General features: G+C 41.8%; 5 protein-coding genes and 1 long non-coding RNA gene across 7 annotated transcripts; 3 read left to right on the top strand and 3 right to left on the bottom strand.

Moving 5' to 3' along the window:
- The first annotated feature begins 16,334 nt into the window (after nucleotides 1-16,334).
- LAP3 (leucine aminopeptidase 3) lies at nucleotides 16,335-40,670 on the top strand. The gene is made up of 13 exons (XM_069495345.1): nucleotides 16,335-16,473; nucleotides 18,841-18,956; nucleotides 20,184-20,238; nucleotides 20,714-20,819; nucleotides 21,901-22,060; nucleotides 23,369-23,533; nucleotides 25,371-25,529; nucleotides 30,600-30,724; nucleotides 31,887-31,975; nucleotides 32,753-32,855; nucleotides 36,715-36,794; nucleotides 38,642-38,751; nucleotides 39,875-40,670. The coding sequence occupies exons 1-13, from the start codon at nucleotides 16,372-16,374 to the stop codon at nucleotides 40,062-40,064; spliced, it is 1,560 nt and encodes a 519-aa protein (XP_069351446.1). The 5' UTR covers nucleotides 16,335-16,371; the 3' UTR covers nucleotides 40,065-40,670.
- Nucleotides 40,671-46,103: 5,433 nt separating this feature from the next.
- On the top strand, nucleotides 46,104-50,894 carry MED28 (mediator complex subunit 28). Its single transcript, XM_069494708.1, has 4 exons — nucleotides 46,104-46,262; nucleotides 48,317-48,383; nucleotides 48,993-49,105; nucleotides 50,524-50,894. Exons 1-4 carry the CDS (start codon nucleotides 46,104-46,106, stop codon nucleotides 50,719-50,721), a joined length of 537 nt encoding a protein of 178 aa, XP_069350809.1. The 3' UTR covers nucleotides 50,722-50,894.
- Nucleotides 50,895-58,121: 7,227 nt separating this feature from the next.
- FAM184B (family with sequence similarity 184 member B) lies at nucleotides 58,122-175,453 on the bottom strand. Its single transcript, XM_069494395.1, has 18 exons — nucleotides 175,307-175,453; nucleotides 118,418-119,182; nucleotides 117,521-117,656; nucleotides 115,884-116,023; nucleotides 115,116-115,328; nucleotides 104,101-104,211; nucleotides 100,264-100,371; nucleotides 83,009-83,115; nucleotides 75,906-76,035; nucleotides 74,876-75,088; nucleotides 73,069-73,222; nucleotides 69,660-69,823; nucleotides 67,198-67,364; nucleotides 64,456-64,602; nucleotides 62,465-62,582; nucleotides 60,797-60,901; nucleotides 59,778-59,977; nucleotides 58,122-58,215 (listed from the first exon to the last, which is right to left on the bottom strand). The coding sequence occupies exons 1-18, from the start codon at nucleotides 175,451-175,453 to the stop codon at nucleotides 58,122-58,124; spliced, it is 3,219 nt and encodes a 1,072-aa protein (XP_069350496.1).
- A 12,986-nt stretch (nucleotides 175,454-188,439) lies between these two features.
- On the bottom strand, nucleotides 188,440-203,944 carry LOC138399786 (uncharacterized). Of its 2 annotated transcripts, none has more exons than XR_011236187.1 (8): nucleotides 203,776-203,944; nucleotides 202,730-202,872; nucleotides 202,068-202,189; nucleotides 197,017-197,136; nucleotides 196,674-196,774; nucleotides 195,993-196,347; nucleotides 189,854-189,963; nucleotides 188,440-188,701 (listed from the first exon to the last, which is right to left on the bottom strand). It is a non-coding gene; the product is annotated as an uncharacterized lncRNA (long non-coding RNA). The 2 variants fall into 2 exon arrangements; XR_011236188.1 differs by having other exon boundaries at nucleotides 202,068-202,183.
- Nucleotides 194,614-195,806, bottom strand: DCAF16 (DDB1 and CUL4 associated factor 16). The gene is given in 2 exon segments (XM_069494439.1): nucleotides 194,614-195,422; nucleotides 195,425-195,806. Coding segments are annotated over 2 exon segments (648 nt in total). The 5' UTR covers nucleotides 195,747-195,806; the 3' UTR covers nucleotides 194,614-195,096.
- A 325-nt stretch (nucleotides 203,945-204,269) lies between the features above and the next one.
- On the top strand, nucleotides 204,270-237,844 carry NCAPG (non-SMC condensin I complex subunit G). The gene is made up of 21 exons (XM_069493849.1): nucleotides 204,270-204,380; nucleotides 205,417-205,638; nucleotides 206,091-206,319; nucleotides 208,880-209,025; nucleotides 209,301-209,385; nucleotides 210,295-210,487; nucleotides 210,969-211,118; nucleotides 216,908-217,048; nucleotides 217,894-218,017; nucleotides 219,192-219,281; nucleotides 219,595-219,774; nucleotides 222,087-222,197; nucleotides 224,620-224,739; nucleotides 228,741-228,965; nucleotides 231,449-231,630; nucleotides 231,918-232,092; nucleotides 234,067-234,228; nucleotides 234,482-234,620; nucleotides 235,007-235,093; nucleotides 236,668-236,737; nucleotides 237,712-237,844. The coding sequence occupies exons 1-21, from the start codon at nucleotides 204,270-204,272 to the stop codon at nucleotides 237,842-237,844; spliced, it is 3,075 nt and encodes a 1,024-aa protein (XP_069349950.1).
- Nucleotides 237,845-238,935: the final 1,091 nt, after the last annotated feature.

Below are 238,935 nucleotides of genomic sequence, written 5' to 3'. Positions count from 1 at the left end.
AATTATTTTAACTTTGTTGTCAACGGATATTTCAGAAGCATTACTCTGTGTCTGGCACACTGCTGGGTCCTGGGGATACAAAGATGAATATGACATTGTTTGGGCAGTTTACAGACCAGGAACTAGAAACACAAACACTGCATGTGATTGCAACATGAGGTTGGGGGATGGACCGAGCTGGTCCTGACACAGCCTCACTCAGGAGGTGGTGGAATTTATAAATAAAATAGTAATTACATGCTGGGGCCAGGGTAAGTTTCCAGTAAAGTTGCTAGTATGAAAGTGCTTATATGATATTATTTTGAAGGTTAGATGGGATTAAAGTAGCTACTACAATGAGGTTGGAGTTGGCTAAAACGTGAAAGCAGGGCCGCTTCTGCCACTGAACTTTTCATCAGGTGTACTGGGTGTGAATTACAGTCCAGAAACCCTGAGAACTGCCAAGTCCCCGTGGCAGCGCTTCTGTTTCCACAGTGCCACAAACCTCCTCTAAGGGACCAGCTTGAATGGGGAAAGAGGAGGCGAGACCATAAAGTAATATCTTCATAATTTAGAATCAGCTTCACAGGTATAAGTCTAAGTTTAAATGTATATAAACATATCAACACACGTGGAGCCAGCCATAAATGGGAAGATACTGGGTTGTGTGTGTAAAACTGGGAAGAAGCTTCACCTGTCCAAAAGGCGGAAGGCCTCATACAGGCCACCTGATCTAGGGCAGTTGACACCTCCTGAGGTCCAAGGGACAGCGTATGGGCCCAGCGAGCAGCATTTCCTTGCCAGACAGCACCCACTGTAAGTACCACCGTGATCCACCCACGTGCGGCGGAGATGGCAGATCCGCGCATGCGCGCGGGGCTCCAGAGTCTGTGGGCCTGAGTATGGCGGGGAAACCAGGTGGGTCAGACAGGCAGCGGCCGGCTCCCAGAGAGCTTCCCCTGTCCTGTGAAAGAACTCGGGCTTCCCTGATGGGTTAGAAGCAGGGGAGCTTGCACATTGGAAGGATTCCCCCTCCAGCACTGTGGATGGTGAATGGGAGCAGAGGATGCAGTTAAGATGGTGCACAGCGCAGGGCAGAGGGCGGAGCCCTCAACCAGCTCAGAAAGGTACCAGAGTTGTCACAGGCTGACTGAAGCCCTAACCCAAGGCTCTCAGAATGTGACCACATTTGGAGGTAGAGCCTTTAAAGAGGTAAAGTTAAAATGAGGTCTTAGGATGGGCCCTCATCCAATATGGCTGTGCCCTTATAAGTAGAAGAAATTCAGGTAAAGAGGTATGTTAGAGGTAACTAGCGGAGTCGTTAAGAAAACAGTCTGATTGCAAATTGTCTTTGCAAGGCAAAATCTTTACTTCTGATCAGAAGGGCAAGTAGTCAGCCAGCAGCATGCTACAGGGAAGTTCTTTACCTTTTTATCTCTAATGCAGACCTAGGGCTGCGTCTCATCCCATTGGTAGGGACTTTGACAGCACAGTCTTGCCCTTACCCCATTGGCTAAGGCGAGTTGCTGGAGTAATAGGGAGAACAAGGAAGTTAAAGTTAGTAAATGTAGATTTTTCTGGTTTGCAATAAAGATTAAACCAAGGTTATTGTTACTGTACAGTTTGTACTATGTGCTAATAATTACGTAAAGCTGGATATCAGACAGAATACTCCTTTGGCAGAAAAGATTAGGTCAAGGTCATCTCCTCCTGCAGGTACAGAGAGAAGACCATGTGAGGACATATGGGGAAGATGGCCATCTACAAGCCCAAGAGAGAGGCCTCAGAAGAAACCAGCACTACTGACACCTTGATCTTGGACTTCCAAACCCAAGAATTGTGAGAAAATAAATTAATGTTTTTTTTTTTTTTTTCCATAGCTAGCTCTCTTGTTTGGGTGTTTTTTTTTTTTTTTTTTTCATCTTATTGTTATGGGGGATACAGAATTGCAGGTTACATATGTTGCCCATGTACCGCCTTTCCCCCCAAGTCAGAGCTCCAGGCGTGTCTGTTCCCCAGATAATTAAATTAATGTTGTTTAAGCTCCAGTCTGTGGTACTTCACTATGGGAGTCCTAGCAAACTAATGCAGAGTACACAGACAGTCCAGACTTACAATGGTTCAACTTAAAATTTTTCGACTTTACAGTGGGTTTACCGGGCGGTAACCCTGTTGTAAGTTGAGGAGCATCGGAACATATGATAGTTCTGTAAGGTTTTTGGATGGTCAGCGCCAGAGAAAGAAGACGAGCAGAATTGAAAGGGGTAAGCAACCAGGTTTTATTGGAGCACTCCTGGGTGAGGGTAACGGGTCCCAAGAGAAAGGGGCCCGGGTGAGGTTCTCAGGTCCCCTGGGAAAGGGGCCTGAGAAGTCGCACCGCCCAGAAGTCTTGTGTGGGCTTATATATGTTTTAGAGCTGGGGGATGAGGGTCTTTCGGTTCCGTTACGGTTTTAGGGTGAGTATTCAGAACTAGGAGGGGCTGGTGGTATGTATGGATTCCAGGAATTGAGACCCTTATCAGGGTAATCCATCCAGGTGTGGCTATTCTTTAACTTAGCTGGGCCCTGCAGGCATTGTTTTCGGCAGGTCTCGTGGGCTTCTTCTTTTTTCATTAGGGAGGGGAGGGGTGCCCGCCACCAGCCTTACAAGTTCAACCTATGATTTTTTTTTAACTTTACAATGGGTTTATTGGGATATTAAATGCATTTTCGACTTACTATATTTTCAACTTAGAATGGGCTTGTTGGGACGTATACCCATTATAAGTCAAGGAGCACTGTAACAGGGCATGTAGGAAGTTCAGGAAAATCACCAAGACTTATTGATTGCAAGTGTGGATAGAGAAAGAAGGACCCAGGAGGCCTCCCAGGTTTCTTATTTGATGACTGTGTAGAAGGCAACATCACTAACTGTAATGGGATCCAGGGATGAGTTAGATCTAAGAGCCTGTGGGTGGGACATCCAAATAAAAATGCACACCTGAAAATTGGATATAAGAGTCTAAAGCATTTCATGAAGAGTGAAATAATCTTGATTCTTGCCCCATTTCTGGGATTGTTCTGTGGTATGATCTCTCTGAGTCTCAGTTTCCTCAACCATAAAAAAAGTACAATAATAATACCTTCCCTGTCTACCAAGGAGAGTTGTTGAGGGAGCAAATGAAAATAATACAGTATATGCAAAAATTCTTTGAAAACTATATAAAAGCAGCATTTTTTAAAAAAAATTATAATTATATATAAGCTTTTCTGGGACACCAGAGCATGATTTAAAAATTTTGCTGAGCTCAGTTGAGGAGCTTAAGAGCAATTTGACTCAAAATGACAAACTTTTTTGTAGTGTCAATGGAAAAGAACCCAAACTCTGTAAAATAATTTAAAGAGGTTTATTCTGAGTTGAATATGTGTGATCATGGCCCAGAGAGCCACATCCAAGAAGCCTTGAGCAAGTGGTCTCACTGTGGTTGGGTTAAAGTTTGGTTTTATACATTTCAGGGTGATAAGAATTACACGTAAAGTCATAACTCTATACATGGATGGCATACCTTGGTTTGTCCCTGCAAGGGAAAATTCGTTTGTATAGGCAACAGGTTTCTTAGGCCAAACTAAGATGACTGCCGGAGTGTTTTTCCGGCCCAAACTTCTGGCAAGCTGGCCTTCTGGTAAGGCATGAGTCAGCACACTTATGTAACCAAGGTATTATTTCCTATGTAAACCCATGTGATCACGCTTTCGCTTGGCATGTTGCCACTATTGTTCTGAGCCATGTATAAACACTCGCCATGTTCTCACTGTGAGCAGTGCCCTCCCGACAATAAAGAGTATGTCTCATCTACCTGCTGCTGCTCACCTCTTCTTTCAATGCCTGGAACCTGCTCCGGTGCACTGGATAGCCACAGGGCCTCCTCCCCATAGTCCCAAAAGGCAGGACATCTTGAAGCAGGGGCTTACAGGTTATAGATGTGTTTAAAGATTCTCTGATTTGTGATTGGTTAAAGAAATGAAGCTTTGTCTAAAGGCTTGGAATATTTTAAGTTAAAGTAAGGAAGTCTGTTAATCAGAGACAAGCCACTGTACATAAACCAAACATATACCCAGACTCAAGTGATCTGTTAAAAAAATTGAAGACCTGCAGGTGTGGTTTAAGCTTGTCTTATATAGATAGACTTAGGCCTGTTAATGAGTTATAAAGGATATCTCTAAGAAGGGGGGGGGGCATGATGAGGCAGGTCTGACCTCCCTTGTCATGGCCAGCAACTCAGCATTAGGGTATTTCTGGGATCCCTTTGGCCAAGAGGGGGTCCATTCAGTCATCTGGGGGGCTTAAGATTTTATTTTAGTTCACACTAGGCATAATCTATTTATCAAATACTGGATTTGGTAGTAAAATGTGTCTGAATCCTTTCTTTTTGTTTTGTTCAACTTGTTACCAAAGGCTATAACTACTTGGTGGCAATTTGCCATTTCTGGAAACTGAATCACACTGGCTTATGATGCTATCTAGTGTGATAAGGGATGATTTATAACACAAATACATGCATTTCTTTAATATTTCTTGACAGTAGAAGTATTGTTTTGTTGTTGTTGTTTTTGAGACAGAGTCTGGCTCTGTTGCCCAGGCTAGAGTGCCATGGAACAGTAGAAGTATTGTAAATCAGAGATAAATGAGTCAGAAATTATGGAAGTAAGGCTTTGACTGTCTAAGGTATTGTTTTGTTTTGATTGTTCAAATCATTAGCTAATTGTTTTAGCATTGATATTGTGTGATAGCATCACAAACGTACATGTCATAATAATCATAGTCAAAGCAACCTATGGTGCAAAATAATTTATAAACGATGATTCTGAGGTTAAACACTTCTAAAAACTGAAGTAGTATGACCACCTTTTACCACTAGGGGGAAGCAATCCACTTGCAATAAACTATTGTGTCTGAGGGGTTGGTTGCATGAGGGCTCATTGAACCAAGGGACCTTGAACCATTCTTCCAACTCGGAGTCATTCTATGTTCCACTATATTCTAGTTTCAAGTTCCAATTGAATAAGGAAAGCCCTTTTTATATTTTTATATAACATTGCTAAGTATAATGAGAGTCATTTCTCAGAGGGGTTTTGCAGGACCCTGGAGAACAGAACCTGTTAGAATTTTAACAATCTTACATCCTGCCAGTAATCTGTAAGATCACAGCCATAAAAGCTTTCATTTCCGGTCCTCTGCAGCAATGGAGGGTCGTGAAAATCAAATTGCTATATTTGGTTAACTGACAACTTATCAAGGATAAAACAGTACATAGGCCTCACAACTCTGACAAGCGACTGTACTCAATTGTTATCTATAAAGTTTCACTCTTATTAAAATTAATACCACTACAATAATACATATCAAGAAAATTTGGAAAATACAAAACTATGAGAAAGATAAAGATTAAGCCATGATCAATATTTTTATTTATTTGCTTAAGTGGTTGGTTTCCCAAGTTACTGTATTTAATTAAGTCAACACCTTAAATCTTTTCTGGAATAAGGAAAGCAAGATAGATAGGTAGATAAATAGATAGGGACAGACACAAGGAATTAGCTCAACAGTTTCCAAACTTGGCTGATGGTCAGAATTACTTGGTGAGCTTTTAAAAACCGAATTAGAATCTATCAGGGGGAGGGAGAAGAAGGAAGGTAGATTCCTGAGTGTGTGTGTGTAGTTCCCCATTTGATAATTTATCCAGCTCACCCAGTTCCATTCATTAAAAAGACTATTCTTCCCTCACTGCTCTGCAGTGCCACCTTTATAATAAATCAAGTATGCACATAAGAATGTGAATCCAAATCAGCCGGGCGTGTGACACACGTCTGTAGTCCCTGTAAGGTTTTCAGACCGGAGTCTACGGGAGGGGCGGTGCAGCTCAAAGTCAAAGTACCCTCCTGGCACCAAATGTAAGGTTTTTTGGCATGGCCGGCGCCAGAGAAAGAAAGACAAGCAGAGTTGAAAGGGATAAGTAAAGAGGCTTTATTGGAGCGCTCTTGGGTGAGGGTAAAGAGTCCCTAGAGAGAGGGGCCCGGGGTGATGTTCCCAGGTGGAGGGGGGGAGAGAGAGACCTGAGAAGCCGCCCGGCCCAGAAGTCTGAGTAGGTTTATATATGTTTTTTAGGGCTAGGGGTGGGGGTTTCTCTGGCAGAAAGATTTATGGCAGGGAGAGCAAGGAATTTTCCGTTGCTGTTTTAGGGCAGGTGTGGAGAAATAGGAGGGGCTGGCGGTATGGGTGGACTCCAGGAACCCTGAGGGACTCCAGGAGCCGAGACCTTTGTCATGGTAACCATCAGGTGTGGTTATTCTTTTAACTCAGCTGGGCCTAGCAAGCATTGTTCTCGGCAGGTCTTGTGGGCTTTTGCTTTTTTTTCATTAGGGAGGGGAGGGGTGCCTGCCACCAGCCTTACAGTCCCAGATACTCGAGAGGCTGAGGCAGGAGGATCGCTTGAGCCCAGGAGTTTGAGGTTGCTGTGAGCTAGGCTGACATCACTGCACAATGTGAGACTCTGTCCAAAAAAAAAAAAAAAAAAAAAAGTGAATCCATTTTTAATGTTTGGCATAAACTAAATTATATTGGAATACATTTCAAATATTAGGAGATTTTACTAAAAGTCTGGCCATGATATTCTGGTGCCGCACATATTTAAATTTGGTATTAGGGTATTACGCCTCTAGCGGAGAGGGTAAGAGTCAGTGAATGTCCCATTGCAGCCATATTCTAGTCCACAGCCTTCCGAACTGGTGTGAAGAGAAAATTGTTCTCTGGGGGAAGGGTTTAGAAATACATACGGAGAGCAGAAAAATAAGTCCTTCATCACATACATTCCTTTGTTCAAGCCACAAAATGTAACCAGTTTCTTTTTTACCTTAGGATTTTTTCTAAACATTTAACGTCCTAATAACACCTATTATGTGGCATCAAGAAGCATTTCCCAACCCTGACCACAGAGCCCTTTGAACTCAGAGCACTTGACTCTAGGCATGGCGTCTGTTCTGTTTAGCAGAGACAAGGAAAGCCATCAACTTCCTGCCTCCAAACCCATAAAACAGATGGCTGTGTCTGAGCTCTCTAGCCTGCCTCTTCCTGCTCCCAGCAACCATGCTCCGTCGAAGGGGCGGAACTTCAGTTACGCTCCGCCCCTCCTGCTCCCTCTGAGACTGGACTCTGTGGTGCGTCCTTCCCCTTCCTGGCGGCCGGCTCCTTCCTGCAGCCTTTCCATAGGCTTTATTTCTCCCCTACCTTAAAAGGGGCAACCACAGGGAATGTAAAATGGTCCAGTCCCTCTGGAAAATACTTTTGACGGTTTCCTTTAAAAAACTAAATGTAATATATATCTCTTATACAACCCAGCAATTATACTCCTGGGCATTTATCTAACAAGAATGAAAACTTATGTCTACACAAAAACTTGTACACAAATGTTCATAGCAACTTTACTGATAATAGCCCAAAACTGGAAACAACCAAAATAACCTTCAGTAGGTGAATGGAAGAAAAAAAAAATAACTTGTGGTACATTTCTACTATGGAATACTACTTAGCAATGAAAAGGAGTGAACTCTTGGTATACACACAGCTTGAATGGATCTCAAGAACATGTGCTGGGTGAACAATCTCAAAAGATCACATACAATTTCAATGAACATTCTAGAAGGGACAAAATTCTAGAGATGGAGAACAAATTTGTGGTTGCTGAGGGTTAGGGATGGTGGGAACATGGAGTGAGTTTTGGGTAGCAGGAGGGAGATCTTTGTGGTGATGGAACACTTCGGTATCTTGATGCCAATGGTGGTTACTCAAATCTGCACATGTGATAAGATAACACAGAACTATATGAGCACAATATGCCAACGTCAATTTCTGGTTTTGATATTGTACTATAGTTATATAGATGTAGATTTGCTCATGTGATAAAATAACTTAGAACTATATATAAACACATACACACATTCTACCAATGTCATTTCCCTGGTTTTGATATTATACTACAGTTATCAAGGTATAGAAGCAACCATTGGGGAAAATGAGTGAAGGGTAAGTGGCAACTTTCTGTACTTTATTTCCAACTTTCTACAAACCAATAATTTTTTTCAAAATAAAAAAATTAGCCAGGTATGGTAGCTCACCCCTGTAATCTTAGAACTTTAGGAGGCCAAGGCAAGAGGATTGCTTAAGGTCAGGAGTTTGAAACCAGACTGAGCAAGAACGAGACTCTGTCTCTACAAAAAATAGAAAAATTAGCCAAGCATAGTCCCAGCTACTCGGGAGGCTGAGCAAGGAGGATCGCTTGAGTCCAGGAGTGTGAGGTTTCTGTGAGCTATGATGATGCCACTGCACTCTATCCAGGGCAGCAGAGCAACCCCCATCTCCAAACAAAACAAAAAACAAAAACAAACAAACAAACAAAAAATTTCTTAAACAGTGCACAAAAAGCTATGTAACAGTAAAAAATTAATACACTGGACCATATTAAAATTAAGAACTCCTGTTCCTTAAAAAGAAAGTGCAAACAAGCCACAAACTGGATGAAGATATTTACAAAATATTTAACTGACAAAAGAACAGTATTCAACATATATAAAGAAATATAAACCAATTTTAAGAGACAAACCAGGCTGGTTCGAAGGTAGTGAGTTATCTCACTTGATCATTCACAGTTACAGATTAAACTCATTTTACTACTTTCCTCTCTTCTCACTATTGCATTTGACTAGTCTTTAAAAAAAAAAGAGAGAGAGACAAATCACCTGTATAAGCCAGGGTTCTCTAGAGAAACAGAACCAATGGGATACATATAGCTATATAGAAAGAGATTTATCATACAGGATTGTCTCATGAAACTATGGAGGCTGAGAAGTCTCACAATCTGCCATCTGCAAGTTGGAGACCCAGGAAAGCCAGTGGTGCAGTCCCAGTCCAAGCCCAAAGGCCTGAGAACCAGGAGAGCCAATGGTGTTAGTTCCAGTTTGAGTGTGAAGGCCCAAGAACCAGGAGCACTGATGTTCCAGGACAGGAAAAGATGAATGTCCCAGCTCAAGAAGAGAAAGGGAGAGAATTTGCCCTTCCTCTGCCTTTTTGTTCTATTCAGGCCCTCAATGGACTGGAGGATGCCCACCCACAATGGTGAGGATGAATCTTCTTTACTCAGTCTTCTGATTCAAATTCTAATCTCTTCTGGAATTGCCCTCACAGACACACCCAGGAATAATGTTCTATCAGCTATCTGGGCATCCCTGAGCCCAGTCAAGTTGACAGATAAAATTAGTCATCACACTATCAAATGATAAATGGGTAAAAGGTGTTAGCAGAAGTTTCACAGAAGGGGAAACAGGAATTATAAATAAATCTATGTGAATATTCTCACCTCACCAGCAACTAAAGTCATGATAAAATACCACTTCACACCCACTAAATTGGCAAAAAGAAGTCTAGCAAAAGCAAGAGGTGACAAGAATGTGGTAAAATGAGAACTCTTACACACTGCTGGTGAAAAAAGGAAAGCAATTTGGTATTGGCCCAGAAGGGTAAGTACTTTTGTCCTACCTCCTGACAATTATATTTCTACATTTCTTTCCACAAGTATTTTAGAACTTGGGAATCAAGAAAGGAGACATGTTTAAATTTTTTTTCACAGTGTCATTGTTTGTAATAGAAACTAGAAGCAATCCAAATAACCAGTGACAGGAGAATGGACAAATAAGTTGTGAGAGTTACACAATGTTAGAGTTATACAATGTTAGAGTCTCGTAATGGAATATTACACATCAGTGAAAATGATCCAACTAAACATACATGGAATAGCATGGGTGAGTTTTAGAAATATAACATAAAGGGAACAAAATCACAGAAAACTAGCTCTAGCATAAACACCCTTCAATAAAGTGGAGAAACAGGATGAAGAAGTGCATCAGTAACTTCAATGGAATTAGTAATTTCTAGTCTAAGTATTGGGTTCACAGGTATCTGATTTATTGGTATGCTTTATAAGTAGCATATACATTATAATTATTCTTCTGATGTATGAAATGATACATTTAAAAATAATTTCTAACTATGAAAAAGTATTTGCACCATTGGTCACTTTCAGCTACTTTCCAATTTATCTCCTTTGCGTAGCTGTCAAATTCTTCATCAAGAAGTACAGGACTGTGGTGGACATCTGTCCTGTTTTCTGAGTTCCAACACCTCTTGCACACTCATTTTATGGTTAGGGAATGTCCCACCTTGGGAGCCCCACCTCCCTAGGGAGCAGCCAGGAGACTCACCTTCCCAGCAGGTGGGGGCAGGCATATGCCCAGCTCCGGGGATCAGTGGCATCCTCAGAAGATTTCCCTTTAGGGAGAGCAAACTGAGGAGGGAGGCTCCCATGAAATCAGAGTCGCTGGGTGGTGGGAAGTAGAGGCACCTGATGTTGACCAGGTGGAATCCATAGTGTGGAAGTGCCAGGGGTGTCAACCATGGCAAAGGAAGTCTGAAGGGGAGGGGAGCAGCTTTCCCATCAGATCAGTCCTGAGACAGTCTAGGAAATTGTTTCTGGAGGCTCTGTCTCAGGTCTTTTCTCTGGACCTCAAGCCACCTTTTTATAAACATCTCTGTTGAATCAGCCAAGGTTGACTTCTGTTGCCTAAGAGCTACTTCCAGTGCAATTTTTCTTCTATAATTCATTTTTGACAGATCTCCCACTCCAACATTTTACATTCCAATAAACCACCAGCCAACAAGTCCTTGGCACTAGGGCTACAATATATAGAATTTTGCCCATGTATACATATGTATACACACACACACACACACACACACACACATGTTTCATGCCCTCAAGGAGGGCGAAGTCTAATCAGGCAGATGGTGCTGGACAGGACAGAACTTGCATATCTACAGACAAGGCCCAACTGTATCTCATAACTATCTACAAGTTGCAGAGTTGGGAAAGAGCTTCCATACAGTCTGAATAATGTGACCCAGAGGAGTCTCCTCAAGAGTCTGTGGACAGTGCACAGTTTTCCACTGAAGCACAGTTCTTCCCTACACTGCTCAGTCTTTCTCCACCCCTGATTATAAAAATCTATCAGTCAAACTGAATCGTAGGTTTTCTTCCCCCAGCTTTTACAAAGAACATTATTGACTCCCTAGTGACTCCCACATTCACAATAAACTTCTCTGCCGGCCTTTTAAATCCTCATTAATCTAGCATCACCCTCTTTATATAGCCACCTTTTATTCCAAGCAGGCGTGACCCCTCCTCCCCAAGCCAAGCCGATATCCTCCCACACGCTCCCCTGACCCAGATATCCCCCTCAATCGTCTATATCCTTCTCATGCTGCTGGCTCATTTCGAGCTTTTTATGTTTTCGTGTTTATTATCTAAAGGCCACACACACACCTATCCTGTTCTTTAATTATCAGTGCTACCTCCACTAGACTTTGATCATGCATTCATTCAAATGTTTTATGAGCACCTCGTATTGGTACCAGGCACAGTCTAGATGCTAGGTCTAGGCACTGGACATCCAGAGATGAAAGCCATGGCTCCCAAGATGTCTGCAGGACACGGACAGTGAGAATGCAGGTGATTAGCACTTTGACAGAGGCTGCTTTGGGGGTAGAGGGAGGGCACATGACCCAGACAGGGAAGGTCAGCAAAGATTTCCTGGAGGAAGCGTCTCTGGTCAAGCAAAGAAGGAGGCAGAAGGAACTTGAGCACATGCTCATATAAGTGCAGGAAACACTTTTAAAAAAAATCTTTTATAATCACAGTGTCTCTTACCTCTACTAGATGATAAAGGATAGCAGAATATGCCACCCCAAAATATGCCAAAGTGGAAAGACAGCAGATACAAGAGGGGCAGACGCCTCTTTACTTCCTGAAAGCAGAAGATAAAATTCCCATATGAATGATGCCTTCCCTATGCCAAGAGGAAAGAAATGTTATCACCAGAGATGGGGAGTTGAGGCCAAGAGAAATATGTACAAACAACCTTGTTAAATGTTGTTCCTTTAGTGTCCCCATAAATATAGTGAGCTCTTCACAATTATTACTTTTTGTTCAACCTAGTATATAAGCACTTAGGCCTAACCAATTTGGGGATCTTGATTTTCCTGTGAGGGCTCCCATGTACATGCAAAAATATTAAATACAGTTAATTTGGTTTTCTCCTGTTAATCTTACATCAACTTAATTCTCAGGCCCAGCTGGAAACTCTAAGAGGGTAAAGTTTTGTCTCCCCTGCAATAATATAATCCTTGAGGATGGGGACACTGTTTTAGATTCTTTTTTATGCCATGGTTTCTGACAGAAAAATCATAGCAAGCACCTTGTAAACTTAGGGTTTGATAGATTTCTAAATCTTTCATCTCAAAGGGGTCCACAATACTGATTGGTTATCTGGGGGCTGTGAAATGTATTTTTCTCGTATACCATTAGGTTTATGAAAATGTAAATGGTGTGGTCCTTGAGGGATCTTTTCTCTTGAAAAGTAAATGATACATCAGAAAGTCACTGGCTGGAGCAGCGGATGAATAAAAGAGAGAACAGAGTCAGATAAAGAGAGACAGACAAGTATAACCTACGGCTCTGCAATATGGTCACCTCTGAATCTCACAGAGACCCCTCTACTCACACACAAGAGGTGGGGGCAGGTTTTAGCACTCCATTTTTTGGTTGCAGAAACTGCAACATGATGTATCATGTTGGAAGGAGGGAAAAGGTAATATAAAATGAATATAAAGGTTTCAGTCTTTGGAGCAAATATAGATGAATTTTCATGAGTTTACTGAGTTGATGATGCAACTCTGTTTTAACTATCTAGAAAAGCTGGAAGCCAGAGTGGACCTACCAGTCCAATGCACTCAGCCTTCAAGAAGAAATGATCGATTGACTGAGATCCTGCTACAAGTGTGCTGGGAGTTCGCAACTCTCCCAACAAATCAGGTCCCAGGCAGGAATGTCACAAGACATTGGAAATAAAGGAGACAGAGACAAAGTATAGATTAAAGTGATGGGGAAATCAGGGATCCTCCAGCACTCCCATGAACCAGGAGGCCCCGAGTGGAGTCTCCTATCAGTATTTATTCTATCAGCAAACAATTGTTATCAGTCACCGATTTACATGTACATATCATGAGTTTAAGTTTTAAGGCCTCCCAAAGTATAACAATAAACTAGTTAAGTATACACAAGTTAAAAATAAAATCGTGGCCGGGCGCGGTGGCTCACGCCTGTAATCCTAGCACTCTGGGAGGCCGAGGTGGGTGGATAGTTCGAGGTCAGGAGTTCGAGACCAGCCTGAGCAAGAGTGAGACCCCGTCTCTACTAAAAATAGAAAGAAATTATCTGGCCAACTAAAATATATATATGCAAAAAAATTAGCCGGGCATGGTGGCACATGCCTGTAGTCCCAGCTACTCGGGAGCCTGAGGCGGTAGGATCGCTTAAGCCCAGGAGTTTGAGGTTGCTGTGAGCTAGGCTGACGCCAGGGCACTCACTGTAGCCCGGGCAACAAAGCGAGACTCTGTCTCAAAAAAAAAATAAAAATAAAAATAAACTAAAATTGTGAGTCAGCAGGAAAGCCTATAATCCAAAGGGAACAAAGCGACCGCGTACTTCTTTCTATTTTATCTAGTTCCTCATTTACTGAGACATGAATTCAGGAGAGAGATAGGAACATTGCCTCAGGCTTAGCAAACTGCTCTTATCTACCAGGCTGACATCCTTTGATCATTCTCTCGGCCTTCAGATTACAAACCCTTTGTCTGTTTGCAGACATCCAGGCTGTGGCCCTCAGGCTTCAAGGCGGTCCGTTTGCAGACCTTCCTGATGGGTGGAATGTCCCCCTCAAGGTCGAGCAGCTTTTGCTCAGTGAACTGACAAGTCCACAGGTTGCTCTTTGGCAAACTCCTGTCTCACTCCTGGGGTTCTCATGTCTAGACCCTAACTCTCAACACAAGTGCAAATTCTGGACCCCAACAAGCAAAGCCAGAATCTTGACCCTCAGACTCCTGGAGAACCCGGAAAGCTGGTGGTGTAATTCACTCTGAGTCCCAAAGTCCGAGAACCAGGCGCACCAAAGTGCAAGGGCAGGAGAAGATGGATGTTCCAGTTCAAGCAGAGAGTGAATGAGCCCTGTCTCTGTCTTTAGTTCTAATCAGACACTCCTTTGCAGAAAAAGGCAACTCCTCCTGGGTTAGTCATCTGAGGGCAGGAAGGACCTTTTCAGGCTCCAGATTCTGGGTGGGGGTTGGATTAGGCAAGTACCCAAGTTTCAACCCACTCTGCCATGAAACCTCACTTACATTGACCCTGAAGTCCTATCAGTGAGAAGCAGAGAAGGAAAAGCTGACATAACTTAGGAGGATCCAGAAGCCACTGGTGAGAATACTGCACGGAAACCCCAGGATCATTTCCCAATTCAAATCCTCAACTCAACACAAATTGAGGGTGGGTGGGCTGTGTGTGTGGCTGCTCAAGACTGGGCACCAGGCTTGATTTGGGGTTTTGTGACAGAAGCACCTGCCCTCTCTATGTGTGTTAATAGAAACTTGTTTTAAAGGTAGCAAACTTCTGCTGTAGAATGTAGCAAGAAATAAATGAAAGAAAAAGGAAAAAAGAAGTAAAATTAAAAAAATAATAAAGGCAGCAAACAAGTGAGACCACATCTTTAAAAAAATTTTTTAAAAATTAGTCAGGTATGGTGGCACCTGCCTGTAATCTCTGCTACTCAGGAGGCTGAGGCCAGAAGATCTCTTGAGCCCCAAAGTTTGAGGCTGCAGTGAGCTATGATTGCGCCACCACACTCTAGCCTGGGTGACACTGGGAGAACCCATCTCTAAAAAATAGTAATAAATTTTAAAAAATGATAAAGGTAGCAGACAATTCTAATAATAAAGAAATAAAATTCCACTCCTTGAGTACTGAGCGGGAGAACTGTTTTTCCAACATAGTCCGTAAAGGACTCCTTGGATTCCAGATCATCCTTGCTAGTTCTTATATAAAGTGCACAATTCAAAGATGTTATAAATCATCACTGCAATCTAATTTTAGGTTTCTGTCACCTCCAAAAGAAATTTCTTGTCAATCTGCAGCTACTCCCTATCTCCAGCCACTGGCAATCAACTTTGTCTCTACAGAGAAAGATTTTATATAAACAAATTCATAGGATTAAAAAAAAAAAAAGATGATCAAATCTCCCTTCCGCCTGTCTCCATCCCCTGGAGAGTGAAATAGACATTCTTTTCCCTCCTGCAACTGAGACCAAGGTGGCGACTTTGCTCACTGTAGCTGGTGCGGCCCTCCCCCACCCCTGCTTCCCAGCTAAAATCAAAGAGCCAGCTAAAATTATGATCCATGGCGTAATTACTAAAAATGGTTTTTGTAATCCTAGCACTCTGGGAGGCCGAGGAGGGAGGATCACTCGAGATCAGGAGTTCGAGGCCAGCTGGAGCAAGAGCGAGACCCCGTCTCTACTAAAAATAGAAAGAAATTAGGGGGACAACTAAAAATATATAGAAAAAATTAGCCGGGCATGGTGGTGCATGCCTGTAGTCCCAGCCACTCGGGATGCTGAGGCAGGAGGATTGCTTGAGCCCAGGAGTTTGAGGTTGCTGTGAGCTAGGCTGATGCCAGGGCACTCTAGCCAGGGCAACACAGTGAGACTCTATCTCAAAAAAAAAAAAAAAAAAAAAAAGTAAAGAATGGTTTTTGTAGCCTTCCTTGTGCTTACCCATGTTCTCCAAATTGCATTTTTCCATGTACTTTCTGACAATGAAAAATGTAAAACACTTTTCAAAAAATAAAAAATATATTAAAATGTTGCGCACTATTCGCAAAGCTCCCATTTTCAGAACCCGTATTTGGCCCAATTGCCTTACAGTGTTGCGCTCTTGGACCAGATTAAAGTTCAAAAGTAAGGACAGGAATAAAAATAACTCAGTAGGAGTGTCCTCACTATCCAGCTGTGCCTTCAGCAACCGTGACAAACAGCTCTGCCGCTCGGTTCCTATTTCCCGGGGTTCCCCAGCACCCCGCCCCACGCCCGCTTTGCAGAGCTCGCCCCGCCTCCAGCCCCACCTACCTGTGACGATACAATTACGGACCCGCCCCTCCAAATCCGGTTTGTATGAGGACTGTCCCACCTCTTCCGGGAGCCCCGCCTCTTCGCTCCGGCTTGCACGCGCACGCGCACGCGCACGCGCCCGCCGGCGCTCCTTCAGAGCTCCTGCCACAATCGTGCGTCCATGCCAACACCGCCCAGTCGGCCGGCGCGTGTCCGCCCGCCGCGCCCCCTGGTTCCCGCCGCCCGCAGGCGCGCTCCCGCCCTTCGGATGCCACGTGCTCTCTGGAGGGCGGCGCAGGGGGCCGAGCCGAGAAGATGTTCTTGCTGCCTCTTCCGGCTGCGGGGCGAGTTGCGGTCCATCGTCTCGGGGTGAAGCGTTTCTGGGGCTCGGCTCTCGCCGCTGCAGACATGACGAAGGTGAGAGGGGGCGGCTGGCTCCCGGGCTTCCGTGAGAGCCCTGCCCGCGGGCGACGGGGGTTGTGCGGCGGGTCGAAGCCGCGGTGCCCAGGGCTTCTGCACCAAGTTGCAAAAATCGGTTAAAAATAAAAGTTCTCCCGTTGCGGGGATCGGCCTTTCCTGGGGCCGTTGGCTGGGGGCTGCCGATGGCCCCGAGGATGCCACAGCCGGCTGTTTCAGGAGGGGCGCTGGGGAACTCTTCCTTCGCTTGCTAAGAAGAGCGCTAGGTGCTGAACTCCTTGGGCGCGAGAGGAGTAGCTCTGCTGCCGTTTACTGAATTCTCTCTGGCCGGCTGCTGCTTACTTCTTTGATCATTTTGTTTAGTTCTCGCAGTAACCCAAGAGAGGACGGTGACAATTTAGTTCCCACCTTAGCTTGGGAGGAAGCTCAGGTTTAGTAACGTGAAGTGTTCTCTAAGGTCCCAGAGTAAGCCAGTCACAGGGCTCCGCGCCAGGACCCTTCGCCCGCTGAAGTGGAAGGAAGGTCAAGGAGTAAGTTGCCTGGGAGGGTTTCTAGAGAAAAGGAATGTCTCTCTATGGAAAAGGGCTTTGCAGAGAGACTCATCTTTTCGTGAAATTAAAAGAAGAGTGTCTTATAGAAGAACAGTCTTCTGCACCTTTTTGAGCTCCAGAAAATTTTGGAGAAGGACGCTTTAGATGCTTAGGATCTGGAAAGGGAAGTGGCTCAGGGGACCAAGCACAAGCTTGGGAGTCATCCGGGAGGACCAGAAAAAAATGACTGTCCCTGGTGAGAAATGTTGTAGATTGGGTTTGATCTCAGGTCTCCTGCCGGTGTGACAAATGACAGAGGGACCACAGGCCTATCCAGTGCCCCATCCTATCTAGATGACAGCTATGTCCTGTCTCCAGTTCTCCACTTGGCTCCATGGATTTCCCGGGAATGAACAGTCTCAGGAAAGTCAGAACCTGGCAAAGTTACCAATGCCAAGAAAGCCTGTTTTCTTTGATGGAAAAGACAGAAAGGGCACTATTTGTTCTAAGTGCCTGTGTGGTTTTGGGGAAAGGAGAAGGCATCTGTATTCTCGCTCATTCCTACCACACAGGGGCTCATGTGTCAGGCCAGTTTTCAGTTTCCTTGTCTGTCAAGTGACAGTAAGAGTATGTGTTCTTTCCACCTCACAGAGTTGGCTTCAGGCAAGCAAAATATTTTCAAATCATAAATAGCCAGGCAGAAGCAAATACTAAACAGTACTAGATTTGCTTCCTTATTTCAGGTATTTGGGGCCTGGGGCTTGTGAGGGAGATGAGGAAGAAGTGAGCCACTAAGTGCTTGGCAGAATGCTCTGCTCTGCCCCTGCCTGGGAAGTTGGTTTTTCTCTCTCTTTTGGCCTGTGAGTTGGCCAGAGCCCTTACTAGTAATGGTCGGTGCAGCCATTGGCTTGACTGGGATGGCATCCCAGAATATCTGAGATTTGCATTTGAGGGTTGTAGGGGAGGAAAAACTTCCTTCTACCCTCCTAGGTTCTGTGGCTGGGCCTAAAAATTAAACTGATATAAGACAGTAACAGGAGGAAAGCATACAAATTTTATTTAATATTTGTATAGGAGTCTGCTAAAAGCAAGTGAAGACCTGAAGTTGTTAGGCCCAAAAGCTTGTATACCTTTTTAAGCAAAGAACATAAATTATGGGGATGTGACAAGACAAGGGACTTGGACTAGGAGCAGTACATTGTGGAACAGTGACTAGGAAATATTAAAATATATGGAGGAAACCAAAGGAAGATAAGCGTTATTTCAGTAAATTTGTACAGGTCCATTTTGGGGTCAGCTTCCAGTTTCTGGAGATAAGAATGTTCTTTTCCTGAGAGAACACCTTTCTCATGGGAATTTTCATGGCCTGCTTTTAGGTAGGAAAGGCAGGTAGGTCAGAGAGCCTTTCTGCATCTGCTATTTCTCAAATTCCTTCAGCTCAAAATAATCACTGCGCCAAAGCAGCGTATTTTGGGGTGGCATGCTCTGAATCCCTTCAGGCTCTAACTTGGTGATAAATGGATTTGTTTTCTTAAACAAAATGCCTTTTTGCTGTATTTGAAAGTGGATCCCTTTCCTGGGAGTCACCATGAAAACCCCGGACAAGGCCCAGGACAGGCAGTGATGACAGTCCTCCTTTGGCAGGAATCTGAAACACTCAGGCAGGTGCACATGTCGCTGCCTGCCCAGCACCTGCTTCTTCTTTAGCTTTGTTCTTCTCTCCTGGGGGAGGACATGGTTTTGGTGGAATTATTTGCTCCTTCTGGAATTTGGGAACACCTGAGCCCCTGTAAGGAATCTACTCTAATTATATTCATCTTTTTTTGCTTATTTTCAGGGCCTTGTGTTAGGCATCTATTCCAAGGAAAAAGAAGATGATGTGCCACAGTTTACAAATGCAGGAGAGAATTTTGATAAACTGGTAGCTGGAAAGCTGAGAGAAGCTCTGAACATGTAAGTGTTACCTGAGGGTTCTAATTTTTAAAGTGCCCCCAAATCGAAAGAGTATATTTTCCTATGCTTTATTGTTCAGTAGAGAAAATGCCTGGAAGTACCCGGCCGGAAACTTCTCAGCAGAAGTGAAAGTATGTGTCTGGAATGTGCTTTGGTACTCTGTGTTGCAGTATGGGTGGGTCTGCAATTCTGGGAAGTCAGATGATTTCCAGTTCAATCACAAATCTGTTGTGAAGGACTGACTGACCCAGAAGAATCTGGAAAGTACCAGATTTCTTCAGCCCACCCTCATTCTCCCTGCTCACCTTCCCACCAGCCTCTCTACCTCCTTTAACACCCCTTTCACTGGGGGAGACAGCAGAGTCCGTGGAATAGATAAAAGCAGCCTAAGGGTTCTGCTCTTTTACTGCATCCCTGGAGTTTCAAGGGCTGCTCAAATTTTAAAGTGAATCACCTGGGGATGTGGTTGAGACTGCAGATTTAATTCAGTAAGTCAGTGAGGCCTGAGATCCCAACAAGTAGGGAAACATTGGAGCTGCTGATCACATTTGGCGGAAATAAAAGTGTCCACCTAAGCCATTACAACTCTATATTAATAATATTCAGATTGAGTAACAGAATTTGCATCCCCTTTCAATTACCAGTTCTCCATCAGTAGACAGAGCCTTCTCAAGTGTCTTCATTAATTCATTAATCCAAAAGCTAACCTGTTAAAGAACACCTGGTCTTTCTGACCGATGACTGCAGCCCAGAGCGTCTGCTCCAGGCCTCTGGCTATGGTTGTGTAACTGTTTTGTTTGGAAATTTTCCAGGATCCTGTCTGTAGAAAACCCTCCACAGACAACCTCTAAGCCAAACACACTGCCATCAGGTCAGCCACTTGGGTTACTCCAGTGTTTTTGGTGTCTTGTGTCTTTTATTGAAAAGGTTTAAGATTCATTCAGTTCAGCCAGATTGCAGTGCTCAGACCCCCATGTGGCCACAGTGCTGCTTTCCATTGTTTTGAAATAAACTTGTATTAGATCTAAATTGTTTTTGAGCTAGAATTAAGCTGCATCTAAGAAATCTGGCCTGAGAGCATTCTGTATTTGGATAAAAACATAAATAAGGAAATCCAAGGAAGCAGTTAGCAGAGTATTGCGACAATGCTAAAAGTATGTATATGTCACTTTCCAAGTGAGCAGAGCAAACTGTGATTTTGAAAACCACTATTTCATCTTGTTTTAGATCTGGACCACCTCCGAAGGCAGGCAGGACCCGGACCTTTTATGGTCTGCATCAGGTATGCCATGAAGATAATGTTAATTTGGTAAACCATCGGTGAGCACCTACTAGGTGCCAAGTACTGTGGCCGCCTAGTCACACTAAAAATTGTGTATTGGATTGTATAGTTTTATTCCAGTACTAGCAGAAGAATTATTTAAAATCATAAAGAGATCAATCACTGTCAAAAAGAACAGCATATCGTATATTCCTCAATCTGAAGGCTTGCTTGGTCCAGCTATGGTGCTGTCTACATAGAATTATTTGCAGGGTTACCCTCACTCTCCCTTTCAAACATACAGGTTATACAATGTTACCAAGACACAAAGACTTAAAGAGAAAACCCACAACCAAATTTCTTACAGTGAGTTTGGCCCTGTGCCTCGGTTAAAGTAATGGTGTGGGAGCTCAGTGAGTCTCCCAACTTGTGCCATTCCCTGCTGGAAATAAATGCTTGTAAGAAATAGTGGTTGATTTGTGTATTTGTGGAACAGGACTTCCCCAGCGTGGTGCTAGTCGGCCTCGGCAAAAAGGACGCTGCATTTGACGACCAGGAAAACTGGCATGAAGGCAAAGAAAACATCAGAGCTGCTATTGCAGGTTATTGTACTTTTTAAGTTTAATATTGATTAAGGATCACTCTTCACGATTATTTCTCAGCCCCTTTTTGTCCTTTTCCCATCAGTACCTGTATCACATTCGTACAGAAATCCCTCATCTAAACGAAATTTCAATTTCCCTTACTGAATGTGCTTGGCCTTACATTAGAGGCAGAAGGTTAGCCTATGGAATTTTACTTTTCATATTTCTGTATCTTGTGTTTGGAGGTTTTGCTACCAGTTTTTCACTCTTGTGGTAGTGACCTTAGAGTTGTATTTTATCAGAAACTGGTGTGTGATTTTTTTTTTCCCTTTTTGTAGCACAGCTGTAGTGTTGCCCAACTTTTAAATAACATGGAGCCATCATGTTTTACAAATAAGAGAATAGTGAAGCAAGTTGTGGCATGTTTATTTGTCGCTAGCCAAAGGTGTGTGGCTGTCGCCTTGTGTCCTGAGGCAGATGCCCTCGACTCACTTCAGAGCTGAGCAGCAGGACGAGTCTTTCCTGAGAAGGGATTGTGCTTAAAAGATGCTTTGAAAAACATTTTTGAAACAGTGATAATTGGCTTGATTAATCTCTGGCCCTTGTATATTATAAATGCTGGTTAAACTTTCAAAGTGCATGTTAAGTGGTTATTTCATAACTTTTGTTTGTGAGTCTTTCCTGACCTGATCTTCATGAAATGCTGCGCTAGTAATGGACTTTGCTCAGTTGCTTGGATGTAATTTCATCATCGTCATTTCCTTGTCATTTTTAATCTGAGCAGCTCTTGGTGATTGGGAAGCGTCCTCAGAAAATCATGGTGTTTCAGAAATAATACTAGGAATAGCTGCCACCTTCTGAGGGCTTGCCCTGCTCTGCGAGGAGCTGTTCATTTTCTCCATCAGTCTGTCCTCACCACAACCGGGAGGCGACTCGTGTCCTCATTTTACAAAGGACGAAATGGAGGCTCAAAACAGGCGTCAGGGCTGGGATTTGTACCCCAGTCCTGGTGTTTTCTCAGCACACCACACCTCTGCCTTCTGCCAGTTGAGTTGTCTTTGACTGACTCCAGTTTTCTGGTTCCTCTGTCCTTTCACAGCGGGGTGCAGGCAGGCTCAAGACCTGGAGCTGTCTTCCGTGGAGGTGGATCCCTGTGGGGACGCCCAGGCCGCTGCGGAAGGCGCAGTGCTCGGTCTCTATGAATATGATGACCTGAAGCAGAAAAAGAAGACAACCGTGTCGACGAAGCTCTACGGAAGGTGATGGAAAGAAACCAGGAGGAGGGAGGTGCCCCTGGCTGACAGCCTAGCCTTTAGGATATGAGGTGCCTGCTTTTCAGTGGCGGCCACTGCAGCATGGCTTGTCCATGACCTCCCCTGTCACCTCAGCTGTTTTCATAGTGGGATAACTGTCAAGCCCGAATGCCGCTCCTGGCTCTTGTCAGGTGCACGTTCCCCCCATGACTCCCTAGACCCCTCCGTGCTTGCTGGTTACTAGGAAGCCACAACCAGGTGGCTCTTCCAGAGACGGAGGAATGACGTGACAGACATGTTTGTGCAGATATCAATCCAGATAATTTCCATTGCGCCGGCAGCTACTGGTGTCGTGCTGAATCCCGGCGCTGCACTGGTGGAGGGAGACTGGATGCTGTCGGTCGTTGCCCTCAGGGTCTCAAGGAGGAGACTCGTCTCTCAGCAGATCATTAAGCACCTGTGACTTTCTGGCCCTGTTCTAGCTTGTGGGAGATGAGGTCCCTGTGGTCAGGAATAGGCAGGATGAGACTTTTCAGTGGATGGTGCTGAGAACACAGCCCGAGGGGTGACGGAGAGCCCGGGCGTCAGTCCCAGCTCCACTGCCTGCTCCTGGCTGAACACGTTTTTTACGGGACTGAAGTTTCTGGGCCTCACTTTCTTCGTTTGTTTGGTGGAGTTGTGATACTGACTTCATAGGGTTCTTATGACGACCCAGGACAGAACATGCCCAGCGGGTGGCGCATGGTAGGCCCTCAGAGCTCTCAGCTGCTATTTACCCACCTGCACAACTGTCTTTATTAAAGAGCCAGGGTCCTGAAACACGGGCCCACGTCCTTTTTCTTCTAAAGCTGATCCTTATTTGTAGGTAGGTTGGGATGTAAAACCCTGGCCTAGGCAAAAGAAGTCAGAAAAGCCTCTAATTCCACATCAGAATCCTTGCCACCCACTCACCTTGCAGTTAGCACTTGGGGCTGTGTCATTCTGATGCAATGAGAGAGAACAAAATGGACCTTTTGGGGGGATTCCTCTTCCCTCAATTTATGTGGTAGATTTAGAGCTTCAAAGTCCCATTAGTACAATCCCTTTTTCTTGCAGCTGAGGCTCCTGAAGGGAAGGGCGTGGCCAGGCCCGCTCTGGTTCTGCTCTGCTGGGGCTGTTTGCACCATACTGTCTGCCATTGGGTCAGATCACAGAGAATGAATGTGTCAGCCGTTTTTTATTTGTAGTCTTCCTCTTTTGTTTTTGGTAAGATAAGAGCCACTCCTACCTGCAAGAGAGGTTGGGTGACAGTAGCTTTGTGTTTTCTTCTGCCAGCGGGGACCAGGAGGCCTGGCAGAAAGGAGTCCTCTTTGCTTCTGGACAGAACCTGGCACGCCACTTGATGGAGACCCCAGCCAATGAGATGACACCAACCAGATTTGCCGAAATTATTGAGAAGAATCTCAAAAGTGCTAGTAGTAAAACAGAGGTCTATATCAGGTAATTCAGAGTTGTATCATAGACTCATAGGATGTTACAGCCAGAAGGAGTCTTTGATATCCTAAAATCTAGCTCCCTCACTGTTCAGAGGAGTAACATGAGACCAGAGGGGTAAGATGACGCCCCCAGACGCCACATGCAAGTTGGGATAGGGCTCATTTTGAGGTTGTTTCTATATTAACTTTTTCTAGCCTTTGAGAGAGTGCCATGACTTTACACTATACATCGTATGTGTGTGTGTGTGTGTGTGTGTGGTGGGGTGGGGGCGTGTTAACAGCTTTGTTGAGAAATAATTCACATTCCATACAATTCACCCATGTAAAGTGATTCAGTGATTTTTACTATATTCACAGAGTTGTGCTACCATGACCACGATCCATTTAGAATGTTTTCGTTACCCTCAAAAGAAACCTTGTACCCATTAGCAGTCAAACAGAGATGCATGATGGTGAGCCTCATCCTCAAGGAAGTGAGGAGGTTGTAGGAAGGAATAGCGAGGTATGTGGAGGTGCTGCAGGAGCAGAGGGAGGAGGAGAATTGCCAGAGATTAGGGAGCCTGAACAGAGTTGGAAGGTTGCTTAGAGGTTGGCAGACCAGAGAGTGGGGCAGGGCATTTCAGGTGGGAAGCAGGTGTGCAGTGGCCCCTCGGAAGCGCGAGGCTTGTGGCTGAGCAAGGGAAGAGTTCAGCAGAGACCAGGCAGGGCACAACTCACAAGCTGAGACATCGCTGCACCAGACCCTCTCCAGCGTAGGTGGGTATACATCAAAGAAACACAGACGGACAGGTCTTCCAGAAGGGCAGGGCTTTAATAAAACAAGTACTGAGTTTGTGATTAAAAGTGCCCACATTATACAGCTTTGTTTCTTTTGAAGTGATTTTGTTTTTTATCATGTCTTCCAGTTTTATATTCTTTTCCCATCGAAGTTTGGTGACCATCCCTCCATGATGCAGTCCCAGTTTAATAGTTCTAACAAATAGATAACTAATCTAACAAATAGGCAAGTGCATGGGTATGGTTGTTGCTGGGCTGTAGGACTATAGGGTTTCCCTCTTGGCCTAGTTACTGTGGCCAGAAGTCAATACAAAGCCCTTTTGTGCCCCCAGCCGAGAAAGAATAGCAGTATGGTATCAGTTTCTAGTTTGCACTAAGGACTGTTTCCATTCTGTTACCCCACTGGTCCTGTGTTTATTAACTGAGAAAATTAGTTTTCTTGCTTCAATCAAAGATTGAAAAACTGCAATAGAAACTGTGAGAATTATGTTCTGACATTGAAAAGATAGAATTCCAGCCATTCTAAAATAGCAGTGAAATAAGATATTTTATTCCAGTAGGTGATGTATAGCTTTGTCAGTTTTTTGTTTGTTGGTTATTTGATTTTTTTTGTCATTTTTAGAAATAAAAAAATAAAGCAATAGACCCATAACTATATGTAAGCACCCTTTAGGGTCTCAGAACCTTGCTAATTTCATCTCTAAATTAAACCTTAGAAATATCTGAGTAACTTAGGGGGGAGAAAAACAATAATTTACTTACTATCCACCATTGCTTCACATTGTTTTAGGTACCATGCATAAATTCTCTTAATAGTTCTGTAATCTTTTCATGGAGGAATCGTTGATCTCATTTTATAGATGAGGAAATAGGCTCAGAAGCAAGTGACTTGCCCAAGGATATACTGAAAGTAAATAATAGAATGTAATAATTGAAGCCTTAACGTGTGTATATTTTAAGAGCTTGTATATTATACTTTTTCATACACTGGTGAGCTTTTTTCCAAGTTATTTTTTTTTTTTAACAGTATGTATATTCACTTTTTTCCCCTTTCTGCCCTGTAGACCCAAGTCTTGGATTGAGGAACAGGCCATGGGATCATTCCTAAGTGTGGCTAAAGGATCCGATGAGCCCCCTGTCTTCTTGGAAATTCACTACACAGGCAACCCCAATGAAAGTGAACCACCCCTGGTGTTTGTCGGGAAGGGAATTACTTTTGACAGGTACTTTATGGCGTCTATGCTTTGTATTTCAGTGAATGCTTTGTATGCACTTGTATTATTTGGTGCATAGTTTGATTCAAAAGCATGGTGTTTGGTTGAATGTTATACATTACTTTAAATTTATTAAGCTACCACCTATAAAATGCTTGCTATATTAAGAGACTATCATGCATTTTACGTATATTAGCACTAACAATACCCCTGTGAGCCAGGTATTGTGGACATTCTACAGGTAAGGAAACCATGACTCAGAGGTTAAATAATTTGTTCTAAGTCCCATAACTAACAAATTGAGTGGAAAGTCAAACTGAGGTCAGTCTGTCTTTAAAATGTCTTTAAAATCATACACTTTGATTGTCCTCTATGGCTATTAAAAGTTTTCCACATGGATAACAGTGATGCAGCTGTTTGGATTATGTTGTCTTCCCTTTGCTTGCTTTTTTTAGCTGACCAGTGTAGCTCCCACTGATCTTATTAAGCCATGAATATTCCTTAGAATTGGAAGTTATCTCTGGCTGTTTGAACCAAGGAGAGGCAGAGTTGGGAAAGATAGTATAGGTCAGTATATTCCATGGAAAACATACACCATTGAATAGTAGTTTTAGGGGTGTTGGAGAGTATGAGGTATACAAAGGGTTACTTGGCAAAAAAAAAAAAAAAAAAGAAAGAAAAAAACTAGGTTAGATAAAGCACACGAGGTTTTTTTATTTTTGTTTTTTGTTTAACACAGGACTTCTCAGGCTTCAGAAGATTGTACTTTCTGAATTTCCTTTTGAAGGAATCCTGATTCCTGGGAACTATGGAAAATGCTGCTAGAGAACCATAAAATGTTGATGCCCCCTAGTACATTTTTGCACCCATTAGGGACTCCATCTGAAATATGAATGAAATCCAGCTCTTTTTAGTAGCACTTGTAGGCCTGGGAAGCCCCAGTGTTGGCTGCCAGGGTGGTTTCCTGGTATTAGTAGGTCGTAGTGCCTCTTTGTGTCTTCCACCCAGTGGTTCATGTTCTCTCCTTTAAAGCAGTGGTCTCCAAACCATTTTCATTGCCACACCCATCAGTAAAAGGTTTTGAGCACATACCATTCAAAATATGCATGTTTATTTATTAATATGTTATATGAATATACTGTTGCACCAGAGTTTATATTATAAAACACTGCAGCAAATAAAAATTAGAGAGTGAAAGTTAAACTGTTTTGAAATGTCTTGCTAATTAATTGTGGTGGTTTTATACTGTCAGGGACTCATATCTGGATGCAGAAATATTTGTGCTCAGGTGAAGTTTATGGTTAATTTGAATCCACATTTGTATCTTTTGCTAAGAATATATTTAACAAAGAGGCCTGACCTAGTCTTTGGGTTTAGTGAAGTCTTTGCAGGAGTGTCGGTGTTAGCTTTAGATGTAAAGGATCAGGAGGAATTAGCTCAGCTGGGACTAGAGATGAGTGTTGTGGGGCAGGGAAGCATGGAGAAGGCTTCAGGATGGTAAGGAGCAGGGTCAGTTCCTGGTACTGCAGGCATGCTAGTGTGGGTGCACACCAGAGTGTGGAAGGGAGAAGGGGCGAGACATGGCTGGAGAGGTGGGCAGAAACTCAATCGTTCTGGGCCCAGTTAGATTTTGGACTTTGTTTTGCACTAAGCAGTTGGACATGACTGAAGGTCTTCTAGCAGAGGAAATGACATGGAATTTACATGTACAGTAAAATTCACCCTATAAGCGTTCAGCTCAATGAGTTTGAACATATACATGCACCCCAGCAACAACACCACTATCAAGAAAATAGAGCATTTCCATCAGTCCCCAGAAACTCCCCTGTGCCTTTGTGTGCCCCCCACCCACTGCCCCAAACAACCAATCCTCTTTCTGTATTGTAGAATAGTTTTGCCTATTCCAGAAATTCACATAAATGGAGTCTTTCATGCCTGGCTTCTTTCCTTAAACATAGTATCTTTGAGATTTAGCCATGTATTGGGCATCTCAGTCATTTGTTCCTTTTTATTGCTGAGTAGTATTCCATTGTATAGAAATACCAAATTTTGTTTATCCATTCATCTGTTGATGGAAATTTTGAGTTGTTTCCAGTTTTAGGCTGCTAGGAATAAAGTCGAGAGCATCTGTAAGCCTTTGTGTGGACATGTTTTCCTTTCTGTAGGGTAAATTCCTGGGAAAAGATCCACTGAATTGTATAATAACTATAATGTTTAGCTAAACTTGGCCAAGGTGGTTGTACCATTTTGCATTTCCACTATCAGTGTACAAGTATTCTAGTTGTCCTGTACCCTCCTCCATATTTGATATTGTCAGTCTTTATAATCCTAGCCATACCAGTGGGTATGTAGTGAATCTCTTTCAGGTTCAATTCACATTTCTCTAATGACTAAAGATGTTGGATGTTTTTAAATGTGCTTATTTACCATTAATATATCTTCTGGAATGAGGTGTTTGATCAAATCTTTTGTCCCTTTTTTATAAGAGTGTCTGACAGACAGAGTTCAGTTTTTAAATATATTCTGAATGCAAGTCCTTTATCAGATGTTTATGCAGATATGAATATTTTTTCCCAGTCTGGGACTTGCCTTTTCTTTCTTTAAGTAGTGTCTTTTGAAGAATAGAAGTTTGTAATTTTGATGACGAATTTGTCAATTTTTCTTTTATGGCTTATGCTTTTGTTCTAAGAAATTGTCTATGCCAAGGTCTGTGCTTTCCTGTATAAGTCTTTGTGCTTTTTAAGTCAGTTTTAGCTTTTAGGGCTATGATTTTGAGTTTTTGTGTATGATGTAAAAAGGCATTGAGGTTTGTTTTTTTTTTTTTTTCTTTTTTTTATGTGGATATCCATTTATTTCATCTCTGTTTGCTGAAAAGACTGTTCTTTCCCCATTGAACTGTCTTGGCATCATCACTGAAAATCAATTGCCCATATAATTGTAGGTCTATCTCTGACTCTGTCCTTTCACCAATGCCTTGTGACCAAGAATCTCAAAATTACTTTTGCTTTGAGTAGGCTTGAAATCTAGGAATATGAGTCCTCCAGCATTGCTCTTCTTTTTCAGAATGACCTTGGCTAGGTCCTTTGCATTTTGATATAAACTTTAGAATCTGATTGTTTTTTACACAACAAAAGCCTACTGAGATTTTGATTGAGATAGATTATTATTAATCTTTTCTTTGTAAAAATTAGCTGTCTGTGTAATCAAAGGGGTAAGACCAACATAGGGACACCTGTTAGGAGACCTGGCAGACATCCAGTGACGGGTGGTAGTGTCAACTAGGGTGGATGCAGCAGAAAAAAATGGATAGATCTGAGAGAGATTCAAAAGGTGAGCAAAGGTAATTGCTGGTCTTTGACTGGCAGTTCCTTTAGAACTACAGTCGTAAGAATGAATAGAAAGCCTAACTTCCAGAAGAAGCCTGGAGATACACGTGGCAAGTGGATAGAAGAAAAACTTTGTGTGCACCAACATGCTCTGTCTGCCTGTGGGATTGTCCCATGTATTTCTTTTCTTATTTTGAGCCAGTGGATACTCTTTAATTGTAGATGTAGGCCGGGCGCGGTGGCTCACGCCTGTAATCCTAGCACTCTGGGAGGCCAAGGCAGGCGGATTGTTTGAGCTCAGGAGTTTGAGACCAGCCTGAGCAAGAGTGAGACCCCGTCTCTACCAAAAAAATAAAAAGAAATTAGCTGAACAACTAAAAATATATAGAAAAAATTAGCTGGGCATGGTGGCGCGTGCCTGTAGTCCCAGCTATTCGGGAGGCTGAGGCAGGAGGATTGCTCAAGCCTAGGAGTTTGAGGTTGCTGTGAGCTAGGCTTATACCACGGCACTCTAGCCTGGACAACAGAGTAAGATTCTGTCTCAAAAAAAAAAAAAGTTCTACATTTACATGCTGACATTCAGTTATCAACTGCTTCTGAAATAAGTGAGAAGTTAGACCTGATTTCTAAGGATAGCGGACCTCAGAGCAGGGAAGAGACATCTCCCCAATGAGTCACCAGGGCAAGGCAGCAGCAGGTCTCAGTTATGACTCAAAGTTGAAGCCCCTGGCTCTGTGCCTGCCCAGTGAAGCATGTCACTTCTGGACTCTTACAGAGTAGAAGCAGGAAAGTCACTAGTTAGAAACCTCTTTGGGAAAAGTAGTTTGGTGTCTTGCTGATTGCTAATTAATACCTCACCCAGCTGTTGCGTTGTAGTACCGTCTCTGAGGCTTTGTGCCTGTGCCTCCCTCGGGTTGTATTTTGCCATCAGCAGGATGGAGCACACCTTGTACGGTATCAGAAGGAAATGTTACCCCTCTATTTTTCTGTAGGTTTGAGAGGAATGCTCCCAGTCTTCTAGGAGCTTGTCAGTTTTCCTTAATAGCTCATGGCCTCCAGGTTCAATAAATTGATCAATTCGTGAAATTTGCTGAAAAGACGATCTGTGTGGGTATCAGGCGTTAATAAGATAATACAAAGATGGAATTTGTGCAGCATTGATTTCATGATGTAATGTTTCTAGTGGCACTGGTGAAATTTCATTCAAATAGACATAAAATGAGCCAAGACACTCATCTGTATTTCTGGAATTTTTTAATATCTTTTATAAAGACTACAATATCCTTATTGAAAATGTTGAGGGGCCAGGCAAGGTGGCTCCCACCTGTAATCCTAGCACATTGGGAGGCCAAGGTGGGAGGATTGCTTGAGACCAGGAATTTGAAACCAGGCTGAGCAAGAGAGAGACCATGTCTGTACAAAAAATAGAAAAAGTAGCCAGGCAAGCACCTGTAGACCCAGCTGCTCAGGAGGCTGAGGCAGGAGGATCGCTTGAGCCCAGGAGTTTGAGGTTGCAGTGAGCTCTGATGAGGCTCCTGCATTCCAGCCTGGGTGACAGAGCAAGACCCTATCTCAAAAAAGAAAAGAAAATGTTGAGCTAATTCAGATTCTAAATTTAGAAATTTGACCACTTTGTCAGGTATATGCTGCTTTTATGTGGCATTTAACCCTCGGTTTATGTATTCTTTCTTAGGAAAGTGATTTTAGCCATCTTCTTTGCAATTAATGTTGCACATTGTCCTTTTCCCCATAGTGGTGGTATCTCCATCAAGGCTTCTGCAAATATGGACCTCATGAGGGCTGACATGGGAGGAGCTGCAAGTATATGTTCAGCCATCGTGTCTGCTGCAAAGCTCAATTTGCCTATTAATATCATAGGTAAGTGGGGCAAGGGAGTCTATCTTGGAATCCATTCAAATGGCAGAACTGAGAGAGCAGACATAGTTTCCCCTAATCTGAAAAGATTATGAAACTATTTTTAAATAGCTTTTCATCAAGCAGAAGCTTTCTTAGCTCAAGTAAGTGTTTTACTGTCTCGAGCTGATTGAGTTAAATGTGTTTTGCAACTGGTGGGCTGTAACTAGAATTGATTTCTCTTACTTCTGCAAAAAGTGGTTAGCAGTTAGGAGCATATGATGTTGACATTGTGGTTACTCTAGTAAAAATTGCTCAGTGGTTAGAGTGGAAGGGCATTGCTGGCTCATTTACTGATTGCCTCATAAGATTGTGGCTGAGTAAATGGCAAGATACACAGAAAGTGCCTGGGACAGAAAAAGTGCCCGGGATGTGGCAATTCTTAGTCTCCTAAGATGCAGACACAGTGTGGGAGTTTGTAGCATTGCTTATACCCATGCTTCAGAGGAGCGGGGAAAGAGACTTAGGTTAAATGACAAGCCCAGTGTCACATCTGTTGTACAGGGATGGTAGAATTAGAACCCAGGCCCTGTCTGATCTGCCCCCCCTTTTTAATAATATCATAGTCCTATTTTCCCCGAACTATTTGAAAGTTGCGTACATTATGATATGCCTCCTAAGAAAACGGACTTGCTAGATAATCCCATTATCCTTTCCAGAGATTAATATAATAACCTAACTCTGATTCCCAACATGTAAAAAATGTCCATTTTATTTATTTATATTTAGTTTTTAAATCCAGGAGCCCATCAAGTTGCCATGTCCCTTTAGATCTCTTTAACCTAGAATTCTTTTCCTGCCTTTTACTCTTTCATGACATCGGCAGTTTTAAAGGGGCCTAGGCTTGTCTCATCATGTTCAACAATTTGGATTTATGTGATTGTTTCTTTTTGATTAGAATCAAGTTAGACTTCTTTGGTGAGAATACTACATGGGTGATGTGTACATCCTGCAGCTGACACACATAATGTCAGTTGTGCCATTAGTGATGCTACATTTGATCACTTGGCTAAGGTGGCATCTGTGTCTGGCTCACTTCTGATAGCTCATTGGTGGCCTCCTGTCCCATGAGTGGTGTGTTTGGACCCAGCATGTTCAGCGTTACTTCATATATTCTTTCCAATAGGTTTGGCCCCTCTTTGTGAAAATATGCCCAGCGGCAAGGCCAACAAGCCTGGGGATGTCGTCAGAGCCAGGAACGGGAAGACCATACAGGTTTGTAAGTGGAAGAGACAGCACTCCCCTTTGGGCATGCCTCACGGAATCGCATGGTAGCCACATAACCACAGCTTGAAGGGGTGCAGAGCCCTGGCTCCATGTTCGGGAGGGTGGTGTCTTTAGTGCTGAGTAGCTTTTCCTGCAGAGTCAAAAGTATCTCTTTCTGGGAATTTTAAGTATGTTTTTCCTCCCACTTCTTGTGTATATACACACAAATTACCGTGAATTTGTAGCCAGCATGCAGAGCATGGCAGAACGATAAAACCGTGGGCTATTTTTTGGATGTACCTGTGCCGTGAATAACTTTTTTCCATTTTAGGTGTTCAGGTGGAAAACACTGCCCTACATCATGGGCTCTGCACTTGTGGGTGTGTGGCAGCAGGTCCTCCGTGTGGCATGTGCACATGTGCGTGCCAGGCTGCCTGTGACGATGGCCCTTTTTAAGTTCCCTAACCTATTTGTTTTCAGAAATCTTTACATTTTTCCCCTTCTTGTTATACATTTGTTGGTAAAAGGGACCATACATTTTTCTATTTATTTCATCTTCCAAAATCATCAGCCTTAGGTTATCATCTCTGGTACAGGGATTATTAAATTATATTTGCTCTCCAGATTAGGTATGTTCGTACTCCTGAAGTGTAAGTATGTAACTTGATGACAAAAGTCATAGTAGCTTTATCCCACTCTGTAGTCATGCACTGTTGTGAGGGTCAGTTTTCGTATTCATTACTTGTACTGTCTTAGCCTTTCTGTTTTTGATCCTCCTCTTTGCAGATCGATAACACTGATGCTGAGGGGAGGCTCATACTGGCCGACGCGCTCTGTTACGCGCACACCTTCAAGCCCAAGGTCATTATCGATGCCGCCACCTTAACAGGTGAGACCACGTGCTTGCCCTGTTCTTGTTCACAGGAAGTCTTGTTTGTTGTGTGGAGTACACACACCGTGCTCACGGCATTATTTCGCCGAAATTGGGCTCAGTCCATTGGCATTCAAAGATCCTTCTCCAGGGGAATTGTTCTGTGTTGTAAAAATGTTTTGAATTTTAGGTTTGTTGTTTTAAAAGTTTCCAGGACATACCTTTTAAAAAAATAACAGGTGGATCAGGTTGGCTCATTTAGAGTGACATCTAAAAATGATATTAAGAGGTGTTTTCTGTTACAATTACCATTTGATCCAGATCTGAAAAGATTAGTGATAAATCCCAAAACCAATAGCTGGCTTTCTTTTTTTTTTAACTAGTTGTAACATATCTGATGTCCACTGAGTTTTTGGAACTTTTTATACTTGATGTTATAAAGAAATGCAGACATTTTGCGGGGAGTAACAAGGTCCTCATTTAACAGAAGCAGCACATGCACTTGAAGGCCAGGCTCGGGTGTGACTCCCGGCTATGCCACTGCCTAGTCAACTGGTCGGCCTTGGGCAAGTTCCTCGCCCCCTTGAGCATCAGTACTTGGAGATAATTCCGTTTGCCTTGCAGAGAAGATTGAGTGGAATTTTTGGAAAGCCTCTTTAATGCAGCACCCACGTGCGGCAGGTGTTCGGTGAAGACAGGGCGTGACACCACCGGCCCTGCAGGGCAAAGAGTACATTCCTAAAGGGCTGACAAATGGGTGGTGCCTTATTAAAAAGTCCCAACGTTCACAATCTTTCATCCAAAAGTTCTCTTTCTAGGAATTCATTCAGTCTCTGCCTCTTAGGAGTAAAATCCAAGTCATTTTTCATCCTTTGGTTTTAATCTCTCCCCGGTCACGTGAGCCCTACTTTAGTAGAAATCATTTCATGTTCCCTTTTATACATGGATCTCAGAGTAGTCCACAGGTTTACTGCTAAGAGTCCTTTTTTAAAGCTGGCATTATAGTGTGTTCATGGTTTTTGGCCTCCCTATTCAGTTTAGCAAACACTTTAAGCTGAAAGGCAGAGGTTCTGGGGCAGAGGATTGGGGGCAGTGGCAGTGAGGTAGGTGGTGGTCTGCCCTTTCTGTAAGTGAGGAAACCCAGAGGACAGAAACATCTAAGTTTCATAACTTAAAAATAATTTTCGTAAATGCCACCTGGGGAGTACTTTTACCCAGACACTTAATATCAGGACCCCATGTCCCCCCTTTCCCCAGTTGGAGGGTTTGAGAAGATGGGAAAGTTGGCCCCAGGTGACTAAGGGTGACCTGATGGGTGAGCCTTTAAATTGCCCTGGACATCGCCCTGGTTGAAGGCTGTTGATAGTTCACTTTGGTTTCCCAAATACTTAGTCCTTTCTGAGTTCCAGAAGCTAGGGTTCAAAGGGGAGAATAGGCCAGGCATAGTGGCTCATGCCTGTAGTTCTAGCACTTTGGGAGGCTGGGGCAGGAGGATGGCTTCAAGACCAGCCCGGGCAGCATATAGCAAGGCCTCCTCTCTACAAAAAATAAAAATATTAGCCAGATACGACGGTGTGCACCTTTAGTCCCAGCTACTCAGGAGGCTGAGCCAGGAGGATTGCTCAAGCCTAGGAGTTTGAGATTGCAGTGAGCTATGATGACACTACTGTACTCCAGCCTGGGTGACAGAGTGAGACTGTGTTTCAAAAAAAAACTAGAGGAGAGTAAGAGCCAATTTCCAACCTCAAATTCTTGAGAGGAAGTACAGTCTTTAGAGGTAGAAGATCTGAGTTTAGAATTTGTTCTTCCTCTTTTTTTTTTTTTTTTTTGAGACAGTGTCTCGCTGTGTTTCCTGGGCTAGATCTAGTGCCGCGGCATCAGCCTAGCTCACAGCAAACCTCAAACTCCTGGGCTTAAGCAATCTTTCTGCCCCAGCCTCCCGAGTAGCTGGGACTACAGGCATGTGCTACCATGCCAGGCTAATTTTTTTTTTTAATATATATATTTTTAGCTGTCCAGATCATTTCTTTCTATTTTTAGGAGAGACGGTCTCGCTCTTGCTCAGGCTGGTCTCGACCTCCTTACCTCAAGCAGTCCTCCCTCCTCAGCCTCCCAGAGTGCTAGGATTACAGGCGTGAGCCACCGTGCCCAGCCTGTCCTTCCTCTCAATAGCATGTAACTTTGGACTAGGCTTTAGTTGTCTCATCCATAAATGGAGCACAGTAGCACTTCATTGACAGGAGGGGTTTATGTGAAGATCAAATGAGATGATACGGGTTGATGGACCTGGCTCAGGTACACAATAGACACTGAAGAGATGTTACTGTCCTTTAAATGTTGGGGCTGTACCCAGACTGTAGGAGCAGTGGCACGTTCAGGTGTGGCCATCCAATCATGCTGCTTCTCTTCATTTTCTTAACTCATGGTTGTAGTTTAGGATTGAATGAGTGCAGTGACATCCTCACTTTCCTTGGAGCTTTGATGTTTCTTCCAGAGCAATTCTGGTAGCATCAGTTGGTGAGCACCTCAACACAGGGCTCCAAATGTGCCTCGTAAATGAAAATGGAAGGAACCCCTCTGCTGTTAGTAATTCTGAAATTGGTGGTGGTAACAGTTCTGAAATTATAAAAAATAAATTAAAAAAAAATGACAATGGCTGCCTCTGTACTGACCATGTGCACATGGACTTTTTTCCCTTTCAGAGATTTTCGATCCACAGTTGGTTGCATCCATGGATGCAGAACCTATGGATACAGAGGGCCAACTGTATATAGTAGTATCTTCAAGTTTCCGTTTTCCTTGGATGAGATGCTAATGAGCACAGTTAAGGAATGAGGAGCAGCCTGGACATACTTTGCGTTGCAGGGAACAAATGTCACCTTGTCACAGCTATAGAATTTCACCCCACTCCAGTGCTGTCTCCTCTGATATTCCGTATGAGTGTCCTGGTACTAATCATACTGGATTGTCCTAGTAGTGAAGGGTAGTAAGTTTTGCTTTTTCCTTTCAATAAATACTTACTGAGTTTCTTTATGCCAGGCAGGGTGCTAGGCCCTGAGTATATGCTTAGGAATCAGATGCGGACCAGGCAGATAGTGAATGAGAGTGCTGGGAGCTAACACCCAAACCAAAGAAGGCAGCACTTAGTTGCTGTGCCTGACTGTATACACAAGAGAACCTGGGAATCTGGTTTTTAAGTTGATTTTTTTTTAAATATGCTAATTAATTTAAAAAGAGAAGCCAGCCAATGGGACATAGCTTTGTTAGAGAAGGAAATAAAGATGAAACAAATAAATATGATACAGTCATAACAGCCTTTTTTTTTTTCCCCCCAAAATATATTAAATTCTTGTAGTGGGTACTTAAACTGCGACATGATTAAAATTGCTGAAAATTAGAGATGCCTCAGTACCGGCAATATGTAAATTATGATACTGCTGGCCAATGGACTGTTTTCAGATCATTAAAAAATACTTTCAAACATTTGTTTACAAAAAAGGAAAACACTTTTAAAGCATAAAAGGAAGAACACATGCTTTAACTCATATAGTACGGTCTTAATTATTTTTTTAAAAAGTTTAGAAGATGTCTGGAAGGAAATATCAAGAGTAGGTAACAGTTATCCCTGGGATGAGATTATTGGTGATGCTTGATATCATTTCCTTTTTTGTATTTCCTAAATACTTTAAGGTGAATTCTAGGTTGAGAAACATAAAAACATGTTAAGTATGAGCAGTAAAGATTGTCTAAGCTTAACTGTTTTTGAAAATGAGGGAGCCATTAAGCAGTGTTAAAGGCTAAAGTTTTGTTCTGAGTGGCAGAGGGGACCATTTTGCCTGGAGAGATTGCAGCTGACCCGAGGGCTTGTGTCTTACAGGTGCCATGGACATAGCTTTGGGGTCAGGTGCCACTGGGGTCTTTACCAATTCATCCTGGCTCTGGAAGAAACTATATGAGGTAGGAATAATATATATGGATCTAAATTATGGTGATGATGAATAAATTATTCTGGCCTTAGAATGGTAGATTTCTTCAATCCCTGTGTTAAAGTGATTTTTATGCTTTTGGTTTGCCTTTGGATTGAAGCTGAACCATAGCAATAAACTTGATTCGGTGGCTTTGGGTTTTCGGCAAATGCTCCTAAAGTATGGGTATGATACGACCTTGTTCTCCCTAGTAGTCTCAGAATGATATGAAAACCACTCATAAATAACATGGCCATGGCTTGCAATCTCTGAGGTAGAAAAAGTTATAGGACAGCCTTGTGGAGAAGGAGCACCCTTTTAATGACTGCGTGTTGTGAGTTGAGCAGACAAGCTGTGTAAGGAAGCTTGCCCTGCGGGGGTGAGGACATCTTCTGACCCCTGAGCTCTGTGCCTCCCTCTGTGACCTTTCGCAGCCAGCCTATTCCCAGCAGTCATCTCTCATCCTCTCACTCTCTCTCACACACATCCTCTCTCTCTCTCTCTCTCTCTCTCTCTCTCTCCCTCACCTGCCCACACCACTGTTGGCCTAACTCAGCCTCAAGACAGCATGTGACTCTGTGGCCTCTCGGTGATACCCGGCTATTGGCTTCTGTGGTAGTCTCTCTGGGCTCCCTGCTCCTCTGACTGGCCTACTTCCGTCTCCTCGGTGGGCTGTTCCCTTTGTCCACGCTGTCGGCTTGTGTTCAGTCCTTGGCCACAGGCTCTTTATATGCTCCGTGGTCCTCACCGGGAAGCCCCAGCCAGTACGTCTGCTGCTTGTTCCGTCTCTCCTGAGCTCCAGCCCCTGTGTCCACTCCGCCGCTCACGCTCGTTCATTCTTTCAATGAGTCGTCAATGGGAGCTTTTTATGTGCCAGTGGGGAACAAACACAAAATGTTCCTGAATATATTTCTCGAGGTTGGTTTAAGATCCTAAACTATTGGCCCTTCACATCTGTCCTCTTGTCATTTGTGAATCCCCCACCCCCGACCTTAATACTCAGTACTGCAATAATACTCAGTCATTTTCTTCCAGGCCGGGCCAGGTACCTCTTTTCTGGGGCCTCTCCTATACCCAGTGTCCCTTTTTGTCATGACACCCACAACATTTAAGCTTTTTTTTTAAAAAAAGAATCAAAGTTATATGTGCATAAACATTATTTAAGTCAACAATCGGCAGCCTACAGTCTGTTTTCCTAGAGGCAGCCACTTCCAGCCCTTAGCTGATTCATCTGGTATTTACGTCTTAAAATAACAGCTTATATTGCCATATTGATTTTTCACTTTCTGGATCTTTGAGTTCTTCCCGTAGTGAACTGAACAGTCTCTTTACGTATCTGTGTCTCCTGCTGGCCTGTGGGCCCTTTGCTGGCTCAGATATTGATACTTCAGCACTGGTGGTGCTCAGTAGAAGTTTAGTGAATGATGAATGAATGAATGAGTAAATGTTACGTGAATGAATGGATGAGGTCACCTTGTCTCAAGATCTGCTCTTCAGGGAAGCAGGTCCAGGCGTGTGTTTCTCAGCACACTGAGGTGACCAGCCTCACAAAGACTTTTCTTTCACCCTAATCAAACCCCCAAAGCCTGTAATTTTAGTTTGATGATTTTAGCAAATGCCCTGTGGATTTATAGGATTGTGGCACAACATTGCTGTTTCATTTATAAGTCTTAAGTCTTCTAATGAACTGACACAGTTCTGAAACATGTTTTATACTTTCATGTGTTAGAGTACTAGGTTATAAAAACTTTTTTCTTCAGCATTGAGCATGTCAGTGCCATGAATTTCCCAGAACCTACTTCACCAGTCTTACAACTGTCATACCTATTTCTTCTTTAGGCCAGTATTGAAACAGGGGACCGTGTCTGGAGGATGCCTCTCTTTGAACATTATACAAGACAAGTTGTGGATTGCCAGCTTGCTGATGTTAATAACATTGGAAAATACAGGTATGTAAAATAAGCTAAATGTACATTTTTACAATCATCATTGGTTGCCAACGTGACTATTTTAAATTTTATCTCCTTTACAAAAAGTTTAACTATCCAGTTTCCTTTTTTTTCTTTTGAGACAGAGTCTCACTCTGTTGCCCAGGCTAGAGTGAGTGCCGTGGCGTCAGCCTAGCTCACAGCAACCTCAAACTCCTGGGCTCAAGCAATCCTCCTGTCTCAGCCTCCCGAGTAGCTGGGACTACAGGCATGCACCACCATGCCCGGCTAATTTTTTTCTATATATATTTTTAGCTGTCCATATAATTTCTTTCTATTTTTAGTAGAGATGGGGTCTCGCTCTTGCTCAGGCTGGTCTCGAACTCCTGAGCTCAAACGATCCGCCCACCTCGGCCTCCCAGAGTGCTAGGATTACAGGCGTGAGCCACCGCGCCCGGCCCAGTTTCCTTTTGATGTAGTGTTTGTCAGCTTTTTGGCATCTTAAATTTTCAGGATATTTTTTCTAACTGGTTTCTAACCGGTTCTCAAAATTTTTGTATGTTTTTTAAATCTAATGGTCACTTTAGATTTGGAAAATGATAAGGAAAAGGGATGGAAGATATGAGAATTCATCACCATAATATAAAAGAATCTTGAATTTATCTTATACTGCTTAAAGCTGTATCTGAAAATAGATATGCTGAAAGTGATTTGTAGATTACCTCCCCTCCTTTTTTTTAATTGCCTGGGCTAGAGTATAGTGGCGCAGCCTAGCTTGTTGTAACCTCCAACTCCTGAGCTCAAGCAATCCTCCTGACTCAGCCTCCCGAGTAGCTGGGACTACAGGTGCGCACTACTGCACCCGGCTCATTTTTCTATTTTTAGTAGAGAAGGGGTCTTACTCTTGCTCGGTCTGGTCTCGAACTCCTGAGCTCAAGCCATCCTCTCGCCTTGGCCTCCCAGAGTGCTAGGATTACAGGCATGAGCCACTGTGCCCAGCCTGGGTTAAGTTCTTATTAGGTCCTGTATGCTTGACTCTTGTTCTCTGGTCATAGAACCTACTTAGCAATAGTACAAAATATTAATGAAATTTTCAGTGCACATTTAAATGGGGTTAAATAATGCCTTTTGTCTTTCTCTTCAGATCTGGAGGAGCATGTACAGCTGCAGCATTCCTGAAAGAATTTGTGACTCATCCGAAGTGGGCACATTTAGACATAGCAGGTGTGATGGTCAACAAAGATGAGGTTCCCTATCTGCGGAAAGGCATGACTGGAAGGCCCACGAGGACCTTAATAGAGTTCTTAATGCGTCTCAGCCAAGAGAGTTCTTAGTTGAGATGCTCAGACATTTCTTTGTTCTGTCTTAAATTGGACAGTTGAGCTTCAAAAGATTTTTGAATGAATGGGTGAAAATCTTTTTAAAGGAAACAAATGATGGTATTTAAAAATTAGAACCCCAATGAGATTTTTATTCCTTGATTTATTTTTCATTTTATGCAAAAATTTATAAAGGTAAAGTGAATGTCTTTCTTGGCAAGGATTTTTAAGATACTCTATCAGTGATGATGAATTTTTATGAAATTTCCTAATCACTTCTCAGAGTATATGTTTTTAATTGAGAAGCAAAATTGTATTTCAGATTTGTGATGCTAGTAATGTGAGCAAACTGGAAGTTACCATGTGGTTGTGAGAAATGATAAATCCAACTTTCTGTGCTCTCTGGTGTGGCTCTGATACTTACTTATATACTACTACAAACCCAGTAACTTTAACATAACTTGTCTCTTCTGGCTGTGTTATGTGTACTAAGTAATTAAATTGGGTCACAGTGATAAAGGTATTTTCTCAGTGCTAATAATCACTTTCGGACACTCAGTGATTGAGCTTATCAGTTTGTATGACGGCCTGGCACGTGATTTCCAAAATGAGTCAGTCATGAAGTAATCATATAAACCAACAATTGCAGACTTACCATCTGCCAAGGATTGTCCTAAGTGTTTTGGGGGATTAGATTATTGAATCCTCACACCCAATGAGGCAGATACTGTTATTACCCCCACATGACACATGAGGAAAATGGGGCACGAGAGAGGTTTAGTGACATGCGGGCAATGTCATGGAGCTAGTAAGTTGGTTTAAGCTAGTAAGAGAGAGTTTAACACATTGACTGCCACACTAGAAAAATTTTCCCTTGGTCCACAGTGTTTTATTACAACAAAATGATCCTTCCTAATTTGTTTTTCTTTATTGTTTCCTGTGAGTGAGTTACGTGCAACATAATCCATGCTTTTAGAATCAAATTGTCAATATTAATAGTAACAATAAGAACATCAGCAAGTAAGATTTTCATGAACCAACTGCAGGGTTTTGCCTCACGAGGCCCTGGGGTCAAAACTAGTCTGAGTTAAATACAGCTCACCTGGCAGTCAATGTGTTAACCCAGCTGGTCTCCTCCAGAGCGGGCACGCTGCATCAGTGGGCTGTAATGCTTCCTTTTCAGTTCAGTGACTTGCGTGGGTGTGGAATTTATTTGAAATACTGGAATAAGAAACAAGAGCATAAAAGGGACTGTCCATAGGTAAACTATTTTGTAACAGAATTCCATTTGTATAGATTTAGAACAAAGCTCTCCTCTTTTTACTTTTGTATCAGATGGATCAAATTATCCATGAATAAGGTCTATGCACTTATTTTTTTAACTTTGAAAACATTTGGCAGGAAAAGCTGTTTATTCAAGTTAATTTTAACATTTTAAAAATTTGATATTTAAGAGGATATTGTATATCTAAACTGGGTTATAGAGGGAGTGGAAATGGGCATGCATATTCATGGTATTTATTAGAATTCAAGAAAATCTGGCAAGAGTGGTAAGTAAACACAGGTTCCCCTGGGTATCGACATTGAGAAGCTCCTTCATCAGGAAAGATGGAATCTAGGGTTGGAATTACTGGTGTATGAAGGAAGCTAAAAGATTTCTTAGGGATGATTCAGAAGGCCCAGAAGAGCTTTGATAGAAGGCTTTCTTTTTTTTTTTTTTTTGCTTTTTTTTTTTTTTTTTTTTTTTTTTGAGACAGCGTCTCACTCTGTTGCCCAGGCTAGAGTGCCGTGGCATCAGCCTCGCTCACAGCAACCTCCAACTCCTGGGCTCAAGCGATCCTCCTGCCTCAGCCTCCCGAGTAGCTGGGACTACAGGCATGCGCCACCATGCCCGGCTAATTTTTTCTGTATATATTTTTAGTTGTCCATATAATTTCTTTTCTATTTTTAGTAGAGACGGGTCTCGCTCTTGCTCAGGCTGGTCTTGAACTCCTGAGCTCAAACGATCCACCCGCCTCGGCCTCCCAGAGTGCTAGGATTACAGGCGTGAGCCACCGCGCCCGGCCGATAGAAGGCTTTCTGTTCAAAGGCTTTTTATGGATAAAAGAACAATCGAGCTCTTGTGTTCACTAATGTGTGGGATACAAAAGGCACAGCACAGGCCCTGGTTTCATGTGCTTATCTAATCTGGTTGCGATGAAACTTAATAGTTGTCCCTGCATGTGAACTTCACGAACCCTTTGCTGATCCTCAGAAGCACACTATGCTACAGATGGGTATCAACTAGGACTAGGCATGGCTGTGAAGAGCAGCAAATCCAAAACAGCAGTGATTTAGAACATGATAGTTTTAAAAGGTAAAAGTTGACAGAAGTAGGGAATCCAAGGTCAGGGGCTCGGAATTTTACATCACCACCATGGCCTCAAGGCTTCCTCACAGTCCCAGGTAGCTGCTGGGGTTGAAGGAAAGGGAGCAGGGCCGAACGGGTACAATCGCAGTTAATTTAAGGAGGTATCACCGAAGTCCCATGTACACTCTGCTCATATCACCAACCAGATTAAGCCATGGCTACTGCACAGGATTTGGGGAACCGTAGATTAGCTGGGTGCATTGTTTCTCTGACAGAAAAAGAGAGAGGAAAGGGGACAGCTCATGAGCTTGAAAGTAGAGCATGGACTGAAAGCTAGATCAACAGATCTGTGAAGTTTAACACCCCTGTGCCCCACCACATGGCCTTGAGCACAAGAAACCATCACTGAATGTAGTACAATCTGTAAGCCCGTGCTATAAAAGGACAGTGCACACTTTAACTGCAATGGGGACAGGTTCCCCATCTCTCCAGTTTATCACTATCTACTCAGAGCACATAGACTCAAACCACTGTTGAAAGTTGATATTGGTTGAATGAATAGGTGAGAAAAGAGACTGATAAAAGGTGAACTTGATGAAATCTTGGAAGGTTTGGCAGTTAAAAAAAGGTTTTAAGGTTACAGCAGAGTAAATCCAAAGATTCCCTTATATCCTCCAAGGTCAAAGGAGTAGGAAATGTTTTACTAATTTTGGAGTAAAAGATTCATTGATTCAGCAAATATTCCATGCCTACCTTGTGCCAGATATTTTGGAAGGTGCTTGCGGTGGCAAAGTAAACAAGTTATAGTCCCTGCCCTTAAAGAATTCAGTCTAGGGTTAGGGGAAGAAGAGTTCTAAAACCATGCTCAATCACTTGGTGGTACATGAATCAGACAGTATTGGCCTGACCATTTTTTTGTGGCCCTTTGCACCCAGCCATATTCTACAGCTGTAGCTCTGCCACTCACGAGCTGTGGGCTCCTCCTCCCTTGCATCATAGTCCTAAGGAAATGTTAGCCTAAACTTTGTCTTCGGGAAAGTCACATTCAACAAATTATATTATGCATTCCATTCCCAACCATTTGGGTTTTTCCTGAGCAAATCAGTTCATCTGACCACAGCTCACCACCTTTGTCTCAACTGCCATAGTGCAAGTCCCCGTCTTCCTACACTGCTAGATTACTGCCTCACTGGTCCCCCTGCCTCCACTTGTTCTGTTATCTGTATGAGTGGAGAGATTATTTTTAACATAAATCACTCCTCTTTTCTCAAAAAGTTACTTGGTCTATACTAGGCACTGTATCAGAGTCCCACATACATTACTTTGTTGTTAGTAGTTTTTCCAAGGCAATATTCTATTTTAGAGATGAAGAAATGGGTTTCCAGTGAAATCCAAACATGTGAGTTCTTTTTCTTTGCCCTATTCTAGGGTGAATCCAGGAGAAATACCACTCACCATGCTCTCAGGCAACTTACATTAAGATTAGATAAACTGGATATTAAAGGGATTGCAAAAAAGTAAAATGATGTCACTCTTCTAATTTATTTTTTGTTTTGGAAAATAGAGTTATAGCTTTAATAAGAAACATTTATGTTTTACAATGAGTTTGATTTTTTTTTCTTTTTTTTTTTCCTTTTTTTAGTCTATCCCAAAAGGGTTTGATTTTTTAATGAGTTGATCTTGAAAAAAATTTTCAGTTTTAATTTATCAGGTGAATATTAGCAGACATAACCCACATAAACAAGAACTTTCGGGTCTTCCATAATTTTTAGGTGTGTAAAGGGGTCCTGAGACCAAAACAGTTTGACAATTGCTGGAGTAGACTAGCTCCCTCCTGGTTTCTCTTTTGGCTTTTACAACCATCAAATGTTTATTATGTCTATCTATGCCAGGCACAGTTCTGGATGTTGAGGATACAGGTGAGTAACACAGGCCAGCTCTGATGTCATGGAGCTTGCATTCCGGGTGGGTGGGGGTGTGTGTGTGTGTGTGTGTGTGTGTGTTCATGCGCGCACACTGAGAAAGAGAAGGTGATTTAATCAATGAAGAAAAAAATAAGCGATATTGTTATGGTCTGAGACTCGAGAAATGACCACCTAAAGACCAACTTGAGCCAAATCAGGAGTCTTTATTAGCAGGCCAGCGACTACTCCCTGCGCCGCCGCCAAAGGCGGCAGCACAGAGAGCAGCATTGAGCTTTTGAAGCAGAAAGCTTTTATCGTGGGTGAAAAATCACTGGGGCAGAGCAAGCATGATTACGGGGCAAAAAGCAGCATTACATCACTCTCATGTCCTGGTGCAACAGGATCTGGGCAGTTTAGGGCTTGGTCATGCAGAACATGGGTGTTGTATTCCCACACTTGGGGCACTGTCTTTAGCAAGCAGTTTTACAGAAGCAAAATAGCAGGTTAATGATTTTTTTGGCATGAAACGCACACTGTGACATTATAGAAATAGCTTTGATAATGTTAAAATTTCAGCCTTTAACATGATATGGCCAAAAGTTATAATAGTCAGTAGTCTTAAAGCTTTTGGCCCTTAACAGATATTACAATTTCAGATTATGCTTAAGTAATGTGAAGAAAATTAAACAGGGGTGAAGTGTCTGGGAGTGTGGGTCTAATTTAAATTGAGGCTGGGAAGATGACCTTTGCTCTGAGCCTGATTGGCAAAACTCTGGCTTTTTCTGCCTGTCTCCTCTGGCCCTGTTGGCCTTCCTAGGGCTCCATAAATATGCCAAGCAGGATCCTTCTTCAGGGGTCTCTTTGTCTAGAAAGCTCTCCTACTTAAAATTTCATTCCAGTCCCTCTAGTCCAGATCTCCTTGAAGAGACCTTCCCAATCACCCATTTCAAAGAACACCCAACCATCACTGGCCATCCCCTTACTGGGCTTCATTTTCTTTCCTAACACTTATCTCTACATGATATTGCAATATGTATTTATGTGCTTGTCTGTCTCCCTCCAGAGATTTTAAGGCAATTGCTAATAACCTTCAGATCAGGAAATAGTACCTGGGACATGGAGGGCTCAATAAGTGTGCTGGACGATAACTATACAATTAAATATAATGAAAAAAATGTGACTTGGCTTTTGAAGATATGAATAAGCAAATGTTAAAACGTTATTAAAAGATTAGTACAGTGACTTTCTCTTTGATGTAATCATGAATATCTAATAGTACTAGTCACATATGGATCCTCAACGTCAGTCGTTCTTATTACCCGTCTCCCACTAGAATTTAGGGAGGACCTTGCCTGGCTTGTTCGCGCTAAAACCAATGACTGAATTAACAATTGGTACATAGCAAGAGCTCAATAACTGTGGAGTGAATAGGTGACCACCTTTTAACCCACCGGTAAACTGCACCCAGAAAGAGAAAGTGAATTGGTCAAAGTCATTCCATGCGTTTAGGGTAGAGTGGGTAATAGCACATCGTCACTGTAGTTAAATAATTCTGCTATCTACACAATTGTGTCAAATCCTAAGCCTTCAATTCTCAAGCTAAGAAAAATAAAAGGAACAGCCACATGGCCTCTGCACCGCAAAAGACAACAAAGAGAAGGAAGAACGGGTTTCTCCGGCGCCCATCTGACGCCTCCAAGCGACCGGTCCTGCCATGTGACCAAGCCGGCCACAGCTGTCACGTGACCGCGGCCTCAGCTCTCGCGCAGGCGCAGTAAGCTTCTCTCCGCCATTCCAGACATGGCGACTCCGCTAGGCGGTATGTTCTCTGGACAGCCACCCGGGCCTCCACCGCCCCCGCCCGGACTCTCGGGCCAGGCTTCGCTTCTTCAAGCGACGCCAGGCGCTCAGAGACCTTCCAGCAGTACTTTGGTGGACGAGTTGGAGTCATCTTTCGAGGTAAAATGAGACATGGGAGTCTTTGTCCCCAGCCCTCCTTCTTTTCCTGAAACGTAAACTGCAGGCGCGCATGTTATCTCCCTCAGCGATCCCAGCAGCCAATTTACAAATAAGGAAACTGAGGCTTAGAGAACGTGTCACTTGCTTTAGGCTCCCCAGTAGTGGATATTCTACTTGGGTCTGCTGGCGGAGGCGCGTAAACTACTCGACGTTTCTGGAGACAGCGTGAACTTGAAGTTTTCCTACTACCCAGCCTTGGAACCTTCCCGGTTCCCAGCCAGCGGTTCCAGTCCCACGCCGTTCCCAGTCCAGCCCCGGTCCCAGCCCTGAGCACCCTTTCTTGAATCCCTGCGTATTTAGTATGGGTTCATCCTCTTAGGAGCTCAGCGTTTTACTGCTGTGTCCTGTGTCCTTTCTTCTGGGCTCCACCTTTAAACGGTCCTCAAGTAATGGGACTCTTGAAGCGGAAATAGACTTATTTAAAAGTTGCTGGGTGGGGCTTGGTACTAGGGTCCGAGGAAGAGGGAGAGGTGGGAGTTAGAGAGGAAGAAGGCAGCTATGACCCAGTCTCTTTGAGTTCTGCCCCAAGGAGTTTACCCTGTAGCAAGGATGATCTGTTCTGAGAGAGACAGGGAGTAGAGAGGTAAAAATGAGTGCTTTGGTGATTTCCAGTGGTCTCTGAAGTGGAAGAAGAGCCATTAGTGTGTGGAAATATTGGAGTTATCTTTTCCACATTTTAAATTCTAGTTGTGTGTGTTTTATGTGTGTATACGATAGCACAGTAGTACATGAATATAATTTGTAAGTGACTGTATTATTGGGCTTGCATGGCCAAAATACTTTTACTGTGGGACATACAATCAAAGATTTGGAGAGAAATGATTTAAAGGTCAGAGAAATCTGTTCCATTTGGGGTGATGCTAAGCCATAAAGGAAAGGGATGGTTGAGCTTTATTTATTTAAAAATATATATATATTTTTTGATTCAGGGTCTTGCTCTGTTGCCCAGGCTAGAGTGCAGTGGCATCAGTATAGCTCACTGCAACCTCAGACTTCTGGGTTTAAGTGATCCTCCTGCCTCAGCCCCCTGAATAGTGAGAACTACAGGCACACCACCAGGCCTGGCTAATTTTTTTTTTTTTTAGAGATGGGGTCTTGCTGTGTTGCTCAGGCTAGAGTGTAGTTTGCTCACTGCTGACTGGGCTCTGCTTTCCTGAATTTCAGTCTGACTTTCTAACCCCTGCTCCTCCCAGATGCTATCCTGTTCTTTTTCTACACACACCCTCCCTGCCCAAGCCTGCGATAGGACTTCTTTGGTGCAGTTTCTGAGAGTTGCATGCACACAGAACTCCTTGCCTGATAAACGTATGTGTCTCGATAGGTACCCCTTTAGAGAATGCCCTCTCTGGGGCTTGGTTATCCATGTGATACCAACATTGTCCACTTAGACCATCCAGTGAGTGATTAACATGGCTTTATTAAACACCTACTTTGTGCCAAACAGGATTCCAGGCACTAGGACTATACTGGTGAATGAGAGAGGCAAAACTCCATCTACTCGTAGGGTACAGACAATAATGGGTGAAAAGAATGGATGTGAGGTTAGTTAATTATATGAAAAACAATAAAGCTATGCTGGGGTAGAGCACGAGCAGGAGGGGCACCCTTTAGAAAGGGTACTCAGGACCACCTCTCTGAGGAGGCGATAAATGGCGAGTCCTGAGGTGCAAATTGTATAAGCCTTGGCTAGAGGAGCTGTGGTGGGGCTGGAAGAGCAGCCTGGCCTGGTGTGGAATGAGATAGTGGGGAAGGGGCAAGTGGTAGGAGAGAGACCAGATACAGTGCTGGCTTGTTTGCCTAGCTCTCCCTCCACGGCCTAATTGGGACTCAGTTTACCAAGTGTCTTCATGGGCAGGATGTCTTGTCATCTCATGTGCAGACACAGATACTGTCAGTTCATTGAATGACTTAAAGAGAAGTTATTTCTTACTCTGGAGTAAGATTTTTGATGTGTGAATGATGTTTTTTTTCTTTTATATGTTTTGATCACACAGGCTTGCTTTGCTTCTCTGGTGAGTCAGGACTATGTCAATGGCACTGATCAAGAAGAAATTCGAACTGGTAAGCATTCTGTCTTTGGAGACAAATGTTCTTGGCTTCTGCAAGATTCCTCATTGCTGATTTTACACTTGATATGTTTCAGTCCTGCTTACATCCTAAGAGAACCTTCGAGAACTTTTGCAGAGAATAAATGTATGCATGTAATCTCTATAAACTTCTGGTTCTTTGTTCAGTTTATTAATTGATATCTTATGTCAATCTTAAGGAACTATTTATAATAAGCATGTCATATTGATACTAGGCAAAGAAGACTAACAGTGTATACTGCTTAAAAAAAGATTTTATTATTTTTTTAAATAGGTGTTATAGAGAATAGTCTCTTGTGCTTCTCTCTCATCCCCCAAGTTTGTCCCTACAAGTAACCAGAGCTTCTGATTTCTTTGAACTATGTTTTAAAGTCTCTTTTTTACCTGATACAAGCACGAATTATCCACTACTTAATGTTGGTTAACACATGGGAGGTTGGAGGTCTTTATTATTGCTGTGGACAAGATTAAAATCCCCAATTCATCTATGAGAAGGTGCTGTTTTGATATTTTGGCTATTTATGAGAGCGATATATGTGTCAAGTGTTTTTCTTAATTTAATATTTTGTTCTTTTTATTTAAGGTGTTGATCAGTGTATCCAGAAATTTCTAGATATTGCGAGACAGACAGAATGTTTTTTTCTACAAAAAAGATTGCAGTTATCTGTCCAGAAACCAGAGCAAGTTATCAAAGAGGTAAAAACAATTTTCTTCTCAGTTTTTAGGAAAAAACCGATGTTGCCAGGATTTCATTTATGCTTTAAATGAGATGTATGCATTTCTCTTAAGTTTCAGTAGGGCTTTATAGATCAGTATGAAATGTTGCTAGTTGTCAGTGTTCATGATAGAGCAGAGCTCTAAGAGCTCTATTTAAGAGCAGAGCTTCGAACAGAGCAGCTGTGCTCTTACTTGTTTCATACATTGGCCTTCAGGAAATATTTTTCTTAAAGGAAAGGTTCTGCTGCATAAAAAAAAGTTAAAAAACCATTAGTGTAGATGAGGTCATCTGGAACAAAAACAGGTCTGTGTCTCCAGTTGCCCTACCCAATGCCTTGCAGACAGGAGACCACGGAATCAAGAAGTAAATGTTCTGACCCTGGCTCACTCAGGATTTCGTTGATGTCAGTTGTTTTAAACTGGGTATTTGGAAGTGTGTTGGACTTGCCACGATGGGATGCTTTAACGGCATGGAGTGGGTTGGGCCAAGGCCTGCCCCTTGTGATGTGGGGGAGTGAGGAATTGTCCTACCCAGAAGGCCAGTGATGCCCCCAGGGAGAAATACTAAATTGAGATTATCAATTTGGGGCAGTTGTAGAAGTAACTAGTCCTTCAAGCTGACCAATTAATCAAAAGGGCTCTTTTCATTCATAATACCAGCTGTTGAGGGGTGAATGGCAAGTTCTTGATCATGTTGGATCATTTCCTAATGTGAATGCTTTAATAACAATGCAGGTGTGTTCAAAGCCAGTTCTTTAATAACAAAAATTGAATGCTGGTGTTCATAAAAAGCCCACGCCAGTAACCCCAGCACTTAGGGAGGCTGAGCCCGGGAGGTAAAGGCTGCATTCGAGCTATTAATGCACCACTGCACTCCAGCCCAGGTGAGAGAGCAAGACCCTGTCTCTAAATAAAGTTAAATTAAAAAAGAAAAAGAAACTCTTGAAAATGTGATTTTTAACTCTTCATAATCTGAAATGATAGAACAGTGGTGTGGATTTTATAAACAGTTGTGTTAACGTGTTTCTAATTCTCCGTGTTTTTGGTTCTTAGTGGTAGCCCTGGACAGGGGTAACTCAGTGGCCAGGGACCAGGATGGGAAAAAGTCTGATTCTTTTTTTTTTTTTTTTTTTTAGTTGCCCTTTGATCCCTTTTGAATTTTGTAACTTGTGTGTTACTTTTTGAAGAAAAATAACTAAAAATAAAAACTGTCAATGTTAGACAGACATCTATTATTTGGATTCTTCAAATAGTGGGGCCAAGCAGAGTAATGGGCTTAATATGGTTTAATGGATTCTTTTTGTTTTGAATTTTCTTCTTAGTGCTCTTAACTAATGAGGAACTGTATTCATTTTTTTTGAGTTGGCTGTGACTTACTTCTTCCGTTTCATCTGTAGGATGTCTCGGAGCTCAGGAATGAATTACAGCGGAAGGATGCGCTGGTCCAGAAGCACTTGACAAAGCTGAGGCATTGGCAGCAGGTGCTGGAGGACATCAGTGTGCAGCACAAAAAGCCAGCCGACATCCCTCAGGGTTCCTTGGCCTACCTGGAACAGGCGTCAGCCACTATCCCTGCCCCTCTGAAGCCGACCTGAGGGAGGGGGCAGCTGCAGCCTGAGAGCGTGCCAGTGTCTGAGGCAGCCTCGGACGGACAGTTTGCCACGCACTTCTTCTTGTGGATGTGGCATTTTGCAAGAACTCTTTATTCTCACCTGAAATTTTTCCACTATTTTTATAAGCTGTTTAATGTCTTTAATACTTTCTAAAATGCCTGTAGCTTGGGTAAACCAAGTAAATGTTTTTTCTTTAGTGAAGTTTAGACTGTTAGTGTGATGATGCTTACAGATTGTTTTTTTATGCTATTTAAATTTTTGTATGACTTTTCATCTCCTTGTGTGTGTTTCCAGTTAGGTTGGTTTGTTTGATCTGAGGGAAAAAACAATAATAGTCTGAGAATGGGGGATGAGGATTTTGCTTATAGGCCTTTTATGATTATTACCCCACCATGGTAGTGTAGAAAAATAGATAAACCTGCTGTGTTTTACCTTTGAACTACCTCAAGAAGAGGAATCTAATGCAACAACGTTTATAATGCTTCCAGAGCTCTGAGAATGAGGATTAAAATATCCTGGGTTAGTATAGTAATATTGCAGTATCCCTAGGCTAATGCTGACTTTTATTTGGGGTAGGTTTATATTTTGTGTAGTGTGTATTTAGTTTTTTTGATAGGGAGGGATGTAGTAGGAGCAGTGCTATGCTAAATTTTGTTGTGTTCTGCGGTGATGGATCAGTGGAAGTAATGGGGCGGACTGTGTCTCAGTACCATGACAGTTGGGGCACAGGTGAAATATGACGTGTTAAAGTTTGCTCTGGTTTTCTCTTCGTTTTGAGTTTTTGCTTATGTCATTTTTATTTTGCATCTTGGGAGCAAGATATTTTCCATTAAGGATAACTGTTGCTAACGGATTTGATTCCAGGGGACTGGGGTCTGGGGGTGGCTTGGCTACTTCCACAAAGAGCGTGTGGTGCCTCCGCGTTTGGGAAGATACTTTACCCTCTTGCTAGTTTCATAGGCCACCTCAGATTGCCTGAATTACTGTTGAAAAATACAGACTAGTGTTGCTTCTGGCTCTTGCTGGGTGAGTTTTTCCTGAATTTTATACAGTCTGTTATTAAATTACATCCCTTTACCCAAAACAAAGGCTTCACTGTCTTCTGAAGAGCCCATCTGTGGCTCAGTGTCTTGGGTCCTTTTATTTTCTCCATCTTTGAAGGCCTTGGTCACACACATTGACATCCACTCATGTTCCTGGTCTGGCCTGGATGCCACCTGGTGCCTGACGCCTCCCAGTGCCCTTTCTGCTGTATCCCCAGGGCATAGGACTTATCTCTCTACCACGCTCTTGCTTGGTTCTCCCATGTGGGTTCGTGACTTGTATCTCTCTCTGCCCCTCACTGCATTGTATGCCCATCAGAATTAGGCATTATTGTCCTTAAATATACAGGGACCATATAATATTTCTCTTTTATACATGTTACTTAGTACTCATTTTTGTTTGTGTGTATGTGTGGGGTCTGGCACATGGACCTGGGATTACCACCAGCCTGAGGCCAGGGAACTCCTCAGTTAGAAGGTATAGGTGAGACAAACCTGTTTTTTTCTTTTTTTGAGACGAGGTCTCACTCCGTTGCCTGGCTGGAGTGCAGTGGCATCGCATCGTAGCTCACTGTAGCCTCAAACTCCTGGGCTGGGCTGAAGTGATCTTCCTGCCTCAGCCCCCCAAGTAGCTGGGACTGCAAGACCTGCCGCCACGCCTGGCCAAACAGCTTTTAAAAGCTCGCGTTATATGACCTCAAGGTTGTTTATCTGGTCATTTCATGGTAATTATAAACTCTGATTGGCAGCTTTAGATTTCTTGATTAAAAACCTAAATAAACTGATTGAGTTATAGGCATTCTTTCAAAGGAGTTCTTGGTGAAAAGATTGCGAACTATTCTGTCTGGTGCTTAGTGAAAATATTTTGAATTAATGTATTTACCAGTTATTGCCATTTCTTTATTAAATTCAAAAGTTTTTTGTCAAATAAATGGCAATTTTTCAATTTTATCTTTTTGTAAACATCTTGCTGGGTGACAAACACAGAAAACCCTCTTAAGCTGCCGTCTCCTGTGGGAGAAAATCAGGAGCCATCGTCTGGGGTTTCCCTCTGAGCCTGTGGGAGCCCTGTGCTGAGTCACCGCCCAGAGGCCTGGGCTGGGGTGTGTCCTCCAAGAACGAACCCTGCTCTGGTCTGCCTGTGCTTCAGGTTTTCATCTTTCACACATCTGTGCTACACACATTCCATAAATGATCTCATTGAGTTTTCTAGAAGCTTTGTAAGAGAATCTATTGTTGTTCCTATTTCACGGATAGATAATAAATCTGTTAAATAGGGGTAAGATTAGGACTTATCCCCTAGGATTATTTTTGGAGATTAAAGGAGATAGTGAATGGGAAATAAATAGCAAGGTGTGCTAGAATGTAGTAAGTGCTCTTCGGGCGTTAGTGATTAGAGGAGATGGAGGGCTGTGGAGGAGATAGCCTCTTTTTCCTTGGCAGAAGCAGGATTTGAAATGGGTTGTGTTCCCTGGTCAGTGTGCAGTCACTAGCAGACTACCCCCCTATAGCTCCAGGGTATTCTTGAGAAGCCAAGGTGGCTCTTCAAAAGCTAGAAAGTTGTACCAGTAGTCGCTGTCCTTCTGAACTTTGAGCTTCCTTGTCAGGCTCCCAGCTGCAGATTGCCTGTGCGCTGGGTGGGCCGCGGCTGTCGTCCCACACATGAACCTACCCCATCTTCAGGGCACTTTCCCCACACGTGTTCTGGGTCCCAGGCCAGTTGCCTTCTCTAGGGCCTAAGTCCTTGGGTGATTTCCACCCGCCTTGCATCGTTTGTCTACTGGCTCATTTCCTCATTTCCCACAGCTCACAGGAACCCTTGGTCCTCATCTCCGGTCCCCATCCACAGTCCCCAGCTCTTCTCCATTCTCCCTCCACTTCTGGCTGCTGGCTGTCCCTCCCCTGCTGCCACCACTGTCTTGTGATCCTTGCCGGCCACTTGGCTGTTGTCAGATGGAGCGGACATTTCTCCGTTTCCATCTTCTGTACTTGAACCTAATGTCTTTAATACATCTTCTCTTTTTCTTTCCTCCTCTACCTGCTGTCGAACTGTCGCTATTCCTGTGTGTCTGGCCCTGGGCCTCTGGAGGCTGTGGAGCGGCGCTGCTCGGTTCTCCGTTCCTCAGAGCTGCTCCAGGGACTGCAGTTACAACAGCTCCCGCTGCTGGGGAGCAGCTGCCGCGTTCCTGCCCAGGCTGCGCTGTTCTGCGTGTGACCGGGTACAGTGGGGTCTTGGAGCCAGGCCACTTCTGCCCAACCTGGGACTCGGTCTGCTCTGGAGCTCCCATGAGCCTGGCCAGGACGTTCTGGTGCTGTCCTGCCGTCCAACTCTCTATGGCCACAATCTCCTCAGCGCTCCTCTCACAGGTGTCAAACCTGCCTCATAGTCTGAAGGCTCTTCCTGTCTTCTGTTTCCTCTCCCCTTCCTCTTACACAGGTGTTTCCCCTGAGAAGGGGAAAAAAAAACCTACCTGACATTCAAAAGCTGACCTACCACTGCTTGGCCGTGTTATTCTCCTGTTGGACATGAACAGTCTCAGAACACCACCTTCAGACAAAGCTGCTCTCAGGCCATGATACAGTAAGACAAAACAAACTACGTCATAATTTTGTACATAAAAAATAGTCACTGTGCTACTAACAAAATAACAAACATCCTTCTCCTGATGAAAATGAGTGACTGCTGCCTTTTTACCAATTACAGCTTCATCCTTACTCTAGGCCGCTTTCCGTATAGAGAAGATTTATTGAGATACTCAGTCACAGCATCACCCCCATTTCTGACAGCATCCAATCTAGACTGAATCCCTACTTCCTTACACCCGCCTTGAAATCACCCAGGTGGTCCAAAATCCTAAAATAGATTCATTGTAATGCTCTCTGAGAAGCCCTGCCGTTCTCCATGAATGTCCTCTCTTACTGCAATAAGTAATAAGCAACTTGTTCAAAGACAAGTATGTTTCTGGTGGTCTTTGGCTGAAGGCATTGGCACCCCCCAGTGAATCTTGCACTTCTAATTGTGTCTTGGGTGCCTCCTGGAGGACCCACCTGACAAAGCTGTCATTAAACGTGGTGCGAGAGAGCAGGCAGTACCGCTGGCAAGGAGGACCCATCCTAAAGGGTGTGTGAGGTATGGACAGTCACTGGCACAAGGCGGCTGCAGAGGGATAATGAGAAACTGAAGGTGGTGACCATGAGTGCCAGGGGCCTCTGTGGCTACCTCCTGGGGGAGACCAGATAGCTGAGGAGCTGGTAGAGATAGTACATCCAAAACAATATTGCATCCTGGGAGTGGAGGTGGAGGTGTTGGTGGGGATTGGTGCTACCCTTAGAAATCTAAAGGATACTGGGAAGGCAGTCCCCATCATGGCTCCATTTAATTTAGCAGCCTCACCTTGGCAGAATCCACATGGATCCTGGAGAATGATTATCAACCAAGTAGCCTCAAATCACAATCGCTGGGTTGGATGCCAGTGCTGGAGCAGTTGAGATCTCAGGTTCATGGTATGCAGCCACTGATTGGTAAATCCATTGCTTTCTACCCCAGTTAAGAAAGAGTTTGTATTCATGTAGAACAGATGATATTCTTTCTGTTCAGTTTTGCTCCAGGAATGTTAATTCTTACGCCCTCTGTCATAAAATAGCCTGAAGAGATTTATCATCAAACTCTGTTGTTTCTCCCACCTAACTGAATCCTGAAACATCATTTCTCTTTATCTGCACTGTTACCTCTAAGCTACCACCATCTCTAGACCACTCTGCTGTTCTTGAGAGATTGATGGAATAGGATTATACAAAGTAAAACAGGAGGAATGTTTTATCTATCAAATTGTATTTCTTTGTCAATGTTGTCTGGGGTACAGAGAGAATTTCATTTATTGTCGGTAAGGGAGTAAATTGCTAGAAACTTGCTGAATGGTAATTTGATAATACCAAACAAAAAGCTTAAGTGTGTATCTTTAGATGCCTTCAGTACTCAAGGAATATGGCCTAAAGCAGTGGTCCCCAACCTTTTTGACACCAGGATAGGCTTCATGGAAGACAGTCCTTCCACAGACCTGGGGTAGGGGTGGGGAGAAGGTGTGCAGCTACTCAGGTGACAGGAGGTGGAGCCCACGCGGTGATGTGAGTCCTGGGGAGCAGCTGCAAACACAGATGAAGCCTCACTGGCCTGCCCCTCACCTCCCAGTGTACAGCCCAGCGCCCAACAGGCCCGGACCAGCACCAGCCTGTGGCCAGGGGTTGGGGACCGCAGGCCTAAAGAAAAAATTGTAGAAGCATGCCAAGATTTAGTTAACAAATATGTGATTATTGCAGGGTAGAATCTAGAAATTTAACAAGATCTTTCACTCACCTGCAACAAGAAAGAAGTTGAAACAGATGGAGGGTCTCGATTTATACAATTCTCTTCCTGCACAGTTCAAAGTGTATACTGTAAAGTGCAGCTTGCTTTGCCAGTCATCAGGAGTTGCACAGTGCTGGGAAAATGTTTCAAACACAAAAGTAGAGCTACCTGTATGTAGTCTTTTTTAAAAGCACAAAATAAAAAACAATGTTACAGTGCTCACTGCTGTGGTCTGAATGTTGGTGTCCCCTCCCCTCCAATTCATATGTTGGAACCTAATCTCCAGTGTGTTAGTATTAAGAGGTGGGGCTGTTGGGAAGTGATTAAGTCACGAGGGCTCCACCCTCATGAATGGGATTAGGGCCTTTACAAAAGAGGCTCAGACAAGCTCCCTTGCCCTTCCACTGTGTGAGGACATGTAGCAGGTGCCCATCTGTGAGGAATGGGCACTGAATCTGCTGGTGACGTGATCTTGGACTTCTCACCCTCCAGAACTGTGAGCCATACATTTCTGTTGGTTATAAATTACCCAGTATAAGTACGATATTTTGTTATAGCAGCCCGGACGACTAAGACACCCAACCTAAGCAGGAAAGAAAAGACAAAAAGAAATTTGGTACTGAAAAATCATATGGCATGTTACACACCTGGTGACAAGTATTTGCATTTTAAAATTATCTTATTGGGGTCTTGTTTTGATTGGAGACTAAATTTACCTTTAATAAGTCTGAATTTTAATTACATTTCTATCAAAATGATAGTTAAAAGTATGTAATCGGCTTTTTATTCAAAGATGATCTGTTTAAGGTTAATGTGAACTTCCTATTTCCAAGCTCTGTGTTCATCTAATTTACCTTTCTATGGAAAAGCAATACAAGTCACAACCATTTTTATTGCACAGTTGTTTAAAGTTTTATTCAAAGAGCAAAGGTTTGACAGTGCATAGAATTAACCTCTGTTTGTGGGCCACCTGTTGGGCCAGCACCAAAGGATTGAGAAAGTATTTTGGCCCTAAAAGTTGCATTGAGTCTTGTCAAAACGCATTGCTCTGGCAGAGGGTAAGAGAGTTCCGCGTGGACTGAGCTAGGTCAGCACCATGAGGGGCCATTCCAGTTCCTTTAATCCACGGGGAGTCCATGCAATGAGGAAGCAACGCACCATGAGGCAAATGGCCAAACCCAAAGAGCAGAGGTTCAGGAGGTCTTTGATTTCAAAGAGCAGAACAGTCTAGAAACCTTCACAAATGACCAGGCAAACACTACAATCATTGAAACAGATGTATGACTGGGCAAGGATTGACTATTCACAGAAAAACCTTGTGCTTCATTCTGATTCACGAGTGGTGTCTTTACCCATTTCATCCTGCTTTATCCTTGCAAAGGCCCTTTAGAGGTAGGTGTTGTCCTCTCTACAGCCTGCTGTTTGTCCTAGACCAAGGAAGTCAGAGTATTCAACCCAAGCGTGCTACCATCCATGGCTAGTAGGTTTGGTTTGTTTGCTTTTTAATTGGCTTTCCTGTTTATTTTGAACTTTGTTTTATTCCTCTATCTATTGAGGTTAGATGTGTGTTTGGAATTACATCATTTTACATAGAAACAGCTCTTCAAGTGGAGGTAACCAGCATCCTAAGGACAAATAAAACCACCTTCAAAGCAGACCATGGAAATTACAAAGTCTGATATTCCACAAAGTGGAGTATGATGATGTGGACGCTAGAAATACAGTATGTATGTAGGTCATTAATAACATTAATAACATTTTCCTGTGGGTGCTTTTAATTACATTGGTTTGTTTAATGTCAAGTTTTTTTTATGAACTGCTATCATAGTCAAACAGTATGAAATGTTAATGCTAAAATTTGTTTTAGCTATCATATATAAATCATGTTCCAAGCAAGTTATTTGGTTGGTTGGCTTTAGTTCATTACTTCAATCAGATGATTTAAAAGAAATGTTTTTCAAGTATCCTCTTCGTGAAGTATCCCAAACATCAGCTTAGAAAGAAAAGTACTTAGTAAACCATTCCTGATGTGGAGAGCCCTGTTTCTGCTGGGCTTCTTTGGGTTGGGCTGTTTCACCTTCTGGTGTCCTAAAAACAAACAAACAAAAAAGGTTTCTTACATGGTTTTGAAAATTATTCAATAAACAATACCGCACCATCTTTTCAGGGAAAGACAACTGCTTCTTTACTCTTCAAAAGATATTAGAATGTGACCAGCCAACATTAGTAGCAAGAAACAAATTGTTAAGGATGGGGCTGGGGAGGGAGTGTCTAACTCCTGTTTTGAAAACCAAGTTCACCATTGTTTGGTACTCCAGTGTTTCACTTAAGACTTAGTGGTTGGGTCAGTGTGGTGGCTCACGCCTGTAATCCCAGCACTCTGGGAGGCCTGGGCAGGAGAATCGCTTGAGGTCAGGAGTTTGAGACCAGCCTGAGCAAGAGCGAGACCTGTCTCTACTAAAAACAGAAAAAATTAGCTGGGCATGGTGGCATGGACCCATTGTCCCAGCTACTTGGGAAGCTAAGACAGGAGAATTGCTTGAGCCCAGGAGTTTGAAGTTTGTGGTTGCAGTGAGCTATGATGACACTACTATACTATAGCTGGGTCGACAGAGTGAGACCCTGTCTCAAAAGAAAGAAAAGAAAAAAAGACTTAGTGGTTGTATCTAAGATAATTATGCATGATCAACCAAACCTACAGATTAAGTCTATAGTATTCTAAGATGATATTATATGATAAATCTTGAGAGATAACCTTAGTAATAATAGTGAAAATATATCAGACTCTTCTGTGCCAGGTGCTGTGCTAAGCACATCCTATGGATTAATTCCTTTAGTCTCACATCAGTCTGGTGAGAGACTATAATATAGGTGCTATATTATCTTCATTTTAGAGGTGAGGATACAGAGACTCAGAGAAGTCAGGTGACATACCCAAGGCCACACAGCTCACAGCTAAGAACAAGGAGGATCAGAATTTGAATTCAGACCTCAAGGCCAGATGAAGAGTGTACCTTTGTGTAACCCACACAGAAGTTTTCAGCTAGGTGATTCAATGTCCCTTGTCTGATCATCCATGAAAAAAGAATTTGGTACCAGGAATAGTACCTCTTCCAAAGAATGACAATTCCCGGCCGGGCGCGGTGGCTTACGCCTGTAATCCTAGCACTCTGGGAGGCCGAGGCAGGTGGATCGCTCAAGGTCAGGAGTTTGAGACCAGCCTGAGCAAGAGCGAGACCCCGTCTCTACTAAAAATAGAAAGAAACTATATGGACAACTAAAATATATATAGAAAAAATTAGCCGGGTATGGTGGCGCATGCCTGTAGTCCCAGCTACTCGGGAGGCTGAGGCAGAAGGATTGCTTAAGCCCAGGAGTTTGCGGTTGCTGTGAGCTAGGCTGACACCACGGCACTCACTCTAGCCAGGGCAACAAAGCAAGACTCTGTCTCAAAAAAAAAAAGAATGACAATTCCCTTCTCTTCCTCCCTTTTGGCTGGATTGTCATTCCTCCAAGGCAGGGCTTGTTTTGCTACTTTTTATATCTGCCCAAATGCTGGGTATTTAGGAGGTTCCAGAAAGGATCCTAATTTCCTTCCGATCTATAGGGAAGTGGAATAACAGCCTCTGTCTCCCCACCTCCCCACCCACCTTGCGGCAGTTTTTGCATCTAGAGACTGTGTGGGTTTGTAAGGCCGGCCACCGCTGGGGCTTGGGTCCAAGCTGGGTGACTTGGTTATTGGAGGCGCGTTGATCCTGGAGCTCAGATCGCCACTCAGAAAGTTCTTTGCATAGGAGGCGAGGTTTGGCACGCTGACCACTCGGCTGGGCACTTCCTCCATCTTCTTTTTCTGTTTGTATTAAAGGAAAGGGCTGCTAGTGTTACGCACAAAAAGGCATTACTGTCAAAGTAAATGAGGCTCACCCAACTAAAATTACATAGGAGAGGATATATACTTACATGTTATTTTTTAAAGCATTTTCCCCTCTAGTCTTCATTTTGTATTTAAAAAACACATAGGTCCACAATCTCTTATCCAAAACTTCTGGAGACAGACATGTTTGTAATTCAATTTTTTTTTTTTTAATCTCAGAAGGCCACATAACACCCCCAGCAGGGGCTGGGCCCACCCTATCACCCCATCCTCAAATGCATTAATACTTCTGGAGTGAAACTTAACATTTTGTCACAATAAGAGGGATACATAAAAACTAAAAATGAGATTACATCAGTTCAGGTGAAGTTAGGTTTATTGTCCTGTGAGCTTTTAAAAAATACTATTTTTTTAGAGCTTTTATGATTTTATGATAACAGAGAAGAGACTTGGACATGAATATGTGCATTGTCACAAATTCCAAAAATATGTACAGAAATAAAATTAAGTAGAAGATTCCTATTTTCTCCTGTCTCCTTCCCATCACCAAGATAGAGCTATTATTAATGATACATATTTATTGTAGAAAATGTGGAAAATACAAAAGCCCATAAAAAATAAAAACCCCACATAATCTGCCCAACCACATATACACACTGTTAATACTTTGGACTATTTGCTGTGGGTCATTTTTTCCAATGAATATTCTTCTGACTGTGCCAGCTGCAGTTACCTTTAGGAAAAATGAAACCAGCAGAATTGTGTAATTCATTAAAACCAGTAGACTCAATTTACCTTCATGGAAGGCGTCAAATACCCTGGGTGAGGATGGAATGAAAAAGAGCGATTCCGATGGGACATTGCGCTGGGGAATGCTGCGTAGTGGAATCTTCTCTCTTCCTGGAAAACCAATACAACCACGTATAAATGAGCCTAACCACACAGCGCTGGGTTGGACTTGAAACAAGGTGGCTGTGAGGGTGGAATACAGAGAGAAGAAAAGTCCAGGGGAGGGAGGGAAGGAAAGTCATCGGGAATCAACTGCTAGCCACGGAAGCTCTCAGGAAGCACCTTTGTACTCCTGGGGCTTTTATGTTCCCAGCCCCTCTTGTCAAGGAAAGGGCAAGCTCATGCCTTAGGAAGTTAGAAATCCCAAAGATTCTTAGCACCTGAAGGTAATCTACTGCAGAAAGTTAATAATTCAGGCAAAGAAAGCTCCCAGGTGCACAAAGGATTTCCCTTTCCTCCCTACCCTTCTTGTTTTAAATTTGATCATAGACATTTTCTAACATACAAAAGGAAGAGAGGGTAAAAAAATCCATCTCCCACTTTAGCAATTATAACTATACGGCCAATCTTGTTTGTGTGTGTCATTTCTTCCACCTTTTCCTCTTCTGCTGTGTTGTTTTTAAAGTAAATTCCAGTCATCACATAATTTTGTCTGTAAAAACATCAATATATATTTCTAAGAGATAAAGATTTCTTTTTTTTTTTTTTTTTTTTTTTTGAGACAGAGTCTCACTCTGTTGCCCAGGCTAGAGTGAGTACCGTGGCATCAGCCTAGCTCACAGCAACCTCAAACTCCTGGGCTCAAGCGATCCTCCTGCCTCAGCCTCCCGAGTAGCTGGGACTACAGGCATGCGCCACCATGCCCGGCTAATTTTTTTGTATATATATATTTTATTTGTCCATATAATTTCTTTCTATTTTTAGTAGAGACGGGGTCTCGCTCTTGCTCAGGCTGGTCTCGAACTCCTGACCTCGAGCGATCCACCTGCCTCGGCCTCCCAGAGTGCTAGGATTACAGGCATGAGCCACCGCGCCCGGCCAAGATTCCTTTTTTAAAAAAGAAAACATAACCATAACACCTCTGTTAGCAAACAAGCAATGATTCCATATTAACATCTAATTTTCAGGCAGTAGTCAAAGCATGAGGAGACAAGAAGTGAAGTGGGTGGGCCGGAGCAGATGAGAGAAGAACACTCCAAAGAAGTGACAGTCAGGCTTTGGTGGCTATTGGATACGGAATCAAGGGAGTTGGAGATCATTTTATCTTCAGGGGAAATACGTAGTCATTAAGATTAAAACATAGGCTGTCATTTTTACAAAAGGAAGATCAATAATAAATTTGATTGATTCTACTAATATTCAGACATAAGCCATTCTATAATAGTTTTTCTCAAATTCTGTATGTTAAAAGAAAACTGAGCTGAGCCAATATCAACATCAGGCAAATGCTGTTGGACTTGGGATTAGAATGGGGTTTTTCTTCTTTTTTCCTGTATTAACTTTTTTAGTGAGTATGAGGTTTTGTTTTTTTTTTTTTATAATAGGAGAAAATAAAGGATTCTTTTTAAGGCAAAATCGTAGGCACCTAGAGAAATCCCAGGTGCAAAGTGAATGCCTGTCCCGGAGGAACTCTGCGCCCGCCAGGTGTGTGGGTGAGATGACAGACAGCCTCACCGTGAGCTGCTTGATGATCTCCTCTCTCTCCTTCAAGAGGCTCTGCAGACGGCCTATGAGCTGAAGGTCCTCGGGCCTGGACGCTGCCTTCCCTGGCTTCTCTCCGGAATCTTTCAGTCTGTGCCAAGCAGGCATGCAGTTAGTCCCCCTTACAGCAATTACTCCACAAGGAGGAGGGCGATCAAGTGGACACACGCGCTATTGTGTGCTTAGTCTGGCCAGCGAAGGCGCAGACAGCAGCAGAGGCTTGGCCAGGGCCACCTGGCGATTGGCTGCAGAACCGGGGACCCCAACTCCCAATCTGACCTCTGTCAGTTCCCCCGGGGCTGCAGGGCTAAGGAACCGAAGGCCCGCGTGGCACACAGATGCTGCACTCAGCGGGCTACATGAGCCAGGGATGCTCCTGGGAGAAGAGCCCTGGGCAGGAAAATACCCGCTAGTCTGCCCGAGGCCAGCAGGTTCCGCTCAAACCGATGTGGCTCTGGCGCCACCTGCTGGCGGACACGGAAGCACGGCAGAGCAGCATGGCCCTTGCAGCGTGAAGCCAGAGATGGGTAGCTATGGGTGGTGGGGGAGACGGAGGGTTAGGGGTGCAGATGACCCACTGACTGTAGTCGATGAGAGGCCAAGGCTTTGGGGTGAGATGACCTGGGCTCTAACCTTGGCTCTGCTTTTTTTTTCTAGTTACGCTGCTTTGGGCATAGTTTTTCACCCGTGAGCCTCAGTTCCCTTCTCTTTAAAATGGGCATGAAGCTGGGCGGTTGTGAAGATTCGATGAGATAATGGGCACCTGGCATATAGTAAGTGACCGTTAAATGGCATCTGGTAAAACTTTTCCTGCAGCATTTGGATGATTTGTTTTGTACTGGGGACAGTGGAGAACAGTTTTTAAGAACTCAGGTTAAGAGTCAGACAGGTGACATTTAAACTCAGTGCTGCCTGGCCCTGGGCAAGCGGCTTCACCTGTCTGAACCTGGGTTACTGCAGTCACCTCTTAAATGGTATTCCTGCCAATCCCCTCCTCCCCCAGTCTCTTCTCTCAGCAGCCAGAAGTGACCCTATGAAAAGGCAAATCAGGCATGTCACTCCTGCCCAAAAGTCTGGCATGGCTTCCCCGGGCACTCTCAACACATCCAGACTCCTTCCCATCAGGGCAGGATCTCCCCAAACCACCTCATTTCCTACCAATTACCCTCCACTCACTCCATTCAGTAACATGAGAGCCTTCTAGCTATTTGCAGTCACTTAAAGCAGGCCCCAGGGCCTTTGCACTTGCTGTTTGATCTGTTTGCAATGCTCCTCCTCCAGATAGCTCATGTGTTCCCTCATCTCATTGCATCACCTCCCCAGAGAGGCCTTCTTTGCCACTCTCTATACCCCGATTCTGTCTTTCTCTGGCACTTTCACCACGTGATATGAAGTTAAGTATTTGCTTATTTCTCATCTGAATCCCCATTCAGAATTTGTGATCGCTATGAGAGCGTGGTCTTTGTTTTGTTCCCTGCTATAACTTTAGAGCCTAAGCAGTGCAGGGCACACAGTCAGCCCCTAACACATGTTTGCTGAATGAATAAATGCATGCATGCATGCACGCACGAGGGACCCTAGCTTTATCTGTCAGTGGGAATAGCAGTTCCCACCTTAAAGTACTGTTGTGAAGATTAAATGAGATGATGCATGTTAGAACAGAGCAAATACTCATTAAAAAAGTAGCCCTGATCCTTCTGATTTCTTCCAAGTGTGAGGGCTAAACCATGCCCACTGAGACTGTGCTCATTCTCAGACTCCCAGTGCCCTGCATGAAAGGGGAACATAGCTCATAAATGAAAGGCCACCAACCATTCTCGTCTGCCGGACTGAAGGGCTTCCTGGGACTCAGGACTTCCTGTTTTAACACTGGGATAGCCAAGGAACCCTGAGATGAGTTGGTCACCCTAATTAATGGTACATCTGCTGATCCCTCCCATCCTGGGGCCCAAGGCCTCACTCACTCGGCTTCCAGGGCAGCCAGCCGGGCCTGGAGCTGGGCCTGGGCACTGCTGAAATCTGCCACCATGGCCTGCATCTCCTTCCGGTGTTCCTGGCGCAGGGTCTCCACTTCCCTGGCCCGCTGGGCTTGCTGACTCTCCTCCAGCAACCTGCGGTGGACGGAAGCACAGCCAGGCTTGCCCAGGCCCTGGGGACCAAGCCCCTTGGGCTCGGGGGTTTCTTGCCCTTGTTGCTAGATGGGCTGGTTTGGGAGACCCGGGGTGGGGGGAGGTTATGAGTCTGAGGTCAGGACACATGTGGGAAGAGCTGGGGTCTCCGAATCAACCCGCTGTGCAACCCCTTTTCAGCACCCTCCCACCCCAGCATTCCACGAAGGAGAAAGCTGAGCATGAGGACAGCCTTCCCACAGGGGAGCCCCAAAGGCTGGGACCCTATCAGCGTTCCTAACGCGGGGGCTTTCGCCTTGGAGATGAGGGGCCAGGGTGGAAAGGCAGGGGGAGAGGGGCAGCACTCCGTCACTTCCTAGCTGTGCGACCTCAGGGGAGCTGCTCCCTGCTGTGTTCTCATCTGTTAAATGGAGGTGACAGTCGCACCCACCTTATAGGGTCATTGCAAGGAGGAATCATGTTAATACACGCCCAGAACAGTTTGTGGAATAAAGTACATGTTCAGCCATTAGCTATCGTTTTTCCTTCCTTGGACGTGGGGCACTGAGGGGTCCACAGACAAGCCTCAGGGGTCTGTCGCCCTCAGAAAAGTACAAGCAAATTTTTTTCAGAAGAGGGACCACTTGGAGGGGGCTGTAACCCACAATGGTTAGGAGTCCCCACTCTAATCCCACCTCCTTATTCTAAGGACTTGCCTGTGTCACACGGTGAGTCACTAATGGAATCTAAGGTGTCCACTTCAGCCAGGTGGACTCATGGCCGCCTGTCAGTCAGAGAGCCTCAGGTCTGCTCTCTTGGGGAGGGAGGCCCCAGGACCTCCGCCCAGCCGGGGCCTCTGTCGGTGCCTTCACAGCCACCAGAGCCTAGCAGGGGAACTGCTGCCTCCCCCCCGCCACCCCGAGCGCAGGACTCAGAAAGACCCCTTTCTCCTAGCGGGACCCTCCTCTCCATCCCCTCTGGGCATTACATCACCTGGGGCCTCTTTCCACGTCTGGACCCCCGGCCCCTCCTCAGACCCACTGCAACGGGGGCACGGCCCAGAGTGGGTATTTAACAAAGCTCCCGTGGGGGCCTCTCTGGCTGGGAATCTGCATCCCAGAGCTACTCAGGTCTCCAGGACACCCTGGTTAGTCTTAGCCAAGCGCTTCTGTCTGGAAAAGGAGGATTCATCCCCTGCCATGAAGAATTCCAGGGCCTCTGGAAAGTTCCCTCACCCTGGAGATTTACTTCAGCAAGAGTAAAGTAAAGGACTCACAGATAAGGATGGTGGTACTCATGGTGTCATCCTGGTGACTCAACATCAGTATCTCCTGGGACTTTGCTAGAAATGTCAATCCTAATTCCAATTCTAAGTAATGCTGGTCCCAACTTCAACCCCAGTCCTACTGAATCAGAAGTGCTGGGGGGTAGAGCTCAGTAATGTGAGGCCAACAAGCCTTCCAGGTGATTCTAATGCAAGGTAAAGTTTGAAAACCATACCAGCTATGTGCCAAGCATTGTTCCAAACATTACATGTTATGTTTTCTAATTCTCCCAGCAGCATGTGTGCCCGGCTCTGCTGTCCTCCCACGCTCTGGGCAACTGAGGCATGGAGAGGTTAAGAAACCTGCCCGAGGTTATGCATAAGATGCAGAGTTACGATATTGGCCAAAGTGCAAAGCGATGAGAAGCAGGTTGTAGGACCTCCCTGATGCCTTTTTCCTCACCTATATAAAGAAGTGGTTGCGAAAATTAACTGAAAAAGTACAGCCAAGGCTCAGAGCAGTTTGGGACTGACCCAGCAGGGTTCAACATACATAGTTGACAAATATTAGGAAAAAATGAAACCTCCACACATTAAAATGACAAAAAGAGGAAATTACGAACAACTTTATGCCTGGGACTGGGACCTTCAAAAACTAGATGAAGTAGACAAATTGCTTGAAACATACAAACAGCTGAAGTCCACTCAAGAAGAACTAGATAACCTGAAAAGGCCTGTATCTATGAAAGAAATTGAATTTGTATTAAAAACTTTCCAACAAGGGGGAAAAAACAACTGTGAATTCAAGATTGATAGTAAGTTATTATAACATGCACAATTAACGGAGTGCTTCCTCCATGCGAGGGGTCGGGGAGTGGGGGGACCAAGCCCCTCGTGTACCGTTCACTGCATTCTACAACAGCCCTGATGGGCGGTGGTCTTGTCCCCATCTTACAGACGAGGACTCAGTCTGGGAGAGGTCAGCGGACTCACCCAATGTCACACAGCTGGTGAAGAGCACACACCCCACTGTCCGGACTATTCTACTACACTGTCTCCCTAAGGTTGGATATGAGGACGCTTCTGGTATCTTCTGAGCCTGATTCTAGGTCTAATAAATTCCCTGATTTGCAGGGAAATAGGACCCCCTCTTAGACCCTCTGCAGTTGTGAAATCTCGAATTTCTAGAGCACTGGAGTAACACCAGTGGCCTGGTGTATTAAGTGTCTGGTGTCTTTGGAGGAGAGGATGCCAAGGGGGTGACCCCATTTCAGGTGCAAGGAAGGAAGGAAGCTGGGGATGGTGGTGGCGGTGGCGGCATCGGGCAGACCCACCTGCGCTGGTCGCGGAGCTGCAGCGCCTCCTGCTGGTGCTGTTCCGCCTCGGCGCGCAGCCGCCGCACCGCGTCCTTGAGTTGCGCGTTCTCCTCCCGCAGCCCGCCGGGCTCCTCCTCGGCCGCGGCGCCCTCGGGGGAGCCGGCCTGGCCTGGGCCGCCCAGCTCCTGAGGAAAAGGCAGCCAGGAGAGGCGTTCTCAGGAGGCGCAAAAGGCGCACCAGGCACAAGGGCCAGGGAGGCGCTGCAGCGACTTGGAGACCCGTGGGCGCTGCGCCCCGCCTGGAGCCCAAGTCAGCCTTATGTTGGGGCTCCCGCCCAGTCTCTTCGAGTTGTCCTGCATTGAGAGCTGGCCAAATTTGGCCCACAAGGACTTTAATAAAGCCGGTGGGCCAAGAATGTGGCTTACGTCCAAAGGAGCAACCCACCCCACCTGTTCCATGCTCCATGCCTTTGCCCTCGCAGCCTAAACTCACTGCCTCCGTGAGGTCGCCCGACCCCCCAGGGGAGCACTGATAATTTTCCTCTTCTCTCTAAGAGTAAGACTGAAGTGACTCCGGTGTTCACACGCTGGTTTCCTCCACTAGACTGGGCGCTGTTGGTCTCATCTTTCCAATTCCAACAGCACCTAACACAGTGGCTTCAGTAGGTGCCAAATTCACTCCAACATGCCTGAAGGCTTGTGCATTTATGTGTCCAGAGCATGCAAACATTGAAGAGATTTGCACAGGGAGAATCTGCAGCCCATCCGCACATTTCTTGCTTCCTGCCCTGGGGTTTGCATGGTGTGGGACCCCCCTGGTGGCACTCCCACACGCATTATAACCTGGAAGAGCAAGAACTGGGAGGCTACTTCCCTGTGGGGACCCATGGGAGACAGAAGCAGATGGAAAAGTGCATTCCCTTCTTGTCTCCGGTGGGACCAATATGAGAATCATTTCACAGGGCTACTCAGAAGATCCCAGCAGGGTGCAATACCACTTACCTCCGTGGCGGCCAGCTTGGGACTGCATCCTTGCATTGTGTCCCCTTTTGACTCCTGCTGCCCAAGCTTTTCCTCTTTGTGGATACCCCTATATCTGCTCTCTGTGTGGGTGTCACCTGAGGCCACGCTATTCCAGGTGAGGGTGAGGGCTGGTGCCTGGCTGGCCAGGTATCTGATGCACTCAGGGCTTCCTGGTTTCTATCCAGAGCCCTTGGGTGAGCACTGACTCCTGTCATGGCCCGGTCGCAGGCTGCCACCATCCTCCGTCTCCCCTGTCCTCTTCTGTAGGTACTGGTGACTCCCAGTGATCTAGAACCCTTAATGGAACACAATCTGTCTTCCCTCTGCTAGACTCAACTGCCGGTTGAACTCCCCGTGATTCACCATTTGTTAATATTTCTCACGTCAACACAGAAATCGTCTTCCTGTGTTCAGCACCAGCAAAATGTGGCATAAATGATCTCAGTGTCGCCTGGACCTTCAGCAGGGCTGAGATGCCAACTTATCATTGCCATCACAGCCGTGGGCGGGAACCCTGCCGAGCGCTGGGAGTGGGGTGGGGATGAGACGAGGCTGAACAGATGCAGCTTGTTCTCAGCAGACCCCTAATCCAGGCAACAAGAACACCCTGAAATGACGGGTCCCTAACAGGACCACGTGGTAGATCCTAGCACCAGCTGACCCGCCCCACCTGGCAGTGCTCCAGGAGCTCAGGGGGGAGGGCTTGCGATGTGCGGGGAGGGCCCCCAGCTTGGAGTGATTCACTGGGCGTTCAGGCAGGAAGAGTGGCACATGTGAAGGACAGAGGAGGGAGCGGATGCCAGGTGTTTGAGCTGAGGGGGAATATGGCTGCAGATACAGGTTGCAGCCAGTGGCGCAGGCTTTTCAATGCCAGGGTGAGGCATCTGGAGCTCATTCCAGTGGGAGCCGAAGGCTTTATGTGAAGTGGTGCTGGGCTTTAGGCAAATACCTGAAGCTGTGTGCGATGGGCTGGAGGGATACAGGTCTGGGCTGTCAGGCGGTTACTGTGCTGCCCAGCTAGACCAGGAATGCCGGACACGGGGAAGGAAATTGAAGGAGAGCCAGTGCTGAGCCTGGGTGACCACAGGCTGCTCTACTTAGGGAACAGGTCTAGACAGGGAGTCTGCCTGGGAAGGCGTTCTGGGACATTCCCCTGCAGATCCCAAGGACTCACCCAGACCAGCTGCGTTGGGGGCCTGTGTGGCTCTGACACCCCATGATGCCAGGGTGTCTGCATTATAAATAACATGCAGCACTTAAAACCTGCTTTTTTTTGCTTTTCAAAGCTAAGAGGCTGCAGGCCCACCAAGTATCCCCAGGCCTGTAGAGGAAAAGGGTCTTCCCCATGTCAGACAGGAACGATCGAGTACCCAGAGCACATCTTTTACTGGGCTTCTCACTGCAGCCGTGAAGCCGCTCCAGCAGGGGTATGGCCTGGGCAGGGGCAAGGGCACTGACCTCTGTGGCAACGGCATGGTCCTCGCTGTCCCCTGGACACTGGCCAGTGGCCTGCTGTCTGCTCAAGTTGCCAAGGGCCCTCAGCTCAGCCTGCAGTGCCTCCAAGTCCTTCTGGTGCTCGGAGCAGGTGGCTTGCTGCTCCGACAGTTCCTGCCTGAGGGACTCTGGAGAAGAGAGAGCAGCGGAGGGTCAAGGCTGGGTCTGTCCTGTAGGGACAGCAGTGTCTGGGGTGGGCTGGAGTAGGCAGCTGCTGATGGCTTTGCAATGAGTTCCCCAAACTTATTCCAAGATAAACAGTAACGACATATACTGAGCGCTAAATGTGCTAGACCCTTTGAAAACTGTTGTCATTCAAGCCCCACAACCATCCTATCTGGTATGAATTATCGTCCCCCACCCCACCCCTGCTCCATTTTAGGATGGGAGAACTGAGCATCAAAGAGGGTAAGTTACGCAGAGCCACACAGCTATTAAATGGTGGAGTGGAGATTTCAAAACTTCAAGTGGTTCTTCGCCCTGAACCATCTGCTTGGCCACTGTTGGTTGGTTAGGGTGGGCGGCAGGTGAGGGTGGGACGGCCTGAGCCCAGGGCTGAGTCCTGAGGCAACACCTGACCTCAGCATCAAGTTGGGAAACCAAGTGAAGTACAGGGAATTGTCAAATGACCCAGGGACCTCGACTGGGTGTGAGGGTCTCAAGTCGGAAATTTTGAAGTTTATGTCAACTCCTCAGGAGACAAAACATTCACAGGTTCTTGGGTTCTTGGCTGGATCATGGAGGCAGGAGATGGCATGTCATCCCGACAGGATGGGGACTAAAACCAGACCCATCCAGGAGAAATGTACAAGCTCTGTTAAACTCAGGGGGGAGTGAGGCCATAAACTCAAATTTCTCCTCTGAGGATGCGGACTGATTTCTAGCAGTACACTGGATCACTAGATACTTCCCAGCACAATCAAAAGACAAAGAAAACAATTATTACAAAATGGATATTTTTGGATAGAGTAGATGTTATTCAGTGAGCCATTAATCTCTTAAAAGAAGATAATTTTCCAGTGCTAGTAAATTTGATGCTTTACTTTTCTGTTATGGATTTTTGAGACTATTTTATCTATTGCAAATAATCTTTGAAACATTGTTCAGATAATTTATAAGCCGTGAGATATGCACCTAGTACAGGCTTTTGTACAGAGCAAGTGCTCAACATGTATTTGTAAAATAAACAAATGATACGTGGAGTGAAAATGATACTGTAAAAGCATATCAGTTGTAAAAGATTCCTCATAAGTTCATTAAGCTTCTCTCAAAGGTACCGTATATTAAACACATAAAAAGCTTAACATATTGTGGTGATATTAACATGAAAAATTTACGTGGTTGTCTTTCCCAAAAGAATTTTAATAAAGTAATTTCTGTAGATTATTTGCTTTGCTTAAAAAATTCTAAACACAACCCAATTTTTTGAAAATAATTATCAAAAAAATTCAATAAAACCTTTTAACAAAGCATGAACTACAGGATTCACTCTTTACCCTTTCCCCCTTCTCTCATACCTTCCACCATCCACCCACCCATCTGTCTATCCATCCACCCATCCATCTGGTCCATCTGTCCGTCTGACCATACATCCATCCATCCACCCATCCATTCATCTGTCCACTCAATCCATCCATCCATCCACCCACCCACCCACCCATCTATCCATCTATCCCTCTATTCATCCATCTAGCATGTCTGGGTCCCAACCCCAGCACACTGGTTTTCTGGTGGACACCAACCCTCCCTGCCCTTCACACAGTGACTTTTCTGCAGGTCAGCTGTGTCTCACACGGGTATCAGAAGAGGAGTGACTGGGACCAGGAACATCTAATAGCACCCTGCCATTGTGGTGCCAGCCACCCAATACCACCCACAAAGCCTATGATTTATTATCAACATCACAGCATTCTAAAAGCTCTTTCTTCTGGGACTGGCGCTGAAAATCCTAGTCTGTCCCCAGAGTCTTTCTGTGGGTCTCTCCTGATTGTTTTCTCCAGGACAGACTGGACTGCTGTGAAATCATGGGGAAGGGGTGGTGGGGACATCTGTGACGACAGCTGCTGCTGGGTGTCAGAATCACCGGGGGTCCAGCCTGACCTGTACCTGGGAGCCCTGGACCTGGGCCATGTGGCATGGCCTGGGCTCTACCTTGTATAATGCGTCTTGTTTAGATGCTGCCAACTTCAGCATTTCCCACATGGCCACCATTCCAGGGTGGCTGCCAACTGGGGAGTCTGTGAAACTCTCTCTCCTTCCTGCTCCTTCCATCACTTCCTCCAGAAAAATGCAGTCAGTGGGACACACTGTCCAATGAAAACTCAACCAAGCAGCAAAGTAGAGCTTATGCACTTATGGAGATAAAGAAAATGCTCTGCCCAGAATTCTCTTAAGGAGAGCCCTGTCTGGGTTGGGAAGAAATATTTAATAAAGCCAATATGGTCTCTGATGCTCAACATGAAATAAAAAGAAGTATTTGTTTTGTTCTTAAAAGTGGGAAGACAGATGAGAGGAAAGTAGAAAGTGAGTGGGAGAGATGATCTACAAAACTGGAATGAGGTCTCCAGAGTCAGCCATGCAGTGCTGGAGTATTTAGTAGTAACAGTGGACACTTACATAGCACTTGCTGCATACCAGGCTGTTCTAAGCACTCCGCATGTATTTACTCATGTAATCTTCATTCCAGCCCTGTGGAGGTGAATGCTACTATGATCCTCATGTTACAGATGGGAAAATGAGGCACAGAGCAGTTAAGCAACTTGCCCAAGCTCACACAGCTCGTAAGTATTGGAGTCAGGATTCAAATCCAGGCAGTTTGGCTCTAGAAATCTCACTGCTTCTGTGAACTTCCAGAGTGCTTTGTGTGAGCGGTTTTTGATGTGGAAACTGAAGAGGGGCTGCATTTTGTGCTGGGGAGAATGTGAGGGCAGGTGGAGGAAGCAGAGACACACCCAGGAGTCTGGAGGCCTAAGTTCCCCGGATCTGCAGAAATCTTCAGAACAGAAATGAGAGATTGAGGCAACCCCATGAAATTCTTATGAAGGCTCAGAGATCTGGATTATGTTTGATACTAATGATGATGGGAATGATCTACATACATCGGGCTCATGTGATATGCTAGGCACTTTATATTTCATATCTCATTTAATCCACACAATGACCCTATGAGGTAGGGACGATTGTGACTCCATTTTATAGAAAAGGAAAATGAGGCTCAGAGTGACCCACCCTAACAGCTAGTTGGTGGCAGAGCCAGGACTGTCACCTGGCCTGTGTGCCTTGGAGCTCACCCTGCCCCTCAGCTTGCCACCGGTTTCTACGTGCAGACCCTGTGGGGGGCCAGGCCCTCCCAGGTGTACGGCTGGGTGGATACCTAGCAGCAGGGTCTGCTGGGCCTGCATCCTCTCACGCTCCTCCTGCAGCTCCTGCCTGGCCTTTTCCTCCAAGGCCTGGAGCTCCAGCCGGTGCGCCTGGTGTTGGATCTGGAGGCTGTGGCTGGATTCCTTCTTTAAGCGCTCCTCTGTGGCCTGTGGGCAAAAGCAGGAAGAAAGAGGCATGAAAGTGAGCACCCATCCCTTCGGCCAAGCTCCTCTGAGCCAGGGCGCTCTGAGGCCTTGCTACTCTCCTGTGGACAGTTTATCAGGCAACAGAGAATGCTCCAGCAATGGCCTGGCTCCAGCAGCCATTTTGTACCATGTGGATCTACCTCCATCTACAGTCGATTGGGCCAGAGTGGACACCTAATCCAAACTGGGCCAATCAGAGTTCCTTCACTGGAAATTTGGTGTTGAAGGCAGGGGAGAGAAAGAGCAAGAGAGACAGACAGAGAGACACTGACTGTGTAGCTCCAAATTTAACATACTCAAGAGCACTGAGGTGAGCATCTTATATCTGCCCCAGGACCAGTGGGGCGGAGGCTGCTGCCTGTGGAGAGAGCCCAGGACTGGTGTGCAGAGCAGAGCCGCAGTGACAGAAGATGGAGATGTGAGTGGGGGGGACCAGAGCTTTTCAATCTCTCATCTGGTTTGGTCCTAAGAACTGGCTGTGTCTCTGTCTTGGCTTCATTTTTATGTTCACTCTTTTTTTCATTTATTTATTTATTTTTGGTTTATTTGTGCTTTCACTCAACAAACATTCATTTATTGAAGCCCTACTACGTGTCAAGCACCCAAAGCAAGTTCTATGGACAGCTGTGCAAACTTTAAATGTCTTTTCACTGCTGCCTAACTTAGCTCAAGTTGGTTTCTCTGATAGGCACAAAAATGACCCCTGAGGTGCCCAGGTCTGAAACCCCAGAAACTAAATATGTTACCTGACAAGGGATTTTTGAGATTATGAATTGTCTTCCCATTATGGTAGAGGAGGATTTGAGGTTTCATCCACTGTACCTCTTCCATTCCTTATAGATGGTTCTATCACTTTTTGAATATATATTTAAATACACTCCATATTTTCATTATTGTATGTAAATATTGTTCACTGCTGAGCTAAATAATTATGATTAAAGTGCTACCGTGTGCAATGTTCTGTTTTTCTTTGTATTAGTAAGTGCTGCTTTTTTTTATTTGCTCAGTTTTCTGTGGACATTTGGGTAAGTCTCCCGACCATTTCTAAATGCTTTCTAAAACACTTTCAGTGCAATTTTCCACATGGACAAATCTATCAGAGAATCCCTCAGTTCTATTTTCCCCAGGAGACATCTCTTCCTGAGCTCTCGGCCCCCTTGCTGAGTCAGGACTGAGCCCTCTGGCAGCAAAGCCAGCCTCCGAGAGCCTTCCTCCTTGCTCCCTGCTGCAGCCCCTGTACCGTGGCTCCCTGGCTCCCTTGTGTTCCCTCTTGCTTGGCTTGCTGCCTTGTTCTTGTGAGACCCCTTCAAGGAACTTCCTCAGAGGGCAGGAAGGGAAAGCCTTCTGAGAAAGCAATGTTTAAGCCAGGCCAGGGAGCAGAAGGCACTAGATGAACCGCACTTGAACCGCCCTTTACTAGCTGTGTGACCCTGAGCAAATGACTCAATCTCTCTGAGCTCCTTTCTTCACCTGGAAAAAGGGAATATGCTAATAACAATCTTGTAAGATTACTGTGGGGGCTGGAGAAAACGTAAAGGGGGCACCATGTAGTGCACAGCAGGTGCTCACACAGCAGGCGCCCTTGGAGGATGACCTCAGAGTCACTACACTCACCTTGAGCTCCTGAGCTTTGGCCTTCTCCAGCATGCGCAGGGCTCGCTGGTGGGACGCCTCGAGCTGGGCCCTGGCGGCCTGGCCCTGCCGAGCGCTCTCCTGGAGCTCGCGCTGCAGCTTCTCCCTCTCCTGGTCTGCGAGCTGCTTGAGCGCCTGCAGGTCCTCCCGGTAGTTGCTGGCGCACTGCTCCAGAGCCTGCTGCATCTGCGACACCTGCCCGCCAGGCGTGCCCCACTCAGCCTAGACCCCTTGCCTTTTCTGGGATTTTTTTTTTTTTTTTTTTAAATAAAAGCTTTCTGAATGTCACCTCAACCCAGCTGAGCCTCCTCTGTCTGTGAGAATTCTGATGGGGGTGGCAGGTGCAAACTAGGAACCCAGGGGTGGCTAGTCCTCCCAGGGGCCCTCCGCTGGAGCCACAAATGCCAGGAAAGAGGGGAAGACAGGCTGGGACACAAACCTTCCAGGAGAAATCAAGAGGGGCCCAGAATGCCTCCAGAGACATGCACGGTGGTCCCCCCCCCAACCCCTTCAGGTACTTGCTCGAATCTCACTTCCTTGTGGAGGCTTTTCCTGACACACCCCTAATTCCACATCACAGAACAGCCTCCGTCCCCCTCTACCCTGCTCTGCTTTTCCTTCTTCCTTAAGCCCTTATGACTTCCAGAGGTGCTATGTGATCTACTTACATCCTAGTGTCTAGTATTTATTGTCTGTTCCCACCCCCTCTGCTGAAATACAAAATATATTGTCATCTCTGCTACTAATATATATTCCTCACATATAAAATATAAGCTATTTTGTCTGGTTTGTTCATTGATGTATCATCAATGGTTCATGTAGGTATTCCTGAGCATGGCAGGTTTTGAATGAATGAATAAATAAAGCCAAGAATCCCACTTTGCCCTGGACCTGCAATGCCCTCCCAGCTTGGATGTGCATCGGGCCCTGCGTGCACTTCCACGGTTGTCTGGAAGGAGGGGAGGCCGGGCCTCAACGTGTGGGCACATCCCCACCAGGGCTGTCCTTCTACCTGGGCTTGCAGTGTGGCCTTCTGGCTTTGCCAGTCCTCCTGTAGACGTCGGATTTCGGGTACCTTCTCCTTCTGCAAAGAGTCCAGTGGAGGTTGTGGGTCACTTTCCTCCTTGAGGGGCCCTTCGACCCTTTGAAGATAGGGAGGTGACAATCACAAAAGATCCTAGGGCTGGGAATGACACTACCACTCTGATAACGTGTCAGCTGTTTTGGCTGGAAGGAGGGATCTCCAATAGCAGTTAGTGGGGTGAGAAACTTATTACGTGACTTTCAAAGAGCAACCTGACATATAGAGTGTAAGTGTTATTGCACTTAGGATACAATCAGGATTCAGCAGGAACCACCTGATACCTGTTTTAGTGGCTGCTTAATAAATGATGACCGACTGTCGGAGTAACTGAGAGCTTAGAGTTACTTATATACGGGGTTCTTGGGGGCTCCAAAAAAGAAGTCTCTATGGTCTAATTTCACAACTCTTCCTGCATATGAAAAAAAAAAAGAAACAATAACGCTTTACTTTAATACAGTTTTAAATAGGCCTCTACATGTGGAGCATGAATAAGAAAATGCTGGTTTCAAGCCACAAGAGTCTCTGCATTCTAGATAAGATGCTGACAAATGTCTGGAGAGGAGACCAGAGCTCCCTTCCTTAATTCTGAACTTTGGACCAGCTGAGAAACTCAAATGCGATTGGTTTGTATTGGGATGTTAAGTATTTATCCTTTTTGACAATGTAAAAGGATGCCACATGGGACGAGAAGGTGGGCATCTCTGTGGAGACTGCCAGGATGTAAGTGACGCTTGGCTTCCCCTGGCAAGGACATCAGCCCAGAGAAGCAGAGGTTGGGGTTACGGCCCTGGGCTGTGAGGAGGGGCACTCTGCTTGGCAGAGGTGAGAAGGCCCAGGCTGGGGGCTTAACGGAGGGACAGTCGACAGGGACCCCTGCAAGGAAGGGTAGGATGCCAGAAGCAGGACAGGGATGTAGCCAAGGGCACGGTGGCTTCAAATTCCAGCTCCACTATTTACTATTTATGTGACTTTGGTGAGATCTTTAAACTCTTTAGACCTGAACTTCCTCCTCAGTAACGTGGGGTTAATAATGCTACCTTTACATAGGATTGAGAAAGTGCTTAAAACAATGTCTGGTACACAGTAAGAATTATATAAAGAGCCAACTAAACATTTAAAAAGAGAGAAGTTTTCTTTCTCTGCATTCCGATTCTCTTAGGTTATCCTCAAGCCTTCTGAAGATGCACTAAACAACCATCTTTAAGGAGCAATGAAGGGGGGACATGAGATCTGAGCTCTGGGTATGAAACCAGCTCGAGGGTTAGGAGAAGGCCAGAGAAGCAGAGAGACCAGGATAGAGCAAGAATGACAAGTGGCAACACCAGGTAGGCTGTGTCCAACAGGTAAGCTCTTCCTGTGAATCCATGTGGAAAGGCTAGACGTCCTCCCAGGATAGGGGCTCAGTTATACTACTATTATTTTGAGACAGGGGCTCACTGTTGCCCAGGCTGGAGTACAGTGGCATTATCATAGCTCATTGTAGCCTTGAACTCCTGGGCTCAAGTGATCCTCCTGCCTCAGCCTCCCAAGTAGCTGGGACTACAGGTGTGTGCCACCATGCCTGGCCCTATTTTAAATATGCCTTATTGAGGTAAAATTTACATACAATGAAATGCACCGATCTTAAATGTACAATTCAGTGAGTTCTGACAAATATATATATAACCATGAAAGCAAAATCTCAGAGATTGAACATTTTCATTACTCCCAAACTCCCCTTGCAGCCAAAGCTTTGATTTCCATCACCATAGATTAATTTTGCCTGAGCTTAAGTGGGATACAAACAGAATCATGTGGTATGTATTCTTTTGTTTCTGGTTTCTTTTGCTCAACATAACATCTTTGGGACTCATCTATGTTATTGCACATGTCAGTAGTTCATACTTTTTGTTGCTGAGTAATATCCCATTACATGAATATACCAAAATTTGTTTATCCACTTTCCTTCTAAGAGATATTTGGGTTATTTACACTTCTGGGCTATTATGAATAAAGCTGCTAGAAATAAATTTGTTCAAGGGTTTTTGTGGATATATGTTTTCATTTCTTTTGCTTAAATGCCTAGGAGAGGAATTGCTGGTAGGTATGTGGTTAAGTGTTCACAGTGCTTACATTGTATATCCTGCCAGCAATGTATTAATATTAATATGAGAATTGTTGTTGTTCTATGTTGTTGCCAACATTTTGCATTGGCAGTCTTTTTAATTTTAGCTATTTCAGTGGACAGGAAATGGTATCTCATTGTGGTTGTAAGTTACATTTTCCTGATGACTAATGATGTTGAGCACATGTTCATGAGCTTATGGGCCTTTCACATATCTTTTTATGTAGGTGTCTGTTCAAGTATTTTGTCCATTTAAAAAATGAGTTTGTCTTTTTATTATCGATTTATAAGAATCCTTTACATATTTTGGATACAGACTGGACAATTTCTCCCAGTCTGTGGCTTGTCTATTCATTTTTTTAAAGGTAATTTTTTTAAATGAGCAGAACTTTCAATTTTTATAAATACCAGTTTATCAGTTTTTTCTTTGATGATTAGCGTTTTCATGTTCTATTCAAAATATTATTGCCTACCACAAAGTTGCAAAGATACTCTCTTATGTTTTAGTTTTTATGTTTACATCTATGAAACATCTCAAATTCATTTTGTGTGTGGGGTATGGTGGGTGTTGAGGTTCATTCTTTTCCAACACCATTTGTTGAAAACCTTTTTCTATCTCCATTGAATTACCTTGGTACCTTTAACAAAAATTAATTTATCAGCTATGTAAGAATCTATTTCCAGACACTCCATTATGTTTCACTGATTAATCTATCTATACCCTGAAGCCACACAGTATTTATGATTCCAGCTTTATAATATGTTTTGAAATTAGGTAGCCTGAGTCCTCCAACTTTGCTCTTCAAGATTTTTAATTTTTTGATTTTTCTAGGTCCTTTGCTTTTCCATATCAATTTTCAAAACAGCTGATTTGTTTCTATAAATAAGCATTTTGGGATTTTATATGGGATTGAATTGAATCAATTTGAAAGATAATTTAGGGTAAATTAACATCTTAACAATATTGTATATTTCAATCATGGTCATTCTGTCTATAAATAAAGACATTTTTCCTCTTGCTTCCTAATCTGTATTTCTTTTCTTGTTTTATAGTAACCAGCTAGGATCTTCAGTACAATGCTAAATAGTGACAGCAGAATGTTTGCCCTGTTCCCAGCCTTAGCAGGAGCGTGCTCAGTATTTCACCACTAAGTATGTTGTCTGTAGTTTCTCAAGATGACCTTTTTCAGGTCAAGGAAGTTCCCTTCTATTCACAGATTGCTGAGTTTTTATCATGAAAGAATATTAACTTTTGTAGAGTGTTTTTCTGCATCTATCGAGATGATCATTTATTTTTTTACCTTTTAAATAAACTGAATTGAATTGCTTGCTATTTCAAATGTTAAACCAACCATGCATTCCTGGGATAAATTCCACTTGGTCATGATGTATTTTCCTTTTTGTATATCATTGGATTTGATTTTCAAATATTTTGTTGAGATTTTGACATTCATGTAGAATATTCATTTGTAATTTTCTTTTATTTAATGTCTTTGTTAGGTTTTGGTAACAGGATTACACTTGTCTCCTAATATAAATTGGGGAGTGTTCTGTCCTCCTTTTTCTAACAGCTTGTGTAAGATTGGTATTATCTCGTCTTCAAAATGTTTGATAGAATTCACCAGTGATGCTAACTGGGACTGGAGCTCTCTTTGTGAAAATGTTTTAAATTACATATTCATTTTGCCATAGGTGTAGATAGAGCTAGTTATATTTTCTAGTTCTTCTAGTGTCAATTCTGATAAGTTATGTTTTTCAAGGAATTTGCTTTTGGACAAATTTATTGGCATAAAGTTTGTTCATAAAATGGTTTTATCCTTTTAATATGTATAGAATCTGTAGTGATGTCCCCTCTTTCATTCCCGATATTGGTTATTCACATTCTCTCTTTTTTCCTAATCAAGCTTACTACGGGCATATAATTTTCAAAGAACTAACTTCTGGTTTTATTAATTTTCTGTACTATTTGCTGTTTTCTATTTCATTGAGTTCTGCTCTTCAGTATTTACTTCCTTCTATTTACTCTGCATTTCATTTGCTTATCCTTTTCTAGTTTCTTAAGAAGAAAACTTAGGGCCAGGCACAGTGGCTCATGGCTCTAATCTTAGCCCTTTGGGAGGTCCAGGTGGGAGGGCTTCTCAAGGCCAGGAGTTCAAGACCGAGACCCCATCTCTACAAAAAATAAAAAATTAGCCAGTGTGGTGGTATGTGCCTGTAGTCCCAGCTACTAAGGAGGCTGAAGCAGGAGAATTGCTTTAGCCCAGCAGTTTGAGGTTGCTGTGAGTTATGATTGTGCCACTGTACTTTAGCCCAGGCAACAGAGCAAGACCCCAACTCAAAAGAAGAAGGAGGAGGAGGAGGAGGAGGGGGGGGAGGAAGAGGAAACCTGCTTAGATAATTGATGGTAAAACTTTCTTCTTTTAAGTGCTTATATTTAAGCATTTAAAGCTATAAATTGTCCTCTTTAGCTATGTCTCTCAAATTTTGATATGTCATATTTATTTCACTGAATTTAAAATAGTTAAATATTAATAGTTTCTGTCTGGAGCAGTGGCTCATGCCTGTAATCCTAGCGCTCTGGGAGGCCGATGCGGGCGGATCATTTGAGCTCAGGAGTTCGAGACCAACCTGAGCAAGAGCGAGACCCTGTCTCTACTAAAAAAAAAAAAAATAGAAAGAAATTAGCTGAACATTTTTCTCTGCTAATTCCAATTCTAGATCACTTTAAGGCTGACAAGCATCCTTCATGGGAGTAACTACTAAATATGCAGCCTCACCCCAAAGGAACCACTGCATTTGTTCTGCGTTTATTTTGTTCTGCATTTATTCTGTCCTGCAGGCCCGACCTCAGATCTCAAACAACCTTCCCATTTATTTCTCTGCATTGCTTGGCCTTTCCACCCCAACCAAAACACTTGTGAGAGCAGCCTCCACACTCCACTGCCTTATTTTTTCCTGTAGTTGGGGACTCCCTCCTCACTGACACAGCCACTACCTGAGAAAAAAGAGAAGGCTGTCGTGATCACACATGCTGTAGGTCTGCCCAGCATCATCTTCTTGGGGAAGCCTTTCATCTTTCCATGGTGATCCTGTCTAGTCCGTGGGGTGTGGACGTAGCTAACCTGCCCTCAGCCCAGCTGGCCCTGGGAAAGGGCATATGACACACGCCTGGCCAACTGCAGTACTCTAGCTCCTGGGTGAGAATGGCTGGCTTGAGGATGGAGTCTCGGGTCTAGGCTGGACCTCCTGGAGACCTCTGAAATTTCTGCCAGTGTTTTCAGGAGAGAGATTCTTTCCTTCTGAGAACATGAGTTCTAAACAGGAGAAGGTTTACAGCTGCCAGTTAAGTGGCAGAACCAGGATTTCACCTGGAGGCCTGACCCCAGGGCCTGTCTCCTTAACAGTTTTGCTCACCTGCCTCATAGATACTGAGACAAGCTGGAGGAAGCCATGGAGTACGATGAGCTGGAGAGTTCACTGGACTGTATGCTGCCCTGCTTCTCCACCCACCCAGAGAGCTGCCAGAGGGCGGAGCTTCTATGATGCCTGTCGGGACCCACACAAGACAGTGGCTAGAGCAGGGCAGTAGACCATAACTGTGGTGTCCTCAGAATAACCTGGGAAGCTTTCTCAAAACACACACAGCTGGAATGTACTGTAGACTCACTGTATCAGAGTCTTATGAGGTGGCTGTGTTGTACTTGCTCCTGCAAGTTTCACTCTCCTCTTGCTTCTCGTGGGTGTGAGTGTGCGGTAGACTGAATTGTGTCTCCCAAAATTCATATGTTGAAGCCTTAACTGCCAATTTGATGGTATTTGTAGATGGGGCCTTTGGGAGATAATTAGGTCATAAGAAGACAGGGAAGATCTCTCTGTCTCTCTCTCTCTCCCCCACCACATGAGGACAGTGAGAAGATGATCATCTACAACCCAGGAAGAGAGTCCTCACCAGGAACTGAATCAGCCAGCACCCTGATCTTGGGTTTCCCAGTCCCCAGAACTGTGAGAAAAAAATTTCTGTGAAGTCACCCAGTCTGTGGTGTCTTGTTATAACAGCCCAAGCTGACTAAGACACATAAAGACCATATTCTTCTCTCCCCATTGATATTAGCTTTGGTCCTATGACTTGCTCTGGCCCAAGGAACATGGGTAGAAATGAGAGCGCAGTTCTGAGTACAGGCTTTAAGAGGCAGTGTGTGTTTCCCTCAGCCCTTTTGCACTTCTTCTCCTTACTTGGCAACAACATGCCCCAGATGGGGGCTAACCCTTCGGCCTGGGCCAGAATAAGGCATGTGGAGCAGACTTGAACTCGGGGTCATGGCAGAGCAATAACACCCGGCCCTCAGCCGGCAGCCACGTTCATATAAGCCTGGCAGAGCGAAGCATAAATGTAGCTTACTTAGGAGCTAAAAATCACTGATATTTGGGGGTGTCGGTTATAGCAGCAACAGTTGACTGATAGAGGTGACATAGACGGGGATTTCCTCTGGGTGACAAAGCTCCCCTATCTCTCCTAATCAAAAGATACTTGTCACAGCTCTCTGAACCTCTCCTGGTTTTAAGGGATGCCCAATTACAAAAATTAAAAATAAAAAATAAGTAAAGAACACTTGGAAATATAGGGTTATAGCTTCAGGGCCAGTCCAGGTCTGAATCTGGGGCAAGTTTACTAATTTCTTTGAGCTTCAGGTTCTTAAACTATAAAATGGCCTCTCCGGGCTGGTGTGACAATTAAAAAAGATAGTTTATGTAAAGGCCATAGCTTTGCTGAAAACATACCAGATATGTCTATTTCCTTCCTAAGCCTGATGCAAGGGGCAGCGATAAATACTTGAGGCTAGAATGAATGAATAAATTAATGAAAGACTCCTTCCAAGTCCGGTCCTCATTCACTGAAGCTCTGGGAAGTCTGCCTGCCCTCCTGTACCTTTCCTCTTCATCACTGCTGGCTCCTTCTTCAGCTGTTAACTTATCTTGACACTCTTCTCCTCTGGGTGGCGTCTGAGAAGTTTCATTCACCTTTGAGCGTGGACCCTACGGCAAAAGACAAGGCACTATGAGATTAAGTAGAGCTCCCTGATTCAGCCTGCGGCTCATTCAAACCAGAGACAGGCGCCCGGCTCGCAGGCCTGAGATGACGAGGTGCCCGGAACAGTGTCTGGCTCATCCTAAGTGCCAGCCCTCATGCTTGTGTCCCGTGTTTCAGTCTGAGAGCATGTCACACAGCTGACAAAACCGAAGCAGGAAGACAGGAAGTAACGTGCCCTAGTCCCACCGTCACTGAGGAGTGGAAACAGGAGATGCGATCGGGCAACAGGACCCTGGGGCCTGAATCCTCGACCACTTTGTGATACTGTCCCACGTATAACCCAGGGAGAGCGGTCCTTGCGGGGCCTGCTTCACGGTGCGCTGTAAGGATCTGAGAACCGTGCTGGCTCACAGCCAGCGGTCAGTGCCAGCGATTGCGATTATCATCATTATTAGACCCATGTCATAGGTGTAGTCTGCTACCTCTCACTACATAGCATCAGAAAACATGGAACTCGCCGAATGACCAGAAGCATTGAGAAATGGGGTTTGGGAGGCGAATATGGAAACTATTAGTTAACCATGAGGTTTCTGAATTTCTTTTACAAATTGAATTTGTTCATGTTATCATTCTCCCCTTTCCGCTGAGAAATAAAGGTGAAAAAGACTTTCTTTTTTTGATTTTTCTACTTGTCATGGTAATCACTGTCCATGAAAACGGTTTAAGACAGGCCAAGAACAGATTTGTGTGTTGTTAAATTTCATTAAATAATGATAAATTGCAACCTGGGTTTTTCACTAACTTAAGTTGCACAGCCTTGAGCCAAATGTCTTCCCTTTTCCGGACCTGAACTTCATCAGCTGTAAAACAAAGGGGTTGGCTTACACCTGTGGTTTTCAAACTGCAGGTCGGTAAGTATCTCTGAGGCCCTCAGGGGTAGGAAGGGGCAGAGCTGAGGCTGGAGGGTGGGGCTTTGGGCTTCCTCCCCACTTGACCTGGAACAAAACTGCTTTGGTCGCCTTCCCACGTACTGTAATGTCTACAAAAGCCCACCAGTGTCAAGGGCAATGATGACCTCCATGTCCCTAAATCCAACGGCCAATTCTTGAGCTTCTGTTAACTGGCCTCTCAGCAAAATTGGAAAGATCTGATGGTTCTCTCCTTCATGCAGCCCTCTCTCCTGATTTTCTCCTCCCCTACCAGCTGCTCCTTCTTGGAAGCTCCTCCTCTCCTGCTTCTCAAACTGCAACATGTCTAGAACTGAAATCTTGGTTTTACTCCTCCACACAAGCATGCCCATGCTTCAGGGCCTTTGCACTGTCTGCTCTCTCCCCTCTGAAATTTGCATCCCTTGCTTCCTCATACCACTTCCTGCGACCAAGAGGTCTTCCCGGGTTTAAAGCTTGGGCTCTGGTACCAAACTGTTTGTGCTTAAATTCCAGTTCTTCTACTTATGAATGATGTAACCCTGGGAAAATTACTTAGGTTGTCATGAGGATTAAATGAACCAATACATGTAAAGTCCTTAGAACAGATTGGGTGAATAAGGAATACTCAAGTTAATATTCTCTGGGATTACTGTTCCCTGGGCACCTGCTCTAAAACCCCGCCCCCCTCACTCTTTTCCCCACCTTGCTGTATGTTCTCTCCAAAGTACTATCATGGGCTGGGCACGGTGGCTCACGCCTGTAATCCTAGCACTCTGGGAGGCCGAGGTGGGCGGATCGTTTGAGCTCAGGAGTTCGAGACCAGCCTGAGCAAGAGCGAGACCCCATCTCTACTAAAAATAGAAAGAAATGATATGGACAGCTAAAAATATATATAAAAAAAATTAGCCGGGCATGGTGGTGCATGCCTGTAGTCCCAGCTACTCGGGAGGCTGAGACAGGAGGATCGCTTGAGCTCAGGAGTTTGAGGTTGCTGTGAGCTAGGCTGACGCCACGGCACTCACTCTAGCCTGGGCAACAGAGTGAGACTCTGTCTCAAAAAAAAAAAAAAAAAAAAAAAAAAACCAAAGTACTATCATGGCCTGATGTCAATTATTTGCATACTTTTTTTGTTACCTATTTTCCTCCCTGGTAGGGAAGCTCCCCGAGGGCAGGGACTCTGCTCTGTTCACCTGCTGCCCTGCTGCTAGAACAGCATGGGGCACAGGGGGACACTTAGTAAGCACCAAATGAATAAACCCAGATAAGGCACGGGCCATTCCAGGATAGCAGCAGGACCACTCTCTCTCATAGGTGCCCTACACCTGGGACTGACTCTGCGGTCACAGAAACCCCCGGGGCCTACGGCTGGGGGGTGGGGTGAGAGATGGCTGGAGCCCAAAGCCTGGGTGTTTTCCGGCTCCACTCAGGAGCCCTTTGTGCCTTTATGATTCGTAAGTCCAAGTTCTGTTAGAACCATAGATGTTGCCTCTGAATATAGCAGAATACCAGTGACGCTGGGCCCCTCACTTCCAGACAATCAGTGTGGTGGCACTCGGGGGGGCCCCGCTGCCCACTGTGCCTGGAGAACCCGTCTAGGGTGCTCAGCAGTGACAGCCTGCAAGAGAGTACGGGTCGGCCCTGCCTCCTCCAGCCATTCTCCCCAAGCCCCTGCCTTCCCTCTGGGCTGAATGTGTTCTGTGTCAACTCAGCTAAGGCAGAACTACATTTCCTGGGATTTCCTTCCATGCATACATCTGGGCTGTGTGACTTTGCATAAAATTTGGAAGTTGGAAGTGAAGCAGCAGCCACGTCCTTTTTATGCTTGGATGCTTGCTGCAGGGCACCAGCTCACACACCTTGTCGTTGATGTGCTCGCTCACCTTGTTGGTCCAGGCAGTTTTCAGGCTCTCAGCTCCTTAAATTCCCGCCGGACTGTCCCTTGACTATTCAGGCCGGTGTTGCTGCTCCTGGGGCAGCAGCTGAGCCTGCAGCTCCTCCAGCTCCCGCAGCCGGCTCCCCCCCAGGTTTCTCCCCACCCTGGGCCAGGTGCACGCTTAGGGCCATTATGAAGGACGCCATTTCTCCTTTGGGTCCCCCGAATCTTCAAAGTTGGAGCCTTGTCGGCCTCAGGGACTGGCGTGGTTCAAGCTCAGCCTCACAGGCTGCAGTTTGTCCGTGATCTTCCTCACTTCATTTCTGTCTGTCTTCCCGGTGGCCCACCCTGCTGACTCCAGGCCCACCACCAGATAAAGAAGTAACAGTTGAACAAAAATGTTTAACTGGTTCCTGCAACTGTGTCAGGTCAGTTCCTCAGTTTAATATTTTTTTTTTCTTTTGAGACAGAGTCTCACCCTGTCACCCTGGGCTAGAATGGAGTGGAGTCATCAGAGCTCACTGCAACCTCACACTCCTGGGCTCAAGCAATCCTCCTGCCTCAGCCTCCCAAATAGCTGGGACTACAGACATGGGCCACAACACCTGACTAATTTTTTCTATTTTTGGTAGAGACGGGGCCTCGCTGTTGCTCAGGCTGGTCTCCGACTCCTGAGCTCAAGTGATCCTTCTGCCTCAGCCTCCCAGAGGGCTAGGATTATAGGCATAAGCCACCGTGCCAGGCCCCTAAATTTAATCTTATATCCTGTATCATTCCCAGTAGTTTGTTTCTCTGATCAAACCCCAACTGATGCACCCTTTAGTCTCCAGATCCTACTTAGCCTTCAAGGCCCTACTTAGCTATTACTTTCTTATGAAAACTTCATGATGTCTTCCGTTGCAATTACACTCTCTCCTCTGAAGTTCCCATAACAATTTTTTTTGGTACCATAATTTTCTTACAAATATTTATTGATCACTAACTGTGTGCCAGGCACTGTTCTACGGACACGTGAATAAACAAAACAGACAAAAGTTTTCTGCCTTCTATTAGTTATAGTAGCATTTTTCTCTCTCCCTTCTTAGACTATAAGTGAATGTAAAAGTAATCCCAGACACAATTTTTTTTTTTTTTTTTGAGACAGAGCCTCGCTTTGTTGCCCGGGCTAGAGTGAGTGCCCTGGCATCAGCCTAGCTCACAGCAACCTCAAACTTCTGGGCTTAAGCAATCCTACTGCCTCAGCCTCCCGAGTAGCTGGGACTACAGGCATGCGCCACCATGCCTGGCTAATTTTTTTTTCCATATATATTTTTAGTTGGCCAGCTAATTTCTTTCTATTTTTTTTTTAGTAGAGACGGAGTCTCGCTCTTGCTGGTCTCGAACTCCTGACCTCGAGCGATCGACCCGCCTCAGCCTCCCAGAGTGCTAGAATTACAGGCGTGAGCCACTGCGCCCGGCCCCAGACACAATTTTTTAAAATGCTATGAATTCCTACAGCAAGTAATTGAGAACCGTCAAGCACAGCTATTTATCATAGCCTGAATCCTCTCTCTTTACTGTATGTAACTGGGAACTGAAGTTTAGCAGGTTGATATCCACTAGTCACAGGGCCCAGAGAGTTTGGTTCATTGTTGTGCATTTTAAAAAATGATGTAACTGAACAGATTACAAGCTACCTATGGACCTCCTGTGCCCCCTAGTTTCAGGTATTTGGGGCATGAAAAATATTTTAGAGACCTCCAGTTCTCATCAAGCCAGCAGCAAATATCACAGTCTAAGTAAAACAGCTCTGTGAGTCATCTGTCATAAATACAGGTTCTGTATAAACCTGGGGAAATTGCATGGTGAATGTGGAACAATAGCAATAAAAAAATCAGAATAGCATATAGACTACTGCAATATAAATACACAAATGATGTATAATTAATTAGGTTCAGGTTTCAAAAGGAAAATTAAGGGTTACAAAGGAATCTTGGTAAATAGAAAACACAAAAGTTCTAATGACAAACATGAATGGGCTAAATTCAACATGGAGATCTAGCCTGATAAAAGGAATCATTCACTAAAACGCTCCAATAATGAACCTGTAGGCATCCAACAAGAGCCTGTAAACACAGGCAGAATGTTCATAACTGTAGGGAGAAATGGGAAAATAAGTAATTATAATGGGAGATTTTAATATATATATCTCAGAAATTGATACATTATACAAAATGAGCTAGTATCCTAGGAAGATTTGGGCAGCAAGATTAATAAGCTAAACCCAATAGCTAAAAATAAATAAATAAATAGCTACTAACATTTATGGTACTTAGTATGTACCAGGCCCTCAACTCTTTGAGGTGGACACTATCTATCATTTTAAAGGTGATGAAACTGAGGCAGGAGAGGATATGTAACTTGCCCAAGGTCATATAGTAAATATATCCACAGAGCTAGGATTCAAATATATGCTTTTGTAACCGAACTGAGAATATACGCTTTTTTTCTATCCATGGGGAAGATTTTTAAAAAACTGACCCCATATTAGTCTACAAAGCAAATTTCAACACAGTTCAAAGTACTGACATTTTACAGACGGTATCTGATGGTATTGCAATAAAATTAGAAAGCAACAAGAAAGTAGGTTAAGAAAATGAGATAACGGCTGGGCATGGTGGCTCATGTTTATAATCCTAGCACTCTGGGAGGCTCAGGCAAGAGGATCACTTGAGGTCAGGAGTTCAAGACCAGCCTGAGCAAGAGCGAGACCCCATTTCTACTAAAAATAGAAAAAACTAGCCTGGTATGGTGGCACACTCCTGTAGTCCCAGCTACTCGGGAGGCTGAGGCAGGAGGATCGCTTGAGCCCAGGAGTTTGAGGTTGCTGTGAGCTAGGCTGACACCACGGCACTCTAGCCCAAGCAACAGAGCAAGACTTTGTCTCAAAAAAAAAAAAAAAAAAAAAAAAAAAAGAGATAAGCTTTGAAACTCTGGGACACAGCTAAGATGGAAATTTGTAGCCTTAAATGTATTTATTAGAAAACTTTCAAAAAGTTATAAAAAGAAAAACAGAATAAACCCAAAGTAAATAGAAGAGAAGCAATATAAAATATAAAACAAATGAAATATAAAAAGTAGATAGGATCAATACATCTGAAAGCTGGCTTTTTGAAAAGATAAATCAAACTTCTGGCAAGCCTGATCAAAGAAAAGTGGAGAAGAAACTTAAAGCAACGTGAATGACAGTTATTGCAGAGATTAAAAAGAATTCCAAATGTACTCTGAGACACCATGAAGCCTGTGAAAGGGAATCTGCAAGAAGTAATTTCTGGGCCACTTTATCCACTATTGCTATATTTAAAGGAGTTCTGGGCAGGAGTCCAGAAACAGGAGAGGACTGAAAACACTAAAATGCCTGACACACCCGGGTAAGGACACTGGCTCACGGTTACATTGCATTTGTTTATTTCCACCATTAGCTCATGGATATATATTACTCTGTGAGGCAGCCAGGAAAGGCACTTTAATCCTTGATTTACAGATGGGGAGCTACGATTGCAGAAGTCCAGTGGCTTGTCTCAGGTCACACGGCCACTGGAGGAGGACAGGAGGAGTAGCTCCCTGTACTGTCTGACTCTCATCCATGTCATTCCGTGTGACTGCACTGGCACTCAGCTGTGCTGTGTTGACATGATCGCCAGCTGCCAGCATGAGGGCCTAACTGGATGTGAGCTCAACCTGTGTTGTGCAAACATGCTGCTGAGAAGTATCTGCAAAACAGAGATTGAAATCAACCTGAGAGGAGTGACACCAGAAACATGGTAGAGGAAAGCCCTGGTTCCTCTTTCCCCTAATAAACACATAGATTCAGTCAAAATTCATGGACAAATGCCCTTTATGAGAAATCAGAAACTAATAAAAAGGCTCCCCCACCCCTGGAGAATGCAAAACCAGAATCACCAAAGCTGGGAGGGAGATTTGGGACACTCTCTTGCCAGAGATGCTGCCCCTGGCACAGGACCATATGATTAGGAAGAGACACCCCCCTATTTCCCAGCTTCACCCAGGGGAGGGAAGAAATTGGCTTGCATGTCTAGCACCCTAACTTTTCCAAGGCTGGTCCGCAGAGGACTGGCTTCTGCCTTGCCAGTCCTGTAAATCAAGGATTAAAGTGCCTTTCCTGATTGCCTCACAGAGTAACATACATCCATGAGCTAATGGTGGAAATAAACAAACACAATGTAACCGTGAGCCAGTATTGTTACCCAGGTGCATCAGGTATTTTAGTGTTTTCAGTCCTCTCCTGTTTCTGGACTCCTGCCCAGAACTCCTTTAAATATAGCAATAGTCGATAAAGTGGCCCAGAAATTACTTCTTGCAGATTCCCTTTCACAGGCTTCATGGTGTCTCAGAGTACATTTGGAATTCTTTTTAATCTCTGCAATAACTGTCATTCATGTTGCTTTAAGTTTCTTCTCTGAAACTTGGAGCTCTGAAAGGTCCATCACGGTTATGGCCATACCACTCTGAACGCACCCGATCTCGTCTGAAAGGTCCATCACAGTCTAGCCCCCTGAGGGAGAATGGAGGTGGAAGCTTGGGCTGGTAGACACCATAGCTCCCTCTTAGCTCAGCACAGCATGAGCAAACAAAAAAACATAGCCACCTGCTTCTCTCTGAGATGCAGAGAGTTGATAGAGGTTCCCAGAATCTAGCCAGGCTGATTGATGGGAAATTCCCCTGTACAAAGTCAGTCTGTGAAGGCTGGGAGAGGTGCTTCCTTTGTCTAATGTACAGGCATCAACACAGAGAGTCAAGGAAAATAAAAATCAAGGAAAGATGTTCCAAGCAAAAGATAAATCTCCAGAAACTGACTCTAATAAAACTGAGTTATATGATTTACCTGACAAAGAACTAAAAATAACTATCATAAAGATACTTATTGAGATAAAAAGAATAAAGAATGAACAAAGTGAAAATGTCAACAAAGAGACAATACTTTAAAATGTACCAAACAGAAATCCTGAAGCTGAAGAACACAATAACTAAACTGAAAAATTCACCAGAGGGGTTCAACAGCAGATTAGACCAAGCAGAGGAAAGCATAGACAAACTCAAAGATGAGTCACTGGAAATAACTCAGTCAGAGAAGAAAAAAAAAAAAGAAGAAAAAAAGTGACACCATCAAGTGGGACAAAATATGATTATGGGAATTCTAGAAGGAGGAGAGAGAAAAGATGAGAAAGCTTATTCAAAGAAATAATGGCTGAAAATTTCCCAAATTTGGAGAAGAAAATGAGCTCCAAGAAAATGAGATCCAAGAAGCCCAAAAGATACCAGATAAGATGAATACAAAGAACCACACTGAGACACATTATAATCAATTGTCAAAAGTCAAAGAGAAAATTTTAAAAGCAGCAAAAGATTAGCTACTTGTCACATGTAAGGGAATCTCAATAAGACAATAAGCATATTTTTCAGCAGAAATCTTGCAGGCCAGAAGTGAATGCACAATCTTTCAAATATGAAGGAAAAATAAAGACTTTTCCAGACAAACAAAAGCCAAGGGAATTTATCACCACTAGACCTTACTTACAAGAAATGCTAAAGGGAATTCTTCAAGTTGAAATAAAAGGCTGCTAAACAGCAACAGGGTTGCATTAAAAAGTAAGCAACTCACTGGAAAAGGTAAATATACAGACAAATACAGAACTACATTACTGTAATGATAGTGGGCAAGTCACTTTTAATTCTACTATAAAAGTTAAAAGATAAAAGTATTACAAAATAATTATAGGCATACCTGAGAGATATTGCAGGTTTGGTTCCAGACTACCACAATAAAGCTAACATTGCATTAAAGTGAATCACATAAATTTTTGGTTTCCCAGTGCATATAAAAGTTATGTTTATACTATATAGTAGTCTATTAAGTACTCAATAGCATTCTGTCCAAAAAATGTAATCTTCCAATTAAAAAATACTTTATTGCTGAAAAATGCTAACAATCTGAGCCTTCAGTGAGTCATAGTCTTTTTGCTGGTGGAGGGTCTTGCCTTGATGTTGATGGCTGCTGATTGATCAAGGTAGTGGCTGCTGAAGGCTGAGATGGCTGTGGCAATTTCTTATTTTTAAAATAAGACAACATTGAGGTTTGCCAGATCAATTGACTTTTCCTTTCATAGAAGATTTTTCTGGAGCATGTGATGCTATTTGATATATTTAACCCACAGTAGTACTTCTTTTAAAATTAGGGTGAATCCTCTCAAACCTTGCCACTGCTTTATCAACTAAGTGTATGTAATATTTTGAGTCTTTTGTTCTCATGTCAAAAATGTTCACAGCATCTTCAGCAGGAGTAGAGTCTATCTCAAGAAACCACTTTCTTTGCTCATCCATAACAAACAATTCCTCATCTGTTAAAGTTTTATCATGAGATGTAGCAATTCAGTCACATCTTCAGGCTCTACTTATAATTCTAGTTCTCTTGCTATTTTCACTACATCTGCGGACACTTCTTCCACTGAAGTCTTGAACCACTCAAAGTCATTCAGGAGGGCTGGGGTCAGTCTTCCAAATTCCTGTTATTGTAGATATTTTGACCTTCTCCCATGAATTGTGAATGTTCTTGGCTGTATTTAGAATGATGGATCTTTTCCAGAATGTTTTTAATGTACTTTGCCCAGATCCATCAGAGGAATCACTATCTATGGAAGCTCTAGCCTTGGGAAATGTATTTCTTAAATCATAAGTCTTGAAAGTTGAAATTACTCCTTAATCCATTGGGCTGCAGAATGGATGTTGTGTGAGCAGGCATGAAAACAACATTCATCTTATATATCTCCATCAGAGCTCCTGGGTGACCCGAGTTGTCAATGAGCAGTAATATTTGGAAAGGAATCTTTTTTTCTGAGCAGTAGGTCTCAACAGTGGGCTTAAAATATTCTGTAAACCATGCCATAGACAGATGTGCTGTCATCCAGGCTTTATTGTTTTATTTCTAGAGCACAGGCAGAGTAGAATTAGTGTAATTCTTAAGGGACCTAGAGTTTTAGGAATAGTAAATGAGCATTGGCTTCCACCTGAAGTCACCAGCTGCATTAGCCCCTAACAAGAGAGTCAGCCTGTCCTTTGAAGCTTTGAAGCCAGGCATTGACTTCCCCTCTCAAGCTATAAAAGTCCTAGATGGCATCTTCTTCCAATAGAAGGCTGTTTCATCTACATTGAAAATCTGTTGCTTAGTGTAGCCACCTTCATCATTGGTCTTAGCTAGATCTTCTGGATAACTTGCTGCAGCTCCTGTATCAGCACTTGCTGCCTAGCCTTGCACTCTTATGTTATAAAGACAGCTTCTTTTTCTAAACCTCATGAACCAACCTCTGCTAGCTTCCAACTTTTCTTCTGCAGCCTCCTCACCTCTCTCAGCCTTCACAGAATTGAAGAGAGTTAAGGCCTTGCTCTGGATTAGGCTTTGGCTTAAGGGAATGTTGTGGCTGGTTTGATTCTCTATTCAGACCACTAAAACTTTCTCCATATAAGCAATAGGACTGTTTTGCCTTCCTTTTTTTTGTTTGTTTGTTTTGAGTCAAGGTCTTGCTCTGTCACCCCAGCTAAAGTACAGTGGTGTGATCATAGCTCACTGCAACCTCAAACTCCTGGGCTCAAGCAATCCTCCTGCCTCAGCCTCCTGTAGCTGGGACTACAGATGCATGCCACCATGCCTGGCTAATTTTTTTTTTTTTTTTTTTTTGTAGAGACAGGATCTTGCTCTTGCTCAGGCTGGTCTCGAACTCCGGACCTCAAGCAATCTTCCCACCTTGGCCTCCCAAGGTGCAAGGATTACAGGCTTGAGCCACCGTACCCAGCCTGTTTTCCTTCCTTATCATTTGTGTTTTCACTGAAGTTTCCTTCAAGAACTTTCCTTTGCATTTACAACTTGCCTAACTGATGCAAGAGCCGTAACTTTCAACCTGTCTTAGCTTTCAACATGCCTTCTTCACTATGCTTAATCATTTCTAGTTTTTGATTTAAAGTGAAAGAAGCTCTACTTCTTTCACTTGAACACTGAGAGGCCACTGTAAAGTTATTAATTGGCCTGATTTCCACATTGTGTTTCAGGGAACAGGGAGGCCTGAGGAGAGAGAGCGATGGGGGAACGGCTGGTTGGTGGAGCAGTCAGAACAGGCACATTCATCAATTAAGTTCAACTTCTTGTATGGGCATGGTTCATGGTGCTCCAAAGCAATTACAATAGTAATATCAAAGATCACTGATCACAGATCACCTTAACAGATAAAATAATAATGAAAATGTTTAAAATATAGGGAGAATAACCAAAATGTGACACAGAGACACAGAGTACATTTTTAAATTAAAGTATGTACATTGCTTTTTTAGACATAATGCTATTGTACACTTAATAGACTACTATACAGTGTAAACATAACTTTTATATGCACTGAGAAACCAAAGGATTTGTGTGACTTGCTTTATTGAAATATTCACTTTATTGTGGTGGGCTTCCACTGAACCCACAACATCCCCAAGGTATGGCTGTATAATGGAGCTGAAAAATTCCTATTTCCTAGTGACATTGCAGCCACTGTAAAGACACAGCACAACACATTACCTTTTCTATGTTTAGATGCACAAATACTTACCATTGTGTTAAAATTGCTAACAGCATTTAGTACAGTAATATGTTACTGTTGCCATATAGCTTAGGTGTGTAGCAGGCTTTGCCATCTAAGTTTGTGTCATTTCTCAGAATGTGTCTTCATTAAGTGAAACATGACTGTATTTTACAAATAAACTTGACCGTGGAGATCAATAAAGAGCTGGCTGAATGACCACTTTCTAGCCCAGTAATAGTTGTTTTAATTGTCCCCTTCTCTGAACTCTAAATGGAATAGGCTCTCCAGCTGCCCTTTTTTGGTTCTGTGCTTAAGATTCCAGTGAGCTCTTTAGTAAGAATAACCCTGAGCCATTGGTGGTGTATTCCAGGTCATTGAACTTGATTGCTCCTCTTGGATTCCCCAATAGCCATTTTGCTCAGGTTCAGCTGAGCTCTCTCCAGTACTAAAGTGGCCTGGGTGTGACTAGTTTGCACAGAAAAATAAATAGTTCCACTCCTTCTCCAAACCATCCACTGGAAAAGCCTCCTCCCAACTCCTCCCAACCAAATGGCTGATTATTTTAAACTTGGGTTCACATTAAGTCTTCATCTTTCATCTTCCAGTCATTTAACCTCTCCTGGATTGTTTCTATTTTAAAGAAACACCTACACCCAGGAAATCTCCTGGAAGAGAATTTTCAAAGTCATTTTCGAGTTCATTTGACAATCTTTCAAAGGTGGCATTAGGTACATCTTAAAATGGAACAACTAATCTAATGAAGTTTTGCCGAAATGATTACCGAGGACTATAATAGATACTATAAAGTGACCTCACATTTATAGAATCTTTAGCAGTTTTGCCAAATGCCTTCAAATGCTGTCTTCTGTTCATTATCACAAGTCTCTGGGGGAATGGAGAGCAGGGATTATCGCTGTCATTTTACTAATGAGAAGTAGCATAGCATCATGGTTTAGAGCTGTGGTCCCCAACCCCCAGGCAGCGGACTGGTACCACTCCATGGTCTGTTGGGAACCAGGGTGCACAGCACAAGGTGAGCAGCGGGAGAGCAAGCAAAGCTTCATCTGTATTTACAGCTGCTCCCCATGGCTTGCAACACTGCATGAGCTCCACCTCCTGTCAGATCAGTGGCAGCATTAGCTTCTCAGAGGAGTGCGAACCCTACTGCAAACTGCGCATGCGCGGGATCTAGGGTGCGGCTCCTTATGAGAATCTAATGTCTGATGATCTGAGGTGGAGCTGAGATGGTGTTGCTAGCGCTGGGGAGTGGCTGCAAATACAGATTATCATTAGCAGAGAGGCTTGACTGCACAATAAATTAGTGCACTTTAATCATCCTGAAACTATCTCTCCTCCTGCCTCTGGTCTGTGGAAAAATTGTCTTCCATGAAACCGGTCCCTGGTGCCAAAAAGGTTGAGGACTGCTGGCTTAGAGCACAGGCCTTGGTGCCACTCTTTAGACTTAGTTTCCCTATAAGATGAGGGTAATACTTGTGGCATAGGGTTGTTTGAGGACTGTATAAAGCTCTACGTGCTTGGCACATAGTCAGGGCCTGACCTGTGCTTGCCATTATGAGTAATGAGGAAACTGAGCTCAGGAAGGTTTTGGAGTTGCCTGAGGTCCCTGAGCAGGTCTGGGGCAGAGCTGGGGCAGAACCCATGTCCTCACCCTCAGATGGAGGCTGCTGCCTATCCTATGCTGTCGTCTTGGGCTCCAGTGACTCTCAGCTGATGCCAGAAACCTCTCCATGGAGTGAAGGGCAGCCTTCCTTGTTTTGTGTCAGATCAAACTGGACACCTTTAGTCACACCAGATGGAGGGTGCCAGCCCCTAATGGCCTGAAGACACTCAGGACGTCGCAGTTAAGAGCCTAGTGATCGATCATCTGTCTGCTGACTGCCCAGACAGCTGCTGCTTTGGAGTCACGTGGTCCTCCAGGTATGGTACACGGTGACTGCTGCCAGCAGACCACACAGGGCCCCCAGTCAGAGGGGACACTTCTCAGGCCGGGAGAGCTTTGGAGTGTCCCTGGCTCCCTTCCCACAGGCCTCAGGGATCCTGCCTGTGCAGCTTCCCCTGGCATTCCTTTTCCCGGTGAAGTCAAATTTCAACATGAGGCAGATGTCAGCACATGTCACTCTTCTCGAAAACCTTCCTGGACTCTTCCTCTGGGTAGAAAACTTCCTCTCACATAGGAGCTGACAGAAAATTCTTGCCGTTATTACAGCACTCATCATACCAGGATATTATTTAAGTAAATATTTATTTCCCCCATTTGAATTTGAGCCCTTCAAGGATCAAGCTTGGGCCTCATTCACTTGGACATCTAGACCCAAGGCTTGTGTAGTGACGGCACTCGTACATATTTGTAGAAATGAAATGACGTGAATAATAGTTACCAGAAATGACTGTCATTTTCCTTCTGGAGAGGAAACATACAATGGCATCTATGAAAACAGCTATCCTTCTCTACCCCCAGTTCAGTGTGACCCAGACACCAAAGAAATATTCTAGAAAGAAGTTTTCCTTCAGACAAAAATGGCTTTCTGGAAACCAATTAATGCAACTCTGAATCTAAGAGAATCAAGGAGCCTGGCCAGGAGAGACCAGGACAAAAGGCTCAGTAAGGTCCCAGCTAAATTTGATGGGGACAGAGCCACACCCAGGTTTGGCAGCCCTCTCTCTGCATATTCTGGGAATGGAGGGGAGAGTCTGCTCTCCAGCAGTATTATTATCTCTCTTGACTCACTGAAATGCTTTGGCAGAACAGCTAAGGGCCTAAGCTGAAACCCCTGAGTCTTGAGCAAACTTAAATTTTATAGGTGTACCATCCAGCAAGAACATCCCTGGGGAAGCTGTCATTTAACATCTTGTTCCACAATAGCATCCCTGTTTCCAGCAGCAGATCAGCCATCGGATTGTTCAAGCCCCGCTAAGCCCCCTTGGCATTACCTCCGCCCTTTGCATTGCCCTGTGTTGTTTCAGGTACGGCCACATGCAGTATGTTGCTCACACATCATTTAGATCTAGGCAAAACTGCAACTTGGTGGGCCAGTATATAGTAGGCTTGCCAAAATTATCTGGACTCAATTATACATCTTCTCTGATTGGCAAAGTTCAGAAAGTTTTGCAGCTCACTGAGTTGGTGAGGTTGTGCGGCTGCAGGCGTATGTGTGGCTGGTGGGAGGACACAGTGGGACAACCCCAGTGGGAGGTAGTGGGGCAGTATCTGACAATGTTAAAAACACACACACATCACTGGACCCAGCAAGTTCCACAGGAGTAAGAGTTAGCGTCTATGGAGCATTTACATGTGCTGGGTACTGTTTCGAACACTAGTTAGATATTAATTCATATAGTCCCCAAAAAGGCTCTCTGAGGTAGGTGATATCATCATCCATGTCTTATAGCTGAAAATGCCGAGGCAAAGAGACATTAAATCAATTGTCCAAGATTATCCAGCCGGTAAGAACCCAGGTGTCTGGTTCAGGGGTGAGCTTGCGTAACTGCTATCCTACACCATATACCTCTATAGTGCTACGCACTGAAGTATTATCTATAATAGCAAAAAATTAAAAACCACTTAAATGTCCATCGTAAGGGAAAAGTTAAATATATTATGGTTTTTCTGGTCAAAGGAGAACTAGACAGTTGTTATTTTCATAGTGAAGTTGATACAGAAGTGTACTGATTTGTTACAATTTCCAAGCTATAAAAATTGAAGTTAAAAAAAAAGCAGAATGTAGGAGAGTATGCTATCATTTGACGGGAAAAAAGAATATCTATAATTATGCCTGTATTTGCACAGCATAGCACTGAAAGGATATACAAGAGATAAAGTAAAACAAAACTGGAATTTTTCTCTAGAATGGGGGAATTCTGTACCACATATATGGATTATTTATTTGGAAAGAGAACTTGATTTGAAAGCACAAACAATACCTGCAAAGTGCATAATAGTTCCCTAGTAGAAAACACTGCACTGGATGTTTAATTCTATTACAAAATGAAAGCATGGTTTTAAAGCTATTTGTTTATGCATATTTCTTCCCCCCAGCATCCCGCTTACAGGCTGGCACATCCTGGATATTCCACGAATGACTGTGGAATGAATGAGTGAATACTGTGCATGTTGAGTTGAGGCAAATGGACCTGATATTTGTCGAGGTTCCTCCAGCAACTCTGTACAGGAGGAGCCTGCACTGCCCTCTAGAAACCAAGCTCAGTGAGGGACAATGTTCTAGATTAAGAAGGGTCGGACGAGAGCTGAGTTTCATGGTGGATCAACCCACGGTTCTCAACATTTTCTTGCTTTTTTAAGCTACAGCACTGGTTCTCAACTGGGGGTGCTTCTGTCCCCCAGGAGATAATTTTGGTTGAGACAGTTTGGTTGGAGGGGGATGTTACTGGCATTTGGTGAGTGGAGGCCAAGGATGCCGCTACACATGCTATAGTAAACAACACAGCCCTCCGCAACAAAGAGTTATCCAACCCCAAAGTCCGTGCTGAAGCTGAAAAGCCCTGAGGTGCGGTGATAACACAGGGACAACGTGACCTACTGTTGGACTCTTGTTCATCAGCCTTGGAACATACCGACAACTTCCACGTGCTTGTATTTCCTCCTAAAAATACAGCCTGTGGTAGAATCTTCCTGAATTGAAGTCTCCAGCTTATCAACCTTATTTGAAATTTAATATCATCAAGGAGGATACCAGCTGGCTCCCCACTGCCCAGACCGAGGGTTACACAAGCCAGGGCACTCAAACACCGACTTCACGGAAGTTATTTATGTTTCTGACATCATGCAACGAGTGGTCACTGAGTGTCTACGTTGTAGGTTAAACTGTGCCTCCAAGAAGATACACTGAAGCCCTGACCCCCAGTACCTATGAACGTGACCTTATTTGCAAATAGGGTCTTTGGCAATGCAATTGGTTATAAGGTGAGGTCATAGGGAGTAGGGTGGGCCCTAAATCCAATGACTGGTGTCTTTGTAAGAAGGCCACGTGAAGACACAGAGACGCAGGCACACAGGGAAGGAGGCCATATAATGACAGAGGCCAATATTGCAGTGATGGCGTCTACAAGCCAAGAAATGCCAAGGATTGCCCAGCAGCCACTATGGTGAGGCCAGGGACAGACAGGGAACAGGCTCTTCCTCACGGCCTCCAGCAGGAACCAACCCTGCCAGCACCTTCATTTCGGATTTCTGGTCTTCAGAACTGTGAGAGAATGAATTTCTGTTGTTTAACCCACCAAGTATATGGTAATCCATTACAATAGTTGTCGAAAAATAATACAGCCTCCCATGAGACAGACAGAGACACACAGGAACCAGCCTCTGCTCTCCAGCACGGTCTCGGAGAGGGCAGGTCCACTGAGAGAGACCGAGGTCGCAGCAGCAGGAAGGGGCGTTATTAGCAGCGCCTGGTTCAGGCTGGGCAGAATGGAGGCCTTGCTCGAGGGGAGCGCCCCTCTCTCTGCCAGGCAGGCTGCTCTCGGAGAGGAGACTAATCTGACAAGCCTTATGCTTTTTCAAACCACGCGGATAATTACTCAGAACTCTATTTTCTTTGTGGTTTTTGCAAATGGATTTTGTGGCGATTTTTTTTTTTCTCGGCATTGGCAGTGCTGAGGGGAGATGTAAAAGAGCCCATTAGCATCAGCATGTGTCACTGGGGACGCCAGAGTGCTGAGATGGAGCAGAGAAATATCCTAATTAAACTGAGAGGTTACCTGGGTCTCCAGAATGCTGCCACGCTGGCAGTCGAATTCCTGGGGCCTCTCTTCAGCTCTTCCGGGGCGTACCTTATTTTGTTGGATAAATTCTTCCAGCCTTAAAACCTGAAACAGAAGATAAGAAACACTGGGCAATGAAACCAAGTCCTGCTTCCTGGCTATGGTCATCAAACTGGGAATCGATTCTCCTGGGTCTGTGTGTTCTAGGGAGAGTGTCCCATTAGATAAATTCCACACAGGCTTCTAGAAATGCCATTTCTAATTAGCTAGTTGCTCAGTCTTTCCAGAAGAGGATGAGCCTAGCAGGTTTACAGTGTTCTGCTCTTTCCTTTAAATTATTTATACACCCATTTCTATGCTAGATCTGTAGGATGGCTTTTGCACCATTCCTGGAATGCCATTCAATTTCTTTTTTTAAAAAGTTAGTTGGCAAAGAAAATGAACAACATTTAAGAATTGTACAGATAAAATGAGAGAAGAGCGGTTGGAAGGTGTTATAAATTGTAATGCCTTAATTATGATGATTATTACTAACCAACTAATTGTGATGTATCAATTAAACAGACTGATTTCCTTCTAGACTTTCAGGAGAACAAGGCCAAAAACCATAAAGGAAACTCAGGCTTTGCTAGCAAGTCTTTCTAGAAAACCTGATACTTGTCAGGTACCATGCTAGGTAAGAGGAGGGAAGGGGAAGCGACGGAGTGAGACCAAGATAGTAAAATAATAAAACATGGTCTCTGTCTTGAAGGAGCTATCATTTTATGGGGAGATAGACATGTGTTTACAACCACAGCAACACTCAGTAGAGGTACATACAAAATAAAAATAGCATGATTAATTGTGCATTTACTCTGTGACAGCCACAGATCGAAGACCTTTGACAGTATTAACTCTTTTAATCCTCACAACAACCATTATGACATAGGTACTACCGCACAGAATTTACAGCAGTAAATGCTGCCCAGAGGATTTCAGGCAGCTTTAAGGGCACTGAAGGATGAATAGGAGTCCGCCAGTGGTGAAGGTGGGAGAGTGCATTCCAAGCAGCAGGAACAGCAGGTGCGATGGTGGAGGGCAGGTGGGATGGATGTGAAGACTGAAGAAAGATTCCACATGGTGGGGGCACATGAAGGAGTGGATGAAGGGAGCAGAATCTTGGGGGGATAGAAGTGGCAACTTTTGGTTGGGCCCAAATGGTGAAAAACGCAGGGATAAAGATTTTTACGGAAGGAGGAGTGGGGCTTTGAGCAGACTGGGGTTTTATAATATGAGTTCTAGAATTAGCTGGTCTAGGGAGAATGCGGAGGCAGGGAAATCCATGACAACGCTCTTGCAAGACTCTAGGCAACATTGCAGAGGAACAGCAAGACCATCAGAATGTCCTCTCAAAATATTTAGGGAAGAAATATTTCAAGATTATGAAACTCTCCTTACATTGCATCTTGCTAAGGTTTATGAAGTATTCAGAGGGATCCTGTGCAATTGTTTATATAATATCTGTAAGCAGATAAAGAAAGAGTCTAGGTGCCATTCCAAGGATCCTGTCCAAGGCACAGGTATAGAGAGAAGGGAGTGGACAGAAAGGCTTAACCCGTAGGACCCACAGGACTTGACAGTGATTGGGTGTGATGACAGGGCAGGGTGGTGACTACAGGTGAGGGTGGGAGAGCTGGCAATTGGGTGGACAGATGGTAGGTACCATGTAGGTGGTAGAAGGAATTGAGGATGAAGAGCAAGACTGAGGCCCTTTGTCGATGGTCAACAGCTTGGTTACTCCTTTCAATCTGTAAACACCCAGGTCTGAACAATCCTTAGGCATCAAAGAGGCAGGGTACTGTAATAGCGTTGGTTAGGGGTGGGGTCTTTAGAGCCACATTACCTGGGTTTGAATCCTGGATCTGCTACTTGTTAGCTGTGTGACTTTGGGGAAGTGATTTACTATGCCTCAGTTTTCTCATTCGTAAATCAGAGATAATAATAGCATATTCATGATAAAGTGGTTATGAGGATTAAAAGAATTAGTAAATGTATACTGCTTAGATAGTGTCTTGACTGGGGCAAGTACTCCACAAATGTTAGCCACTGCTATTTTTTTTTAATTTTTTATTTTATTTATTTATTTATTTTTGAGACAGAGTCTGGCTCTGTTGCCTGGGCTAGAGTGCTGTGGCATCAGCCTAGCTCACAGCAACCTCAAACTCCTGGGCTCAAACGATCCTCCTGCCTCAGCCTCCCGAGTAGCTGGGACTACAGGCATGTGCCACCATGCCCGGCTAATTTTTTCTATGTCTATTTTTAGTTGTCCAGATAATTTCTTTCTATTTTTAGTAGAGATGGGGTCTCCCTCTTGCTCAGGCTGGTCTCAAACTCCTGACCTCAAGCGATCCTCCCACCTCGGCCTCCCAGAGTGCTAGGATTACAGGCACTCTGAGTCACTCCACCCGGCCAGCTGCTGCTATTTTTAAAGAGGAGTTCTAAGTGGCATTCACAGAAACAGTCGGATCCTGGCCCCGGCTGCTCTGGCCTGGGTGATTCAGCCAGGTGACAGGGCTGGTCACACACACATACACGAAGTCACCTTACGCTCTGCAGAACTGAGTGGCCCGGGTACAATACAAAGATTGGCAGCACAGCTCAACAGGAAGAGAGTGAGGGGCGGAGGGAACAGACAGAGGGAGAAGTGAAGGAGGAGGGAGTGAGAAAGAGGAGGGAGAGACGGAGGAAGAGAGGGACGAGAGAGAGACGGGCTTCTTTCCCATGTGGCTGCACTTTGGTCCGGGTTAGAACAGAAGCTTTGATGGCAGAGTTCACCAAGAACCACCTCTAGACCCCGACAGATCAAGTCTAAGGGACGACTTGCTCATCATTTTTTTTTTAAATAATAATTTCATAAATAGAAAAAGGGTTAAAGAAAAATATAATTAACACCTGTATAGTCATCACTCTGCTGAAGGAATAACGCATCACAGATACAGTTGCAGCCCCTCACATTCTCTCCCTTCTAGAGATAACCACTGTCCAAATTCGGTTCTCTCATCCTCATGCCTTCTTTAGATTTACCTCCAGGTATAAACATTCCTATACAATGCTTTGCACGTGGCCTATGTGTGCTTAAAAGTTCCCCAGAGGTTGTAATGCACAGCCAGGACTGGGGAACCAGCTTTGTGGGTTCCTGAGGGGGTGGGAGACTCCAGCATCATCTGGAAGGTGTGAGGGAGGGCAGGGGAAGGAAGAAAACATCTTTATATTCTTTGGTCTAATCAGGCTTAGAGATGGCTCTTAGGACCCTGTTTCTAGCCTTTTCCACTGGAAACTTCAATACTTTTAGAGGCCCACAAAAATGTTTCAATTTTTTTTAAGATCAAAAAATAAAGAGAATCTAGATTATATTCATCTTTCCTCCAATGCAGCCATAAAATATGAGTTTTGCTTGTTTTTTTTTGGTATAGGAAGGGCCCAGACAGGCAAAAGTGCCTCGGTCCCACAAAAGTGCTAAAGCAGCCTTGGAGAAGCAAAGGGCAAGAGAACTGCAGACTGTCCACTCCTGACATGTTTAGCCACAGAATCAACACCAGCAGCCTCCTCTGTCCTTCTTTTATGCGAGACACTAAAGACCGCTTTGTTTCCGCCTCTCTAAATCAGGCTCTCTGTTACTTGCAGCTAAATCCTTGCCCCTTCAGAAACCCTTCCTGTCTGGCCCAGTGTCCTTTCTTCTTCCCAGGATGCGAGGAGGTGGGGGCAGTCTCTTGACCTTCCTGGCATCTCAGTTAGGCAGACACTCCCAGGGCCCAGGACCATCCCCTCCAAGCCTTGAATTTATCTGGGGCTTACCTCAAGCAGAGAATTCTGGAGCTTCACATTTAGGGCCACTTTCTCTTCTTCCAGCTGCTTTATTTCCTTTTCTGATTTCTTCCTCACTTCCTCCAACTGTGCTTCCACTTCCTAAATGATAGTTAGAAGAATTAACCACACAAGGCACGAAAACAGGACACAACATATTCATACCCTGCCTTGATTCTCCCAAAGGAGATCAAAGCAGCTCACAAGAGTCACAAAAGACTGTAAGTGAACATAAATTAGAAACACACCAGAAGGTCAAAGGAAAACAAGTGTTACATTTATACCATGAAGTCTGATACTAATATAAAAGGGTGGGGTAGGGTGGTGTAGGGTGGGGTGGATCCCTGGCATTAAGTTGTCTAGTGTCAAATAAGAACAGAGACTACTCATTATAGACAAAATTCTCAGTGTCGTAAGTCAAAAAGCCAACTACATTTTCGAATGCAGGGAAATATTAAAAGCAGAACGAAATTTCTCCTTCTCAACAGCATCCATACCCCAGTCATAATGATGGTCTCACAGGGCAGACTCTGCCGTGGTCCCTCACCACGGCCCGTGAGCCTCCAGACAAAGCAGATCTAGATGAAGGAACATTCTGGAGATCACATGAGCAGTGCAGCCACCTTTTGAGCTGTGTCATGTTGAGCACATTTCCAGACCTCTCTGTGACTCACTGTGCTATGTGCCTGCTTAGCACCATTGCAGGTACAGAGCAAAGGCTCCATATATGATAAGTACCACCATTATTCTTGTGGAGCCCTACCCTTTCTGATCTAGCTTAATTTCTGGAAAAATCATGCAAGTGTCTAGAGGAATGGATGAAATAGTCTGATCCCCTTAGCTGAACTTTTATAGGTAGATATTGCATCATTCATTCATTCATTCATTCAACAAATATTTCTTGAGATCTACCATGTGCTGGGCACTGTTCTCAGAGCTGGGGATACAAAAGAGACAAGATGCCTATGCACCAGGAGCTGACATTTGAGTGAGAAAGACAGGCAGCAATCAAAGTCAGTCAGTGAACAATATGGTAAACGCTATGTTGGATGGATAAATAATACAGAGGGGCAGAGGGCCCTGTGGTGTTGGGGAGGGGTTGAAATTTTAGATCACTTGGCCAGAGAAGTGCCCCAGAGAAAGTGATTTTTGAGTAGAAACTTGTATTAAGAGAGGGAGCTTGCCAAAGAGAAGTCTGGGTGCGAGCCTTCCAGGACTTGCAAAGGCTCTGGCATGTTCCACACACAGTGAGGAGGCCACTGCAGTTGGGACCAGATGAGGCCAGAGGGACATCATGTAAGGCCTGGGACATCCAGGCGAGGCTTACCAGTGAGATGAAGGCCACTCAACATTTGGGCAGAGAGGGCACGATTCCAGTTGTACTTTGGGAAGCTCACGGCTGGTTTCTGTCTTGAGGACAGACCGATGGGGGCAGGGTTAGAATGGTGGCAAGCAGGCCCAGGAGGAAGCTGCGGCCATAACTGGGGCAGAGTGGTGGCAGCTGGGCCCCTGGCAGAGTGTGGGTGGGAGGAGTCGGGGAACTCAGGATGCACGTGCAGTGTTGACAGACAGGACTTGCCGAAAGGAGAGGGGCCAGGATGGCACAGGTTTCTGACCCAAGCAAGGGGAGGATGGTGCTTCAGCACACCACTGGATAAAGTAGTGAACCAGGCGGCCCAGTGGGGAATAGGCAATTACAACACAGTGTAGCAAGAGCTACGCTCGTGTAGGTACGCAGGCACCACGTATAAGACAACAGCATCACTAGGCTGGGCAGGGAAGATTTGTAGGAAGACTTGTATTTAAACTGGGACCAAAATGATCAGTAAGAACCGGACAGAATTTGTTGAATTTGGGAGTGGGGAGGAAAGTATTCTCCATGAAGGGAAAGAGCATGGAATGAATGATGAACTAAAAGGCTGGAGGGCAGAGTTAGACAGGGGAGAGGTGTGGGCTGAGACAGGAGAGACAATCAGGAGTCCACCTTTGTAGGGTCCCTTTTTTGTTTTTATGAGACAGGGTCTCGCTCACTCTGTTACCTGGGCTAGAGTGCAGTGGCATCATCATAGCTCACTACAGCCTCCAACTTTCAGACTCAAGCGATCCTCCTGCTCAGCCTCCTGAATACCTGGGACTACAGGCACACACCACGACACATGGCTAATTTTTTTTTTTTATTTTTCGTAGAGACGAGGTCTTGCTATTGCCCAAGCTGGTCTTGAGCCCTGGGCTCAGGCAATCCTGCCTTGGCCTCCCAAAGTGCCAGGATTACAGGCATGAGCCACTATACCCAGCTGTTGGTAGGATCTTAGAAAACCATGTTGAGGAACTGGAGCTACACCGTGAGGATGACAAGGAGCTGTTGGAGAGTTTGAAGCCAAGGCTGAGTTTTCAGAAGGTCGTGCTGAAATGGAGATTGGATTACATGAAGTAGGGTGACCAGAGGCATCACGTGGCCCATCAAGAAATGGTGGTTGACTGGATTAGTGTGGTACCGTACAGGACAGAGGGAAGTGGACATGTGCCAGGGCCATCGAAGGAGAATAGATTTGATGGCTGACTGAATGCGACGGGTGAGAGAGAAGTCATGTTTGACTCCTGGGTTTCCACCTTGAACATCTAAAAAGATATTCCTGCTGATCACCTCCATGACTTTATACTTTCTGTGGGGCCAAACCCAGGCCAGGCCAGTGGCCCTGAGCATTGTCCCTTAATGCTAAGAAATGGGCTCTTAGAAGAAAAAAAAAGAGCGATGTGATTTCATTGAAAGGGTCACGTGACCTGGGCATTTAGCACGTGGATAGTCTTTGTTCACTAAATCTATGATCTCCTTTGGCAGGGCATGTAGTTTTGGAAAGTTCATTTCCTGAAAACAATATGTAAATTACCTTTTGATTCCAAACCAGTCTCAACTTAAGCAACTGTCAGCAGCAAGCTCATCCCCTGAGCGAAAATTCTGATTTTTTTACTTCATTAATTAGCTTCTCATCCACAGAAGCTTTTACTGAACAAAAGTATTGTTTAACATGCTTAATAGAACAGACACTAACACTGCCAAGATGTGTTCACTGTAACAGCACAGAGAAAATCTCCTGTGATAACGATTTTTAGCATAAAAGAATGGCTATTTCTAAATTTACACAGCCTAGCTTCCTAGGGTATAAGTAATCAATCATAGCCCCAGCTGTTGCCTTGACAAATGAACCTAGTGTGAAAAAATTCCCCCACAGATGGAAATAACTGATTTCAGCAGTAATTTCTGGCATTAGTAAGCTTCATTTTAGGTGCAGAATAATGTGGTTTACAGTTAGAAAACAAACAGTTCTGGGTCACTGAAAGAACACACATTAAAAAGAAGCATTTCCATTCCAGCTCAGTCCAAAGTGACCTTGAGGATTTCAACAGGAAGCTTTAACATTCTCCTGACTCCAGCGAAGAGGAAAAACAACTACAAAGACAAGAACATGAGGGAAAAGGAGACTAAGGCTTTCAAATATATAAATTGCTTCATCCCAAACCTGGAAGAGAGTTCCACGGGCCACTAATTTATAGAATTCAGAGTACTTTCATAAACTCTGTTCTCACTGAGTTCTCATATACCCAGGGAAACAGGCTTTGTTGCATTCATTTTACATGAAGGAAATCCCATGGCTAATAAGAAATAAAAGCAGCACTAACAGTCATTTTCTGCTTCTTTGTCTAGATTGTCCACAAGTACAGGTAATTTAAGAAAAGACACACGAAGGCGCCACTGTGAGGGAACAACTGAGCAACCACAGAAAATTATCATGCAGAGACTTCAGCTGGAGTTTTAACTGAAAACATGTTAACTTTTTTCAAGGAGAAAAGATAGTTATTTGGAATGTACTTATAGTAAAGTTCATTAGTGCAGCTTAAAGAGTCAATCAGTACAAAGCCTAAAATGTCACTGAGAATCAGTCATTAGCAATAATACCAACATTAATACTAATCAATAGTGGGGCATTAGGCCCTAGGAAGGGTCACACTTCAGTAGTAGGACTTAACTAGAACTAGAGCAAACTCTAGACTCTTCCTAATGAAGCTTAAAATTAAGTCTGGAAAATGATAAATTTTATATTTTGTATATTTTATTACGATAAAAGTAATAACTCTTTAATAGATGAAGCTGATTCACAAGTAATTTAACTACTTGTCAAAACAAAATTGTGTACTCTTAAAAGGATGCCAACAAAATCCAGACCTTTTTTTTTTTTTTTGAGACAGAGTCTCACTGTGTCACCCTGGGTAGAGTGCAGTGGCATCATCATAGCTCACTGCAACCTCAAACTCCTGGGTTCAAGCGATCTTCCTGTTGCAGTCTCCCACGTAGCTGGGACTATAGGTATGCACCATCACTCCTGGCTAATTTTTCTATTTTTAGTAGAGATGGGGTCTTGCTCTTGCTTAGGCTGGTCTTGAACTCTTTAGCTCAAGCTATCCTCCTGCCTTGGCCTCCTAGAGTGCTAGGATTATAGGCATGAGCCACCGTATCTGGCCAAAATCGACTTTTAACTTTTAATGTTCTTAATGTCTAGCATTCAATCAAAAATTACTAAATATGAAAAGAAGCAGGAAAATGTGACTCATAACTACTTATATTTGAAAAATCAATCAATAGGAAAAGACCTCAAAATGACAGAGATGAGGACGTTAAAGGAGTAATTATAAATATAATCAAGAATTTAAAGGAAAGCATGAACATAAAGAGAAGAGAAGAGAAACTGTAAAGAACAGATTGAAATTTCTAGGCCAGGCGCAGTGGCTCACGCCTGTAATCCTAGCACTCTGAGAGGCCAAGGCGGGAGGATCGCTCGAGGTCAGGAGTTCAAGACCAGCCTGAGCAAGAGTGAGACCCCCTTCTCTACTAAAAATAGAAAGAAATTATCTGGACAACTAAAAATATATAGAAAAAATTAGCTGGGCATGATGGTGCATGTCTATAGTCCCAGCTACTCGGGAGGCTGAGGCAGAAGTATTGCTTGAGCCCAGAAGTTTGAGGTTGCTGTGAGCTAGGCTGACGCCACGGCACTCTAGCCTGAGCAACAGAGCGAGACTCTGTCTCCAAAAAAAAAAAAAAATTTCTAGAACTAAAAAATCTGATATCTGAAATGAAAATATACTGAATGGGCTCTAAAAAAAGATTATATGGTGCAGGCAAAAAAGATGAGTGAACTCGATAGATAGAGCAGTAGAAATTATCCAAACTGAAGTGTAGAGAGGCAAGGAGTCAAAAATGAAGAGAGCCTTGATGACTCATGGGACAATATCAGAGTAGGGGCAAAGTGGGAGATAAGGTAGAAATAATGGCCTTAAAATTTCCAAATTGCATGAAAACTATAAACCCACAAGTTCAATTAGCCTTGACCAGAAAACACAAACAAAATCACATCATGGTATATCATAATCAAACTTAAAAACCAGTGATAAAGAGAAAGTCTTAAAAGCAGAGGTAAAAAAGACATTATATGCAGGGGAAGGAAGTAAGTGTGGCTGCTGACCTTTCATTAGAAGAAAATGCAAACCAAAAGATATTGAATGACATCTTTAAAGTGAGGAAAGGAAAAAAAAAAACCCTGTCAACCTAAAATTCTTTATCCAGCAAAAATATCTGTCAAAAATAAGACAAAATAGAGAGAGAGACTTTGTTGTGAGTAGCAGTAGACAGATACTACATGAAATTTTATAGAAAGTTCTTTAGGCCAAACGAAAATGACACCATATGGATGTCTGAATCAACCAAAGGGACAGAGAGTGTAGAAATGGCAAATATGTGGAAAAATATGAAATAACTTTTTTTCATTAAAACACTTTCTCTAAAAATATAGTTGCCTGTTTAAGCAAATATAAAAGCCATGTGCTGTGGGATTTACAGCGTGTATAAAGTAAAATGTATGACAATAATTGTACAAGGAACAGGAGGGGGGAAAGGGGAATGTATTGTTGTAAGGTTTGTATATGTGAAGTAACATGATATTATCTGAAGAAAGACTGTGATAAATCTTTTAAGAAATTTATAAATCCTAGAATAACCACTAGCACTCCACTTTTCCAAAAAACAAAAATAGCTAATAAGTCAAAAGTGGAGATAAAAAATGGAATGCCCCCCAAAATACTCAATGAATCCAATAAAAATAAACAGAAAAAGAGGAGGGAAAAAGGAAACATGTGACAAGTAGGAAAAACAGCAAGATGGTAGACGTAATGATAATTTCATTAAGTGTAAATGGTGTGAATGCCTCCTAACAAGCAGAAATTGCCAATCTGAATGAAAAAGTAAGACCCAAGTAGATCACAATAGCATTTTAAATAGAAACACAGTAAGGTTAAAGAAAAAGGATGATTAAGGGCCGGGCGCGGTGGCTCACGCCTGTAATCCTAGCACTCTGGGAGGCCGAGGTGGGCGGATCGTTTGAGCTCAGGAGTTCGAGACCAGCCTGAGCAAGAGCGAGACCCCATCTCTACTAAAAATAGAAAGAAATTATATGGACAGCTAAAAATATATATAGAAAAAATTAGCCGGGCATGGTGGCGCATGCCTGTAGTCCCAGCTACTCGGGAGGCTGAGACAGGAGGATCGCTTGAGCTCAGGAGTTTGAGGTTGCTGTGAGCTAGGCTGATGCCACGGCACTCACTCTAGCCTGGGCAACAGAGTGAGACTCTGTCTCAAAAAAAAAAAAAAAAAAAAAAGAAAAAGGATGATTAAAATAGACCAAGTAACACAAACCATAAAAATGCTGGAATATCTATATTTTTATCATACAAAGCTGACGTTTGGACAAGGAATATTTCCTAAATAACAAAAGGGTCAATTCATCAAGAAGACTTAAGAATCCTAAATGTATATGCACTAATAAAAAGGTTTCAATTTACTTGAAGTAAAAACTGAGAACTAAAAGGAGAAATAGACCCATCCACAATTTAAATTTGAGATTTTAATCTTCATGGCTCAGTAATCAAAAGAACAAGTAGGGGGGAAAAAACAGTAAGGACATAAAAGACTTGAACAACACTATCAACCAACTTGACCTAACTATCTGTATAGAACACTCCACCCAACAGCAGTAGATTCACATTCTTTTCAAGTACACACAGATGGACCATTCATCAAAATAGACCACATTCGGCCCACAAGACAAGCTGAACAAATTTAAAAGGAATGAAATGATAGAATCTATTCTCTGACTACAGGGAGATAAAATTAAAAATCAGTAACAAAATGATAATCTGGAAAGGTCCCAAATATTTGGAAATTAAACAACATACTTCTAAATATCCAAGAGTATTTTTGAAATTGATAGAAATAAAAAGTTGGGAAAAATCAGAGGAAATTATCTCACTAATATTGATTACTTAAAACAAGAAAACAGAGGCCTAGAATGGTTTGTGACTTATTAAAGGTTTGACAGTGAGTCTGTTTTCCCCAGGCATGGTGCTTATTATATTAATACATTGACTTGACTCTGTACATATCTTGTTCCCCCACCATACTGTGAGTTCCTTGAGGACATAGCTGATTCCTGTGTCTCTGCATTGCTCAAGACATGGAGCATGTATTCAGCAAATGAAAAATAAACAGTTTATAGTAGCAGAGCTGGGACCCGGATGTTAGCATCCAAGGCCCAGGGAGATGTATATTCTGCTACCCATGTAGACTGGTAGAGGGCAAAAGTTACTGGCTTTAGAGCCTGATAGGCCTGATTCGTATCCAACTCTGTCATGTCTTTGCTGTGTGATACTCAGTTACCTACTTTCCCAGTTACTCACCTGTCAAATGGAAAAACAGACGAGGAAAAGATCTAATCATTGAGTGGAGAGTTGTCATTCTTTTGGGTTGCCCAGGATCTAACCTCCTGCTCCTCTGGATGTCTGTGAATTCTCCATCTGTTGCATCAGAGCCCTCCTCTTATCATAAAACCTGCCAACGCCAGACTCCCTGCAGCCAGGGCTTGGGCACGTGACGGAAGCTCCCCCAGCAGACACACCTATCCTGCACATCGAGTCAGAAGCCAGTGATGTGTACAAGCAGGGGTCACTCAGGATTTGGCAACTGCACTTTGCAGCGGTAGCAGAGCCAATGATTCTAGAGCAGTACTGACCAGCTGAACTTCCTGTGACAATGGAATGTTCTAAATTAGTACGATATAGCTAAGGTGTGCTGGCCAATAGGGCAGCCACCAGCCACACGTGGCTACTGAGCACTTTAAATGTCGCTGGTGCCACTGAGGAAGTGAATTTTAGATTTCATTTAATTGTAATTAATTTAAATTTAAATAACCCCACGTGTCCAGTGGGTCCCATATTAGATAGTCCAGTTCTCGAGGCAATGTCCGGGGCCCAGCATTGGTGGTGTCAGCTGTATAAACTGCAGGTCTGGACTCAGAAGTGACAGCACAAGAATCCTAGTCAGTTTTCTTTTGTTTAGTTTTGTTTTGTGAGACAGAATCTCACTCTGTTACCTAGGGTAGAGTGCAGTGGTATCATCAGCTCACTGCAACCTCAAACTCCTGGCTCAAGCAATTCTCCTGCCTCAGCCTCCCAACTAGCTGGGACTACAGGTACATGCCACCATGCCTGAATGATTTTTCTATTGTTTTTTAGAGTTGAGGTCTCACTATGTTCCTCAGGCTGGTCTTGAACTCCTGGCCTCAAACAATCCTTCCGCTTCAGCCACCCAAAGTGCTAGGATTACAGGCGTGAGCCACCATGTCTGGCCTCCTAATTGGGTTTGCAGTGGATCTGGGACATTATTTCTGGCTGGGTAGCTGCCAAGACCAGTTCCCGAGTCTTCCATTACCCTTTACTAAATTTCTTTTCTACCTAAACTCCCAGAGTGGGTTTTGTGATTCTTGTCACCAAGAATCCTAAATGATATTAATGAAATATGGAGTGCAGAAGAGTCTAGCACAGCTCAGGAGGTGCTCACTAAATCTTCGTTTCCATCCCTGCCCTAGCAATCGGCGTATGCAAGTGCTAATTATAGAACGTGTACTCTGTGCTGTCTGTCAAGAGTGAGTGATAATATCACGTAATCCGTGGCCAGGGAAGACACAGAGGCCTCTGGGACAACCGCGGCCCACCTCCTAGTGTGTTCCTCAGGTTAGGGTAGCATTCAGGATACACAACATACCCACAATCAAAGGCTCGAAGATAAAGTGCACTCCTAACTTAATAGGGGAAAATGGTGTCTATTTTTAGTCTATAAACCCTAGATTTGAGACCTCTTCCCCTAATCTGCTTGACCTAATTATATAATACATCTTCTTGGTTTTTAGAAATGAGCAAAAAGTAAAACAAAACCAAAAAAAACCAGGAAGTAAACACAATTGATTTTTACGTGATTCATTCCCCAAATGGACTCATTCATGTCTCCTATTAAAGCTGAAGTGGGATTTACACCCTCAGAGGCAGATTTGGCTGACAGGTTACCAGGGCAACCTGTAGCTGCAGGAGAGTGAGCTGCTGTTCCTCCTGCTGATTGTGGCTCAGGGTGGAAAGAGTGTTCATCTGTTTGTCTGAGGATTAGATTTGTGCAACCAGTCGCAGCTTATGTGGAGAAAAAATGCTTTCAATACAGCTGTCTACCCAGCGAGGGGTGGGGAAACCATGGGCTCTGGAGCCAGGCTGTTGGGTTTGAACTGCAGCTCCTTCACTCACTATGTGAGTGACTTCATATGTAACATTTTTGAGCCTCAATTCCCTCAACTCTGAAATGGGGATAGGAACACCCATTTTGTAATACTGCTGGAAAGATTCAATGTGTTCATAAATATAAAGAGCTTTATAAAGTATAGCGGGCATTAAATATTATTGCAATCATACATGATGTCACCCAGTGCACATGGTAATTAATAATAGCTACCAATTACTGAACTTTCACTACATGCTGTGCACTGAGCTAAGGGTTTATATATACTGTAATACCATACTTAATCCACGTAACAAGCCCTCCAAGTATTTAGCCCTATTTTAGAAATCAGGCTTCAGAGAGGTTATGTGACCTGCCCGTGGTCACACAGCTTGTAGAAGAGTCAGGACTTAGACTCAGGACTCGTCTGGGTCTTTCATGAGTTCTTTTATTTATCCATATTTCTTGAGTACTTACTACTCTTAGCCACCATACAACACTGTGACATGGGATTATCTTTCAGTGAACACTCAAAGCTGGTACTGCAGGTTCTTAGATTATAAAGAGGCTTTCTTGTAATAATGAAAGTATTCCACCTATGTTCACAATAGTATTGACTTACACTTCATTCTTTTCCTAAAATCTTCACATATCTTATTTACTTTTCCCAGCAAATATGAGAGATGAGGCTTTGCATGCCTTCACAGCAGAAAGCTGCCCCCTTTGCTTTGGAATGGTACACAGAGACAGAATTTTCCCTTACTCTGGAATGCCACTGATTAATGACCTGGATCTACCTGCTGCCCATCTATCCTAGGCACTAGGATATGCTTCATTCCTTCCCATGGATTCCCTCATTAAATCCTCACAGCTACTCTATCAGTTGCTATTATTATCATCATCTGTTTTACAAATGGGGAAACTGAGGCATGCAGAATTTCCCCTTGCAGGGGCCCAGGTTAAATGACTTGCAGTGTGGTGGCAGAGCGGGGCTTTGGCTCCAGACAATCTTCCAGGCCTGAGGTTTTGGTTTTTGGTGTTTCTTTGTGTTTTTGCTGAGTGAGTAGAGTTGAATTTCCCTAAGTTACCCGCGCATGCCACAATTCCACCCCACGTCAATGACTCCGGGCCCTACTGTCTCACGTTCTTAGGGGTGTCCCCTGTCTCCTCCAAAAGACCCTGAACTCTCTTTGGGCAGGGACTGCATCTTTCATCTGTGTGTATTCAGACAAGCAGCTTAGATTTGCATTTAGCAAGAGCTCAGTAAATGTTTGAGGAAGAAAATAAGACCTAAAAGAGGAAAGGAAGGAGGTAGGAGAAAGGAAAAGAGCCAGACCAATCTCTATAAAGGGGATCTCACCTTCTGCAACTTCTTTCTTTCAGCCTCCACGGACGAGCGCACTGATTTGACTTCCACAGTGTGCTTCTTTACGAAGTCCTCCAGTCGCTTCACTAGCTGGTCTCTGAGATGTTTCTTTTCCTCTTCTGTCTGATGTTTGATTTTACGAAGGTCTTCTTCATATTGTTGCTTCATATTGACATATTCTGTCTCAAAAGTTGCCTCTTTCTTGGTCTATAAAAACAGAAAGGACCTTGTAAAACTGCCTGGGACAGGTGAGGAGCAGGGAACCCCATTTCCCTTTCATACAACTGTTATAGCAGTTGTGTACTGATTTGACAGCATGTATCACAAGGCACAGTGAATTCTCCAAGACTGTAGGTCTGATATTTGTAAGAGTTCTCACTTTATCCACAATAGGAAAAGGGCTCTTTGGAATGGTGTGTCTATTGTCACAAGGTCAGATATTCCAGCCCATGCTACAGTAGTTTCTGAAGAATGCTCTCTGTGTTTTGACTGGGAACACATAATGGCATCCTGAGCCAGTTTCCAGTTTCCTAGGAGCCAACGATAAGGAGTTGGGAGGATTCTGTTTCCCAGTTTCCAATGGCATGAGGCAGGCAGGAAGTTGGCTGGATCTCTACTCCTGAAACCATGGGACCTGCTGATTCCAAGTGGATCTATCATGGATCTATGGATCTATCATGTTTAGAGAGTGACCTCTACCTCAAGTTCATGCCAGTAAAGCTTCCTGGGCCTTCTCCACCCCAGGGCTGGGTCAGACACTACCTGTGTATCTGTGCCTCCTTTCGTGCAAGGACACTCCTTGGGAAAGCTTTGATTCTGCTCAGGATGAATACTGTGAGCTTCCAAGTCACTCGCTTTCCCCAGGACTTCATTTTCTGAAACGAGCTCAGTCTTCATGTCATCTGCAAGCATAAGTATCAACATCATTTGGAATGCATTTGGCCTTTGGCCTTGGCCTTGGCCTGGTGTCCAGGTCTTCTACTGTCAGGTCCCCATTCTGCTAGTTGACCTCTTTGTCCAGCACTCCCCTATGTAATTCCTGCCTCATGGTCTACTACTGGCCCTCAAGCATAGTCAAAAGAGTGATTCTCTTCTTTCTCTCTCTCTCCTTTTTTTCTGAGGCAGGGTCTCACTCTGTCACCTGGGCTAGAGTGCAGTGGCATCATCATAGCTCACTGAAGCCTCAAATTCTTGGGCTCAAGTGATCCCCCTGCCTCAGCCTCCTGAGAGGCTGGGATTATAGGCATGCACCACCACACCTGGCTGATTTTTCCTTTTTCATTTTTTTAAAGATGGGGGTCTCGCTATGTTGCTCAGGCTGGTCTTGAACACCTGGCCTCAAGTGATCCTCCTGCCTCTTTGCTCAAGCAGCATTCTGAGCTTAAATACCTGCCCTGGTCTCTCTTCCTCAACTAGTGATCTCCAAATTTTTTCGATTACACTTTCCATAGGCTAAAAAAATTGAGCATGTCCCCCAATATATGTACAAAAAAATTGGCATGTCCCCTGGTAGGAATTTAAAGGATGAAACAAAAAATAAATATAACCAGAATTACTAAGTTCCCCCCATATTCTCTAAAGTATTCATGCTCTACTTTTGAGACCACTGCTCCAAACCACAGCACCCTTCTCGTTCCAACTCGAACTTCTCCTCCTCTGCACTTTTCTGGCCCATGGTGATTTCTTCTTTTCCAGATACATTATTCCCCTGCTGCCTGGGCCACACCTGTTATGCCACAGGGTACTGTGTGGGCTGTAATGTCACAGTTCCTAAGCTCCCTGAAGGCAGAGCCCAGGGCTTGTGCCTTTGTTATCTCTCCCAGTGTCAGGCTGGTCGCACTGCAGGTATTCAAGAACTTGCTATTGATAGAGCCTCGGGAAAGGCATTTGAAGTCATGTATTCTTACCTACAAGCACCAGCTCTACCACCAACCAGTTGGCTGACCTCAAGCCAGCCCCTTTACCCTTTCTCAGCCTCATGTCTTGATCTGTAACATGGGAGACAGACAACTATCACACAAAATTACTGGAAAGACCCAATAATGTAATTATGCAAAATGATGTTTAAAGCATGGAGCATTGTCTAAGTGCTGGGTGGAGAGGGAGGCAGTGCTGAGAATTTCAGCACTATGGTGGGCCTAGTGGGGAACTAGGTGGGAACAAGGGGTCCTTCCACATCAGACCTTTTAGATGTCTACCCTGGGCCACTTCCAGGTGAGGCAGCTCTAGGTGTCGGCTCACCTGTGCCCTATGAGGACGGGACTCACCCCTGGCGGGTCAGATCAAGCAGCCCTGCCCCTCTTCTCTGCCCCCTCAGCAGTCTCAAGGCTGCCAGTGGAGCCAGGCCAAGCTGGCAGCTAACCTTTGGGCTTTAAGGAAGTCATTCCGGGGCATCTCACCAGTTTTCTGTGTCTCATGACACTCCTGCAGCATCAGTCTGTCTTTGGCAACAGCCAGCTTCTCCCCAAGTTTTTTTGCAGTGCTTTTCAACTCTGAATTCTCCTGTCGGGCCTCCCTGAGCTGCACATCCAGGTCCTAAACAGACAGGAAGGGTCCCATTTCTCTGGTTACAGCTCTGTATAGAGACATCCTGTGTACACAGAACAGCCATCAGATCTGAAAGGTGGGGAAGTGCCCAGCAGAAGTCCTGAGTCTGTGGAATTCTGTGGCTCAAGGCACATCAAATCGCCCTTATCCTCTGACTGTGTGGCCTGGGCAGGTTATTTAACCTTTCTGCAGTGAGGATTAAAGGAGATGAAGTGTCTGGTACAGAAAACAATGTTCAGGGAGTATTAGGAACATTGGCTGCTGCTACTCTTGGAGATGGGGCTCTGTGCTTTTGTGGGGCTCACATAATTGACTCATCAATGGTCCTGCTCTCTATGAACACAAAGTCCTAAGGATTTGAGGACAGGCAGGTCATTACGGAAATAGCAAGGGCTTTAGAACTAGGCTGACCTGAGTTCCAAAACTCATCAGTTGTGTGCCCAGCTAGGCCAGTCCTTAAGCCTCTCGATTTCAGTCTTGGCTTCTCATCTGTAAACTGTGTCTCTAGCTTTGAGGTCAGGGACCAAGTCTAGCTCCCCAGGTGTCCCCTGCCCATAGCCCCCCACCTGGAATATAGCAAGTGTCCAGTAAATATTTGCTGAATGGCTGTAGTTGAACTCAATGGAGATAATAAGGCTCACTTTGGTAGAAGCCAAGCACTTAGCCCAGTGCCTGACACATAGTAGGTGTTCAAAGTTAGCGGCCATGCCTCTATCCTGTTGGGGAGGCATGAGGAGATGCTGCTTTACCTGAATCCTTTCCTTTAGCTTCTGGGCGTACTTCTTCAGGTCACTTATCTTGCGGCCTCTGTGCTCCAGGTCCCCTTCCAGCTTCCTGACCTGGGCCTGCAGAGCCGACTCCTGGACCTGGAAGTTCTTGCGGAGGTCAGACTCCTTCTCCTGCCACTGCCACAGGGCCTCGCTCACCGACTGCTGCATGGCCTGCCGGATGGCCTCGTTCTCCCGCTCGTAGGTGGCCTGCAGCTCCTCGGCCTTGCGGGCATAGTCCCTGCTCAGCTGCTGGTTCTCGGCTCGCAGCCGCTGCACCTCCAGCAGGACCTCCTGCATCTCCGGGCCCTGGCCGGGCTCCGCCTTGGCGTCTGGGCTCTCCTGGGGAAGCCGGCCCCGCTGGGGGGCCTCCTGGCTTGTCAGGTGCTGGAGCCTCCTCTCGTAGTCGGCCTTGAGCTCCAGCATCTCCCTGGAGAGCGTCAGGACGCGCTCGGCGTGCTCTGCCTCCACCCGCAGCTCCCGCTCCTTGGTCTCCAGCCTGCACGAGGCCGACTCGGCCAGTGCCTCCTGCGTCAGCCTCTTCTGCAGCTCCAGGGCGCTCTCCAGGGCCTGGATGCGCTGGAGAAGGGCCTCCTCCTCCGCGCCGCCCCGTTCCTGCAGGAGCCTGGCCTGGGTCTCCGCCACCGCGTTCTGGAGCTCCTCCTGGTGCGCGTCCCGCAGCGCCTCCATGCTGGCCTCCATGCTGGCCTCCGCCTCGTCCTGGCGGGTGTTCAGGGCGTAAATCACCTGCAGGAGAGTCAAGGGAGCCCGGTTAGGGCCACGGGTGTGGTGTGTGGGAGGGACGACGGGACCAGAGATGCTTCCTCCCCATGGTGCTGACTTGATCCGCACAAGCGGCACCTGAGGAGGATTTGTGTGAAAGTGGGACCTGGCGGTGCTGGGAGCAAAACAAAGGGGTGCCATTGACAAGGGCCCCAGAGTGGGCAGGTTCCTGGAATCCCGTAGGGGACCCTGGAGTCCCGTGGGAGTCCACTGAAGAGTTATAAAACAGAGAAGTGATGTGATCTCATTTGTTCAAAAGTAACACTTTGGAACGCAAAAAGCCCAACAACATCAAACCAGCAATATATAAAAAGGTTGGTATAACGTGAAAATCAGCTAACGTAATGCATCATATCAATAAAGGACAACAACCACAGGATCTCTCAACAGACACAGGAAAAACATTTGACGAAATTCACCATCTTTTCATGATAAACACTCAACAAGCTAGAAACAGATGGGAATCCCCCAACCTGATAAAACACATCTATGAACAATCCACAGTTGACTTACTCAATGGTGAAAGACTGAGTGCTTTCCTCATAAGATCAGGAAGAAGACAAGGATGATTGTTCTCCCTCTTTTAAAACAAAAGAAAAAAAAAAAATAAGAATGCTTTGTTTGCTGTGTGAAGAATAGAATGAAGGAAGACAAGAACACTATGGGAAGCCCAGGAATCAAGAACGACTCCCAAGATGCTGGCCTGAGCAACAGGCAGGTGTTTCCTGAAATGGGAGCAACTGTAGGTAGAACAGGTATGGAGAAGAAAATCAAGAATTCTAGTTTGTACACATTAAATGTGATATGCCTCTAGACACCCTAGTGGAGTTGGCACCAAGGCACATAGATACATGTCTGGAGCTCAGAGCAGGAAGCCTGAACTAAAGATGAAGGGGGCATGGAGTCAGGGCAGTTTTGCTGCTGTTTGATTGATGAGAGAATCCAGAATATATCTGTATGAGGATGGGAAGGATCCATGGAGACTCCAGAAGTAGAAGCCCCAGGAATGACAATAGGTAATAAAGGGCCAAAATCCCTTAGAAGGGTACTCGGCAGAGAGTGGCTTTGAGAACAGGAAGGGCCCATTCTCCACGGGACCAAGAGGGAAGGAAGAAATGGGAACAGGTGTATGGCACTTGGGGCAGGAGAATGAGGGAGCCTCACCTTGTGGATGTGAGAAGGTAGCTTCTACATTTTCAATGGAATGAGGTAAGGTCATTAACTAACAGTGTGCTGAGCTGGAGGACAGGAAGGAAGCATGGGAGGTTTGAGGAGTGAGAAGTTTTGAACTAGTTTTTAGGAAGAGGAATGGAGTCGTCTCTGTCACAGGGCAGCACTGAAGGCTGTGTGTACTTACAGTTCTTGCTTTGTTGTGAGATCTTCCCCAGGTGTTCAGCTGAATGAGTTCAAGGAAGGACAGGAAGGATGGCTGGGTTATCTAGGCCTGGGGTTTTACTTGGTGAGTGTGACAGAGGGAGAGAAGGACACAGCAGTTGGGGTCTTTTCAAGAGCTGAAAAACTGGAAGGATGAGGCAGAGGCAGTTTTTTGGTGATGACAAGGTCAAGCGCATACCAAAGGGAGTGTGTGGCTGAGGCAGAGTGGAGGAAAAGATCACTGGAGGTGAGGAGGTCAAGAGACTGAGAAACCCAGGGGTAGGGTGGGCCCACATGAGATGCTGTTCTCACCGAGAGGGGTGCAAGACAGCTGGGCTGGTGAAGACGCTTAGGAGTCAGATGCCACGTGCTGCGCCAGCTCCCTTGGGCATTTAAGATCAGAAAAGTTCTCCTGAAGCATCCCTGCACCGCACTTTCACACTGATTTACCTCTACCCTTTGTAAGGGTAAACAAGAGTATATCATATTATATTATGTTTTTGATTTCATATCATATTCTTCACCCTCCTTTATACACAGGAGAGAGAGGCTTGGTTTTCTTTGTTGATCACTATCCATCCCCAGTCCCTGGCTCAAGGTGTACACTCTAAAATGACCAAGTGAATGAGTAAATGGAGGAGTTAGACCTCTGTCTTGAAGAATGTAATTGTCAAGGTGTGAGATGAGCTTGACGTCTTGTGAAGCCTTGGAAGAATATGCCCCACCTTGAGAATCATGCATCCAACACTCTCTCTGTCAAGGACAAGGGAAGGAAGCCCCTTTGCCCTCCCAGGAAGACTCCACAATGGAATGAAGCTGTCATCTCTACAACTCCTCCCTCTCATCACCTTGCGCACAGGACTTGGCCACTTCCCGTGGTTTCTATGGCTTCCTAAGGACTTCTGTCCAAGCATGTATCTGGAGTAAGTGAACATTGAAACTTTTATCCCATTGCCTATAATTTGTGTTAATAATAAACATAATTTTTTACAGAATGTATCATGTACCTAGCACCAGGTGAGGTGTTATATTCACATTCATAATCTCAGAGAATCTTCTTGGCAACACTTGGTATTTTTCTCCACATTCTAAGAATGAGCAATTGAGGTTCAGAGAAGTTCAGTAACTTTTGCCAAGTCATGGAGAAGGTCTGACTAACTCTGAAGCACATGCTCACGGCATGGAACCACACCGCATGCATCTCACTGTCTCATTCAGTCATTCCTTCATTCGGGGATTCAGTGCGCATCGCGATGTGCCAGGTTCTGGGCTGAGCACTGGGGACACAGGCTGGTCAGTAAGACAACTGAGTTTACAACCTCAAAATATTATAATTCAGTGGGAGAGTCAGACAAGAAAATGGAAAGTTTCAATACACTGTGATAAGTGCTGTGAGAGGATTCAGCACCAGTTACTATGGAAACACAGAGGAAGGGGTCTGATAGGAAAGAAGAGTGAGCCTTGCCCCAGCATCCTTGGGGTGACCAGTCCCCTTTTCCATGTCAACCTCTGCACAGGCAAGGACAGTATCACCCCTTTGTTGCTCCACATCACTTGGTATGAGGTTGAGTACACAGTGTGTTCATAGGAAGTATCTGTTAGGGAGCTACTGCTGTAGGTCACGCTTTCTTTCCACAGTGAAGAGCAGCTGCTAGCAGAGACCCCATTTCCTTGCCCCTTGCATTTAGATGAGGCCATAGGACTAGCGGTTGCCAATGGAATTTGGGTAGATGAGGTGATGTGTGGCACTTTGGGGTCAATGTGGGGGTTAAGGTTAAGAAAGGCTCATGTCTTCCCACTATCTCTTTTTCCGTCTGCAAACTTAATGGAGAGGACACAGAGGACTTAGAGGAAAGCAGAGTTCAAGATGGAAGGCTTCTGATCCCTGAATGACTGAGTAGAAGGCCACCATCTCCCAGGGAGCAATGGCATTATCTTTACACGAGCAAGAATTAAGCTACCCATGTTGAGTTCTGATATGCTGGCATTTATCTGTAACAGCACCTATCAGTACCCTAATGTTTCAGGAGTCCCCAAGACTGCCTCCAAGTTTAATGATTCCCTAGAGGACTCACAAGTCCCAGCATATGTCATAGCCATGGCGATGATTACCATGGCAAAAGGATACAAAGCAAACTCAGCTAAGGGAAAAGGTGTATGGGGTGATATCTGGAGGAAACAAACTAGGGACTAAGCTTCCTCTCCTCTTCCAGGAGTCCTCTCCCAGTGGAGTCACACAAGGCACACTTAATTCACCCAACAAGGAGTTGCGACAATGCCTTATATGAAATATTGTCTACCAAGGAAGCTCCTTAAAGACTTTTTTTTTAATCATCCAAGGTTTTTATTGGGGAAGAGTCAGGCAGGCAAACTCTACTGGGCATGTACCAAAATTCCAGACTCCCAGAAGGAAAGTAGGTGGTCAGCATAAACCAGTGTTTGCACAGTTTGGGCAGAGTGAGCAACTCTTACCAGTTTCAGCGGTGGGAACCCTTTGGAAATCCCAGATGCCAGCCAAGGCCTGGTATGTTAACTCTTTTCTGCACAATTAATACCCCAAAATGATAGAAAAAGACTGACTTTTCTCTTCAGTAAAGCTTGTGCCACAAGGCAAATTGTAACATAAATGGGGGTTTCTCGCAGTAAACAAAATATCCCTTAAAAGATTATCCCACGGAATTTGGCATTGGTGATTCCACTAAGAACAAAATCATCTGCTGATGTTGGTGATGATCTTGGGGTGTGGGGTTCCTATGTTCATCTACATCTGCGGAATGGAAAACTTAGTCGAAGATGCAGTATATCCTGATGCCATGAAAGCACCCAGTGAAAGGAAGAAACCAGTGCTGCACCCATTTGAGTAGGAACCAGAGTCCCCTGGATCAGGGTCTTAAGGGCTTTAGCTGTTCCCAACATTCACTCATGGGAGTCTGCCCTGTCATGTGAAAACTTTTCCTTTGTGCCCACCCCCAAATTAACGTAAAATCTGATTTTTAGGCTGGAGGTAGCAGAGAAGGTGCCACACTATAGGCACACAATGTCTAAGGGCACTTTGGCATGTGCACATTTATTCATGCTGTCCTGCAACTAAAGTCCCCAAACACAGCAAAATATGGTATCTTTTGAGGACCCCAGGGTCTGCCCAAACTGTTCTGTTAGGCTGAGATCTGGTAAAAAGCTCCTGCCTTCCCTTTCCCCCACCTCCCTGCCCAGAAGGTTACTCATTTATCCTTCCAGAGGTAGTGTGTGATTAAATGAGAATGTATTATGTTATGTATTTCATTTCGTATTATATTCTTCACCCTCTTTTATATGCAGGCACATTCATCTGTGCCTTGATTTTTTTAACCTAACAATAGATTTTAGAGGTCATGCCATTTCTGTACATAAAGAAATTCCTCATTAGTGTTGGTCAGAAGACACAAAATTTCAGTTAGACAAGAGGAATAAGTTCAAGAGATCTATCGTACAGCATAGTAACTGCAGTTAACAATATACTGTATGGTTGAAAATTGCTAAGAGAATAGATTTTAAGTGTTCTCACCACAAAAAAATAAGTATGTGAAGTAATTCATAAGTTAAATAGCTTGATTTGGCCATTGCATAATGTACACATATATCAAAACATCATGTTGTACACCATAGATATATATATATAATTTTTACTTGTCAATTAAAAGAGAAATCTCTCATTTTTATTTTTGGCTGTTGCTTATGCCATTGTATTGGATGTGCTATAATTTATTTCTCTGTCTCCTACTGATAGGCATTAAGTTGTTTTGGTGGAAAATTATGGACAATGTTTCTTATTTCACTGTTATTAAGTAAAATTTTCTTTACTCCTTTTTCCATTTCTGCCAGTAAACTGGAGGTCTGCTTTTTGCTTACAAATGCAGCTAATGAAATTCCAGAGCCTGGCCTTAAAAAACTCTTCTTTTTCAGGAAGAGATGAAAGAGGAAGGAGGGCGATAGGCCATTGTGTGTCATAAAACCAGTTCAAAGAATTGTGAGAACATTCGCAAGCACCAAGCTTGTCGTCCTGTGCAGTGTGGAGATGTGTGTGTGCTCACAACTGTAACCGTGGCAAGGGCACTCCAGGGACTGCCCCACTGGGACCCCTGCCTACTCTCTCCACGCCCCCTTCTTTTTCCACACTGTTCACTCCCTTCTTCTCATTATACTTACCGAGCTTGACCCCTCTCCGCCTAGTTTAACAGTCTCTCATCACCCTAACGTCTTGCCTTTTGCAGCCTTTTTGCAGTCATTGCAATTACATTCTTCAAATCCCCTTCCCACTTCCTCTTTAGCCTCACATCCTTGGCATTCTCAATACCAGATCTTGTCCCTTCGCTCAAGTTATTTCACTTCTCTGAGCCTCAGTTTTCTCGCCTGTGAAATGGAGATAACCCAGACCTGGTTTGTGTGAGGATCAGACAGGACTACATCTTTTAAGTGTCTGGCACATCACAGGTACTCATTAAATGTTTCTTCCTTCTCTCCTCTCACCCGTCAAAAGGAAATGTCCCTTGGTTTAGGAGACACAATCTCCCCAGCCTGCTCTGAATGTCTGAAATCGTTGCGCAGATTCTGAGCAGACTTGCCCCTCTCCCAGGCTCGGTGCCTCACGGGGCACCTGGCAGCTGCTCTCCTGCCATCTGCCTTGCAGGCTGTCACTCACCACCTACTAGACTGGAACGCTGGAGCCACCGGCCCAAGCCTCGTTTATAAATCCGCCTCCTAAGCGGGAGGCCAACTTTAGAATCCATCAAGGGACATAAATAATTCAGCAGCCAAGAAAAATACTTAGCAAGTTGGGAAGTCTCCCCAAGAGTTTCAGAAATCCACTGCCTGTGGTTTGACTTCACAGAAAATTTCAGCAGAGGGCCTGTTGGGGTCTTAGAGGTTGAGTACTTGTAGGTTTAACAAAGCTATGATTAATAGCTTATGAGCATCAGATGCTGAGGAAAGTTTCCATCAAGTTTGGCAGCGGGAGTCAGAATTGAAATGGAAAAGAAGAAAAGGAAATAATATCTGTTGAGTGCCCAGAGCATGACATTCACCGGGCCAGGTAATTTACATGTGTCTTCAATTAATCTTCTAACAATTCTACAAAGTGGATGTTCTTACGCTTAGCCTTATTTTATAGATGGAGTTAATTTCATATGTAAGGGCAATAGAGCTTTAGAGCCTGCTGGACCTGGGTACACAGTGTAGCTCCCACTCTTTCCAGCTGTGTCACCTTGAGTAAGTTATTGAACCTCTCTGAGTCTCAGTTACCTTATCTATGGCATGGGGAGAACAATGCCTACGCCATAGCTTTGTTTGGAGATTAGATGATATAATGAACCTAAAACCCTTCATGGTATTCCTGGCAAACATTAAGCAGTCAAGAAATGCCATCTATTATTTTTACTATTATTGATTTTATTGCCGAAAGTCACTGAGCTAAAAAGTGAGGGTGCTGGGATTCAAACGCAAATCCTTCCGGGTCCAAAGTTAAAAGAGTTAAAAAACCATAGCCTTGTTCAGAGAAGAGCTGGTAGTATGCTTTCACTCAATGTTTTTGCAGCATTTAGTACATGCCAGGCATGATGTCAGGCACTAGAAAAACAGAACAAATAAGACCATTCTGTTGAGGGGCATATGAGCTAGCAGAGTGTGATGGACTACATTATTTGTCCACATTGTTTTTCCTTCGCTCCCCTTCCTTGCCATGGTCCTTCCTCGTCTGCGAACGGCATTTACTGTTCTTCCCTATTGATGCTGAGCTTGGCTGTGTGACTTGCTTTGGCCAATGGAATGTGAGTGGACTTCTTGCAGGCAGAGGTTCTGCATGTGTTTATGTGCTCGGGCTTGCTCTCTTGTGCTTCCACCATTTGCCACGAGAAAAGTATATGCAGGGTAGCCACTGGTCCCAGAGTGAGAGACACATGGAGCAGGCTGGACTCCAACCCAAAGACTGGAATTAGCCGGGCTCAGCCAGGCCCAGCTGAGAGCAGCTAGACAGCAGCCAATCTGAGCATGAAATAAATCACTGAGATTTTAGAGCTGTTTGTTACACAGAATTATTGCAGGAAAATCTGACTAATACACAAAGAAAGATAGAAAAGTAAGCAAATTAGTATGTACGGTAGCTCCCCCTATCCACAGGGGATATGTTTCACGACCCCCAGTGGACGCCTGAGACCTTGGATAGTACTGAACCCTATCACGCTATGTTTTTTCCTGTATGTACATACCTTTGATAAAGTTTAATTTATAAGTTAGGCACATTAAGAGATTAACAACAATAATAAAATAGAATAATTATAACTATATGCCAGCGTCACTACCCTTGGCTTTGGGGCCATTACTTGAACACAAGCACTGCGATACCACGACAGTTGAGCTGGTAACTGAGAAACCTACTCAATGGGTAATGAGTGGGTAGTGTCTATGGCGTGAATCGCTGGACAAGGGGATGATTCATGTCCCAGGAGGGATGGAGCAGGATGACACAGGCTTTCATCACACCACTCATAACAATGCACAATTTAAAACTTATGAATTGTTTATTTCTAGAATTTTCCATTTAATATTTTCAGGCCTCAGTTGACCTCAGGAAACTGAAACCAGGGAAAGAGAAACTGCAGATAAGGGGGACTGCTGTATAGAGGTGTTTGGAGTCTCTGCTGGAAGTCTGCAGAGGCACAGAGACAGGCACAGGGCCCAGGGCACAGGGAGGGAAGGATCACACTGCTCCAGTAATTCTCCCCCTTTTCTCTGGCCTCATCATTAAGGGACCACTTCCACCAACATGGAAATGTGCTGTCATTTTTATCATTTTACAAAAATCCTTCTTTTGATCCCACATTCCCATTTTTCTGCACCCCTTTATAACTGCTCAGATACTTTATTTATACCCATTGTCACGAATTTCTCACCTGCCCTTCTCTCTTGAATCCTCTCCAATCAGACTTTCACTCCAACTAATTCACCCCAACAGCTCAGCAAGGTCACTATTGACCTCCATGTTGCTAAAACAATAGCCAATTCTCAGTCTTCATCTCTGCAACTTTTCAGCAGCATTAGACCTAACAAATCACTCTCTGCTCCTTGAAACATCATCCTCACTTGGCTTCCAGAATACTGCACCCTCCTACTGACTACTCCTTCTCTTCTCCCTGGCTAGTTAGTTCCTCTTCATCTCTCATCCTTCAAATAGGAGCACCCCAGAGCCTCATACTGTTTCTCTTCTCTACAAACATTCCCTTGGCATCTCATTCAATCTCATGATTTTATGCATGCATTATTTTCTAATGACATTAACCTTTATATAACCAGGTTGGACCTGCCACTAAACATCAGATTCATGTATCCTGTTGCTCACCAATGTCTCTCCACTTGGATATCTAACATGAATCTCAAATTTAATTTTGGGCTGGGCATGGCAGTGCATGCCTGTAGTCCCAGCACTTTGCGGGGCTGAGGTCGGAGGATTGTTTGAGGCCAAGAGTTCAAGACCAGCCTGGGCAACATAGTGAGAACTTGTCTCTACAAAAAGCAAACAAACAAAAAGAAAATTAGCTGGGTATGGTGATGAGCACCTGTAGTCTCAGCTACTCAGGAGGCTGAGGCAGGAGGATTGCTTGAGCCCAGTGGTTTGAGGCTGCAGTGAGCTATGATGAGGCCACTGCACTGTAGCCCAGGTGACAGAGTGAGACCTTGTCTCAAAAAAATTAATTCTGTATTTTTCCTTTAAAACCTGTTCTTCCCATAATATTCCCTACCTTAGTTCATGAGAACTCCCTTCTTGCAATTGTGTAGGTCAAAAATTTTGGAGTCAACCAATAAACACATGAAAGATGCTCAACATCTCTAATCATTAGGGAAATGCAAATCAATATCACAATGAGATAACCACTTCACACCCCTTAGGATGGCTATTAACAAAACAGGAGAAAATAAATGTTGGTGAGGATGTGGAGAAATCAGAGCCCTTGTGCACTGCAGGTGGGAGTGTAAAATGGCACAAACACTGTGGAAAACTGTATGTTAGTTCCTCAAAAAATTAAATGCAGAATTACCACATGATCCAGCAATGCCATTTGCTTGTCTGTCCCTCTAGAATATGATTTTCATCTGCCAAGTTCACAACCAAATCCCAGAACAGTGCCTGGCACGTGGAAAGGACTGTAAATATTTGTTGAATGAATGAAGTATCTCTTCATCCTAGCAGAAAGGCATCAGAGTGTAGGGGATACCTGAGTTGGGTTTGGAAAGACAAGCAAATGTCAGCGAGGTGGACAGGAAGGGGAGGAACACAGGCAGGGGGAGTGCCATGAGCAGGGAGTAGCACAAAGGCATGACACAGAGTGGAAGGTGAGGGGACATAAAGGGGAGTCCCCCCAGCCAGAGGTGGGCTGAGGGGCATCGGCGGGGAAGGGGAGGACAGCAGGATGCCACGCTGGCCGGGTAGGCGGGGGTCAGACACTCACAGGTCCAGCGTGCACATTAAGCAGTGCAGACTCCGCCCTGTTCACTAGCACGTGGTGATCATGCGGACTCCCAGGTCTTGCCCCGGACAGCCTCAAGGGGCAGTCCAGAGATCTGCATTTTTAAAGTTCTCTTGCAAGGGGCCTCAGATCCTGAAGCCGGATGTGTGCGTTCTTTGGGGAACTGTGTTATGTTCCACGCAGGAAGTTTTTCTCACAAGATTTGGCCTCTTGGGAATTAGGAGGGGGGGGAATAAACTTTGCATTTCATAAGTTTTGGAACCATTGCCCTGGCTGCAGAGCATAGTCTGGATGCAATGGGAGCAGGAAGGAGTTAGGGGCAGGTGAGAGAGGAAGGGGTTTGGGCAAAAGAGCTGTCAATGAGGAGGAGTGGCAGAGCCAGTGACTCTGAGGGGTGGGATGGGAGAGTGGCCGGGTCCAGGGGATCCTCTGTTTTGGGTGACTGAGGGGATGGCTACATCACCCCTACGCGGGAGCACAGCATCCTGGCACCCCGAGCATCAAAAGGCCACGTGGCTGCTCTTGACTCACCTCCCAGCACACAGGAGATTCAGTTTTCCTGGCACCAAGCCAGAAAAGAAGACTGGCTAAATCTCCAGAGGGAAGCCCTGAACTGGGTGCCGAAAGGCCTGGGAAGAGCAGAGGTTATGTGCTTGCTGCGGAAACAGGTCCCAAACAAGGCTGGGCTCCTTCAAGCAAATGGGCTTGGAATGGATTTCTAGATGGATCCAAAATGCTAATTAAAATCTCATCACTGCCCACCAGAGAGCCGTTGCTAGGCGCCTAGCTGCACATGGCATTGAACTGTGAGACGTAAGCTTCTGAGTAATTGAAACCCAACTGTTTCCCAAACCAATTTAGATTGAGACTTAGCTGAAAGGTGAGGGCAGTCTCTCAGGAAGGCTCTTGCTTACAGCTCCCTCCTCCTGCAGGTCTGGTCCAGCTCACACAGACACTGCCTGTCTTCCAGGGGGTCTCACTGGCTGCGTAAGATGTGGGAGCCGGAAAGGGACCATCTTGTCTATTCCAAATCTGAAATGACATGTTTAGAGCTTTTGGAAAGCTCCCTTGGTCGGCCAACCTAGGTAACAGACGTGTTTGAATGATATTTCTTTTATGAATAAAAACAATACAAAGAAATCTCAATACCTCTCCCAGGAAATATTTTGACAGAGAAGTAATCCAAGCAGGAACATCATACCCTATAACCATGCATACAAATGGAATTGTGTGAACTCAAAAGCTGACAGCAGCTCTTTGCGTTCACCTGTTCAGATTACAATCTTACACATTTAAAGCAGGCTTTGAATGCATATCTAGATAGACATGCATATCCATTTTCCCTATAAATGATATAACAATGAATGCCAACATTATTTTTACATAGCACTTTCCAGTTCACAAAGCAGCTTTACAAGGTAAACCCCACAGCATGATAAATATAAATATATTGAATGCTCATTCTAAATGAATTTTTATTTTCTCCACTGTTCTCTGGGGAGGAAAATCTCTTCAAACATTTTCCAATCCATTTATTATACCTTCTGTAAAATCCTCAGATAAACAGCATGCTTCAAGCTATATATTCTTGTCCAAACAACACCTTAACAAAACCTGAACATCCATTTATGATACTCGGGTCACCTCTGCAAATTGTCCTCCCAGCCATGGCTGAATTTCTGTGCTCTGAGTGCATGTGGCCTCAAGTGTAGCAGCAGGAAGTTTTGGTAAATATTCTGGTTATGGGTCAGTTGGTGCTCACTTAACCTCCACACCAAAAATGGAAGGGCCACCCTGGGTCAAGTTCATGGCCAGTCCATCTTTTGTCTCTGACTTGTGCTATCAGGATCACCTGTAGGAATATACAGTCCATGACAGCCTTCCATAGCAAGGACCTCAAAAAAATCAGAAATAGATTACGTTAAAGTAAAAAGGGTATAAAATTGAAGATGCAACATAGTTCCAAGTTTGTTTCAAAATTTTACATAAACACGCATGTGTGCACGTGCACGCACACACACCCACTTACACATGCATACATACAGACAAAGAAAATGGTCAAAAATATTCCAAAACATGACTACGGTTATCTTTGGGTAGAGGATTAAGGGTGATCAATTTTTTTCCTTCTTTTTGCTTTTGTGCATTCCCCAATTTTTTCTATGATGAGTGTGCACTTTAATAATAATCTAGGCTTTTTTAAAGGCTAGGAATATACCATTAAAATGCTCTGCATCAGTTAATCCACAATGACATAAGCCCAAGACACAGCCCTAGAAGGAGAAATTGACCAGGGAGGGCTGAGTCCTGAGCTGCGCCCCTGGGATTTGGCTTTGGCTTCGCTGCCTCCATCTGGCTGGTGAGAAACAGAAGTTGGTCTGTTTTGGTCTGAGCAGCTCAATTATGGTAAATGTGTTGTATTTCCCATTAAGGACCTTGGTTCCATGGAGAAGAAGAGTTGAAGAGAGGCTTCCTGCTGTGAGTATAATGAGGTGTGCAAGGTGCTCCCTGACAGCCTCGATCCAGCAGACAGGGAGCCACGTGGCACAAATAACAGAGGCAGGGTTGGGTGCCGGTGCCGGCGCTCTGTGCTTTCAGAAATGAGCTCTTGAACTCAACCTTGCATAAACCTCTTCTGGGAATCAACATCACAACAACAGTAAGAACATTTGGCTTTCGTAAAGTTGAGGGCAAGCTCGCTCTCTGTACTGCCTAAAAATTTCTGGAATCATTTCCTCCAAACCACCCTTCCTATGACTATTCTGCTTTATGTCCCGTTCATCTCCTGCCTCGCTAGAGTGTTCTTTCTAAATTGAAGGGTGACTACAAGGCAGTCTTGCTGAATCGCCTCATCAACCACAGCGAGGGCTCTCAACCCTTATCTGCCCCGGTACACGTGGTCCATGGGGCACTCACCACTGCGGAGCCTGCTGCCTTTGTGAGGCAACATCATGACTCGCTTACCTTTGTGTCCAAATGCCAAACACTGGGCCAGGCAACTGGCAGGTGTATGGAAGGTCCTCAGTGACAGGTACAAGCAGGGATTGTTTGTTACCCGCCACCTAGCAAACCCCTGGTTCAGAATTCAACAGAGTTAAGTGAATGAATGAATACATGATGAAAAACAATGAATGAAGAATCTGTATGACAGACAGGACATCATTCAGGTGTTTTATATGTAAATGAAATCATACAGTGCTGCCTGGGAAGGAAAGCTATCTTATTATTACCCCCATCTAGCTGATTAAAAAAGTGCAATTTTACTCATTCCAGATAATAAAGTCAGAAAGTAGTAGAAACTACTCTTCAATGAACATTTAGTGAGCACTGAATATGTGTCAGGCCCTGGATCCAGAACTCTTTTCAGTTCAAACGCAGTAGCTGTCTGTGGGGTCACACAAACTCCCATGGGCACATTTTGAAGGTGAGCACCTGGGAGGTTGCCAGTGTGGAGTCGGATAATAGAGTTAAGTGTAATGTCATCTTCACTTTCACTAATGGTGACAGCCTTCTTTCTCTTGGCTGAGTTCCCTGAGCCAGTCTTACAAAGCCTGTCAGTGCCAGAGGGTAGACAATGGTATTTAGTACATACTTTTGAAAGTCCCTTCTTTGCTTTTAAAAAGAAAGAAGGGTCCAGGGGTTATGGCATAATGCCTTATCAGCATGTCTTAGATGGTTCTTGTCCAGTAAAAATATGTGGAATTCCTTTTAAAACCATTATGTTTTAGCAACCAAATCCTAGATATGCACAGATTTGCTAATCAGAACTCTTCTAGATACATAAACAGATACCCACATTCTCTATCTCTTTCCATCTCACAGTTTTGCTTTCCTTTGAGTTGGCTTTACTCTTTGTCAGGCTCTTGACAAAGCAGCCACGGGCAGCTTCAAGATTATAGTTTATCAGCCTAGGAAAGAGAGAGCCTTTTTGTCAGCAGTTCAAGCAAAGGCCTCAAAGCTAACTCTGTCCACCTGACCAGGATCACAGGTCTGACGCTGACTGATGCCTGTGGTCAGTGGGAGAGAATACACTGATTAGCTAATTTCAGGTCACATGGGATCCAGAATGAGGCTGGCCCACCTCAACCACATGGGCTGAAGACTGAGGTGGGGCACATGGCCAGCATCTCAAAGGAAGTTGGAAACCTGGTCCAGAAGAACAGACGCTGTGTCAGCAAGAGCAGACGTGCACTACAGCTGACACTCCTGACCCTGCTAAGGAAACCGAGTCTGGTTCACTCAACACCAACTTGAGAACTGGAGGAGGCAGAACAAAGGATCAGGACATGAGAAACGTGTGCACACACACAAGGTCATGCACAACATCCAGTTAAGCTGGTAAAATGATCAAAGGAAAGGAAAATTTAAAAATATTTTTTAAAACCAGTTAGAAACTTGGCGCAGGCTGAAGGTACCGCGGGTGCTGGAGGAAGCACAGGCCCAGCCAACAAGAGACCTGAGTTCCAAGGCCCAGCTCTGCCCTTCTCAGGCAGTGTGCCCCTGGGGAAGGCCCTGAGAAAGCTGTTTCCTCTCCTAATAAATGCAATGGTTGAACTCAACTGACGTGTCCCAAAACGGAATGGATGTGATCAGGGAGTGTTGGGTCAGCTCTGTTATAAAGACGTGTGTTGAACTGTCTATACCCCAGCAGTTGGCCATTGAATTTTCCTTTTTATTATTAGTATTGTTATTATTATTGTGACAATGAATATTCCTCAGAAAATAGTTTGGGAAGTGCTGGGCCACAAGCTCTTGAAGTTTTGACCTCTGTGAGTTAAAGTGTCAACGATACATGGGAACAAATGCTGGAAGAGCTCAGGGCTAGCAGGTTCCTTCTCTATGGACAGAGTCAGGGCAGGGCCTGCAGTGAAGCAGGTGTCCTGAGGGGTGGAGAGGACGGGGACCGAGGGGCAGGAGGAAGGAACAGTCCCGGGGAAAGTGTCTGGGCCGAGATGGGGGGGGGGGGCAGCAAACCCAGCCCCTGAGAGCTGGGAGAAATGCTCATGTAAGTCTGAGAGGAGGTATCGCAGCGTGTCAGGAATAGTTATCTCTGGGTGATGGGATTACAGGGAATTTTGATTTGTAAAACAATTTCTTTTTCTGCATTTTCTAATTTCCTACAATGTATGTATTACTGGTAAAATGATCGAAGGAAAGGAAACTTTAAAAATATTTTTTAAAACTCAAAAATTATATGAACCAATTAACCATATAGCTTTTCTATGTCCAATATTGTATTAGATTAAAAAGGAATTTTTTTTCACATTAATGGCAACTTTCAACGCTTCTTCCTTAGATTCTCTGTCATTGGCATTTTTTTTCTTAGTAAATAGGCAAATATAAGGTTGACAGTTATGAAAAAGAACCCGTTCTCTACTCAACCTTTCATTTTTCCTCACTGCTCCCTCTCTCATTTCAGGTGTTCTGGCTCCTACGAGGATGCTCAACATGCAAAACCCTGGGCACAGGGAACGTCATGCTCAGTCACTCTGCAGGTGACACTACAAGCAGAATAACTGCAAAGGCAGCAGGTCTCTTTACTACTAAATTCATCCCGTGCTGGACAGATATGCAGAGAATCCCGGAGTGCTGAATTAAGGATGGGTGACTGTTTATATTGGGTTTCCTAAATCTAGGATGCCCAACAAACCAGTTTTACTAAAGCATAAGTAGACAATGATGGTGATGATACTAGTGATGATGATCCTGATAATAGTGTTAATAATTATTATATTAGCAACTAATACTTCCTCAGGGTTTATAAGGTACCAGGCACTGGGATAGCATCTTTATACACCTTCTCTCATCTGATCCTTCTATCTGTTTCACCAGGTAAGTCTCATTATTGCTCAGTTTTACAGACAGACACACCAAGGCATGGTGAAGCAGGGTAATGTGCCTTATGGGGCTGGGCAACAATCAAACCAGGATTCTGTTCCATTCTGACTCCAGAGCCCGAGTTCTTAACCAATGTGTAAATCATTACACTTCTAAAGAAAGTAAGTGTGCCACTTAGGTAAAAGTGATTGCTAATTCTGTGATTGGTAGGGTATTAAGTAATAATGAATCCTTGTCTTTACTTAATTTTAAGTAAAAGTAAATTCAAAATTCTGTGTTTGGTAGGGTGCAATCTAAGCTGCTATAAAAAAAGACTCCCCAAAGTACAGAGGGTTAAATAAGGTGAAAATTTATTCTTTTCTTTCTCACAACAGTCCTACGGCCAGTGGTGGTCAGAAGCAGATGGAAGGCTCTGGTTTGTGACCATTCAGCTCTACCATTCTCACCCTCCATTGATTCTCAACCTGAAGCTCTTATGACCTGGGCCCAAGCTGCCACCCTAATTATCACCGTTCTCATCTGGTAAGAAGGTGGAATAGAGGAGGTCCAGGGTAAGTAGCTCGTGCTTAGGTTGGGGATGAACTGGAAGGTGCACACATCACCTCTGCTTACCTCCCTCTTGCCTGCACTTAATTCCACGGCCACACCTAGCCATGGGGAGGCTGGGAAATGTAGTCTCTAGCTGGGCTGCCTTGTGCTCAGCTAATGCCATAGATGGTTCAATTATTGAAAGGGAAAAGGGGAGACAGGTATTTCCCCCATGCCAATACCTTAGAAAGCTAAAGTTAGAGCTTGCCTTTCTCCAAATTTACAGCATATGTGTTATGTACAAACAAGGAAGCTGAGACGCATAGAGTTTAAGCAATTTTGTCAATATCCTTCATCTCATTATGGAAGAACTGAATGCCTGTTCCCTGATTTTGAGTCCAACGTTTTTTTTTTGTTTTTTTTTTTTTCACTAAATTGAGTCTTCATGTTAAATTGGAAAGGAAGCTATGAAATTTCTAAGTTGTGCTAGATAAACACAATGACCTTTAAAAAATAATACTTGATTGTAACATTGCCCAGATGTAGAACAGAGGTTCAAAAGGAGCAGATAAATGTCAAAAAGAAAGATAAATATATTCATACAATTTTAAGATTGTAAACAAGATATCACCAAGATCATCTTCCTCATTCTATAAATAAGGCAGCTTTGGCTCTGGGAGTGAGGTTGAATGATATCTGCACAGTCACACAGCTTGCATGGAAGGGCCATGCCTGGGCATTGTGGTGATTTGCATTGTTCCTTCCACCAAACCCCAAAGTCCCTTATGAGAGGACCAAGGATCTCCAGACACCCTACTGTGGGAGCCCATGAGACTTCCAGGAACCCCCACTCTATCTCCTTGGGCATGTCTCCAGAATTACCCTGCTAACCCCGCTCACATTCAGTAACTACACAGTTTGATTCAACAAATTCCACATGTAGAAGTCCTTCCCTTCATCAAGTATCATTCTAGGTGCTGAGGAATGCGAAGATATAGAGTCCCTGACTCTAGGAACTTACAATTTAGCAACACATAGATAAAAACAACCATAAAGTGATGAAAAATGATCTAACAGCTGGATATAGAATGGTAGCTGTTTATTTTCCCAGAAAACATAATATTCCACGCATCATCTATAACAGACCCTGGTCCCTGGCCACAGGGGTGAGTAAGTATCCCAGACTGGGCTGCAACAGAACCCTATCCGGCTTAACCAAAGTGACGGGCACAGGATGGGCTTGTGACCCAAGCCAAGCAGACTCCTTCCTGGGAGTTTATTCATTGAGATGGCAGAGACTCTCTCTCTTGCTTGTTGGGATTAAGGGTGAGAAAGATGTGAATCCAGAGTGACCTGTGGCCTTGTTCCTTATGACATGGAAAAAGCCCGTTATTAGTAGAAAGGATGAGCCTGTCAAGCAGATCAACACAGAGATACGAGTGGGTGAGAGGGTTAAAGATATTTGCCTAACGGCAACAAATATCCAGATCCTTGTATCATCATCATCAGAATTAACCTTTTTAATGTTTACTTATGCCAGATGGTACCTACATAAAATGTGAGCACTTGATATTAACTTCATTGAATAATGACAATAATAGTAATATTAATAAAATTATAATGACACTATCCTCCTTTTTCCTTTGAGGAACAAAGAGAACAAATAATTTGCCTCAGGTCACATAGCTAGTGAGAGAACTGGGCCATGAACTCAAATTAGTCAGAGTCTAAAATTGTATTTCTTTCTATTGCAACATATAGCCCCGTGCTGTAGTTTGGATGTTTGACCCTCCAAATCTCATGTTGAAATTTCATCCCCAATGTTGGAGTTGGGGCCTGGTGGAAGGTGTTTTCGTCATGCAGGCGGATCCCTGATGCCTAGATTAACGCCCTCGCTGTGCGGGGTGGTGAGTGAGTTCTCACTCGATTGGTTTCCATAAAAGCTGATTGTTAAAAAGAGGCTGGCATCTCCCTGCTCTCTCTCTCTCTTGCTTCCTCTCTCCCTGTGTGATCTCTGCACATGCCGGCTCCCCTTCACCTTCCAACAGGAAGCAGCCTGAGGCTTTCACCGGATGCCCAGTCTTCTAGCCAGCAGAATCGTGATTCAAATAAACCTTTTTCCTTTATAGATTACCCAGCCTCAGATATTCCTTTATAGAACCACAAAATGGACCAAGACACCCTGTGCCTGCACAGCACCATCCTCTGAATTAGGGCAGGTGGTTTGACTTTCCTGTATAGAGCTAGGATTCAGGTATTCACTCCATTTGAACTGCCCAGGCTGGATTTGATTCTGGATGGCTTCTTCTCTGTGTTGAATCCTGGTGGGCCCCTGCACCAGTCTGACTGCCCTTCCTCAATCACCATGGTTGGAGCACCCGCTCTGGGCAGAGGAATCTGTCCTGTCCCCAGGATAGCTGCCCCCTGGGGACATCAGAATCTACTTCTGCAGTTCCCACCTCTGTCCAGAGTAGAAGACAACCACTTGTTACACCTACACAACATCTCCATGATTGTTTATTATTCTAGGTTCTTGGGAGAGAAGAGGTTAGCCAGGCAGATGTCTGGGTAAAGAGGTTGAGGCCAGGGCAGCATGGCAGAGCAGAAAGATAAAAGGAGCCCAGCTCCCTACACCATGAATATTTCATACCAACCTTTAACTGTCTACTTCTGGACTTCTTTTATGTAAGAAAGGAATTAATTTGTAATTTGTTTAAGCTGATATTATTTTGGGTTTTTCTGTTAAATGTAGCTGAACCTAACCCTAAGTAATAAAAAGTCACTTTCTCTTGCTCACTCTTTTATCTCCTGTACCTTGCATGATGTCTTGCACAGAACAGGTGCTCATAAAAAATGTCTGCTGAATCATAAGCAAATGGTTGTATACCAAATGGTTCACACCATGAAGACAATATAAAATAAATATTATGCATTCATATATAAAGCATACGTAAATATTTATAGTTCAGGAATTGTATTTTCAGGTTAGCTAAGGATGTTTCATTGTAGCATTTAAGACCGAGTTGGGCTGTCATTTACACTCTTCACATCTTGAAATAAAATACATACTCTCGCCTTTGGAAGAGTGCTGCTGCCAGGTAGGTGGGCTCATTGTTTGGATCACAATAGACAGACAAAGAAGAATGGCAGCTGCCCAGCGGGAAGCTGGCTGAGAGAGATGAGTGAGTGGTTTTGTGATTATATTTATTTAATATTTATAAAAGATAACTGTCATCCGGTGCCAACCTCGAGGCCCCCAGGTGCTTTGTATCATAAAACCTTGTGGGAGATTTATGTTTTACATCATGTATTTGTTTTTCCATCACAGTGGGCTTCACTGCTGGCTGGCTCTGCTTGTAAAGCAAGCTGCACAACCTTATTGTCTCTCGTCCTGGATTTTTGTAGCTAATGGGAATAAATAGCCAACTCATTATTTTTCTTAAAATATATACAAATCACCATTTCCTTGTAAGGAAAAAGAAGTTACCCTTAGGAAATGCAATACATTTCTCTGTATGCCCACACATCCCTTTCATTCAATCATTTAGCAAATATTTATTGAGTGCCCGCTGTGCGCCAGGACCTGAGCCCTTGTGTGCTTGCAGCTGACATTCTAGTGGCAGGGTCGGACAGTAAACATATTAAATATGCAAAATAAACAACCTGCTAGATAGCAATAAGTCCTAAAGAGAAGAGCAGAGCAAGGAAGGGATATTTTGGGAATGGAGTTAAAATTTTACATAGGGCAGTCAAAGAGGCCTTCCCTGAGAAAGTAGCATTTGAGTGACGCTCTGACAAAAATGAAAGAGTGAGCAATGAGGTATCGAAGGGAAGAGCACCCCTGGCTGGGGTTCAGGAGCAAAGTCCCAGACAACATCGGAGAACCTGGAGGCCATTATCCTAAGTGAAATCTAAGTGAAATAAACCAGTCACAGAAAGTCAAAAGCCGCATGATGCCACTTACATGAAGTATCTGAAATAGTCACATTCATGAATTAAAGAGTGGAATGGTGGTTACCAGGTGCTGGCGGGGGGAGGAGATGGAGAAGTGCTGACTGATGGGTATGAAGTTTCAGTCAAGCAAGATGAATAAGTTCTAGAGCTCTGCTGTATCACATTCTACCTATAGTCAATACCTAAAGTCAACAATAATATATTGGACACACGAACATTTGCTAAGAGGGTAGATCTCATGCTAAGTGTTCTTCCTACAGTAAAATAAGACATTTTTTAAAAGAGAAGAGTCTGGGAGGTGCAGAGATGCATGTGGGGTTGAGGTGTTCACAAGGAGGCCGGTGTGGCTGCGGCAGAGGGACCAGCGGGGGGCTCAGAGAGGGGAGATGGCGCCAGGCTGCAGAAGAACTTTGTTCACCCCTCGTGAGACTGAAGGGCCTGGAGGGTTTTGAGCAGGGCGACAGGATCTGGGCCACACTGTGTAAAGGTCACTCTGGCTGCCGTGTTGAGCACAGGTGGAAACAGGCTGACTAGTCAGGAGATGTTTCTCTTCTGGGTTCCCAGACACCGTCTCCCGCCAACCACTTCCCCCTTTCATCCCCTTCATCCCTGCGGTGATCTTCCTCCCCAGCCCACTCCAGAACCAAGAGCCACTGTGTGCGCCCTCTGTCTCTACTCAAGTGTATTTTTAAATTCTTTCATCACACTCTAGATAGTCAGTCAACCACAGATACCACTGTAAGCGGATTCATACCCAAGAAAAGCAGAGTGAAGAATAATAGTTTCTAGAGTCATCACTGGGCAGTAAAAGACAGTGTATGTTCTCCTCACTGGTTTAGTCAGGACTTCTTCAGGTGTAAATAAAACTAACCTAAGTGTACTAGTTTTCTATTGCTGATAAACAAATGACCACAAACCTAGCCATTTGAAATAAGTTCTACATGTCAGAAGTCTCGCTATGGACTGGTTGGGTTCTCTGCTCAGGGTCTCCAGGGCTGAATGAAATCAAGGTGTTGGCCAGCTCAGTCCTCTTCCAAAGGCCACGGGGAAAAATGTTTCCAAGCTAATTCAGGTTGCTGGCACAATTCAGTTCCTTGTGGGTGTAAGACTGTCGTCAGGCTTACAGCTCCGAGAGGCTACCTCCATCGATTAAGGCACAGCCCCTCCACCTCCCTCGTTAAGTTTTTCTCACATTTCGAATCTCTCTGATTTCTCTGTCTCTAACCTCTAGACTCAGTTTTAAGGTCTCATGTGATTCAGTTCCACCTGGATAATCTCCCTATCTTAAAGTCAGATTGTTTGGGATCTGAATTATAACTGCAAAGTCCCTTCACGGCAACACCTAGGTTCGTGTTTGATTGAATAATGGAAGAATGTGTGTGAGACCAGGGTCGGAGATCATGGATCATCCTAGAAATCTGCTTCCTACACCATGGAAAGGGGAACACACCGACCCACGCGTGTGGGAAAGCTCCCAGAGGAGGAGGGAGAGCTGCAGGTGCCAGGCAGGACCTCGGCCACTGGGACTAGGACTCGACGCGCCCATGACCTACTCATTCACGCTCTCTCCCTTTGACCCTCTTTTTCTTACTCTCTCTCTTTGTCCCCCTCCCCCCGATTCACCTCTCACCTCTGCTGGCTTTAGCCTGCCTTCCTTCTACACAGTTGCTCCTCCCACGTAACAAGAATGACAGCCACCAATTGCCCTAGATCCTGCTATCACAGTTTTGCTAGTCTAGTAAAGAGAACGTCTTTCTTCTAATGTTCTAATGTTTGAATATCAATCTAGAGAAGGATTCTGATTGGCCCAGCTTAGGTCTGGGATGGGAAGTGGAGCATGAAGATTGAGAGCCCTCTGCAAGCCATATGGAAAGGGGCAGAGTTCTCTAAGGGAGGGAGACGGGAAACATGCCGGATACACAAACACACAGACCCAGTGTGCCCCTCATTGGCTGTTTCTGCCTTACTCTTTTCCCCAAAGGCCTTACAGCCCCTCTGTCTCTTTCTCCTTCCTTTTCTGACCTGCCTAGTTAGTCCTGCCTTTTGTAGCTCTCAGGAGGTAGAGATCTAGTTTTAGTAACCACAAGATGAAGTTCAAACCTACAACAGCTGAGGGCATGGGATGGGACTAGACACTGGAGGAATAATGCCTTATAGAATAATCTAGAAGGAATTCTAAAGCAAGGACTACACTTTAGTCCTTGCTCTGCTACTATGATATTGAGCATGCTGCTGTGGCCAGGGAGGTTCGCTGCTCAGATCTCCCTTCAAGAGAACCTGATATGGGGAGTAGTCAGTGAATAGCATCTATCTTTCATACCTTTGGATTTTCTGTGATATTCACACCTAGGCAATGATCCCAAGCTGCTTCTAGCCAATAACTAAGCCCATTGTGGGTACCAAGGCTGGGTTATTTCTGCCCAGCACAAGACTCCTCTAATGTTCAATCTTTGCTCAGGAACACCTTACTGGTGTGGACACGACCCTTTCATGGCTGTACTGCTGTCTGAGGACTCTCCTTCCCAATCCCCCTCCTTCTGTCACCTCTCCCAGGTGTCAGACCTGCATCATAGTCAACAGCACTTCCTGCCACCTCCCATTCCCTCCATCATTCCCCTTCACAGACATTTCTCCCAATAAATCTCTTGAACATCTAAATTCATCTTGGTTTCTGATTTTCAGGAGACCCAAACTAACACGTCTCAATCTACTTTCTCTCATCTGTAGCATCAAGGATATTGAGCTGGATTTCTGAAGTCCCTTCTAGCTCAAAAATTCTACCTGCTTTTAAGATTCTAGAAGGTTATCCCTGTTTGATGAAAGAAGAAAAAGAGGAGTGCATATTTAGTTCTCTAATCCACAACTATTTGGGGCCTATAATCCTGTGTTACATTTTATTTTTGTCACTAGAAAGAACTTTAGTGTTGGTGATATCTTACCAGGCAAGATAAATAATTCTGGGAAGTGTTCCAAATGGTGATAAACAGTTTCTCAAGGACTAGCTGAAAATTCTACACATGATATGAACCATCACTTTGCTTCAGCTAATGGTTCTTGTACTTCAGGGTATAGAAGAGTCCCCCTGGGAGCTCCTTTACAAAGGCAGATTCCTGGATCCAGCCCCTAGAGAGCTTTATTCAAGACGGTAGTAACTGGGACTTTGCCTTTTTATCACGCTCCCTCCCTTGTGACTCTGGTGCAGTTAGTTCCTGGAATGAACTTTGAGAAATGTAGGCACATGATAAATTAAATTTACATTTTTTCATAAGTTTTACAAAAATTATTTACTGGGTATCTATTAATATAGTATGCTGCATGATTGGATTAGTAAGCTGTGGTATATGTATACCATGGAATATTACTCAGCTATAAGGAATGATGAAGATACGACATCTCTATGGTTCTCCTGGAGAGAGTTGGAACCCATTATATTAAGTGAAGTATCCCAAGAATGGAAAAACAAGCATCACATGTACTCACCAGAAAATTGGTTTCCCTGATCATCACCTAAATACACATCTGGGAACGACACCAATCGGATATCAGACTGAGGTGGGGGGTGGGGGAGGGGATGGGGGTATGCCTACACAATGAGTGCATTGCGCACCGTTTGGGGAGTGGTAACACTTGAAGGTGCTGACTCGGGAAGGAGGGGTGGGGAAGGGAGGGATATATACCTACATGATGGGTGCAACGCGCACTACCTGGGGAACAGGCACGCCTGGAGCTCTGACTTGGGGGGAAAGGCGGTACAGGAGCAACGTATGTAACCTGCAATTCTGTATCCCCTATAATAAGATGAAAAAAAAAATATAGTATGCTGTAGGAATACACGGGAAGTCACTGCCTGCATGGTAGGGGTGGGCTAAGGTGATCTCTCGTGGTGCTGACATTTCAGCAGGTCATAAAAAAATGAGAAGGACCTTGTTGCCCCATGTCAATGTGGTGAAGACATTCCCAGTATGTTTAGACAGCAGCTGGGAAGCTGAGGGGTCTTGGAGTTGGACAGCAAGGGAAGAGAAGAACATGGGAGGCAGTGGGATCTTTGGCTTCATCTTAGTTTCTAGCAGGGACTTTATTTTAGAGATGTGTGATATGCATAGAGAATGTCACTTCAGAAGTCTGGGAAATAGCTCTCTTACCTAAATAAAACATAAGGTAAATAAAACGTTGAGAAAGAGTAAGAAGCAGGAAATGTTATTTGTTTTTGCTTCTATGCCAAAATACTGCTAGGAGCCTCTCTGAGACACTGTGGGGTGTCCGCTCTTGATCCCTGGGGTGTGTGCTGTGTTCTGGGGCATCTTCCAGTCCCAAGAGGGAGCACCTAGCTGACTGGCTTTTGGCAACCTCCCCACCTGCCTCCCAAAGTTAACCCCAAAGATATGGGTATCAGCTGGGGCATCTTCAATAGGGTTGTCCCTGTCAGAAGTGGGAATCAAGATCCTTTGGTCCACTGGTGTCCGCAAAGCTGATCCATAGCTGTCCTCAGCTCTGACACATGGCTTTGTCCCTTATACGTCAATCCTTCTATATAACTTTTAAAAAATAATTGTATTTATCATTATGAAAATAGTATGCGATCAAGGTAAAAACAGATCAAAAGAACCACAATAAAAAAAAACAAACAAACTGCTCGTGGCTGGGTGTGGAGATGCGAGCCTGTAATCCCAGCTACTCAGGAGGCTGAGGCTGCGGGGAGCTGAGATCAGGCCACTGCACTCCAGCTTGGGCAAAAACAGAGCAAGGCCCTGTCTGTAAAACAAACAAACAAACAAACAAACAAAACAAACAACAACCTGGTCTGATTAAAATATATTCATTTTTTAAAAAAAGAGTACCTATATCATAAAATTTTAGGGGATTAAGGACCCTCTGAAGTGCATCTATAGGCTTCTTAATACTCGTAGAATAAGGAAAAATGAGGCCAGAAGAGATCAGAAAAGAAAGCTGTCAATGTGAACAGATCCAGAAGCTGAATTGCTGGTATGACCTATATAGCCTGCATTTGTTGCCTTGAACACAATAAGATTAACATGGCTGTATTATGTTAAAACATAAGGTCACATTGCCTTAAAAAATAAACATGGTTTCATTACCATAAAAAGATCAAAAGTAGAAGAATAAAAAACATTTCTCTTCCCACTAGGACAAAGGAATAGCCCACTACTATTCTAGTGTGTTTCTTGCCGGGTTGCTCTTGTGTATATATATTTTAAGGTATTTATTTTCATAGTTATGAACATGATATGTATTCGATTTTATTTCCTCATTTTGATATTAACCATTATAACGTGTCTTTTTCTTTCATAAGCATCATGCTTATTGCTGATATAAAATTCCATCATATACCTCAATCATATTTTATTGCTATTCACACCAATATTGGAAGTTTATTTTCAATGTTTTCTTATAAATAAGGGTGCTTAGAATAAAGATCTGCATTAAAGCTTTCTTCATATTTTAGATTTTTCCCTTGGGACAGATTCTCAGAAGTGGAATTTGAGGTTGAAAGGGTATGAACATTCTTTTTTTTTTTTTTTTTGTTGAGACAGAGTCTCACTTTGTTGCCCAGGCTAGAGTGAGTGCCGTGGCGTCAGCTTAGCTCACAGCAACCTCAGACTCCTGGGCTTAAGCGATCCTACTGCCTCAGCCTCCCAAGTAGCTGGGACTACAGGCATGCGCCACTATGCCCGGCTAATTTTTTCTATATAGATTTTTAGTTGTCCATATAATGTCTTTCTATTTTTAGTAGAGACGGGGTCTCGTTCAGGCTGGTCTCGAACTCCTGACCTTGAGCAATCCACCCGCCTCGGCCTCCCAGAGTGCTAGGATTACAGGCGTGAGCCACCGCGCCCGGCCAGTATGAACATTTTTAAGAGTCATCATACATATTGTCAAACTGCTTTTGGAAACAGTTGTACCATTTCATATCACTACCAACCTAAAATAGTGTCTGCTTCACCATACCCTCATTATCATTCTGTATTATTATTCTGTAATCTTTACTGTTGGCAAAATTTACTGATTTAATTTTCACGATCCTGTTTTAATCCTATGAACTTTGATTTCCAGAGAGAGATGCCAGTAAGACATTTACAAACCAGTATCACAGATACCCAAAAACTGGACTCAAAGCTTTTACAAACATTTATCAAAGCAGTTTTAGTCTTTCAATTCATCATGCTTCATATATATATATATATATATATATATATATTTTGAGACAGCGTCTCACTCTGTTGCTCAGGCTAGAGTGCAGTGGCATGATCATAGCTCATTGCAACCTCAAACTCCTGGGCTCAAAGTAATCCTCCCACCTTGGCCTCCCAAAGTGCTGGGATTACAGGCATGAGCCACCATGCCTGGCCTCACATATTAATATTTAATTCAGGGTTTCAACATCAGCACTGCTGACATTTAGGGTTGGATAATTCTTTGTTGTGGTGGGTTGTCCTGTGCATTATAGGATGTGTCACAGCATCCCTGGCTTTGTCCCACTAGATGCCAGTAGCTCCTCCAAGTTGTGTCCCCAGACACTGCCAAATGTCCCCAGGGGAAAACAGCCCCAGACTGAGAATCATTGTTCTTATGAAAACTACAAGCTCTATTAGCTCAGGTTTCACTGCAATGTTGACATTTTATTCTTGACTATCTTAGACCTGACGGTGCCTCTGCAATACCCTTTCTGTCCTTCTTCCTTGCCAGCAAATCCCCAGTTTTGTTCAGCTGTTCCTCTCCCTCGTCTCAGGGGATGAATTATGTCCCATTAGGCCTGGTGTGAGCTGGCCTGGCAGTCTTATTCTCCTCCTCACTGAGTGGCTCTGGTTTAGAAGTGACCACTGTGCCCCAAGGAGACATCTGCTGAAGGACGTCCTTTACTGATAAAAAGAAGCACACAGGAGAAAGTGCTCTTCTTTTTCCGTAGGTTTGTCACGTTTCCACGTGCTGCCTGGAGGTGCAGCAGCCACCTTGGGACTCGGAAGGGAGAAAGCACTGACACACTGAGCAGCTAGAACAGGCAGCAGTGGATAGAGTCAGTGTCACCATACCTTGAGGAAAGTACTATTGTACAAGAGAAAGAATCAGGGTTTTGGAATTGGAGTTTCAAGAGGGATTTTGATCCCATGTCTGACATGGGTAGATAGGTGGGTAAATGGATAGGAAGATGGGTGGATAGGTAGGAGGGCAGGTAGGAGGGGTGGCTGGGCAGAAGGCTGGATGGAGGGAGCAGGTGACGAAAATTATGGGTGGGTGTGTGTGTGGCAGGTGGGCAGGGGCAGCTGAATGGAGGAGCAATGGGTAACTAGAGAGATGAACAAATGAATATTAGCAACTCTTTCGATTTTTGCTTTGAACACAGAGAGCTATGTTCTTAAAGTGGGAAGGAACCTCTGGAGATCTCAGCAGGCCATATTTCTTCTTAAGTGTGGCTCCATTTCATGGACTGTGAAGGTAGAAGTGCATCCCAAAATTAGAGCACAGGAGGAGGCCCAGGGGATCGCAACGGTCTACTACATAAAACTTGTATATGTTATATTAATATATATATAAAATGACACAAAGATACTTTCTTCAAGTCAAATATGTAAATGAGAATTGCAAATGAATTCCCAAACTGATATATGACAGCATGTTGGGAGTTAGTTATTTTTTTAGTAAAATGGATTTTAGGTAAGATTGTTGTAAGAGATTTGGAAGTAATAGAGATAAGAGATAAAGTATAGTTTAAAGTAATGGGGAAGTTAGGGGTTTTTTAGTATTTTTGTGAGTTAGGAGGTATTGAGTGAAGTTTTATATTAGTATTTATTGGTATAGTAAGTAGTTATTTTTTGTTATAGAATTATGTGTATAGATTATTTGTTTAGGTTTTAAGGGTTTTTAAAGGTTTTAAGTGATTTTTTATTTAATTTTATTTGTAAGAGTAAATGGTTACAAAATTTTTTTAAGATAAATATTTTAAGTTTTAAGAATAGATTTAGTTGAGTATATAAGTCAAAGATAAAAATGTATAAAGTAGGAATATTGAGTTTGTATATTTTTTTAATTTTTTTTATATATTGAGATGTGGTTAGGAGTGAAATAGGAATAGTTTTGAGGTTTATGATAATTTCAGTTGTAGGTTGTTTGTTGGGTTGTCATTTTTTGATTCGTTTTTTAGTCTTGGGCCCCATGTTGAGTTTTGTCTTGTGTAAGTTTTAGGCGCTGGTTTGTAGGACTTGAGATCGGCGCCCCCTTGGAGTCGTCCTTGATTGGTGGAACGTCCCCCTTGTTGTTAAGTAGTTTTTGGTCTGTGAACTAATATGTCCACAGATTTTTTTCAAGGCAAAGTCCTGTAAAACTCCTGAAACTTTTTATGTCTTTTATCCTGTTTCCCAACATCAGCACTCATAAATCTAATACCACGATCAAAAGAAGCTTTGGCCTGTACCAGATCTGAGATAGCTGCATTTCTTAAAATTAAAAAGAACACCAAAGATTCAAGCATTGAATGTCTTTTTCATTTGGAATGCAGTTTGATTGACACTCAACTTTCTCTCTTAACCTCAGTTTTTTGCCCTTGAAGGTAGCACTTCTAATTTGTGTGCAGCATTTTAATTTGCTTGTACATCCTTCAGTTATCAATGCTGAAAGGTCCTTTCAATTTTGGTAGATGGGCTTTTGATGCAGTTTCCTCCCACATCTGTCTGGCCCCTGCCCTGACGTTTCATCATCCTCTACCCACCCCACTGCGGATCCCTGTTTTGGGCCCCACTGCACTCCACAGGGGCCTCCATTACCTCACACCCTTTAGAATCTATTTGTAAGTGCTGGTTTATTTATACATCTGTCCCCTTATGTATCACAAGTCTCATTAGGGCAGGGAACATATCTTATTCCTGACCCGATACCTAACACACAGAGGATCTCAAAAATGTGTCAGGAATAAATGAATCAGCTTGAACTTATGAGACCAAATTTTATTAAAACAAGGCTTTAAAAACTTCTCTGTATGTATATTTTACTTGAATAAAAAGTCTAAAAATATGTTTAAATGGAACACAGCATTATTTTAAAGATAGCTATAAGGCAATTTCCCACACAGTTAAATTAGTTCTCTTATTGTCAATAATTCTCCACAATCAAGTAATTCAGAGAAAAGGGATATTAAGTACTAGGAGGGGCTGCCGAGAGGTTGTTGGCAGTCACTTTCTGGAGGCCTTTAGAAATTGACCAGGATTAGACTATGTGATTCAGTAGCTTTCCCAATTATCAAAAATAGCAAGGTGAAAAATGTTAAGGAAAGAAATATTCTTTTTCCAGTATCAGCAAATACACACACACACACACACATGCACTCACTAACTCACTTAGGAACCAACTTAGGAAATGTAAAACTTAGATCCACAGCATAGTATTTTACCTATATAACCCTAGTAGGATAAACTCTGAAAGCCAAAGAACCACCCTCATATCCTTGAACATATTAAACTGTTTTCAACAAGCACTATTACTGTTATTCTGAGACTTTTCCATACCTATCATGCAATAAACAAGTAAGTAATTATGGCTTTAGGAACTAAAATTTTCAAGGTAGGAAAAAAGAGATACAGGTATAAAATCAATCAAGTTAAAGTAAAAACCTTCTATACCTCGATTTGAATTAAAAGTATAAATATGGACTCAGGATATTAAAAAACACATTTTCCAGATCATCATAAAAAGGCCTAGAGATGACAAACAATCCAGTATCAATGGACACCTTCAGTGTACTTACTGGAATCTCCAAATACCATTTCCTACTAAAAAGAAACAGAGTTTCTTGGGGCAGTGGCTGTATCCAGATCTGGAGCAGGAAATGCACAAAATGATCCTGAAATATTTTGTTATATCAAGGAAGCTGTCAAAGATTACTGGGACCGTGTCAAAAGGATTCAGGAGCCAACACTTAAGGATTCCTCTTATCAAAGAGTCATCAATTTGAACAGCAAAATGAATAATAACTGCAATGGATTGAAATACATGAAATAAATCCATAAATTCATAATGATATCCGCTAATAAAAATCCTCATTGGTCACTTTTGGAGGATGTTAGGGAAACAAATCATTATTTTTTAAGAGAGGTAACTGAAGAAATACAATTGAGTATTTATTTTGCTTTTCCAGTATGAATCATACCACCAGATAACCAAATAATTAATGAGCAGAAGTTTCTCTTTATAGAAGTATTTTAGCTATGAAATGAAGATGGAATGATAGAATTAGGAAATCATCATTTTGCAATCTCTAGTGAAATAATGGTCTAGCAATCTTTCCAGTGCCTACTAACATTACAGAAAGAGAAAATGAGATAGTATGTTTCTCCTGATGTAAGTTCACAACACTTCCTATGAAGTTTTCTTGCCAAATAATTGAACCTGAATCTAATCAGTCCTCTAGATATAACTAACAGTTTATAGAAAATACAAGTAACAGAAGAATATGTTAAAGAGCATCATAGGCATGCAATCAGCAAAATCCAAACTGTTGGGTGGTGTAAAAGGAAAAAAAAAAACAAAACAAAAAACAACAACAACAAAAAATCCAAACTGTTGGAAACTCTATAGGACAAATAATCTAATTTCTTAAATAAGCAAAAGGAAAAAAAAAAAAACGTGTGCATGTCTGTGTGAAACTACAGATTAAAAAAAAACCCTAAAAGACATACCAACCCATTGCAACATATAAATCCTTACTTGAATCCTGATTAAAAAAAAAAACCTGTAAAAATATTATGAGACAGAACTATGTAACCATATAAATGCTAGAAGAAAACTTCTATGAACACTGACCAGCTATGTTGTGGTGTTAGGATTTACTATTAATTTTTTCAATGTTATAATGATATTGTGGATATGCTATAAAAAAGAACATCTTTTACAGACATACACTGAAATATTTATGGATGAAATACTTCTGAGATTACCATAAAATAATCCAGATGCAGGGAGTAAATACAGGTCTAAGTAAAGCAAGATTAGACCAGGCATGGTGGCTTATACCTGTAATCCCGGCACTTTGGGAGGCCAAGGTGGGAGGATCGCGTGAGCCCAGGAGCTTGAGACCAGCCTGGGCAACATAGCAAGATCTCATCTCTACAAACAAATAAAAATTAGCTGGGTGTGGTAGCACATGCCTGTAGTCCCTGCTACTCAGGAGGCTGAGGTGGGAAGATTGCTTGAGCCCAGGAGTTGGAGGTTACAGTGAGCTATAATGACCCCATTGTACTTCAGCCTCGGTAACAGAGCAAGAACCTATGTCAAATAAATAAATAAATATTCATATGTGTTGGTAATTTTTGAGGCAGAGCAATGGGGGTATATTATACTGTTCTCTCTAATGTTACACATACTTGAAATTTTCATAGTAAAATGTTATATAAATAACAACGAATGTCTTATCTGAGAGCATATGATTTGTACAACTAGAATCACATCAAGAAATTTAGCTGCCAGAAATTCTGAGAAATATAGTTTTAAGCTTTCCAGTCTCTGCAGCATGTTCTAGAATCAGGCTTGAAATATGTGTGAGTGAAATAATCAATAGTGTCTGCTCCCAAACTTGTAACTCAAACCCTGACCTCTCTCTTGAAGGATCATTAAAAATGTCCAACTGCCTCTTTGACATCTTGACTTGGATGTCTCCAAGGACCTCCAAACTCAACCTGCCAAAAGCAAAACTAATGATGCCCTCCCAAACCTGCTCTGCTACTAGTTAGCTGTGTGATCTCAGAGAAGGCTCAAAGCTTCTCTAGTCTCCAGTTTGTGTACTGGGGGAATGACTAAATCATCTCTAGCTTATTCCCAGCTCAAGGACTAATTTCATTATATATTGTTTTTTAAAACAAGCCACCTTAAAAGGAACTTGGCCTATATATTTTTAGAAGCAGCAATATTTCAAGATAAATCTTAGTATCAGTTTAGCTAGCTATCAGTGATCATTTATTCAATATTGGCAGAAAGTTCAAATAGCCCATAATTGCTTTCAGTGTGGACTCATGCATCCCAGAACCAACCAGCCAAGCAACTAGCCTGTCTCACTGTAGCAACAGCCAAGGAGCTGTCTGCTGTTACGAAGATAATTTAGAGGGCTAGCTTTTTTTGGTCCCTGGCTTTTGTATCTGTTTTAGAAATGTGACAGGTATGATTTTTTTCCAAGGTAAGAGGAAGAGATGGTCTGACCTCTGGTGCCTATTGAAACATCTACAGAAGGGTAACTTGTCATTTTTATTGCATAAGTGAGGGTGTTCCCACAGTGAAGCAAAAGGGGTGATAAATAAGATTCTCGGAGGCTGCTAAATAGCACTGACTGCTAAATAGCACCGAGGGGGAGGGAGCGTGAGTGACAGCTGCACACTGCTCGGCATCGCAACAGCGACACGCTCTCCTTCCCACAGCACTCTGTGGTCACCAAGCACTGGCACACTGGTCATAGCGTTTGATTTCATTTTCTCTCTCTGCTCAGGTGGTTTACCCAATGTAGGGGGTAAAAATGTCAAGCAAGCTTAACACAAATGGGAATAAAAGATGATTAGGAAAAGGTGGAAAAAAGGTAAAACCAATCTCTTTTGGCTAATTCAGGACTTTAACCAGGTATAAATATAATGCATGTTGAATTCATTTTATCTTTTCTCAGAGAGGCAGTATAAGTCTGTCGTAGGCTTGGTGATCCTATCCTTTGAGATTCAAAGGAAATGCGACTTGCACCACCACCAAGTGTAGAGTGGGAATACCAATACCATCCATCTTTCGTGTTTTCAGGGGGCTGACTTCTGTTTCTCGCAGTCCCCTCTGATGACACATTGTCGCTTCCAGTTAGGGATCAGCTGGTTGTGCTGATGTGCTGTCCTGCTTGTGGAAACTTGCCTTGCAGTAGACTCTGCCAGGACTCCTCCACTGTCCCAAGGTCAACCTCCATCCAGAGGCCTAGGGCGGCAGACTTTCCCGCAGCATTGGCGGAGGTGTTACACTGCAAGGCATCATGGCTCAGCAAGCAGCTTAAAGTGGGATATTAAGCATCTAAGTTCTTAAAGAAAATATTCAGTCATTCTCTATGGTGTGTTATACATCCATTTACTATGTCCTTTAGTTACCATCTCTATAGGCCAACATGGGTACTGGTTCTAAAATTCGTCAGGTGAGGCATCTGTTAGGTAACTTTCAGAGGTTCCCAATAGACTGTGGCAGATCCTGATGTGATTTTCAGGCTTGACTGACCACACAGCTGGGCTCTTTTTTCCTGCATCATGCTGTGTGCCTTAAACACCTCAGCATTTCATGACAAACACAAATTCTCACAGCAGCAGCCCCATGGAGGACGTGGAAGCTAATACGCTCATTACTAAATTATTAAATCAATGAATTTGGTACTTGAAGAGCTGAAGTTCTAGAGAAGTGAAGGTTCAAGATCAACCAGATACTGAAATCCAGGCCTTCTGGCACCGAGCCATTCCAGGCTACCCCAATTTCTTCTCTCACTTTCTCTCCAAATAAATACAAAAACAATCAACAAACAAATAAAAAAAAGACACATCTCCCAGGCACAGGCCATTCACAAAACATTGTTAGGTATTGATAGTTATGGGTGAAGTAGCCTTTTAATTTTCAGAGCACTTAGAATCTTAAAAGACCTCTGGGGAAATGGGAGCCTAATCCCTAGGTCCTCCTTGGAAACTGGTTTACCAGCAAGAGCCACCACAGCGCTGCATATTTGCCTAAGAGCCTGCCTTGCTTCCTGGTAGAAATGTCCTTTCTCCAGGGGACTCTGGGACTTCTGGTTGAGTCCTGCCATAGTGAACTGAAGGCTCCAGGGTTGCTTCTGCCTTGAAAGGACAAGGACCTCACCCTATGTCAGTGGTTCTCAACAGTTAATTTGCACAGCCCCGTCCCCTGACCAGGAGAAATTTGGCAACATCTGGAGACATTTTTAGTTGTTACAACTGGGGGAGTGCTACTGGAATCTGGGGGGTCGAGGCCAGGGATGCTGCTAAATGACCTACAATGCACAGGACAGCCCCTGCAACAAAGAATTATCTGGCCCCAAATGTCAGTAGTGCCCCGGTGGAGAAGCCTGCTCCAAGCCTAAAGGAATGCCCAGACTCCATCCTGTGCTCCAGTTCAGTGTCAGCAAAGAGGGAGCTCAGGGTGGTGGACCGCACCTGTAGTCTGACCTGGGCTCTCAGAAAGCTCAGAAACAAGCAGCTTGTTCCTCCAGAGATGGGACTGTAAGCAAACTGAATGCCTGAGATTGCCCCGTAGGGCCCTCACTAGAAAAGCTGAAAGGCAGAGAGAAGAGATGTCTCGCTGCCTCTAGGAGATCTGAGCAACCAGAGCAGCAGAAGCAGCTGGCAGGTACAGCTGGGGAGGCCTACTTCCCAAGGAGCATGAGGGAGAAGGGACCCAGGAGCAGGGTGGCTCACTCAGGAAGTGCAGGGTAAGAGAGGCTGGAATTTGGTGGAGGTGATTAACCAAGATCCCTTTTGCTATGGTTAAGTAAACTTGATTGTACTCCTGGTGTGCCCTGGAGACACAAGGATTTTTATTTCACTTTCTCTTTGCAGCAACCCTGAGGCAGGCAGGTAAGGTGAGCACTAGGCCTATTAGACAGATAAGGACAGGGAGCCCTAGGGAAGTTCTGAAGGAGATCTAGCCAGTGATAAAGCAGGAACCAGAACCATGTCTTCTTCTTTTTTTTTTTTTTTTTTTTGAGACAGAGTCTCACTCTGTTGCCTGGGCTAGAGTGAGTGCCGTGGCGTCAGCCTAGCTCACAGCAATCAAACTCCTGGGCTTAAGCGATCCTACTGCCTCAGCCTCCCGAGTAGCTGGGACTACAGGCATGCGCCACCATGCCCGGCTAATTTTTTGTGTATATATATTTTAGTTGTCCATATAATTTCTATTTTTAGTAGAGACAGGGTCTCGCTCTTGCTCAGGCTGGTCTCGAACTCCTGACCTCGAGCAATCCACCCGCCTCGGCCTCCCAGAGTGCTAGGATTACAGGCGTGAGCCACCGCGCCCGGCCCCAGAACCATGTCTTCTGATGCTGTGATGGACTGAACTGTATCCCCTCCTCCACCAAATTCATGTTAAAGCCCTAACCTCCATGTGACTGTATTTGTAGACAGAGCTGGTAGGGAGGTAATTAAGGTTAAATGAGGTCATAAAGGTGGGCCCTATCTTAGTCTATTTTCTTCTGCTATAATAGAATACAGTCTGGCTAATTTATAAAGAAAAGAAATTTATTTCTCACAGTTCTGGAGGATGGGAAGTGCAAGAGCATGGCTCTGGCATCTGGTGAGGGCCTTCATACTGCATGGTGACACAGTGTAAGGACAAGCAAGCAATGAGACAGAGAGGGGAGGGTGTCGAACTTCATCCTTTTATCAGAAGCCCACTCCAGAGACAACTAACCCACTCCCACCATAACGGCTTTACCCCAATCATGAGGGTGGAGCTCTCATAACGTGATCACCTCCTAAAGGCCGAATACCATCACACTGGCAATGAAATTTGAACATGAGTTTTGGAGGGGTCATTCAAACCATAGCAGGTTCTAATCCAACAGGACTAGTGTCCTTATAAGAAGAGGACGAGACAGCAGAGCTCTATCCCTGCATGTGCACAGAGGAAAGGCTACATGAGAATAAGGCCGTATGTCCACAAATCAGGAAAACAGCCCTCGCCAGAAACCAACCCTGCTGTCACCTTGATCTTGGACTTCCAGTCTCCAAAACTATGAGAAATAAATGTCTGTTGTTTAAGCCATGCAGTCTGTGGTATTCTGGTATGGCAGCCCAAGCAGACTGATACAGATGCCAACACCTGGCTCTCTGCACGGGGCTCCCCTAACCCTGGCCCACCAGTCTTTGGAAACTTCCAGGCCACCCATGACCAACTGTCAGGCCTCAGGTTGAGGCCTCAACCCACCTAACTTCTGTACACTGTCTGCCACACAGGCAACACTCACCCCTCTTGACAGGCTCTCGTCCCTTGGCTTCTCAAACACCACCTTCATCTCAGTCTCCTGCTCTTACCTTGTTACCTCTCTGAAGGTTCTTTCTCAGTCTCTCTTTCATAGGCTAGCAATCCCCATGGTTGTTTTTTATTTGTTTTCTTTTTTTGAGACAGAGTCTGGCTCTGTCACCCAGGTTGAAGTGCAGTGGCCCAATCATAGCTCACTATAACCTCAAACTCCTAAGCTTAAGGGATCCTCCTGCCTCAGCCTCCCAAGTAGTGAGGACTATAGGCGCAGTGAGGACCATGTCCAGCTAACTTTTGTTTTATTTTTTGTAGTGATGGGGTATCACTATATTGCCCAGGCTGGTCTGGAACTGTTAGCCTCAAGTGATTCTTCCAGCTTGGACTCATAAACTGCTGGGATTACAGGAGTGAACCACCATGCCCAGCTCCAAGGTTTTTGATTTTTGTTATTTTTTTAAAATGTCCTTCTCCCTCTGCAAATCCACTGCGGGAAAGTTGCCAAGAGACCTATTTCCATAAGGATCTTGGACAGTCTCCACTGTACCAATGAATGGAAGTACTCAGCACAGAATACACTTGTATTAAATATTTGCTGAGTGAATGAGTAAATAAATGAACAAATAAACTATCTCTTATAAATTGATAATTCCTAAAGCTGAATCTCTAGTCTAGGCATCTTTTCTGAGTTCCAGACCTCCTGTGTTAATCCGTGACTGCCCACAAGAATGTCACATAACAAACTACCCCCAACTTCAATGACTTGAAGCATTTATTCATGAGAATAGGTTAACAGTGTTTGAGTTGACCTAGGCTGGGCTCGGCTGAGTGGATCTGTCCTAAGCTTCAGGCTTCAGGTCATCTGGGCTTGGCTTCAGGCTGTGAACTGGATTCAGGTCTGGCTCCTTTAGGGCCAGACTGTAGGGCAGTGGCCTCCAGACCATGATCTTCTCATGGCAATCACTAAACCACACACGTCCATCTAAGCCCTCTGCCTGCGTCCACATCCACTAACATTCCACATACAAAGCAAGTCTCAAAGAGAAGCCCATCATTGAGATGAGGAAGTAATCTCCGCTCATGGGGTTGGAGAGGGGGATAGGAGTGAGTGAATATTTGGTGGACAATGATGCCAACATCCAAATTAGCATGAGTGTACATCAAACTGCCTACAAGGCATTTCATCCTTAAATGTCTCACGAGCTCCTTAAATTCTCCATGTTGTTTGCTAAGAACTTGGCACTCTGCCCACTCTGGCCTGGAGCATTGGGTCTTCTTGTTCATATCCCACTAGCAGAGAGACTCCCCTGACTCCTGAATCATTATGGATTCAGAACCTTCTGGAACCCCTCACTGCCCTGGCCCACACAACTGAATAGCTCTGCCACTGCAGGCATGTGCCCGACTCACTCCTGTTTTCTAAGGTTTTCAGACACTGCATCCTTGGCTACTCTCAATAGGATGTTAATTTTCTAGCTCCTGTTTTGTTTTTTCCCTACTTGTCAACCCCAGCTACCAAGGTCCCTTGTGCTTCAGCTTGCCTAAGACACAATGGGGAGACTGGACACTGGACAGTCCTTTTGACCACTGACCTCCAACACTGGAAACAAGATTCTCTATATCAGCTCTTCTTGGGGACAGCACTTTAGGGACTCAGCAATGAGCTGCCTCTCATGGACTTGACTTTAGGACCCACCGAAGGGGAGAGAGGTCAACAAAAGAGTTACTGATTACCTTTGCTTTCCTGAGACCTGGCTTAGATTACATTCAGAGCCTGCACACACACACACGCGCGCACACACACACACACACACACCCCCCTATACTCAGTTCTAATCTCCTCTCTCATATTTATTTAGGCTGTCGCCAGATAATTTGATAGGCTTCCTCGGGACAAACAGACCCTGATCCAGGGTGCTGAGGACAGGAATAGCAAGTCTGGACCGACGCGTTTTGGCAGCACGAAGAGAAAAGACTTGGCGAGATGAATGTCAGCAGTACTGCTGGCTCTTGACTGCTATATTAATTTCTCCCGTAAAAGAAAGCTGACCCATTTTTTCCAGCCCACAGCCCTAATGGACTCTTATTCAGAGGCCATCCTTCTCCCACATAAAGAGCTGTATTGTATTTAACGATAAGCCTTTTAATGGAATTTGCTATTTCTAGGTCTCTGGGAAAATGCCGTTAATGAGCTTGCAAGTGCAAGGCATAGAAAACGTTTGAGGGGCACGCTTTCTCAAGGGCAGACTACCCTGGCAGGAAAGTGAACAAAAACCAGACACAAGACCTTTTTTACTTTCCTGGAACTGGTGTAGCCTTACCAAAACTACAATGTGAAGTTTGTCTTCAAAATGTGAACATATCATTCTTCATGCTCCCCACCTCCTAACATTCCCTATTAATACATGCTTTTTACTGTGCCTTCACACACAAATATTTCTGTTATCCTAATCATAACAAAATCAGCAGCATGCAAAAGTAGACCAAGACCCATGGGTAAACTAAGCAGGCTGACATCTGTCATGCTTTCCAACCTGTATTTGGTCAGTACCTATTTAGGAGACTGAATACAACTCGAGGAGAAGGATAGAGAGAATTGCAGAAGGGAAAGATTAATCTTTCCTTTTAAGCCTGGAGCAATTCAGCTCTGGCCCCAAACCTGCATATTTATTCCGTAAAACAGAAACTTGTGGTTAACCAGAAGTACCCCGCTTCACGAGGCATTTCATTGGTCATCTATTATCACTCCACAAGATCCTTCCAAATCACACCTGTAACCCTGAGGGCTCACTGAAGCTCATGCGTACTTCCCTTAAGAGAGATTCTTTTGTTTTTGCATCTTTTGGTATTTCCAGTGATGTGTTGGCCCCCAGAGATGCCTTAGCATGCCTTACAGGTTGGAGTTTTGCAGGATCACTTACCCTTTCATCGGTCTTTTACTAGCACTCCCTGTTGCCTGGCATTAATAGAGATGATAAAGATATAAAAATGGAATAAGATAAGGTCCTTGTCCTCGAGAGTTTAACAGTTCAAAGTAATCCAACTCACATTATTGAATACCGTTGAGAGCAGGGCAGTATGCATGAAGCTATTGGGAGTTCAAAGACGAGAAAGCAAAATAAAGAGCCCTGATCATCCTAAAGACTTGTTATTCAAACTGTACTCTGCACTATCACCTGCGAACTTGTTTAAAATGCAAATTTTCAGGCCTCATCCTTGACCTATTGAATGAGAAATGCTGCAGGGGGGACCCAGCCATTTGTGTTTAACTTTAACATCGGAGCAGCTCTCTGGCTTCAAGAGCTTCTAGTGAACACACGAGCTCTCTGCTATCAAACGGGGTAACACCAAGGCCGGGCAAGAAGCCAAGGAACCCTTGCGGTGGTTTTAGAGCCAGGTTGCAGGTCACAATCACCAGGGGAGCCTTAACAATGCCTGAGCCTCACCCAAAGATGTTAATTTACTGGTCTGATTTTTTGTTAATTTAAAAATGAAACACTCCCTGGTTGATTCGGATGAGTGTCAGAGGAGAGCAGCTCAGCAGAGTGCTAAGAAGGAAGCAGCCTTCAGTAATGGTGAGAAGGATGTTGTGATGGAAAGTGAGCATGTTCATCTCCTGCGGCTGCCATAACATCACCACAAACTTGGTGGTTTAAAACCACAAAACTTATTTTCTCACAATTCTGGAGGCCAGAAGTCCAACATCAAGGTGACTGCCGGGCCTGCTCCTTCTCAGCATCACGGGAACATGCTGTTCTTTGCCCCTGTAGCTTCTGGTGGCTCCGGGCATTCCTGGGCTGTAGCTGCGTCACTCCAGTCTCTGCCTCCTTCATCACGTGGGCTTCTCTTCTGTGTCTTTTCTTCTTATGTCTCAAATCTCACTCTGTTTTTCTCTTCTAAGGACAGTTATCATTGAGTTTAGGGCCCACCCAGATAGTACGAGACCATCTCATTTCAATGCTTAACTTAATCACATGCTCTTTTCAAATGAGGTTGCATTTATAGGTTCCAGGGATTTGAGACGGATATCTTTTGGGGGGCCGTTTTTTTGGTCTTCCCCACCTAGTATCCAGACAAGACAGCATCTGCCAAGTGCACAATTAGTATAAAGGAACACCTCGTTTTCTCATGCGTTGCTTTATTGTGCTTTGCAGATAGTGTGTTTTCCACAAATTGAAGGTTTGTGGCAACCCTGCATCAAGCTAGTGTATCAGTGTCATTTTTCTAACAGTATGAGTTCACTTCATATCTCTGTGTCACATTTTGATAATTTTTGCAATATTTCAAACTTTTAAATTATTATTATGTCTGCTATAGTGATCTGTAATCAGTGATCTTTGATGTTACTATTGTAATTGTTTCTGGGCTCCACAAACCGCAGCCATATATAACGGCGAACTGAATCTATAAATATTGTGTGTGTTCTGACTGCTCCACTGACCAGCTGTTCCCCCATCTCTCTCTCTCTCCTCAGGCCTCCCTATTCCCTAAGACACAACAATATTGAAATTAGGTCAGTTAATAACCCTACAATGGCCTCTCAGTGTTCAAGTGAAAGGAAGAGTCCAGCATCTCTCACTTTAAATCAAAAGCTAAAAAAGAATAATAAAAATAAATTAAAGCTAGCAATGATTAAGATTAGTGAGGAAGGCATGTCAAAAGCCAACCTAGGCTAAAAGCTAGGCCTCTTGTGGCAAAGAGTTAGGCAAGTTATGAATGGAAAGGAAAAGTTCTTGAAGGAAACTAAAAGTGCTAGTCTGTGAACACATGAATGATAAGAAAGCAAAACAGCTTTATTGCTGATATTGAGAAAGTTTTAGTGATTTGGGTAGAAGATCAAACCAACCACAACATTCCCTTAGGCCAGAGTCTAATCCAGAGCAAGGCCCTAACTCTCTTCAATTCTATGAAGGCTGAGAGAGGTGAGGAGGCTGCAGAAGAAAATTGGAAGCTAGCAGAGATTGGTTCATGAGGTTTAGAAAAAGAAGCTGTCTCCTAACATAAGAGTGCAAGGCTAGGCAGCAAGTGCTGATGGAGGAGCTGCAGCAAGTTATCCAGAAGATCTAGCTAAGACCATTGATGAAGGTGGCTACACTAAACAACAGATTTTCAATGTAGATGAAACAGCCTTCTATTGGAAGAAGATGCCATCTAGGACTTTTATAGCTTGAGAGGGGAAGTCAATGCCTGGCTTCAAAGCTTCAAAGGACAGGCTGACTCTCTTGTTAGGGGCTAATGCAGCTGGTGACTTCAGGTGGAAGCCAATGCTCATTTACTATTCTGAATATCCTAGGGCTATTTATTTATTATTTTAAGTCTGGGTCTCACTATGTTGCCCAGGCTATACCCTGCTTCCTAGGGCTCTTTAGAATTATGCTAAATCTACCTGTGCTCTATAAATGGTACAACAAAGCCTGGATGAAGCACACCTGTTTACAGTATGGTTTACTGAATATTTTAAGCCCACTGTTGAGACCTACTGCTCAGAGAAACAGATTCCTTTCAAAATATTACTGTTCATTGACAATGCACCTGGTCGCCCAAGAGCTCTGATGGAGATGTATAAGGAGATGAATGTTGTTTTCATGCCTGCTCACACAACATCCATTCTGCAGCCCATGGATCAAGGAGGAGTAATTTCTTTTCTTTTCTTTTTTTTTTTTTGAGACAGAGTCTCACTCTGTTGCCTGGGCTAGAGTGCCGTGGCATCTGCCTAGCTCACAGCAACCTCAAGTTCCTGGGCTCAAGCAATCCTCCTGCCTCAGCCTCCCGAGTAGCTGGGACTACAGGCATGTGCCACCATGCCCGGCTAATTTTTCTATATATATATTTTTTAGCTGTCCATATAATTTCTTTCTATTTTTAGTAGAGACGGGGTCTCGCTATTGCTCAGGCTTGTCTCGAACTGCTGAGCTCAAACAATCCGCCCGCCTCGGCCTCCCAGAGTGCTAGGATTACAGGCATGAGCCACCTCGCCCTGCCAAGGAGGAGTAATTTCAACTTTTAAGTTTTATCATTTAAGAAATACATTTCCTAAGGCTAAAGCTGCCATAAATAGTGATTCCTCTGATGGGTAAGGGCAAAGTACATTAAAAACATTCTGGAAAAGATTCATCATTCTAGGTGCCATTAAAAACATTCACAATTCATGGGAGGGGTCAAAATATCTACAATAACATAAGTTTGGAAGAAGTTGATTCCAATCCTCATGAATGGCTTTGAGGGGCTCAAGACTTCAGTGGAGGAAGTATCTGCAGATGTGGTGGAAATAGCAAGAGAACTAGAATTAGTAGTGGAACCTGAAGATGTGACTGAGTTGCTGTACCTCATCATAAAACTTTAACGGATGAGAAATTGTTTGTTATGGATGAGCAAAGAAAATGGTTTCTTGAGATGAAATCTACTCCTGGTGAAGATGCCATGAACAGTGTTGACATGACAACAAAGGAGTCGGAAAGTTACACAAACTGAGTTGATAAAGCAAAGGAAGGATTTGAGAGGACTGACTCCAATTTTGAAAGAATTTCTACTGTGGGTAAAATGCTATCAAATAGAATCACATGCTACAGAGAAATCTTTCATGAAAGGAACAGCCGATTGATTTGGCAAACTTCATTGTTATCTTATTTCAAGAGATTGTCACAGCCACCCCAGCCTTCAGCAGCCACCATCCTCATCGGTCAGTAGCCTTCAACATTGAGGCAAAAGATTAAGACTTGCTGAAGGCTCAAATGATCGCTATCATTTTTTAGCGATAAAGTATTTTTTAATTAAGGTATGTACATTTTGTAGCTATGCTATTGCACACTTAATAAACTGCAGTATAGTGTAAACATAACTTTTATATGCACTGGGAAACCAAAAAAATTTGTGTGACTCACTTTATTGCCATATTTGCTTTACTGCAGTGGTTTGGAACCAGCCCTGCAATATCTTCAAGGAATGCTTGTAAAAAACTGGGCTTGTATTTGAACAAAATGAGAGCCTGAAGTTCAAGGGGTAAAGCTATATAACGGTGGCCAATCAGGATTCAGCAGGCAGGGGCATATCTTTTTAGGAAAACCTAAAAATATTCGTTCTGCCTCAGAAGATGGAGAACACCACTATTCCTGATGACATCAAAGATTCACAAGTAAATCTTTCTGCTTCATATCCTCAATGTTCCACAGCTAAGAAAAAAGCTTCCCCAGGAGATCAGGGACAATGTCTTGTCCCTGACAGCACTGCTGGTGCGCTATTGGTTCTGCCGGACTGCCGAGCTGTAAGAGAGGCACTGGTTTCTCTGATACCGTGAGCAACCTGGGAGCATTTTCCAGATATATCCTCTTTCCCTAGAGGCTCAGAATATAGTGAGTAACTTCAAACAGGCCCATTAAACAGTCAGAATGTGAAATGACAGCCTGGGCTGTGATTGTGTCAATGTAGTTTGAAAGTAATTCTGCCATTCTCTCTGGAACTGTAAGTGTTGCACCCATGGAACTTTTCCAGTGTTTGGATTGTGAGAGAAGAGAGTTATGATAAATGCTTTTTAAAATGGCTGGCTGGGCACGGTGGCTCATGACTGTAATCACAGCACTTTGGGAGACCCAGGCAGGAAGATAGCTTGAAGTCAGGAGTTCGAGACCAGCCGGGGCAACATAGCAAGACCCTGTCTCTACAAAAAAATAGCTGGGTATGGTGTTTTGTACCTGCAGTCCCAGCTACTCCCAAGACTGAGGCAGGAGGATCACTTCATCCCTGGAGTTTGAGGTTGCAATGAGCTATGATCGTGCCACTGCACTCTAGCCTGGGCCAGAGTGAGACCCTATCACCCTGTCTCAAAAAAAAAAAAAAAAGGCAAGCACTGTAGTTAACACGTCAGGACCTCAGCACATCTTGTCCATTAACTTGTTTTTCAGCACTATTTCTCTCTCTAGGCTGCTCTCTTCCAATCTTCCTGATATTCTTTCTTAAAAATCTACCTGCAACAAAAGTGAGTTCTGCTCATAGGGATTTACCTCAAGGAAATAATCTAGCAAGTATGCAGGGATATAATCATAAAAGAAGGTCCAGCACAATACTCATTATAAAAATGGCAAACAGAAATCGATCAAAATTGTCAACAATGAGAGACTATCTCAAGAAAACTTCCATGATCTCTCATATTGTTCAAAGTTTTCACAGTTCTTGCTAGGTAGCATATCAAAATTGTAATTGAATTTTTGTAAACAAACAATAGAAGCTCTTTCATCCAGTTTCCATTCAACCAACATGTGGATAAACTGATTCTATTCAGCCCTTCTGTGCTCACACTGCCACCTGTTTATGTCAGTTGTATTTGTTATTGTAATTATGTAATCTAACACCATGGTAAGTCAATTACATACGAATGTGAAAAGACAGTTCTTGTTCCTACGAAAACTGGGTTGAATGCTTTGGAAAAACTCGATAAAGGCAAGTTACTAAAAAAACCAAAAACAAAAACAAAAATCCTAGTACCAAATTAGGTGTGCCAGAGAAGTGAAAAAGACTGGGAAACAAGTTTTAATGCTTTAGAAGGATTCTGAACTTATATTGTTTTTTTTTTGACATCTGCTTTAGATTCTTTTACTCCACTTGAAAGACACCATAATGGGAAAAAATACTGATGGTCATGGGTAACGTGACCTTACCTTTGAGTCAGGCTGGAACGGTCCCTGTCTATCCCTGTCGTTTCACTGCCCTGTCTGGTTTAGTTCCCCCTTTCATTCTCAGAAGTGTCCCAGTTTGGATGCTAAATTAAAAGATCACCCTAACTACTGGGTGCAGTTTTTACAAGACTAATAAAGTGGAGTGTCAATCAATAGGCCATTCCCAAAGAATTAACACTAAGGCTTATGCTAAAAGATTAGTGAATGAATGTTCATTTACATAGGTTTTTTGTTTTATTTTGTTTTTTTGAGACAGAGTCTCGCTCTGTTGCCCCTGGGAGAGGGCAGTGTCCTCATCATAACTCACTGCAGCCTCAAACTCCTGGGCTCATTTTCACGTTTTAAATTAGGAGTCCTCAAACTTTTTCTACAAAGGACCAGGTAGTAATTATTTTAGGCTTTGGTCAGTCTCTGTCATAGCTATTCAAATCTGGTATTTTAACATAAAAGCTACTCTAGGAATCTGTAAAAAAAAATAGGCATGTCTGTGCCCCGATAAAACTTTATTTGTAGACACTAAATTTGAATTACATATAATTTCCATGTGTCACAAAATATTCTTTTGATTTTTTTTCAAGTTTTTAAAAATGTAAAAATCATTTTTGACTTGCAAGTCATACAAAAAGGGCAATGGGCCAGATTTAGCCTGTGGACCATAGTTTGTGGGCCCTATTTTAAAGTTTTAAAATATGTGACGTATGTGTTAGGCTTTTTTCTTTTATGGTTTTCAGTTTTCAATTATTCAAAAGTGACATTGAATACGAGGGCTTCTATTGTATTGGTTCACACTCTTTCTACTTCTCTTGCCTATAAGGTCCATGAGATAAGGGGTTTTACCTGATACAAAACAGGTGCTCAGTAAATGTTTCTTAAATGAATGAAGCTAAATTATGCAATCTCCATACAATGGAGTTCTAACATAACCATTACAAATTATGGCTCAGTGGCTCAGGCTTGTAATCCCAGCACTTTGGGAGGCCAAGGCAGGATTGCTTGAGGCCAGGAATTCCACACTGCAGTGAGCCAATGCACTCCTGCCTGGGTGACAAAGCTAGTCCCTGTCTCAAAAAAAAAAAAAAAAAAAAAAAGTACATTGAAGAGTTCAAAATTTATTGCAAAGGGCGGGTAAAAAACCAGGTTATACAATATTTATATATAAAATACATGTCTCTGGTTTGCAGGGGAAATCATCTAGTAGGATAGGTATAAATGTTAATAGTTATTATACCACTATACTCATTATAGGTTTGGGTGCTTTCAAATTTTTCTCTTGGCTGGGCATGGTGGCTCATGCCTGTAATCCTAGCACTCTGGGAGGCCAAGGGGGGAGGATCACTTGAGGTGAGAAGTTTGAGACCAGCCTGAGCAAGAGTGAGACCCCATCTCTACTAAAAATAGAAAAAATTAGCCGAGCATGGTGGTGCATGCCTATAGTCCCAGTTACTTGGGAGGCTGAGGCAGAAGGATTGCTTAGAGCCCAGGAGTTGGAGGTTGCAGTGAGCTACAATGACGCCACTGCACTCTACCTAGGATGACAGAGTGAGACTCTGTTTCCAAAAGAAAACAAAAAACAAACAAACAAAAAAAGGAAACTGAATACTCCTCCTCACAACCCCCTTTTTAAAAAAAAAATTAAAGAAAAAAAAAAAACCTTTTTCTTTTTGCTTATCAGTATTTTTGATTTTCCTAAAATGGGTATGTTTTCTGTATGTGATTGATTTCTCATTGTTGTTTTTTGTTTTGCCTTATAATTCTGGTTCTCTGAAGGAATTTGCATCTGACCAAATGTATCAAGTTTGAACAGACCCTGTCTCTGTGGTCAGGGGTTGGAAATGACTAAGCCAGACATTAGCTTGGAAGCAAATGGTGGACGACTACTTGTCAGAGCTGGACAGTTTGCCACTGCACTCAAAAAAACTTGAGAAGAGATGCTAGTGCCTCTTGAGTTCTAGCCTTATGTGGGCCAGAACCTTGAATGGGGCCTCCCCACTCTCCCATAAGATGATCATAGGCCGTGGTTAAAATTTGAAGGAGGTCTAGGAAGAGTTTCGTTCATTTAGTCCATCAGCAAATACTTGCTAGGCACCTATTTTACCAGGCCCTGTTCCAGATATAGGAGAGAACAAAGCAGACAGAAAGCCCTGCCCTTGGGCATTAAACGGATAAAGGAAAAAACGGAAATGGCAGATGGAGCTGAGGAGCCTGGAAGAGAGGGGCGGGGCAGCAGCATTAGTCTGGGGAGACACCTGAGCCCAGTCAGCAGTGCCAGGATTCAGCAGAAGGGACCAAGAGTACAAAGGCTCTAAGAGGGAGAAACCTGGCACATTTGAAGGCCTAAGAGAAGGCTGGTGTGGCAGAGAGGATGACATCGAGAGGCAGAGAGGAGCCATGTGACCATGATAAAGAATTTATTATAGGTGAGCAAATTTTACTCCAAGTGAAATTGGAATTAAAATTTCACCCCAAGGGAAGTCATGGGTGGGTTTTAAATGGAAGAGTGACAGGCTCTGATTTACACTCAGAAAAATTCTCACCACTACGTGAGGGGGCCAGAGGGGACCACAAGGCCCGTCAGGAGGCCGCAGGAGTTGAGGCCAGAGGTGAGGGTGGCTTGCACTCGGGTGGAAGCGAGAGTGGAGAATGAAGGTGGACTGATGGTTGGTTGTTTATGAGGTAAAGTCACCAGAACTAGATTTAAACAGGAAATAGACATGATTCAGTTTGTTTTAACAGATTTACTGATATGTAATTCTTATACCAGGCAATTCATCCATGAAGCATACAATTCAATGACTTTCAGTATATTCAGAGCTATGGAGCTCTCACCACAACCAACTTTAGAGTATTCTTACTACCCCCAAAAGAAACCACGCATCCCTTAGCCACTACCCTCTACTGTACTTTGTACCACATCTCATTTATCTATTTCTCAGTTGATGAACATTTAGTTTGTTTCCACATTATGAATAACGTTTCGTGTACAAATTTTTGTGTGGACATGTTTTTATTTCTCTTGGGTATACACCTAGGAGTAGAATTGCTGGACCATATGACAACTCTGTTTAACCATTTGAGGAACTGCCAAACTATTTTCCAAAGTGGTTGCACCATATTATATTCCCACCAGTGGTGTGTATGAGGGTTTGATTCAGTTATAAGATCACTCTGAGTGGAGAAAGGATTGGAGGAAGGCTGGGGGGAAGTGGAGAGACAGAATGGTTATGCAAAAGTCCAGGCATTTTAGTAGAGTTCAAGGACATTCAACTTTAAGTGCACTTCATATTTATGGTATGATGCAAAGATCAGAGAGAGAAATCTCTTTTACACCATGAATTATATCGTTCAATTAAAAAGATTCAAACAGAGAGGGCTTGTTAAAACAGATCTGCAGTTTTTAAATCTAGAGTCCTAAAGCAAACTGGTATGGAACTACTTAAATGTCTGCCCCCAAACAAGCTCCTGCAAGCGAGAGGATATTTTCAGAAAAGCAAGGGGCGTCAGTGGATGCAATAAAACTTCCATACCTTTAAGCCACGAAAACACAGGGCTCAAGTGACAGCCTGTTGCTGAGGACTCCTGTGGCAACAGGCGTCACTCCCACGGCCTTGCAGCACTGCCCTGGCCTCTCAGTCCAGGGCCAGAGAAGGGCTGGCCTTGTTCCAGGTTACTGCTGTGACAACTGGGCAGCAGTTCCTCTGGCCCAGAAAGCAAAGGGAAATGAACATCTGTCACGCTTAAGATCTGCCTGGCATCAGGTTGTAACCGATGCTCACTTAGATTCCTTATGCTGGTGAAGCCTCACAACAAATCACCAATGTGGAATTTCTCCCCCATTAGAGATGAGGACAAGTGGACCCTATGGATTGGGAGGTCAGAAAAGGCCTCTCTGAAGAGATGACATTTTAGCTAACACCAGCCATACAAGGATCGGGAGGAAGAACATTCCAAGTTAACCCCAAACTTGTTCGTTAGCTCTCCAGATGTCTTCATTTTTATTCTTATTTAAATTATATTCATTAGTATAAATAAGGGTAAGAAGTAGCCCTCTAGAAACAAATCAAATTGAAATTCGTTTCAAATATAACTTTGAGCAAAAATTATAATTCTTTTTCCTTAATATTTCTGATTTTATACTCAGGAACTATTCTCTATCACATCCCCCAATCCTATACCTACCATCTCCCATGCCCCACCCCCACATCCAATATCACTGTCTCTGCTAATGTGCCCTAATAGACCTTGGTAAGGTTCTGGGACATGTGGAGACAGTCCCCGTGGTCTGCCTGTGCCACTGTGCAAGAAAGGGTGACCTCCCGAACTTCCCATTGAAGGCTGCATCTACAGATAAGTTCCACACTGCCATTCAAAAGTTCCCACTCTTAGGTTAATATGCTTTGCCAAATGAAGGAATTAGTATTTACTACAACACTTTACCAAATTCCTCAAGACTGGACTCATGCTAAGATCTGTCTGCTTGGTCGTTAGGAAGGCCCAATAAGTAAAATCCCTCTCCCAGGAACTAACTGAAATACAAGACCAAGGCGTGAGGCTGTTTTGAGATCAAAATATCACCTTATTATCAATAAGATTAATATTGGAGATTGTGGCATATACCCACTGCCAAGCTGAATTCCTGATGCTTACCTATGCAGTCACCATGCTAGGCCAGGGCAGCTTTTTCCCCAGGACAGCATGTACCCCTGTAAAATTGATGGGTAGAGTAGAATGTGTGCTCACTAATTAGATATATATTCCCCACTGCATGGGAAAAAGGATGATTGGGAGACGCTATGGAAAAATAAGGATGAACAGGGGAGAAACCTCCGAACACTCGCCACCCACCACAACACACGCACAGCCAACACTAGATTCTGGATGTTCCTAGCTCTGTCAATATACATTAATGTGACATCAGGCAAAGAATCTGCCTCAGATTCTCCCTCTCTCAATAAGAGACGGTTCTTCCCTGTGGCTATGCCGAACTGCTGTGCATACAAAGGATAAGTTATGTCAAAGGCTTTGCAAAGTACACAAAACTAAGGAATCATATAGTATTACTAACATGCAGAAGTTGCAGACACTTGTTTCAGCCTTGGCTCTTGCAGGATCTTCTGATACGCTGGCAGAGATCCGAAACAAGGGTGACTGAGAGCGTCCCGTGTGGTTATTTTACTCCTTATACTTCGAGCTTGGCAGCTTCTGGTACTAAGAAGCCTGCTCATTTCCCCTTGGGTACATTTCCTCTAATTGCTCCAGAGGAGAGGCGCTGTCACGGGTACCTGCTTTCCCCGTGTGGGATCTGGGGTTCCGGAGAGTCAGCCGTCAGGTCGAGAGATGGTTCACAGAGATGAGCTCAAACTCCCCCCCTCATTTTCTTATTTTAATATATTAATAAAAGGGTCTTCATTAAGACTTGTATTTGGGGTGAGACATTCTATCCCTCCTTGAAAGTTGGAGCTGGGGAACCCCTAGGTAGAAGGAATTCCAATTCTTCTGGGGATGAGGTTGTGCAGAGAGCTGCAAAATGAAAAATCAGCTGGAGATTGCTCGGAGGGTGCAAAACCAGAGGGAGGTGGACAGGCACAGGGACAGGGCTGGGCAAACCTGCCTGATGTCTTCAAGACCAAAAGCTTCCTAAAGGCTTTAATGGGGAATGGATTTGGAACCCCCTGCTCTCCCAGTTAACTCCTCTGTGTGCACTTTACTATTTCAACCTTCAATCGCACCAAATCAGTGGTTCTCAATTCTGTTGAAAGGCTTTGAAAAAAATACCAATGCTTGTCACCATTCTTTCCTCTCCTTATAAGACGGGGCCTGCGCCCTCAAATGCTTTTTGGTTTGTTTGTTTTTGAGACAGGGTCGCGCTCTGTCACCAATGCTGGAGTGCAGTGGCCTCATCATAGCTCACTGCAACCTCGAACTCCTGGGCTCAAGCAATCCTCCTGCCTCAGCCTCCTGAGTAGCTGGGACTACAGGCACGTGCCACCACATCCGGCTAATTTTTCTATTTTTTGTAGAGATGAGGTCCTGCTCTTGCTCAGACTGGTCTCCAACTCCTGCCCTCAAGTGATCCTGCCTCGGCCTCTCAGAGTGCTAGGATTACAGGCATGAGCCACTGCACCCGGCCATGGTTTGTTTGTTTTTAGCTTTTTATTTAGAAATAATCTCAACTTAGGAAACAATTGACAGAAAAAGATTAGTACAAAGAATATTCACATATCCTTTACTCAGAATTACCTATTTTTGAAACATTTTGTCCCATTTATCATTTATTCAATTTCTATATTTTATTTTCTACATTTTATTATAAAATAAAATGCTTTGAGAGTAAGGCATCATGTTTCCTTAAAAGGAAGATACGCTTCAATGTGCATTTCCTAAGAATAAGGATGTTTTCTTGCATAGCTATAGTATAACTGTCAACTCCAGTAAACTTAACATTGAGACAAATACTTTTATCTTCTTTCTCTACCATCCGTATTCCAGTTTTGTCAATTGACCCAATCATGTCCTTGTAGCAATTTTTCCCATCAGTATAGAATTCAGTCTAGGATCAGGCACTGCATTTAGTTGTCAAGTCTTTAACTGGAGTGTTTTTAAAAGCTCTCCAGGTGATTTAAAGTGCATCTTAGATTTTAGATCACCATGTAAATAAATATTTATTTACTAAACTACCACATATTGAGTGCCTGCCAGCTGTAGAGTATTATGAATAAAATTAGGAGTTTATTATTTTAAAGTCCATATTATACACAAATTAACTATAATATCAGAGGGATAAATATCATGAAAGATATTTTAACAAATCTGTGGGCAGAAACTTTAATTACATTTAACAAGGTTACCAGGAAACTGCTGGAGAAACAGGTAAATAAGAAAAAGTAATTAGTGTACAATTAATAATTAACACATTATTAATCACAAAAGTGAGGCTTTTCAAAGGTTTTTCTTGGAGGAGGTGGGACTTAAATGATAAGCAGGATTCAACTTTTAGAGATGAAGACACTTCAGGAGTGGAAACCACAAGAGGAAAAATAGATGAGTGTGTAGTGGAGTAAGGAAAGAGGTGTTCACTGCGATTTGAGAACTGAGTGGCTGGGGAAGTATTAGGGGATTTTGCTGAAGAAGTAGGCTGAAGGACGTAAGATGGTACAGCCACTTTGCAAAACAACTTGGCAGTTTCTTAAAGAGTTAAACATAAATTTACCACACAACCTAACGATTCCACTCCTGGGTATCTACTCAAGAGCACACAAAAACTTGCACAACAATGTAACGTTCATAGCAGCATTATTCACAATAGCCAAAAAGTGTAAACCCAAATGTCCATCAGCTGAGGAACAGATAAACAAAACACGGTATACACACACAGTGAAATAAATAAGTGAGCAAGAAGAAAAAATGAATTAATGGTATGTGCTACAACATGGATGAACCTCAAAAATACGAAGCTAAGATTTAGCAACTAAGTAAAACATCAGATGGAAAGGATCATGCACTGTATGATTTCATATATGGACAATTTAAAGAGACGGGAAATAGATTAATGGTTGCCTTGGGCTAGGGGTGAGAACAGGGACTGACTACAAATGGGCACAAGGGAGAATTTCTTCAGGGTGATGGAAATGTCCTAAAACTGGATGACTCTGTAAATTCACTAAAAAATGTTGAATTACACACTTAAAACAGGTGAATTTTATGATATGTAAATTATACCTCAATAAAGCTATAAAATCAATCAAAAAATTACTAATCAAAATCAGGCAGAAAGTAAACAGGAATAGCAATCTTAGAAAGGAGAAATATAATTACTGAAATTCTAAAAACTTAATAAATGGGAAAAAACTCTGGACCAGACAAACTATTTATAGGATTGGCAAATCAGAAGACAGGATTAAGGCACTTATTAGGATGCAACACAGAGACAAAAACAAATTTTTTGAAATATCATTTCAGGATATACATGGAGAGGCTTTCTCACCCACCTAATGGCAGTTCAGAAAAGAGAATGGAAGTAAAGGCCTGGAAGCAGTATTTCAAGAGAAAAATCACTAATAATTTTCCAGAATTAAAGAAAGAGCACGAGTCCTCAATAGAGAGTACTCTCCTACTTTTGCAAAGGATATAAACTGACACCAAGACAGTTCTAGTGAAACTGGTGAACATCAAAAATAAACAAAACAAAACAAAACAAATCTGGAGTGCTATCAAGGAGAAAAGGCAGATTATCTGCAAATGAAGGAAAATTAGATTGGCAATAGAATTTTGAACCAGCAACAATTACAAGAGTACTAGAAGATAAGGGAGTATCATCATCAATGTGCTGCTCACTAGAATTTTATACCCAAATAAATTATCATACAACAGCAAAATATTTGAAAATAAAGATATTTTCAAAGATACAAAGATTCCCTTCCCCACCAAGACCTCTACAGAAAGAACTATTAAAGGATGGACTTCAGCCAGAAGAAAAGTGAACCCAAAAGGAATGTTTTGGATTCAAGAAAAAAAAAAGTGAGCAGAGAAATTGATAAAATGTCAGTAAATTTAATTAACATTTAACTATAAAAGCTATTTTTAAATTTAAAAAGTTAAATAAAACTCTAGGCAGCAATACCAAGATGGGAAAGGAGAGGGCTGTTAAATAGGAAAAGCATGCAAAACTCTTTTGTGGGATGACACAATTACATGATAACTTTGTTAGAAAAAATTATAGTTAAGTATGTATGTTGAAAAATAAAAGACAATTCCAAGAAGAATAGAAATAAAACCAAACGCTCTCAAGCCAGCAATGGCATTTAAATCACTTTACTAATCCAATAGGAGGCAGAAATGAAGGAAAAAGAAGCAAGGAGAAAGAATGGCAATTGAGGCCAGGCACAGTGGCTCACGCCCGTAATCCTAGCATTCTGGGAGGCCGAGGCAGGAGGACCACTCAAGGTCAGGAGTTCGAGACCAGCCTGAGCAAGAGTGAGACCCTGTCTCTACTAAAAATAGAAAGAAATTATCTGGACAACTAAAAATATATATAGAAAAAATTAGCCAGGCATGGTGGCACATGCCTGTTGTCCCAGCTACTCGGGAGGCTGAGGCAGGAGGATTGCTTGAGCCCGGGAGTTTGAGGTTCCCATGAGCTAGGCTGACGCCACGGCACTGTAGCCTGGGCAACAGAGTGAGACTCTGTCTCAAAAAAAAAAAAGAATGGCAATTGAAAAACACATGATATAATGGAAGAATAAGCCCAAATATATTAGTGATCACAATAAATGCCCATGGGTTAAATTCACCTATCAGAGACACAACTAAAATAAAGTGCATAGAAAGATTAAATATGAAGATATGAAAAATAATGTGACATATAAATAGTAGCCAAAAGAAGGGTTGCATATCAATAACAAAAATTTCTAATTTAAGCAATTAGCATGGAAAATGGTAAAGATAGGCACTACAAAGTAAGAATCAACCATGATTTCCAAGGCAGAATATACTTTAAAAAATACTGCCTAATATGTGCCAGGGATCATGTCTGCCTCCTATACTGCTGTATCTTCAGTGCTTGGCACATCATAGGTGTGCCACAAATATTATTGAATGGAATGATCACCATATTATAGATAGAAATGATCTGTTTATGTGTTTGTCATACCACAAGGACAGGGGCCATGTCTTACTAATTTTAATGCCACCAATATTCAGCATAGTCTCTGGCACATAGTAAACACTCTATAAATTCATGCTGAATTCAAGGATCATCTCTTCTATAAAATCTCCCCTAACTATTCCTGCCCATACTGATTTATCCTTTGTTTCTACTTTTATAGCATTCATAATCTGAAAAACCCAATTTAGTAACTGATGATACAGTAAAATCTTGTACTTTTCCCTCAGTATTTCAAACCTTGTTTTTTCCAAAAATATTTTAGATTCCTTGAAGATACAGAAAATGCCTACTGTGCCAAGTGCCTTTCCAGATACTTGAATAAATAGGTTTTTTGGCCGATGTCACTAGATGAATGCAGGTTAGATCAATAGTGCCCCCTGTACATGCCAAGGCCTCAAGGGGTTATATCGATTCGCTTTTTTCAGCCCTTGCCTGAAGAGATCACTGTTTGGAGACAGACTCATGTGCAAAGAACGTGGAGAAGTTAATGGGAGGAGTGGAAGAAGGCAGCTAGTGTTCGATTCCAAGCCTCTGTGCCTTATTTCTTCTGGCAAAATATGGGGGAAATGCCCGTGATCCCACCAAAAAGTGGGTGTGGGAAGTGACAGGGAGATAGTGAGGAAAGACAGCATGCTCCTTACACTACCGGACAGAACCCAGACCTGACCTTCACTGGCAGGCACGGTATCAGGAGTTTATTGTAAGACCAAAAGGAAACTCCAAGGCAAATGGCAAAATTCATCCACTTGAAATCCTGCATAGAAGACAGGGAGGGATGTTCTTCATCTACACTCAAGGCACAGGAGGGGGGATCTATGACGAGCTTCCAATTGAGAAGCTGCAGAGGGTTAACAAAGAGCACTGGTGGCATCTTGCTGGTCTTCTTGAAAAAGGCACAGTCTGAGGAGGTTCACTCAGGGCCCTGTGATGAGGCAGGGAGGTGGGCTGGCTGACCTCCCAAGGTCCTTTCTAATCCTATAATTATATGGCGAATCGTGCTTTCCCCCATTTATGCTGCTACACAGCCCTGCACCCGGTTCGATAGTAAGTCCCCTGGGCTGCCTTCCAGGTTTAGTACGGTGCCACGCAAGCTGCTGACACTCGACAAATGACTCAAATATTTGTTGAATGAAGGAATAAATGTATCAAGTGTTTAAATAGAGCCCACATGACCTCCCCAGCTGTAAAGTACGGCAGTTGAATGAAATCCCAACATTTTAGGCTCGATCACTTGAGCAAAGCTGGCAAAAGAAAACACACACACACACACACACACACACACGCACGCACACACGCACTCGATTCACATTCCCACCTTGGGAAAAGCACAGACCACCTGCTCAGCAAGCAGGTTGCGGGGGAGTTTCCTTAGCAAGGATCCTCTCTGCTTGCTTTAGAATGGTGCCTCCAGAAGGTCAAGTCACCCAGATTTAGGACAGCTTCCCTTCCTCGTTGGCCTCTGAGACAAAGTTTCTCTTCGGATTCGGCCCGAACCTCCCGGGGTGCGTCCGCACTCCCTCCGTGGCTCGGGGCGCCCCGTGCACGCGGCTCCCCGGCCCGCAGCGCCCCACCTTACCTTGGTGAGCTGAGCGATCTTCTTGCACATTTTCACGTGCATCTCGGGATCACAGTCCATTCTCCAGCCGGCGCCACCGCGGGCTTCGGCTCTGGAGCCAGGGCAAGTCCCGGGCGGGTGGATTTTGCTGTTGAGAGCAGAAGCCATCGCTAAAACGCGCCCAGCACTCAAAGGCTCTCGCTAGTGTTCTCCTTGGTCTCCGTGTGCACGTGCGTGCGCGCGCGGGCGTGTGAGGGTTTGGGCTTTCTCGGAGAGGTGGCACTGCAGTCCCGCAGCCAACACCGCCGCGCGGCCCCTGCTTCCCGCAGATCTCCGCCTCCCGGGCCCACCCGCACGCCGACCCTCCCTCCTCTCACGCGGGCTCACTGGCTCGCTGGCTCCACGGGCACCCGCACCCTGCAGCGAGGCGCGGGCGCCCCGCACGTGCCGCTGGCGGTCGGCGCGCTGATCCCCAGCCAGTGCGGGTTTCGACTGCAAGAGGAGAGCTTCCGCGGCTAGGAGCCACCAGCCTTGAGGGGTTTGGGCTGGGCGGGCGCGGCGTTCTTGGACACGTGGATGGCGCAGGGCTCCGGACTCGGTGGCAACCGACCCTGCCCGAGCTGGGCATCCCAGGACAAGAAGGAGGAAGATCCTCCTGCGAGAGACAGGTCACCATGCCCCGCAGCTCCGTAGTCTCCGAGCTCCGAGCTGAGGGAGGAGGTGGGGGTCGGGATGCTAAGAGAGGAGCGGGGAGGTGAGGGCGAGCCACCGGGACGCTAGGAGGTGTGGGGTTCAGGGCGCATAGTGTGGGCCAGAGCCCGAGCGGCAGGGGCGCACGGCGGGGCTGGGGGTGGGAGCCCTCCTTCCCGGATCTTGGGTAGGAGCCCGGACGTTGCGGGAGGATTGCCCGAGATCCCGGAACAAAGGGGAGAAGCCAAGGGTATGGCAGGGGAACCGGTGACCGAAATCTGAGACGAGACAGCGCGGAACATTAAAGTGCGGGAAGCGGTAGGAACGCAGAGAAAAAGTCACCAGAGAGGTAGAAAGGACGGTGGCAGGTGTGGGAAAGGAGGAAGCAAAGAGGAATGGAGGAGTAATTGAGTAATAACAGATGGAGCTGAAAATCTAAGTAAACCGAGCTCAGTGAAATTGAAATGACTCGTCTAAATCCACACTGCTGGTCTTGGGTCAACTGGAGCCTTCAGAATCCTGTCAAGTTTTCAGATTCTGAGCTGGTGCCTGCATAGTTTGTTTGGTGAGGGAAGGGTTAGCAAGCCAATTGTGGCTTGCTTTCTCTGGTTTCAAACAGTGGGCTTTAAAGGCAAGTGATGGCACCCTGATCAGATTTTCCCCAAGCGTCAATAATAGCATTATGATACTAAGCAATGTTCATCTTACAAATAGCATTTTTTTTTTTTTTTTTTTTGAGCCAGAATCTGTCACCCTGGGTAGAGTGCAGTGGCGTCGTCATAGCTCACTGCAACCTCCTGGGCTCAAATGATCCTCTTGCCTCAGCTTCCCAAGTAGCTGAGAGTACAGGCCCAGGAGGCCCAGCTAATTTTTCTATTTTTAGTAGAGATGGGGAGGGGGTGTCTCGCTCTTGCTCAGGCTGGTCTCGAACTCCTGAGCTCAAGTGATCTTCCCGCCTTGGTTTCCCAGAGTGCTAGGATTACAGGCGGGAGCCACCAAGCCCGGCCCAAACTGCCTTTTACCAAGAGTTTTAATAATCACCATAAACAAAAGCATGCTTCAGAGGGTCTCAGAAACCACAGTCCCACCTCTTATACTGAAGGTATCAATACATTTTTATAGATGAAGAAAATTGACTCAGAAAATTTGTACCAAGTTAGGCAATTACAAATAGCAGAGTTGTTTCTGAAACTGAGATATTCCTATTCTAGATTTCTTATTTCCCTCCTCCTACTACATTACACTGCGTAAGAATGGCCAACCTGGGTTTTTGGTTTCTAGTTTATTATCTTAGGTTTCCTCTCCAGGACAACCACCCTTCCCCCAGTTCCTTTAGAAAACAGAATGTCTGAATCAGAATTACCACTAAGAGATTCTTGGGCTCTATCCTAGACCCCCTGAGTCAAAATCTCTTAATTCCAAATTGTATATTTAGAGTATTTTCTGCAGGATCTTAATATATACTAAATTTTACAGGAATTCAACCACTGTGTAAACTAGAGGAAAATTAGCCTTTTTAGTCCAGAACTTTACCAAAAGTTGCTCACCATTTTGGAAAATCACATTAATGGTCATGTGGCTCATGGTATTCGGTTGTCAACACATTTATAACTACCACATTCGCAGTGAGCCTACTTATACATGAAAGCATCTGAATACTACATTATGTCATAAAGTTAATCATGCTAGAGGATTTATGTATTGAAACACAGTCATCCCTTGGTATCCATAGGGGATTGGTTCCAGGGCCCTCTTGGATACCAAAATCTAATGATGTTCTAGTCCCTTATGTTAAATGGTGTAGTTACATATAACCTATGCACATCCTCCTGTGTACTTAAAATCATCTCTAGATTATTCATAATACTTAATACAATGTAAATGCTCTGTAAATCGTTATACTGTATTTTTTTGGGGGGGGGGAATAATGTCAAGAAAAAAACTGTACATGTTCAGCACAGAGGCAAACATCCATTTTTTTCCCCCAAATATTTTTGATCTGTGGTTGGTTGAATCCAAGGATGTGGAACCCACAGTAAGGAGAACCAACTATACATATTATTTAATTATAATTACTTTGCTTTCATTTCTCCTTTATATTACTGTCAGAAATTATGCTGATTTAAAAAATGTGTGTAAATAAAGTATATTATCTATGAATTTCAAGATAGTAATATGGATGTTATAAAAAAGGTGATATTAGGTCTGAATAGAATTGAGAACCATTGTTCTAAGATGATCTTATATGCACTAAAGTTTAGTAAAACTACAGTCTAGCCTCAAGTTTTAGTTATTTAAAAATGATTTTATTAGGTCCAGGGGTCAAAACCTTTTACAGTAGGATATATTATACTTTCAACTTTATAATGGAAGACAGTGGGAAAATCAGTTTCCCTTATCAGCTTTGTGGGACCACAGCTGCTGTAATCAAGGTAGCCAACCTGCTTGGAAAGAGTCCTCTGCAGCTTCTAGGACTTTCCAGCACTGTGCTTAATAAGTCCATTTACACTATCAGGAATTAAATAGAGGGAAGAGGAGAATTAAGTACTTTATCAAATGTGGGGTGGAAGAACATTTATTAGATCACTAATGTGATCTTGGCACTGTGGTAGGCCCTTTGCACACATTCTTAACCTCCTCTAATATACTTATTATCATCCTTATTCTACGGATTAGGAAACTGCAGCTAAGGCAGGCTAAGTACCCCATTGTAAATAGCTAGTAAATGGATCTGGGTCTATCTGACTTCAAAGGCAATATTCTTTCCAGAGCACAATGCTGGCAATCTGGAAATTTTAAAACCATAATTGACTGTCTTTTCTTTAGATTATAAATATAATCTCCTTAGAGTACCCCTCCCAAACAATCTCACCCTTACTACAAAAAATTGAGTAGAAGAAAGCAAAAGTACCCCAATTCCCACACTCAGAGAAAATTACTTTTAATATTTTGGAGCAGATCCTTCTAGACATTTCTCTGTACACGCATAGAAAATCCTACATACTTATATTTTAAAACACAGATACTGTGCATGTTTTAGAATCCTATTCACTCAATATAAAGTGACATATTTTTGCCAATAAAGATCTATATTCCCATCTTTAGCAACCAGTATTCCATTATGTACCATAATATATTTACTCTATCCTCTATCGGACAACTCTTTTATTTTTTTTCTATTTTAAGCAAAAATGTTTCATGTATGTTTGTAATATATGATTGCCATGTTACGAGAATATTATGTTCTAGAGGACAGGGAAAAAGAATATATGAAACTCTTGTTAAGCATAATGGGCAAACAAGTAGCTTGTGAAACAGGCAGAATTCTTAAGATGTATTAACTATCGATTGTATACTATAAGACATGACAAAGAGAATAAATGGAATATATGTAAGAAAGCATGGACCAAACAAGAATATTACTAATGGACAGAACACGATGGGAAAGGCCAAGTTGTCAGGGACAGATGATGCCATCTTTAGGCTGATAGTTATGCCATCCCTAAAATGGCCATTCATCAGTGACAGCCATTGTGTTCCCATGTATGTTCCGCTCAGATTAAACACAGATTAAAAACATGGCTATCAGAGGCCACTAGCCAGGCATACTTGCCCCTGCACATTTCTGACAGAGTAAGCATGTGCTGGCTCTAAGCAGTGCTGAGCCTTTCTTTTCAATTTCAGTTGTGTTCCTCACAACCAAATTATCAGAGGTGAAGGCTGATGTCCCAGACAGGACCTAACACTGGGTAACACAGGTTCTTGTAATTTGGTCCTCTCACCTCTCTTGGACCCTATCCTAAATGTGTTAACCTTCACTCTATCTTTCCAACTCAACTTCTTTTTGTTTAACAGTGATAAACCATGTGATTTGAGCACCTTAATTTGGGCTGTGAGGTTTCCTGTTCACTTCTGGGATCGCTTGCCTGATAGTGTATTTGAAGGTTACCAGTTGCACCAAGGTAATTTCCTACACGACATTGTTATCGTTTTACATGGGTTTTTGCACAGATGTGCAGGTATTTCTGCAGAAATACTCCCCTTACACCAGCTGTCCCCAACCTTTTTGGCACCAGGGATCGGTTTCACGGAAGACAATTTTTCCACAGACCAGGATGGGGTGGGTTGGGGGGATGGCTTCGGGATGATTCAATCGCATTACGTTTATTGTGCAGTCAAACTTCTCTGCTAATGATAATCAATATTTGCAGCTGCTCCCTAGTGCTACCATCACCACCTCAGCTCCAGCTAAGATCAGGCATTAGATTCCCATAACCAGTATGCAACCTAGATCCCTCCCATGTGCAGTTTACAGTAGAGTTGGTGCTCCTATGAGAATCTAATGCCACCACTGATCTGACAGGAAGTGGAGCTCAGGCGGTGACGCAAGCAATGGGGAGTGGCTGTAAATACAGATGAAGCTTTGTTCACCTGCTGCTCACCTCCTGGTGTGCGGCCCAGTTCCTCGTAGGCCATGGACTGGTACCTGGTACTGGTGCATGGCCCGGGGCTTGGGGACTGCAGCCCCACACCATTTGTTTGATTACTAATAGAACTGAACACCTTTCCACAAACTGATCAGTCATTGTTATTAATCCTTTTGTGCATTGTTTTGGCTCTTTTTTCCTGATTACAAAGAGCTCTTCCTTTGTAGGAGGCTCCAGCAAACGTTTTCCTCAGTGATTTTTTCGTCCTTTCTTATGTTCTATAAATATTTTGGATTTTTATGTAGGCAAATCTATTGATCTTTTCCTTTATAATTTTTGGCTTTTGCCTAATGCTTAGAAAGGCCTTCCCCAGTTCAGATTATGAAAAAATGCAATCCATAGTTTTTCCTAGCATGTTCATGACTTCATTTTTCAAATGTTTATATTTTTTATCTACCTAGGATTTATGTTTATATATGGAATGAGATTAAAATCCAGATTTATGGTTTTCCAGATGGCTGAATAGTTGTCCCAACAAGTATTGAATAGTTCATCTTTACCACACTGATAATCTAAGTGCCTCCTTTGGTGATTCTTTAATTTAAAATTTATTTATTTATTTTTTAGGGACTAGGTCTCACTTTTTTGCACAGGCTAGAGTGCAGTGGCACAGTCATAGCTCACTGCAGCTTTGAACTCCTGGGGTCAAGTGAGCCTTCTGCTAGGTAATTTCTTTAGTAGAAATTTCCTTAGGTAAATTTACTTAGGCTAAAGCTTTTATTTGGTCATTTTCTTTCCTCATCAGTTAAGTAGTATGGTAACTCTACTGTTGTTACTATTACTCCTGATATACTTCTACTACTCACCTACAAACAAGACCACATTCTTGAGCATTTCACTTAACCCCTTTATCTAGAAGTCTCCTGTCCCTACTCTGCCTGATTCATTCCTACTCATCTTTCAGACCTTAGCCTGAATGTCACTTCCTCAGGGAGGCTGTCCCTGCAGTTGCAGATCAGTTTGCATGTTGCTAAAATATATTCTCATGGCTCTGCACTTCTGTGTACCACCTATGTCATATTTTATTTTTAAAAGATTAAGTTTTCTGTCAAATATCCCCTTTTTGAGTGAAGAATGCAAGAATTCACAGCTTAAATTGGCACCATGCTTTCTCTGTAATCCTAACACACATTACCTAGTATCAGGGTTTCACTAAAGGTAGCCTACTATCATCAGGTTTTTCATCTCATCTCCCAGGGAGGAAAATAAAAACAAAAACCTCTTGTCACACAGTGGCAACGTCTGCACTGAGATTTCAGTATATCATCATAACCCATGGAATGTCACATTTTGGAATAAAATGTTTTGTGGCAAAATTATAGTCAGATTATATTAAATATTAATATGATCATTACGAGCTCTATAAATTGTTTTGGAAACACCTCATGGGCAATATGAATCTGGGAACTCTAGCTTTGGTAGTCATTTTTTTTTTTTTTTTTTTAGCTTCCTATCTTAAAATTGTGTTAGTGGTAACAAAGGTATAGACCACAAGGATAAAATAAGAGTTGAACACATGGGCTAAGAGCAGTTAATGGCATAAGAAGCCTTTCCAATACTAGAGATGCAACCAATTTGCAAAGTACATTTGACTTCGTTTTACAGTAAACAGGGAGGAATGAATCTGGCAGCTCAAAATTGTTGTCTTTCTGGTCTTTTTCTAAAATTCTCAGAAATAAAACTCTCCAACACTCAAAAAAGGAATGGAATTGAAACTTTCTAATTCCATTTATTACATAGCAGCAGAGTGCTCTGTACTCAATGGAAACTCAAATGTTTTTAATGGAATTAAACATTGGTGATGTGGCTGATCTGTGATCTATGGCTGAATATTGCAATGTAGCTGTTTGTCAATTTCTCTTTTTGGAATTGACCACTGCTTTATTTTATTTTATTATTTTATTTTAATCTATAGTGTCTGTGCAAAGTAAATACAAGTATGATCCAGACAATTTATTTATATGGGGTTAGAAATTCTCAAATTTTGGTAAACATAAAAATTATCCAGAATTTGATAAAAATGAGTACTTCTACCTCCCCCCTTCAAAAATTTTGACTCCCTAGGTCTGGGGTAAGGCATTTTAAACAATCACTTCAGTGATGTTATTGCAGATGCTACCAGACACAACTTTGAGAATTGCTTTAGTGGCCCAATCAAGCCTTGCCAGTTCCCTGTCTTCTTAGTTTGTAATGTTCTTCTCTTCATCCTCTCTCCTATTCAAGTCCCATCAGCTTTCAAGTCTCAGCTCAAATTGCACCTCTGAGGTAGACCTGGCCTGCCTACTCTAGTCAGAAATGCTCTCTCTGAGTTCCCATAGCAGTTATTTGATGAAACTTTTGGACTATTATATATTATTAACATCATTATGATACAGTATTATAACATTTTAAATGAAGCAACATAATTGTGGCAAAATAATAATATACATGCTTTGCCCTAGAGGCAACCAATTCTATATATAAATGAGTATTTTAAATATGTATATATTATTTTCTGACCCATTTTATACTTACTACCGCACTGAATGAGGAAGGACACCATACCCCCTCCATATTCCTCAGCCTTATTTGCTCAGAATTTCACTAGTAACCACTTATTATTACAACTATAATAATATTATGGCTCATGGTCCAAAGAGTGATCACAATTATTCCTTCCTGATACAACTCCCCTCTCCCCCCACCTTTTGTCACTAACTGCTAGGGATATACTGTTGTTTGTGTTGGCCTAAATATTCAGCAAAAAACTGCTTTTAGGCATTGGTTTTGGCCTTTAGGAGGCTAAATAGCTAACTGCCTCCTTCAATATCATTTTTGTATCCCTGAAATTGTACCTGATCAATAATGATGATTTTGTTTTCAGATAAACATCATATCTAGTCAGATTAACAACATCTGCAATATTGACAAGGTAAATATATTAGTTAAGGTAATGATAACAGCTAAAAAAATAGCCCCCACATTTCAATAGCTTAGCATGGTAAATTTACTTTTTGCTCACATTAAAGTCTGAGTTACTCATCTTTGGATTTACTTCCTGTCAAAAATAAATCAAAGATCAGCTCTTTTTATGTTGTGGCTCCACCATACCCTAGTGATCTATATCCAACCAGCAAAAGGCAAAAAAGAACATGGAGAAGGAATACTCTTTCTAAAACACTTTGGCCTTGAAGTGACACAACAATTCTGTTATTCCATTGCCAAAAACTGATTACAAGCATTATCTAGATGTAAGGGGGTCTGGGCAATATAATTCCTGGCTGGGTAGAAGTTTCTCTCTCTCTCTCTTTTTGTTTTTTGAGACAGGGTCTTGCTCTGTTGCTCCTGCTAGAGTGCCCTGGGGTCATCACAGCTCACTGCAACTTCAAATTCCTGGGCTCAAGTGATCCTCCTGCCTCAGCTTCCCAAGTAATTAGGACTACAGGCACATGCCACCATACCTGGCTAATTTTTCTATTTTTTGTAGAGACAGGGATTTGCTATGTTGCTCAGGCTGGTCTTGAACTCCTGGCCTCAAATGATCCTTCTGTCTTGGCCTCCTAAACACTAGGATTATAGGCGTGAGCCACTACACCTGGCCTGGGTAGCAATTTTTCAGAATAACTTTACACAATGAAAATGGAGCACACATTTTTGATGGACATATACTTACCTACTGCAAGTAATTCAGACTTGTTGATATCTGAATATTCAATTTTAAATAAAGGTAAACATTCTGGATATAAATTGATGTGAAAAAAACCTCACTAAAATGTAAGCTTTATGAAAGCAGGAATTTTTGTCTGTTTTGTTTATAGCTAAAGTTTCTCCACTTAGAATAGTACTTGCTACTGTGTAGGTGCTAAACAAATATTTGTTGAATGACTAACTGAATGAATATGCTATCAACCAGCCAAAACACTAATGTGTATGTATTGTAAAAGTAAACTGCTACAAATAATTAATGATTGTGAAACTGTTGAAGTTTCGGTATAGAAACAGATATTGAGAACTTTCTGGTAGTTGAATAACAAGAAAATAGATGGATAATAAGAACATTACCTAGACAACATGTAAAAGACTACTTCAAATGTATAAAAGCATTTAAATAATAATACATGGCAGTATAATAGAGATTCAATTACTTATTCTAGTAGTTATAGAATTGGTGTTTAACATTCAAAATTTTAAACAAAATAAGTGTTAAGACCTATATTCAGTATTTAGTTATCGTATGCCTTCAAATACTTAACTTCTAGAAAAAAGTCCAATTTCGGAATTCTTCAGTCTTTTGGGTATAAATTAAAAACAGAATGTCAACTTTGCTACCCCAAATTTCATGAAAAGGACAAATTCCAAAGATATATAAACCACATGTGTGATAAATCACCTTTAACACATTAACTGCCATTTGAGTTGTATTTAACTCACGCTAGTTTTGAGCCTGGGGCCCGAAGCATATATAACTCGCATGTCTCTTTACCTTGGGAGTTGTGTGGTGCACCAGGCAACTCACGCTGCCATGCAATAGCATAAATGTTAAGTGATGGGTGTTGGCAAAACCCAGCAGTTGGTTTGTGAAAATCTTACTGATGTTCTTACTGTTACAATTAATATTGACAATTTAATTCTGAAAATGTGGATTAAATGAATAGAAGTCAATAAATTTTGTTTTTCTATTTATGTTTACCTTTAAATTAAAACACTAACCATAATAGAAAAAAAACCTGATAAACTGGGTTTCATAAAAATTAAAAATATACCATTAAGAAAGTAAAAGGCAAGGTATAGAATGGCAGAAGATGTTCATAATACATATCTCTGAAAAACACCTTCTATACAGTATATATGAAGAACTCATACAAATCAATAAGGAAAAGATACTCTAATTTACTAGTGGGCAAAAGTCTTCAATAAGTACTTTCAAAAGAGGTATCTGAATGGCCAATAAACGTATAAAAAGGTGCTCAACATCATTAATCATGGAAATAAACGTAAATTAAAAAGCCACACTGAGGCTGGGCGCGGTGGCTCACACCTGTAATCCTAGCACTCTGGGAGGCTGAGACTGGTGGATCGTTCGAGCTCAGGAGTTCGAGACCAACCTGAGCAAGAGCAAGACCCCGTCTCTACTAAAAATACAAAGAAATTACATGGACAACTAAAACTATACATAGAAAAATTAGCAGGGCATGTTGGCTCATGCCTGTAGTCTCAGCTACTTGGGAGGCTGAGGCAGGAGGATTGCTTGAGCCCAGGAGTTTGAAGTTGCTGTGAGCTAGGCTGATGCCATGGCACTCTAGCCTGGGCAACAGAGTGAGACTCTGTCTCAAAAAAAAAAAAAAGAAAAAAAAGGCCACACTGAGATACCATTAGACAACCACCAGAATGGGTAATATTAAACTGATAATAACAAGTGTTTGTAAAGATACAGAGTAACTGGAACTTTCATACATTGCTGGTACAAGTGTAAAATGAAACAATCACTTTGGGAAGTGTTTGGCAGTTTTACTAAAACTAAACAAACATATACCTATCCTATGACACAGTAATTGACTCGGGTATATACTCAAGAGGAATGAGTGCACATATCCACAAAAACACAGAATGTTAATTGCAGCTTTATTTGTAGTACCCCAAAATTGGAAAGAACTCAAATGTCAACAACAGGCAAAAGAATAAATGAATTATGGCATACTCATATAATGGAATAGTCTACAGCAATTTAAAAAATTAACAAGTACTTTGATGAAAGAAGCTAGGCATAAAACTATACATACTGTATGGTCCCATTCACATGAAGTTTGAGAACACGCAAAACTAACTGATCTTCGTAGAAGAGTAGTTATTTCTGGAGGAGGTATAGACTGTGATGAAAGGGTATTAGGGAATCAGAAATTTTTAGTACTTTGATCTGAGTGTATACATCTTGATATGACCTTGATATGAATGTATACATATGTAAAAAATCATCAAGAAGTACACTTATGATTAGTGCATTTTATGTATTTTACAGTTTGTGTATTATTCCTTACTTAGAAAAAAGAGATAGACAAATTGGCCTGACATGGTTTACTCAACAGATTTGATAACAGAGAGAAAACATATCAGCATATGTATCACTTGCAATTAAATAAAAATTTACTCTGAGATTATATAATAAAAATAAAGCATAGAAAAAACCCTGAACCATAACTTGTTGAGCCTAAGAATACTGATTTATAGAAATGCCCCCTGTATTTTTAGAGACAGATTTGATTTCAGAAGTCAAGCAAGGCTTTGCCTTAAAAGAAAATGTAAATGTGTTAGTTCGCGTATCAAAAGCTGCCTCGCCTCAGGAGGGCGGCTCAGTGGTCAGTAGCAGGTGCTTTCCAAGGCGACACTGCAATCTGGTTTACGACTCTCACCTGTTTTGAAAGACAAAGCAGGTCTTGCCTAGAGCCATAGGTTGCCAGAGCTGATAAACAAAGACAGACCTCCCGGGGAGGAGAGCTGATTATGAAATATGCTGACAGCTGATTAAACAGATATGTTGCCCGAGCTGGGCCCAGACGAACTATGTGTTTAAAGTAAATAAAATAAGGCACAGCTCATGTTGACTTCTAAAATCTCTGTTCTAACTCAAAACAGCCAGAGCCATGATGTCTCTGTTTTTGCTGAAGTAGTAGCCATATCATAAACCTACAAGTTTATCCTAAGAAGATTTAACTCATTGTTTACCTAGGTAGAGTTAGTTGAATGATCTGTAGTAGCCTTTTAGAAGACTTTTGACCCTCAACCAAACTATCTATCATTGTGTAAATTCCGCCCTTGGCAACCGAGAGCCTGTATCTGCCCTATAAGTACCTGTGTAAAAGTTCAGGCTTTGTTACATCTCCGCGGGAAGAGATTGTAATCATCCGGGCACCCTCCTTTGTCTATCTTCATAAATCTTTACTTTATAAACTGTATCTTTGGCTCTGCGTATTATTTTTTATTTCTGTTTCCTACTATTTTTTCATCCTTTGCGACGACCCCAGCCTGAGGGACCCGTAACCTCTTTGTGGGGAGCGTAGCTAACTCCCCGCAATAACTTAATAAGAAAAAATGTAAAATATTAAACAGGAATATATTATGGATCACCACTGGATGTAACCATATCTTGATAGCAAAAACAGTATGGAAAATGAAAAACAATATGAAATTTCAAACTGTTCTTTTTAAAAAGTAGATACAAGTTGAGTATCCTTTATGCAAAATGTTTGGGACCAGAAGTGTTTCGGATTTTGGATTTTGGAATGTTTGCAAATATATAGTGAGATATTTTGGGGGATGGGACCTAAGTTTAAATATGGAATTCATTTATGTTTCATATACATCTTATACATAGCCAGATAAAATATTTTTAATAAACTGTGTGTTGTGCACCTGCATTTTGACTACAACCTGTCACATGAGGTCAGGTGTGGAATTTCCCACTTGTGGCATCATGTCTGTGGTCAAAAAGTTTTGTATTTTGGAGCATTTCGGATTTTTGGATTAGGGATGTTCAACCCGTAATTCCTTGTACTTTTGAGTCTACAGATGAAAAAATTTAAACAAAAAGCTTGTTGAAATTACTGCTATAGACTATACATAATTTATGTAAATAAAGAAAAAATTATTGAGAGTTCTGTAAATAAAGAAAAAATTATTGAGATCTGCCTAAGCAAGGGAGAAAGTTCCTTTTACAAAGTAAATTATTGAAAAATGTTTTTTTCCCTGAAAATATCTTTTGCAGTGTATCTCAATAAAGGTGAACATCTATTGCAAACAGAGTAAGATGCCTGAAGGCCCAATCTAATAGCTGACAATACTACAATTTTACTATATTTTTAATGTCAAACTTCTAAAATCCAATTACTAAGTTATAACATAATTACTTTTTAAGAAATAAAATTTCAGATTTGTTCTTGTGACACAGTGACACTTATCCAAAATGCTTATGTGGGGAACTGTGGTCTCATTTTATCATTAAAATTAAACCTAGTTTTCTAGGTTTCTCTGATGTCACAACATCTGTCTTACTCCTTTCTTCATTTTCCATTGTATTCAAACATTTGTTCCAAGTTTTCCTAGAGAACCTACTTCCTAGAACCTCCATCCTACTTACTTGACACAGCAGACAGCCTGAACTTTCCTTTCATTGCTTTCCTTTGTGAGATCTTATGGTTTCAGGATCCCATGCCTTCTTACTTAGATTGCTCCCTTGTTTTGGTGAAGCACATTCTCCAGTGATCTCCTAAGAAAGGATAGATAGTGAGATAAAATTGTGAGACTGTGCAAGTCTAAATATATCTTTATTTTAGCCCCACACTTGATTAAATTGTTTGGGTACAGAATTCTAGGCTGGAAATCGTTTCCTTTCAAATTTAATGGCCTTGCTGTTATAGTCTTCCAGTATCCAGTGCTGCTACCAAGAAGTCTAAATGCCATTCTAAAAACATTTGTTTTATGTAACCTGTTCTTTCCTCACCTCTTCAGAAGCTTTTATGATGGTCTATAACCCTGGCATCCTGAAATATCATGATGTGCTTTTTAAATTTGTTTTTTGTGCACTCAGCGGATCCTTTCTGGAAATGTTTTTTTTTTTTTTTTTCCTTTCTCTCTCTTCACCTCCTTTCTCTGTTTTCTCATTCTGGAACTCTTATTAATTAGATGTTCCATCTTATTCTGATCTACTTTTTTGTTCTTGCCTACTTTTCACCTCTGCCTTTTTGTATTATTTCTTGAAATTTCTTCAGCTTACTTTCCAACACATCTACTGAATTTTTAATTTTGGTTCTCCTATTTTTCCAACTTTTATTTTCTGATTGTTTATTTCTTATAGCATCCTGTTCTTATTTCATGGATGCAATATATGCGCTTATGCTTCTGAGAACATCATAGCTTCTTTGGGGAGTTTTATGTTCATCTTTCATGTTGAAGGTTTCCTCAAATGTCCAGTGATCCTTGCCTATCAGCATATAGTGATTTTAAGTGACTAAAAGCCACACGTGAATGAGCAGGGCTTGTGGACTCTGGGTTTCACTGCAACAGATAATCAAATGTGAAGCTGTTTTTTTCCTTGTTCATCTTCTTAGGTGGGTGAGCAGGGCTGGGTATAAGCCTAGTTGCCATATTTTGTAGCTGGGTAGGGAAAGTTGACTGGAGGCTCATCATGTTCACAATACTGACATTCTCTCAATTGTCCTGTCTTCAGTACAGCACATCACTACCACCGCCACCCTCCCTCAGTCCTAAGTCTATTTGGTTTAATTCCTCCAGAGAATAAGGTTTCAGTCTTTTGGTAGAAAGAGAGGTAGTTGCCTGGGTACAAAGGGAGGGCAAAAATAAACCTTCAAATAATTCCCTTGTTTTCCACTTTGCTGCTCACCCCCACGTTTCAGGGTACCTTGTGCCTTCAAATCCTTGAGTCTTTTGGGGTTTCTGGAAGGCAAAGACAGGTGTTCCAAATTTGTAGACCTTTTCTGCGATGAAGAATGGCTGCCAGCACTGTGCTACCTATCAAGTATTAAAAAACAAAAAAAAGAGGAATACATTTAATCTTTTTCTTCATAGTAGAGTGAGAAAGTAACTGCTTAAAATATACACAAACAAAAAACAACAACCCCCAACTACCTACTGAGGCAGCATTTTGAAAATTGTATGTCTGCAAATGTTGTAATGGTTATATGGTTATTTTAACTAAATACCATGTGTCTCTTATAAAGAAAAATCTCCTATCTGGTGCAATTGGATCTCCTCCTCCAACACTCAATGGTACTAACCTTGCATCAACTATGTGTAAGCCTTCCTTACTCCCAGTTAGAGATAAGAAAACACGACGGGAAGAGTAGACTGTTCCCTGGGAATGACCACATGACTACAACCCAAGCTTAATCAATGCTAACTAACACATTAGGGTTGCCAGATAAAAAAAGGAAGCTAAATACAGGAAGTTAGTTAAATTTGAATTTCAGATAAATAAATAATTTTTGGAGTTGCATATCCCATTATTTCATTGCTTATCTGAAATTCAGATTTATCTGGACATCCTGTAATTTCTATTTGCTAAGTCTGGCAACCCAACACATTTAAAGAAATGTGTCCTAAGTAGAATGTGACCAACATAAAAAAGCTGGGTTTAAAGGAAACACGGTTATAGACCAAAGCATTCAAACCACTAGCAAAGTCTACTTCACCATCAAATAGGTAGACAGGGGCCAATACTATGTATTAACTCTTCCTGGAATGCATTGGTTGTGGCCAACATTAATGCCAGCCTTCAATTAATTTAGGAATTTGGGTTCTCCAGGTAATGGCTGACCTGTTCATTGTGTCACCAGAGCTCTGCGACTCTCTAAAGCCATTCTGGTTACTCAGTGCAACCACAAAGCCAATCTAGGCTCTTTTTGGAGGGAAGATGGCCATATCCTTGGACTGCTCCCCTTGTGAGTGCCTCCCAAAGGAAGTTGCCCCTACTGGACCATTGCCTAATTAATACACTGTAAAACAGCAGTTGATATATTGGAGTTTCACAGCTGATACCACAGATGGAAGGGTATTATTAAGCACGGTCTTAGCAGTTAATTTAAACATAATAATTTCCCCCAAATAAGAATATACTACCAGCTCCTTAATTTAACTGCAACACTCACTTTAAGATTCTTTCATCAGGTTTGTTTGAATCTAATTTGATACACCAGCTTGGTTTGTGTATATACTAGGAACTCAGTTTTAATCTTTTCAGGCTGACCATGATCCTGAGTCTCCTACTGAACAATTACTGGTTTTATAGAGCCTAACACCCTAAATGATGCCAGGAATTTTCATATAATGTGTCAGAGTCATCTATGTCTTCCCAAATAAACTGCCCAAATTCCAGTCAAATTTATTACTTTATGATTCAACCCTCAACTGTTGCTAACATTTCTGACCCCATATTGTTTAGAAGCAACAACCCTGTTGCTGTCTTCCTGCTACATTATTATTTTTTAAAATATCAGGCATTCATTTCCCACATCTCACTGAGAAAAGCTGAGCAGCTCTCTCAGCTCACAGGAGGTGGGAATCAGGCAAGTGTCAGGTCACTGTGGTATCCCCGTCCTTTCCATTTTATTGGTCTCACTTCCAAAATTCTTATAAAGTGTATAATCTCACTGCTGCTACCACATGAAAAGAAGAGCTTGGCAAACAGCATACAATTATCAGACACAAATATGTAGCCATTAACTAAACTTTGTTTAAAATTGCCAGAGATATAATCATAGATTTTCCTTTTGACGGGTTGAGACAGAAGTACCTGGTGGTTAGTGCCAGCTAGTGTAGTTCCCTCAGTTCAGTGGGTTTTACTCATGGTGGACTAATATGCTAGCAGCTTGTACAAAGCTGTTTCATGAAGTCTGTCTGAGCGTTATCCAGACTTTTCTACATATTCTAGACATCTGAGCAAAACACTTCTAGCCCTGATCTTTGTACCACTGCCTTGTGAATTTAGCATATAAAACTGCACTGAGCATACATTTAGCATGTAAAACTATCTGTACATAAGATATTTACATATTTTATCTATTTCCTTGGCTGACTATCCCTTGTGGGGTTTAATTGCTGGAGTGTGCCCTCCCAAAGAATCTCCACTACACTTGGATGGTTGCTCCACTCAATTATGTTATATGATCCTCCACAACAAGCCATTTTCAAATATTTGAAAGGCCAGTGTATGGGTAGAGTTTAGGCTTATTTAATGTGACCCCAGAGAGTAGAAATGGCTTGAGATAATGTATATTGGTTTATAGATTTTAAAACTAATTTCTTATGTGTAGTATCTGATTTAATTTTGCATTCCCAGCGACTGGGCTATAGTTGGCACTCTTCCATAATACTATTGGATGAGTTACTAAATTTCTAACAAGAGATATTTAAAAGATATAGGCCACTCCAAAAGACATTGAATTTTCTAACACTGGAGCCAAAAGTAGAAAGCCAGATGTAAAGCAACTTATGCCTAAGTAAGAATATGACCCAAACAACCTCTAACGTGCTTAATTGTTTTAATAAGCTAATATCAAAACATTGTTTTCATTATGGAGGAAATTTGTTTAGATGGATAAATGTGATAGAAGCACCAGCAGGAACATCCCCTAAAGTGGACCTACCATCCACTGTTATGTATGGATTTTTTCATTTTCTCAAGAAGCAGATGGGATTAAAAGACATAATTATGGTCTTCTAGGCTCAAGGTATCGGGACTGCTTTAACAAAAAGGCTGCCTATCTGCACTGAGAAAGAAAAATAGCTTTTAAAAACTTATTAATGTCCAAGGGTTTAGACTTATTTCCTTATTCCTTTGATAAATATTTCTATAAATAGAGGATAAATTCATCTCCCTTTATCCTAATTATGGTGGCTTCATTTGACCAGAAGCCCACATAAGCAAAGTGTAAAGGTAGTAAATTCACCTCCAACCCCCAAAGTGTATGGTCCACAAAAACAAGTAAAGGCTTAGGCTTATGTAGATACCTATCATTGTGTGCAACCTGGGATTACTTAAATTATATAAACAAATGGGTTCAAATTTGGGTCTTGACTGAGTATCAGACTCTTTTCTTCGAGTGTGTTTCTTTTCTAGAGCTGCGGAGGCACCTCCCTATCATACTACATAGCTATAGATATTAAGTAGATACAGATACTAAATCTATTAACTATTTAGTAGTTAGTGAATGGTGAAATTCCCTTAAGCAAAGTAGGAACTATTTCATTTGTTGAGGACAAATGACCATACTCTGTTCAGCATGTACAAAGCTGTTGGTTTATTCAGCTGCCAAGCTGGGGAAAGGCTTCCCTTTGGAGTAAATAGCAAAAAGGCATTCATGAGCAAGGCACTTTTATACTTATACACACACACACACACACACACACAGAAAAAGGAACATATTATGGATACATAAACATCAACATATTTTAATTTTCAGACCTATTCCCTACCTCCTCCCAACCACCCTTAAAAAAATAAAGGATACAGGTACTTGTAACATTTTAAAATCTAATTCCACAGAACATCTACATAGGAACACTTTCTGATACATTCAGTGACACTAACAGTATGAGATATGGTTTCAGGTCAGTAATTTTCACTAACATACTTTTTTCCTACGTTTTTTCCTACGTTCCCTCATTTTTCCTTAAGATAGGATAACTAAGGCTCAGCAGAAATAATCATTAGATTATAAACATTCTTTTCTCTCCTTTAAGTTGCTATGTATTTATAGAATTTGTGATTCCATCACTGCTTTAGTTATTTGATGCCACTTTGTATACAGCACTTAATTATAGAGAAGAGGAAAAAGCATAACCAAAATAAGGAAGAGGATATATGAAACACTTTTAACAATCTGTTTTCTGATTCTCTTTAGATGCCCAGTCAACCAGGACCACACACAGATTTCACTTTATTTAAGGGTATATGAAAAGATTTAATGGTCTCATGCATTTTATTTTATGTACATTGATTTGTTTTGACTCATTTAAATAAACACAGCCAGGCTCATTTGAAAGGGCCATACCCTTCCTTGTTCAGCCAGAAGAAAATCTAAAGCCAATCTACTTAGAAAAACAATGGTACTAAAACTCTTAATTTCAGATTGTATTAAGCAGAGATCTTCTTCTACAAGAAGGTTCTTTAAAATTAGAAGGCTCCTGAAAAGTCTGCAATGGATGTGGAAAGTACATAAACTTCTGCTCCAGGAAATGTTATGCAGATGAAATCTATTAGCAGTTAATATTGGAAGCATAAATGCTCTCTCAATCCTTTCCCATTTATCTTTTGGGAATGTATTTTATTTGCTCTTGACAATAGTCTGAGTGCCAACATTCAGGAAACATATTCCTTACAGAACAGGTGTCTGTCTAATCCCAAGGGATGATCTTATAAGCCAATTTAGAGCCTAATGGAAGCCCATAATATACAATGTTCATCCTGTAATTACAGGTACCATAATAGGTTTGCAGTAGTGTAGGCTAGGTTTCAAACTGCACTGCCCTACAAAAAATAGGAACCCCTGAAGGTTGTCATATGTAGGTATACATATATAAAAGCTGAGAAAGAAACCCACATTCCTGCCATTTTCCTTTGTGCAGTTATTCAATATAATTCGTCTCCTTAGAAAGAAATGTCAAAGAGTATACTCAGAAACATATTATTGGAGGTAGCCAAATTCTTGTTTTCCACATAGCTATTCTAAAGGTTGGGTAACAAAAGGGGTGGTGGTCTACTTTTTTCTTCCCAATAATCATCAGATACCTAAAGTCCATTCAGATAGGCAGAATAAATTGGCATGCGGAGGGTGATGGGGGGAGAACTGAGTGTGGAGAATATTCAATTTATCTTTTGTAATATGGTCTCTTTGGACTAATGCTCCATTGAAGTTCTCATTTATCCACAGGGTTTGTCAAAGGGTATGCTCATAATGCATTTTTTATAGTTGAGTTATAGGACCCTTGGGTGTATGTTCAGTACTTAGTAGTACTTAGGCTTGCCAGGGCATAACTGTTTGGCTGAGAAGGCATTAGTTTCCCCACTGTGGTCTGTGTAATGCTTAACTTTGTACCCCTTTCTCAATTAGCAACATCTGAGATATAAGAGCAAATGGTGGATCTTTATAGTGATACAGTTAAGAGTTTGTTAACTGCCTTTTGGAAGTCAGTCTAAGAGTAAGTAGTGTCGATGGGTTCAGTGCAGGTTGTTTCCTTAACTGTTTTAGTTAGCCAGCCACAGCAACAACGAGAAACACATAAATTAGGAATCTGTCTTAAGTATTCAGGTATGGGAGTGGCTCTACTCAATGTTCGGCTTAACTGTTTAGTGGCAAACTGCAGTGGTCCATTTAGGGTGGCATGATCTCTAGAGAGCCGGCTGGGACTTGTAAGGGGCTTTTGAAAAGGTGGGACTCCACAAGAGGCCAGAGGGGGCCATTCAGGAATTGTTCCAGTTTGGGGATACAATAGGAACAATGGGAGAGTCTCAGGCCTATCTCTCGAAGTATATGAACTGGTGTGCTTGGATCCAAGAGTTTAGCATGATATAACCAGGAATTAGGATTTAAAGGTTTCCCACTTGCAGAAGATTTTAAAAGGCACTTAACCTGCCAGGCAAGACTCTCAAGAGGCATTAAGTTGGATACCACGGGGTCCTGTTCTTCCGAGGAATCCCACTCTTCCCCAGAACTCTCATTTAAGTAGCTAATGTTTTCTTCTTCCTCACTTTCTGATTCTGATAAGGGATCAGGAGAGGGATTTCTGGGACCCATTAGAATGAAACACAATAAGGAACCAGAAAAAGGTAACAATCTAAGCCAGCAGAACACTGACTAATAGAAATGAGATGAAAAATCCTTTTATCAAGATTGGTCTCTCAGTTCATGACACACACAAAGTATGCCTTTGGCCCACACCACCGTGCAGTTCTTCAAGATTATGTTGTATATTCTTCACTTACAAAGAAGACATCTCAGTTCTCAGAACCAGTTCAGTGTGTAAAAGTGTTAGTCACTTACCAGTGGCCCAGGTCACAGAGTATCTCCTTCAAATCATGGCTACCCAAGAAGAGAAGGGGTCCTCATCTAGGCAAGCTGATTTTCTTAGCACCGTCTCAATTGGTAGTGATACTGTGAAGAGATACTTTGTGCACTCTGTTTTGTTGGTAGTGATATTGTCTTTACTTGGCAATGAAAATATGCTCAGTAGCTGCCTTGGCTGCCTGCTGGTGAAGTAACTTTTATGCAGGGGGAATGATGGGATGAGCTGTCAAGAACGTCTGATGTGCAAGGATCCAATGTTTTCCATAGGTGATGCAAATGCCTTGGAAACTGGTGACTTAGCTGTTGGACTATCTGGAAAGGTGGCCTTAACCTGTGAATGAGAAGACTTAGAGATGTGATATTAAAACCTGGGTAACACTATTGTCCATCTAACTTTAGGGTATCCAGTTAAACAAGAGAGCTTATAGACTTTCCTCATTTTATCTCATAGGCTTAGGCCAATTTTCCTGTTGGGAACAGCTCTTACAATCACAAAATTGGGACGGAGAATCTGGGGCCATTTTAATCCTTTGTTGGTACATAACTGGTCCAGTTTGTTTTTAAAGTATGCAGTCCTAGCCCAGAAAATTATTTTTACACAAGTAGATCACTTATGCCTCAAATTCCAAATAGAGAGCTATACAGCTATCTTTTTACCTTTAGATGTGCTTGTTGGGATTAGTTTTAGGTGGTGTGTCCTCATGGTAGAGCTGCTAGATGTTAGGACTCTTGCTGGGACCCTGAGAGGTTGTGGTAAGCTGTTTCAGGAAAAAAAAAAAAAAAAGCATGAAAATTGACCAGCTCCTTTTATGAGATTAATAAAAAATTCCAAATCTAGAGACAAACAAGTAAAGCTCATTTCATTTGCAAAAATTGTAAATACACTTAACAGAATCCAACAGTACATTAAAGAAAAAAGAATATGTTATAATCATATAGAGCCTATTTTTCAGGAAAGCAAGAGTAGCTAAACTTCAGAAAATTTATAAATATAAATTACCAAAACTGGCCGGGCGTGGTGGCTCACTCTTGTAATCCTAGCACTCTGGGAGGCTGAGGTGGGTGGATCATTTGAGCTCAGAAGTTCGAAACCAGCCCGAACAAGAGCGAGACCCCGTCTCTACTAAAAATGAAAGAAATTAGCTGGACAACTAAAAATACATAGAAAAAATTAGCCGGGCATGGTGGCACATGCCTGTACTCTCAGCTACTCGGGAGGCTGAGGCAGAAAGATTGCTCAAGCCCAGGAGTTTGAGGTTGCTGTGAACTAGGCTGACGTCACGACGTCACGGCATCACGGCACTCTAGCCAGGGCAACAGAGCAGGACTCTGCCTCAAAAAAAAAAAAAAAACAAAAAAAAAACCACCCCACCAAAACTAAAGGAAAAAGAAAAGATAATTTTATCAACTGTGGATATTTAACACTTCCCAGTTCTTGCTGAATATCTGTTTATGATTTAAAAAAAATGAAACATTCTTACCAAACTAGAAAGAGAAATTAACTTTCTTAACTTGGTAAAGATATCTACCCAAAACTTTAAGCAAATATTATCCTAAATAAGGTTAGATATATTCCCTTTAAAAGTAGAGTTAGGTAAAGATGATCATATTGACTGATATTACTTGACATAGTACTGAAAGTCCTACTTAATATTATTAAAAAAAAAGGGCAGGTGTAAGAATTGGAAGAGAAGAGATAAAACTATTAATTTACAGATGATATGGTCATCTAATTAAGAAAAGCTAACATATAAACGATTAGAGTTAGGCCAGGCATGGCAGCTCATGCCTGTAATCTCAGCACTTTGGGACACTGAGGTAGCCAGACTGCTTGAGGCCAGGAGTTAGAGACTAGCCTGGGCAACATAGCGAGACCCCATCTCAACAAAAAATATTAATACTAAAAATTAGCTAGTCGTGGTAGCATGTGCTGATAGTAGGAGGCTGAGGCAGGAGGACTGCTTGAGCCTGAGAGGTTGAGGTTGCAGTGAGGTATGTGAGCAACACTGCACTCTAACCTGGGTGACTGAGCAAGACCCTATCTCAAAACAAAACAAAACAAAACAAAACAAAAAAACTATAAGAGCTAATTAAGAGCCCAACAAGGTTCCTGATCTGAGACAAACCTACAAATATTCATTAATTTAGTTACTTATATAGCACTTACTATTGGCCAGTACTACTCTAGTAACTGCATAAATGTTAACTTATTTAAAATTTTCCTAACAACCCTACAAAGTAGGTGCATTTATCATCCACATCTTATACATGAGAATTAAGTTGCCTGACTGAAGTCACACATCTAGCAAGTGACAGAGGGAGGGTTTGAACCTAGGCACCTGACCAAAGGCACACATCTAGCAAGTGATAGAGGCAGGGTTTGAACCTAGGCACTCTTAACTTCTATACCAGCGATACTCACTAGAACATATAAAGTACACTTCACAGAAGGGAGAAAAAACCCTAAACCTATAAAGGATCTAGGAACTAATCAATAATATACAAGACCTAATAAAAGACAGAGAACATAATTTAAAATACAGATTTTCCATGCTTTTAGATGGAACAAATAAATATCATAAAGATATCAACTTTCTCATACTAATTTATATAATTCCAATCAAAATTTTAAGAAACTCTATAAATGAACTTTGAAGTTTATATGGAAAGAATAAAATTCCATATATAGTCAAACCAACTGTTTAAACAGAAGATTAAGAAAGTTCTTGCCCTTCAAGATACTAAGATTTGGCCAGGTGCAGTGGCTCACACCTGTAATCCTAGCACTCTGGGAGGCCAAGGCGGGTGGATCGTTTGAGCTCAGGAGTTTGAGACCAGCCTGAGCAAGAGCGAGACCCTGTCTCCACTGGAAAAAAAAAAAAAAATAGAAAGAAATTAGCTGAACATCTAAAAATATATATAGAAAAAATTAGCCAGGCATGGTGGGACATGCCTGTAGTCCCAGCTACTTGGGAGGCTGAGGCAGAAGGATTGCTTGACCCAGGAGTTTGAGGTTGCTGTCAGCTAGGCTGATGCCACGGCACTCTATCCCGGGCAACAGAGTCGAAACTGTCTCAAAAAAAAAAAAGAAAAAAAAAAAAAAGAGAGATATTAAGACTTATTACTAAAGTTGCAGAAATTAAAACAGGGTGGAATTAGTGTAAGAACAAATAGTCTAACAAAACAGAATACAGCTCAGAAAGAGTCATATATATTTTGGGAATGTAACATAAGGTTGGCACATAAATCAAGCGGGAATAGATACATTCAGTATATAATACTGGTACTATATTGGCTCATTATATTAAGAAAAGTAAAATCATATACTTGTATAATGATACATATAAAGGAGGCCACATGATGGATTAAAGACCTATGGGGATGGTAAAACTATATAGTTAATTGAATATAGTACAGAAGAATATTTTTGTGACTTGAGGCTAGGGAAAGACTTCTTAAATAAAGAAGCATAAAGCACAAGACCCCAACATGATGAATTCTACCACATTAAAATATATCATTTCTGCACTGAACTGAAGATACCAGAAACAAAGTTAACTACAAATCAATTTTTTAAAAAGTTAGCAACTTCAATAAAGAAATGGGGAAAGGACAAAAATATCCAATTTACAGAAGAGAAAATCCAGAGGCATTAACCATATAATCACATTATTCCATCAGTTTGGTAAAAACAGAGCTGGATAATGCAAACTATTAGTGAGTTCCCTTTTGGAAGTGGCATGCTACTGGGATTATATACTGGGGTAACCATTCTGAAGAACAATCTGGCAGCACTACTTAGCCAAATTAACTATTTGCACATCTCAAGATCCAGCAATCCTACTTCTAGGCATATATAGTGAAGAAATTCTCCATAAGACCATCATGTATGAGGATATACTCTGAAGCTTCATCTGTGATGACAGAGAGTTAGAAGTATTCTAGGCTACTATCACGGGAGGAGTGGATAGGTGAAATGTGTTGGAAGCACGTTAGAACTATACTTAGCAACATGGATGGACTTTAAAGGCACAGCTTTAAATGCAAAAAGAAATAGTATCAACATCTCATTTATGCTATTCTGTAGGGGTGATTTCCAGGATGGAAATCAGTGAACATCTCCAGTGTCAAGTACACTGAGTTGTGCTAATAAGGTCATATGGTATGGCTTCAGGTCAGTAATTTTCCTCTAAGAATATTTCTCTGGCTTCTGCACATTCTTTTTATTTACTTCAGTTCCTAGCACAGTGTCTGGCACATCTTAGTGGCTTAGTAAGTGTATTTCAAAGAATTAATGAGAGAATGATAATGAAGGTCTGCAGTAGCTAACTACCACAACCATGTTCTATTTTATTCCAGAGAGAGAAAAATCCCCAAATTATAGGTAGGTGATTTGGTAATATGTTGGACAAAGACAATATGATAACTTTTAGAAGCAGCATCAACACATATGATTCTACTACACCAATATAAAAGAAACTACTCCTAACTTGATCTTTCAGAAGGAACACGAATGTAAATACTTCTAAGTTTATAATACCATTACCTAGTCCAATCCGGAAAGAATATTCAACCTCTGTCACAGACCAGTAAGTGTTGATTTTATTATAATTGAGACAGAAGAAGCTGTTTGCTTTTAATTGCTCTGTCCTCTCATATTTTCATTATTTTCATTTCAACCCGATTGTATCTGCAAGATTAATTGCCTATTCTTCAGCTATTGTGTTACTCAGAGTGTCTTAAAAAGGCTCACTTTACTTTTTTTTTTTTTTATCAGCAATAAGACAGGAAAAGTCTATTTGAAAGCATATGTAATTCTAGACATATGACATTAACCGTGAGCCCATCACTGTTACTCCTTTACATTCCATGTCTATAATTTTTCCATATCAAAACTAAATTAACCATACCTACTCTCTATACTGCCACGTATAATTTACCTTTGAAGAATGATTACCTTGAAATTTCAGAACCAAATAACCTTACTATACTTATTCTTTAGTTTTTGTTATTTCTTCAACTAAGTTTACCAAGGACAGGAAGAGATTTATTCCACTACTTGCTATTATTTGTTCTTCTTTTCCATAGCACTAAAAGCAAGTCAGGAAACATGTAGCTTTAAGGCAGTGAGACCAAGATGTTTAAATTTACTCTAGCATATTTAGTATTTTTTTCAGATTATAAAGTAAAAAAATACCAAATAAAAATATATGCCATTAATCATAAAAAAAAAGATAACATAGTTAGGCTGACCTCTGGTGGCCAGATGCTTCATCCTTTAGTAACTGACAAAATGGTAATGAAGTCTCTGTTTGGTGATGAGATAGCCAAATAAAATACAATAAAGAAATATTAGAAACTTTACAAAGCAATAAAGGTAGCAAGTACCCAAAGCATAAAAAGAGCTGAGCAATTAAAGGCCACAAATAAGAAAAATGCCACCAAATATTAACATTATTATGTTCTTAGTTTAGCAGTCGACTTTACATTAAAAACAAATGGTAATATGCAGTGGTTCTCAAAGTATAGAATAGTTCTATGCTGTCTGATACTGTCATCACTAGCCTCATGTGCCTACCCAGCATCTGAAATGTGGTTAGTGTAAAATAATACCCAATTTGGAAGACATAGGAAGAAAAAAAAAAATGTATCTCAAGAATTTCTGTTGATTACATTTTAAAATAATATTTTGCATATATAGTTAAAAAATTAATGTCCTTTCTACATTTCTCATTTACCACAGCTTTTGAGGCAGTCTATATTTTGGTTATAGTGAAATTATAAATTTTATCAGTATATTCCATGCATTCGTAGGCCTTTTTCTTTTCCTGTAGCTGATTAACCTGAAATACGCTTCCTGTCTTTTCAGAAATTAGACATCTTAGACAGGTACAGTGGCTCATGCCACCTAGCACTTTGGGAGGCCATGAGGGAACATCACTTGAGGTTAGGAGTTCGAGACCAGCCTGGGCAACATAATGAGATCCCTGTCTTTCTACACACACACACACACACACACACACACAATTAGTTGGGCATGGTGGCACATGCCTGTAGTCCCAGCTACTGGGGAGGCTGAGGCAGGAGGATCATTTGAGCCCAGAAGTTCCAGGTTACAGGAGCTATGATGACACCACTGCATTCCAGCCTGGGCAACGGAGTGAGACCTGTCTCTTAAAAAAAAAAAAAAAAAAAAACAAGAAAGAAAGAAAGAAAAGGAAAGAAATTAGACATCTCAATAATTTCGAAATTATGAGCAACTCAAATGCTACCACATTCATTACTTTAACTAGCATTTGAATACCTACAAAGTTTCAGAAATTAGGGAGATAAGGGAGAATGAATAAATTATGACATATTCATACAATGGAATATTATAGCAACCTGTCTGTGCCTTAGTTTCCTCACTTTAATTTAAAAGTAGATCCAAGGTATCTTACAGGGGTTGTTTGTAAGGATTAAATAAAGTAAAGTGCTCAGAGGAGTGTCTGGCAAATGATAAGGACCACTAAAGTGCAAGTTACTATTATTAACATATCAATATGAATTAATATCAATAACATTGAAAAAAAGCAAGTTGTACACATAATTGTTCATATAATGATTAAAACATGCAAAACAGTACAATATACTCATTCAGGGATTTATTCATGTTGTTAATATATAAAAATTTGTATGGTAAAGGTTAACAGTAAATTCAGAAAATCCATTACCTCTTCTGAGGGAAGGTAATTCAAAAGGAGAAAGGTGTACAGGTGGCTTTAGTAATGTTCTATTGCTTCAGCTGGCAGTGGGTACTGAGGTGTAGGGGGGGGAAAAACGGTTTCCCTTCACAGTCCTAGGTCCTTTGGCTGGGCTACAAATTAAGCTGACAAAAAAGATTAACAGGAAAAAGCCATATTTAACTGCATATGCAGGGAAATCCCACACGGGTCAGATGACTGACGCTTATATAACATCCTCAGCTACAGAAGGAATAGGGGTTAGGGGTTTAGAGGTTTGGGGCTTTGGGTTGGTGGTGGTGGGGGTTGTGGCCACATAAGTTGTGGGAAAGTGAGGGGAGAAAATAAATGATGAATAAAGGTTGTCTTGTTATGCAGTCTCTCAGCTAATAAAAGTTATCTCAAAGCAGCCCTCTCCCTAATACAGACACTTTACTAAACAGATTTTCCCTATAGATGTATATTTCTTTTACAAAAGGACAGATTTTCAGAACTACTCTGTCTGCAGTCTCTCGCCTCAAAATATGCCGCAGAAGTATGTTTTAGAGTGGCATATTCTGGTCTTTTAGTCACATTTTGGGATGGTACATCCTGGGCCCCAACAGAGGTATTCATTTTCGTCTGGTCTATTTTCATTTTTTAAAAAAAGGTTTAAAAGACCTAGCTACTGCTCTTCTTTATCACAATCACTACCCTAAAGACTTTTCCATTCTAAGTTCTGCTTTGTTTAATACACTGTCCTTATGCACATTTGTAAACTAGGTCTGGACAGCTGGAATATCTGGAACCAGTTGCAGCCAAATTAAACCGTGCGTCTCTTCGCAGCGGTTCCACACTGCCTCCCTGCACACCCTCCCAGACAGCCCTTCACCAGGCCAGGAACTGGGCCTTGAAAAGACCGCCTCCGTCTCCCTTAGACCTCGAACGCCCTCCTCAGTCGACTCGGCAATGTCTCCCTTCTTAGTACCAAGCTGACCGCGGGGCCCAGCCCTCCTGAACGCTCCATCGTTTCTTTCTGGACGTCTCCCGAAACGTACCCCTCCTCTTGGGATCCCCCGCTCCTTCACCCGGAGCGGAGATTGTTCCCCTCAGCAGAAGTCCTGTTCTCACCGTGAAAGTTCCTTTCTTCTTTCTCAACTCACGCCCAGCCGCACCAATTCACTAGGCCTACAGCCACCAACCCCGTTCCGACTGTCTCACGGCCGCTCCTCCGCCAGCTTTCCCAGCCGACATCACTTCCACGCGAGCCAATGGTACCTCCCCTTAAAAAGCCACTTACCTCCGGGGCGGGGGTTGGGGGGGGGGGGGCGGAAGAGCACGATGGACGCTACGCGCATGCGCTCAGACTATGCGGTTTGAGGGTGGGTGGATCCCGACGCTCTCGCGACAGTCTCGCGGTAGTTCCTCCTCCCGCGAGGGTTATTTGAACACTCTGGCGGTAACCACGCCCTGTGTGGAGCTCCGCTTTGGGGTGGTCGTGCCAGCTGCAGCCGAGTGCGGACAGGGCTTGTCCCGGCAGAGTCTTGGCGCCATGGGAGCGGAAAAGAGACTACTGTCGATTAAGGAGGCCTTTCGGCTGGCGCAGCAGCCGCACCAGAACCAGGCGAAGCTGGTGGTCGCGCTGAGCCGCACCTACGGCACGGTAAGCGCGGCCGGCCCCGGCGCCCCTGGCCTCGGTCGCCGCCCCTCACCCTACCCGGGCGCAGCCTTCCCCAGGGGCTCCCTGTGGCCTTCGTACTCGCGCACCGGACTCCAACCTAGTTTACTTTCGCGACCCACTTCAGAGACCTGAGGTTCGGAGAGGTCTGACGACTTGCCCCGGGTCGCTTGGGCCCAGCTCAGAAAGACCCCGAAGCCTGGGCGCCGTCCACACGGGTCCGGTCTTTGTTTTTCTACCCTGATACCCCCAGCTTCCGGGGCGGGGCGGCGCGGACCGTTAATCCTTAGTCTGACGGTGAATTGGGAGGGAAATGTTGACAAGCACCAAGGCGACCAGGCACCAAATATTGAGCCGTAGATTGGATCCTAGACGCGAGGTTCGATGGTTGTTGGCCCTCGGTCTCCACTCACAGTAAACGGTCAAATTATTCTAACCTAGTCCCCCGGTTGAATTGATCCAATCACCAAATACCAAATTAATCATTAGGACCTGTCTCTTTCTATTTATGTAACTACTGTTTATTCCTTTTGAGTGGAGCAGTGGGAAGAATAGGACAATAAATTTTGGGAACATTATCTTGAGATCCAAGAAAAATTGTGAGTACAAATAACAGGACTTTGAGGATATTAGATAGGATGGGAACGTTGTATCCAGAAGAAATTGCTGTGTGATAGGAAGGCATATAAATATAAAAGCCAGTGTTGATTTTGAGTTGTTCATGAAGAAGCATATTTTTACAAAACTGATACTAAAGGCATATTGAGAATTCAAGGGTATTGGGGGGGAAAAAAATCTAAGGAATCTTTTCATTGTCAAAATTCAAGTTTGTGTGCACATTATAGCCTGGAGAGAAGTTCATGCAAATGCATTTCCCTTTTGCTGGCTTGGTTAATTGAGAGTTTACTAAATAAAGCTTTTAATTTGAGTTATGGGCAGTGCTTTCAGCAGTTTTAGGGTAATGTTGGGAATGAAGGATTTTTATCAGTGCAGTTTATGAATGGTTTCTTTTGTCTTTCAGATGGATGATAAAACAGGTTTTCATGAGGAGTTCGTTCATTACCTTAAATACGCTATGGTGGTCTATAAACGTGAACCAGCTGTGGAGAGAGTAGTAGAATTTGCAGCAAAGTTTGTTACTTCATTTCACCAATCAGATAAGGGAGATGATGAGGAAGGGGAAGATGATGAGGAAGAGGAAGATGGTGGCATTTTAAATTACTTGTTTACTTTTCTCTTAAAGGTACTATGAAAACTAGCACTTCGGGGAAGTATTGTAGAAAATTTTGCCATATTAAAAGGGCCATGGGAGTTTGTATGTTTTAGATAGTGCAGTACCTGGTGTTTGAGAAAATGTCTGTGAATGACTCTGTCTTACAACACCAGCATTAAATTTCTAACGACCTCTTTAAACCAGTTCTCATGTTTGTTTTAAATGGGTTCTTCATTTTAGAAGTTCCTACAAAGAGGAATATACTTTCGTAACTTAGCAAATACTTCTTTCAGACTGTTTATTTTGAGATTGTATAAATTACATATTCAGTATACATATGGACCAAGGTAGCATTATAGTATCTCTTCAGGTGATAAATTACTGTTCTAACTTCTTGAGTTCTGAACATACAGAGTTCTATTAGTATTCACTATTAAGGAATGGTATATAACTGAGTGAATTTTCATTTGTGTCTGTTTTAGTCTCATGAAGCAAACAGCCATTCAGTGAGATTTAGAGTGTGTCAGCTCATAAATAAGCTTTTGGGAAGTATGCCAGAAAATGCCCAGATTGATGATGATGTGTTTGATAAAATTAATGAAGCCATGCTTATTAGATCGAAAGATAAGATTTCAAATGTGAGAATACAGGCAGTTCTGGCGCTTTCACGACTTCAGGATCCCAAGGATGATGAATGCCCAGTGGTTGATGGTATGTGTAGTTTCCTAAATCTTTTTTCAGTTTTGTTGATTTTGTTAAATTCTCAGTAATTGAATTTTTATAATGAACTGTGGAAGAGTATAGGTAATGAATATATGATTCAAATAAATATAAAAACCAAGTAGCAACTGCCCAACCACCCAACTTAAAAAAAAAAAATTCAGTACCTTTGAAATCTGATTGTATCCCACCCCAGTTGCATCCTTCTCCCTCAGAGGTAGTAGCTGTTATCTGAACTTTGAACTTTGAGTTATTCTTTTAAAAAATTTTTAAAAAGATTTTAATTAAATCATGTGTTAATATTTACTTAATCACATATTCATCTTAATGTTAAATTTTGCCTGTTATTTTGTGTGAATCATACTTTATTTTTCTGTGATTTTTTTTCCCTCAAAATTATTTCTATTCTAACGTTAAACCCACGTTGATACATTTATTTTTTTAACTGTGTTATAGCATTCTGTTGTATGAATGTATCAGTTTATTATTTCTAATGTCAGTGGACCCTGTAGTTGTTTCCAATTCATCTGCTCTTAAAAATAGTGTTGTTATGAACTTTCTTAGACATGGCTTCTAGTCTAAGAAGGTTAAAGAATTTTTCCAGGGGTGGATTTGTTGGGATATACAGTGTGCAGGTTCAACTTTATTAGATAAAATGCAAGTTTGCCACGAAACGATTTATCAGTTAATATTCTCAATAGCAATGGCATAAAAGTTTCATTGTTCCTTATCCTTTCTAGTGTTTAGTATTATCAGATTTTTAAAAGCTGTTGGTATATATGGTATATGTCATTGTTACACATCTTTTCACATATTTAGCGTCTAATTATATTTTATATACTTTGCTTATTAACTATATTGTATATGTTATGTCAGGTATGATTAGGGAGAGTTGTCTTGGTTCTTTGGCTCTTTGCTTGGTAGAATCGCAAGCAGGGCTGGTGGGACTGAGTACTGACAGACACGAAGCACTTCCACACAAGTAGCTTTTATTGCAAAGCAAAGTATAAGTCCCCAAAGAGGAACAGGTCTGTCCCCGTGAGTGGAGGTGACCTTGAGTTTAAAGACAGAGTTTAGAAACTATAGCACACTCTTTTAAGTTCAGTAGACAGTGGGGACTGCTCCAATAAGGAACAGCATCATCCCAGGGTTAGGGTCTGTCCTTTATGGTAATCCCTAATAATAATGTCAAGCTGGGGGTGAAATATTCATCTATTTTTGGGGAAATGGATAGAGATTCCTGGAATCATGTACCCTCCCATTTTCTGTCCTTGTATGACTGGCTCTGGAACTGTTATGGCGATAGAGGGTGTAAGTTTTACTATGTTAATGAGGGAAAGCTTACCTCCTAGGTTTTGCGCATGCTTCTGGTCAGGGAAAAATCCCTAACCTCAAGTTCTTGCTGTTGCAGTTTCTTTTCTCTGTTTTTATTGGTCCTCGGCCCTTGACCACATCCCCTATTGCCTGCCCTGCCATTTGCATACCCTCATCCCTACCTAATGTGTTACAATGTATTTTGCCCATTTTTCTGTTGTTTTTTTTTAATTAAAAATCGATTTTTTATTGATTTATTGGCATTCTTTATACATTCTGAAAAGAAATCCTTGGGTTATATCAATTATAGATCTCTTCCTACTTTAGGTGCCTCATTGTTTCATTCTCTTTGGGGTATCTTTTGTTGAACAGGAATTCTAATCTCAAACATAAATCTCTGGCATCATGATTTATACTTTTTATCTCTTAAGAAATCTTTCTCTACCTCTGGGGTCATAAAAATAGTCATAGTTCATTTTTCCATATATGCATAGGTATAGTTTGGGTACTCTTCTATTTCATTGTTCTCTTTGTTACCAGTTTGTTGTTTTTTAAGAGACAGGGTCTTGTTATGTTGCCTGGGCTGGCCTTAAACTCCTGGGCTTGAATGATCCTTGTGCCTCAGCCTCCTGCGCAGCTGTGACTGTTTGTGCTTGCCACAGTCGTTACCGGTTTTGTAATCACTTTTGATAACTTGTAGTAGTTGGTGTTTTTTGGTGTTAAGTCATATGCATTATATTGTGTAATACACAGATATTTGATAGTCAACATGTTCTGGGTAATAAAGCTGGGGAAGATGTGAGAAGTACAGATGAATAAATACATTTAAATACAAGTAATGGGTTTTGTTTCAATGAGTAAAACTGAAGTTTTTTCTTTCTAGGACTTGTTAAAAAATCAAAACAATGGTCCCTTAACTGCCTGCTGTATTAAACTTTCTCCTAAATATTGAGGAATACTAAAGATAACAGTCTTACCCATGGATTTTCCATGACTTTTAGGGTTATTTGTTTTTCAGTTTTATCTTTCAGGCCCAGTCCATTGACTAATTTCTCATTCTTTCCTTAGAAGGGAAGTTGCTGGAAAAAAATTTTCAGCTAAAATTAAATGTGTAAGACTAAAAAATGGTGTGTTTATCATTTTAAAGACATTTTAAAATATCAAAATGTGAGCTATTTTATGACTATGGCTAAATAAATAATGTCTTTAGTATTAAACTATACTGCTTTATTTTTAGCATATGCTGCTTTGATTGAAAATGATCCAAATCCAGAAGTTAGGCGAGCAGTGTTATCATGTATTGCACCATCAGCAAAGACTTTGCCAAAAATTGTAGGTCGAACCAAGGATGTAAAAGAGGCTGTCAGAAAGCTGGCTTATCAGGTAAATAAGTCTAATGTCTTGTGTAGACATATTCTTAAAGGACAAGAAGCCATTTTCTTAATGTAGTTTTGAAAATACTTGGTGCATAGTAATTTCTCCAATTGAGATTTTTTTTATGGAGAATATAGGTAATTTAGGTAGAATCTTACTGTATTAAATGTGTTACCAGATATTAATTTTTTTTGGAGATTATGGGTGATTTTCTATGATGGCGATATTACTAGTTATCTATAAATTATTGGATTTAATGACCATATTTTTATTATCTTTTTAAGGTTTTAGCTGAAAAGGTTCATATGAGAGCTATGTCTATTGCTCAAAGAGTAATGCTCCTTCAACAAGGTCTTAATGACAGATCAGGTAAGGTATACATTTTTATATATAAAATTTCAGTAGATTTTGAGGTCAGACTTAATAAGGTTTAGGAAACGTGTCATAAATTAGGTTACGCAAGCCTGTCATTCCCATAAACCTGGTAAAATATATCTTGGTGTGTTATGTAAAAAACATTTTCTATGTTTACAGATCTTAGTATTTTGGAGGGATGAGCTTATTTCTTTCAACATTCCTGTGTTTTATAGATGGAGGAACTATACTTAAGTCTGTAGAGCTAATTCATGTTAGAAGTAGGACAAGATGTCTTTTTTGGCCCTCTTTCTTCCTTTAAAAAAATACTATCCCCTCTCTGTATACCTTGATATGAATGTATTCTGTGCATCAGAAATAACAAATAGGAATGGTCAGACCAGTATAATTTTCCTAAGTTTTTTTCCCCTATCTGTTAGAGAATCTACTTACAGGAATGATATATTTAAAATTTCCGATTCCCATGAGAAGGCCAAGATGGCTTTATTGTTCTGTAGCAAGAAAACCAACTCGAGTTTGAAAACATTGTCAAAGGACAAAGACCTTAAAAGCTAAGAATAAGGTTTGTTCAGTGATGGATGCCTGTATGATTCACTACTGCAAATAGCAGTCATATGTAATAGATGAAGTCAGGCAACAAGTCAAATAATAGGTATTATATATGTGGTAGTGTTTGGGTATTGGTGCTGAAACTTTTCCATTTTTATTTGGAAATGACTATCACAGTGACTTTTGCAGTATCACTGTATTAATATAATACTTTTTTCTTCAGTATGCTTTGTTCTACCTTTAAATCTTATTTGTATTGTAAATATTGACGTTATATTAATTAAAACAGACAAAATACAGGAATTGGAAGCTAGAGGGAGCATTTGTTCACCTATATTTCAAATGACTCAACAGATGCTGTGAAACAAGCAGTGCAGAAGCATCTTCTCCAAGGCTGGCTACGTTTCTCTGAAGGAAGTATCTTAGAGTTGCTTCATAGGTTGGATGTGGAAAATTCTTCTGAAGTGGCAGTCTCTGTTCTCAATGCCTTATTTTCAGTGACTCCTCTCAATGAATTGGTGGGAATCTGCAAAAACAATGATGGCAGGTATATAACAGATTCATTATTTGAAATATAATGTTGGTGAGCTTCTGCAATTAAAATTAGTTTTTTCCTGCCCATAACTTCTGATTGTATTAATACCTTTTATCTACTCCTCTTTTGTTTGCTTTACTCTGATGAATATCTTTCTCTTCTTTTTTTCTCTGATATAAAAACTCATTACTTTATCATACACAATCTACTTTAGCTGTGTTTTTTTCCCCCATCGTTTTATTACTCTGATTTTTCCATTAGCCTACCATGAGAAAATCCAACAACATACACCCCTAGTGTATGTTTGCTCATTTGATTCTTTTTTTTGTGCTAAATTTCTTCATTTTTGTGTGGGTAAATTAATAACTTTGTAATTAAAAGGATGGAGGTTATAAAGCACATTTGCTTCACATTCCCATTTTTGTACTCAGTGCAATCTTTTAACTGGATATAAAGATCATGCTTTCTTTTATTCTCTTCCTTTTACATGAAGGAAATTGATTCCAGTGGAAACATTAACTCCTGAAATTGCTTTGTATTGGTGTGTCCTTTGTGAATATTTGAAATCAAAAGGAGATGAAGGTGAAGAATTTTTAGAGCAGATTTTGCCAGAGCCTGTAGTATATGCAGAGTATTTACTGAGGTAAAATTTTTTCTTTCAATTTGGACTGTGCTTGTGTTGCTGTGTGAGCCTCCCAGTCCCCTTCCTCAAAGTCACGCTTAGTTGGGAATAAGTTAAAAATCCCTTTTTTGGACATGCAGGAATAAATAGATATATGTGTTGAGTCTTTCCAAAGAATATTCTGTGCTGGTCAGTATACTGAGTCAGTATTTTTAGGATCATTTCCTCAAAACTGTTAAGACATGATTATGAACATTTCTCCATAAAGTTGATAGTGACGTGTTACTTTTTGAAATTAGTTGCTAACTATTTCTGTTAAGCACCAGATAATATTTTAGGGTCTGTGGGCCATACCCGTCTTTGTTACGATGATTCAAATCTGCTGTGGTATTATAAAAGCAGGTGAAGATAATGTATGTGAATGTATGTGGCTGTTTTCCAATAAAACTTTTATCAACTTACGGACATTAAAATTTGAACTTTATGTAATATTTATGTGTAATGAAACACTTTTTTTGATTTAAAAATATTTTTATGATTATTTAAAAACATAAAAATTATTCTTAACTTGCAAGCTGTATAAAACAGGCCAGATCTGGTGCATGGGCCATAGTTTCCCAACTGACAGGCTGGACCTTTGTGGCAGTTTCATTAATTTAAAACTTACTGTTTTAAAATTTTTTTAGAGTATACTTTTTTATTATTTTAATTACTATAACTACTAATTTTACTTTAAAATTATGCAAATAAAACATGAATGCATTCTTGTCAAAATTCAAATGCAGAAATATATAGAATAAAATGTGTAATTCTCCCTTTTACCTCCTACTTCCTCAATCCCATTGATCTCCTGGGGGTTAACAACTAAATTAGGGTTTATATGCAAACTTTTTTTCTGTACTTACATATATTTTTGAAATACATACATAGGTTTCTTTAAAAATATAGCATGTTCTGCATGTTTTATCTTTCTTTCCAAGTATACTGTTGAGATCATTATGTGTTAGTCCATGTAAATCTATTACAGTATTAACAGCATATTATTCCATAGTATGGTGGAAACAATTTATTCCTCTGTTGATGGACATTTAGGGTATTTCCAGTTTTCACTGATGAAAACAAAGATGTGTTAAACTTCCCTGTACATTTGGGACTTTGTAGGGTTAATTCCCAGAATTGGAATTGCTGGGCCAAAGGATATATGTATTTTGATATTAATGTGTAGATTTTTAACTTTATGCTTTTGAAGCATTTTTTTAAAAAGCTTCTATATAATATGAATTATGCGCCCGGATTCTCTTTGTTTGAAATACAGTTTTCTGCTATAATGGTCCCACATATAAGTTAGGGAGGAAAGCTATGAATACCTTTGAATTTCCCATGCAAAATTCCGAATCTAGGATAAATACCCCAAATGTGAGCCAATATGGAAACCATAGCTTCAGCCCATATTAACATCATGAAGAGCATGTGTGAATCTAACAAGTATTTTAATGGCAATTATTTCAGGCTGTTTACTTAGTTCATTACAGTGCTGTTTGGGCCATGTTGAAATGTTTCTAAAAGGTAGGAATTTGAGGCAAAGTTTAATATTATGTATTAATATAAAAGAGGCTTTTAGAAGATAGTAAAAATATAAGAAAATGTGAGGCAATGTTAATATTTAAATGGCACAAAGCGGGAGAGGCTGTCCTCAAGGAGTGCTTCAGAAATCGATTAATTGACATATGAAGAGCTTGATTCCTCTCTAAGAGATCAGGGATTCTTAACATTTTTTTTGTCATACTTAGTCTATGAGCTTTGAAATAAGTAATTTTAACCTAATTAACTTGTTCACTTATAAAGAGGAAAATTTCATTTTATTCTATTTTCATTTATTTATTTATTTTTTAAGAGGAGGAGTCCTGCTCTGTCACCCAGGCTGGAGTGCAGTGGTGCGATCGTAACTCATTGCAACCTTAAACTCTTGGGCTCAGGTGATCCTCCTGCCTTAGCTTCCTGAATAGCTAGGACTTACAGGCACACACCACCTCACTGAGCTAATTATTTTTTTGTTAGAGATGGGGTCTTGCTATGTTGTCCAGGCTGGTCTGGAGCTGTTAGCCTTAAGTGATCCTCTCACCTTTTTTTTTTTTTTTTTTTTTTTTTTAAGACAGAGTCTCACTCTGTTGCCCGGGCTAGAGTGCCGTGGTGTCACCCTAGCTCACAGTAACCTCAAACTCCTGAGCTCAAGCAATCCACTGCCTCAGCCTCCCCAGTAGCTGGGACTACAGGCATACGCCACCATGCCCGGCTAATTTTTTATATATATATTTTTAGTTGTCCAGATAATTTCTTTCTATTTTTTTTTTTTTAGTAGAGACGGGGTCACGCTCTTGCTCAGGCTGGTCTCGAACTCCTGAGCTCAAGCGATCCGCCCGCCTCGGCCTTCCAGAGTGCTAGGATTATAGGCGTGAGCCACTGTGCCTGGCCGATGCTCTCACCTTGACCTCCCAAAGTACTGAGATTACAGACGTGAGCCACCATACCCAGCAGGGAAATTTTAAAAATCTTACTTTAATGGATGTTGAAAGATTACTTAAGAAAAGAATGATTTTTTGGGGGGATGGGGGAGTAGCATCATTTGTTAGGATTAGTTTACTTGGGTACAGAAATAAAATTAAACTGAAAAATTGTTTCCTGATAATCCAAGAAATACATTTTCAGGCATTTTGTATATTTCGGGCAGGAGATTTAGTGACTATTCTGATATGAAACAATTTCTTGTTAACTGAGATGTTCTCTTAGAGAGATCAGGGATATTAAATCAGGTTTATCAAATTAGAGTAAGTAAAAGGGACACCAATAAAATATTTAGAAAGCTGTCTTAAATATAAATTTTTAGAGCATTAAAAAAAGACTTTCTTGAGTGGTCTCTTAATTATAAATATTAGGTTATTAACTATGAAATATCCGATTTCCTTCAGTATTGAATTTGACAGCTGATGTCTCTGACATTTCACTTTAACAATTCTTGTTTTATTTTTATTGTGAAGGTACATCCTCAGTCTTTCAAATACATGGTTTGGCTTATGATTATCTTTTAAATGTTTTCTTAGAGCAGTTTTTGTGAAACCATGGATAACTCAAAAATTTTTGTTATTTTCGAATATAAGTTCTGTTGTGGATGCAGTGCAGACAGCTCGAAATATCAATGAAGTGTTTGGGAAGGATGTGGCTAAGGAACACACAGTATGTGGATGGTTTGAGAAGTTCCATTCTAGTGATTTTAATGTTGGAAATGAGCCACATGGTTGACCTGAGACCAAGGTGGATAATGATGAGCTGAAAGCTGTAGTGGAAATGAATCCATCTCAACCTATGCGTGAATTAACAACAAGTTTTGACGTTACCATTCCAACAATATTGGACCATTTGAAACAAATGGGCAAGGTAAAGAAGCTGGATAGATGGGTTCCACGTGAATTAAGTGAGCATCAGAAGAGAAATTGTCTTGAAGCTTGCCTTTCTTTGCGGTCACAACATAAAGGCAAACCATTTCTACACTGTATTGTTACATGTGGTGAAAAATGGATTCTTTTTGACAATCCCAAGTGTTTGGCGCAACAATTGGATAAAGAAGTACTGAAACACAGTTCAAAACTGAATGTTCTTCAGAAAAAGCTAATGGTGTCTGTTTGGTGGTCCGGAGCTTGTATTATCCACAACAGCCTCAAGAAACCTGGTCAGTCGATTACAGCAGATGTCTACTGCAACCAATTGGACTAAATGATAAGGATGCTTGTAATTAAGCAGCTGAGATTGGTCAATAGAGACAGGCCAATCCTCTTGCAAGACAATGCTCAACCTCATGTTGCACAAACAATGCTGCTCAAACTACAGAAGCTGGGCTTGGAAACTCTGTCATCCAGCATATTCACCAGACCTTGCATCAACTGACCACCACTTCTTCCAGGCTTTGAACCACCTGCAAGAGAAAATATTCAATTCTCAACTAGCTGTAGAAAACACATTTCTCGATTTGATGGCCACCTACTCTCTAGGTTTCTTTGCTGCTGGCAAAAACAAGTTACTGTTAAGATGGAAAAACTGTGTCCATAGTTTAGACAGATACTTTCATTAATTGTACTGCTTCTTGTTTGAAATATAATAAACACTTTTGATTCGAAATTGGACATTTCATCTTTAATGATCTACTATCTTTAAAAATGTTTAAGAAAAGATTTCATGGTAATTAAAATTGGGTCAATTTTAAGTTGTATTTATGCAATCGAGGATTTTTAACCTATTTGAATTTACTTAAAAAATACCCTCCGTCATGATGCTATGCATTGTACTAAAGTTGTGGTGGAGACATAGGGAAGGATTCAAAGATGAGTAAAATTGAAGGACTTTTTTGTAGCCCGTCAGAAAACAGTAACTCTGTGGATCTATTAATTTTGATAATTACCACTCATGTAGTTTTCCCATAGTTTCCAGCTGAAACCCAAAGGGTGGTCTTGAAAGTCCTAATCTCATGGCCAGAGGTTCATGAGCTTATTTATTTATTTATTTAATTTAATTTTATTTCAGGATATTATGAGGATACAAACATTTTGGTTACATTTTATGTCTTTGCCTCACCCAAGCGAGGTATAGAGGTATGCGCTTCCCCTCTACAATGCTCACTGTGTCCATTAGTTGTGAATATACCCCCCACCCCAAATCCCCTAATCCCTGGAGAAGATTAGTACCGTGTGAGCACCATAGTGTTGATCAGTTAGTGCCAATTTGACAGAGAGTACGTGTGGAGGCTATTCCTCCGATCTGGTTCATGTGCTTTTATTTCGTCTTGGTTATCACTTTATAATAGACAAAAGTATTCTTACTTATCATACATTATACTGCAGTTTCTATAACTTGATTTTTGTTTGCATTTTTAAATGACATTTTTTACCAAAATTGTTTTTCATATTACTTCCAACCTAAAGGCAACTAGCTTAAACTTTTAATTCTGCTTTTAAGTAGCTTTTTTATGTTCCACACAAAAAAAGGAAACCTTTGTGGTAGGCTATTGAATATACAACTCAATTGGTGAGAGTTGGTATAGGGCTTTAGTTTTGGGTAATGTTGCCTGTGGTAAGAATAAAAGGTGATGCTTGTTTAGTAGACTCTACACTATTAGTAGGACCCCTAAGATAGGGTAGTAAAAATTTCTGAAATTGTCCATATTTTTCTGATTTTTTTTTAGAAAGAGATCATTGCATTCATGAATTACTTGTGTAATTGCTATTATTATTCTATTATTTTAAACAAAAGAATGATATCTAATTAGACATGAGGGAAGACTAGATCTTCATGACTAATTGGATTTTGGGGCAAGGGTTTTGGAATTTTAAAACTGCTACTGGACTTAACAATGGGGCTGTGTCATAAGTTAAAAGCGTTTAATTCCCAGATAAACCTCAGGTAAAATTGAAAAATCATTAAGTTAGCCATCATAAGTTGGGAACTGTCTGTAATTGGGAGAATACTAGTGACAATGAAATAATTAGCAATCAACTTGAGAGACATAAATATGTACCTTTTGAAAATTTCCCATGGAAAATCTGAATCATTAATGAAAATAAAATTTCTCAAATTCTTTTGATTTCTCAAGTTCACAACAATAGCATAGAATTATAGCCCAAATTAGTATTTCGTGGTGTAAACATCTGTGTATTTCTACTAATAGGAACTGAAAAATGACCCTTTTCTAACTTAATGGTGGGAATCAGCTCGTATCTGATGTTTCTTAACAGGTTCTACTTTATTAATTCTGCTTATTTTAGTTATATCCAGAGTATTCCAGTTATTAATGAGGAACAGAGAAGTGATTTTTACTGTATTGGAAATTTGATGACAAAAGAGTTCATAGGTCAACAACTGATTCTAATTATCAAGTCCTTGGATACCAATGAAGAAGGAGGAAGGTATGTCTAAATGTTAACACTTGTTCTAATTTGCACTTCTAGGCCTGGCGCAATGGCTCACGCCTGTTGTAATGCTAGTATCCTGGGAGGCTGAGGCAGAAGAATCACTTGAGGTCAGGAGTTTGAGACTAGCCTGAGCAAGAGCAAGACCCTGTCTCTACTAAAAATAGAAAAAAATTAGCTGGGCATGGTGGCGCATGCCTGTAGTCCCAGCTACTGGGGAGGCTGAGGCAGGAGGATCACTTGAGCCCAGGAGTTTGAGGTTGCAGTGAGCTCTGATGACCCCACTGCACTCTAGCCTGGGTGACAGAGAGAGACCCTGTCTCAAAACAAAAACAAAATTTGCTCTTCTAATTTCCTATATTGAAATATAGTCTTGTTACAATATGATTATATATTTACCCTAGCTTTCTAAAGTACTATAAAAACTTTTCCTTTTACTCTATATATTTATTTATATGTATATGTATAATATACATGTTTCCAGTTTAATTTCTTCAGAATAAATCAATAAAATTGCATTTTTTTTGCTAAAAAAATTTGTATTGTTTATATTAGAGAGGGCTAGTAGCATTATCTAAAGTGTTTGATTCAGTTGTATTTTTGTCATTTTTATCATGTTGATTTACTAAATTTTAGGGTGGTTTATGAAAGTTGTTTTTTTTCACAATGTACAATTTTGACCTGAAGTCTTTATATATGGTTTTTTTTGTACCTATGGTGATAAACATAAATTAAAGAACTGAGACAAATGTAATTTAGTCTGCAGTGTAGATAAAATGTTAGAGATAAAATGTGTTCTGTCATAATGATATTTAAATTAAAATGGTTCTTTTTGACTGCAGAAAAAAACTGCTGGCTATTTTACAGGAGATTCTTACTCTACCCAGAACCCCAGTATCCTTGGTTTCTTTTCTTGTTGAGAGATTACTCCACATCATTATAGATGATAATAAGAGAATACAGATTGTAAGTAATTTTCCTCATTGTTGATAAAGATAAGAGGTTTGGTCAATGACATTGAAGATTGTTTTATTTTTTCTTTATAACTTTGTTGCATCTTTGTTTTTAGTTTTGTCTCTTTCTAACAAGTTTTTAAATTTCTTAAAACCAAATTTCTATCTCACACAATATTTTTAAAATATTGTGTTCTTCCTCTTAGTGTACCTATTATTTATTGAATCAAAGTCAAATGGAGCAAGTTTGGTGGGAGGTGACAAGTGGGATGAGGTTTTTCCCGTGAGATACTGGGCACTAGAGTATTTGAGCACTTGCTCAAGTCATGCATACCTGGATTTAAATCCTCTCTGACACTTTCTGGCTTTGTGACTTTGGGCAATTTATTTAGCCTTTTTACTTGTCTGCAAAATAAGAATAGTAATGAAACCCACCTTTCAGTTTTTAATAAGATAATGTTCATAAATTGATAAATACAGAAATAAATGTTATCTATTATATTATTTCCAAAAAGGTTATTTTTTTCCTGGGGTAGCCAAAAAAGACAGATCTGTATCATTCTTTTCATAAAAATCATATAATTTGAGCTGCAGATTGAATCAGAGGTCATCTCTTCTCCTTATACGTGCATATACATATATCCCTTGTACGACATTCTTTGTTACTGGTTGTTCAGCATCTGCTTAAGTACTTTTATTTGGGAGGCAGTCTTTTCCTGATCAATCAACTCCAATGTCCAAGTGGTTCCGAAAGGAAAAGTCCGTCCTTGTGCTGTCATTATGTATGCACGTGTACCCAAAGTAAGAATAAAAGGATATTGAATTTTTCTATACTTAACTCCCACAGAGCTACAGAAGGGAGGAGTTAAGGATTTTAGTCAGAGAATTTTAGTTTATGGCATCTCTTCTGTTTTCTTTTTTTTAAAACATTATGGGGAATGATTTATTTTCCACATCTTGTGCCTATTTACCTTCCTTTCAAACAGTTTCACAGTTTGTAGTCAGATGTATTATTTGGTCTTTTTTTCCTAAAATTTTCTAGCAAACAGCATGTGTACTATTTTTACCTGTATATTTTTTTCTATTTTTCAATAATAACTTGGAGTTTTATATAGCATTTTGGCATTATTTATTGATAGAATAGATATATAAAAGCATGTACTCTGAATTATAACTTTACTGTTCAGGTTACAGAAATAATCTCAGAGATTCGGGCACCCATTGTTACTGTTGGTGTTAATGCTGATCCAGCTGATGTAAGAAAGAATGAACTCAGGGTAAGTCTCTTCTAAATTTAAAGAAATGTTTACATGTAGTGGAGTTGTACAAGTCTATTATTTCATCTTGCTGTACAGTTTTGAAATTGTTCTCCCAAAGTCAAATTATTGTTTAATTGTTCAACTATGAGAGTATCTAAAGTGTTATCAGACCATGTGAGTCTGAAAGATTTACAAATCTGTTTTTGGAAAATTATATGCCTGATTGCTTAAATTCTGGGTCATTGATATTAAATAATACTCTTGAGTTTGCTACAGATTTTTATATTAATAGTTTTTGTTTAGTGTTGAAACAATTTATATCTTTCCTTAGATGGCTGAAATAAAAGTTAAACTTATTGAAGCAAAAGAAGCTTTGGAAAATTGCATTACTGTACAGGATTTTAATCGGGCATCAGAATTAAAAGAAGAAATAAAAGCATTAGAAGATGCCAAAGTAAACCTATTGAAAGAGACAGAACAACTTGAAATTAAAGAAGTCCACATAGAAAAGGTATAAATAACTTTATTCATACTAAATCTCAGCTGATATTAATCATCTCAACTAAACATTATTTTCTTTAACTCATAAAACTACCAGAATATATTCGCTTTGGAGGGATTTATAAAGGCAACATGAATTAAAATGACAAAAAAACCTTTTTCCCTCCTGTTCCTGTTCTATTTTTGGACTTTGAAAGGCCTTAATTAACTTTAATTATTTTAGCTAGGACTTTATTTGCTCCCTGGTCATGGTAATCTCTAGAAACTGAAGTCTTTTCCTTGCCAGGGAAACTAACTTCCAGTGGTTTACTTGTGCGTTTTGTTTTTGGTGTCTTGAATGGTTTGAAAAAGGAAAGTGCATTCATTTTTCCCTTATTTGTGGAAGACCCATGGCCTTTCTACTGCTAGGAAAAGAATTTCTGTGGTAACTATAACATCATGTGTGCATTTTAAAGCTTAATTATTATGTTTTTAGAAAAAGCTAAGGAGCTTTGTTATTTTTAATGAAATACTAAACCTGCATGTAGTAACATTTAAAGCTTTTCAGCAGTCTTTTTTTTAAACTTAGTTGTTTGATACATTAGTCTCTCAAATGGATTATTTCTTATGAGGAAATTTTTCATTAATGGTATTGATACCATTCTATCATATCACATAAATGATAGATATGTTAAAATGAGATAGGATGGTATCAATTAATATGTTTGATATTAACTTAAATTCAGTCTTTTAGGATCTTGCCTTTTTCAGTGAACATCATTTATTATTGTACTTTTGGTCTGGGAAGTGCTGATTAGAGTATTCTCATAGAGAATACTGAATGGGAGAGTTTACTATATAGGAGAGTTTCATGAATTATGTTATGTTCTTGGGCTCTCTAGCCATAGATATCCCTACTCTAATACCCCACCTTCCCAATGAGTGTGCCTGAACTTTATTTTCATAGCTAGTACCTTATTTCTTTTATTTGACAATATCTGTGCATTATTATATACGATTAAGTTTAGGAACCAAATTTTAAGCAAAAACTGAAAATATAAACCTGAAAAATGACAAACTGCAGGTCCAAATTAGGAAAATTAGAAAATTAGCAAAGGTGGTCTCTTACGATTAGTATCATCTCTTTAACTTGACTGACCATTTATGTGTTTGTCATTTTGCGGGCTATAAATCTATTATAGTACAATTATAGCACAGCATAATAGATGCTATGGTCAGGGAAGTATAAAGGTTTTATGGGGCGATATCTAACCCAGGTAGAATATTGTTGGCTTCCCCAGAGGAAGAAATGTTTTAATCTGAGATTTGAATAAAAATAACAACATAATCTAACAGTTACAGGATGCTATTCCTGTGGTAATTCACAAATGTGAATTCATTTGATTCTCACTATAACACTATGAGATTGGTACTATTACTATTTTCATTTTATAAAGGGCACATGACTTGCCCAAAGTCACACAGATAGTAAATGGTAGAGGCAGGATTCAAACCCAAGCAGTGGCTCTAGATTTGTGAATGCACTCTGTGCTATCTCTCCTTGATGAATTATTAAGGGAATGTTGTAAACAGATGTAATGACATGTGTGATGGCCCAGAAGTTGAAGCATGCTTGTTGTGTTTTAAAACTTCAGGTCCATGTGACTAGAGAATTGAAGGGAAGAGGTAAGAGATAAATTTGGGGAAAAATTAAGAGCTAGGTCATGTAAGGCCTGGTGTAAGCAATATTACAGATTTTGTATCTTACTTAAGGATCATGGTGAACCACAAGTATTTTAAGTGCTAGGATGAGTCTTATGGCTTATTCAGGAAATGGATTGGAGAGTAGTAAAAGCTTAGAAAAGCATAATAGTTGGGAGACTGTTACAGCAGCCTGAATAAGATACTGACAGTGGATATGGAAAGTAGTGATGAATTTGAGAGATATTTAGGAATTAGTAACAGGGTGAAGAGGGAGTCAAGAATGTATCCCAGGTCTTTTAGTTGGGACAACTCGGTAGATGGTGATGATATGAAAATAGAAAGCACAGAAAGAAAAGAGATTTGGGTAATGAGTTAGCTCCCTTTTGGACATGTTGAGTTTGAGGAGCCTGTGGAATATCCAAAAGGAAATGTCTTGTAGCAGTTGTATATATGAACCTGAAACTTAAGAATAGCTGGGCTAACTCATAGATGATAAATAAAGTTAAATGACTTAAGATCACCCAGGGAGTGTGTATAGAGTAATAATATGCCCTAGACAGAGCCCCTGAGAAAGCAAACATTTAAGGGATGGGCAGAAGATATTCTTACTAATGCTGAATATTTCATCTTTCATTTTAGAATGATGCTGAAACACTGCAAAAGTGTCTTATTTTGTGCTATGAACTGTTGAAGCAGATGTCAATTTCAACAGGTATAGGTGCAACCATGAATGGGATCATTGAATCTTTGGTATGTTGGCCTCTGAGGCTTCATTTTAGCCCGCTTCTCTCTTGTTTTATAAGTGGTGTGTTCCTTAGGGTTCAAAAGAATGAAAAGATTACTATTTTAAATACATGATAAATGTAAATGGCAAAGAAAAATATATATAAGTGGCTGCTTCACATTGTGAGGATTAAATAACTTATGTAAAGTTCCTGGTACATAAGTTATCTTTTGAAAAGTTTGAAAAAATTACTTTATGCATATAGAAGATATGAATATCTTCATTCTTTGAATGGTAAGAGGAGATACTGAAGCACATGAGGAGTATTTAAGTACTAGAATCTTACTATATAGGAAGACTGAGAAGGTTAAATTGTGAGCCCTGAAAAGAATTTGTTATTATATTAATAATTAACCTTTAGGTATTCTTCCATCCAAGTACTAACCAGGCCCGACCCTGCTTAGCTTCCGAGATCTGACGAGATCAGGCGTGTTCAGGGTGGTATGTCCGTAGACAGGTATTCTCCATTGTATTGACCATAGGGACACAAGTACTGTAAAACTCTAGAACATCACTTTCTGAAAAGAAGATAATGCAATCATATGTAACTTTAGTAGCCACATTTAAAGTAAACAAGTGAAATTAATTTTAATATATTAAAATATTTTATACATCCAACTGTTTTATCATTTGTATTGTAACTAAAATGTTTTATTATTTATTCAATATTAAAACTATTAAGATATTATATTCTGGTTTTTATAGTAAGCTTTACAGCATATCTTACTGGACTAGTCACTTTTCAGGTATTCAGTAGCCAAATGTGGCTAGTTAGTGGCTGCAGTATCAGACAGTACAGAGTTTTATTTTGTTCTGTTTTGGTGCTGCCACTTATCCAAAGCAAATTCTATATGTGCCCAAGCTCTTACAGGATTCTCCCAAAATTATATTTGCTGCGATTAGTGAGAAATAGCTAATGAATATTATCTGAAGTCTAATTCCTTGGCTTGTCATGAGTTTCTAAATGTAAAGAAAATGTAAATGAAAAAGAAAATCAGTTTGTAACAGTCTAGAGCTTCTGATTAAAAACTGGGTTCTGCTCAGTCATTAGAATTTAGTTTTGTTTTAGAGAAGCAGGTAACTTAGTGAAAAGTGATGCTTTTTAAGTTCTACTTGGGTACTTTATGAGGACAGTACTATTATAAGAGAATGGTGAATTATGGTATAATTAACTACACAATTGAAGTAAATATGAAGACTGTGTATATATGTGGGAAAGGATATATAATGTTAAGCGAAGAAAGGATGGAAAACTGAATGGTCATAATGATTTTAAATGTATAAAAATCTATGGCTAAAGATTGAAAGACTAATAGAGGAATGTAAACAAATAAGGTATTTGTATAAAAGAATTATATTTTTATGAAGATGCTGTATTTTAAATAGAAATCATAAATTATTCATTGAGCAAATACTGTATGTCTGTTACATATTAAATGCTGGTAATAAAGTATACATGGTATACAAAACAGACATAGACTACCTTTGTTGATCTTCTGATCAAGTGAGGGGAACATCAAATAAGTGAAAGCTTATGCTATTGATGCTTGCTATGAAGAAGAGCTATATAGTCGTGAACTTAATAATAACAGGATTTGACCTATTCATGGAAGGTGGCTCTAGTCTGATCTTTGAGTAGACATTAATTATATGAAAAAGGGAGGGAAGAATGTTCAGTACAGTAGCTACCAGCCACATGAGGCTGTTAAAAACTAGTCCAAATTGAGATGTGCTGTAAGGGTAAAAACACATTGGGTTTTGAAGACTTAGTACAAACAACAAAATGTAAGTTATCTCAATCGTTTTTTATATTGACTACATATTGCACTGATAATATTTTGGTTATACTGGGTTAAATAAAATATTAAAATTAATTTCACTTGTTTCTTTTTACTTTAATGTTACTAGAAAATTGAAAATGGTATAAGTGATTGCCATATGCGGCTTCCATTATATTTCTGTCAGACAGCATTAATAAGTGGCATCAAGATCAGACTGGTTGAACAAACTAAGAACAAGAGTTAACATGATATAAGATGAGACTGGAAGACAACACAATGGGGAATAGTATATGTCATGTTAAGGAGTTTTATCTTGTTCCGTGAGCGTTGGGAAGCCATTGAATTAGTTTTATCAGGTAGAGGGGAGGTGTCTCATGATCAGACTATATTTCTGGAAGGTCACTCTGGCTATATTTTTCTGCTTAAGCAAGGTAATATTGCCTTTGTTTTTTTAACTGGAAAGTGACTTCTTTGAGTTAATAGACAATATGGAAATGAAGTAGATCCACAGAATCATACAGAAATTACCATTTTGAACATGATTTTAGTATACTATTATAAATTTCTTGCCCTGGTCAAAATTATTTTAATTTCTAATTCATTTTAGATTCTTCCTGGAATAATAAGTGTTCATCCTGTAGTGAGAAATCTGGCTGTTTTATGCTTGGGATGCTGTGGACTACAGAATCAGGATTTTGCAAGTAAACACTTTGTATTACTATTACAGGTAGGATTTACTTTGTGATAAAATCTCAGTTGTGTTTCCTGAAATATTTCATGGTGATAATGCTAACACTCTGAATTTATTCTGGGGCTTACTGATAATTATGAATAATCTTTAGGGACTCAGTAATTTTAATCTTTTGATTTCTTATTAAAACATCTTCAGAGAAAAAAGATGAAATGTCAATTACTTAAGATATTCTTTTAATTAATCATATAGAAAATATTTTTTGAGTGTACATAATGTGCCAGCACTGTTCTAGGCTTAGGAAAAATAAGGGAGGAAGGGTAGTGAATAAAACAAGGTAAAAGTTGTCCTAATGGAAGTTACATTCTAGAAGAGGGAAACACACAGTAAAAAAATAAATGTGTAATATGTCAGATGAAGAAAAATAAAACAGAGACGAGGAAGGAGGAGAATGAGCTGTTTGGGTGAGAAAGCCCTCACTAATATGTTGACATTTGGGCCAATATCAGAGGGAAGTAGAAGAGTGAACTATGTAGATATTTGGGTTTCCAGGGAGAAGGGAGGGCAGAAGAGGAGGCCATGGGGTAAGACTTTTCTTGCCATGGTCAAAGAGCAGGAAGACATATGACCAGAAAAGATTGAGCAAAGGGAAGAATTAATGGGAAATAGGATTTGCAGGCAGCAGAATGTCAGTGTCTTCTAGGAACTTATAAAGATGTCAGCGTTCACTGTGAATGAGATAGAAGGGAATTTGTGGGCCTCGAGTAGAGGATTATTATGATCTAATTGGGCATAGTATTGGTGTAGACCAGGAAGCGGTTGGCAAACCTCTGTAAAGGGGCAGAAAGTAAATATTTTAGACTTTGCAGGCCATATGGTCTGTCTCAACTACTCAACTTTGGTGTTGTAGTGTGAAAACAGCTGTAGATAATACATAAATGAATAAGTGTGGCTGTTGTCCAATAAAAACTTTATTTATGGACACTGAAATTTGTATTTCATATGATATTGTAATGAAATTTTTTTTAACCATTTGAAAATGTAAAATTATTCCTAACTAGACTGGATTGGCCTGTGGAACATACTTAACGGATCCCTAGTAGTAGGTACAGGTACATGTATGGAAGCTGGCATACTGAATAAGGCTGGTATTCAATAATCTAGGAGAGAGATGGTGAAGGCTTAGACAAGGGTTGTGGTAACTGGGGACATGAGAAGAGTAATATAGGTTTGAAAATTAAAGTCTGTAGTATTTGCTGATAAATCTGATGTGGCATGTGAGAGAAAGAGGTTGAAGGTAACTAAGGATTTGGGCCAGAATAACTGGAGGGATGAAAATGCCCATTCCTATGGAGGGGGTTTTGTGGCAGGCAGGATGAAATAAGGAGTTCAGTTTTGGGTGTGATAAATTTGAAGTTTGAGATAGAGGTGGATATGCTGAATAGGCATCCGTGTGTGAGTTTGGAGTATAGGGGAGAGGTATAGGCTGGCAAGATGAATCTGGAAGTCTTTATTCTATTGATAATATCTGATAGTATCTAATGCTTAGAGATTAGGTGTTACCTGAGGAATGAGTTTAGACTGAGAAGAGATCTCATCTTTGTAGGACCCTAAAGCTCAGGAAACAGGGCTGTTTTAAATGTAGGGGAGATGAAGAGGAACCAGTAGAGGCTAGGGTGAAGTAGACAGGAGGAGGAAGAATGAGGTCCTGGAAGGCAAGTGAAGACAATATTTTAAAGAGGAGAGAATGATCCAACTGTCCAGTGCTGCTGACATGTTGATGAGGATTCATACATTTCTGACAAGGGAAGTGTTTGGTGACTTTCGTGAGAGTAGTTTAAGTTGAGGACAAAACTTGTAGAGGGCTGAAGAGACAATTATGGGAAAGGGGTTAGAGACAGCCAGTATAGATTACTCTCTCAAGGATTTTTTTTCTTCTCCCTGTCAGGAGTAATAAATAAAGTAAGGTGGTAGCAAGAGAAGGATATGGGGTAAAAAGAGGAGCCTTTCTGTTTTTAATTAAGATAGAGGAAATTACAGCATATTTAAATGCTACGGAGAATAATATAGTTGAAACGAAAAAAATTGATAACATGAGAGAGAGAGTAACTGCTGAAATGATATTCTAGAGTAGGGAAGAGGGGATGGAATCAAGTGTACTAGTCGAATGCATTTGATTTGTAAACTTTTTGATTTTGGACATCTGTCTTTAACATTTCCCCTAGCTTAACTTGAAAAATATACCTCCTTCACCTCCCCCATGTTAAAAAAAAAAAAAAAATTCATGTAGCCTCTGGCATTACCAAATGTAATGGGATAAAAACCCTGCAAGGAACTTTGGTGCAAATTGCTTGTCAGCAGGTTAAGTTAAAGTGGCAGAGAACTTTGTGTGCTCAACTTGGAAAATAATGTTACAACATGGATCATCATTTTCATGAAAAGATTTATTTTAAATTATTGTATCTTAATTTTTTATTTTTTAACTAAATTTTTTCATTTAAAACATTTTTATTTGTTTTATTTATTTATGTTTTTTAGGCAGAGTCTCACTATGTTGCCCAGGCTGGTCTTAAACTCCTGGGCTTAAACAATCCTCCTACCTTGGCCCCCTGAAGTGCTGGGATTCCAGGTGTGAGCCAGTGTGCCTGGCTGAAAAGATTATTTTATTTATTTTTTTGAGACAGTCTCTCTCTGTCGCCCCAGCTAGTGCAGTGCAGTGGCCTCATTGTAGCTCACTGCAACCTCATACTCCTGGATTCAAGTGATTCTCCTGCCTCAGCCTCCCAAGCAGCTGAGACTATAGGTATGCGCCACCACACCCAGCTGATTTTTTCTGTTTTGTAGAGATGGAATCTTGCTCAGGCTGGTCTCAAACTCCTGACCTCAAGTGATCCTCCCACCTTGGCCTCCCAGAGTGCTAGGATTACAGGTGTGAGCCATTGCACCTAGCCAGATACGTTCTTGAAATCCTATAAAATTTTGAAAATTTGAGCCATTTTTCTCACTTCACTAATTTGACCAACTTGCAGGTGATTTTTATTCATACTTAAGGCCAGGTTATATGGCTAAGTTGTTTATCAATGACCTAAGTTTAATTGCATTAAAGAATATAGTAAATTGTTCATAGTAGAAATGTTGAGCTCAGTATTTTTTTTAACGGCTTTGAAATATGGTGTGCATTTTTTTTTTATTTATTTTTTTATTTTATTTTTATTTTATTTTATTTTTTTTTATTTCATCTTATTGTTATGGGGGATACAGAATTGCAGGTTACATACGTTGCCCATGTACCGCCTTTCCCCCCAAGTCAGAGCTCCAGGCGTGTCCGTTCCCCAGGTAGTGCGCGTTGCACCCATCAGGTAGGTATATGTCCCTCCCCCCCCACCCCCCCCTTCCCGAGTAAGCACCTTCAAGTGTTATGGTGTGCATTTTTAAGCTCAGGATAGACTCATACAAACTGCTGGGTTTTATGGTTTACTTCCGTCTGTAAAGGAGTCCACCTGAAAACTGAATTCACTTAATGACTTCTGATTTTATTGAGCTAATAAGGGAAAATTTATCTTTAATGAATCTTGATAACCTAGAAGAATACTGATGTGTTCCAGTGAATGTTTTTTATTGGTTAGAATGCAATGTTTTTCTCTTGATAGATGGGCCAAAACAATTTCAATATACTGGAATAGTTTTTCTGGATCTTAAAAAAATAATGAATTCATAGATGAAAGTATAGTTCATTCTTTTTTAAATAAAAGGAACAAATAATATAATTCATCTTGACTGTAATTCCAGGAATTTTTTTGACTGTGAAGATTAATTTTTTTCTTAAAGAATATAGCTCTAAATGCTATAATACAAGTAAGTAAAAATAGCACCTTTTAAAAATTGAAATTTAAATTATATTTCTGAAAAGTAATGCTTCCTGTAGACTTGACACTATCATTGAAATTTGACTAAGAAAAATGTATTATGCAGGGTAAATAGAATTAAAACAATATATACTGAATTTACTTTTTTTGGTGGGGGATATCTCAATTTAGGTTTTGCAAATTGATGATGTCACAATAAAACTAAGTGCTTTAAAGGCAATCTTTGACCAACTGATGATGTTTGGGATCGAACCATTTAAAACTAAAAAAATCAAAGACCTTCAACATGAAGGTACAGAAATAAACAGCGATGATGAACAAGAGTCAAGAGAAGTTGAAGAGACTGCTACAGCAAAGAATGTTCTGAAACTCCTTTCTGATTTCTTAGATAGTGAGGTAAGAAGTAATCCAGCCCTGTGATTATGAAATGTCATTTTCAGCATGTATTTGTTTATGCTGTTTATATTTTATTTTTTACTAAAGTTTAAGCTTGGACCAAAATTTTTTATTTTGCTTTTTGAGTATCTTAATTAAATCCCAACTTTCACTTCAAACATACCTAATTTCTCACTATCAAATTGTGTGTGCAAAGAAGTAAAGTATAAACAAAAATTAAATGACTTAAAGGGGTTATTAATTTTTCATTTTTTACCCTTTACTTGTGATTTAGGGACTTTAAGGTTTTTCCCCAAGAGTTTTAAGAAATAGTTTAGATGATTTTACATTGGGTGAGTAGAAGATGTAACATAGGTTATGAGATTGGATCTCTCTCTTTTTTTTTTTTTTTTTTTTTTTTGAGACAGAGTCTTGCTTTGTTGCCCAGGCTAGAGTGAGTGCCGTGGCGTCAGCCTAGCTCACAGCAACCTCAAACTCCTGGGCTTAAGCGATCCTCCTGCCTCAGCCTCCCGAGTAGCTGGGACTACAGGCGTGTGCCACCATGCCCGGCTAATTTTTTCTATATATATTTTAGTTGTCTAGATAATTTCTTTCTATTTTTAGTAGAGATGGGGTCTCGCTCTTGCTCAGGCTGGTCTCGAACTCCTGACCTTGAGCGATCCACCCGCCTCGGCCTCCCAGAGTGCTAGGATTACAGGCGTGAGCCACTGCGCCCGGCCTGGATCTCTCTTCTTAAGGTACTCTTGAACTACCATTTTTATAGCAAATATAAGCATTTAACTGATTTAAACATTTTTATACAGATTGTATTCTTTTCCACTGAGGTGAAAGTGGTAAAGCAAAACTAACAATTTTAAAGTGAACAATTCATTGGCATTTAGTGCATTCACAGTGTAGTGAACTACCATCTCTAATTTAAAAAACATTTTCATCATCCCAAAAGGAAACTGTACCCATTAAGCAATTGTTCCCCATTCCCCCTCTGCCAGCCCCTAACAACAACCAATCTGCACTCTGTCTCTATGGATTTAACTGTTCTGGATATTTCATTTAAATGGAATTGTACAATATGTGATTTTTTTTGTGTCTGGCTTCTTTCATTTGGGATAACGTTTTTGAGGTTCATCCACATTGTAGCTTGTATCATCAGAACTTCATTCCTTTTTATGGCTGAATATTCTCTTTTATGTATATACCACAATTTGTTTATCCATTCATCCACTAGACATTTGGGCTGTTCTCTCTTTTGGCTATTATGAATAGTGCTGCTATGAACATGCATGTATATGCGTTTGAGTATCTGTTTTCAATTCTTTTGGGTATGTACCTAGGAGTCAAATTGCTGAGTCATTTAGAAATTCTTTAACTTTTTGAGTGAACCTGCCAAACTTGTTCAGAGTGGCTGAACCATTTTACATTCCCACCTTCAATGTACAAAGTTTCTAATTTCTCCACATCCTTGTCAATATTTATTTTTTAAAATTTATATTAATAGCTATCTTAGTATATGTGAATTGTGGTACCTGATTGTGGTTTTGATTTGCATTTCGCTAATGACTAACGATGTTGGATATCTTTTCATCTTCTTGGTCATTTGTATATCTTGTTTGGAGATGGCCCTTGGTCATGTTTAAATTGGATTGGTTGTCTTCATGGAGTTCTTTATATAGTCTGGGTAGTAGATCTTTATCGGATATATAATTTGCAAATATTCTATATCATAGGCTATCTTTTCCCTTTCTTGATAATGTCCTTAGATATATACATATTTTTAATTTTGAGGAAGACTATTTTCCTTTTGTTGCTTGTGATTTTGGTGTCATGTAAGAATCCATTACCAAGCCCAAGTTATGAAGATTTATCCCTTTATTTTCTTCTGTGAGTTTTATAGTTTTAGCTTCTATAGTTAGGCTGTTGATGCATTTTTAGTTAATACTGTATATGATGTAAGGTAAGGGTCCAAATTCATTCTTTTGCCTGTGTGCATCCAGTTGTCTTTTCTTTTTTCTTTGTTTGTTTTGGTTACTCTTTCTAGGAATGCCTTTTTCTACTTGTACACCTTCTGTTCACATTCTACCCATTATTCAGACACATTGCCTCTCCTGCCTCTGGAGCTCTTGTTTATAGGCACCTTCTTCTGGTGACAGGGATGGTTGCTGAGGGTTCTATGTCTTAGAAATGCTAAGCATTTAAATACATATTTTATTTTCCCAACATTTATGAAAGGCTTTTTTTAGTTCTTCTAAAGAATTTTAAGGGAATCAAAATTTTCATGGCTAAAGATTTGTCTAAAATTATTAAATGTGTCTAAAATTGTTAGTCCAGCCATGAAGAAACGAAATCTTTTTATGTGCCTTTAACAAATTCATAGTAACATTTTTGGATTAGTTCATACAAAAATATTGTAGGACTGGCTACATTGTGAGGCTTATATAAAAAGGAAATACAAATAAATTCCTTCTAATGAATGTCGTTTTTATTAGGTATCTGAACTTAGGACAGGAGCTGCAGAAGGACTAGCCAAGCTAATGTTCTCTGGGCTTTTGGTCAGCAGCAGGATTCTTTCTCGTCTTATTTTGTTATGGTACAATCCTGTGACTGAAGAGGATGTTCGACTTCGACATTGCCTGGGCGTGTTCTTCCCCATGTTTGCCTATGCAAGCAGGTACTGAGTCATACTGATAAATCAAAATCTGATTTGAAGTCAAATTCATATCCCCCATGAGATATATCTATAATGACATTTTGTTGTTACTCTTTCTTTCTTCAGTGGATAAATAATGAAATGAGAAGAACTTACGTAGATTTTTATCTACCTAAGTTACTTGGCTCTTTCCTAGATGAAAATGTATTTTATCTTGTTGGTTGAATTTTATACATAAGTTTTTAGAATCATGCCTTTTCTGTCATCAAATAATGTTTTGCCAACATACTTTCAAATTTTTTCAATAGGACTAATCAGGAATGCTTTGAAGAGGCCTTTCTTCCAACTGTGCAAACACTGGCCAATGCCCCTGCATCTTCTCCTTTAGCTGAAATAGATATTACAAATGTTGCTGAGTTACTTGTAGATTTGACAAGACCAAGTACATTAAATCCTCAGGCCAAGAATTCCCAAGATTATCAGGTGGGTGAATGTGTTGGCCTATGCATGTAGATTACTGTTGTTTTGGTAAAGTAATTTCTTTCAAAGATTCTTTGAAATAGCGAGGAGCTGCATTTTTGGTCTTGAGACTTCTGTCTTAAGCATATAACACAAAGTACAAAAAGTGAAGGAAATCTTTTGGGAAATGTGGAGAACTCATATGAAAATTGAAGTAATGAATGCTAACATTTTTATTAATAAGTTACCAAAAATGCATCACCTTCACTATCCCCCTCCCAACCTAGTACTGGCTGTTAACCTCTCAGAAGCAATGATCTATGTTATCCAGGACTTGTTGAATCTTCAAATATTGGCTTACCTGCTATACTGCTGATACAAGGAAGGAGAATTCAAAAACTAGAACTCGCCTGAAGCTTATTCCGATTTTGTACTTTAAAGAAGATAAGTCAGTTGCAAACTGACCCAGAAATTGAACTTACACTGGGTGTTTTAATCTTTTAATGGCATTTGGTCAAACTTGTCACCGCTTTTGAAATTTAATGTATTAATGATTTCAGACGCTGATTAAGATGATAGTATTGCCATTTTTTTAAATATCTATTCAATATTTAGTGACTGCATACTCTGTTCAAGTCACAATGTTACATGCTATTGGAAAGATAAAATTACATAGAATATTAGGCAAAATATGATAAGAGTCAGTGATATTGCTACTAAGTGCTTTAGGACAGTGGTCCCCAGCCCCGGTCCTGTTAGGGATTGGGCTGCTCCGCTGCACCCATCCCTGGAAAAATTGCTTTCCATGAAACCAGTCCCTGGTGCCAAAAAGGGTGGGGCTGCTGCTTTAGGACTTTATAGAGAAGGACAAGATTCATGTGGTAGGAACTCATTGAGTAAAAAATTCAATTAGGCCTTGTTGGGATTTGGGGATTGGTTTAGTTAGAGAAGAAAGATGTTTTAGTAAAGGTGATAAATGTGGATGATTACCCAAACCATGTTGGAACTGTAGAAAAATTATTCTGGTTTAGGATCCTGAATAGGACTATTAGGGCAGAACATTGTGAGTAGATTATAGATTGCATGAAAGGCCAAGGTAGGGAATTTGGGAATGAATAACTATTCAGGGCTTATGATGAAAGGGTTATGGTGAAAGGGTTAATGGGATGAAAGCTACTTATTAGGAAGATTAATTTGGTGGTCAGTATGGTTATATGAGGTAAATTGATGAGAGGAAAGGAAAGAATAAAGAAAGCAGTTAAAAAAGCATGTATAATTAGCTTATAGAAAAAGAACAGTAGAAAGAATAGAAATTGGCATAGTAAAAAAAAAAATATGAATAGAAGAATCTAAAGCTTGAGAGGCAAGGGAGATGGAGGAGTCCTAGAAAACTCTAGGGTCTTAAGTATGGGTAACAGAAGACTTCAGAGGAGCTATTGACATAGTTTGATTGGGGAGCACTCAGCATTTTGGAAGTGTGAGGGAAGTAGGTTGTGGCACAGGGCTAAGTTAAATTGCCCTGCAAGCAAAGGCTCTAGCTGATCCTAGTTCCAGACCTGGGATGTTCCTTTGAGTTGTCACAGGTCAGACAAGCTGGGCCATTGTACCTGTGCATCGGCCAGTCACTGGACGTGGACTAACCCTTGGGGGGAAGAGGTGCGACCTTGGGAAAAGCCTACTGTCCAGATCAGTTTTTTTTTTTTTAATTTTTTTCTCTCATTTTTTTGTCTGGATCAGTTCTGCAGTTGGTAACCTTTAACCTCCCAAACACGTAGCAATTGGAGTGTAAGTGCTTCATGCCCAAAGAGTGGTGGATCTGGGCCCTATGTCACAGCATCGACTACAAGAAGTCAAGAAAGTGGAGTTTATTTGGGGGCTGGACATTTTGCATTTGGGATTATGGCAAGATAATTAGTTGGAAATGTTTGTTAGATGTGTAGGATGGTATTATAATCATATCATTTTCAATTTACAAAAAATTTCCTCTTAATTTTCTAGGCCTTAACAGTACATGACAATTTGGCTATAAAAATATGCAATGAGATCTTAACAAGTCCATGTTCACCAGAAGTTCGGGTCTATACAAAAGTCTTGAGTTCTTTAGAACTCAGTAGCAATCTTGCAAAAGACCTCCTGGTTCTACTGAATGAGATTCTGGAGGTAAAGTAGTTTCTAATTACTTTGAATTAGTGTGTGTTTATATTTATCAATGTAGAATTTATGTAGTTGTATCAAATTATACATATGTTGGCATATTGTGACTTTTGGTCATTTGAAGTAAATATTTCCTTCGTAAATTTCGTATAATTTTTAGAGTGTTTTTAAACAACTTGATATGTATGGGTATATAACTTTTTTTAAAAGAAGATTACAAAATGCCATGTTTACAAAATGTTAATGTTTTCTTTTATAGCAAGTAAAAGATAGAATATGTCTGAGAGCTGTGGAGAAAATCAAGATTCAGTTAGAAAAAGGAAATAAAGAATTTGGTGACCAAATCTTAGTAGCACAGGATACTAACTCGACTACAACTATTTCTCAAAACAAAGATGGTAATGACATACTGACCTGAATATTTATAAGATTCTGTCTTTTTCGTCTTTTCTGAGATTTTTTTTTTCCTAACGAGTTTGGTTGGATTTCAGAAATGATTGAACATTTTTTCTAATTAATCCCCTTGGGAAAGAGTATTACTGATAAGTGTTTATTCTGCTTTTCAAGTTTTTTTGTATATGTTTCTCACTATATGACTCTTTTAAGTTTTGCTTGTTTTCTAGTATTCACAATTTTTGGAATAGTGATTTATGATAACCTTTCAATAGCTGCTTATGGGACTGTTTGTCATTTTAGTTTTATGAAAAGTAGACTTGAAAAGACCATTTAAAATGTTTTATGAGGCTAACTTTTATTCATATTGTTATATTATTTCCCTTAATAGAAGAGAATAAGGAAGTATACATGACTCCTCTCAGGGATGTAAAGGCAGCCCGACCGTCAAAATCCACTCAGCTGAGGATTAACAGAGGTAGTGTATGGATTGACTAGTTTTATAATGAGCAATTTTTAATTTTATCTTCCAATGAAAAATATTAAATACTTATTTTGCGGTTTCCCTGTCTTTGTTTTCTTCATGATAAAGGTTTTTAAATGTCTTAGGTATCCTTAACTTTCTTTTTAATTCTTTCAGTTGTTATCAATTTTTCCTTTGTGCCTAAAGATTATAAAATCAGTGTTGCCCAAAGTGCTTTTGATTGAAAGGTCATATTATAAAGACGAGTTGGGTTAAATTAAGATTTGATTAAATGATGGTTTTATATTATCAGTTATTTGTGTTCCATCATTGATATGACTAAGCATCATTTTCCTTTTATCCCCATAGTATTTTTCTGGGCTGTGTTTTCCTTCTCATCTTTTTCTTATTTTCCCAACTTAATTTATTTCCCAAGGGATATCCAACAATAGGGGATTTGTTGGAATAAAGTAAATACTGACTACTAGGGAATCACATGGAAAAAAATATGAAGTTCAAGATCTTTTTATTGTTTTATTATTTCCTTATTACAAAAGCAATGCATGCTTATTACAGAAGAATCAAAGTACATCCAAGCAAACTACTATAAAGAACACTAATAATCCCACCCATGAGCCAACCATGATTTTAACCTTTGAAAACTATTTTTTTATAATTTTTTTCTATGTAGATTTAATTTTTTTTCTAAAATGGAATCTGGCCTCAATATTTACCAATAAATTATTTAAATATCAATTGCTGGATATTGTTCCAAATTTGTCCCATATTGTTGGATGTTTTCTTGGGGATAAATGTATGAGTAAAAGCAAATAAGGGGTGGAAAAAAAACAAAAACAAGTCTAACATGAGTGAGTAGGATATATAATTTTCAAACAAATTGTCATATTGAACAATTTGGTTTTGATCAGATTGCTTTTAGTCAGATAATACACCGGAAGAACGCCATCCTTTTTTTTTAATAGTCGAAACTTCATGTATTCATGCTCTCATAAACGAGGAACATCACAAGCCAATTTTATCGTCCTTATCCTTGTAAATCTCTAACAGGTATAATTGATACAGCCCCCAAGGTTCTTTCTAGTTTTTACATTGAAGTATATTTTAGAACACATTTGAATTGGCCACGTACATGTTTAAATATTTTACAAGAAGCCGTTATAACCTTACTGATTAAAGTTCTATTTCTTTAGGATCTGTTTATGGACCTAACCTACCTTTCTATTCTAGCCTTAATTTTTGTTAGTTTCTCCACACACCTTGTGCTATAGCCATAATAAACATATTTTCTTAACATGTTTTTTGTATGCTTCTGTCCCCAAATACATTGAACTAATATTTGCTTTCTCCTAACTAGCTCAAAATTTCCCTATTTTCCCTCGCCCCCTTTTAAATGCTTATAAAATAAATTAATGTAAATTTGAATCTTGCTTGGGTTCCTTTTCTCTATGGTGTTACGGTGGCTGGGAACAAGGAGGAAATGTGTTAAAAACAAAGAATTTAGCTATCCCAGAAACTAGATTAAAAATAATAAGCAATTAATAAATTTTGATAATTATACTGTTTTAAAGGACAGAGAAAAGTGACAGCTTCAGCTAGGATAAACAGGAAACGTCAGCCTGCTGAGACTGACTCTGAAAGGTATGTTATGCTTGTCTAGAATATATAAAGTGGCCTGTCCTCATTTTTTATGTCTGAAAGTAGAAAAAATTAATTTTCTTGTGAATGAGAAAAACTCAGTATATAACAAGATAGTGAAAACTGTAAATAGCTATGTCTTGGATGTGTAGTCTAAAATTACATTATCAAGAGCATTTGACTTATGGCTTGTTTGCATTTGCCTGTTAGTTGGCATGGTGGTGTAGTACTGTCTTTAATATGTTGTCTCAGTTTATATTATCACTTCTAATTATATGACTTTGCATGTATGAGACCTTTAATCTTGAATTAGCAAACTCAATGATTTAGACATTTGGGTTCTCTACATTTACAATGAAAGAATAATTCCACCTTTAATTTGGATTTATTGTGTTGGTAGAGTGTTTATTTTTGGTTTCTGTCAGTTAAGCCCTTGTTAGAGCTGAAAGTTTGTAGCTGTCTTGCATTCATCCATTCATTGCTAAAATTGTATTGTGTGTATTTTCAGTACATATCATTAGATTGTCTTGATTAAAGTATCTTTTTTTTGAGGAAACTTTTTGTCAACTGTGTTTGAGGAATTTATTGCCTAAACCAAGGGAACTTAACTTTGTTTTTCACTTCCTGAGTTCCAAAGAAACCTCTTTTGGATAGTTATGGTCCCTGTTTAATTACAAGTTTCATTTTAAAAGTTTGGTGTGGTTTTTTTTTTTTTTTCTTTCTTTCCTGTATAACATCAGGTTCCATATAGTATATAAAAACATTAGCTAGGTTTTCAGTGATTGACTTTGCTGGATAGCCAGCCAGTGCTTTTTGGTTATTGTTTGAAAGTTTAGTTTTAAGCTTAGTTAATGGAATCAGGGTATCAATTACACACTGATAATCAGAATGTGAGACTGAAACAAAAAAGTTTTATTTATAAACAAACTGGTTTTAAAGCTTGTATCTAAATTGGTGTGTTTTCAACATCTATTTAGTGATCATGAAGTTCCTGAACCAGAATCAGAAATGAGAATGAGATTACCAAGACGAGCCAAAACAGCAGCACTAGAAAAAAGTAAACTTAACCTTGCACAATTTCTCAATGAAGATATAAATGAGGAGCGATAATGGAGATGGAATCCTTTAAAATTATGTTCATTTCTTTGCTTTAATAAAATTATCCTTGTGTCAAAATCAGAAAAAGCCTGATGTTTTTCTGCTCTGTGAATCCATAATATTTTGACTTGGGCTAAAGCATTAGGATAGCATCTGTCATTGTGGTCCAAAGACCATCTGCATCAGTGACACAGATTTGTTTTATTAGAATCTAAGGTGCGTCTGGGAATCTGTTTTTTAAATAGGCTCCCCAGGTGATTCTTATGAACTCTTATGTTTAATATCATGGCATTATGGGAGACTTCAGTGTACCTAGCTACTAGTAGCTTGCATTGGGAAGCTTATGACTTAGGTGGGCAGATCCAACCTAGATGAAAACACCTCAGAACACATTTAACAAGTGACATTTTAAGGGCAAACGAAGTACTACAAACTGGCTAGAAAGGAGCTTATTATCAGTGAGGAGGACCAGTATAAAGTTCAACAGTTATTTTGACAATTTGATAATGCTACCTGCCTCTTCCTAGAGTATTTGCATATGGGAGCCCTTATTTGTGATGATTGTTTCCTGGGTTAGGGATATCTACATAAATATATATAAATCATGAAGCTGCTTCCTATGTTTTTGGCATAACAAAATGTTTTATTTGTTGTGGATAATAAATAATACTAGTGGGAGAAGATGTGACAGGCAATCCTCTTTATACACTAATTTGTGAGCACTTTCTTCACTGTCAGTTTCATTTACCATCTTTTGAAATTGGTCCTGTTTCCTTCTGTAAGACCCAGCAAAATACGTTTCTTATTCCTCTGGTAATTACCTTTTTTCTTTATTATTCAGACTAGAAATGTCCTAACATGGATCTGTTTTAATAATTGTGCTTTTAGGGATTATTTACCAGAGGCCATTTATTTAAAATGATGTGCTAAGATGGAGCTAAAGTAAGATCACTGGTTTTTAGAACCACATTGCTATATTATATACATATGTGCTTTTATGGAACTTAGAAATATAAAGAGTCAAAGTGATAAAGCAAGAATGCTTATTAAGCAAAAGGAAAACATCGTAATGATGTAAATCAATGAAAAGTAGATGATTGTTC

This window comes from Eulemur rufifrons, chromosome 19 (genome assembly GCF_041146395.1).
Source record: "Eulemur rufifrons isolate Redbay chromosome 19, OSU_ERuf_1, whole genome shotgun sequence".
NCBI lineage: Eukaryota > Metazoa > Chordata > Mammalia > Primates > Lemuridae > Eulemur > Eulemur rufifrons.
Note: the sequence above shows the minus strand (reverse complement) of the source record. Positions and strands in the feature narration are given on the sequence as shown.

Excerpts from the sequence above, each read along its gene's own strand:
- LAP3 (XM_069495345.1), top strand. The coding sequence starts at position 16,372 with ATGTTCTTGCTGCCTCTTCCGGCTGCGGGGCGAGTTGCGGTCCATCGT. Across the intron at positions 16,474-18,840 it reads CCGCTGCAGACATGACGAAG|GGCCTTGTGTTAGGCATCTA; the intron begins GTGAGAGGGGGC and ends GCTTATTTTCAG. Across the intron at positions 18,957-20,183 it reads CTGAGAGAAGCTCTGAACAT|ATCTGGACCACCTCCGAAGG; the intron begins GTAAGTGTTACC and ends ATCTTGTTTTAG.
- MED28 (XM_069494708.1), top strand. The coding sequence starts at position 46,104 with ATGGCGACTCCGCTAGGCGGTATGTTCTCTGGACAGCCACCCGGGCCT. Across the intron at positions 46,263-48,316 it reads AGTTGGAGTCATCTTTCGAG|GCTTGCTTTGCTTCTCTGGT; the intron begins GTAAAATGAGAC and ends TTGATCACACAG. Across the intron at positions 49,106-50,523 it reads CAGAGCAAGTTATCAAAGAG|GATGTCTCGGAGCTCAGGAA; the intron begins GTAAAAACAATT and ends TTTCATCTGTAG.
- FAM184B (XM_069494395.1), bottom strand. The coding sequence starts at position 175,453 with ATGGCTTCTGCTCTCAACAGCAAAATCCACCCGCCCGGGACTTGCCCT. Across the intron at positions 116,024-117,520 it reads TCATGAGACACAGAAAACTG|ATGACATGAAGACTGAGCTC; the intron begins GTGAGATGCCCC and ends TTATGCTTGCAG. Across the intron at positions 67,365-69,659 it reads ACCATGCCGTTGCCACAGAG|GAGCTGGGCGGCCCAGGCCA; the intron begins GTCAGTGCCCTT and ends CCTTTTCCTCAG.
- NCAPG (XM_069493849.1), top strand. The coding sequence starts at position 204,270 with ATGGGAGCGGAAAAGAGACTACTGTCGATTAAGGAGGCCTTTCGGCTG. Across the intron at positions 211,119-216,907 it reads TATGCAGAGTATTTACTGAG|TTATATCCAGAGTATTCCAG; the intron begins GTAAAATTTTTT and ends TGCTTATTTTAG. Across the intron at positions 219,282-219,594 it reads TAAGAAAGAATGAACTCAGG|ATGGCTGAAATAAAAGTTAA; the intron begins GTAAGTCTCTTC and ends ATCTTTCCTTAG.